The sequence below is a fragment of the Acomys minous genome, assembly GCF_964271855.1.
Source record: "Acomys minous genome assembly, chromosome: 15".
NCBI classification, from domain to species: Eukaryota; Metazoa; Chordata; class Mammalia; order Rodentia; family Muridae; genus Acomys; species Acomys minous.
The window spans coordinates 94,606,716-94,892,088 of NC_140497.1; the positions used below are offsets into that span (position 1 = coordinate 94,606,716).

At 48.7% G+C, this 285,373-nt stretch overlaps 3 protein-coding genes, 2 long non-coding RNA genes and 1 pseudogene across 13 annotated transcripts; 5 read left to right on the forward strand and 1 right to left on the reverse strand.

Annotated features, from left to right (window-relative positions):
• Positions 1-17,947: 17,947 nt before the first annotated feature.
• LOC311584996 lies at positions 17,948-22,464 on the reverse strand. Its single transcript, XR_014775076.1, has 2 exons — positions 22,376-22,464; positions 17,948-19,929 (listed from the first exon to the last, which is right to left on the reverse strand). It is a non-coding gene; the product is annotated as an uncharacterized lncRNA (long non-coding RNA).
• A 464-nt stretch (positions 22,465-22,928) lies between these two features.
• On the forward strand, positions 22,929-140,460 carry LRRC8D (leucine rich repeat containing 8 VRAC subunit D). 8 transcript variants are annotated; one of them, XM_084759761.1, is made up of 3 exons: positions 22,929-23,126; positions 51,780-51,924; positions 137,008-140,460. In XM_084759761.1, exon 3 carries the CDS (start codon positions 137,010-137,012, stop codon positions 139,590-139,592), a length of 2,583 nt encoding a protein of 860 aa, XP_084615887.1. In that variant the 5' UTR covers positions 22,929-23,126; positions 51,780-51,924; positions 137,008-137,009; the 3' UTR covers positions 139,593-140,460. The 8 variants fall into 8 exon arrangements, with proteins under 8 accessions (XP_084615887.1, XP_084615886.1, XP_084615892.1 ...); XM_084759760.1 differs by lacking the exon at positions 22,929-23,126 and adding an exon at positions 23,134-23,876; XM_084759766.1 differs by lacking the exon at positions 22,929-23,126 and adding an exon at positions 23,134-23,316.
• A 10,152-nt stretch (positions 140,461-150,612) lies between these two features.
• On the forward strand, positions 150,613-151,683 carry LOC311584045 (small ribosomal subunit protein eS28-like; annotated as a pseudogene). The gene has a single exon. The product of its transcript is annotated as a small ribosomal subunit protein eS28-like (transcript).
• A 43,208-nt stretch (positions 151,684-194,891) lies between these two features.
• LOC311584017 (DBIRD complex subunit ZNF326-like) lies at positions 194,892-205,286 on the forward strand (the record flags this gene model as incomplete). The annotated part of the gene is made up of 4 exons (XM_084758038.1): positions 194,892-195,056; positions 197,237-197,281; positions 205,041-205,076; positions 205,171-205,286. The coding sequence occupies exons 1-4, from the start codon at positions 195,041-195,043 to the stop codon at positions 205,284-205,286; spliced, it is 213 nt and encodes a 70-aa protein (XP_084614164.1). The 5' UTR covers positions 194,892-195,040.
• Positions 197,289-204,558, forward strand: LOC311584018. Its single transcript, XR_014774753.1, has 2 exons — positions 197,289-200,349; positions 200,452-204,558. It is a non-coding gene; the product is annotated as an uncharacterized lncRNA (long non-coding RNA).
• Positions 205,287-205,308: 22 nt separating the features above from the next.
• On the forward strand, positions 205,309-250,643 carry LOC311584235 (DBIRD complex subunit ZNF326-like; the record flags this gene model as incomplete). The annotated part of the gene is made up of 10 exons (XM_084758336.1): positions 205,309-207,461; positions 207,590-207,706; positions 209,962-210,160; positions 213,251-213,362; positions 217,373-217,520; positions 218,726-218,825; positions 221,537-221,667; positions 223,026-223,121; positions 226,261-226,524; positions 250,521-250,643. The coding sequence occupies exons 1-10, from the start codon at positions 207,312-207,314 to the stop codon at positions 250,641-250,643; spliced, it is 1,440 nt and encodes a 479-aa protein (XP_084614462.1). The 5' UTR covers positions 205,309-207,311.
• Between the last annotated feature and the right edge of the window lie 34,730 nt (positions 250,644-285,373).

The following is a 285,373-nucleotide window of genomic DNA, read 5'->3' on the forward strand; positions in this document are numbered from 1 at the left end:
CGGCCATGAAAGCGTCTCATCTTGATTTCTTTTCTGTATGGACTTGTGTGGTGTGTGCACGTGTATTTGCATGTTTCGTGTATGTTTGTGTGGGTGTATAGGCTGGTGGAAATGTGGGGTCGACTCTGGTGTCTTGCTTGGCTCTCTTGGCCGTATAGAGTGAAGCTGGGTCCCAGGTTCAAGCCGCAGTCACTGCTCTGCCCACTCTGGCCTGCCATTCCCTGGCCAGGCCAGCGTTTCTGTGGGTTCTCGCGGTCTTGAGGCTCTGAACTATAGTCTTCAGGCTTGCACGGTTTGCTGCTAGGTTTCACCCTCATGGCCTCGTACATGTTAGGCAAGCATTCTGCCATTGAGCTACGTCGTCACTCCCTTAGCATCTTATGCACGCATGCACACACACATGCACACACTCACATGTGCATGCACACGTGCACACACAGACACACACCATGGGATGCCGTGGTTGTGGTGATAGTCAGTTATTTACTTGTGCCAATCTTCTCACGGAGGACAGAGTGTGTGCATCAAATCACCGTGCTGGGCACTTTGTGGACACAGTCTCCTAGCTGCCTCCACGAAGTCTAGAAAAGAACGCCCTCCCAGCAAAGTCACGTGTGGTTACTGACTTACAGGAACTCTGATGTAATGAATGCTTACAGCTTTCAGCTGCAAACTTGGGGGCTAACTTTTCGCACTGAAACACATAGCTGTTGCCTTCTCTGTGTTTGATATGTTCAACTATGCAAGACTTGCGGGGGTGGTCGGAAATGTAGAATATTGGCTTACCTCTCCAAAAAAAAAAGTTAATTCTGTGAAGGAAAAATTAGCTCGTGCTCTTTGAGGTGGTAATGTATATGGGTGTGTTCACCGTTCCTTTTCCCTCTCATGTGGGACCAGTGGGGATCAAAGCCAGGGTCTTGCTCATGCTGGGCGAGCCCTCTGAAGCTAATCTACAGCCACAGACACGCTTCCCTTTCCCCTTATTTTAATGCATTAGTTTTTGGTTTGGGACATTTAGTAGTCTGTATGTTTTGGTTTTTTGATTTTTAGACAAGGGCTCACTCTGTCAGCTTGGCTGGCCTGGCATTCACTGTGCAGATTGGCCTCAGACGCACAGGGATCGGCCTCCCTGGTGCTGGAATTAAAGGCGTGCTCCACTTACTTAAGTTTTTTAGTTAGCACACTAAAAGTTCTAGGGCAGCAAGAACTACACAGAGAAACCCTGTGTGGAAAAACAAAACAAAACAAAATTTCATTACATTTTCCCCTTGCTCGTACTTAGCTCCTGTTACTTGTACATAGCTTGCGGCTGCCCCCTAGCTTGGCTCCCGGCTGCCCCCTAGCTTAGCTCGCGTCTGCCCCCTAGCTTAGCTCACGTCTGCCCCCTAGCTTGGCTCGCGGCTGCCCCTTAGCTTGGCTCGCGGCTGCCCCCTGGCTTGGCTCGCGGCTGCCCCTTAGCTTGGCTCGCGGCTGCCCCCTAGCTTGGCTCGTGGCTGCCCCCTAGCTTGGCTCGTGGCTGCCCCCTAGCTTAGCTCGCGGCTGCCCCCTAGCTTAGCTCGCATCTGCCCCCTAGCTTGGCTCGTGGCTCCCCCCTAGCTTAGCTCGCATCTGCCCCCTAGCTTGGCTCACGGCTGCCCCCTAGCTTGGCTCGCGGCTGCCCCCTAGCTTAGCTCGCATCTGCCCCCTAGCTTAGCTCGCGGCTGCCCCCTAGCTTGGCTCGCGGCTGCCCCCTAGCTTGGCTCGCATCTGCCCCCTAGCTTAGCTCGCGGCTGCCCCCTAGCTTGGCTCGCATCTGCCCCCTAGCTTAGCTCGCGGCTGCCCCCTAGCTTGGCTCGCATCTGCCCCCTAGCTTAGCTCGCGGCTGCCCCCTAGCTTGGCTCGCGGCTGCCCCCTGGCTTGGCTCGCGGCTGCCCCCTGGCTTGGCTCGCGGCTGCCCCCTGGCTTGGCTCGCGGCTGCCCCCTGGCTTGGCTCGCGGCTGCCCCCTAGCTTGGCTCGCGGCTGCCCCCTAGCTTAGCTCGCATCTGCCCCCTAGCTTGGCTCGTGGCTGCCCCCTAGCTTGGCTCGCATCTGCCCCCTAGCTTAACTCGCGGCTGCCCCCTAGCTTGGCTCGCGGCTGCCCCCTAGCTTGGCTCGCATCTGCCCCCTAGCTTAGCTCGCATCTGCCCCCTAGCTTAGCTCGCGGCTGCCCCCTAGCTTGGCTCGCGGCTGCCCCCTAGCTTGGCTCGCATCTGCCCCCTGGCTTGGCTCGCGCCTGCCCCCTAGCTTGGCTCGCGGCTGCCCCCTGGCTTGGCTCGCATCTGCCCCCTGGCTTGGCTCGCGGCTGCCCCCTGGCTTGGCTCGCGGCTGCCCCCTGGCTTGGCTCGCGGCTGCCCCCTAGCTTGGCTCGCATCTGCCCCCTAGCTTGGCTCGTGGCTGCCCCCTGGCTTGGCTCGCGGCTGCCCCCTGGCTTGGCTCGCATCTGCCCCCTGGCTTGGCTCGCGGCTGCCCCCTGGCTTGGCTCGCATCTGCCCCCTGGCTTGGCTCGCGGCTGCCCCCTGGCTTGGCTCGCGGCTGCCCCCTGGCTTGGCTCGCATCTGCCCCCTGGCTTGGCTCGCGGCTGCCCCCTGGCTTGGCTCGCATCTGCCCCCTGGCTTGGCTCGCGGCTGCCCCCTAGCTTGGCTCGCGGCTGCCCCCTGGCTTGGCTCGCATCTGCCCCCTGGCTTGGCTCGCGGCTGCCCCCTGGCTTGGCTCGCGGCTGCCCCCTGGCTTGGCTCGCGGCTGCCCCCTGGCTTGGCTCGCGGCTGCCCCCTGGCTTGGCTCGCGGCTGCCCCCTGGCTTGGCTCGCGGCTGCCCCCTGGCTTGGCTCGCATCTGCCCCCTGGCTTGGCTCGCGGCTGCCCCCTGGCTTGGCTCGCGGCTGCCCCCTAGCTTAGCTCGCGGCTGCCCCCTAGCTTGGCTCGCGGCTGCCCCCTAGCTTGGCTCGCGGCTGCCCCCTGGCTTGGCTCGCGGCTGCCCCCTAGCTTGGCTCGCGGCTGCCCCCTAGTTTGGCTCGCGGCTGCTCTCTAGCTTAGCTCGCGGCTGCTCTCTAGCTAGCCACTAACCTCTTTTGTTCCTCCTCCTCCTCCTCCCCTCAGAGAGTCCTTCCTTTATGTCAAGTATGTTCGAGAGTCTACCATTTCTCGTCATATGAGAAGAAGAGTGACTTCATCTATTAGTCGTTCTGGATCTAGCTCGGTTAACACAAGGATCTCTGGTTCTGTTTCTTTTCCTGGAAATGACATGTGCATCCTTACCACTGAATAAACCCTGAATAAACCCTGCTAAAGGGAGCAGCCTGTAGCGCTCACCTAGCAGGCCAAAACTCGGGGGTTAGTCGCAAGCACCATATAAGCACCACAATACTGCAGAGCGGTTGAGGGAAGGAAGATCAGAGTCTTCAGGCTATCCCTCCACTAACTACACAGAGAATTTGAGGACAGCCTGGGCTACTCGAGACCCTGACTCAAAAGCAGGAGTGAAACGGCTCCACTGTGCGTGTGTCCTACATTTTCTTTATCCGTCCGTCTCCAGTTGGGCAGCTAAGCCATCTCCGTATCATGACTCTTGTGGAACAAATGACAAGAAACACGGTGCACAAGCGACTCTGTGGTATGCGGTGCACAAGCGACTCTGTGGTATGCTCTCAGATGCACCACACACCCATGAGGTTTTTCCTGTGTGGTGCTGGGGGTCGATCCTAGGGCTCCCTGCATTTTAGGCAATCGCTCTATTGGCTGAGGCTCAGAAAGCCTTCTGTGCAGCCCCTCCTGGGCTAGCAGATGCTATGGTTGGTGTTGAGCTGCATGGTCTCAGGCTATGAGGAGATGACTGCCTTCTAGAATAGAAGATGTTGATGATGAAAGACACACGTCATGACTAGTCTTAGTCAACACAAGGTTGAAAAAAAAAAGCCGGGTAGTGGTGGCGTTGGCGGCGTTGGCGACCCACACCTTTAATCCCAGTACTTGGGAAGCAGGGGCAGGCAGATTGCTATGAGTTCGAGGACAGCCTGGTTTACAAAGTAAGTCCAGGACAGTCAAGGCTACTCAGAGAAACCCTGTCTCAGAAAAAAGAAAAGAAAAAAGAACACAATGTTGTTGCTGTGCTGTGCTTGAGGACACACTGAGCTGTTGGCAAGTTCCCAAGTGAGTGGTCAGCTCTGTCGTGCAAGACTTGGAGAGGAAGCTATGGACAGATTGTGAGGCCGCAGCTGGTTACCCACCTCTGGCCTATGAGAGGCTGGAGAGTTTGTTGTGGGGGACGGGGGGGGGGGGGACCACAGACTGCAAGAGGCAGATTTGGTGGGTGGCGATGCATGATTTTCCCAGGTGCCCATGGGGCAGAAGAGGCAGCAGGCTTAGAGGAGACCTGGAGCCATGGGCATGTGAGGCTTGGAATATCGTGTGCTTTGTGCCTGCAAACGAAGGGCGGTGGACCTTGGGGTCACAGCTGGGGAAGGAAGTCTACTCCAGGTCAGAGGGACATGGGTATCCTGACAGAACACGGGTGCTGCAACCCTGTGTTGTGCTTTGACCTGGAGCCTCCTTAAAGGGGTTTTGCCCTCAAGGTCTGCTCTGCAGTTCTCCAACAAAGACAGGCTGCAGACAGAGAGCCAAGGGCCAGTGGCCAGGGACCAGCCAGGTGAGGGAGCTGCAGGAGGAGAGCTGGGTCCCCAGAGCATCTCTGAGATCGCCAGAGGCCCAGTGGATGATGCCCAGACCAGGGAATGCTGGGTACTGGGGGTCTTTTCAGCCCCTTAGCTCACTCTCCCCTTAACTAGAGCAGCGGTGGGTGGTTGCCCTGGCAGCCAAAGGAAGAAATGGGAGCAGAGACTATACCCGGCCCTCCTTCCTATGGATTTCCTAACCAGCGTGGGCCAAGTGTGAGCGAGTCACAGTTGCTATTATTTCCTCTGGGCTGGGAACAATTAATTACTGCTGTGGTTTGTGTCTTTAATAGCCCCCCCCCCCAAGACTTGGTGTTTAAGGCTTGGTCTCAGCAATGGTGCTGTTGGTTGAGAAGGTTGCGGGGCCTTGAGAAATAGAGCCTGGTTGCGGGAGGGTGGGGATGGGGTGAGACATCAGAAAGGTTTTTATTTTTACTGGCTTCAGTTCCTGTGTTTCTTGTCATTTGTTCCACAAACATCACGATATGGAGATGACTTAGCTGCCCAACTGCAGATGGATGGATAAAGAAAACAGGACACACGCACAGTGGAGCCTTTTTGCTCTTGCTTTTGTGTAGCCTTGGCTATTCTGGACTTGCTTTGTAGACCAGGCTGGCCTGGAACTCATTAGAGGCTGCCTCTGCCTCCCAAGTACAAGGATTACAGGCGTGCGCCACCACCACCTGGCTTCTGGCTTCAGTTCTTTATGCACGTGAAAGGTTGGGCAGCTTTGTTCTGGAATAGGAAACGTCATCTGTTCATGGCCCAGAAGGAACACCATGAGGTTGGCACATGTATGTAAATGTCACTTTTCTTTTGAGCCCACAAGGGGCTGTCATATTTGTCTCCTGGAGTTTGAAAAGAAAGCCCAAATTCCTCCCCTCTGACTTTGCTTACTGGACGAGAGGCATATTGCACAGATCATTCCTGTAGCCAGAGCCACAGCTATTTACTGAGTGTGACCTGGAGCCAACGGTAGCTCATGGGGCTGAAGATATATGTCATTTAGTAGAGTCCTTGCTGGTGTGCATACGATCTGGAGTCCTGTCCTCAGAAGCTCACACAGTGAGTGTGGAATGCACATATACAACCCAGCACTCAAGAAGCAGAAGCAGGAAGACCTGGAATTCACGGCCAACCCAGGCTACGAACTGTCTCAAGAGAAAAAAAAAAATAGTGCTCTAGGAGGGCTGGTCATGGTGGCACCTGGCTTTCATCCTAGCACTTGGGGAGGAGGGTGACAATCACAGACGTGGAGCCAGCAAGTGTCCAAATGAGATCCTAACTCAGTAAGCATATGCCTCAACTGTGAAAAGATAGATTATACTTGTTCTAGTGACAGCAGCTGATGGGCCGGGATGTTCCTTCAGTGCTGGATGGCCTGCCCAGCATGCGCAGAGCCTTGGGGGTTTAGTCCCGAGTACCATGTGCACACTGCCGTCCACTCCGCAACAGGCTCAGGGCAGCTTGGGATATGTGGTACCCTGTCTCAAAAAGAAACAAAAGCAACAACCCCTGAGGATTCCTCATAACTTATACAGGAATATGACTACTTTGGGGCTATTGATGATAGAGTGACAAATGTCACCGAGAACAGCCTGTCCCAAGGGACATCTTTGGGACAAGATGGAAAGATGCCGTGAGAAGCCTAAGCAAAGCTAGATCACTTTTCTGCTTCCACGTCTCCATGAGCTTTACTGCTGTGCAGTCATCAGATGCCGCTGTCTGGTCGCTAAGATGCATGAGGGCATATCATGCTAAAATATATTGCTGCCAGGAATCTTAAGTTTTAAAACAAGAGAAGTGTGGGAGGAGTGAGCTGGCTTGTCTCATCACTCCAGACACTGCACCTGTTTTCTCACAGGAGCCAGAGAGACAAGGCTTGGGAGAACAGGTGGTGGCATCTGAGGAGACAGGGCTGGAAATAAGGGAGGGGCGGGGGCATCCAGAGACGCTGATCGCGTTGTTCAGAAACCCGAGCCCTTCAGTCATCGCAGAGTGGAGACTGGGTTCTCACACGACCATGAGGTTCCGCAGAGACGCAGCAGGCTCCTCTCCTGTCTGACCTGTAAATGTCTTGGACTTGAGGGGTGGCTCCCATGAGACCTTTTTCTCCGCTGTTTATGCAAACCTTTACCAGAGACCGAAGACACAGCTGGGCAGCCAAATTGAACAAGCCTATTTAAATCACCAACAGCTTTCCGGCTTTGACTGTTTCACTAGTGTTCAAGTTAGAATTTGTTTTTAGGGTGTGTGTGTGTGTGTGAGATGTGGTATATGCACACTCTTGTGTATGTGCAAGTGTGAATTCCCATGCTTGAGGAGTAGTGTGTATGTGTGTGTGTGTATGTGAGAGAGAGAGAGAGAGAGAGAGAGAGGTGGTATATGTACATGTGTGTGTACAAATATATATTCTTATGTCTGAGGAGTAGTGTGTGTGTGTGTGTGTGAATGTGATATATGCACATATGCGTATGTAATGTGGTACATGCACGTGTGTGTGTGTGTGTGTGTGTGTATGTGTGAGAGAGCGATATGGTACATGCACATGTGTGTGTGTAATATGGTACATGCACACGTGTGTGATATGTATATGCATGTGTGTGTGTGTGTGCAAGTGTGCATTCCTATGTCTCAGGAGCATTGCTGTCCCCCTACTTCCTCCAGGCCTCATCCCTCCCTGGACCTACGCTAAACTAGCAGCTTTCAAGCCCACAATCCTCCTGTGTGCCCTTGACAGGTTGGATTACAGGCGCATGTGCCAGCGCACTCCACTTTCTCTTGGGTGCTGGGGATTTGAACTGAAGTCATGCTTGCACAGCACGCACCTGTACCCACTGAGCAATTTCTGGTCTATATCAGGGGTTCTCAACCTGCGGGTCACGACTCCTTTGGAGTCCCCTAAGAGCATCAGGAAACACAGATGTTTACACTAGGATTCACAGCAGTAGCAAAATTAGTTATGAAGTAGCAACAAAACTTGATTTTATGGCTGGGGTCATATGCCTAATAAAGGCCCCCCCTTTTTTTTTTTACACATTATTCAGAAAATTAGACTAGAAGAGAGTCTATTTTAGAACCTTGTATCTCTGGAGCATCTTGCAGCTTTTGAGACTATCTGAACAGACTGTTTTTTGTTTTGGTTCTTTTTTTTTTCCCTCTCTCTCTCCTAATGTAGTAGCTACTTTTTTTTTTCATTGCTCTTGCAAAATACCTGATGAAACTAAGTTAAGGAAGAAAGTGTTTCTTCTGGCTATGGTGGATAGGACAGTCTGTCCAGTCCGGGAGGATGAAAGCAGAAGCAGCTGGCCACGTGCTGTCCAGAGTCAGGAAGCGGCGTCAGAGGAAGGCTGGTGCTCCTCTCACATCCTCGGTTCCTTTTTCCTGGAATCCTAAGATTCCTGAGATCTTCCCAAGATCCGGAAGGGTCTTCCTCCTCACTCAAGCCTCCCTGGAGACCAGCCAGCTGCATCCAGAGATCCATTTCCATGGTGATCCAAAGCCCAGTCAAGCTGACCTTGAAGACAAGCAGTAACTGTGACCCAGGGGGCTTCCCTCATCATTTAGATGAGCAAACAGAGGTCTAACAGGTTAAATATGTTACAGAGATTCCAGCACTGATAAGCACATGAGCAGTAAGTGTGCAGCTCTTCCTGGGAGTGGTAGCACATGCCTTTAATCCTAGCACCTAAGAAACAGAGCCAGGAGAGTCGCTGTGAGTTCCAGACCTGCTAGAGCTAAACTGTGAGACCCTGTTTCAAACAAACAAACAAAACAGCAAGAACTAGGTGTGCTGGCCAATATCTTTAATCCTAGCACTTGAGAGGCAGAGGCAGGCAGATCGCCAGCCTGGTGTACATAATGCCTTACACACCAGCACTGAGGTCTGGTCTGCAAACAATAAAACCAAAGCCAAATAAGCAACAGCAACAAAGAAATTGTTTTGGGGAGCAGATGATGTAGCTCAGTTCATAAGATGCTTGCCTGGCATGCATGAAGCCTGGAGTTCAACCTGCAGCACTTGTTAGCACACGGCTGTAACCCCAGCACTTGTTAGCACACGGCTGTAACCCCAGCACTTGTTAGCACACGGCTATAACCCCAGCTCTTGTTAGCACACGGCTGTAACCCCAGCTCTTGTTAGCACACGGCTATAACTCCAGCTCTTGTTAGCACACGGCTATAACCCCAGCTCTTGTTAGCACACGGCTATAACCCCAGCTCTTGTTAGCACACGGCTATAACCCCAGCTCTTGTTAGCACACGGCTATAACCCCAGCTCTTGTTAGCACACGGCTATAACCCCAGCTCTTGTTAGCACACGGCTATAACCCCAGCACTTGTTAGCACACGGCTATAACCCCAGCTCTTGTTAGCACACGGCTATAACCCCAGCTCTTGTTAGCACACGGCTGTAACCCCAGCTCTTGTTAGCACACGGCTATAACCCCAGCTCTTGTTAGCACACGGCTGTAACCCCAGCACTTGGGAGGTAGAGGCTGGAGGATTGGAAGTTCAAGGCCAGCATCTGCTACGTGAGACCCTGACACAAATAAATGCACATAATTTTTAAAAAGACGTTAATTTGAGGGGCGAGGGGTGTATCTCAGTTGGCAGAGTACTTGCCTAGCATTCATGAAGCCCTGGGTTCCGTTCCCAGCATCCCAAAAAGCAGACATGGCGTAAGCCTGTCTTCCCAACACTTGGGAGGTAGAGACAGGAGGATTGGAAGTTAATGGTTTGGATTACATGATACCATGTCTCAAAATGTTGTTTTGTATTTTTATTGTACGTTGCTTATATAAATATGTTTTTGGGTTTTTGTTGTTGTTGTTGTTCTGTTTTTCGAGACAGGGTTTCTCTGTATATCCCTGGCTGTCCTGGACTCACTTTGTAGACCAGGCTGGCCTCGAACTCACAGCAATGTGCCTGCCTCTGCCTCCCGACATAAATAAGTTTTTAAACAGCACCCCCAAGGACAGTCTGTAAATCAGAATCCTAGATTAAGTCATTGAAGCATTTGACACTAGAGGGCGCTCCACGAGAAGGCTGGCTACCCAGCCTCCCGGTTAGAAAGCCGACAACAGGAAGATGGAACAGGAAATAAGCAATAAAACTCTACAGATAATATCAGCAGGCCAGATGTCACAAGCCGCTTGGTGGGCTATGAAAAGAGTGCTGTCCACTGGCCCCACTCCTACTTATTCCCATCCCGAGCCCCGGTAATGGGGCTGACCTTTCAAACACATGCCATTCAACCGTTTAGCCTTGCATCTCTGTGAAATAGGAGTGGGTAAAATTCTCTCCACCTTACAGTTTAAGAAACTAAAGTTTAGCTGGGCGAGGCGGCGCATGCCTTTAATCTCAGCACACTTGGAGACAGAGGCAAGCAGATCGCTGTGAGTTCAAGGCCAGCCTGGTATACAAAGCGAGTACAGGACAGCCAAGGCTACACAGAGAAACCCTGTCTCGAAAAACCAAAAAATAAAAATAAATAAATAAATAAATAAATAGACAGACAGATAAGTAAATAGATAAAGAAAGAAACTAAAGTTTAATAAAAGCAAATGAGGTTCCCAAAGCCGTAAGCAAAAGAACATTTTGCTCTTAGCCTCCTTCAAATGGCATGTTGAAAGCACAGGGCAGTTGCTCTTTCATTCAGCGCCTTCATGTGCAGGACTGCTAAGGATTCCTGTGTGGAGACTGTTGCCCTGTTCCACACTCTTGGCCTCATTCCAGGCTGACCAGTATCGCGGCAATCAGAACATACCTTTCTCTTGCTTACTCCATTCCGCCCTTGCTTTCTCCATTCCGCACTTGCTTACTGGAAGTGTCTTCCTCTGCTCGCCAGCCTCTGAAGCCAGTGGGCTTCCACAGCTAAGGTCTCCATTGGCCTCTCTGTGTGTCTTCAGACTACTCTGTGTTCATCTCGGCCCCTGGGGGCTTCCCTGGCTGCAAGGGGGCTCCTAAGTACTGCCTCACGATGGCTCCCGACTCCTCATAGGGGTCAGAATCACCCAAAGTATTGTTTGTGGGTACCTGCCCCTACACACAGTGTGATCCCCAAGGCTGTGAGAAAATCCTGCCGTGTGTATTGAGCATCCTGAGTGGGTACGTGGGAATTATGATGATCATGACGACGATGACGTGGCGAGCTGGGCAGCTCCGAGTGGGCAGGCACCTCTGATTGCATTCACGGGAATGGTCCCACGTCTGCTGCACTGCAGCATCCAACCTGATTTATATTTGTTACTGTTACTTCAAACATTTTCTCAGAATGCTTCAGTTTCGACACATTTGTTTCTCAAGCGTGGGAACTCTAGGGCTGGGAGTGCAGGTTTAAATGTGGTTTGCCTAGCGTCCAGAAGGCCCTGATCCAGTAACACATACAACCAGGTGTGGTGCTGGAGAGACAGCTAAGTGGTGAAAGGAGTTTGCTGCCAAGCCTGACAATCCCGGTTCAAGCCCCAAGCCCACATGGTAGAAGGAAAGACCCAACCCCTACAAGTTGTCCTCTTTGCCCCACATGCATGCTGCCTCTCATACACATGGAAAAACAGCAGTAAATGCTGAAAAATTAAGTGGTGTGGTGTATACCTAAAATCCTAGCACTTGGGAGGCAGAAACAGAAGACTCAGAAAAGCAAAGCCATTTCTGGCCATGGAGTGAGTTTGGGGCCAGTCCAGGATAAAGACCCTGTTTAAAAAAAAAACAAAAACAAAAACAAAAAACAAACAACCTTGATTCACAAAAGCATAGAAAGAGTGCCATTTTTGTGGCCTGGCCTTTGTGGTTAGGATGGGGCACCCAAAGGAACTGTGACATCACAGCTATTTTACCAGCTTCGTTTTCTCTGTCAATCTAGGATTGTTGAACCAAATACTCGTTTCTGGTTGTCTTTGATGTGATAGCTGTCATGCTGGACACGGGAGAATCAGAACGTGTGTGGGAGTGAGTGCACGGTTCACAGACAGGGCAGCTGCCTGGTGTGTGTCCTGAGTTGGGTCCCTAGCATTAAGGAAGAATCAGAAGTAAGTTACAGTTCCTGAAACTGAATGTGTAATCATTGAAATGTGAAACCATCTTGAGACCTACATGCCAGTGTGTTTAAGTATTAGTAGGAAACAAGAAAGGACACTGTTCCACTCTTAGGAGAATTCAAATGAGCCAGGCATGGTGGCACATGCCTTTAATCCCAGCACTTGGGAGGCAGAGGCAGGTGGATTGCTGTGAATTCCAGGCTAGCCTCATCTACAAAGCGAGTCTAGGGTAGCCAAGGCTAATACAGAGACCCGGTCTGGGGGCAGGGGAGGAGGGGAACCAAAGAGAGAGAGAGGGAGAGAGGGAGAGAGAGAGAGAGAGTTCAAATGACTCTGGATCTTATAAACGGTTCTTTGTGTAAGGATGCAGCTTGGTCAGTAGAGTGCTTGCTCAGCATGCAGGAAGCCTGAGTTTGGTCTCCGCATTATGAGAAGCCATGAAATATAAACGGGACAAAGGCAGGCTTTTGATTTCAAAACCAGAATGCTGGGATACAAAGAAAGCCTCTTGCTAATGATGCTCCTGACAGTCTGCACTGCGTGTTTCAAGGTATGCTAATAGCAACAATGCTGCCCTGGCATAGGCAACCGACTGGGGGGCCTCTGCAGAACACTTTCCATACATTATTGTGTTCGGTTCTCACTACTACCTAATACAAAGACCGGAGTCATTCAGATTTTACTGCTGAAGAAGCCGCCAGTTATGGACTAAATGCTTGTGCCGCGTCCTCAGGTCAGAGGCGGAAGCCCTGGTCCCCAGCATGACAGTGTTTGGAGAAGGAGTCTCGAAGTAAATAATTGAGGTTCACTGAGGCCACAATGGTGAGGTCCCTATTCATTTGGACTAATGTCCTAAGACGGATGAAGCACCAGAGAGCTCCTCATGCCCAGAGGCCATGTGGGGACGAGAAAAGCAAACAGCGACCTGAGGGTAAAGGTGTCACAAGACACCAAGCCCTCTAGCACTTTGATCTTAGACTTTGCCTCCAAAACCTCGAGAAAACCAGTGTCTGCTGTCAGAGCCACCTTGTTTGCGGCATTTTGTCCTAGCAGCTGGAGCTAATTACAGTTTAACTTGGGGAGGGTAGTTAGCCTGGCACAAATGACACGGAACACCCAGGGCGCGCACTTGGAACTTCTGGGGAGTAAATAAGGTAATGCAGATAGGTTGGGATGGTGGTACATACCTGTAAGCCCTGTACTCTCAAAGCTGAGGCAGGAGGATTGCCTGGAGTTGGAAGCCAGCCTGAGGCTACATAGCAAAATCCTTTCTCAAAATCAAAGCACAAGCTATCAGGCAAATGCACACTAGCACACCGATTTATATTGCAGCGCTGTTCATCGCTGTAAACTCTGGAACAGGTGCCCAACAGAGGGATGCATGAAGAAGATGAACTCTGTACACAGGGGAAGGGTCTTTCAAGCCATAAAAAAGAAGTCAGGGATGGAGAGATGGCTCAGCAGTAAAGGGTGCGTGCTGTGCTTCCAGAGGACTGGGCTTGCCTCCCAGCACCCACAGCAGGCAGCTCACAACTCTGCAACTCCAACGCCTTCTTCTGGTCTCCACGGGCACTGAACTCACATGCACATAAGCACATGCACACACACACACACACACACACACACACACACACGCATACATGCATGCATATGCTTGCTCACATACAGAACTTTTGGTTGGTTATTTTGTTTTTGTTTGCTCTTTTATTTATTTATTTATTTATTTTTGAACACTGTCTCTCTGTGTAGCCCTAGTTGTCCTAGAACTCCCTGTGTGGACCAGACTATTCTCAAACCCACAGAGATCTGCCTGCCTCTGTCTGCCAAGTGCTGGGATTAAACCACCCTGGCTCACATTTTTTTTTTTAAATCTTTTTTTAAAAAAATCTGGGAAGTTACAACTGTCTAAAGGAACAAAGGGAGCAAATGGAAGGGGCCTGGAGAGAAACAGCAGGGCAACAAGATATGGGTGAGAATATGTCCCACGTACAGTAAACACTTGGATGAATACGTTAAAATTAATTTAATTTTAAAAAGTACCCCAAATATATATACAGTATGGTTAGAATCTTGGCAAGGTGTGATAAATTATAAGCCCTTAAAAATGGTTTCTAGCTGGACATGGTGGTGCACATCTTTAATCCCAGCACTCGGGAGGGAGAGGCAGGCAGATCTCGATGAGTTTGAGGCCAGCCTGGTCTACAACAGCCACAGTGACACAGAGAAACACTGTCTCAAAAAACAAAACAAAACAACAACAACAACAACAACAACAAAACCCAAAATCAACTAACCAAACAAAAACCCCTCAAAAACGGTTTCTAATATTCCTACTCAAGTCTGGAAGTTGAAGCCACAAGATTATAACTTCCAGAGTGAGTTCGTCTGCAGGCCATCAAGGAAGCCAAGTCCTGGGCTCATGTCACAGTCCGGAAGCAAAAGGAAGCACACTTGACCCCAGGCCCAAAGTGGCTGCAGCTCCTGCCTTTGCTTCCTGAGGCTCGGGAACCAGCTGCCCTGACTCTGAGGCCTTCTTTGTGCAAGGAGAGTTTCCTGAGGCTTCCAGTGGTTTCTCAGACCGGCACGTGTACCCCCCATCACGTCTGTCAAGTGACTGTCCCCTGTTAAATCTGATTCTGCCTTGCCGGTGACCTGCTGGGATAACATTGCTTGCTCTCTAGGGGACTGGTGTGGTTGGTATCACTGCTGAGACCTGGGGGACAGTTGTCAGAGATGAGCTGGCTCATAAGACTGGACATGCAAGCCGGGCGTGGTGGCGCACGCCTTTAATCCCAGCACTTGGGAGGCAGAGGCAGGCGGATCTCTGTGAGTTCGAGGCCAGCCTGGTCTACAAAGTGAGTCCAGGACAGCCAAGGGTACGCAGAGAAACCCTGTCTTGAAACAAAACAAACCAAAGAAACAAATAAAGACTGGACATGCACAAGTTTGAACAAAACATGAGGGTTCACACCTGGGACCTCAGCACTCGGGAGGGACAGAGGGAGGGTTGGGAGATGGGGGCGGGGAGGGAGAGGAGGGAAGAAAGAGAAGGAAAAATGGCTTCTCAGTGTGACCTGGAACCAGCGTTCTGCCCTTTGAGGGCTCTTTGTCCTGCCCCAGCAGGCCCGTGAATGGCAACTATGAAGCTGCCTACAGACCTTCCCCTCAGTTCTTCCCAACACTCTAAGCTTCTAGGACTTGTTTTTAGACTATTTTTAACTTGTCCTTTCTTTTTAAAAATTACACCAGAGGAGCTTAATCAACCCCATTTGGCTTTGTGTAGAGAAAGAAAATTCGCAGACATTACCCAATAACTGCTACAGAACACCGTGGCTGGCTGGCACGCCTCTTCAACCAGCCTTTTTCCTCTTCAGCGGAATAGTTTATTTTTGGATGGCGGCCTCCACACATCACACTCACGACACACAGGGGTTCATTGTGAATCTAAAAGGAACTGGAGATGTAGGTGAGGGAGTTAGGGAAGTCAGCCCCAGCTTCAGATGGCAGGGAACGGAGGGCGGGTGGAAGAGCCTGGCGCTGGGAACTCCTGCCTGCCCTTGGCGGCTTCAGCGACCTCACACCTGCACAGTCTCCTGTCTTCTCCTTGGCATCTGATTGGCCAGCAGCGGAAATGACAGGAAGCCAGTGGAAGAGGCAAGTGACGTTTCAGATTTTTGTTCATGTATCATGTCAGACCCACATACCTAAGCCACCCGACTTCACCGACAAAACAAATAAGAAAAAGAGTGTCTTACAAGGGGATAAGACTTTGTGGCAATAAACACGTCAGAGCCGCGCCCACCAGACTCAGCAATCCACCCTGTCAAAGCCCCGCCCACCGCACTCAGCAATCCCCGCTGCCAAAGCTGACCGACCTGAGGTCAGGAGCTGCACTGCTGCCCCCAGGAGCTGCACAGCAGTTGGGCCGGAAGCCCTTGCTCTCTGGACTTCAGCTGAAGTCTCATCCAGATCCTGCTGGGCAGGTCCCTAAAGCCCAGTTGCTGTTCATGCTCAACCTGCCGAGCATTCCAAAGTCCTCTGGCCACTCTTGCCTTCAGGGCATCCTGTTCTTCCGGCCCTTAACTGGAGCTGCGACACACCTTCATGTGGTGGCCCGAGGTGACTGACTCCAGTGGTGATATTCAGATGGTATGCATCTGCTTTTGGTGTGTGTGAGGGCTGGGGAAGGAGTGTGTGTGTGTGTGTGTGTGTGTGTGTGTGTGTGTAATCTCATCAGAGGGAAAGCTTGAACAGATGGCCCATCCTCCGGGAACTGTGGCTGGCTGGAGAAAATGCAGCTGGCCCGGTAGGTTTTGTCCTCAAAATCCTTGTATACTAAGTTCTTAGTTCTCACTAAGAACTAAGGAGTAGAAGGGATCAGGAGAGCAATTTTTCTCCTGAGCTCTCGCTCACGTCTAGTGCTCATAAAAAAAAAAAAAAAGCAAATAAATAAGTAAATTGTGTTTAGGCTTTTGATGGTTGATTAAACAGTTGAAACAAAAAACAAAAACACCTGGGGCTGGTGGTGTAGCTCAGTGGCTAGAGCACTTGCCTGGTGAACACTAAGGTCTGGGTTTGAGGCCCCGAACGGCGTGAACCATATGTGGTGATGTGCACCCGTAATCCCAGCACTTAGGAGGCAGAGGCTGAAAAGACCAGAATGACATGTGGGGAATCTGAGGCCAACCAGAGCTCTGTAAATTCCTGTCTCAGGGGTGGGGGTGGGGAGGAGTAAAAGGGGAGCTAAAACCAGTGTGCTGCCACTCAACTTTCAGGAGTTGGCAGGGGAGCCCTGAGCTCAGACTCTGTTTCCCTGTGCCCTCACTCAGTCACAATCAACATGAGAGTCCTGTGGCCTCCCAGGTGTGAGGATCTCTCCTCAGATGCAGACAAGCCATTAAGTCTGGAGCTGGTCCCACGGCTAACCCCTAACAGTATCTGCCAGAAGTAGCATCGGATCCCACAGCTCGGAGGCCAAGGCTGCCCCTTGTAACTTTGGATGCCAGTAGCAACTCTCAGGCTGTGACCATGGATCTCAGGAGAATGTTCTGAGGTAGTCATGGGTTGCAGGAGGGCAGTCCAGGACCAGAGCTTCTGGACCACTCTAGGCATGCCATCTTGATCTGCGAGCTGAATGTTTCTTTGAGGGGTGGTTTGAGACTTCACGAGTCATTGATCATTAGTGGATGATTCACCTTTGGCCTCACCCCACAGAGGGCAGGGGAGATGAAGGTCAGAGTTCCAACCCGCTAATTCTACCGTATTTTTCGGACCATAAGACGCACCCAGTATTTACAGTAGTAAAACAAGAAAAACAGTAAAAACAGCAATCGGACCATAAAGTGCACCCTAATTTCCCTCCACTTTTAGGAGGGGGGAAGTGAGTCTTTTTTGTTTGTTTATTTTTTGTTTTGTTTTTCAAGACAGGGTTTCTCTGTGTAGCCTTGTGTGTCCTGGACTCACTTTGTAGACCAGGCTGGCCTCGAACTCACAGAGATCCACCTGCCTCTGCCTCCCGAGTGCTGGGATTAAAGGCGTACGCCACCACACCTGGCTGAAAAGTGAGTCTTTTGGCCTGAAAAATACGGTAAGCTGGTCTTCCAAGAGACCAGTCCCTGTCTGGAAAACTACTTAAAAACTGCCAGTCACTGGCCGACACCTCAGCACAGAAGGGGTTGCGATAGCAACAACACACGACTTTCAAGCTTCCAATCGTTTCAGGGGCTATATAACAACAGGACACAAGGCCAAAGCTGGAATACTAGTTTCATACTATCCCACAGGTGGTTATTTATTAGGGACTCCGGAAGAGGGACTTAGCTGGCCCTTTCTCAGGCACGAGTGGTTTAGACTCATGTCCTTACCCCCCTATATGAGGGTCTTCTAGAGAGTTAGACACAATAGGCTACAGATAAGATGGATAGATTAGGTGATGATAGATAATAGATGGCAAATATATATATATAATGTAAGTGCGTGGACATGAACATGAGAAGCCTTACTAAGGGAATTGCCTGATGTTGTTACAGAGGCAGAAATGCCCCCAAGTTCTACCTTCTGCAAGCCGGAGCAGAACCAGCGGATCCGTAAGGTAGTTAGTGAGCCCGAAGATCTGAGAGCCAGGGGTTGTGTGACGCTGTCCCTTGGGGAGACATAAGCAAATTCCACTCACCCAGATGGGGGGGGGGGCTGACAACAGACCACTGTAAGGACACCAGAAAAATCCATTGGCGAACAGTGAGTTTTATTGAGGCGCTCCTTACAGAAATATGAGGGGTTATGTACAGGAGCAGAAATGGCTCACCACAGACAGATGGCTCACCACAGCCCACGCCAGCATAGGCAACAGATCGCAAAAGCTATGGGTACGGGGCACACTGTACAGCCTGCAGGAGGCTCAACAGGTGGGCGAGTGGCCTTTCCCTGCAACACAGTTGGGTTAAGCTTCTTCCTAGCAGCTGGTCGGCTTTCAGAGTCGGCTTTCAGAGTCGTCTTTCCAGCTTGGCTTGCCGGAGAATGCTTGCTTTTTTTTTTTTTTCCTTTTTTCTTTTTTGAGACAGGGTTTCTCTGTGTAACAGCCCTGACTGTCCTGGACCTCAAACTGGCCTCGGAGGTCACAGGGACTTCCTGAAGCCATCTTGAGTGTCTGCCTTCTGGCTTAAAAGGGGCTTCCCAGCAGGATGGAGTATTTCCAGCTAGGAGGAAACTGCTGCTCAACAAGAGGATGGTGCGCGAGGTCAACATGGTGTCTGAGGGAGGGCCCCGCTTGAGAGTAGGACAAACATTCTGAGAAATGCTTTGTCAACTGTGTCATTGTACAGGTGATGTTTGCCCAAACTGAAATGCCCACAGGTGATAAAGTCTAATTTTTGTTTTGTTGTGGGCATCCTGTTATTTCTACAGTATAAGGCTGTATTTAGAAGGTCGAAGTGTGTGTGTGTGTATGCACATGCACAGTTGTTTGCGGGGGTGGGGGGTGGGGGGGGAGAGGAGACATTCGCTTTAGCTCAGGGCTAGAGACATGCATGCCATGGTCATGTGGGTCCACTGCTGTGGGCTGTGATGAAGCAGAGCATCATGGGATAGCGGGGCTAGTAGAACCTAGCTGCTTCCCTCCTGGGTGCTGGGAGGAGGACAGAGGGACAGAAAGGAAGCCAAGCTATTTCCACAAGCGCGTGTCCCCCAGTGACCTACTTCTTCCAACAATGTCCCATCTGTTAAAAAGTTTCCACAAGCTTCCCAGGAAGAATGCCACCACCGGCTGCAGACCAGGCCTTTCGGGACACAAGCCTGTGTGGAACGTTTCATTTTCAAGCCATGACAAGAACGAACAGATTTCCTGACTGGTTAGATAGAGACAGGGAGTGGAAAAGTCGAGAATGGCTCCAAGAGCATCCAGGCCACGCAACACCAAGGGCAGACTCGCCATTTAGTGAGGCAAAGTGAAGAAAGCCCCGAGGCACAGGCTCCAAAGGGAAACCAAAGGTGAGGTCCGACTAGAAGGTTCTAGTCATTTAAGTCTGTGCTAGTTTTAGAAAAACAACCAAGAGAGGAATTGGTAGCAGTGAGCACAGAGTGTCCTCTTGAGGTGTTTAGGTGCAAACGTGAAAAAAGAAACAGCAAAGGAGCAAGCTAGACAAGTTTATGCCTTAACCGGATGGGTAAATCATGTATACACGTCCTTGTTGATAGCCCCTCTTGCCCTAGATCACATCCGGTCTCAACTGGTAACTGTGGCCTCTCTCCTCTTTCTTTTTCCTCACGACTACAGTTTTGCCATCACCACTTTTACTTATTTACTTATTAAAGCCAGGGCAGTAGCAGGCAGGAAGACAGAGCAGGTACAGGTTTGCAGGTATCTGAATTGCTGTCTGTTTTCTTGTGTGTTGTTTTCCCCTTCATTTACTGAAGTGTTATACTGACTTTGAGGCTACCGGTTAAGATGTTGCCTGTCTATCTAGACAGGCCGGCTGAGCTCTGCCAACTGCTGGCATTTGAGAGGGCACCCATCCACTTTTTATTCTTTTGGGCTAAGGCATGTGCCTAGGTTCTTCTGGTTTCAATTTCAACAGTCTCTTTCTAACTATAGCAGTCTGGCAACGTGTCACGCCATGAGAAGTTGCCCAACACAGTCCACCGGAGTCCACTTCCTTTCTGAGTCTGTCACAGCTACTCTGGCCTCCTCCACCACTGGAACTTTCTCAGCTGCGAAGAAAGAAAGGAGGAAAATCTGCCTCCTGCTTCCAAGGCTAAGGATTTATTTATTTAACTCTAAGGAGTGAGGTGGCTTAAATCCACTTACAGGAAAGATAAGAGAGAGTTAACTCACAGAAGGACAGACAGACAACAAAGGCAGGAGCGGCGGCATATTCACCTGCCATCCCAGCACAGGGGAGGTCTGCTCGGGAGAGGAATTAAGTAGAAGAATTAAGTTCCTTGGCGACACAGGAAGTCTGAGGCCAGCATGGGCTGCACCAGGCCGACTCAGATGAGACGGTACCAACTTTACCATTTGCTGAGGCCCAGCTCACACCGCGTGACTGACCGCAGCATTCCTACGCCACCGTGGTGATCGAACGCTGGCAGAGCTGTGAGGAGAGCCACGGCAGATCACAAATTTTGTCTGCGTGGAAACATTTCTAATTACGTAATGTTTCTTATTCTAGGTGCCTGGCTAAGTCCTTTCCATACATCATTCTTGTAACAAATCTCCCGGCATCCCTACAATGTTCTACATTATTTATATGTGAGTATGCACACATAACCAGATTTAGCCCTTTTTGCTTAGGGCTGTTTTTCACTTTATAAATTGTTCCCAGCACATTTGGGACTGATTTGTAAAGTTTGATTTCTACACACACACACACAATGCCTATAGATTATTGGGATGTCTATGCCCGTCATATGTTAGGCCTGTTTCCTTGGCGATGGAAGACAATGTAAGCATCTCCCCTCCAAGGAGCTGGGCTCCCTCTCTGGCAGGAAGGCCAGTCACTCACTCATTCAGTATCATTGAGAGGCTTCAAGTGTGCTACAGCACAGGCAAGTGCAAATCAGCTTTACAATTAAAACTGCCCCGGGGAAGAAGAATACCATGAAATAGTAGGCTTACTATTACTACATGCATTCCCCCCCACCCCCCTTTGAGACAGGGTTTTTCCGTGTTAGCCTAGTTTGTCCTGGAAGTTTCTTTGTAGACCAGGCTGGCCTCGAACTCACAGCAACCCGCCTGCCTCTGCCTCCAGAGTGCTGGGATTAAGGTGCGTGCTGCCACGCCCAGCTCAGTTTTCATCTCTTGCCTCTGCCTTGGGGTGGGAGTGGGAAGTAAATAGGTTTTCCCATTTTATCTGCGTATGCTGGGCGACCAGAGTTATTTTTTCATTTATTTATTATGTGTTCACTTCCTCTCTCTCCTAGGCTTACCTCAAATTTCTTGTGTAGCGAAAGGTGACCTTCTACATCTCACTGTCCATCTTCGACCTCATAAACGCTTGGATTACAGGCATGCGCCGCCACACCTGGACATGGGCCACCACGCCTGCTGTACTGTGTATTTAGTGCCTAGGACCAACCCCCAAACCCCCTGCAGGCTAGGTAAACACTCTACCAATGAAGCTATTTCTCCAGATGTCACATGTAAGTGCTTTTGACATGTAGAATTTTTGTGCATGTACTGTAAACAAAAATTCCTAGATGTGGAACTGTGTATTCAAAAATAACGCATGTGCACTTTGCCAAAAGTGTTGACATTACTTTTAATGCCAGTACTTGAGAGGCAGAGGCAGAGGCAGGGGGATCTGTGAGGTCAAGGACAGCCAGGGCTATGCAGAGATGACAAGTATCAAACAAACAAAAGCAAAACAATGTCCACACTGAGGGGCTAGGGAGAAGTCTAGGTGGCTGCTTTTGTAGAGGGCCAGCGTTTAATTCCGGGTACCGGTATCAGGCAGCTCACAAGTGCCTGTAACTCCAGGGCCAAGTGGATGCAAGGCCTCTGGCCTCCATGGCACCTGCTCTCACGTATACTAAAACACAAACTTACTACACAATGCTCATAATTAAAAATAAATCATATATATATATATATTTTTTTTTTCCCCTTCACATTTAGGCTGAATGTGGTGACTCACCCTCCTGCAACTCTAGCACTCTGGAGGAGAAATCAGGAGGATTTGAAAGTTCCAGATACACTGTGAGTTCAAGGTCAGCCTGGGCTACCAAGGACCTTGTCTCAAAAACAAAACACAATTTCCAAGCTGTGTGTTTCCGGAGACTTTGTCCAGTTTACTCTCCTGTTCAGTGTGTGACAATGTGTGTTATCTAGACTGTGGCCTGAACGTTACTTCTTCACTTTCTCAATTTATACCAGTCTGGGGGCCGGGTGCGCCGGCAAGGATAATCTTCAAGCCCACCTAGCTTTTAATTTATACCAACAACAAAACCATTCAAAAAGATCTAGAATCGGCTTAAAACAAAAGGAAGATAGAAAAACAAGCGGAGTACAGGGCGGTTTCCGCCAAGGGCGGAACTTTCTAAACTGATTTGTCACAGCGGGATATTTTCCTTTAAGCTAGCACATCACTAGCTGTCAGTAGGATGAAAAGAGCTCGAACTTCCTAGATCAGCACACCCAGGACTGTAATTACATCACCTGCCACACTCTGGCTGCCCACGCACTTCCTCCTTGGCGTGGTGTAGGGAATTGGAGAGGCTGCTCTCCCGAGGGTCCCGGAAGGAAACAGTAAGCAGAGGCTCCATCTTGAACCGCTCGGGGCAGCTCACCGGGAGGGCGTGGTTCCTCTCTGCTGGCCTCCTCCCTGTCCTGGGCGGTCTACCTCAAGAGGCTCACCATTTAGGGGGGTCACTGTCTGGGTCCGGAAGCCCAGAAAAAACATTCTCTTTATTGCCTCTCCGTAGGACCCCGCCCTTCTTAGGTACCTTGTGTGGCGCTGGCTCCTTAAGAGCATTAGATGACAAATAACCCTTGATGGGAATGGCTTCCCACAGTTCCCAGGGACATGGGGTAAGAGATACCGAAGTATAGGGGGAAATCATGTGCTCGCTTTGACTGAACCAAAATAATGAGAGAGAGAGAGAGAGAGAGAGAGAGAGAGAGAGAGAGAGAGAGAGAGAGAGGGAGAACACCAAGAAAACACGAAGAAAACTTAGACTGCACAGCAGCAGAAACACACGAGAAAGCGATCAACTTGGGAAACTTTTTTAGAGCAACTTCCCAAGTGCCTGTTTCGTATGCACGGCGTTTTTGGTGAAAAGGAATGAGGGGAGGGAGGTCCTGATTCAGGTGAAAACAAACCTGCTAGGTAAGGCTTTCATGGCAGAGGTAGGCTGATGGAAGCTGAGCAGCAGTTCGCGCATTCAGCAGCACCTGTCCTAAATCCCAGGTAATTGCTTTCTCCGGCTTGTTGGAACGCACTTGACTTTTTAAATGCACCCCCACCCCCAATCTCCCAATCTCAACCATCAGTTTTTAGTGGGCACGACAGCCTCCTGAAATCGTAGTTCGGACGAAGCTTCCCGGCTCAGCCGGGTGGCTCCAGGCGAACAGACAGCCTGGCACCATGCCCTGGCCAGGTGCGCTTGGAGGAGTAAAGCACTGCGCCTCAGGCGACGTTCGGCGGCCATTCTTCGCCCTGTGCACCTGCTGGGCGTCTAGCGGCTAGTCCAGCACACCGGCCACCTCCCTGCCACCCAGCCCCTCTGGCCGTCGGGACGGACCCCTAGGCAGGCGCGGCGGGGCGCGCGGGCACAGCGCAGGCAATCACATGGAGGCCCGCGCCCGCCCCATTGGCTGCGACCCGGCCAGTCGCGGCGCTCGCAGGCTGCGGTTGGTCCCAGAGCTGCGGCGCCTGCACGGGCCCGGAGTCCATGTTACGCTTTGTCTAATTCCCCTCGTTACAGAGTCATGTGCTGCTGCTCTCGCCGCCGCCGCTGCCGCTGCCGCCGCCCGGGGTGCCCCGGCTCCTCCGCCGCGCTTCGAGGTGGCAGCCGCGGGCGGGGCCGCGGGCTCAGGGTCCAGGGCGCCGCGCGCCTCCGGGGCGCGTCCCGGTGCAGCCACCGCCCGCCGCAGGTGATGCCGCCGCCTCCCGCCTCCGCCTAAGCTCCGGCGCGCGCGGCCCGGGCTGCCCGCGAAGGTGGGTGCGCGTCGGTCCATCCGGGCCGGGAGGGCGCAGGTGGAGCGGCCCCGGGGCGCGCAGGCGTCCTGCCTGTCTGCGCGCGGCGCCGCGGTGGAGCCCGGGTTGCCGCCAGGGTCGCGATCGGGAACCAGCGAGGGCATCGGGACCCCGGGGCGGGCAGCGAGACCTGGTCCCCACCCCGCGCCGGGACATTGTTCCGCTTTGGGCCCTGCGCGGGCCGGGTGCCGGCTGCCGCGCTCCCGCCTCGGCCTCCGTGCGCGCGATCGCAGGGGCGGAGATTGCCCATCGCTGCGGTTCCGAGTCCTCCCGGAGGTGGGTGTCTGGTGTCTGGCCTGGTTGGCTGGGTGCCGGCGAGAGGAGCCCTTGAACTTCTCCAGAAACGCTTCCCCATCCGCCTCCGTCCAGCTCTGGGTGGGCCGCTCGGGGAGCCCCGCGGGCGGGGGCGGGGAGGGAAGGCCCTGCGCCCCGCCCCCCGCGCCGGGGGGAGGGCGCTGAGGCCGCAGGTGCACAGTGCGCGCCGCGGGCCATCTCCGGGTTGGGTACCGGTATAATCCGCTTCTAGCTTGTTTGGAAGCGTGGGCTCTTGGGAACGGGACTTCTGCTAGATTCTTGCTTAGGGGCTTGGAAAAGAGGAAAACTGGGCTGCCTGCCCAGAGGACTGTCGCCTCCAGTAACTGGAGAGTCGATGGGGAGGGGGTCCCCTCTCCCTGCCCACTTTTATGTGGGGTATCCCTAACTGATAAGGAAATGAGATTTTTGTTGTTTTTCTTTGATTTTTTTTTTAAGCCATCCGCAGTGAAGGAGAGCTGCTTCGGGTCGAGGGCAGGAGAGGTATGTCCCCTCTAAAGAGGGATGTGGTATATGGCTCAGCGGCTCCCATGCAGCTGTGTGTATGTGTGTGTGTGTGTGTGTGTGTGTGTGTGTGTGTAAGTGGGGAGGTAGGATTGGTGGGAAGAAAAAAGCAAGATAAAGAAAGGAAGCAGGAAGGAAGACGGCAAAGGGACGAGGCCAAGTATTGTGTGTCCTAGCCGAACCGGAGCCCCAACTTGAGACTCTTGGGGCACCTATTTGGTTTATGTTTTCTCCCGAGATTGCTTTCTCCTTGACTTAGAAAGTTTATTTTTATTTTTTAAGTCTTTAGTTTTGTATTGGGCAAGGCAGCTGTGAAGACGTGCTTTTGGAAGACTTTGAGAAGGAAGCCCTGACTTCTGGAAACTTTCTTTGGCCGTTTAAATAACAATCCCACCCTGGCAGCGTTCACTGAGCACCTAGTACACACTCGGTTCCGGAGTGCAGGAAGAGCACTCGGCGGAGCAGAGATGAGCTGTCCCCCTCTGCTGTATGTGTGAGGGCTGTTTGCTTAAACAACCTAGGAGGACAGGATTCAGGCCTCCCTCCCCAGGGCTTCTGGTGCCTCTGGGTCTTACACACCATGGGGTGGGGGACCACTCTGCCTGTGAGGTCTTCAGACACCATCTGTTTTTCCAGCTCACAAACACAGAGCATACATATTATCGGCTAGGTCAGGGGCACAACACCAACTTTAGTTAAAAATCTATTGCCTTGACACGAGAAAGAATCGAAGGTTAAGATGAGGTGGAAAACCTGGGAGTGTTGACTTCCGCCAATTATTTAGGGAGCCCTCTACAAAGGGACGAAGTAATAATCCACAGTGGACAGGCTTTCACAGTGGAGAGTTCCCAGCCCGGCCCACAGGAACTTAGTGTCTTAGGTTCGTTGCTCTAGTTTTTATTAAAGGTGTGTAAACTTTGTTGATTGAGGCCTGATAGATTAAGAGGTCAGAGTGTGAGCTGTCCTCAGGTGACCCAGGGCTCCCCTCCCCTCCCTCCACACCAGGGGAGGGTGGAGTACTGATGCAACCAAGTATTGAGCCACGGCCTCAGCATTCTTTGCCTGCTTTTTCCCTTACAGCATTGAAAACACTTAGTCAACATGTGGCCTTTCCCCCTCTCCCCAGTAAGGTGTATACTTTATGGAGGCTTTTTCTTTTCTTTTCTTTTTAATTTTAATTTTTTTTTGAAATTGGTCTTCCCTGGTAATGTTGGAAATTGTAGTTTAAATTGGCCCAGACCATAATAAGGTTAACATTTTTGGTGGGTCTTTGTATTTATGGTCATGTGTGTTCTTTTTGTTTTGTTTTTGAGATGGGGGAGGCTCTCACCCTGTAGCCGAGGTTGGCGCCCTCCCCACCCCCAACTCAAGGTTGTCACTCAAGGTTGTCTGTCCTCCCGTATACCTCCCCTGGTGCTGGGATTACAAGCACGGGCCACCGTACACAGCCACATGTGTTGTGGACTTGCTAGTTTGAAGGGATGATCTCACTTACTACGGGAGCTAGTGTTTGTCCACCTGAGATACGCCAGATAGTATTGAGTGCTGCCAGTAAGCAGGGAGCAGAGGGAATGCCGGGTGAACTTGAAAAGGGGGCCGGGGGGTGGGTTGCTGTACTCTGTGAGGGCAGATAAACATGCCGAGTCCAATAGTTCAGGGTGAGGATGTGTGTGTCAGGACAGAGGCGGGGAGTGGTTGCCTCAAAGGAGGAGATCAAGGGGCACACACTGCAGTGGACGCTGGGAGAAGTGGAGAGGTTTGCTTAGCTGGAGCCGAAAGCGCTAACCTAGTCAGTGGAAAATTAACTAGGAGTCAGGAGTGTTTATCGTTTGCCTCAGCCCAAGGTTCTCCAAAGGCAGGACCATTCCGCCTCGAAGGCCGTTGGCAGTCAGTGGAAAGTGAGTGCTTAAGGTGCCACCGGCTTCTAGTGGTTAGAAAACTTCCTTCAGGGCTCTGGAGACTGCTCAGCAGGGAATGGTGCTTAATGCTTGGAACCCGTGTGGTGGGAGGAGAGCTCGCCTCCCCTAAGTTGTTGTGTGATACTTATCCTTCTCCCTAAATAAGTAATGTAAAACAACAGACAAGCCTTCAGCACAGGACTTTGCCCCAAGCCCAAGAAAGAATATTAATGTTGGGAATGCCAAAGCTGGGGTGGGGGTTGGGTAGGGAGGTCGGGTAAAGCGCTTGCCCGATGCCCAGCCGTGAGGAGGAGCCAAGGTCAGATCCACTCGTCTTAGTAAAGGCTGGGCGTGGTATGTTTGTAGCTCCAGGGCTGGGCCAGGGGAGGCAGGCCTGGGTTCACAGGCCATTCAAGCTGAGATGGTGAGCGTCCTTCCCTGGGAGTCTAAAGTGGAGAGGAACGGACTGTGTGGCCTTTACACACATGCCCGTGGGCACGTGCCCGTTCGCGCATGCACAAAAGCAGTGCCAGAGTTCACACCACTGGCCTTTGGCCGTGAGCAGGACTGCTGTGGTGGCCTTCCCAGAAGGGAAGCTGCATTTCTGAGTGCAGGGAGGTGGTTCTTGACAACAGGAGGCTGGGAAGCCGGTATAGGGGAGCAGTCTGCTTAGGCCTGAAAGGGCTAGGGTTTGGTCAGGTCCCGACCAGGAGGCAGGTAGTTTTGAGGGCAGTGGATGAGCTCTCGGGCAGGGTAATACCGAGGTAAGTGCAGAGTCACCGAACTGGTGTTTTAGAGAGGACCTGCCTGACTCCTTTAGCAAATTCTTCCACTTGCTAAGTTGCTCCTTTGAATCACCCAAGGAGCAAGGAGCACCCTTGTGGAGCGGGCCTCTGTGTTTGTAGTTATTTGGCCCCTCCCAGTGGTCTCTCTGATTGGCTTCTTCTGGAGTTGTTCTGGCTTCACTGGACAGGACGTGCGTGCGAGGTCCCCCTCCTGCTCCCTTGTTTACCTTTCACGGTGTAAGGTCATTCTAGCCATCTTTCAGGGGATGCTGGTCCTCATAAAGTCAGCCTGGCCCCCCCTGGAATTCAGGCTGGTGGTTGGGATAGGAGTGGCCAGCAAAAACAGTGGGACACTTTTACCCTCGCTGAAACTACCAACTGCAACTCCTCCTCTTCCTCCTCCTCCACCTCCTCCTCTTCCTCTTCCTCTTCCTCCTCTTCCTCCTCTTCCCTCCACCTCTTTCTATTGTTGTTGTTATTATTTTAAGCAGCACCTACTACAGACGCAGATTACAGGTAATCAGAACTCTGCTGGGATTTGCTACAGCAACTGCTGTGTATTTGTATGCACAGAGCAACATCCTTTTTTTTCTCTTGAGAAGTTGAGTTGGACTTTCTTCGAGCTTTTTAAATTTTGGCTCCATCTTGTATCCTAATACAGAAAAGCAAGCCAGCGATGGTACTGTTGGAATGGTGGCTGCCACTCATCTGGTTGTAGTGAGACTCACAGATTTGGTGTGCTGGGCATGGGGGGTAGTTCCAGAGGCTGGTTAACCCTTTGGGAGCATGTTGTCCACTCGGCTTTGAGCTCTCTCAGCGTTTGCACCTGTGGTGCCGTTCTTTGCCGACTGAGACAAGTGTCTGAAACGCCAACTTCTGCCTCAGGGAGCCTTGTCACTCTGTATGTGTGTACATCTGGAGGAGAGCTGCTGATGTTTTTTACAAATTGGACGCTTGCCAGAGGAGGGTTGCTTTCGAACTCATGAGGGGTAGACACTGTGAACTTGGTTCCCACTCAGGCTCTGTGTTGTTTTCTCTTTCCTGGGGCCCAGAGTACCAGCTGACAGCATTACAGGTGCAAGAAGAGCCGCTTGGGGTTTAGAATCAAGCGTCTGCCTCCGTGCTGGGCTTTAAGGTGCACTGTGGTTTTGTGTGTATCTTGGCTTGTGTGACTTCACTAAGAACGTTAGCAAGTAAACCTAGACGTGGGAAGTCCTGGGAACTTACTGCCAGGTGCTTTAGATATTCTGATGTAGCCACCAATATTGATTGATTCTTGTTTTTTTGTTTTTTTTTCAGACAGGGTCTCTCTGTGTACCTTGGCCGTCTTGGACTCGCTTTGTAGACCAGGCTGGCCTTGAACTCACAGAGATCCGCCTGCCTCTGCCTCCCGAGTGCTGGGAGTATAGATGTGGGCCACTGTGCCTGGCGCCATTAATGGAGACAGATTTATGTATTCCGGACTGGTATGCCTTAAGTTCCAATTCGTTATGTAGCCTGAGGATGACTTTGAACTCCCGATTGTGGGGGGAGGGGGAAAGTATGGTTTTTCTAGCCGATTCTAGCTCCCAAACAGTGACACAGATACCTGTTATATTTACCAATAAGCTTTAAAGCGCTAGCCGGGGAATCTAATATATTCTAACCCAACTACACTGGTCTGGCCACTTCCCAGCCATGTGCCCTGTGACCCGCCGTCTAGCTCCTGTTCCATCTTTGTGCTCCTGGTGACCTCCTCATGGCTTCTGGTGACCTTCTTCCCCCATCCTCCCACCTCTACCTGGGCCCTCCTAACTGGGATTGGACTCTCCTCTTGCCCTGCCCAGCTTTTAGGCTGTTCAGCTCTCTGTTAGCCAATCAGAGAGATATTGGATGACAATTTTTACACACCGAGAGGCAGGAGATTCTTCATAGAAATGACAGTGCCCACACCCTGACTGCAACCAGATCTCTGGGCACAGAAACCAACATCTGGTTACACAGCGCACTAAGCCATCCCCCGACACCTGATCTGGCTACCTTGCCGGTGCTAGCGTTTTACGGGCATGTGCCACCAACACTTGATGTGTGCAGTGCAAGGGGATCGGACCCAGGGCTTTGTGCGTGATAGACAAGCTCTCTACCAGCAGAACTAAATCCCCAGCCCTTAAGTTGGGTGGTAGCCATCCCATAGTATTGAAGGAGCAAAATTCCAAATATGATGTGTGTGTGGCCATTTTGTTATGTATGCCCGTTGTGTTCTGTCCCTCTCTGTGGTCCTGTCTCTCCATCCAAGTGGTATAATTGGTTGTGTCTCGCTTCTGTTCTGGTCGACAGGGGTAGTAACCTGTGTACACCTTCTGGGGAGCCAAGGATAATCCTATAAGCAGGGGGTATTTGGGAAACATACGACACAAGATATTGTCCTACATTCCTGGGGCTGTAGCTCCGTGTGGCTCGATGCTTGCCCAGCATGTTTGAGACCCTGGATTCCGTTCTCTGGTCTGTCAGACGAGGGAGGGAGGGAGGAATTGGAGCTGGGCTGGATCAGCCTGTGACTGCATGAGAACGTCCAGCCTCCGTGGGAAGCGGGTTTGATTAAGCTTGCGTGCCGAGTTTTAGGCGCCAGAATCTTCCTTAAAGAATACAGGCGCTCAGAAGGAGGATTCATCCTCCGCCTCCAAGTGTGTAAACAATCGAGGTCCCTCGGGCCTTATTTATATAATTGAACCAAAAGAGGGAAGGTGCAGCGGGACTTCTAGCTTTACAGGTGACACAGGCCTGGCCTGGGTTATGAAATCTCTAACTAGGAGGGATTTGCTCCCGGGAAACCACAGAGGTTGCGTTACTTGTCAGAACTCTGGTAGGTGAGCTACTTGGCTGCAAATGGGTGGGATTTTTAGGCGGAGCCATGGAGCTGTGGTAGGGTGGTGTTTTGCTTTTGCTGCCGGGAGGGGAGGAAGGAGGGGAGCTATAAAGAGGCTCTGGAAAGCACTGCACAGCACCGTCCTAGTGATCCAGGCCAGAGGACAAGGAACACCTCTTTCAGAGAAAGGATTTAGGGAAAACACAATCGTCCACAAGTCTCACATTCTGATCGTCTTCCTGCTTCCACCTTCCAAGGGCTAGAATTCCTGGTGTGCACCAAGGCCAGTTCAGAAAATATAGTTTGAATTCCTATCCCACAATGCTTTTCTCCGGGTTGGGGGTGGGAGGTGTGTGGTTGCTGTGCATCAGGAAACACAAAGGTGTGATTCTCCCCAAGGACTCAGAGTTCTTGCTGGGACAGGCTTCTGCATAGCTGTTTTTCTGACAAAAATTTACAGTCTGGAAAGACTTGGTTGAGGGGTGCCATCAAAGCCCTAGAAACTACTGCTGTAAGGACTGAGGAAGGAGCAGTCACTCCTTCCCCTACGTGGCGTTTTGGTTGTTCGCCTCTGTCCCCAAGCCCCAGTCAGTCTGTGGGTGGGCAGGAGACAGCCGGCTCTGTCTTGTGTCCCATTGATTCCTTTTTCCAGTGCTGTGCACATGAGAGCTCTCAAATAGCATTTGTGACCCAAAAGAATGAACAGAGAGGTTTCCCTTCAAATTTGTAAATAAGATGTGAATTTAGATCAGACGTTAAAAAAAAAAAAAGGCGGCTTCAGTTCCTTTTCTAATCTGAATCAGAGTCACCTGGAGAATATTACCCTTTTAAGTATGAACTGGGATCTGGAGAGATGGCCCAGTTGGCAAAGTGCTTGTCATACACAGGTGAGGGTCTGAGTTTGACCCCCCCCCAGGTGTGGTAGTCCTCACTTGCAACCCCTTTTCTGGGGAGGTGGGTATAGATGGAACCTTAGGGCTTACTGCCAGTGGCCCTAGGTAGCCCCATCGGCACGCCCCAGGCCCCACCCAAGATGGGGTTGGCCAGATGGCTCCGTGGGTAAAGGAACTTGCTGTGGAAGTCTGGTGACCAACAAAGTTCTCTGATCTCTGCTCCCCCCACCCCCACTCCCTGCCCCCCATCCTCCCCACCCCCGCATACTACACACACACACACACACACACACACTATTACTAATACAAAGTTTTAGAAAAGGGAGTGGCACTTAAGGAATGTCATATACGGTTACTATACATGCATGTGCATACACATGTACACATAGGACACACAACACACACACACACACACACACACACATACACACACACACACGGTGTCCGTGTCCTTCAACGTGTCTGGTGAGTCAGAACCTCTGGACGTGGAGTTGATTATTTTTGGTTTTGATGTTGTTATTTTATGGAGGTCATTCAGATGAAAACTTCCCTTTGCCCCCAAGTGGCTCTGATGTGTGGCCAAGGCTGAGAGCCACCATCTCTCATGGCTGTGGGGCACATCGATTGAAGACACTGTACAGGTGTGGTTGGTGAGCCTGTGTGGGTTAATGGGAACCAGCAGGAGCGTTAGATTCCGTGCACAGTGACGACAAAGACAGCACATCGCCCCGGTGTGGTGCAGCTGTGAGGTAGGAGTCCTGGACAGGATGGAGTCTGTGGTCCCTTGAGCAGTTGTTTCCATAGTGAGGCTGCAGTTTGCCCAACCTGTGGGCAAGTGAGCATAGACAGGATGCAGCAAGCTTTTGATTCCAAGAGGGCTTTGGTTTTTAGCTGCTGTCTCTGTGTCTCAGGTTGTCCTTCCTGCTCTTTAGACTGTTACTATGACTCTTGTTTCTTTTGTGAAGAGGATGCTAATGAGGTTTGGTCTTTATATTCCATAGCTGGTTGGTTGGTTTGTTTATATTTTTGAGTGTGTCTCAACGCAGCCCATGTTGGCTTCCCAAGTCACCACGTAGCTGAGGGTGGCCTTGAACCTGTGACCTACATAGTTCCATTTTCCAAGTATTGGGGTCATAGCTACGCCCACTTTCATTCAATGCCGGGGCTCAAACTCAGGCAGGCACTCTCCCAGCTGAAATGCATCCCTGCCCCCTTTTTCCTTCTTTTGGTCAGGGTCTTACAGAGTACATTAGTATAGCCTGGCCTCAAACCCAAGATCCCCCTGCCTCAGCCTCTCTACACCATACCCAACCCTTGGTCAGAGTTTAATCTGGCAGTGCCAATGACGGTCTACTGAAAATTTGCTGGCATATGAAATCAAAGGTCCAAGGATGACAGTTTTCAAGATGTTTACACCGTCCTCTGAGGGCTGCCAATCTCACAAGTGTGGTGTCCGTTTCTATTAAGCCTTTCCCTAAAGACTGCCCACACCCTACCCCACCCCTGGCATTTGCTGGTAAATAGTTAAGTGTCTTAGTCAGTGCTCTATTGCTGTGAAGGGACACCGTGACCAAGGCAGCTCATGAAAGGACACATTTAATTGGAGACTCGCTTACAGTTTGAGAGGTTTAGTCTGATATCCTCATGGTGGGGAGTAAGGGTGGCACGCAGGCAGACATGGTGCTGGAGAAGCGCCTGAGCACTACATCCTGATCTACAAGCAGGGAGAGAGAGAGACAGACAGACACACAGACATATGGCCTGGCATCGAAGGAGGCCACGGCCCCTAATCCTTCTGAAATAGTTCCACTCCCTGGTGACTAAGCCCTCACATGTGTGAGCCTGTGGTCGCCGTCCTTACTCAGACCACCACAGTTAGGAACAGTGCCAGAGAAGTCTCCGCTCCCCACAGTCCTCCGGAAACTCACTGTTTGACGTGAGCACCCTCCTGCAGGAGAGCTGCTGTGTGTCCTGCAGTCAAGAGAGTCTCCAGAGGCTGCTGGACCTGCGTTCCCCTCATTGTAGGGACAGGATAGAGTCATCAGGTGGGATGTAAGCAAGCTGTGGACAGCTGTGGCTTGTGGCCAGCGGTAAAGCTCCTGGCCAGCATACACAACACCCTCTGTTCAGTCCCCAGTGACAACCAGATCACTCTGTCAGTCACCATTCTCTTCAGTGACTGACTGTTCACAACAAAATTTTAAAGAGTTGGTAGACAATCAAAGCTCTTGGGGGAAACTCTTTGTGAGGTTTGCAGTGGGGCCTTGAGAGGTCTCAGAACTCAGCTTAAGGCTGGAGAGATGAGAGATGCTCGGCGCGAAAAGGACTTGGCTGTCAAGCCTGGCCGGCCTACATGGTTGGGGGAGAAAACTGACTCCATAGGGTTTTCTCAGACCTACATACATGCTGTGACATGTATGTGTCAGTCAGTCAGTCAGTCAGTCAGTCAGTCAGTCAGTCAATGTATTAGAAGTCAACCTATTCTCAGATGTACTTTTTTTCTGTTTAGTAGACCAGGAAGTAGTTGGAAAACTATTGAATGTCTACAGGTGTGTCATTTGTCTGTCTGTTTGTTTGTTTGTTGTTGTGATGGGAATTGAACCCAGGGCCTCCTGTGTGCCGGGCAGGAACTCTCCAACCAACATACATTTTCAGCCCCCAGAGTTCTTGTTGCGGTTTTTGTTTTTTGTTTTTTCGAGACAGGGTCTCTCTGTGTAACCTTGGCTGTCCTGGACTCACTTTGTAGACCAGGCTGGCCTCGAACTCACAGCGATCCGAGTGCCGGGATTAAAGGCATGCGCCACCACGCCCGGCTCCAGAGTTCTTAATAATTACAGCTACTTTTTTTTTTTTTTGGCCTTGCTTAGTTTTCCAAATCTGTGCCCTGAAGTGTGTATGTGCTCCTGTTTCATTCTTTGGCCGATCTGAAGTCAGCACCAGGCTTTTACTCCCACTTGACAGGGGAGCTAGTGAGGACGGGGAGGGCGTGAGACCCCACGGCTACCCCCATGCCAAGGACGTAGAGCTTGAAGCCAGGCTGGCTTGTTTCCCTGCCTGTTCTCAAACGCCCTGCACGCTCCGCTCTCACCTCTCGTTTGAAACTTTGTGGTCATCTCGTGCACTCCATAGTACTTCTGTGAAAGGGAGACACTGAGTAAAGGGTGTAGCGATCGGCTAGAGCCTGTAGACGCGTTGGACTCCAGGGATCAGCCCGGCTCTTGGCTCCTTCCCCTCTCTGCTGGCATAGCAGATGGGTGCTGTCACACCTGCCTGTCATGTGAGCTGGGGCCTCGTGCTCGCTCAGTAGGCTCTTTACACATGAGCCATCTCCCCAGCCCCCAGAAAGTAATTTTAAACCACCTAATTGTTCTAGTGTTTTCCCTGGCCCCTTTTCTCTTTATTCATGGTAGGATGGCACACCAGAAGACGTTAAGTGTGGGCCTCATAATTAAGACTTAACCCCCCAGTAACCACAGTAAGAAGTATATTATAAGGCAGTGCAGCTGTTTGCCAACGGGGCATATCTTTGTTGAATAAATGCTATAACAAACATGTATTAGAACATAACTTACCAGGCTGGAGAGGTGGCTTGGTGGTTAAAGGCACTAACTGCTCTTCTCAGAGGACCCGGGTTCAAATCCCAGCACCTACATGGCAGCTTACAACTGACTGTAACTCCAAGATCTGACACTCACATAGACATACATACATACATGCAGGCAGAGCACTGGTGCACATAAAATAAAGGCAAATAAACTACAAACAAACAAAAACCCATAATTTACCACATCTCAACATAAAACAAAATTATATATATATATATTTATAATTATATATATACACACATGTATATACATACATACATATATCTATTATCATACTTAAGAGTCTGATTTATTTATTTATTTATTTATTTATTTATTTATTGGTTTTTTGAAACAAGGTCTCTCTGTGTAGCCTTGGCTGTCCTGGACTCACTTTGTAGACTAGGCTGGCCTCGAACTCACAGCGATCCACCTGCCTCTGCCTCGGGATTAAAGGCGTGCATCACCACGCCCGGCTCCAGTCGGCTTCATTTATATAGAGTATACTTTTTTGTTATTTGGGTGTCATTGTGTTGTGGTTGTTCAGTTTTCTTTTATTTACTATTGTATGTGTGCGCCTGTGTGCTGTGGAGCATGTGTCGGGCTCAGAGAACACCTGGGGTCAGTGCTCTGTTTCCACTTTCAGTGTTTCCAGGGATCCAGCTCGGGTCAGCAGGCCTGTGTGGCACGCCTTCCTCCTCCTCCTGGATCCTTGTTGTTGTTTGTTTTCTTTTTCCTTCCTTTTGAGAATTATTTATTCATTTGTTGTTGAGGCTGGCCTTGAACCCTGATCCTTCTGTGTGTGCCTGCCAATTGCTGAGCCTGTAGACCCGTGTCAGCACGCCTGGGTTATTTGTACCGGTCATTGTGTTCAAGTTTAGTTTCAGTAGAGTGAGTTCCTACGGCTAAGTTTCCTATTTGAGCAGTTCTAGTTTTCAGACTAATATTTAGCCAGTGATGAGGAGCAATTGGGAAGTGGATGGTTACGTGTCTTACAGAAATATGCCCCCTTTTTACACACACACACACACACACACACACACCACCACACAACACACACACACAGAGGCACTCACACACACACACACACACACACACACACATACACACGCAAACAGAGGCCCTCACACATACACACAACACAGACTTTTCTAAGTTTTGTCTTGTTTTTCAACTTCACTTTTCAAGACAGGGTTTCTGTGTGTAGCCCTGGCTGTCCTGTACTCCCTTTTGTAGACCAGGCTGGCCTGCAATTCAGAGATCTATCCATCTGCCTCTGTCTCCCAAGTACCATAATTAAAGGCATGCACCACCCCCACCCCAGATTAAGTTATTTTTTCCAAATTGTACACAGAGACTCGTGTGTCCTGGAGCATGTAGAGGTCAGAGGACAGCATTGTGGAGCCAGCGCTCTCTTTACACTGTACTGTGAGCTGCAGAGAGCCAGCTCAGGTTGCCGGGCTTGTGCTGCGCCCTTTGACCTGCTGAGCCGTACTTCTGCTCTTTTAAGTTTAATTCTTTAAAAATGGATTTCTGTTACAAAACTTTTTTTGTTTGTGTATTTCTAAATTTTTTCCTTTTATGAATTTTTATTTATTTATTTATTTGTACCTGGTAGATTCTATGCCAAGTAGGAGCCTCATAATTGCATTGCTAATTTCTGCCTGAAGTGGAGAGAAGACACTGGTCTGTTCGTGTTGGGAGGTTGGAGCAAGAGGTGTCCCCCGGGGAGCAGCTTCTGAGATGCTCTGTGGTCGTGAGAGCTCAGTCTCACAGGTGGGGTAATGTGGAGGGAGGTGGGGGGTGGGGCTGAGCAGAGCTAAGGAGGAGGCCTCTCTCTAAAGAGGGATTGTTTTCAGCCTTTTGTCCTGGCAGAATGTGGGCCAAAGTTCTGATTTTTTTTTTTTTCTTCCTCCACTGGAAGCCAAACTTGGATTCTTTTGTAAAATCTGATTTTAAAGGTTAGCTAATTCAACATTTCAAATACGAACTTCCCGCAGACTAAACAAAAATAGTGCTCTGGGCTGGAGAGAGGCCTTGGTGGTAGGCAGCCCAGCTTCCGGGGCCAGGGAAACTGGAAGCGTAGGATTTGGAGTAAGAGCACAGTACGCGCGCGTTTCTTTAGCTTCCTAAAGTCAGGGGTCACTTGGTCGATCCCGTTGGCCTGAGCTTCCCCATGGAGAGCAGGAGGGCCGTGAAGTTGGATCAGTCAGCTTCCCTGAGTGCCGGAATTACAGGTTCTCCCCAGCATACTCGGCTCCCTTTTTTTTTTTTGTTTTGTTTTGTTTTGTTTTTTTGTTTTTCGAGACAGGGTCTTTCTGTGTTAGCCTTGGCTGTCCTGGACTCACTTTGTAGACCAGGCTGGCCTCGAACTCACAGCGATCCGCCCGCCTCTGCCTCCCGAGTGCTGGGATTAAAGGCGTGCGCCACCACGCCCGGCTCTTCGGCTCACTTTTAAAACTCCAGAACTTGGTATCATCTGTCCTCCGCCAACACAGACTCACGCATGCATCCACGGTCGAACAAAGCTCACACTAGTTTCTGTCCCTGCGTTTGGGTACGTGTCCTCTTGCAGGGGCTGGCTCTCAGGTGTGGCCTCCATGCAGGACGCAGCCTTGGGTCTGTGTGGCGACTAACGTGGTGTTCCTGTCTTCCACATTTTAATCTGCTCTGGGGACCCTAACGTGGTTGGATTGTATCTGGTTGGATACACAGCCTCTGGAAGAGAAAGAGAATTGTGTATTTTGGGAGACCTCTGAACTGGCCAAGTTCAGAATCCTAGTGCCAGGATGTACTCAGGATGCTTTTTCGTTTTTGTGTTTTTATCCTCCGTCATCCCCGGTGGCTGATGTTACTGTGCTGGAACTCCACCGCTTTCTGGGAGGAAACCCTTTGTCCTCCTAAAACTCAGCAGTGAGCGTCTCTTCTTGAGACGTCCTCAGGTAACTCTTAGCTGAGGCCACCTTGACTTTGTTGAACCTATTGTAAAGATTTTTTTTATTCAGTGCGCGATTGTTTTGCCTCCACTTGCTGCCTGATGCCCTCAGAGGTCAGGAGAGGGCAAGAGGGTAATGTGTCCCCTGGGACAGGAACAACTGAGGGCTCTGAACTGCCAAATGGATGCTGTGGCCTAAGCCTGGGTCCACCGGGAGAGTGGCCAGTGCTCCTCACCGCAGAGCCGTCTTTTTCAGCCCTAACCTTGAACTTTGAACTTAGGATTCTCCTGCTTCCACTTCCTGAGTGCCGTGGTTACCGGTGTGTGCTGCTCCTACCTCCTGCTTCTGCGGCTCAGGGATGGATCTTGGAATTCTGTGAATGCTGGGCAGGCGCTCGGACCAGTGTACTCATGGCTTTAGGACGGCGACATTTGAAAGTGCCTCGCCAGATGCTTAGTACAGTAAGGATTTGGGGTGGGTGTCCTCCTCTCCCCTCAATTATGAAACCAATTTGTAATATCGGGAGTGTGGATGTGTTCTTCACTCTCAGGGGGTATCTTTGCAATGGCTTGGGACATTGTGGACAATGTGTACAAGATACCTCCTTTAATCTTTTTTTTAAAAGAAATTAAAAAAAATTTTTTTACATATACATTTATATTATTACACATATATACGATAAACTACCTGCAGCAAGAACCATGAAACAATCAGGAATTATATAAATGTTACATTCATAGTCCTTTCATCTTTTTTATAAAGTGAAATTGCTAAAAGTGGAAAAAGAACCCAGCCCAGTGCCTGATCTGGAAGTAACAGGAAGAAGTGCATGTACAGCCTTCCTGTGCCCGCCGTGCTGTGCAGCCCCTTGTACACGCGGTAGCTCGTATGTTCTGTGGTGTGTGCAGCCTTCCTGTGCCCGCCGTGCTCTGCAGCACCTTGTACATGCGATGGTTCATGTGTTCTGTGGTGTGTGCAGCCTTCCTGTGCCCGCCGTGCTCTGCAGCACCTTGTACACGCAGTAACTTATTTATTCTGCACCACATCCCTGTTTTTTACCAGAGGAAACCAAGGCTGATCTTCAGTCAGGCGGCTCCACCCAGACACTGTGAACAGCTGAGTAATTCAAGGTCACACCATGTGGATTATAGTGATGTGATTTGAACCCAAGCTGCCTGGCTGACTTTCTTTTTGCCTTCCTTCCTTCCTTATTTTTATTTTTATATTTTGGTTGTCCTGGACTCACTTTGTATACCAGGCTGGTCTCGAACTCACAGAGATCCACCTGCCTCTGCCTCCCTGAGTGCTGGGATTATAGGCATGTGCCACCATGCCTGGGTCTTTTTTTCCTTTTGTCGTTTCTTTCTTTCTTTTTTTCTTTTTCTTTCTTCTTCTTTTTTTGTTTTTTTGTGTTTTCAAGACAGGGTTTCTCTGTGTAGCCTAAGCTGTCCTGGACTCCTTTTGTAGCGCAGGCTGGCCTCGAACTCAGAGCGATCCACCTGCCTCTGCCTCACCTCGCCTTTTCTTTTCTTTTCTTTTTTTTAAAAGCAGATCTCACTCTCTACTGAAGCTTGTGTAGCCCAGCTGTTCTTGAAGCCACAAAGTTTCTGCTGCCTCTGTTCCCAGGGACTGGGATGACAGGTGTGGGATGCCATCCATGCCTTGCTTGCAAATTTGTTCTAGAAATTTCTTTTATTTTCCATATCGTTTCAGTCTTAAAATCGGCATCAGAGTTTGACTGAAAAAATAAAGTAAATAAAAGAAAATCAGATGCTCTTCCCAGACCAACACACACACAAATGAAACACTGTAGGAGAGAGGGCCTGGTTCCTGCATGGGCCCTGTCGCAGGCAGTGGACTGACCAGCATAAGGCTGTGCTGACAGACTTGTTGCTATGACAGCCTTCATCCCTGGCACCAAATTCTTTTCAGGAACACAAACCCTGCCTTGTTTTACCTGTCCTTCACAAGAGTGCATTTGGTGAGCTTCCAAGGGTGTTTTAAAACCGCCTTTTACAATCAGTGTGGGTCATAGGAAAGGCCTGGGCTTTGGAGCTTAGAGAATTCAAGCTCTGAGCTTGCTGTCTGTTCTGCAGCCTGCTGTGTGACCTTGGCTTTCTCAAAACTTGAGCTTCCTCCCCTGTGAGTGGAGGCAGGGCTCATCCCAGCAGTGCCATTGGCCTGGTGAGAGTTGGAATTTTCTATATGTAACAGTCTTTTATTAACAACAAAAGCCACATGTGTTGGATAATCAGCTGACCAGCGCAGCAGCCTTTGTGAGCCTTGGAATTCATTTTTCCCCCTGTAGTGAGTGGGGAGATGGGTGGGTGGGTAAGGCCTGTGCTGGTCTGAACTGTTTCTTTCAATCCCTTCTTACCTGTGTTTGTGTGGACCAGGACTGTGGGTGTTGACTCCATTTCTGGCCTCAACTCTTTTTTCTTGGTTTCTCTCTTCCCTCCTCCTTTGGGCTGGCCTCCAGTTTCCCTACAAAGTGCTGTTTGTTTTAAGGGTGAAGCAGGCGATTCTCTGGGCAGGAGCACTGGCTGGAGGCAGTCACTGTAGCTCAGAGCGGAAAGCTGGGGTGGGAGGGTTACTGATGCGCTTGTTCCTTAAACTTGGTGCATTGATTTTTTTTTCTTCTTTTTGAAGGAAAGCAAGGAATGGCTTCTCAATAGAAATATTATGAACTTTCCTGCAGAGCAGAACAAATTGAGTAAGGGGGGAAAAAGGCTTTTAGAAGTTCCTGTTTGTGACTTTGTAAGCCCCCTATCGCTGCGCCTGCCAGACTTGAGCAGGAGATACCAAGCACAGCACTCACTAATGCACTTTGACCTGGCTGTTCATGATTCCTTGCCTCACTCGTGAAGGTCGGTGCCATTGCTGCCCCAAATCAGAGATTCTAAAACCAAGGTTCAGCGGAGCTAAATGTCATGTCGGCGTGGCCATGCTAGATTGTAACTCGGTGACGCCGCTGGAGTGAAGCATTTCAGCCTGTGTCAGCCACAGTTCGAAAGATAAAAGGGGCATCCCCTGCCCTCCAGGGGGCAGCCAGCAGGGGGCAGCCGGCACGTGAGCAGCCTCCTCACCTGGCAGCCTGCGCTGTGTTAGCATGCAAGCTGCTTTAGAGATGGAGGTAACTTGAGTAGGAGGTAGAGACCTGGGCAGAGAGGGGAGGGGCAGTAAAGCGGCTGTAAGGCGGTTCTGTAGTGGGCTGGAGGCCAGAGAGGTGTGCACAGGAGGATCAGCGCGTCCTGTTGGGGGATACGGACTTCTGAACAAAAGTCAGTCCATTAGAGGTTGTTTTAGTTTTTTAAAGAATTTTAATTGAATTACTTATTAGAGGTCGTGGGTGTGCGCGTGTGTTCATGCATGCACATGTCAGTCACTGTCAGCGCATGGTCAGGAGACAAGTTCTGGGAACCAGCTCTCTCCTACCATAGCTTGGGGAGTGTGGGGGGTGGGAGGATCGAACTCGGGGCATTTTACCTGCTCAGTCATCTGACTGGCTTCTTTAGTGAGGCACAGCCTCATGTAGAGCAGGCTGGCCTTGAGGTTCTGATTCTTCTACCTCAGCCTGTCGTGTGCTGGGACCCCAGGCATGCGCCACGTCCCTCTCCACCGATGGTGCTTGGGAAGGGAACTGATTTATTCTGGTATCTGGTAGAAGGGGAGAGAAAGCGCAGTGTCTCAGGCACAGCTAGAGCTAGTGGGCTGTTCCTTAGGGCCACCTGGGAGTTAGGAACCGCACTGCTTCCACCAGCACCCCTGCTGTCCTGCTGTCATTCTGCGGTTGCGGCTATGGGGTAAGGCCTGGGAAGCTGTTTAAGGGACCTGCATGTGCCTCTACCCCCTGGCAGGGAAAGGGCTCGGAGGCACTTGGACACTTAGGAGAGGAGCCTGGTTGGCAGCCGATATACAGTATGCACAGAAGACTTTTAAACCATGAGAAGAGACCAGTCATCAGGCCTTGGGGAAAGTGTGTGTGCATATGTGTGTGTGTTTGTGTGTGTGTGCATGTATGTATGTGATTGTGTGCACATATGTGTGTGTGGTGTACATGTGTGTGGGCCAACTGTCTGTGTGTAAGGCATTTTTCTCTCTTGATCTCCCCTTATCTTTTGAGATTGGCATTCTAAGTGGACTTGTTCACACATAGACTAGACTGGTTGTGTCAGTGAGTTCTGGGGATCCAGCTGCCGTGTTTACCACCCCTCACCCCGGGATTACAGATATGTGACTATAGCCGTGTGTGTGTGTGTGTGTGTGTGTGTGTGTGTGTGTGTGTGTGAGAGAGAGAGAGAGAGAGAGAGAGAGAGAGAGAGAGAGAGAGAGAGAGAGCGCTAACTGAATTCCAGCCCTTGCACTTGTACAAGAAGAGGCACTTTAGTTAACAGACCCACCCAGCCCCGTGCTGTTTTTTATTCCCTTTAAATAAGTAGTAATTTATGAGCACTGTCCTTGGACACATGTTTTTCACATCCATTTTTCCACTCCTATCTAGAATTTAGCATGTCTCTGCTTTTCATACCATTGTGTTAAATTTCTCTCCGTTTTTGGTTATTAGAAGGAAATGGGAGATGGAGGATTTCCTGTTGTCTGTCTGTCTGTCTGCCTTGACTCTCACACGACACACTGTCTGTCCTGCCTGCATCTCAGTCCTGCTGATGGTGGGCCATGGCAAAGTGACTTTATTTAAAATGACGGTGTGAGAGTGTGTGTGGTCAGAGGAGAAGATAATTTACGTAAAATGCACGCAGGAGCTCCTGGCTGGCAGTTAGCCCTTGCTATGGTTACTGTCAGTAACTGCTGCTCAAAGGCATTCCTTCCCTATTTCCTTCTCAGTGGCATCTGCACAAACCACAGTGGAGGGTGCTGGGGTGACTGATGTATCAGGAAGTCGCTCGGCTTTGTCTTTTGGGCCTTCTTATTTTCTAGGGGCATGCCTTGTGCACACAAACAAGTGTGCTGCCATATAGCTGGAGCTCGTGTTCACAGAAGGGAGGGGGGCTTTCCCAACCCTCTTATCAGTTTATTCTTCAGTTTCTTAGGAACTTTGAGATGCTCACTTGTGTATTTCCTGTGACCCACTGAACACAGACCATTATAGACTTTCCCTCCCTCCCTCCCTCGCTTGCTCCCTCCCTCCCTCCCTCTCTGCCTTTTACCTTTCTTTCTTTCTTGGCATGGTCTTGCTATGTAACCCTAGCTGATCAGAAACTAGCAATGTAGACCAGGCTGGCCACAGAGTCACAGAGGTCTATCTCAGTCTCCTAAGTGCTGGAACTAACCCTGTGACTGGCCTTCTCTTCTTTTGAACTTTGTAGCAATTGCTAACTTTTGAGCAAGGTTGTAGCTCAGTCTGGCCTAGAACCCTTATGTAGCCAAGGGTGGTGGTGAACTTCTTGATCACCTTAACTCTAGCTCTGCAAGTGCCGATTACAGCTGAGGACCGCCTTGTCTGGTTTATCCTCTCCTGGGAACCAGTCACAGAGCCTCAGGCGTGCTAGGCAGATATGCCACCAACTGAGCGACGGCCCCACCCCTCAGCTGATGGCTTTTGAAGTATAATTTTTGCTGGGAAGGTAAACAATTCTGCCAAGGGAGAAGCTATTTTTCAGCATTAAGGAAATTAGAAATGATAATTTATGCTTAGAAAAATAAGGTTGGTCCAAGTTTTAGCTCTCCTCTCCCTGTCTCTGCGGCTCTTCATCCCAACATGTGTCTGCAAACTGTTCTCATGACCTCCGGTCCCAGGCGTGTTTATACTGGAGCCAGATTATACACATAGCGTTGACTTTTCATCTGATCACCAAAATTCAATTTCTGAGCACTTCTTTCCGTAGGGTTCTTGCTACCCTTTTCACTCAAGGGACATTTGTTGTGGAACTTTACTGATGGGTGGGGTAATAGGATTGCATTTGATAATGATCAAACTCGGGTCTTGGAGTTTTAAACAGATTCATTGTCCATACACCCTTCCTCTGCATCTCGGGGCTAGAGGCAGTCGCACACGGATACCTTCACCCCCTCCCTTGCAGATTAAAAGGAGCTGCACCCTGTTTGTCTACAGCCTCTGTTACTTTAACTAAACCCCTCACTCACCCTCACTTGCCCTTCCCACACCTCCCAATTAATGCTGTATGCAAATTTGATTATACCAATGTGAACAATTTCTGTTACTTCTGAATAGAGATTAAGTGCTACTCCTTCTGGCTCTTTTCTCCTTGCTAGTAAATGTATCCACTGTCTGTCTCTAGGCTGCCTAGTTGCTCTGTGGTTCTTGGGAAGCAGTTGATAGGGATCGTGACTCAGGGTTAGTGGCTGTGTCAGCTGCTTTACCAAGATCTAAGTACTCAGCCCAGTGTGGTGGCTCAGGCTTTTAATCCCAGCACTTGGGAGACAGAGGCAGGTGGATTGCTGGGAGTTTGAGGCTAGCCTGGTCTACAAAGGGAGTCTAGGACACCCAGGGCTACACAGAGAGACCCTGTCTCCAAAAACAAAAGCAAATAAACAAACAAACAAAAGACCTAAGTACTCGAAGTACCCGAGTTAGTCCGCAAATCTAAGATGCTGCCAGGTTGAGGAAGCAAAGATCAGCGCTTTCTTGATTTGTTCTCTTACATTGCAACTTTATCAGACTCAGGGTTCCCGCTGGGAGTGCCCTGGGACCAGTGGTTACATTGTTGCCACAGAAAGAAAATCTGCGCCTTTACTCTGTTCTGGACACTAGACTGGACCCCACCACTGGGGAAGGCACAGCCCTGCAGTCCTGTTGGTAATTTGGTAAAATGTAGACACTGTGGCCCAGGCCTTTATTCCTACACTCTGGAGATAGTCTGTGAATTGGATGAGTTGAACCAAAGCGAGTTTCAGGCACTTTTAGTTATATACAGTGAGACCCTTTCTCAAGAAAACAGAAACAAAATAAAAATGCAGCTACTGTGGCCAGCCAGGGCACCGTAGTTCTAGAATGGGCTGGCCACAGCTTGAGAGTAAACTTTAGGTTTCTCTTTGTTCCCGGACAGTTTATCAAGATAATTCTGTAGGGCTGGTAGAGGCAGTAAATGACATAATACCTGTGATGTGACCGAAATTTCCTTGAGCCAGACTTCGTGTGTAAAACGGTGACTATCGGGCTGGAGGTAGAGGCACGTGTTTTTTAATCTCAGCACTCAGGAGGCAGAGGCAGGCATCTGTAAGTTCAAGGACAGCCTGGTCCTCAGAGTTCTAGGACAAGGCTACACAGAGAGACCCTGTTTTGAAAAGATAAATAAATAACAGGTAAATCCTTGACTATCAGCTTTCAAAAGCTTATAACTTCTGGATTTTTCTGGGCACTTATATTTTTATTTCGTGCCCTTTCATGGCTGTTTCATCGAAAGGAGATGGGACAGGTGGACACCAAACTACTTATTTGCACCATGCACTTTTCACAAGCCTTGTTTCCTCCCGTAGGTTTTGTAATAGAAGGTAATCAAGAGTGGATGGTGTCAATGGATAGTGTTGTGTGTGCCTTATTCCCTGGCAACTTCTGCATTTTGCCGCCTCTGCCTTTGGAGTGTGTTTGGCTACATCAATCAAGGGCTTGTGTGTGCATAAACTCAGTGTCCCCCACCCCCACCCCTGGGGGGGGGAGATGGATTGCAAGTATCTGTTTCCATGCCTGCCTCCAGCCCTCAGAGCCTGTGGCCTTCCTGTCTCTGTCTCCAGAGCTGAGAGCAGAGGCATGCACTGGCTGCTTTACAGAACTGTCACTTTAAGAGTAATGTTGCCTTAGTAATAGTCATGATATCTGTTAGAATTGTTAGGACAAGCTGTTTCTAAGTCTCTTGGGTTTCAAATATATCACTTTAGAAGTAAGAATGCACCGAAAGAATGAAAATAATTCTTTACAGAAGGAAGCCTAGGTACCCAACATAGAAAGCAAATGGCTAAAACACGCTTTGCTTCCTCACTGTACCTCCAGGCCAGGTGATGACTTGTGTTTTAAAAGTGAGATCATTTTTTCTGAGTAAAAGATACATACGCTGCAGACAAAGTGGTACCCACTCATCTCTGTCCCTTTAAGAGGAGGAAGGACAGACCCAAGTGAGTGAGTGTTACCTTTTCCCCTCTGCCTTAGGAAGTCACTCAATGCTGTGTGTATATGATAAGGTGCACGCACATGGCGCGCGCGCGCGCGCACACACACACACACACACAGGCAAACACTCATACACACAAAATAGACATAAATTAAAGAGAATCGGCATCTGTGACACCTCCACTTCTTTCTTTTTCTTTCTTTCTTTTTTTTAAAAAAGATTTATCTATTATGTTTGCAGTGTTTTGTCTGTGTGTGTGCCTGCAAGCCAGAAGAAAGTACCAGATCTCATTACAGATGTCTGTGAGCCACCGTGTGGTTGCTGGGAATTGAACTTAGGACCTTTGGAAGAACAGGCAGTGCTCTTAACCTCTGAGCCATCTCCCCAGCCCAAAATTTATTTATTTATTTTATTATGTATACAGTGTTTTGCCTGCATGTGTGACTGTCTACAATATCTCATTACAGATGGTTGTGAGCCATCATGTGGTTTCTGGGAATTGAACTCACGACCTCTGGAAGAGCAAACAGTGCTTTTAACCACTGAGCCATCTCTCCAGCCCAGACACCCCCATTTCTGCTGATCACTGTGCTCAGTGATAAGACCTCCTCCTGCCCAGGCAGTTGGGAGAATTCGGGGTTGGGGGGGCGAGGGTCACTCTGAGATGGGGAGGCCTGTGGGGGTGGTTATTAATTTTCTTCAAAGTCAGGAGGTTCCTGACTCTAGTGTTTGGAAGCTGAGAGTACAGCTTGGACTATGACTCTGTGCTTCAGCTTTTGGGGTGGGGGGCGGCGTGCTTTCCAGATCACCCTAGAGATGGCCCAAATGGGGTCCTAACCCATCATCCTGCAGCCAGGTGCCCTTAAAGGAAGACTCGAAGCCCCGTGTTGCATTCTACCGCGGGAAGGGACACTCGCTCTGGCTCTGTGAAGGTGGTAACATCTCTCTGGGGGACATGCCAGTTGAGCCAGCCAGCTGGCTCCAGTACAGCTTCCTTGAAAGCCGTGGCCAGGCTTTAGAGAGGCCGGCAAAAGGCCTCAGTTGTCAGGGTCCACCTTCCCAGAATCCACTGCTGCCTGTGTTCCCCTGGAAAGGAGGGCTGAGGCGGGAGCATCTGCTGTGAAGGCTGTGGGTACAGAGGGCATCTCTTAGGGAACTGGACAGCTTGTCGGTTTCCTTTCTCCTGTCTGCATCCATCTGCAGTCGTACTGATATCCACATAAGAAGTTTTGTGGTAAACAGTTCCAGCATTCAAAGCAAGGCTTAAGACGGAAGAGCGGGCAGCCTTGCTTTGGAGAGAGGGCAACTTTATCTGGACCCTTTAAAATGGCTTTCGCAATGCACTAGGTTGTGGTACTGAGGGAGAGGAGGTTTCAAAGAGCCCCCCCCCCCCCCCCCCCCCGGTCAGTCATTCTTCTAAAACCAGTGTATTTCTTTGTTTTGAGGCAGGGTCTCATGTAAGGAAGGCCTCAAGCTGCTGTGTCTTGATGACTCGAACTCTGATCCCCTTCCCTCTGCCCCCAAAGTGCAGGGATATTGCAGGAGTGTGCCACCGGGACCAGCTGCACTCTTAGTTTCTGCCTACCAGGAAGCATGCTTTTTTTCCCCTCTTCTGGTCACACTATGATTTCAGTTTCCCCCCTTTGGGCAGCGGTGAGAGGGAAATGTGTTCTCGGAGCCACAGGTGGAGCTGAAGAACACCTGGCCCCGGGTGGGGTGCGGGTGGGGAGCACGATGCTGTGCTGTGCGGCGACAGTGGGATCTGTGTATCGTGATGTGCACACAGTGCCGGGAAAAAAACAAGCATCGCTTGCTGTTGACTTCTCACTTCTGTGACTGAACGTTACAGAGAAAGGGGAGGCTTAGGAAAGTAAGATGGTGTGACCTCATGAGATCACATTGAAGTCAAGGCTCTAGGGGCTGGAGAGAAGGCGGCTCAGTGGTTAAAATCACTGGTTCTTTTGGAGGTCCTGAGTTCAATTCCCAGCAAATGCATGGTGGCTCACGACCATCTGTATCTGATGCCCTCTGCTGTTAAACAGATGTACAAGAAGAGAGACCACTCACATACATAAATAAATCTTGAGAGACAGAGAGAGAGACAGAGAGAGAGAGAGAGAGAGAGAGAGATATCAAGGCTTTGTGATGTAATACAGTCAGGTCTCCTTTGCCTTGTATTTATTTTATTTGTTTATTCTTGTGTGTGGGGCCATGTGTGTGTCTGTGTGTGTCTGTGTGTGTGTGTGTTTGTATGCAGGTACACACGTGTGGAGGTCAGAGGTCACAGGGCATCAGTCTTCAGCAGCCATTTGCCTTGGTTTTTGAGACAGCCTTTCAGTGAGACTTGGAGGTTGCTGACTCTGCCAGCCTGAGTGGCTTGGGAGTCCCAGCTATCCTCCTGCCTCCAGCTCCTCAGTGCTGGGATTGTAGCTTCTCATCATGTGGCCTTTTATGTGGGTGCCAAGACCTGAGGACAAACTCAGTTGCTGAGGCGTGCACACTAGCCACTGTGCTGACCAGCACAGCTCCCTAGCCTTTCTCTGTGTAGCCTTGGCTGTACTGGACTCACATTGTAGACTAGGCTGACCCTGAACTCACAGAGATCCATCTGCCTCTGCCTCCCTGAGTGCTGGGATTACAGGCGTGCGCTATTGGGCCCAGCTTTAAAAATTATTTAAAATTTTTATTTCATATATATGTGTGTTTTAGCTACATGTATCTTTATGCCTAGTGCCAGAGGAGGCCCGAAGAGGGCATTGGAGCCCCTGCAGTTACAGACAGTTGTGAGCTGCCATGTGATTGCTGGGAATCGAACCTGTGTCCTCTGCAAAAGCATCTAGTGCTCCTAAGTGCTGAGCTGTCTCTCCATCCCTCTCTTCCCTTTTTCTAGGAGTTCCGCTTTTCTTCAGGAGTGGTGGTTAACTCTAATCCCAAGCACTCGGGAGACCGAGGTAGGCGGATCCACAAGTTCCAGGCCAGCTAGAGCCATGTAGTGCAACCCAATAGGAAGGAAGGAAGGAAGGGAAAAAAGGTTTATTTTTCTTCAGAGATTATCCTTCTGAACTCTTTGAAGTTACAGTGAGTAACTGGAACAAAGACAGGGTTAGCAAAAGATATTTTAAAAATGGAATCATGTTTTTTAAAACTGATGATTATTGACAGGCTTAAAGCTTCAAGAAGTTGCTGGGCCTGGTGGCGCACGCCTTTAATCCCAGCACTTGGGAGGCAGAGGCAGGAGGATGGCTGTGAGTTCGTGGCCAGCCTGGACGACAGAGAGAGTTCAGGAAACCCTGTCTTAAAAAAACCAAACCAAACCAAACCAAACTGCGAGTTTTGAGCTAAAGCCTTCCTTGGGCCTGTTTGGGAAGATGCAGTAAGTTTGGCAAAGCGCTGGAGAGCTGGGAGCTGACCGGCCCAGCAATGGGAAGCTGGTGGGCAGAGCAGGACCTAAAGGATGCAGCCCTCAGGAGACTTGTAGCCTGACTGCTGGAGGGCTAGGGCGAGGGTCACTGGCCCTCTGCCCAGTCTGTGCCATAGTTAGATTCATTTGTGCCTTCTATAGCTACAGTCTGTGCAGCTGCAGTGTGCAGAGGGGAAGGGGCCAGAGAGGTGCAGTCAGTGCTCCCTGTCGGCGTCTGGGATGCCGCGGCTGCCAGCATCCTGACTTTCAAAGATAGGTCCCGTTTCAGCTGGACGGTGGTGGCGCACGCCTTTTATCCCAGCACTTGGAGGGCAGAGGCAGGCAGATCACTGTGAGTTCGAGGCCAGCCTGGTCTACAAAGTGAGTCCAGGACAGCCAAGGCTACACAGAGAAACCCTGTCTCAACAACAACAAAAAGATATATTTCATTTCTTAGCCAATGTCCGGAGCCTTTGAGCGTGAAGTAAGTGCTAACACAGAAGGAAATGGGCGATGGGAAATGGCCAGTCATTTTCCTAAAAATTTCAGGCAGGCATTGGGTTTTGCAAGAAACAAATGCCTTCTTAAAACTGCTCCTTAGACAAAAAGGAATTGATGGACAAATATTAGCTAGTTAGGTTCTGCACTGGACAGACTTTGTACCTTGGCACCAGTGGCCAGGAGAACCTCTTGAACTTTTGCTACCAAGTAACTCTGAAAAGGCTGATGGAGGCAGGACAGATCACGGATGGGTGCACTGCTTGAGTCATCAGGGGCCGTGCAAAGCCAGGTGGGTGAAACCCCAGCACACTCCACAGTGGGGGCTCGGGAGTTACGGGATCATGACATCATTGCGAGACTAGAGACGGATCCCAGATGAGGCTCCTGGCTTGACTTTCCCCCCAGAACTCACTAGTGTCTTAGGAATTTAGAGCCTAGAGGAAATGGCCCAGATTTTATACTTAGCAGAAACCTGTGTCCAACTCTCCAGTGGACCACTCTGTGGCCGACACATCGGGCCAGTTACTTAACTTCTTGACCCCAGTTCCTCATCTGGGAATGTGGGAACAAGGTTTGTAGAGATCGGTTGGGACATACTGAGCCGCACAGGGGAGTAAGACGAGGCGCTGTCTAGCACGGAGTAGGACCTGATTTTTGTACCAGTTTCTTCCTGTCAGAAATTAGCATTTTTATTTTTTATTTTTGTATAGAATAATCATAGTATATTGTCTCTGATCTGCTTGGGGTTTGGAAACAAGACCAACCTATTTAAACCCACAGGCTGATGCCACAAGAAGCCACCTGTTAAGTACCTGTTGCCTGACAGGTTCCAGGTGCAGAAAGTCAGGGCAGCTTGCAAACTCACGCTGACTCCAGAGCTGCTGGCAAGCTCTTGCCTCTGGTAGATTTTGAGCCACCTGTTTATAACTTTTTTACAAATTAAAAAAATTATTTATTTACATGTATGTGGGCACTTGTGTGCCACGACACTGAAGGAGTTCAGAGGGCAAATTGCGGGAATTGGCTCTCTCCTCCTACCAAGTACAGGTGCCTTTATTGCCGAGTCACCTCCCGCTGCGCGCCCTGCCCCCACCCCTCCGCGCGCGACTTAGTTCTACTCTGAAATTCCTTTAAGTCTGGGGGCCCAGCCAGTGAAGGCACTTGCCACCAAGCCTGGCCTCTTAAGTTACAGGCCCAGGACCCACACGATAGACGGGAGAACGGACTTCTGAAAGTTGTCCCTCTGACCGCCACACATGCAGCGTGGCACGCATGCGCCGCCCATCTCCCCCGCCATAAATAAAATTTTTTTAAAAAATCAAAAAAGGAAATTAAGTCGGAGTTTGACCAAAATGGACGTGATCTCAGAACCTGGCCTTTCTGTGATTCGTTATCACGAGGAAGAAAAGTTTAGGGTTATGTTCCTGGGGAAGTTGGTGTCTGGCAAATGAGGACCGAACGGAGACCTAGGAGGAACTGCGAAGGTTTGCAGGGTCCTGCACCTCCCGCCCCCACTTCGTGACAGCTCTATTGCGGCAGCTTGTGCGCACGCTTCTTTTGAGTCAGCGAGGCACAAGACAAGTAATTTCCCATCCCGGAGCTCCCTGCTGCGAGTGGATCTGATGGGGTGTAGCTGCTAACTTCCCAGATTTGCATGCTTGCAAGACTCCTTTCCCTTGGCTAGGCTCGGGAGGTCCTTAAACCTTCCGGGAGGTGATCCTTCCTCTTTGGAGGCAGAGGCAGAGTGGGGAGGTGAGGCAGGAGGATAGCGAAGGCCAAGTGTTGGCTGCCCACCCCCCGGGGGGGTTGTGTGGGGGGGGGAAGAGTCGGGAGCCGTGGAGACCTTGGCCGGGCGGGGAGGGGAGGTGCGTCCTGCAGCTGGGGCCGGAGCTTCAGCCGGCCGGCAGGGGGAGGCCGGGCCGGGGCAGGCGAGCAGGGTGGCTGCGGACCCCGTCGGCGGGCGGGCGGGCGGGCGAGCGGGCGAGCGAGCGAGCGAGCGAGCGAGCGAGCGAGCGATCGGTCAATCGATCAAAGCCTATGGCTGCTTATGCAACCCACTGCCCCTCGCTGGCTCCGCGCCCCCATCTGCCAACACGCTCTTCTCGCTCTCTCTTTGAAACAGGAAGTGCACTGCTGACTGTAACGTGCTGCCGGCTCCCAGGATGGAGGAGTGAAGTCTCGTGTCGCAGCGGTTCCAGCCCCCGGAGCCAGCCCCGCAGCCGAGTCCTGAGAGAGCCCTGAGGGAGCAGGGTGGCCACCTGGTCCAGGTGCGCGGTGGGGGGAGGGCGGGCCGGACCGGGGAGGTGAGGGGTCATCGCTCGCTCAAGGGGACTTTCTCGACCGCCTGTGCCTGCCACTGCGTCCTCCTCGGGAGTCCCTGCCACTTTGTGGCCGCCACCGCCCAGGTGTATGGGACAGGGCGGGAAGGTCTGGGCAGCGAGGTTTGGGGACCTCCGGGTGCTCCCCTAGATGAGCGCTCTCCAGGCTGGGCTGCCCCCTGGGCTGCCCTGGGACCATGTGGGCGGCCTCCGGGAGTCCCCAGCTGCCCTCACCACCCTCTCCAGCTGCTGCCCCAGCAGCTGCTCTTTGTTCCTCACTCGCTGGCCCCGAGGCTGACTAAATACCGTTCTGGGAAGCCTGAGACCGCAGGGTGTTGCTGAAGCTGGTGTGAAGGGAAAAGTGGAGCGGGAAGGGAGGTAGCTGGTGAGCTCTGGGGTTTGACAGCTTGGCTAGGAAACCGAGGGGCTGGGTAGCTTGTCGAGCCAGGCCGTCACAAGTTGAGAGGACTGGTGCAGACACACACAGGAAAGGTAGGGACCACAAATGAGCGACAGCAGTGAGTTGTGAGGTGTTTGGTCTGGTGTCTGGCTGCTTAACTCTGCTGCGGTTTTACTGTGTGGAAACACGGTGCTTTACAAATATGAGCCGGACCTTTTTTTTTTTTTTTCCACTTATTAAATCCAAGTTGTCACCAAACTAAAATAGAGATTGACTTTTCTCAGCCTCGCCAGGGAGATGTAATTTCCTAACCGTGCCTTGCTTGGGTCCAGATATTAGTAGAAAGAGGGTTAGGGTATAGAACTTGCACCTTCATTTCCCAGGATGCAGACTTAGATTGACTTCCCCCTCGCTGGGAGAAGGCCTGGCCCTATCTCACTGCCTCCATGGCTGTCTGGAGAGACGCTAGGGAATCACCTTGGCTGAGAAGACAGTGTTTGGGATGGTTGTTATGACAAGTTAACCAGCTAAGCAGCGTAGAAGTCAGCAGCAACTTCTTGCTTCTTTTGGAGGCTGCAGCGGGAGCCAGTGACAGAGTGGAGGAAAGTGAGGCTGGCAAAATGAGGGTCTTTTTCTGTGTACACACTTCAGTCCTTCGTCTTGTTGGGCAACCATGCCGTCCCAAGAGGCAAGCTGATCACCGAATTGAAATCCATGCCACTTCATGTTGGGGGGCTGGGGGTGAGGGTGCAGGGGCCAAGGTCTTACCATGGAGTGCTGACTAGCTTGGTGCTCAGACTTTCTTGCCGGCTTTCCAGATGCAGGGATCAAAGGCTTGCAACTCCACACCCAGCCTTAACTATATCATTCTAATAGCTTATAGTCTAATGCTGAGAATGTTGCGGTAAATACATTTTTTTTGCATAACTAATTTTGCTTTAAAAGAAAACTCTCAGATAGGCCAATAAGTTTGTGCCCCCATCTTTCTCATATCAACAGTATGGAGTCAGTTTCAGTGACTCTTCAGAATATATTCATCTGTTACACATCTTTATCACACTTATTCTGTGTGTGTGTGTGTGTGTATAACCACTTACCCGGTGTGGCACACGTTCGGAGCTCAGTCATGTGGGTCCCAGAGATCACCTCAGATCACCAGGCTTGATGGCAAGTGCCCTCACCTGCTCTGCCAGTCAGCCGCTCCCGGAACATTATTCCCCTTAAATGTAGCTATTTTGAGCACCCCAATAACATCAGCAATCGGAATAATATGGTAGTAGTAGCCAAGATATTTTTTTTTTTACTGCCAGAGCAGTTAGATCTGCCTTGACTTAGGTTTGAATTTAACTGTGTATTATTTGTATATATGCCTCTTCTTTCCCCAGATATTCCCCAGGAATAAAGACAGACGGTACAAGAAGCGTCTTTCCTTCCTCTCCTTTTCTTAGTTCTCTGAGGCTTGAACTCAGGAGAGCTTGTCTGTGCTAGGCCAGCACCCGTCCACCCTGCTCCACTTGCCTTCACAGCAGATGCTTCTGAAGGGTTTCATATTTTTATATCCGGTTATATGCACCACCCTCAGGGTTTATAAATTAATTGCTTGTGGGCTTTGCTTGGCGTCTACCTGTCACTCTGCTTTGAGACACAGTGGACTGGTTTTTCTGACCCCACGTTAGGAACGGGGATGTGCTCCCACCTTAGGAGAGTTTTAAAACTCAGAAATAATACGGCCTTGGGCGTCCTTCTCTGTTTGCAGGGCTACTTCCTGTATCCTACATGTAGCCAGCAGGTCTTGGCAGCACTGAGGTAAAACAGCCCGTTCATGGAGAGGGAGCTGGGCCGATTAGAAGGTCTTCGGTGGCTGTAAATGGAGATGCTGGGACTCAGACAGGGTCTTGGGTCTGTGGCCCTCAACTCTTCGCTGGTGTCTGGAGAATTGATGCCTTAGAAAGAGAGAGCAGTGCTAAATCAGTTGGACCTTTTGCCGGTCCAAAAAGGACCCAGGGTGAGATATCCCCAGTGCCAGTCTTTCTTCTTCCTCTTCCTCCTCCTCCTCTTCCTCTGTTTAGACCTGGCCTAGAGAGTGTGGCCACTTCTGTGTCTATCACTAGGTTTAGTTGTGTTTACACGAGTTTGATTTATGTTCTGCCGAAACTCTTGAGGGTGCGTTTTAATCTGCAGCGTGCCATGCCGCGTGTCAGCGAGCATGTGTGGCTGCAGGGAGTTGAGTCAGCGCTCCTGCAAGAATTAAAAAGAACCTTCTCAGCTGGACGTGGTGGCGCATGCCTTTAGTCCTTGCACTCAGGAGGCAGAGGCAGGGGGAATCTCTTAGTTTCAGGCCAGCCTGGTCTACAAAGGGAGTTCTAGGATGGCCTGGATGGTTAGACAGAGGATCCCTGTCTCAAAAAAAAACAAAAAGAAAAACAAAAGCAAACAAACAACAAACAAACAAACAAAAAACCCAACCCCCCAAACACCAAAACAAACAAAAGCCCAAAATAATAATAATAAAATAATAAGTTAATAATAAAGAAGAAGAAGAAAAGAGAACTCTCCCTGGCTTGTGTCTTAGGAAGTGAATCAGTTCACACCTGGTGTGCGTCACACCTGGTGTGCATGCTGCCCTCACACACTCCCCAACTCCCCCAACTGCTGAAAAGGCCACATCTTGGAAAAACAAGAGCAAACTCATCTACCTTTACATTAACCCATGACATGTGTTTGTAATAGTTGTAACAGTCCCTCGATGGGGGCCGAGGTATAGCTTAGTTCATAGACTAGAGCCTGCATACCGTGCATGAAGCCCCAGGTTTTACTCCCAGCTCTGTGTAGATTGTGTGTGATGGTACACGTGTGTGATCCCAGCATTCGGGAGGTAGAGACTGCCCAAGCCACATTGGGTCTGAGGTCAACCCCGGTACATGAAACCCAGTTTCAAAACCAAAGGTGGCTGGGTGGAAATAAGCTTATTTTATTGTCCATGCCCTACTTAAATCTGAGGCATTCCTTAAGGAGAGTTTTGAATTAACTAGGAAGATATTAATTAAATCTGTGGTACATCTTCTTTGGGAGATGATGCACAAAACACCTGTTTTCTTTGTAGTAGTAGTGTGTTTAGTGGCCTAAAATCCCGGCTCTGGCATACTTTGTCAAAATATTACGGGGAATAGAAAAGAGGGAAATAGAGGAAAAGCGACATTTTTGTTTGTTTGTTTTTGTTTTTGTTTCTAAGGGGAAAATGAGTTGATACACCCAGGCTTCCTTAAATGTCACACGCTGCCATTTCTGTCTGTCCTGAGGACTTGCTGGAGAGCCAGCTTTGATGTTGAATGCCAAGGAGAAGTCAGTGGTCATGAGCGGGTTTGCGGCGGGGTGAATGCAAGCTAAGGTTTTCGTTGTCTCAAAACACTCTTGTTTTCCTTCATGTGGGTTCTAGGTAAAATCGTCTCTGTCAGAGGGTGTGTTGTTGCACTGTGTCTCACCTCTTAAAAAAACAGGGTGCTTTTATTTACTGGCATGCCTCAGGGGGCTTGCCTTACTCAGGCTTTAATTTGTGTCATCTCTGGTGACTAAATTACTTAGTGTTACTCTGCTAGGTGTGGAGTAATAACTACGGCTGTCTGTGTGTGAAGTGTTAGGTGCTCCCCAGTGTCGGGCGGGGGGTTCAGGGCACGGGCTTCTTCCACGCCTTAGTCCAATTCAGGACCAAAGTAAGACTGCTTCCGACTGAAAGTGCAGAGATGCTCAACACCCACAGCTCATTGCCCGCCAGACTGCAGCTTCCTGTGTGTGCAAAGTCCTGGCTTGGGGGCTCATCTTGTTTCCAGGCTAATTGTTTTTTCGTGGTCCACTTTGAAATCTTTACAGTAACTCAGTCATGGGTAATGGGATTTCTTCTTAGAATCACACCACACAAACCCACACCCACACCCCACATGAACATCCCTTCCTTGCTTTTGCCAGGACTCAGACACCAACTGCGGAATAGCCCCCGGCCTTCTGTCTTAGCAGCCGCAGCCTCCACACCAGCCTTGTATTCATTTCCCAGAAGACAAGAGTGTTTCACCCTTCACCTTCGCAGCGTGTGACAGGCAGGCGGAGAACAACCTGCTGGTTACCATTGGTTGTCTTCTGCAGTGGGGAGAGTGTGGACGTTCATACTGAGCCAGGCTCTTCCGCTCTCCTTCCAGCTGTTGGGGTGATTCTGTCAGCTTAAGGTGGGTCAGTGAAGTTCTTTATCCAGTTAAAAAAAAGGGGGGGGGGAACCAAACCAAAAACCAAAAAAACCCAAATAAACACAAGAATTAGGCCAAATGCAGAACCTGCCAAAGCTCAGGAGACTGAGAGGTTGAGCCTACTGAGACCGTGTGTGTGTTTGTGTGTGTGTGTGTGTGTGCGCGCGCGCGCGCCCGTGTGTGTGTCCATCCCCTATTTATTTAATATCTCATATACTTTACAGACACTTGTGTGGGTGATCTGTGGTTCTCTTGTTACTGTGCATGCTGGGTAATAACCCTTTATATAAGAAAAGAAACTGAGGCAGGCATAGAGTGTGACCTATATAGATTTGTGCAGGCCCCAGGCTGTAAACAGCCCCCTCTCTGCCTACCTACCGCTCTCCTTAGCCCAACCTCTAGACAGTAGTGACCATGGTTGTTTGGTCTGACCTGCCTTTTCAGAGAAGTTTAACTTCCAGCCTTGGAGAATGTGCCGATGTTAGGGATAGAGTGGGAGAGTCAATGGTTTGTTTTTTAAATATGTCGTTTTTATCTCTACCAATGCCCCATAATGACTTACTTGTTTGTGGGGGTGAGGGTGAGGAGTGAGGGGGTGATCTAATTTGCCGTGCACCCCAGGCTGGCCTTGGACTCATAGAGACCCACCTACCTCTACCTCCCAAGTGCTGAGATTAAAGGTGTCCACAGGCACACCTGACATTGCATGATGCCTTAATTTTTTAAAAAAGATTTCATGCAAGCATGTCTATTGAACATTTTCTCCATACAACCAACTTCACTTTTCTTCCCCTCCCCTTTAGTTCCGTGTATCCGTCTAGATGGGGTCACTTCTTTCATGTTGTAAGATCAACAAATGGTTTTATGTCTATGAAAAATCTAGAAACCGTAGTGACATATTTTATTAACAGATTTCCTGCAGTTACTACCTGCGTAGGTTTTGGACCCCGTAGTTCAATTTTGCCTTTTGTAATCACTGTTAAAGTTGAAGTGTATCTTTCTATATTAATTAATTGTCCTTTCCCTGAGTGTCTTGTCATCTCTTTGGTATCTTCTGTTACCTCTCCCCTTTTCTTGAAAGAGTTTTTATAGAGTATCTGATATGTTCTGTGAATTAACACTTTGTTGCTCTTTAAAAATATTTTATCGTTTTAAATAATGTATACTTTTCTCTGTGAGTGGGTATGCGCACATGTCTCATTACTTTCCTGAACTGTATTCTGGAGTTCTGTTCTGTGATGGCAACTTACTTTTCACTCGCTTACTTAAACAGTTAGCCTGGAAACAAGGCTGGAGCCGAAGCCAGGACTTTGAGCATCATCAGTTCAGTGCACAACAAAGAGGGAGGGGAAAGGTCTCCTGGGAGGCCAGCGGCATGGGGTGGGGTGGGGGTTGGGGTGGGGTGGGGGCTCTGGGTCTGGAGTTGCCGCCCTTTGACAGGGTGCTGGGAACTTTCACCTAGTTTGCCACTTGTCTGATAACCTTGTGGCGCTTCTCAATAATAATGACAAAAACCTGTCTTAATATTTTAATATTGTTGGGGGATGGTCTAATGTACTTTGATGCTGATTAATAAAGAGCCATCCAAAGTGGTCAGGGCACATGAGATAGGTGTGGCTAAGGTTCCTGGGCTTACAGAGAGAGGGGAATCCTGGGAAGGAGAAGAAGAGACCTGAAGGGAAGAGAGAAAGGCCGCCATGGGTTAGGTGGAAGAAAAGCACATGGCCAGCATGGATGGAGAATTCGGCCCAGATGAAGAACATTAGCAAGTATTTGGGATTATGGATGAGAGGTAGCTTGATAGAAAATATTAGGAAGAGATGGAATGGGATTGGGGCATTGAACATATATATGCACACACACACATATATACACAAATATACACACGTGTATATACATATATGTCTTAAGATTTTAATATATATACACACATGTATATTTGAATATGTAGTATATATGTATATGTGTGTATATATATATCTGAGTATGAAGGTTAAGAGAGAGAGAGAGGTGCTTGGAAAGACAGGCACACCTGACAGTGGGAGTGCACTTTGTTAAGAAAGGGCTCCTGAAACTCCCCCCCCACCTTTTTTTTTAAGTTGTAGAGCTGTCAGTCTTTAATGTTACTGGTGGCAAAGTCTGAGTAGTTTAAGAAAGCTTCCTCGGGCTGGAGAGATGGCTCAGAGGTTAAGGGCACTGACTGCACCTTCAGAGGTCCTGAGTTCAATTCCCAGCGACCACATGGTGGCTCACAACGAGATCTGGTGTGCAAGCACACGTGTGGGCAAGAACACTGTATACACAATAAATAAATCTTTAAAAAATAAAAGCTTCCTCTATCACTGCAGCTTACTCTTTTATTAGGTTGATAGATTACTCATAGTTTTGACTTTTAATTTGATAAAAATACGAATCGCAAGTTCAAGGCTAGCTTGGGCTGTGTGGGAAGACCCTGACTCAAAAGAACTAAGCCCAAACTCTAAAACTTTCAAGGAGTCATGCTTTTATTATTTCCCTTTCTTCTTCCCTTTTCCATTTATATATATCTCAAGAGGCAGAGGCAGATGGCTCTTTGATTTTGAGGCCAGCCTGGTCTACAGAATGAGTTCCAGGGCAGCCATGGCTACATAGTGAAACTCTGATTCAAAAACAACAACAACCACAAAAAGAAAAACTATAAAGACAGGAAGGAAGGAGGGAAGGAAGGAAGGCAGGCAGGCAGGCAAGGTCTCATTTAGCCCAAGCTAGCCTCAAATTTGATACGTGATCCTCCTGCTCACACCTCTGGAGTTTATAGGCGTGTGCCACCAGGGCCAGTTTAGCATTTTTATTCTTTTTTGGGTTTTCGTTTGTTTGTTTGAGATAGGGTTTCTCTGTGGAGCCTTGGCTGTACCTGGTGGCGCACACCTTTAATCCCAGCACTCAGGAGGCAGAGGCAGGTGGATCGCTGTGAGTTTGAGGCCAGCCTGCTCTACAAAGTGAGTCTAGGACAGCATTTTTATTCTTTTAAAGGGTCATATTTTGAAGAATTCCCTTCAATATTGCTTTTATCATCTAATCCGCCCTACACAGTTCTGGTCCTGTGGCCATTGTGGGAATGTGGGTTCTGTTCAGGTGACTTGTGTGTTCCTGGGCCTTCGATACACTGTTTCATTGTTACTGGGGCGTTTATATAACTTAGTCCTGTTTGCATAGCTGACATAGTATCATAAGTTAAGAAGTTCACAGGCACATTGGGTTGTTATTTTAGACTTTCTCTGCTGGGGATCAAACCACAACATGTCCACATGATCACAAGCCTTTTCCGTCTGAGTTATACCCAGCCCTAAGGCTGTCCTAAGGCAGGCTTCTTGCTCTTGGTTGGCTGTTGTTGTAACTTCTATTATATTTTATGCGTGACAGGCTCTACTACTGTATCCCCAGCTGGCCTTCAGCGTGTAGCCAGTGATAAATTTGGACTTCTAATTCTCCTATCTGCACCTCCTGAGTGCTGGGATCACAGACATGTCCCACCATGCCTGGCCCGTGCAATGCTGGGGATGAAACCCAAAGCTTCTGTGCATGTTAGGCCAACACCGTAGTAATTAAGCCGTAGCCACAGCTGGTGCTTCAGTTCCTTACACACATAAATTCTCTAGATGTGTCTACTGATACAGAGCATTCTGTGGTCTCATTTGAAGTGAACTTGCTTTTCATCTCTTTATGTTCTTGCTTGCTGTTTGGCCGCGGTGGCTTTTTCTCCTACTCTGGTCCTCATGGCAGGGCAGTGAGCGGTGCCTCACTCCAGAGGCCTCGCTTTCTTCTTCAGCGCTCTCTGTGAGCTGTGTGGCTTGGGTGGTTTTCCAGAGTTTTATGAGGTATGATGTGGTAATACTTGGGTGCATACCCTTGAAAGCCTGTTAATTATAGATGTCTCCTTATTACTGGGGAAGCAGCATCTGTTTCAGCTTGGTCCGCTCCAACTTTGCTGCTCCGGGGTGTTCTCAGTCCACAAGGTCTCATTTCTACAGCTTGTATTGCACTGAATACTACATTATTTTATTTAATAAGTAAGCTTTTTGCATTCCTGGGTAAAGTGAAATGTACTTCGCTTGGATTCTTATTTAAATAAGGACATTTGATCCCAGTGTCTGTTGCATGACGAGGTATGCAAAGACGGTGGTGTCCCCTCCATCTGTTTTAGGACGATATGGATGACTGGCCACGGTTTTTGTTTTTGTTTGTTTGTTTGACACATCTGGAACTCACTCTGTAGACCAGGCTGACCTCAAACTTCACAGAGACCCACATGCCCCTGCCCTCTGGGTGCTGGGATTAAAGGCGTGTGCCGACATGCCTGGTCTTAGTTTTTCCTTCTGAAGCAGGGTCTCTTGTAGCCCAGGCTGGCCTCGTTTAGCCCAGGCTGGCCTCAAACTCCTTATGAACCTGAAGGTGACCTTGAACTTTTGGTCCTTAAGCTTCCACTTCTCAAGGGCTGAGATTCCAGGTGTGGGCCGCCATGCCTAGCTAACGTTACACCAGGGTTTGGACACCTTTGTGCTTCCTGGATGCTAAGTAAATACGCTACCAACAGACCTACATCCCCAACCCTTTGTCTCCAGTTCTTAAGGTACTATAGGAGAGAGTTTTGATTTTTATTAATTACTGTCAATTGCTAAGCTTGTATTAAGTCCGATAAAATTACAATGGTCAGCGTGCTGCCTCCAGAGCCTGTTCCCACCGATGAACCCAATCTCTGTGCTGTTAGAGTTGTCCTCCCAACTACTGGGCTTTTTAAGTAGGCTTTATTGCCTATCTGCCAAGTGATTGTAACGGCCCTTAGTGCTGACGGGGACTTCATCAACATCTGAGTTTCCTGTTTCTCGTTCAGGAGTCTTCTGTGCTACCCTCACTGGCCACCAGACCAACCGTTCCTAGTAGCCCCTCTGATTGGCATCTGACCTACGCCACCCCTTCTGCAGATGCTTGCCAAGCTCCAGAACTAGTAAATCTCAGTCCCATTTCTAGCCTCTTCTTGGTCTTTGCGCACCAGACGTTGTGTTAAGTTCGAAGGATACAATAGAGAATTGAAAACTGCCTGAACTCAAGACACCACACAAACCGCTCTCTAAAATTTAGCTCACAAGAAAGACACATGCACCACTAACCAGAACTCGAGTTTAAGACATGTGATTAGGGGGCTGGAGAGATGGTTCAGAGGTTAAGAGCCCTGGCTGCTGCTCTTCCAGGGGTCCTGAGTTCAATTCCCAGCAACCACCTGGTGGCTCACAACCATCTGTAATGTGAACTGGTGCCCTCTTCTGGCCTGCAGGTGTACATGCAGGCAAGGCACTGTGAACATAATAATAACTAAATCTTTTTTTTTTTTTAAGATTAGAACACACAGGTGACAGAGACAGAGGGCAGGACGCCGTGGCAAACGACAGAGCAGGACACACAGAAACTGATTCTGAGCTTTCCTGTTTGAGAGGAAAAGAACGCCTGGTGTTTAGTAGGAACACGCGCTCCCAGGCTGAGCAGGGGAAAGTTTTCCTGAGAAGCTGCAGCCACAGCTCAGAGATAGGGAATCCAGTGTGTGGCAAAGCAGAGAGCCTGGGGCGAGTGAGGAGCGGAAATGCCGAGGAAGAAGAGAGCAGAGGGCATCTTCCTTTAAATCCTTTGTTCAGTCCACACCTAGGTTCTTCCATGCCGTTCTGGAAGTGCGGCCTTTATCCCAACAGGACTGTCAAGCCTCGGACCTGAAAGAAGTGCTCAGTTTACTTTCCTCAGGTGTGGGGACTAGGAACAGACACCCAGTGGTCCGCACCGATTCTGTGGTCTTCAGCTGAGGTGAACAGGAAGGACAGGACAGCCTGGAGAAGAAATACTTAGGAGAAAGACTTGGTTTCTGGCCAGGTAGAAAGTGAGAGCCAAGTAATGAAGGAAAAGGAAAGGCAAAGTGAGTGTTCTGATTGGGCAGTGTCACCGCGCTGCTGTCGTTGCTGAGGATGATGAGACAAGGGCAGGTTCGGAGAGAACGGTGGCGAGTTAGCAAGCTTTCTGACACTGCTTTGTACACTCGGTGGGGACGGGGCCACGCGGTCCACAGCGCACACTTGCGGGTGCCTGTTCTCCCCTTCCGTCTTCTGTGAGGCTTGGCAGCGCGTGTGCCGTTACCCACGGAGCTGCCTCGCTGGTCCTTTGAATTTGTTTGAAGTGAAGCAGGGGGGTGTCTGCGGGGCGTGGAGAAGTGTGGGCCCCAGGAGGAATGCGGAGGCCAGGCCAGGTGCACACGGCTGGAAACGACGGCTCAGCATAACCTTGAATGTAACTGACATCCTCCAGGCATGGCCACAGGATCAAAGCCGAGCGAACAAACAGAAAGGAGTTAGTTATCTAATCCTCACAATAACCCCCGTGGAAGAGGTACAGCTATTGTCCTTTTCGTACACGCTAAGCAGCCAAGTCACCCAAGTGGCTTTAAGTAGGGAGCAGCTGCCATGTCAGGGGACACAGAGCGCCATTAGTGAGGCGGGCAGAGGGGAATAGACTCAGTCAGGTATTCAGTTGGTGGTTAGAAGAGTTAGGTGTAAAGTTAGATCCTTTCAGGTGAAGAAAAAGAAGATGAGAGGCAGGGCCGAGAGAGAAGGGAGGCTGGCTGTGTGTACGCTTGCAAAGCACGTGTTGATGATTTGTTTCGTTCTGTGTGGTTTTTTGTTTTTTGTTTTGTTTTGTTTTGAGGCAGGAGCTCACTATATATTCCTGGCTGGGGTAGACCTCAGTTTGTAGACCAGGCTAGCTCTTAGCTCAGAGATGCCTCTGCCTCCTGAGTGCTGGGGTCACAGGTGTGGATGGCTGACACTTGATCGGCTGATCGAGAAGTGATTAAAGTCAGGAAAGGGAACCATCTACAGAAGAAGGTTGAGAAAGCATGGGGGTGAGGGGAGGACACGCTCAGGAGCACTCACACGAGGACGTCTTGACAGGACCAGAGCTCCACGTGAAAGTGGGTGACCCTGCAGGTGGGTGGGAGGGAAGCTGAGTGATTTACTCCTTCCTGTTCCTGGGAGATTGTTAGCAAGGGAACAGCTGACATCACGGTGAGGGACCTTGAGACAGACATTCAGAATTTACCTCAGTAAACTGTAAACTGGATGGGGGCGTGGGAATGAAGAGTTGTGCATTTGTTTTATTACATTTATTTATTATGCGTCTGTTATGGCACACCTGTGGAGGTTAGGGAACAGCTCGAGGGAGCTGGGTCTCCCCTTCCTCCACGTGTGCCTCCAGCTGGAGGTCTTCAGGCTTGGCGGCCTTTACCCACTGAGCCATCTTGCCCACCCCAAGTTGTATGCTCTTTGGGAGGGGGGGGGCGCAGTCCTGTTAGTTTTGTGTTGGGCAGTAGATGTTGACTATGAAGCTTGTTTCCCTGGTTGACAGACTGTTGTGCCTGAGTGCTGAGTTTAGCGGCTGGATGTGGAAGGAAAGAGGACAAGGAAGATGGCGGTGGACGGCAAAGACCGAATGTGAGGGAACCGGAATGCTAGCTACAGGGAAGCCATTCACCTCATGTCTGGTAACGGAGGAGGAAATTAAAATTTATGGCTTCGCACATCTCCTCGGGCCCTCGGGACCCTGGGTGACTTGTGCATCATTAGACAAAAATTAATGGACCAGATCAGGAGACGTGGCTCTCGGGCCGGTCTCGTTCGGGGTTTGCCGACACGAGAATCTGATCAGCTTTGGGATAACTTGCGCGTGTCCCGGGACGTCAGTGCGGGAGAGGTCACGGCCGGGAAAGGAGACAGACGGGAGGGTGAGGCTGTGTGCTCCTCTTGTGTGGCGTGGTCCACTCTGCAGCCACCTTTTAAGAATGGAGCTAGCCCCCTAAGCCCCAGAGGTGTGGCCGGCATTACAAGGTGAGCCCAGGCCAGGTAAGCCCTGTGGAGATTATAGTAATCACTTAACGAGCTGCGGGGGTGATAGGACACTCCTTTTACAATTAAGCCGCTAATCTTTCTCTAGACTCTTAGAGATCTCAGAAACCTGGGTTCTCCCCTCCCCGCCCCTCCCTGCATTTCACGATTACACAACTTGGTGCTTGGAAAATTCTTCACAGGAAGAGACAGGGTGTAACAGACTTAGCGAACTGTTTTTACAGAATTCACCCTTTTAAAGCTGAGAACACCGTTCCATCTCCACTGCACGTCTCTAGTTTCCCAAAGTCCTATTTAACCCCCCATAATTAAATATTCTTCAAAGTGAGGCGCAGTTTAAAAGTGAAAACCTTTTCATCTTGAACTTAAACCATCGTCTCTAAATGCGTTCTCCCGTTTCCTGAGGAACAACAGGAAGGATATTGCTTCCTCAAAATAAACTAAAGGGCCTGAGTGTGAACTCAGGGCAGTTGGAGATCAAAGATTCCAGTGTGGTCACCCAAGGGGAGGTCCCCAGTCACTTCTACAGCCTCAGAAAGTCAAGTCTAATACTAGTGTTTATATTCCGGCTTGGCATGACGTGTGAGAATATATATATATAACTTGGAAACATGTGTAGCTCGCGTGTGCTTGAGGTGGCCTTGGCAGCCGTGTCCTAGAGTCTGTTAAGATGCAGTTGATGAGCGTGGTGTATCTCAGTGGGGAAATGACATCACTTTTAGGGAGATGGACTTCAGGCTAACTTTCTGTATTGTGGTTTGAATAAGAATGACCCCTATAGGCTCATTTACTTGAGTGTTTAGTCATCAGGGAGTGGAACTCTCTGATAGGATTAGAAGGATTAGGAGGCGTGGCCTTTTGGAAGAAGGGGTTGGGATCCCTTTCTGTCCCTCCCACCCTCCCTGCCCTCCTCTACCACCTACCCCACCCCCCCACCCCCCCACCCGGGCTTATGGATCAGGATGCGGCCTCAGCTACTGCTCCAGCACCATGCCTGCTGCTGGTTCTCTGCCAAGATGATCACAGACACCCCCCTCTGAAACTGAGCAAGCCCCTAATTAGATGCTTTGGGGGGGGGGCTGGTTTTTTAGAGACAGTGTTTCTCTGGGTTAGCCTTGGCTGTTCTGGACTCACTTTTTAGACCAGGCTGGCCTCGAACTCACAGAGCTCCACCTGCCTCTGCCTCCCAAGTGCTGCCCACTATTAAATGCTGTCTTTAATGAGAGTTGCCTTGGTCATGGTGTCTCCTCACAGCGATGGACCAGTGACTAAGACTGCATTAATTTGAACCTGTAGCCCAGGAAGCTGCTTCTCTTTGTTCTAAGGAAAGGGTCACACACTGAGCTCCGTTGGCAATGAAGTTTGTGGTGGTAATTACGCGCAAGTCTGTCTGTCTGTCTGTTTATCTTTAGGTGGGAATGGCATGTTTACTAACACTTATTTCCAGAGCTAGGAGTTCATGATTATTGCCATTTGACACACAGTGTGTGATTCTCTGTTCTGTCCGAGGTGCACAATAGGCCAGACAGTTTTATGCTGGGAATATTCTGTATAATTGCCACCTTTGTACAATTATACTTTCAACAGACCCCTACCCTGCCCAAGCTTTTGTCTTTTAAGAAAAGAGAAACTGGGAGTGGTGGCGCACGCCTTTAATCCTGGCACTCGGGAGGCAGAGGCAGGAAGATCACTGTGAGTTCAAGGCCAGCCTGGGCTACAAAGCGAGTCCAGGACAGCCAAGGCTACACAGAGAGACCTTGTCTCTAAAAAACCAGAAAAAGAGAAAAGGAAAAGAAAAAATAGAGAGATCTGAGTGTGTGGATACACGCCTTTAACTTTAGCACTCAGGAGGCAAAGGCAGGCAGATCTCTGCGAGTTTGAGGCCAGCCTGGTCTAAAGTGAGTTGCAGGACAGCCAAGGCTGTTACACCGAAAAACTAAGGTTTAGGAAAATTAGTGTGACTTAATACAGGTGGATAGATGGTGACTTGTTGCTATTGTCACCGTTTTTGAAGTAGTACAGATTGACTCTAAGCCTCATGCATGACACACAGGCATGCACTGCAGCTATAGCCTGGCCTTGCATGCATGCATACATACATACGTACATACATACATGAAATTGCTATTATGAGCAAAGTGTAACAATTTTTCATTACAATTCTTTGATGTTTTACAAGTAAATGTGCTCCCAGGTTACTTTAAAAGAATATTGAAAAGTCACTGAGTTTTCAACAGGTGGGGGTGAGGGTAGCGAATTTGACTTCGTTTTCATCCTCATTTCTGAACAGGGATGTGATACGCTGGAGGGTCGAATTAGCAGAGGGACCCTGGGGAATGTCCTAGGGTCTGCCCTTGCCTCTGCTTGCCTTTGGGGCCTGGGCCTTGCTGCCTTTGTTTTTTTGTTTTTTTTGTTTTTTGTTTTTTACCTTAGCTGTGAAAATCAGCTAAGGATGATTGTGAGGAGAAACACAGCCCTGTTGTTAGGTTAAATGCAGAGGAAGGGGTAATCTGTGGCCGGACTCTCACCCCTAAAGAGCAGCAGCGAGCCGGCTACCTTTGCTCTTGTAGTGTGTAATGCTTTAATGACCACTCAGGAGAAGATTGGTCCGCTTACCCTTTCTCCCATTATTTCAGTACTTGCCTCTTCTCACCTCTTGCTCTTTGAAGGAAGAGACCGTGTGGTCTGTGTTGCCACAGGTGCCCAGTATGAGCTCTAGATAATAGAATAGTGCATTATGAAAACTGAAAGGAAAGTTTTTATTATGACCAAAATGGCCTTGGCAGGATCCTCAAAACTATTCGCAATCGTAACCTTAATGTACTTTTTTTTTTTTTTTAAATAAACCTTTACTTACACCCAACATAATAAAAGAAGCTATTTTAGGTAGTCTCAGAATTACACTTCTTCACCATTTACAGTGTTAACTTTTAGGTAATTTGTGTGTTTGGTAGAGTAGAGCACTTTATAATTTAAAAATTAATAGTCACCCAAGTTTTATTCCCAGATATAATAGGCAGAGCAGAACGTTTTACAGTGTCTAAATATGTAGTCACTCAAGTTTTAATCCCGCTTTATGGACAGGCCCAGTAGTTTGAGGTCACTCATTGAGGCAAATTTACCACTGGTGCACAGATGTTGCAGGCTAGCCTACAGATGTGCTGCTCCGGGAGGCGTGTACCCCACTGGAAAAGGTGCAACGGAAGACCTCTGCCCTCTCACATCCGTCTTCAGTCAGTAACATTATGAATTAAATCTTTTATGCTAAAACTGAAAAGATTAACATGATTTGGCTCTCGCCCGTCCCTCGTGAAATGACCAGGAAGACAAACCTCTTGCCCCCTTTTGCTCCTCACTTTCTCCTCTGGGTTTTCTTTTTGTTTATTTTATGTACATTGGTATTTTGCCTGAATTTCTGAGAGATTGGATCCCCTCAAACCGGGGCTACAGATAGTTGTGAGCAGCCATGTGGGCACCGGGAATCGAACTTGGGCTCCCTGGTTCTCTGGAGGAACAACCAGTGTCCTTAACCCACTGAGCCATCTCCCCAGCCGCCTCTGTGAGTTTTCTAAAGCCCAGAACTCTCTACTTTTCTAGGCAACTCATTACTTGGCTTTCATTTTTGAGATAGGGTCTTCTCCGATTCAGCGGTCCACCTGCCTCTTCAGGGATTAAAGGCGTCTGCCATCCCCTGTCCCCAGTAGTTCATTTATATTTGTTTGTTTGATTAGATTTCCTTTGAAATTCTTTCAACATTCCCCATTTTCCGTTTTGAAGTTCCTATAGGGAACCTCATCTGCCACAGACGATGATGCCCTGGGATAAGGCAGGTAGGTATATGTGAGCTGCCAAGGAGCAGCTGGGCTGCAGCTGAGGTCCCTACTGTGCCCAGGGGGGAGAGAATTGAAACTTGTGGAGGCAGAGTCCGGGCGGGGCTGCGTGTCCTGCAGTGTGTGTAGACCACTGAGTGTTGAGAGCTTCGTGCTGGAGCAGCCCTGGGAAAGACCTGGAAGAGCTCTGGCAGCGGGTGTGTCTCCGTCAGGAAGTTGGTTCTTGAGACTCGGCTCCTTCCTCTTGGGAAGGGTGAAGTGCCCCGTGACGTCATGCGATGGTGAAGCTCTGTGCAGTTACTTCCCTCACACGCCTGTGTGATTCTGCGCTTTCTTATTCTGCATCCCTGTCCTTGATTGTTTTTCAGAATCTGTTATTACTATTTTGAAATTAATAGTCACTTCTCTCGAATATGTGCCACAAAGTGGCCGAGTGTGCTTCAGGACATTTCAAAGGTACATGGGAAATTCTGTCCTAATCCCAATAGAAAAATTCATGTGACAGGGTTTTGTTTTGTTTTTTTGTTTTTAATAAAACAAAGCAAGCAACTGAAGCAGCAATTTTTTTTTTAAAGCAAACGTTGAACACAGTAACATTCGAAGATGGACAAAGGTGATTCTCACAGGCTGAGGAACAGTGGCGGGAACATGAGAAGCCCCAGGTGTTTTCTGTAAGGACAGACAACTCCATGTGTGCACAGTAGAGACACTGCGGTTCCTAGCATGGCAGGCTCTGAGGGGAGGTCTTTCAGGCAGGGTTTGCTGGTAGTGCAGGGTGTGCCAACATAGGCGCTAAAATGATGCAGTGCAAAAATGCATGTTGTGTGCTCAGAGGTGCCGGAGGGGCCGGAAGTACCCTGGGTTCATAGCATTTTTTTATTTTGAATAATTCAATAATAATAATTTTCTGTCATTACTCACGCCAAAATTCTTGGTGGCTCCTTTTTACTTAATGTGACCACCAAGATGAGGCGGACTCACAGCTTCAGAAGCGGCGTAGAAAGAAAACGTGTACATTGTAGCAACTTGTTGCTGGGGATAGGCTTGCAAACTGAAGGAGGTGGCGCCTGGGCTGCCTTGGCATTTCTGCCCTTCGCAATCCCTGTGCCCTTACCGCCTGCCACCAGGGAGCGAATGTGGAGCCAACCGCCCTTCCCCTGCCTTCTACTGGATAAGCTGTTTTTTCCTATGATTTCATGGGCAATGTATTCAAGACCTTGTTCCTATTTGGTTTTTATAAAAGTTTGTTGTTTCAAAATAATTAAAAAAAAAACCTTTCATCTGGTTCTTTGTTATGGTAAAATAATAAATCCCCATTTAATGAAAATATAGGAAGTAGAGGAAGCAGTTGAAATGAACCCTAGTCAGAGTGGATTTGGGTCTCTGCATCACTTCCTGGCAGCTTCCCGGGGGTGGCGGGCGTGGGGGGGGGGAGGGGACACCTTCACATCACTCCCCACGCCTGTTCCCCGTATGTAAAACAAGAGCATCAGCGGTGGCCGGTGTCACAGGCCAACTTGAGAACGACGCGGCAAATGAGCGCAACAGCCGCTCACCACGTGCACGGGCTTCCTGTCTGCGCCTCCGCTGCGAGCGAAGCGGGAAGACCTGGAGTGAGGATGCGCAGCCCTGCTGCGGTGGGCGGGCTGCCATGGGAGCCGGTGCGGGCTGGCCTCCTGCGCTCTCACCCGGCCCGGGTGCCTAATTTGTAACCTTAATACCTGGAACCTCGCTGAAGCCCTCTCTTTCCCATGATGCCCTGCTTTCCCCTTTCTTCTTGCTTTTTAGCCCAGGAAGACCAAGCCTAACTTGAGATTTTTTCTGCTACAGACTGGGCCGGACACAAACCACTGTTCACGTATATTCTCTGTGGTCTGTGTTAGTTTAGTTTTTCCCCTTTGTTTTTCTGAACTTTGGTGTGAAGATGCTGTGTTTTATAAAGAAAGGCGTGGTGTCTTTCATGTATAATGTATTCCTAAACTAATTGCAGCCAGCCCTGACCCTTTGAGATTTTAAAATTGCTTTGTTCCGGGTTTGCACATTTTTGAAATATTAAAAATATTCTTGATGGAGGTGGGTCATGGGAAAATTTCCCAGGGTTGTTTGTTCTTGGAAAAGTGTAAATCTGCATAGAAAGGTTTTGTTCAGGGGTCAGTTCTGCCAGGTGCAGGGCTACTTGAACTTGAGTGCCCCCCCCCCACCCCCCACCCCCGCCCCTCCTAGCTTGTTTGGTATTTAATTCTCCGTTTTTGGAGGGAGACAAAAACTCTTCTAGCTAACTCCCATAAAGAAAGGTCTGAGCGCCTGGGTTTGTGTTGGAGCCACATGTCAATATGAGGATCAAACGATTCCTCTGTTCTGTTTTTTTCCTCTTTGAACCGGGCCCTTTCCAGAAAGGACATGGGCTTGTTTTGCATATAGCCGCCTCTGGGTGTGATGTGTTTGTGATTTTTTAAAAAACCCTAGTTCATAGTGGTTGCCGAGGTATGAAATTGCAAAGAAAACAATAATACTTCCCCTGCCCCTGCCCCACCCCCCACCCCAAACAGCTTGCACAAAGCAGTCTTTGAGTGCAGACAGTCTTTGCTTTACAAGGGTCTGTAGTGCTTCCCAGACAATTCCCAGACACTTGCCACGGCCTTTCCTTTTCACTTAAGTCCCACCTGCAAGGAGCTGCCGAGTTACTCAAGTATTCCCAAACTCTCTTTTAACTGAGTGTATGTGCATACTCTGTGTGCGTGCGTGTGTGTGTGTGTGTGTGTGTGTGTGTGGTGTGTATGGTGTACTTGTGTACATGTGGATGTGGATGCATACGTGCATGTAGAGGCCGTTGCTCTGGGGATCCAGCTCAGATCTGAAGCACTTTGCTGATGAAGCCTCCTCCCCGGTCATGAAAAATGGAAGTTCCATCTGATGTGCCTGGATGCTCCCCCATGCTAACTCCCTTCTAAGGTCACCGTCAGTCAATCCTCCTGGGGCCGCAGTAGCTACGGCCTCTGTGTCTATGCACTGAGGCTGGTTTGTCTGCCACCTGCTTAAGCCCACAGTGCTTTTCTTTGTGCTCAGATTTTCTCAGAAAACATAGGGCCTTGTATAAGGAGGTCCCTGCCTGAGCCTGCAGTATGAAGCTGTCGTGTCCCCACCCCATGGCCACCCGCCCCGCCTGCAGTTTGTTCTGCCCTTCCCCTGTTACCTCCCTTTGTCTTAGCTCAGATGTCGTCTCCTTCCACAAGCCTTCCTTAACTCCTCGCTGAGCCCCCCTCCCCATATTGCCTGTGTTCTGTCTGCCTTTTCTAACCCATTTCAAGCTCAGTGAGAGCTTAGCTGTGCCTGTCTTGTGCCCTCGCTGTGTTCTGAAGTTGAGCACACAGTAGGACCACAAATGTTCTTTGAATGAACGAACATGACCTAAACCATGTGTGTACATGTGTGTGGAGCAGCACTTAGCAAATACTCTGTGAATGAGCAAACTTTCTTAAAAGGGGGTTTAGCTTTGCTTATTCTACCAGATATGTGCAAATGTGAAATGGACATGCTTGTAGCCGGTAGAGTTGCTGAAACATCTGAAGCCCGGCGTGTGATATACACCTGTATTTCAGCACTTGGGAAACTGAGGCAGGCAATGAGTTCAAAGCCAGCCTGGGCTACATAATAAGACCCTGCCTGCCCCCCTAAAGGGCTCAGCAGGTTAAAAAGACGCTGCTGAGACGCCTGTGACCGAGTTCTACCTCCCTTGGTGTGTGTGTGTGTGTGTGTGTGTGTGTTGGGGGTGGTATCCACATCGTGAAGGGGGGAGCCTGCTACTTAAGTTGTCCTCTGACCTCTGTATCACGTGTGACAAGCAAGTTAGGTAGGCTCACATACATAGAGCAAGTATGCATAATGAAAGATAGTGAGATCTTAATGTATTTGAAAACATTTGAAAAATCAAAATAAGTGCAAGCAATAATTTAAAAACCATGAGAACTGAAGCAGATGTTAATGTGAGAAACGTACTTTGCCAAAGCGAAGTCGCCCGTGTTCATTCCGAGGTAGCAATAAAGCTTCGTGAGGCAGCCTATGTGTGTGATCCCAGCACTGCGGAGGATTGGTGGCTTTGAGGATAGCCTGGGCTGCACAACACAAAAGCAAAACAACAACAAGACACACACACACACACACACACACACACACACACACACACACTATAAAAATCAGTTATTGTTAGACCGAGGAGCAGAAATGTAATACGTCTTAATTAAGTTTAATTCTTACTAGTATATAAAAACACTTTACAGATTTCAGCCGGTAGCCGAGCATCAGGCTGTTGGAGGAAATGAGCGGATGGGAGAAGTCACCCAGGCTGCTTCAAAGGCAACGCGGACATTGTCTTTTCTCCTGTGATTGCCCCTTGTTGTGCAGAACTGCCAACACCAAACGCTCTGATGCCTTCATGTTACTTGAACCTCGCTGGGGGGGGAGGTTCAAGTGCCTGCATGGGCTGTGTGGACTGCGTGTCCTTCCCTCATCGTCTGTGTACTGGGCCTCAGTTTACTGCCTTTGATTCTGTGGCCACATGAATTGATCGTGCTTACGGGACGCACCATGCGTGTCGCCTTGTTCTTACTGTCTGTCCTCCTTCCCTCAGTAGCACCAGGGCCGTTGAGGACAGGGAGCCTCTGCCTGGCACTTTTCTGTCACAGACACAGTCAGGGCTGGGGATGTGGCTCAGCTGGTAAAGTGCGTCCCTAGCGTACGTGATGCTCCCAGCAGCACGTAAGTCAAGTGGCTCTGCAATCCCGACACTCTGAAGATGGAGGCAGGAGGGTTAGAAGTTCAAGGCCATCCTTAACTACAGTGAGTTTGAAGTCAGCCTGGGCTACATGAGACCCTGTCTTCAAAAAAAGGCAAGAGCCCTGTGTCCCCAAGGTCCAGAGTGCGTTTATCACACTGCAAAGACATAGAGTTGAGGGACACCTGGGGAGAAGCCACAGACTCTTGAATATGTCGTGAAGGCCCTCATTCTCGAGGCTGGAGAGATGGCGTAGGGGTTAAGAGCACTTTATGTATTTGGCTGGAAAGATGGCCCAGGGTGTTGGCTGCTTTTGCAGAGGACCAGGGTTCGGTTCTTAGCACATCAGGTGGCTCATAACCACCTGTAACTCCAGTTCCAGGGGACCCTTCTTGGACACCTGCCCTTACACGGTGTCTTGTCACTGTTCTGTTGCTGTGAAGAGACACCGTGACCAAGTCAACTCTTAAGAAAGCATTTAATTGGGGGCCTGATTCAGAGCTTTAGTTCACTATCTATCGTGGCAGGGAGCATGGCGGCATGCAGGCAGATGTGGTGCTGGAGCAGTAGCTGAGAGTTCTGCACCCTGATCTGTCAGCAGGGAGAGAGGGAGAGGGAGATGGAGGGAGAGAGAGAGAGAGAGAGAGAGAGAGAGAGAGATAAGGGAGATGCTATGGTTTTCTGAATCCTCAAAGTCCACCCTCAGGAACAAGGCCACACCTCCTAATCCTTCTCAAATAGTGCCACTCCCTGGTGACTAAGCATTCAAATATATGAGCCTATGGGGGCCCAGTTTAGAAAATAGTTTTCATGGTTACTCAAGATGTTAAGCAGTTAAAAATCTGCCCTAGCAGTTATATTTTGGTGAGTCTGATGGCTGATAACTTTTCACTTAGTGAACTGAAGTTTTCCTAGACTCTCGGAATTACAACTGAAGATAAAAAAATCCTTTGGGAACTCTGGAGCCAGTTTATAAGACTTGGAAGATGGATGGGGAAAGGCCACACCCAGCCATCACGATTGGGGGGGGGGGGCACCAGTTGAAGAGAAGCAGTGTGGTGGTCTCTCCTCCACTGCAGCCCTGAGTGTGGGTGATAAGAGCCCTGACCGGGCTTACTTCACCTTTGTCCCCAGGTCTAATGAGTAACGCTTGTTCAGACCACGGCACACTGCACATGAGCGTACACAGGCGCACAGAGAGACACACACAGAGTAATAGCTGAGCGGGTGTTTTAACAAACCCTCCTTCCCTGCTTAGGAACACTTGGCTCCAGCACTCAGAACAGCCAGATCACTGTGTCCCTGGCAGTGTTTGTTTTCTGTGCCTCGTCTCTGCTCTTCAGCCGTGCCCGACGCTGGGGTTTTACAAAGCCCCCTCTTACTGAGAGAAACGATGAAGCTTTGCTTCCTGGGGTCACTAAGGCCACGTTGTTCTCTGTGGGTGCCTCTTGGGGGGGGGCTGTTTCTGGTTACCTGGGTAACCCTGTAGCTGTCTCCCGCAGTAGCCAGGGAAACACCTGTCAAGGAGGGAGTGACCAGGTAGGGGAGGCAAGTGAGCACTCCCAGCGAGATTGAGTCGATGTCGATCTCAGAGCGGAAGGCACTTTGTCAGCCTGGCCGTAACATGCTCTAACCTGTGGGATTGTTTTCTGTATACGTGGAACCGCTTTATTGAAAGTTCTCACACCAGGTTACTGGCCATTTACTGTGCAGTCCAGTTCTGTCCGGTACGTCTGTGGATTGTGCAACTGACGCCACAGTTTTAGACACGACTCTCCCAGTCTCCGTCAGCTGGCCGGCGATGGGAATTGAAAGTACAGGGACACGTGCAGCTTATGGTCTTCTGTGTCTGCCTTTGTTCACTGAGCGGGGCATGTTTACGGTGCAGCAGTGCCTACCTGGGTCAGTACATCACGGCCTCGTTTGCCAAACAACAATCCCATTCTATAAATATGTAGTGCTTTTATGTACACTATTCAGTAGTGTTCACCAATTTAAGTTATTGTAAGGCAGTCCCTTGGGTTGTTTCATTTTGTAAGACTGCAGCTGGGTGTAGGGTGTTCTGCCCATATTGGCTGGTGACAGGTGACCTCCCGTTGGCTCGTGCCCGGGGCACCTCTGCGAACGGATTTTGAGGAGGCGCAGTTTTCACTTTCCTTGGTGTGTCCTAGGGATATAATTGGTAGATCTCAATTGTTTAACCAATTGGAAGGACCGGTGAAACCATTTTCTGAAATGGAGCATCTTGATTCCCGCCAGCACCATGCAGAGGTTTCGGTTTCTTCCGTTCTTGGCAGCAGCGTTGATTATAGAGCCACAGCGGCGGGTGTGCAGCGGTGTCTCTTTGTGGGGTTTCCATCTGTGTTTCTTTAATGACTAAGGGGGCAACTCATCTATTTATGTGAAGACAGATTTAGTTAAAAGTTATTATTCTTTTTCTTCTTGAAGTTTTCCTAGAACCTCAGAATTACAACACAAGGTAAAGAAATCCTATGGGGACTCGCTGTGAGCCAGTGTATGAGACTTGGAAGACGGAGGGGGAAAGGCCACACCTGGCCATCACTATTGGGGGGCCCACCAGTTGAAGAGAAGCAGTGCGGTGCTCTCTCCTCATCAGGAGCCTCCTCTGCCACTGCAGCCCTGAGTGTGGGCAATGCAGCCCTGACAGGACGAACCTAACTTTACCTTTGCCCCTAGGGATCTATTGCAAACAGTTTCTTGGTTAGGGGTTGGACCCCATGTCCACTTGTCCCTCTGGGTGCTGGGACCTCGTCTGACTTGAACCTGCGCGGGTCTTTCGCTGCCACAGCCTCCGTGAACTCGTGTGTGTGCCCGTCCTGTTGTGTCTGGAGAGCTCTGTGTTGGGGAGTCATCCTCCAGCTGCACTTCTTAGACTCTTTCTGCCTCCCCTCGCATTGTAATAGTAACTAGGAACCAAGTGTTTCGTTCTGCTTGTGTCCGTGCCCTGGGCTAAGCAGTTTGCGTTGTGCCCTGTGCCCTGTGCTAAGCAGTTTGCCTTGTGCCCTGTGCCCTGTGCTAAGCAGTTTGCCTTGTGCCCTGTGCCCTGTGCTAAGCAGTTTGCGTTGTGCTCTGTGCCCTGTGCTAAGCAGTTTGCGTTGTGCCCTGTGCTAAGCAGTTTGCGTTGTGTCCTGTGCTAAGCAGTTTGCGTTGTGTCCTGTGCCCTGTGCTAAACAGTTTGCGTTGTGCCCTGTGCCCTGTGCTAAACAGTTTGCGTTGTGCCCTGTGCCCTGTGCTAAACAGTTTGCGTTGTGCCCTGTGCCCTGTGCTAAGCAGTTTGCGTTGTGCCCTGTGCTAAGCAGTTTGTGTTGTGCCCTGTGCTAAGCAGTTTGTGTTGTGCCCTGTGCTAAGCAGTTTGTGTTGTGCCCTGTGCTAAGCAGTTTGTGTTGTGCCCTGTGCTAAACAGTTTGCCTTGTGCCCTGTGCCCTGTGCTAAACAGTTTGCGTTGTGTCCTGTGCCCTGGGCTAAGCAGTTTGTGTTGTGCCTTGTGCCCTGTGCCCTGTGCTAAGCAGTTTGTGTTGTGCCCTGTGCTAAGCAGTTTGTGTTGTGCCCTGGGCTAAGCAGTTTGCGTTGTGCCCTGTGCCCTGTGCTAAGCAGTTTGCCTTGTGCCCTGTGCTAAGCAGTTTGCCTTGTGCCCTGTGCCCTGTGCTAAGCAGTTTGCGTTGTGCCCTGTGCCCTGTGCTAAGCAGTTTGCGTTGTGCCCTGTGCTAAGCAGTTTGTGTTGTGCCCTGTGCTAAGCAGTTTGTGTTGTGCCCTGTGCTAAACAGTTTGCGTTGTGCCCTGTGCCCTGTGCTAAACAGTTTGCGTTGTGCCCTGTGCCCTGTGCTAAGCAGTTTGCGTTGTGCCCTGTGCTAAGCAGTTTGTGTTGTGCCCTGTGCTAAGCAGTTTGTGTTGTGCCCTGTGCTAAGCAGTTTGCGTTGTGCCCTGTGCCCTGTGCTAAACAGTTTGCGTTGTGCCCTGTGCCCTGTGCTAAGCAGTTTGCCTTGTGCCCTGTGCTAAGCAGTTTGCCTTGTGCCCTGTGCCCTGGGCTAAGCAGTTTGCGTTGTGCCCTGTGCCCTGTGCTAAGCAGTTTGCGTTGTGCCCTGTGCCCTGTGCTAAGCAGTTTGCCTTGTGCCCTGTGCCCTGTGCCCTGTGCTAAGCAGTTTGCGTTGTGCCCTGTGCCCTGTGCTAAGCAGTTTGCGTTGTGCCCTGTGCCCTGTGCTAAGCAGTTTGTGTTGTGCCCTGTGCTAAGCAGTTTGCGTTGTGCCCTGTGCTAAGCAGTTTGCGTTGTGCCCTGTGCTAAGCAGTTTGCGTTGTGCCCTGTGCTAAGCAGTTTGCGTTGTGCCCTGTGCTAAGCAGTTTGCGTTGTGCCCTGTGCTAAACAGTTTGCGTTGTGCCCTGTGCTAAGCAGTTTGCGTTGTGCCCTGTGCTAAGCAGTTTGCGTTGTGCCCTGTGCTAAGCAGTTTGCGTTGTGCCCTGTGCTAAGCAGTTTGCGTTGTGCCCTGTGCTAAGCAGTTTGCGTTGTGCCCTGTGCTAAGCAGTTTGCGTTGTGCCCTGTGCTAAGCAGTTTGCGTTGTGCCCTGTGCTAAGCAGTTTGCGTTGTGCCCTGTGCTAAGCAGTTTGCGTTGTGCCCTGTGCTAAGCAGTTTGCGTTGTGCCCTGTGCTAAGCAGTTTGCGTTGTGCCCTGTGCTAAGCAGTTTGCGTTGTGCCCTGTGCTAAGCAGTTTGCGTTGTGCCCTGTGCTAAGCAGTTTGCGTTGTGCCCTGTGCTAAGCAGTTTGCGTTGTGTCCTGTGCCCTGTGCTAAGCAGTTTGCGTTGTGCCCTGTGCCCTGTGCTAAGCAGTTTGCCTTGTGCCCTGTGCCCTGTGCTAAGCAGTTTGTGTTGTGCCCTGTGCCCTGTGCCCTGTGCTAAGCAGTTTGTGTTGTGTGTCCTGTGCCCTAAGCAGTTTGTGTTGCTCTTTAATCGGCAGTAATTCCTAAGTCAGAGAAGCTGTTCTTATGTTAGAGCCACATTCCTGGAAGAGAAGCCGAGTGCAGTCTAGTCTGGCTGTAGTTTGCCCCAGCATCATGGACTCCATAGATGCAGCGCCCGAGCCTCTCCCAGACAGGGCGCTGAGCCACTCGCTACTCAGCACAGAGCTTCCTGTGCCGCCTGCTTAGTGTTGGCGTGGGGACTGATGCTGTGCCCTGCGAGGCTCTGTAGGGCCCAGCAGGGCCCAGCATGGCCGGCTCACAGAGGTGCAGTGGCTGGGGGAGCCACCTCCCAGGACGTGTGGCTGGCTCGGAAGTCGCGGTGACAGTCTTGCCCACGCCTAGGAAAGTTGGACTCACTCCTAGGCTCAGCAGAAGATTTTTGAGTCATGATTAGGTTTTCTTTTTCTCTAACAAAGCACAGCATGCGGCGGCATGGAGGCCGGGTGGGAGTGGGTGGAAATGGGTGAGGGAGTTTGCTTTGGGGTTGAAGCCTGGATCTAGGCAGTGGCTCGGACAGAACTGGGATGAAAGATTTCCAAGAGGGCGTTGGGGGGGGGGATGCTGTCTTTGAAGTGGAGTTGCAGGGTTCAGGAAGGTGTGGTAGGCCTGCCTCAGAGCTGGGCTCTGGGCTCTGGGAGCTCTCTCCATCACCACTGCATTGCCAGCCTCACCCAAAGGACCCATCTCGATGTATTTGCAAGTCTGGAGGCTTGCTAGAAAATTGATGAACACCGAAGTCTCTCCTGGCCTCAGGTAGTTTTCAAAGTCAGGAAGCATATTTCTTTTAACTATGAGAGGTTGTACTACAGTTTTTTTTCTTTGTTTGTTTGGTTGGTTTGTTGATTTGTTTGTTTGTTTTTGTCCAGTTTTCTCTTCAGGTACATTTAGAAGGAAAACATAAAAGCGTCATGTCTCTTGGGCAGTGAGAGCCATTTTACACACCCTCGCCTGTATGCCCGAGGGACGCTGCCGGGGTATCAGGATCATTTGACACACGTTGGGCTGTGTTGGAACCAGAGGCAGGCCAGGACCGAGGCTCATGCTTGCCTTGGTAATGTGAGGAAGCAGTATTCTGGGCAGTTTAGTTTTGGAACATTGAAAGCTTGAGTACCTTCTATAGGAGATTATACTCTATACCTTCTATAGGATACCCTATACCTTCTATAGGACACCCTACAGCTTCTATAGGACACTCTACAGCTTCTATAGGATACCCTGTACCTTCTATAGGATACTGTACAGCTTCTATAGGACACTCTATACCTTCTATAGGACACACTATACCTTCTGTAGAATACTCTCCTCTACACCTTCTATAGGATACCCTATACCTTCTATAGGATACTCTCCTCTATACCTTCTATAGGATACCCTATACCTTCTATAGGACACTCTACAGCTTCTATAGGACACTCTATACCTTCTATAGGACACACTATACCCTCTTAGGATACTCTCCTCTATACCTTCTATAGGACACACTATACCTTCTGTAGGATACTCTCCTCTACACCTTCTATAGGATACCCTATACCTTCTGTAGGATACTCTCCTCTATACCTTCTATAGGATACCCTATACCTTCTATAGGATACCCTATACCTTCTATAGGACACCCTATACCTTCTATAGGACACTCTACAGCTTCTATAGGACACTCTATACCTTCTATAGGACACACTATACCTTCTGTAGGATACTCTCCTCTACACCTTCTATAGGACACCCTATACCTTCTATAGGACACTCTACAGCTTCTATAGGACACTCTATACCTTCTATAGGACACACTATACCTTCTGTAGGATACTCTCCTCTACACCTTCTATAGGACACCCTATACCTTCTATAGGATACTCTATACCTTCTATAGGACACCCTATACCTTCTATAGGATACTCTATACCTTCTATAGGATACTCTATACCTTCTATAGGACACTCTATACCTTCGACACAGGCATAGAATGTGATTTAAGCTGTACTTCAAGGGCTGCTTCTGGGATGAAGAGCTGGGTGGCACAGCAGCGAAGGGCTGACGAAGCCTTTTCCTGCTGTTGGATTCTTGCCTGCAGGTCATAGTTATGTAAGCTGTTTATGGCGAGGCGCTAGTGAAGGCAAGTTCATTAGGCACCGGGAGGGATGGGCCCCGAGCGGCCAGTGTGATGGCTGTCTTCGGTCTTCTCTTGCAGATGGCTGTTGTTTACCGAGTGAAATTATCTCATGTCTATCTAGGGTTAGGTGTCCCAGGCTTATGCGCAACGTGATGCTCCAGAGTTTGCCGGCTGTGCTTGCTGAAGGGAGCGGGTAGATGATTACCTGGGGTTTAACTGGTGTCGGGAGCTTCATTAATCATTAATTGAGAACATAGAAGAACTTTTCTTGCTAAGAACAGTCTTTTATGTTTTTCACTTTAAAAAAAAAACCTCACACTGGTCTTAGACTTGCTCTGTAGCTGAGGATGGCTTTGAACTCTTGACTGTCTTGTTTCTCCCTCCCAAGAGCTGCAATTATAGGCATGTGCCACTGTATCCCAGCCCTAGTGGTCTCCTGTGGTTCAGATACCAAGGAGATGCTGCCTTTAACTATTTTCTCTCCATATGCACATTTATGTATGTGCGAGTTTCAAAGCTTAAAATTGATCAGAATGCAAAGCTTATGAATTAGTGTTTGCGTTTAGCTTAGCTTACATAGGGCATAATAAGTCTTAGGTTTCTGATGATAGCAGCTGGGGTTTTGTTTTCCTGTTTGATTGCTTGTTTTGTTTTGTTTTCAGTAAAATCTTTTTCTGCTGCTTACAGGCTTATTCACCAGAAGGCTCTTAACTATCATCTCAGAATAGTCTGTATAGCTGAACTTAATAAGTGATTTACAGTAAAAAATGTCAACCAAAATGTTGACAGCCGTTGAACCTTTGTCTCTGCATCCTAGGTCCTTTCCCTCACGCTATCACAAAATAGTTGCTGAAAGCATCTTAGGGAGAGGAAGGGTTTGGCTTGTGGCTTAAGAGGGGCCATGGTGTCGAAGGCTTGTGGTGGGACTGTGAGCCCACACGTGACATGTGTCTGCCATCAGGCAGTAAAGAGAGGTGAGTGCTGGTCTCTGCTGACTTGATTCTGTCTGGGACCGCAGCCAGCACATTCGTGGAGACACCCAGAGTTGTCTCCTAGGTGGCTCCAAATCCCACCAAGATGGCAGTCACTGTGGTTTGGCACAGATGATACACTGATTTTAGTACCAGGGCTTGAAAGATGGCTCGGTGATAAGAGGCTGCGCTCACAGAGGCAGTTCTGCTACAGGGCTCACAGCGGCTGTGACTCTGGCCCCAGCGGATCCAATGCCTCCCTCTGACCTCCAGAGTACCAGCCATATGTGTGGTACATAGACACAGATGTGGGCAAATCACCCATACACACATAAAATAAAAACTCGGAAAAGTGCTTCAGTACCTTGTCACTTTTTTTATGGTAAAATTCTGTTGAATATTCTAGGGGGTGGTTTTTTTAAAAATACTTTTCTGCTATTATTTTGCTCTGTGTTGCCTTCATATTCTGCTTTTTGTTTCTTTGGACACTTGGAGCTTTTGTCTTTGTTGGTCTTGGTGCTAACGTGCTCCTGCTGACGGCCTCCTCAGTAGCATCAGGAACCTCTTGCCGAATTTGAAATCTTTACATTATGAATGGAGACATTGTATGTCGGAGAGTATGTTCCCGCTCCATGTTAAATACGAGGTCTGTTGGTGCGAGGGCAGTTCGCTACTGCAGAGCTGGCGTGGCACTAGGCGTGTGGTGCGTACTCAGGACGGCTCACTGAATTTCATTCCCCTCTGTGCTTGTTATCTGGGGGTGCAGCGTAGACTGTCCTGCCAGCTGTCGCTTGAGATGTTACGTATCCTTCCAGGCCACACTGCTCACTGCAGAAGCAGGAAATCTAAAACTGCCTTGCGTATCAGGATTCAGACCACCAGTGAGCTACTGACATGGTCTTAACTCTTTGTTTTTCTTTTCCCTCCTTCCCTTCCTCCCTTCCTTCCTTCCGTCAGAGTCTCTCTGTACAACCCTGGCTGGCCTGGAGCTCACTATGTAGATCAGGCTGGCCTTGAATTAACAGGCCTTTGCCTGCCTCTAACCAGGCCTGGCCCTTTTACTGGTTTTGATATTTGTTTTGTTTTAAAGATTTATTTATTTTTATGTGCATTGATGTTTTGCCTGCATGTATGTCTGTGTGCAAGTGCCAGATTCCCTGGAACTGGAGTTACAGACAGTTGTGAGCCACCATGTGGGTGCTGGGAATCGAACTCAGGATCTCTGGAAGGGCAACCAGTGCTCTTAACCTCTGAGCCATCTCTGTAGCCCTACTGTTTGTTTATTTGTGTGTTGTTTGCTCTGTACATGTTCTCTCTCTCTCTCTCTCTCTCTCTCTCTCTCTCTCTCTCTCTCTCTCTCTCTCTGTGTGTGTGTGTGTGTGTGTGTGTGTGTGTGTGTGTGTGAAGGCCAGAGGCTGATGCTCTGTACCCTCTATTGGCTTTTTCACCGTGTATTTACAGCAGGTCTCACTGAGGCTAGAGCCCACTTTCTGCCCATCCTACCTGGCACACAACCCCTCCGAGCATCCTGTCCTTCTGTCTGTCCATCCCCAGCACCACAGAGCTTTCTCCAGCACGTGCTTCTGTATCCACACCTTCAGGAGAAGGTCCCTGAGGACAAGAGGATGTCAGAAATATGCCTAACGCCTGCCTGTCCCTTTCCCGTGTCTTAACGCCTGCCTGTCCCTTTCCCGTGTCTAACGCCTGCCTGTCCCTTTCCTGTGTCTAACGCCTGCCTGTCCCTTTCCCGTGTCTAACGCCTGCCTGTCCCTTTCCTGTGTCTTAACGCCTGCCTGTCCCTTTCCCGTGTCTAACGCCTGCCTGTCCCTTTCCCGTGTCTAACGCCTGCCTGTCCCTTTCCTGTGTCTAACGCCTGCCTGTCCCTTTCCCGTGTCTAACGCCTGCCTGTCCCTTTCCTGTGTCTTAACGCCTGCCTGTCCCTTTCCCGTGTCTAACGCCTGCCTGTCCCTTTCCCGTGTCTAAGGCCTGCCTGTCCCTTTCCTGTGTCTAACGCCTGCCTGTCCCTTTCCCGTGTCTTAACGCCTGCCTGTCCCTTTCCCGTGTCTTAACGCCTGCCTGTCCCTTTCCCGTGTCTAACGCCTGCCTGTCCCTTTCCTGTGTCTAACGCCTGCCTGTCCCTTTCCCGTGTCTAACGCCTGCCTGTCCCTTTCCTGTGTCTTAACGCCTGCCTGTCCCTTTCCCGTGTCTAACGCCTGCCTGTCCCTTTCCCGTGTCTAAGGCCTGCCTGTCCCTTTCCTGTGTCTAACGCCTGCCTGTCCCTTTCCTGTGTCTTAACGCCTGCCTGTCCCTTTCCCGTGTCTTAACGCCTGCCTGTCCCTTTCCCGTGTCTAACGCCTGCCTGTCCCTTTCCTGTGTCTAACGCCTGCCTGTCCCTTTCCCGTGTCTAACGCCTGCCTGTCCCTTTCCTGTGTCTTAACGCCTGCCTGTCCCTTTCCCGTGTCTAACGCCTGCCTGTCCCTTTCCTGTGTCTAACGCCTGCCTGTCCCTTTCCTGTGTCTTAACGCCTGCCTGTCCCTTTCCTGTGTCTAACGCCTGCCTGTCCTTTCCCGTGTCTAATGCCTGCCTGTCCCTTTCCCATGTCTAAGGCATGCCTGTCCTTTCCCGTGTCTAACGCATGCCTGTCCCTTTCCCGTGTCTAACGCATGCCTGTCCCTTTCCTGTGTCTAACACCTGCCTGTCCTTTCCCGTGTCTAATGCCTGCCTGTCCCTTTCCCATGTCTAACGCCTGCCTGTCCCTTTCCCGTGTCTAACACCTGCCTGTCCCTTTCCCGTGTCTAACGCCTGCCTGTCCCTTTCCCGTGTCTAACACCTGCCTGTCCCTTTCCCGTGTCTAACGCCTGCCTGTCCCTTTCCCGTGGGGGCTCCATTGCTTACTGCAGCTTCATTTCCATGAAGGCAGAGGTGGCACCCACCTGTCTTGAATTCCGTGAGAGTTCGTGTTCTTGTTAACTCTGTCCCTTTCCCAGCTCTCTGTTGACCCCGCATATCCAGCAGCCTTGCACCTCAGGCCTCCTGTTCTGGGCCATGCAGATAGTAAGCGCCTGGCGGAGGTGTGTGCAAAGCTTCTGAGAATGCTTTTAAATCATTTAAATATATTTTTGTCTGTTCTCTTCACATTTGGGAGTGGATTTGTGTCACACTGAATTGGGGTGGAATACTGGGGCCTGAAGATGGGAATAATCCTGACCTAAGAATTATAAGGATTTTTAATAAAGACTGATTTTTTTTTTTTTACTACGAAACCAAAAGATTTACTTTCTCTGTCCAGACTGTGAACAGTTGTCTTGTTCTTACCACAGGCCGTTGTGCCGAAATGTTCCAGACACAGTGTGTACAGGCTTCTGTTACTGTACTGGGAGGGAGAGGCCGGGACTCGGGGGCCGTGACGACTGACTGAGCCCCGCAGAGCTAACCCGGGCAGACTGTGTAATGGGCAGGAGTTCTGCATCCCTGCCTTACGGGAAGAGGATGGAGGGGAAGTGGCTCGTGCGTGATGACATAAGTGCTTCACGCGTGTCTCACGACCAAGGGCCTTGGCTGTGAAACACTCACTGCTGGATGGAAAGTCCAGACGGAGGTCGCGAGGACCACCAGGCTGGTGTGAACTTCTTGGCCTATTCCCAGCATCACTCTGCTTCATACCGCGTGCGTGCGTGCGTGCGTGCGTGCGTGCGTGCGTGCGTGAGTGTCCACAGTGGACTGACAGTGTGGGCAGCTTGTAAACAGGGTCTGTAAACAGTACATGGACCGCCGCCACTGTTGTAACCACCCAACACTGAGCCCAGGAACTGTAACCGCTGCGTGGGCTTAGGGAGGAGGGAGACGAGTGAGCCCGGGGTGAGATTTTTCCTGTAGAAAGCCTGTGTATTATAGAGGCCAGGGCCGGCTTCCTCAGAACAAGCTCCGTGACACAGAACCCAATGTTTAGCTTTTCCCTATTTTACAAATAAGCGTTTTTTGTTTTTTTTTTTTTTTTAATGAAAATTACAGCTGAAGAATTAAAAATTAAATACATCCTTGCCGAAACATATGACTTAAAAGTTCCCATAACTTAAGCAATTGAATAAACATTTTTGGCACGGTCCTTAACAATCCCCAGAATTATAATCCTGTCAAGTTTGCTCATGAAGTCTGGGTGTTGCTGTGTAGTCCTGGCTGGCCTGGAATTCACAGAGCTCTTGGACCCTTTGCCTCCCCACGCCCAGCCTGAGTGCTCTTAAAAGAGAAATACGGAGGTTCCGTTGTGCGGTCCAGACAAACACACCTTGAATGTTTTACCGAGTGCAGAACTGCCAGACGGATGAGCTTATGTTGCTAAAGTGAGTTTTAGGACCAAACTATGTTGCGGCTCTTGCTGCTCGATGATGTAATCAGTTATTAATCTCTTCTGTGTGGAATGTTTTTTTTTCCTCATCATCTGCCTAAAATATTTGGGCAGCTCTATCTGTAGGAATTGCCATTCATCAGGAAATGCTTGTCCATAGATGTAAGCCAGACCACACGTAGCAGCAAATGTTATTTATCACCATGGAAACCAGAAGTCACAGGAGGATCATCTTAAGCGTTCTGCTTCTTACAGGGACAAGTAGAATCCAGCCTTGGTTTAGCCCGCTCAGTTATGGGGCTCACTCAGTAGTTTCGGGGCGCTTGTCATCCGTGCGCCCGTGGCAGTTTGTTTGATGCCAGCCCCATCATTAACAGAGCTTGGAGAAGGAAGTGGCGTTATGGAGCCCATCGCTGTTGACCTCTGATGGGGGAGCAGCCGAGGAGGACCACCAAGGCAAGCTGTGGGGCTTCGAATACGTTGTTTCATCCTTGAGGCCTTAAGTTTTTTTTTTTTTTCATTTATAACAAGACGGCTGGTAGTGCATGCTTCTCTTTGTTAGCCCTTTATAAGAAAGGAATGACCTTGTTCTTAAAGAGTGGTCTTTATTAATTTATCTATTGTATGTATGTGTAGGCCGGAAGACAGCCTGGGAGTTTTCTGTCTTCTCCCAGTGTGTGGGTTCTGAGACTCAAACTCGGGTCATCAGGCTTGGCATCAGATGCCTTCAGCTACTGAGCAAGTTGGCAGCCTAGACATCGTGTATGTGTATGTGTTGAGGTGCGGTGCGGTCACGTCCTGTAACAGGAGCGATGAGGTCGTATGTTACCCGTTTATTCTCTTTGCTCCATTAGTAAGAGCAAAATCCCACCTCTCTGTGGGCACTGCAGGCTTCGCCCTCTGGCTCCCCGCCTGCTCCACTCTCTGTGTGTCTGCAAAGGCTACCAGTCTCCTCTCTGCGGTGTGGGGTGCAGCAGTGTGAATCAAAGATGCTGGCCAGGAGGTCAGATAAAACACGGAGCACTCCGTCTGCAGTAACCCACAGCCGCCATGTTTAGGGGCTTTGTCGAAGAGGCTGGCTGCACTGCATGGTGAGACTGCTCATGTGTTCGGTCCTCCGGGCCCTCTGCTGGTGGACCCTCCTCAGCAGCTCCAAGGCTTCATGCCAGCAACTTTCTACAGGGGGGCGTGTCTTACATGGACTCTGAATCCTTGGCCACGGGTTGTTCATCAGCCCGGGTGAGAGGGGGAGGACACCTGGTTTCCAGTTGGCACCTATCGGGCTGTGTGATAAGGCATCCCTTGTCTGCTGTCCCACTGCTAGTGGGGTAAATCTCTATCTGGTCCTCACCTCTCAAGAATATTCTGGGGACAAAGAAAATATGTAAATGAAGCAATAACCTAGTTTTACGTAGGTCAAGTATCTGAGTGGAATCTTTGGACTTGATTTGGAGTATGCCTGTTTTGGAGATGCCCTTTGATTTTTTTTTCTTCTTCTTCTTTTTTAATATGGAACGAGTACACTAGAGCACAAGTGTTTAAATATGCATGTGATTAAAAAGTGAGAGGCCATAAAATATTTTATTACCTGGCCTTTACAGACGCCATAAAAGGGAGCCAATAAGTGTGCTTCGGTTGATCATAATTCTTTTTCTTTTCTTTTCTTTTCTTTTCTTTTCTTTTCTTTTCCTTTCTTTTCTTTTCTTTTCTTTTCTTTTGAAACAGCGTCTCACTATGTAGACCACGCTGGCCTCAGACTCACAGAGATCCACCTGCCTCTGTTAACCCTAATCCTGAGTGCAGGTCTATTTTTCTTTTCTTATTTTTTGTTTCTTTTTGTTTGTTTGTTTTTGTTTTGTTTAGTTTTTTTTTTTTTTTGAGACAGGGTTTCTCTGTGTAGCCTTGGCTGTCCTGGACTCACTTTGTAGACCAGGCTGGCCTCGAACTCACAGCAATCTGCCTGCTTCTGCTTCCCGAGTGTGCCACCATGCCCAGCTATCCATAAACCAAGGGCTGATGTAGAAACCAGAGACATTGTTGTTTGTGTAAGGAAGTCACTACACAGAGGCCTGGGTGACTGAGCCCAGGAAATGTACATCTCTTGGGTACTAATTAGATGTACAGTGATGTTGGTAAGAAAGCAAGATAGAATTAGGAGACAGAGCAGTGGCCTAGGGGGCGTCAGATATCAGAAAAATCCTTTCACTCCTGTTTAACTTCCCACCTCTTCTCAGCCCTCCTCCAGCACGTGTGTGTTGGGGTGAGGGCTGCTCACTAAATGTGAATGCCACTTTTGCTTATTAAACAAACATGTAACATTTACTCCATGCTAAACTGCTTTGTTTGCAAACATTACATTGTTTGATTTTTTTTTTTCATTTAAACTGTTTTATTCTATGATGGAGCTGGGACAGTGAAATTGTTAAGGAACGTGTCAAAGGTCACAGTTAATGCCTGTCTCTCCGAATCCATTCGTAAAGAAGAAATATATGACAGAAGCCTCACAGGGACTCTTAGTGCTGCCTCTGGGTTGCAGGGGGCAGGGATGGGGTGGGAGGGGCAGGGATGGGGTGGGAGGGGCAGGGATGGGGTGGGAGGGGCAGGGATGGGGTGGGAGGAGCAATACATCCTCAGCTCTCTCCATCCTAGCCCTCTCCATCCTAGCCTTGACTGAATCTGGATCCGCTGCAAGGCAGAGGGGCCTGGGTGGGTTTAGGCAGCATTTCCAGGAAGGATGGGACCAAGGCGGGGAAGAGCCTGCCCTGGAGTGGGCGGAGTCTCCTGGCTGCCGCCCAAGTGTAAGAGGCAGGGGTGAGGAAGACAGTGTGTTGTGGCTAGCTTACCTTGCCTGCTGGCTGCAGACAGTCTTCATCCTGCTGCTGCTCCCGCCGCTGCCCACAGACGGAAGGTCGTGGCTCCTCAGGAATTTTCCAGGCATGGCTAATCCCTTCTTTCATTTATTTACTGTTTTGCCTTTTGCAGAAAAAGTTTGTCCGGGGCACCTGGGCTGTCCAAGAGAATTCTCCCTCAAGGCAGAGATGCCTTCGCCCACTGTCTCCCCAACATGGCAGCTACTGCACTTGAAGCCTAACTGACTGGTGGTGCTTGAATTGCGGTTAATTTGACTGAGTAGTTGAGATTTTCATGTTATTTAGAATTTGTATGCTACCTGCCTGCCTCTGCCTCCCCTAGTGCTGGGATTAAAGGCGTGTACCACCACACCGGGGAGAGAATGCTTATCTCTCAGTGACTAAAGCGTTCCTAGTGCAAGGTTCCAGACTTGTCATTTCAGATTTTTTTGTTTGTTTGCTTGTTTTGTTTTGTTTTTTTATATCGGTCAAGTAAGCGTTTCCCTTCAGTTTTCTCCGTTGTCAAACAAAGGTTATTGGAGTACCCGCCTGCTAAGATTGATTGCCCGGCAGTTTATGTATATGGATACCTAAAATTTGCTTTGCTATATGTTTCTAGAAGCTTGTGGTCTGGTAACTCTTGTATACTTACACCCCCACCCCCATGCCCCCAGACATACACCCCACTCCTGTTCTTTTTCTGGGATTCTGAATTCCAGGGTGATTTGCATACGGACCTGGTAGGTGTCATGCGTGCCCAGTTTGTAGACCAGCTGTGCTGGTGCCCTTCTGTGTCCGCTCCTTATAATTACCCCTCTTGGGTCCCGCAGGTGACATAGGCAGTTGGCACATGTCTGGGCTTTCCTGGTGGTTACAGTCCGTCCCGGGAGATGCACGGATCATTCTGCAGGAACTCCTCAGTAATAAAGCAGGACTGTCTGATTAGAGCCGAACTTCGTGTGCACACTCATTCCCAGGCACGAGAATCCTATCATGATCCGGAAGCAAACTGGCTCCTTTTTCTTCTGAAGCTTGCATGGAGCTCCTTACCCAAGCAGGCCCTTCTAGAAGGTGAGCTGGGTTGGCAGGAACATGCTGAGAGAAGCTAGCTCAATTGTTCGGATAAATGGTAACAGTGATAAAAGTGTGTGTGAAGGGGGAAAGCAACCCTCAGCACTGTCCTTACAGGCTTTGTAGCGGAGGCTGCCCTGACTTTCTCCCAGCAGCGCTGTGTACTGCCCACGCCAAGCTACAGCTTTACCTCAGATAAACAGCATCAGGTGAAGACACAAGCCAGTGCATAAAGCCCGCGAAAGCCCATTTTACAGGACTGGAGACGAGGCTCCGTGGGTGACAGTGCTTGACGCTCGGTCCTCAGGAGCAGAATTTGGATCAGCCCTGTCGCCCCAGTTCAAAGTGGGGGCGGAGATGGAGTGATTTCTGGGGCTTGCTAACTTAAATGTCCCCCCCCCCTCCAACATACATACACACAACTGAATTAAATTTTTTTAAATATTTTTTTTTTTTTGAGACAGGGTTTCTCTGTGTAGCCTTGGCTGTCCTGGACTCGCTTTGTAGACCAGGCTGGCCTTGAACTCACAGCGATCCACCTGCCTCTGCCTCCCTAGTGCTGGGATTAAAGGCGCGCACCACCACACCCGGCCTAATTAAATCTTTTAAAAATCTACTTACGGACTTTCTGATACAGAAGTAAGTCTCAGAAAGGCTCAGATCTGTTCTCTGCTGTTGTAGGCATGCTGCACCTTTTGAAATGAGGAGTGACAGAGCGGTTTGGTTTGGTTTGGTTTTTTGATATAGACCCCAGCCCGGCCTTAAACATAGTGTAGCCTTGAACCCCCAATCCTTCTGTTTCTACTTCCCAGGAGTGTGCCACTACCCCTGGCTCCAAACTACATTTTATCTCTAAGGCCATGCTGTGAGACCCATTGATAAATAAAGAATATTAAGAAAATGCCTTATCTGAATGGTTGAGCTGCTTGGTTACCAGGTGGCCTGTCTTTTAGCTGTAGTGCTGTTCACTTTTTATTTTATAATTCTGAGGTGTATCTGAGATTATTTCTTCCTTTTTTCCCCCTGGATTGCGAATGAGTGAGACATCAGCTATGCATCCTAGTCTACTGCTGACCTTATTCCAGTGATGGGTGTGACTGCTTTGGGTTCATTTTATAATTAAGTATTTAAACTGGATGTAGTAACTTTGATTATCGAGCCTGCTGAGAGTTTTACAAAACCATTTTTTCATAAAGCTGTAAAGAATGAGAAAACGGCCAACTGTTGATGTGCCCTGGTTTGTGAAAAGCCTGAGACTTGGGTCTCCTGAGGCAGGGGGAGTCTGGGGCTCTGCCACCTTCCCTCTGTGGCACATTTGGGCTGGAAGGCTGGTTCTGCTGCCTCACTGTCACAGCTCCCTGCTTTTGGCGCCTCAGTTCTGCATGCCCGCTACACTCACCTGTCTTCTGCTGCTGCCACTCGTGTGGTCACCTCAGCGGAGGGCCAAGGACAGAAACGTTTGTCCTGCTGTAATTTTTTTATTGTTTTTTTTTTTTCCCCTTCTCCCTTTGTTGGAAGGGAGGTTTTGCAGCTTGCAGTTGGGAATTCTGTGGTTCCAATTATCAGTTTCCTGGGGGTGTAAAGCTTTGTAAGTGACAGGGCTTGAATGAATCATTGGACAGTCTGAGAAGACTGGCTGGTGCCGAATGTAAGAGAACATTTGCTAAGCATTAGAGCTGGCCAGCGGCCTGCTGGAGAAAGACCTGGTGCGTGTGCTGTGGGAGGGCTCTGCCGGGGTCCGGGCACGGTGGGAGCCGTTGAGATGGTCTTGTAGGTTATGCATGGCATCGATTACCTTGAAAGGGCTGCAGTGAAGGTAACTGTTGGCCTTGTTAGACCTGTGAGGTTATCCTATTTATGATGCGGTGTGCTGGGCCATTCATGCCCTTTTTCAGAATCACAGCTGAGACCTCAAATGTGTCACTCTGCTGCATAGCTGCCATTGATCTAATGATGGCTGTCGACTGATGGCTTTAAACTCACTTTAAAATACTGTGTATACAGTATCTGCAGGTACCACTGGGACCGACATTATAGGCAGTTGTGGCCTGCTGGGTAGATACTGGGGATTGAACCGAGGTCCTCCAGAAAAGCAGTCAATGTTATTAACTGCTACGCCATCTCTCCATCCCCTGCTTTATGATGGGTCACGTTATATAGCCCTGGCTGACCTGGAACTCACTGACCAAGCTGGCTTCAAATTTGGAGGTGATCCTCCTCTCTGTGCCTCCTGTGTGCTGAGATGACCAGTGCACAACACCAACCATTCCTGGCTGGTGCTCTGCGTGTCCTTTCGGCGGTGTTATTTTCAATTTATGGATGAGGAAATGGATCAGGAATAGGAAGGAATCTGGGTAGAATGTAGAAAGATGGGACGTTGTAGCCAGCCGTGGCTGGAGGGAGGGTTTGTGAAGGAAAGCACTGAAAAATAATGAAAATAAGAAAGCTAGTTTGGGTCAAGTTACCTCATTCACATTGAAAAGTTGGCTTCATGGTGGTGTTTCCAGAACCTTTCAGAGGCAAATGTTTAATGCCAAGTGCTTGGTAGACTGATAAGCTTCAAGTCCCTGTGTTAATTTACAGTGAAGTCTCTCACCCAGGTTGGACATTTGTCATAAGCCAGTCAAATGTGAAGAGACCCAGGCTTGCCTTCCTGTACTTTGAGTGTTTTATGGAGACTTAGTCCCTTACCTGTCATAGTATGAAGGGTTTTTACCCTCACGTGAAGCATACATGAAGCTTCACGGCTTGATGTCTGAGGCTTCTGGGAAGGGCATGGCATGTACGTCAGAGCGTAGGGTGTCAGCTCTTGCCTAGCTGTCTGGGAACCCTCACATGTATCCACGTCTTTCCCATGCCCACCAGTCTGACTTCATCATCTCATTTCTCTCTCAGGCGTGGGCTATCAGTCTTCCTGGTGTATTTGCATGACTATCTGAATGTACTATGTCAGATGTGCTCTTTTCAAGTGTGGCGTTATTTCCGCAAGACCTTGTCCATCCACCCGAAAGTCATCCGTGGAATGAATGGCAGGTCCCAGCCTCCTTACACCAACCTCCCCACCTGTGTACCCTCTTTCCTCTCCAGCTCTCCAGCCCTAACCTCCTAATCCAGTCAGACACCTCCTTCCTTTGTTGCTCATGGCATCTCTTGACCTTTTTAATCCTTTTCCCCATCTGCCCCACACCTGTGTGGCGCAGTCTCTCTCCGCTACATGCACACTCTGATTTACCCACTTAGCGTTACAGGTATGTGCATCTTACCTTGTCTAGACATTAGCTCCTGAGAACTAGATTTACCTATGTATACCAAGTATCAGACATGTTTGCGTCTGTGATGTATAAATAAATGGTTGAGTGCTCACTGCTTTATGCTGCCGCCCCGTCTTGATTCTATAAAATTCTAGGTGTGCCGCAGAACTGTCAGAAAGCAAGTGAGCCACTCACTGTATTGTGAAGTGAACTTATCAGCAATGAAACTTCTTGGGAAATAATTTTAAAAAGCCATCGTTTGGACTGCTCACACAAAAAAGACAGGCGTCCATACATAATCCAGTGTATTGGGAGAAGTGATATTTTAAGACACATGTTATTCTCTCTGTGTGTATTTAAGCCATTAGCTTTTGTTGTAGAAATTTAACCTGCTTGGGAATGAAAGCATCCTCACCCACAGAATATTGTCTCAAATTGTCAAAAGAGAAAATTGAAAGAGAAAGAGAGGGAGTGTGTGTGTGTGTGTGTGTGTGTGTGTGTGTGTGTGTGTGTGTGTACTGGATCAGGAGATCACCTCGGGTCTCAGGTAGCTTACAAGGTCGAGTATACTGTTGGACATTTTAGTGTCAGGGTGTCAGAGTACTGCATCGCGTACTGAGGAGTAGGGGTGTCGGTGCTTTTCTGACAAGGGTTGGTGTGCGCCGTAGCACTGCCGAGGTTTTAGGTATTTCCTCAGTTAAAATTTACAAACTGACCAGTCTCCTTGCAGTATAACAGCAACACCACTGGGTGGACTAGGTTATTTTCAGAATCTGATACTTTTCCTCCAGTAATGGGTGATGAGGCATGAGGTTACCCAGACTGTAGTTTGAACATACGCTGACTGCGGCTTGAGGGGAAAAGAAGCAACTCAGGCTGTTCAAAGGATGTTCACGTTAGACGGATTGACTGACACATTCCATCACGGAGAGTGTTCTTCTGTCCAGCGCGTGATGCTGTCCTCAGCACGTTGGCATCACATGTGTGGACTGTGTTTAGGTGGTGTTCACCGCATTGGAGTGGCATGGGGCGAACCTTCTCAGCCAATACAGAAAAGAGATCGAAAACAAGTGTAAAGTATATACACATTTTTAAAAAAAGCACTTTAAATGATCGTGTGCGTGATGATATATGTGTGTTACTGTGCTCGTGCTTGACGTGTCTGGAAGTCAGAGGACAGCTTTGAGGAGTTGGTCTTGCCTTCCTCCTTGTTTTGAGGCAGTCCTTTACTGTTTGCTCTTCTGCGAACTTCAGGCTAGCTGGCCCTCAAACTCCCAGGTCATTTTCTTGTCTCTCCTGTCTGTAAGAGTAGTGGATGTGGGTCACCATGTCTCACAATTTTTTTTTTAATGTGGATTCCAGGGATCAAACTCGGCATGTGCAGCAAACACTTTTAGCCACGGGGCTGTCTGACTGGTTCGGTTCTATATTGTCAGTTACCAGCCTCATAATCCTGGAAGTATTCTGAGGCCTTAGAGACTCCATAAATCACATGACATAGATACCTTCCATAATAATGATGTTAAAACTTCACTAATTAAAAAGCCAGTGAGAGGCCGGGCATGGTGGCGCACACCTTTAATCCCAGCACTCGGGAGGCAGAGGCAAGTGGATGGCTGTGAGTTCGAGGCCAGCTTGGTCTGCAAAGCGAGTCTGGGACAGCCAAGGCTTCACAAGGAAGCCCTGTAGGAAAGGGAGGGTTGTTTTAGTTCACAGTTTGGAGGCTGTGGTCCCAGTGTTTTGGGTCTATGGTGAGAGAACCAGGTCGGGGATGCCCACTTGCCTCAGCTGGAAACAAGAGGGGGAAGGAAGAGAGGCCGAGACAGGCACGCACCTCAAAGACCGGAAGGCTTAACATTAGAGCCCAGCATCTGTGCGCCAAGCTGGGGCCCAAGCTTGGGTAGGTGAGCCTTTGGGGTGAGCCATAAGATGAGGGCAAGTGGCCAGGGAAGGCTGTGGGAGGAGGAGGGGTTGGTGGGTGAGTGTTGGGGGTGGGTGGGAGTGATGCGGGGATAGGAGAGAGAAAACATGGGCAGGGGGCAATGAATCATTTATTAACTTATGTGCTGCTGGCACAGCATATGTGACAAAGGAGCTTACATTAAGAGGGAAGGGCCTCCTGGCTCACAGTTTGAGGAGTACAGTCCCTTCATGGAGGGAGGGGACTTGGTGGCAGGATTTTTGAGGCATCATATCCATGCTGGAAAGCAGGAGCTCAGCTCACTGTCTCCGTTTTATTCATCCCAGGATCCCAGGTGCCTCCCACTGCTGGGGCAGGTCTTCCCACCTTGATTAGCTTGATGCAGTGGTGCCTCCCAGGCATACCCAGAGGGCTGTCCCCTAGGTCATTCTAGATCTGTCAGATTAACAGTACAGACCTTCCTGTGTGCACATACAGGAATAGACATAGGCAGGCAGGCCAGGGACAGAGGAAGAATACGAAGCTAGGTGCTAAGTCGTCTGGCCAGGACATAGGCCCCAAGGGATTCTGGGAAAGGGCATGAGGGAAGTGAGAAGTGCAGCTACTCTGGGACTGCTGTCTTTTTTTTTTTTCCCCCTTCCTTCCCCATGGAAGGCTGAGCTAAGCACCATCAGTCTTTTTTTTTTTTTTTTTTTTTTTTTTTTTTTTTTTTTTTGGTTTTTCGAGACAGGGTTTCTCTATGTAGCCTTGGCCATCCTGGACTCACTTTGTAGACCAGGCTGGCCTTGAACTCACAGCGATCCGCCTGCCTCTGCCTCCCGAGTGCTGGGATTAAAGGCGCGCGCCACCACGCCCGGCCAGTCTTATCACCTATGGCCCAGAGCAGCAAGGCCACACTGAGGCCGTGCGCCTAGAGAGTTGGCCTTGCTCATGTTAAGCCTTTCTGTGAGCTACTGTTGAGTCTCATTTAGGAAGCAGTTCACCCATGCTCTGGGGCTGGGTGTCAGGAGGAGTTGGGAGGCCAAGTCCTGTCACGAGGAGCAGCTGCCAGGAAGGGAGCAGACAAAACCTTATCCCAGCTGGAGCTGGACCCGGCACCACTGTATGTTGTTATAAACCAATGGTTGAGAGACAGGTTCGCCTAGAGTACTGTCTGTGGCTGTTGGCAGATGCGTGTTTTACCCTGTCATATACCAAAGCCTATGTGGGGTCTGTCCACCCAATCCCTGTCTGGTCATTTTGCACCATGTGTTGGACCAGGCTTTGGAAGACTCATCTATTTGTTAAGGTTCATTTTTATTGTTTATTGTTTTTGAGTGTGTGTGGGTGTCTAGATGGTTGTTGCATGTGTGCACATGTGAGTGCAGGTTCCAGTGGAGGCCAGAAGAGGGCGCTGTATCCTCTGGAGCTGGAGTTACAGGTGCTTGGAGCTGTGAGAGACACCGTGAGTCCTCTGTGAGAGCTGAGAGCGTACACTCTCTCTCTGGTCACTGAGGGAGAATGTTTTAAATGAATGTGAGGGGATGAGAAGTGGCTCAGCAGTTGTTAAAAGTACTTGCTTTCTAGAGGGCCTGAGATCCGCGCCCAGGACTCACGTCTGGCCACGTACAACTGCTTGTAACCCTACACCTTCTTCCGGCCTCTGCAGGTGCTGGCACACATGTGGCACACACATAAATAAAAATCAGAATAAATCCTTTAAAAACAACAAACAAGTGCAAGTCCACTCAAGGCTAAGCTGGTAAATTATAGTAGTGAACTGGTTACATCAATGTAGCTATGACAAAATACCTTAAAACAAACAATTTTTTTTTTTAAATTAAAGGAAGAACATTTTATTTTGATACAGTTTCGGGGTTAAGCCATGGTTACTTGGCTCCATTGTGGCAGGAGTTTGTAGCACAGGTTTGACTGACAGGAGTGGGATGGGGCTGAGACAAAGAGGAAGCCAGCGTGGAATGTCGTCCCTACTGACTGACACTCTCCCAGTGTCAGTGCCTTTACCCTTCTCCCAGATCCACGAAGGGGCGAATCCACGGCGAGGTCAGAGCCCTTTTCGTGTCTGACCATCTCTGAGATGTCCTCACAGACAACATAGAGTGTATGTCAGTGACAGGCACCTTAGTCCTACCCAGCCAGCAGTCAAACCTCGGTGTTTGTGCTGTGGGTCCACGAATGTGATGTGGGACAGGTTGGTGGTCGATGGGAGACCCTGACTCAAACATGGGAGTCCCCCGTGTCTATGCACAGGTGTGTGCACATGTGTCTACAAACCCACGGGGAATAGTGCCCTACCTCGCTTGCGTGAGCGTGTTCATTTTGTGCCCTCAGGAGACAATGCACATTCTATGATGCAAACTTCTCACTCTATGATAATTTTCATCTTAGCAAAATACCCCCATCCGGTGCATTCCCAGTAAAATACTGGGATCAGAAACTTCCTAAAATGTTGGCTGAGTTGATGGACCGATAACTGTTGATTATAAGACAGAAATCAATGTGCGGTTGACAGTGGCGCTTGTATAAAGAGTGACATTGGGTCCAAGTCTGGAAAAATAGTCCACTGCAGCAAGGAGGGAGGCCAAACAAACCCCAAAAATGCCACAAGCCTTTGGCAAAACCCAAGAAACACCCTGCGCTTCTGCTTGTAGATGCCCCTCAGACACGTGCAGAGATGTGGAGACACGTGGAGAGTTGACGCAGAAGCTGGCCAGGTCATGGCTGCTAACCTTGAGGGTTTAGGCGTACTTTAGAAAACACTGGAGTTTGTAAAGGGCCGTACCAAAGAGTCCTTCCAGAAACTACTTTTCGGAGGAGCGTGATGCTCAAATTGGAGACGTTGTAGGATCAAAACAGGGGTTTGGATTTTAGAATGAAAAGAAACTCACACCCAGGCCACGATGGAAAAGAGACGGACGGCAGAACTCTCTCAGCCAAGTCTTTGCTAGAGATTAGCTTCTGCTGTGAATTCTGCGCTGTGGAGACAACTGACTATTGCTCATAGGGTAGGGTGTGGCTGGAAGAGATGTAGGAGCTCAGAGGGGGCACCGGCTAATGGACACCTCCCGTGTGCCCCACAGCATCTTATATGTGGTCCAAGTGGTATTGTTGGCATGGCGACCATGTCGGAGATGCAGGTCCCTAGGGACCTTAATTACTTCCTTTGTAAAATAATTCTTCAGTGCCTGTTCTGCTGGCTGTGTGTGGCTGCTGGTGAGGAACAAAGGATGTTGGGAGCGACTGTGTACTTTGTGAAAGCCCAGCTGGCCACCCCCGGTAGCGTCCAGCTCAGGGCTGACTCTCAGCCCCAGCAGAGGGTGGAGACCTCAGTCATTTCTTGTTTAGTCATTGCTGCTCACGTTCTGCAGGTAGGCCTCACAGGAAGACCACGCAGCAGGCTGAGTCTCTACCTACCCTTGCTCTCTCACTGCTGGGAAAGTAGGTCAAGGCATCGGAGGAGCATCTGTCAGGCCTGCTCCTGAAGCTACAGACGGGGTTTTCTTCTAGGACCCAGAGGTGTGAGCACAGATTCCCCACTTGATTGGGGTGGGTTTTTTTGTTTGTTTGTTTGTTTTTTGTTTTGTTTTGTTTTTTTTTTTTAAATCTTGCCTTCAAGGGAAATTATCTTATAGTAAGCCTTTAGTAAGTTCGTCTTCAGGGTGGGTTACAGAAGATGTAGTCTGGGTGAGGTGGGGCCCTTTTCTATTTCCTGATATTAGTCATGGGAGGAAAACTCCCACTTAATAATTAAAAATAACACTGAACACCTGCTTCGCGCTCCTAAGTGCTGCATTTATGCACATCTAACTATCAGAAGCTGCATCTACGATGCTCCCCACTGATGGAAGGGAGGGTGGGCGTGCCTTTATGATGATGAGCTGGCTACTTCTGATTTCTCACACTTTGCCACTGGGGAGGCAGTGTGGGGATAAGAGCCTCGGAGATGGACAGCCGTGAGCTCTGACCCTGAGCAGGGCAGCCTTCTATGTCTGTTTGCATCCTCACCGCGGACTAGGAGGAGAATCACACCCCGAACTGAGAGCAAAGAAAGAAGTGAGTCTTATGGAGCCCTGACACACACAACCTGACCGGGAGATGTGCCGTCGGAGTAAATAACTAGGTTACACACTCAGGTCCCCGCGCTGTTCCCTGTCCGGCCTTGGTGCCCTGGACTTCGTTTCCGTGTGGAGTTCCCACCCTAGGCTTCTCGTTTTGCCGAGTGTGCCTCAGCCCCACTGATCCTGGTGGAGTTCTAGCTGTAGCCGTCTTGTTCTGCCCTACCCGCCTCTCCTCCTCATCCTCCTCCTGCCTTGTTTTGGGACAATGTATTGCACCACAGCCCTGACCCCCTTGAACTCAAGGCAGCGCTCCCGCTTTGCCCTTCGGAGTTGGGGTTGTAGGCGAGAGCCACCACCCAGCTTTCCCTGCCTCGCACAGCTAGTAATTTCACTTTCTAAAGCTCTTTCATGTTAGTGTGAGTCTGTGCCTCTCTGTCGCCTACTAAAAAAGAACCAAACTCCCTTTGGGTTTCTGTGTCCTTTGACCTCTGGCTAAATAAACCCTTTACTTCATTTCCCGTGGCTACTTAGCACAAACTCTCTTTTCAGTCACACCAGGAATCGGGCATTTTGATTGAAGACACAAATCGCAGTCGGTCAGTATTGCCTCTGCGGCGTCTTGCCTAAAGCACTGTACAGAGTGTCGGTTCCATCTAGAGGTTCCGGTCTACATGTGCACCCACTATTGGTCAAGAAAGCCTGGGGCTGTGTCTTCTTTGACAGAGTGACTAAGAAAATCCAGATGTTGACACATTTCCTCTTCCTTCCTGTGTTGTTGTTGGGCTGGGGATTGAACCCAGGACTTCAGCCGTGCTGGCTGCTGCTCTGCTCCCCAGCACGGCTTCCTGCTTTACGTCTGCCGTCTCCGTAATAACTAGTCCGACTGCAGGTCCACATTAGCTTTATAACTGCAGCGGTATGTTCTGGAGGCAGAGTATTTGTTGGGAAGACTGTGTCGCAGCCCCCGGGAAAGAGCGAGAAGGTGACAATAAATGGCCGCTCCTTGTGTTTTTCCGGCTCTGAGGACCCTCCCTCTGCTGTCTGTCTTTCATCTGTTTACTTGGATGGAATAAATACATTGTGGCAATGGTTCAGAGAGGACCCAGGGTGTGGAGCCTGTAGGAAAGCACCTCCTCCCTCAGTCTTTAGACTGTGGAGGCAGAACAGGCAGAAGTCACAGGCGGCCCCTGTTTCCATTACCTGGCTTTTCCTAAGGTGTAAGTAGGTGTTCCCTGGGCGCTTGGATGACTTTTGTCTAACTTAGACTTCACAGTGAAACTGCTCTGTTGAGATGCTTTGTCTAGCTGATGTGGCACATACTCTGTCAACAGCCACAGCCTTAGTCCTCTGGCTTTTATTTTGAAACACGGTGTATTCACAGCCTACAAAGTGACACATATACAGACTACTTAATAAAAGGGATATACATTGGAGATTGGCCAGGTCAGTGAGCACACGCACCATAACTTCTGTTGTAAAACAGAACTGCATGTTTATTCATAGCAAAAAAAAAAGGGGGGGGAGGGAGGGGTAACCTCTTACCTACCCCAAACCCCATAGTCCTAGGCAGATCACGAGGAAAACATCAGACAAAAGCTCAACGCAGGGTCATCCAACAAGATACCTGGCTGGTACTCGTCCAAACCATCAAGGAGCCAAGAAGCTGTAGGAACTGATAGGAGCGTCCGGAGAAGGCTCTTCTAAATGTCATGTACAGGGATCCTGGCTAGAAAGCGCTCCCAGGAAATCTGCAGAGTGGACGCCAGTGTGGTCTTAGCTAAAAACTGCGTGGCCTCCGTCCAACCACAGGAAAACAGCAGAGCGCCCGAACTGAAAGGTCCAAAGTAACTGTCCTTACACGCTGGATGCATTTTGGCAAAAAAACGCTACCCTGACGTACGCAAGACCTAGGGGAAACCGGAGTATGGGATGCACGGTAATCCTTGGTGGTGCGCTTACCTTTTCTACAAACCCAAGACTACATTGTGCTTTCTTAAATGTTTATTTTTATCAAGAGGCTCCTGGAACTCACACCACAGGGGAAGCTAAGGAAGGAGGATTACAGGTTTAAGGGCCGGCCTTGTCTGCGTATGAGGCTTCAGTCTCCTTGAACCCTTTCCCCTACCTTCACCCCACATGTTCCGGGAGCATCAGAGGAGGAGGTACGCCACACCCTAGGCACCCAGGCCCGGAGGGGGGTGCCCTCAGTGTTGCAAGGACTTGTTAGTGACTGTTCGTAACTACGTAGCTGAGTCACCAAGAACCGGACCAACTCCACCCCAGAGCCACTGTTCAGCCCAGGACAGGTCTCTTTTTCTGGTTAGAGCCAAGGTTTTGTTATTTATTTATAGCTCCGGGGCTCTGTACACTCTTGTCTACTTTACTTACATCCTTTGGCCTGGAATCCCAGAAGCCAGCGTTCAGGCCTGACTCAGCCCCTCCTCATCCCTGTATCTCTGTCAGAATCTCCCAGTTCCTGGCCCAGGTGCATCCATTATTTTAGTGACTAGTTTTGAAATAGTTTTAAACTTAGAAAAAGTTACGCAAACAACGCATGGACCTCTCAGATACCTTCTACCCAGCTTCTCCCGAGGCTGATGTCTTGTGCGTCTCATGTTGGTGGAAGCGGACAGCACCGTTCATGCCCACTGTTGACCAACTAGGAGGCCTTTCCACCTCAAATTCCACCAATTTGCCCACCAGTCAGTCCTTGGTCTGTACAGGTTGTGCATGGTCTGTAACCTCCCCCAACCCTAATATTTCCTCAGATTGTCTGGAAGCCTGCTGGCCAGCGAGTTATTTTGTACCTTTGACTTTGGGCAATCTGGTGTTTTCCCACGGTTGGACTGAGGCCCCGGATTTTCAGCTAAGAAACCACAGAAGTGACACTCTCTCCCCCAGTTTATCATAGTCAGACACAGACACTGTTCTGTTGATGTGTCTTGTCACTTGGGATGACAGACAATGGGGACAGCCAGCCCGCTGTTAAACTGTTCCACAGTGGGTGCCTGACGGGAAAATGCCCTGGGACTTCGGGAGTCTCACGTTCCCTTTTCCTCCCGCCCACTGATTTTAGTGTCTGGCCACGAGACCTGCCTTTGGCAGTTACCCACGGCGTCTTCCCAATGGTGGATTTTCTGCCTTCACCATTGCCTTTTCACGTGTTAATCAGAATACTTTGCTAGGAAACAACTGATGGAGAATTCTCTTATTAATAATCATAGAAACCATGACACTGATAATCATCACTAATAGCCAACATCATTCTTACGATGTGCCTGATGTGGAGCTGAAAATCCTGCTTTTCAGCAGACCTTATGAGTCTGCTCTTGAGAGGCATTCTAGCCTGCATGCATGGCGTGAAGAACACTATTTTCTGCAGCAGCGAGCGCATGCCCTTCCAGCTGCTCTGCCTGGCCTGTGTTCTCTCTCCACAGTGACCTTTGATCTTTGGTCTCTTAGCCCACATCTCCCTGCGTGCAATGCCTGTTATCTAAGAAGTGCTCAGAAACTTCCACTGAGCAAAATAACTCGGTGGTCCTTACCACCCCAGCCCATCAGCCATGTGTGCCTGGCCCATAGGGAGGTCGTGACGCTAGGAGCACTGGGCCCTTGTCCGTGTTGCTGCTGCAGTTCAACCACAAGCCTGCTCTCCACCTCTGTTTCGCTTTATGCACGGGCTGGCTGGGTGTGGCTGCGCACACCTTTAATCCCAGCACTTGGGAGGCAGAGGCAGGTGGACCTCTGAGCTACAGGCCTGCCTGGTCTAAATAGCAAGTTCCGGGGCTGTGGAGAGCGGAGTCTGTTGTTGGTGTTTTGTTTTAAAGGTAAATTACACACTTTAGGACTTCAGGCACTGTCATAGATGCTAAGAATATACTTACCTTTTGGATACACAAGCAAACTAATCATAAAACCATTTAAATGGTTGTGGAGCCAGTTGGGAAGGGCATCTGTGGGAAGGAGACTGTGGAGAGAAAGGAGGTGGGTGGTGGGAGGCTCTAGGGACACAGCCCTGCAGAGGGAATCATTACTGAGGTTCTGAGACGTGTGGGCTCGCATGGCGCCCTTAGAGAAGGGCTCTCCTCCGTGGCCCAGAGTGTGGTGACAAAGGCCAGGTACTTGACAGATTCACTCACTCAAAGCACGTTTTTGTTGTTTGTTTGTTGTTGTTTTAGATTTTTTGGGGGACAGAGTTTTTCTATATAGCCTGGTTGTCCTGGAACTCCCGATTTGTAGAGCAGGTTGGCCTTGAACTCACAGAGAACCACCTGCCTCTGCCTCCCAACTACTGTGATCACAGATGTGCGCCACTGCCCAGCTTCTCTCAACGCCTTTGACTCCAGAAATTTTATGCTTCACATTTGACCTAGTTTTCTCAGATAGCTAGGGGGGAAAAAAAGACAGAGCCGGAATTGCAAGAAAAGAATTAGTGCGTTTCCCTGGGAACGGCGCATCACCCACAAACAACGTGAAGGAAGACACTGGAAATGGCTCATTCTCCAGGGTTGGTGAGAGCCGTCTAGGCCCGCTAAGAGCGCCTTTCTCTGGAGCAGACGCCAGGACTCCCTGCAGTAGAAACCCCATCTGTACTGTCATGGGGGTGTGCATCACCATTTTAGGTGCTGGGACATCCGATATAAAATGTTTTCCTGGGCTCTGCTCTTGGACTTTGGCCTTTTATGATTGCAAATTTAGTGGGAAGTGATGGGAAGTGGCCCTCTGTGACAGGCATCTGTGGAGTGATGTCATCAAGGGTTTGGATTCTTCAGCTTGCGAGTAGACTCGGTGTTGTCAGTTGTCAATGCCTCGCATTGACCTGTGGTTGGGATAGTGCGCTCCGGAAGCAGAGCCCCCTGCCCCTTTTATGTCTTCCATCAAGTGCCCTCCTTGAGCCCTCAAGCCAGTGCTTTGGTATTAGAAGGGGATCTGCCCTCGCAGGTAGGATGGATGGCCCCTGTAAAAGGAGCCCAAAGAGCGTCCCTGTCCTTCCCTGCTGTGCAAGGAGGACAGCCTCAAGAGCCCTCAGCAGAGTCCAGCCCTGCTGGCATCCGGACCTCAGCTCTCTGGCCTTTCGGACCATGTGTGTTGGGGCAAGCCACTCGCAGGCTGTATAATTTGCTCTGGCAGCTCCTGTCTGCTCCTCATCTCTCACGTTTCTTGTCTCAGAGGGAGCCAAGTACAGTCTTGGCATCAGCAGTGGTGGGAGGGTGTGAGAGGAAATGCTCAGGAGGCAGTCTAGGGTGAGCAGGGCCAGCTACTCTTGTGTATCTGTTGTGTCAACTTTCAGAACACAGCAAGTTCAGGCACCCTTCCTCTAAACATTAATTTCAGACAGGAGACCTAACCTTGAAATCCTTCGGGAATTTTAGGTAAACTCATTTGTTGTTGTTGTTGTTATTGTTGAATTTAGAAAGATGAATGGTTGGTGCTAGCCATGGATGGGTGGTCATGACTGCAGTCCTCACCCTTGAGACACTAAGGATCATGAGGTCACTGCCAGCCAGGACAGCCTGGGCTACAGCCTAAGACAGTCTTAATGGAACCAAACCAAACCAAATAGTAACAACAGAAAGAAAAAGAATCGGCTAAAAGTGAATTGAGAACAAAGTAAATCAAGGAGACAAAATTAATGTGTGTGTCCAGCACAATATTAACTAGATGGGATTATATGAAAATTAATGGTATAACATATTTACTATTTGCCTGTGAGTGATATTTACTCATTAGGGCAATCTGCGTAATTTATATATCCTGTAGGTGAGGGGATCTATTCACTTAAACAGCTTGAGAGGTCCTGTCAAGGCCAGAAAAGAAAAAACAGTGCACCTGCAGCAACAGGAGTCCTCACAGGGTGAGCCCTGGGACCCAAGTGTGTCTGCAGACTGAGATCTCTTATAAAGGGCCCGGAACACTCAGCTCTGTGAGCAAAGCTTGTCTGAGCCCTGAGGTGTGCTGGGTAACTAGGAAATAACTTGTCTGATCCTATAGTGAGCATGTTTGAGAAACGGTTATTAATGTACTTTTTAAAGTGTAACAATATGCTTGAAGTGCATTGTGAACTTTTATATTGCTGCCAAAGAAAAGGTGGAACTGACTTATCCATAGCTCTGTGAGCTGAGATTTAAGTGCATTTTTTAAATTTTATTTTAAGACTTTGTAGAGTTATTTGTTTCCTTCAACTGATCATTTAAACAAATTACTTCAAATTATTTGTTACCTATTCTGCTTCCCTCTCCTGCCACCCCCAGTGCCTGCCTACACTTAACAGCAAGTAGCTCTAAGCAAACTAAGAAGTGTGAATGTAGGTGTGATGGAATTGCACGTAAAGATGGCGCCTACTCACTCTGTTTCAGCTTATTTTTAGTTCCTATGTTTCCTACGCGAGCAGATTTTACTTTCGTAATTTTAACTATGAAATATGTCTATCTACGAGTTTCTATTTATAGATGACATAATTCATTTTATATAGCAGTTGGGCTTTTGAAGAGCTGGTGAGACCTTGAACTTTTGTAAGCTAAGTTATTTTTAGAAATCTTGAGAGTGCTACAAAAGTACAAAAGTGAACAATCATACCTTTTCTGTGATTCTAGCAATCTGTGTGTGTGTGTGTGTGTGTGTGTGTGTGTGTGTTTAAGCAGTTTGCATCTGTATACACTTTGTTTTGTTTTGTTTTGTTTTTCGAGATAGGGTTTATCTGTGCAGCCTTGGCTGTCCTGGACTCCCTTTGTAGACCAGGCTGGCCTCGAACTCTCAGAGATCCACCTGCCTCTGCCTCCTGAGTACCGGGATTAAAGGCGTGCGCCACCACGCCCAGCTACCGTATACACTTTGTAAGGCCCGGGACAGACTGTCTCCAAGTCTGGCACTCTAGAGCATAACTCAGCTTTATGGATGTAACTAACCCATGGGAAATACCAGGAAGCAAAAGGTACATCAACAGACATATGCCGGATGAATTTCATAGTGTAGGCATCACATCTCCAAGTGAGCAGTGCTGAAAACAGTGGTCTTACTGTGGGCTTAGCTATGGTCTTACTCTAATCTCACTGCGGTTCACAGGTGTTCTCTAGTAGGGTGGCACATACACCCGTGTGCTAACCAGCGTGTGGCTGTGGTGGCATAGATGAGGCGGCCAGCTGTTAGAAGAGAGGTTTATTTTGGCTCATGACCTCAGGTGTCCATGTTGGTGTTTGGCCTTGTGCTGAGCTAGTGGCTGCTTACTGTGTCATGGTGGGAGCCTGTGTCCAAGGAGCCTGGTCACCTCTGCCAAGAAAGCACGAAGGTGAAGGCAGAAGCCACAGCACTTCCTTCTCCCGAGTGCCCCCAGTGCGCGACTCCTTCCTCTCCTTATGGGTTGCACCTGAGGACTGACCCGGGGGCCTTGAGGTGAGGGTGCACATTAGATCCAAATTCAAGAGTGAGTTTTAGATTTCCAGATGACCTGCTCTGTCTAGCCCCTGCCCCCAGACCCATGCCTCACATGATCTGTTGCAAGCGCGTGGCCACTAATGGTAAACTTTGAGGGCCTGAGACAGAAGTCAGGGGATGGGTTACTACAAGACAAGATCACGCTGTAGGTAAGGAGGAGGCAGGGAGGGTGGCTGGGGAGGTACGAGATAGCTGTGACGAGGCCATGAAGATGGCCGGTGGGGGTCATAAACCTTTGGACCAGAAAGAGACCTCAGAAATTCTGCTGACTGGGGCTAGGGATGGTTTAGCTGGAGGAAGCAGTTATACCCAAGATCTGTGACCAGACGCCAATCCCCAGGAGATTCCTGATGAAAGGAATGAATTAGCTCTGTGGACTCAGGCACACGCACACACGCGCGTGTGCGCGCGCGCACACACACACACACACACACACACACATACGCACACCATAATAAAGAATTTTCTTTTTAGAAAGAAGCTGTGTCAATCATGTCCTTACCTTATAGAAAGGGGTCAGAGATCCACAGTGTTGTTTGCCTGGCTAGGATGTAGGGCTGGGACTCTTGGCACACGGTTTAAGTACACACCCTGGGGCTTAGAATGAGCAGGTAGGAGACTCAGGGTGTGAAGATGCCCGGGCCAGAGATAAGAGAATCAAGTTTTCCAGCCCTGAAGGACATTTCACAAGCAGGAAATCGCCGTCCCACACTGATGTCGGGAATCACCCTCCTGACACTTAACGGATGCCGACTGTGCACGAGAAGGTGGGCTGGGTCGTTATCACCACGGAGCTTTCCAGGAAGATGTGCCGTTTCTGTTTTGTGGGGTTTGTTGTCTTTGCTGTGGGTGCCAGGTGTGGCAAAGGAGTGGCACTGCCACTGTGTCGCCCGGACCTGATCAGATCAGGCCACCTCTCCTGGCACAATCAATAACAAAAGGACTCCCCACCCCACTTCAGTAGCTGGCTCTGAGGAACATAGAGATGTCTCTTAAGTGCGGCTGCACTCTGGTCGTGGTTCAGAGCCCACAGGCAACTGATGCTGCCATAGAAAACGTTGGGATCCCAGAAACCTTCAGAATTGTAGCCTGAGACCACAGGGGTCCATTGGTAGAATATAGTCACTGTGGCAAAGTCCACAGATACTGTGGAAGTGACACCGTTAGAAGTCTACCAACTCTGAGACGGTTCACAGGAAGAAAGCTAGGAGGGTGACAGGCAGACACATAGCCCAAGGAGGGGCATTTGAGGTCTAGGGTAGGGCAAGGGCACTTGCCTAGCATACAAGAAGCCTCAGGTTCCAATTCCTGTGCCATATGCATCAGACTGGTGCGATATGCCTGTAATCCCAGCATTCCCTGGGGAGGTGAGGGCAGGAGGACCCTCTTTGGCTGCATGGGGAGGTCTGGAGGGGTGAGGTGGGGTGGGGCGAGAGGGATGGAGGGAGGGAGAGAATTAATATGAATTCGGGAATAGGATTGTGCCCCGCTAGTGAGAAACGGAGGATTAAGTGTTATTCATGAAGATTCATGGGGTATTCTCGGTCTTTCCCAGTTCTCACAAACTACAAAGAAAACACCCACTTCCTGTGGCCCAAGAGATGAGAATGAAGCTGAGTCTGGCAGCTTCTTTGCTTGGGTCACACAGGCAGTGAGTGCTTTGAGGCCTGAGCAGCAGCCCTGAGCCCAGCGTCCTCTGGCTCCCCTCTGGCTCCGGGAACCCAGCAGAACCCACTGCAGAGAGATTAATGTTTCAGGATGACCCCAGGCCACTTTGTTGTTCCTTATATGAAATACACTACTTTTAATAAATAACTATTCTGAGATAAAATTGATACGCTATCAGGCTCACCTGTTCTCAGCACCCAACTCCTAAGAGCCTTTTAAGGAAGCCGGCTTCCTGTGGGTGAAATGTTTGTGGGCTGGAAAGTCTCCCTGATGGAGGAAGGTACCACAGCATTTCAAGTGACTCGGATCTGGGCCTTCCACTCCCCGAGGTCTTTGCTTAAGTGTCTTAAACTGGGCACACATAGGTGTCGGGGGCTATGGCTGCGCTGCGCAACTTGGCTTAACTTTCAGCCAACCGGGTGAGCTACTTGTAACTTATTTGAGGCTTCACCCGTGGCTGCACAGAACCATGGAGGAGCTGCTGAGCAGCTTGTGTGCCCATGCCCCAGCACACGGTGGGCTAGCTAAAGCAGCAACTCCTGAGGTGACGTTGGTGTTGGATGCTCTTACAGTGCAGCTGCCCCCAAAGCTCCTCTCCTAGGCAGGCTGAGAAGTTCAGATACCCTTGAGGGTCATGGAAGGTCAAGGACCTCAACTAACCCTGTACTGTCAGCTGCCCCAGTTCCTGTTTCTGCGGGTCCTCGTGGGGGCTGGCCGCTGATGTGCCTGTCCCACGTCCTGCGCTTTCAAGACGTCCCAGGCAGTGTTGGCAGCTAACCGGAGAGTTTGTTGTTTCGTGACCTTACAAACCAGATAAACTTCATTTGGGTCTAATTTGTGACTTCAAGGCACTAAGGGCTGAAAGGCCCTTGAGAACAGGGCTGTAAAGTTGGTCACCATTCTGATCAGCAGTCTGCTCTCAGAACAAGCGAGCCCTTCTGAGATGATGTGTGAAGGCAGGAGGGGCAGGAGCGGGCATGCCAAGGCCCTGTGCTGTAGGCTCCCTGCTACAGACCATCTAGTGCATGGCTTTCAACCTTCCCAGCTGGACCCTTTGGTGTATTAGTTCCTCGTGTTGTGGTGGCCTGCCCCTCCCCCCCCCCCCAGCCACAAAATTATTTTGTTGCTGTATCATAACTGTGATTTTGCTATTGGCTATGAGTCATGATGTAAATATGTAACCCTTAGGGGTCATGACCCACAGGTTGAGAACCACTGGTCTAGTGTTTCAGCTTTTTTGAGCCCAGCCCGTTCTGTGCCCCATAGAATGCTAGCCCAGCCAGACTCCATGAAAGGACCATGTGGCTTCAAGAGTGGAAAGAAAGCGTCGTAAAAGTGCTGCCCCTCAGCCGTGGAAGGGTGGGAGTTGGGGTCATAGCCTGGGCCTAGTAGGGGCCGCCTGCAATTACAGCACGTGAAAGTCGTAGGCAGAGGAGTCCCTGGAATAAACTGACCAGCTGTGGGTTTGAGCGAGAGGGCGCTCAGGCAAGACCCCTGCTGCCAGCCTCTGCACCCATCTGTGGGCACGTGCACACGAGTACACGCGTGTTCTGTCAGCGCATGGCACTGGCCAGCAGTCTTCAGGGCTTTCTCCTTGGCTGGCTGAGTCCTGGTGTCGGTCAGTTGTTTCCCATACCTTGGGAGTCTAAAGGGATGAGCTGAGTGGGAAGAGACCTCCACCGGGGCAGCCAGGAAGCCTAGGTTCAGTTCCCGCTCTGCCGCTGACAGGCTGCTGGGCCTGGTGCCAGCCTTCATCACCAGCCCCATAGTTTTCTGTAAGTGAAAACCCAGTTCAGGTCCCACGTGAAGGTCTTCTCTTCCTGTGTCATTGCTGACACCCCCCCCAACCCCCCACCCCCCACCCCGGCTGCTCTGGCCACTGCCCCTCCCCCTCCTTCTCACCGTCTTCCCTGCTTCCCTTTCCACTGGGCCCGTCCTCTTTCTTTCATACCAAGCCCCTGTGGGTCTGGAGCGAGTCCTTGGTGCCAAGCCGAGTTACCAGATAGACAGAACAAACATGCGGTAAGGTCACCTGGAAAGCACAGCCGCCACCGGAAAATGTTTATAAAAGAGTCGGATACTCAGTGCTTAGAGGAAAACATGCCAGCTGTTGTCTCAGGGTTAGGGTTTGGTGTTCGTGTTTGGTTGGTTGGTTTTTTGTTTTGTTTTGTTTGAAGCAATGCAGTATGACTTTTTTTTTTTTCAGCACTTGAGCTTCCATTTTCTTTCACTTAGTGGCTTGACTCTTTTTTTTTTTTAATTGTATACTTTATTTTAATTTACTCACGTTACACCCCGATTGTTAATCCCCTCACTCTTGCCTTCCCCGTTCCCACCCTCCCTCCCTCTTCTGCCCTATTCCCTTCCCTTAGACCTCTGAAGGGGGTGGGGGCTCCTACCCCACTGTGTGGCCACAGCCTGTCAGGTCTCACCAGGATAGCCTGCGTTCCATTCCTCTGTGTGCCCCATAACTGACCACTTCATGGGCACTGGAGTGCGTGCCAGAGGCTCAGCAGCAGCCCCGACTCTCAATGACTTGACTCTTTCACCAAGGCCACAGGGACTCTGAGACAAGCCAGCATGGCTTCTCTGGCTCTCGGCACCGGCACGGCATAGTGGTTTCAGCTTTGCAGTTGGGCACCATGCGCTTAAAGGTGTGCTGTTCAGAGGACGAGCCAGCAGGAAGCAGCCCGCATGGGGCCGAGGGAAGAAACTATCTAGTTAACCACGAGTGCAGCTCACGAAGGCTGGGTAGTTGCTCTCTCGACTTGGAATTCCGCGGCTGTGGTCTCTTGGCTGCTACCCATTGTCAGAGCTGCCCTAATCCAGTTCAGCCCAAGCTCAGGCATCCTCTGTGTGTTTGCACCTTTCCAGACTTGGTCTGCGCCCTGGGAGTGTGGCTGCTAAGGATTGAGCAGGCCATGGTCCTCAAGGTCCAGAATAAAGAGGGCACCACTGTGGTGGCTGTCCAGGGGAACAGCTGTCCTGTGCTTGCACAGACCCTGAGTAGCCTCCTGGCCTGTGTTTTCACAGTGTAGTTAAGTGTATAATTGTCACTGTCAAAGTCACACATACGGTGCTTGTGTGCTGGGACTGAGCTACACGAGCACATCGTCTGGGTTAGTAAATCTTTGCACTTCTCGTGTCTGCTTTATGGATGCGGAGAGACAGGGACAGTGTTGGCAGGACTGCAGGGACAGTTGGGACACCTTAGGTAGAAAGCGCCTTATTTTAATTATGGGAAGACCTGGGTTTGGAGCTCTGTACTTGACACTGTTGACATCACAGGGAACTCGTGGGGCTTGAGGGTGACTGTCAGCCTCGCAGGGTTCAGCTTCTACCGTCAGCTGCCCTTTTCATTCATTGAAGTTTGAAGGAGCTCATTTTAAGGGAATGGTGGCTTGACACACTGGGTTGTAAAGCTGAGGAAGAGTTTGTGGAGAATGCCACGCTGCCCTTCAGACTTATCGCTGCTGCGGAACACAGCCAACAGCCTCTACCTTGCATCCTCGCCTCACAGGGTGCGGAGTGTCTGGGAGAAACTCCACAGGGTCAGAAGCCCACTGCCATGTGCCAAGTCATCAGTGGTGCTTGTAATTGGGTGGTTGGAGTCATTGTTTAAGAGTCGCCCAGTCTGCCGGGCATGGTGACACAGGCCTTTAATCCCAGCACTCGGGAGGCAGAGGCAGGCAGATTGCTGTGAGTTCAAGGCCAGCCTGGTCTACAAAGTGAGTCCAGGACAGCCAGAACTGTTACACAGAGAAACCCTGTCTCGAAAAACCAAAAAAAAAAAAAAAAAAAAAAGAAGGAGGAGGAGGAAGAGGAGGAGGAGAATCCGCCTGCTCAAGGGGCTGCAGAGCTGTCTCAGCAGTTCGGAGCACTGGTTGGTTTCCCAGAGGACTTGGGGTCAGTTGCTATCATCCTGCGACAGCTCACAACTCTCTGTAACTCCAGTTCTAAGGAAGCTAATGGCTTCTCCTTACCTCATGGCAGAGTGTGCAGATACACATGCAGACAAAACACTCGTACACAGTGGATGCATGGACGGACGGACGGATGGATGGATGGACGAATCTACTGATGACAGAATTCTTAAGGGGGGAAAATTGCCCAGAATTTCTTGGAATGCCTTTGGACTTTTTCCCCAAGAACTTGGTGATTGGTTAACTATCCACTCTCAAATAAAACCAAGAAAATATTTCTTAGCTTTCCTCTCAGCGTAGTTCTACACATCTCTCTTGTGTATTCACTGCACACTGAGGAAGGTAGAGGTAAGAAGCCTTGTCCACGTTCAGAGCCAGTGAAAAAGGTACGGATTGCTGTTAGCCGCACAGATCTCAACCACCGCTGACACTTTCTGTGGAGCCTGGCCGAGCGGTCTCCTGAGATCTCATCCCTGTGCCCTGTGGACTTCAGTGCATTTTCCCCTGGCTCAGCGGGACGACAGAGCTGGCAGGCCACCAACAGGGAAAACCACCTACACCCTGCAGGCTAGGAGTCCAGAATCCACTGCCTCTGTGGCTCTGCCTACAAGATGGAAGAGTTAGTGAGGAGGGTGGGGCAGAACCCCCCCCCCCCACACACACACACACTCATGTGGAATAACCAGAGTGTGAGTAAAAGTCCTTACAATTCAGCTGCTGCCTCAGGTCTTCCCAAGGACGAGAAGACCCCTGTTAAAACTGCCTGCAGATTCAGCCAGGGCTGGGGGTGTGCTTAACAGTCACCACAGTCACCGCTGTGCCCCGCTTTCAGTGCCGTGTTCCACACCCCTTTTAATAATTAATCCTAACTCCACTAAAACAGGGAAGAAACATGTTCCTCTTCAGAAGACACTTTGACAGGCCTGCTGCCAGGTGTCTGTAGGCGAACAGGGCACAGCCTAAAGGTGAATTTTACCCCAAATATATACAGAGTAGATAGCCATCCACTGGGAGAGGAGCAAGCGCAGCCCGGCTGCTGGAAAGTGTAGAAGTCAACGGCTGTCATCACATAAGCTACGTGCTGACATCGCTGACAGCTCAGCTTTGGAAGATGACAGCATTTAACCAACTGACGCCCCACCCCCCACTGCCCTGCTGGTCTCAGAGCCCGGTCTCAGGACCACAGTTTGACAGGACAGCCATTGGTTTCATGTCTGCCTGGTCTTTTGGCTGGTGTTCCCAGCCAGCCTTTGGGAGCCGCTCACCACCCAGGACCAAGGGCTGACTCGTGCAAGAAAAACCTACCTGTGTGTTGTGCTACCTGTGGTTCCCAGGTGGGCTGTGGGCTTAGACCCTTGTCCCATCCGTGCACAAGCATCCAGAGCAGGCTCCACCAGTTCAGGGTCACAGCTCCAACCTGCTGAGTCATCTCACTTCCGCCTGCCCAGCTGGGACTTCCAAGCTGAGTTAAGTTTGCCTTTCCTGCTCACGCATTCCCACCCGCACGTCCACAGCCCTTTTTGTGCAGGTCTGTGGGGCCCAAGTGCACAGGGGACAGGTCTGAGGGAAACCCAGCTCCTCTGATCTCAGGTGCTAAGTTACAAGAAACGCCCAGTCGGTAACCCACACCCCTCCAGACCTGTGTTTACTCAGCAGGAAGGTTAGAGTGTCTTGGCACTGAGTACGGGAGGGTCCCAGAAGCTTTCCCAGCCACCCTGGGGCACCAGGCCTCCTGCCTGCTACGGGGCTTTTATGCTGGGAGATTGGTTCCTAGTCACCTGGCATGAACCTGGACAAGAAAAACAAACACAAAAGAGCAGACAAATGCCGCCTTTGTTTCCCATCTTAAAAACTAAGCACATCCATATATCTTCATGCCTTTTTCCACTTGCCTCGGGCTGATGCAACCTCCTTCTTAAATCACAGCACTTTGTCTAAAAATTTTTCTCTAGTCTTCCCTGATTGCCCCCCCCCTCCCTTTTCTCTTCCTCCCAGTGGCTAGAACTTCTCTAGGCTTCTGCCCCAGGGAGCTCACTCTTTTTTCTGAACAGTTGAATTGCTAAGAATGGTCATGATGGGGTTCCAGCCCACAGACACAGGAGCAGAGGGAGCAATGAGCAGAGGGACTCGTAGAGCATCAGAGGTCCTGGAAACCTTACGCTCTGGGAGCAGGGGCCGCTTCTGTGTTACTCACTTGTTACCTAAAATGTACTAAACTTTTATTAACATTTACCATCCATGGGTAAATCTCTAGAATATAGTACCAGCCCCCTTCCCCCCACCCCCACCCCACACACACACCAGGAAAATGCCAGATGAATTTTTTTGTTTGTTTGTTTGTTTTGTTTTCTGAGACAGGGTTTCTCTCTGTGTAGCCCTGGCTGTCCTGGACGCGCTTTTGTAGACCAGGCTGGCCTCGAACTCACAGGGATCCACCTGCCTCTGCCTCCCAAGCGTGCTGGGATTAAAGGTGTGCGCCACCGCCGCCTGGCGCCAAATGAATTCTTAACAGTGTAACTCGGAGAACTTATTTCATAGCTATTTGTCATGTGTCTTGTCATGTGTCCAAGGCACAGTCCCTTGAGCAAACAGCAGTTGTATCCTAGTGTTTGCACTAGTGAAATGTGGGTAAGCGTGGTACAGAAACTCAGAGACAGCCCAGTTAGGTCAGCCTTGAGGTGGCATGGGAGACTTCGCTAGAGGGGCAAGTAGGGTAGGGTAGGTTAGATGTGACGGTTTGAGCCCACAAAGGTGCCTGCTGGGCCGTGTTGGAATCTGAGGCCTGGAGATCTTAGGCGACCTGCCTGGACCCGGCAGCAGTGTGGAGCCAGGACAAGGATTCTGCTGTGACTCCTGCTGCTGCTGCTGCTGCTGCTGCTGAGCGGTCAGCTTGGGCCATGGGTAGCTTCATCCTCCTGAATGGGCTGTGCTATTATGAAGCCACCTTACAAGGGCTGTTAGTTGTCTTTTAAAACTCTCCCATTAAATGGACTACCTGTATCACCTCATATTTAATTACAATGACAGTAAGAGGCAGGGCACTCAGAAAACCACGGGACTGGGTTCATATGTGGCCCACAGGGCGTCTAAGGACACCAGACACACTAGACTGTCTTGCAATGTAATTAAGCAGGAAGACTGAGAACCGTTTTATCTTTAAGCGCAGATACGTTCAAGACAGACTTAATGATTTGCATTGTGTTGCTCAAATGTTGCACAGGACCCTGCACCAGCATCTTCTGTTCACAATTGCATTATCACTCTGCCGGTTAGAAGTGAGCTGGCCGTGTGGCCTTCCAACCTTCACACGGGTGGGTACCTTAGAAGTCTTGGTGTACGTGTATTCTAAAAAGTTTATCCGCCAAACATTTATGAATTTATTTACTTACTTTTTGCTGCTGTTTGGTGTTTTGGAGGTACAGTCAGGCCCTGTAGCCCAGGTTGGCCTGGAAAGAACTCTGTAGAGCAGGCTGGCCTCCAACTCACGGGTAATCTTCCAGTCCCTGCCTCCCGAGTGCTGAGTTACAAGCTTGCACCAGCATGCCAGCTTTTACTTTTGCTTTTGAGACGGATTCTCTCCCCGTGTGGCCAAGGTTGCTGTTCGAGTCATGACCCCTCCCCTCCCACATCAGCTGCGAGAGTGCTGAGGGTACGGCTGTGCAGCGCCACGCAACTCGCAAATTCATTTTATTCTGCCACTGTAATTTCTGACTCGTGGGACTAGGAGGGTTAGTCTTAATGCTCTGATCAGGAAACACATAAATGCTTTCTTCCTGTATTTCTCTAGAACAATCATTTGGATGCCCTGCAAAACAAGAGAAGTGCTTGGGAGAATCAGTTCTTTGATGTACTAGTTCGTTTGCCTGGGCTGTAGTCACTTGTTGCAAACCAGAGTGTTATATTTGAGGCAGGTTAAGACTCTGTGTGAACAGCAGGGCTGGGGTGTGCTTCAGCTGTAGAACGCTTACTTACTCACCTAGGTGTGCAAGGCCGCAGGTTCAGTTCCTAGTGTCACTTTATGAAGACATAAGACTTCACATTGTACCTGATCAACCAAGTGTCAGAGGGACTCAACCTAACATTTGTAAACTTCATTATTCTTCATGTGAAAAGTTGGGAAATTGGGGGCTGGAGAGATGGCTCAGTGGTTAAGAGCGCCGCCTGTTATTCCAAAGGTCCTGAGTTCAATTCCCAGCAACCACATGGTGGTTCCCAACCATCTATAATGTGATCTAATGCCCTCTTCTGGTGTGCAGGTGTACGTGCAGACAGAACACTGTATACATAATAATAAATAAATCTTAAAAAAAAAAAAAGATAAGTTGGGAAATTATTTGCTTAAAGGATTTAAACCAGTGGGGCTGGATAGATGACTCAGAGGTTAAGAGCACCGTCTGCTCTTCCAGAGGTCCTGAGTTCAATTCCCAGCAACCACAGGGTGGCTCACAGCCATCTATAATGTGATCTGATGCCTTCTTCTGGTGTGCAGGAATACATGCAGGCAGAGCACTGTATATGTAATAAATAAATCCATATATTAAAAAAGGATTTAAACCAGTTAGAGGAATGGGTCTTGCAAAACCCCTCCCCCATTGTGCCCAGCACATACTGGAATCATAATAAATCATAGCTTGAATTAATGTCCTGTGGACATATAAAGCATTAAGAAGGATAACAGGAGCTTGGCACGGTAGCGCATGCCTGTAATCCCAGCACTTGGGGAGGCAGAGGCAGCTGGATCTTGTGAGTTCGAGGCCAGCCAGGTCTGCACAGAGAAACCTTGTCTCAAAAACAAACAAAAAAGAATAGCAAAAATTCCTGTTTGAGTAAAAAAAATCCATTTTTTTCTAAAATATAATAAGGGTATGATAAATGCAGCCCCCTCTCCCGATTTTTTTTAGATTTCTGGAAACTCCTCCCTCAGCAGCAGGTTTTAGTGATGGATTTTGACGTCTAAACCTAAGCGTTATTGACTAAGATAAAAACCTCAGGCCCCTAGAGTCAGGAAGTGTTGATTTTGGTTTAAAGCCAATGGGTGAACGATGTTTAACACATTAAATATTAATACAGTGTCTTTTGGTTTGTTGAGTGCTGCTAATGTTGCCAATTAAAACATCCAGTTTGATTTATAGAAGTTTAATTTGATCTGGACACAGCCCGTTTCATCTGACAGTTGCCATGTAATGATGGCAAAATTTTGATAGTAGTCCAGATATTTCTCGTTGCGACTACAATGAGAGAAAAATGAAAATGACTGGGTCTGGAGAGGTGGCTCGGTGGTTAGGGACACTCGCCGGCTGCTCCTGCAGAGGACCTGGGTGCAGACCCAGCACCCACATGGCGGCACAGCCACCCGTAGAACTCAGATCGCCGCTTCTGGCCCCTGTGCACACGTCACACGCGTACACGCATGCAGGCTGAGCTTTCATACACAAGAAAAAAAAAATTAATGAAAATAATTTTACTTAACTCCCTGTACTTTTTAGTGGGTGGCCATGCTGGCTTGCATCTTTAGTAGTATAATTGACTTTAATTTTGAAGTATTCTAAACCAGATTTTAAAGGTAATCTGAAACAGTATAGACACAGAGTTTCTGTGAGAATGTGAAAATAGTTTCCTCTTTGTTTTTGCTTTTCTGTAATTCCAAAATATTCAAAAATTCCAGCAGGATAAATTTAACAGTATATCATTTTTTAAAATGTGATTTAAAAAAAAATCTCATCACCTTGAGCCTAAATTCACATGAACTTCATATTTACAACTGAAAATAAGTTTTTGTGCTGTGATATGTCCCTTAAGATTCCGTGTAGGGGCCGGCTGTGATGGCGCACGCCTTTAATCCCAGCACTGGGGAGGCAGAGGCAGGCAGATCGCTGTGTTCGAGGCCAGCCTGGTCTACAAAGTAAATCCAGGCTAGCCAAGATAACACAGAGAGACCCTGTCTCAAAAAACAAACAAACAAACAATTTCACTTCTTTGCTTTCTTAGGGACTCTCAAGTATTTCTGAGTTCTGTGTGGAAGAGGGCCTTGAACTCCCGGCCCTGCCTTCTCCACTTCCCCGGCGCTCGGCTTACGGGTATGCCTCACCAGACCACCCTTCTCTGGTGTCAAGAATCAAGCGAGGGTCCTGTACATGCTAGGCCAACGCTCTGCGTCTCACGTCTGCAGGGCACAGCCGCAGCTAGCTCAGGCCACCCTCACCCGGTGCCTGGAAGTGTGCCCCGTGTGCTCGCTCCTCTGTCTGAACGCGTTTCATCCTCGAATCGACCTTTTGAAGCCGGTGTGATTATACAGCCAGGCTTCCGAGCATCTCACAAGTGTGGAGACAGACTCTGAGAGACCGTATTCCCTGAGCTAGTCACTTGTAAATTCACGCATCCTGGCTCTGGTGCTTATTCTCATAACTGTGGCGTGCGTGGTAGACACAGCCCGGCTCCCACAGCGTTCTATAACTTTAAAGCATCCCACATATTGGAGAAAAGCTCTGAAAATGTCATTTCTTTTTTTGGAATCTTGTGGTATTGGATGTTTCTATTCCATGGCGGCTGTGTTGTTTTATTCGGTTTATCCCCAGTGTACAGCAGGTGAGCTATAAAAACCTTGCAGGGTACAGTGACTGCAGACTTTCTCTCTTTTTTTTTCCCCCCAGACAGGGTTTCTCTGTGTAGCCTTGGCTGTCCTGGACTCATGTTGTAGACCAGGCTGGCCTTGAACTCACAGTGATCCACCTGCCTCTGCCTCCTGAGTGCTGGGATTAAAGGCGTGCGCCACCACTCCCGGCCCGGACTTTCTCTTTAAGCCTGATTTTCTCTTGAGCTTTAGTCTAAAGCAAACATAGATGTTGTCTAGTGCCCTTCTTTTCCCAATTTACAAATTAAAGTCTCTCTTCCCCCGCCGTCCCCGGACAGAGTTAGTCATTTCCTGTCCTGGGTCCCACAGTGTTTTGTTCAGACCCCGTATTTTAAGTAAGTGCTGTTTTGTAATTGATTTGTTTATATGTCGCTTCTTTCCACCCCCACCCCCCACCCACCCACCCTTGCCTCCAAGCGGGTTCTTCAAGAGTTGGAACCTGGTCTAATTTATTTTTGTCTGACACCAGCCTGGTGCGGGTGACAAGGGGGTGAATCATGTTGCCCACGAGGTGAAGGGACTTGCCCAGAGCTACAGGCCTGAGAGGTGAGGGACTTTCATGGTTCCCACCTCCTTCTTGGCACCCCCGTACTGCCAGATGCGGTTCAAATGAGTGTGTGTGTGTGTGTGTGTGTGTGTGTGTGTGTGTGTGTGTGTGTGTGTGTGTGTGTGTGTGTGTAAAGCCAGGGGAGGCTATTGAGTGTCCTGCTGTATCATTCTCTATCTTACTTTCTTGAAATGAGGGAATGGGGGTGGCGAGGGTTTCTCTCACTGAATCTCCAGCTAGGCTGCAGCTAGCAAGCCCTGAGGAACCTCCTGTCTTTACTCTGTCCCACAGGGGTTACGGGCGTGTCTGTTGTCAGACCCAGCTTTTCACACGAGTGCTGGGGAAAACTGAATTTAGCTCTCTTACCCTGCAAGCAATCTTACTCCCTGAGTCACCTCCCAAGGCCCCTGACGTGAACTCTTGCTGAGCGGTTGGGACACAGTTTTCCCACCACAGCAATGGTGATGATGATGACGACAGTGTTGTTAGTGGTGATGTTACTCCGTTACCCCCTATCCTGGGTACCACTGAAGGTCAAAGGAAATGATGCTCTTCATGGAAGAATTGGGACTAGGAAGCCCCTGGAACATGAGGAGTGTAGATCACCGTTACTCTGGTCTGTTATTTCAGTGTATTCTGCGGCCATTGTCTCGTTAGCTTTTTGTTGTACGGAAGTGGGTGACCTCGTTGCACAGATGAGAGAGAGCTGAGGCAGAGTGGGGTTGAGAATTTCAGCACATGTGGCCTCAAGAAGCCTTGGACCCATCCGGCTCCTGCGTTCCTTTGCAGCAGCGGCCCAGGAGCCAGGAGCGGCGTGTAGATTCCAGGCTACAGCCTGACCAGGCCCCTGAAGCCTCCTGAGTGAGCAGAATGCGGACTGTTCTAGACCAGGAGAGCCTTGCTCTTCCAGGGCCAGCTTCATGTTTGCTGACTGAGGCTCTGGGAGCGAGCGAGGTGTGCAGTAATTTTTGACGTGACCGACCACCATCTGCTGTTGCAGCCAGCTCAGGCATCCTGGTGTAAAGTGACTGGCAAGGCCCAGCAGTGTTGGGGGGGTGGGGGTGGGGGGGCACTACCCCCCTCTTGCTTTTGTCTCAATGGGGAGTTCCTCGCTGTGACTTGCAAAGGAAATGAAGGCTGCTGTGTCCAGCTGCTGCTTCCTCTTCCTATACGTCTGAGACACTGGGTGTTTTGTTTTGTTTTTTTTTAGAGTAAAATGCTTTATTTTTAAACCGATGGAAAATACAGTCAGCCTGCTTCATCTTAGTGTTTCCCTAAACTCTGGATTATTTGTTTGAGCTTTAAAGGGATATGTGAGGGAAGCTCCCATGATGCTGCAGGGCAGCACGCTCAGTTTCATTCAACAGCAGAATGAAAAGCAATTAATGCGGATCTGACGGGGCAGGAAGCTCCCCGAAGCTGACGACAGCATTTGGGGGAAGCCTGTAATTCGTATACCTGTGGCCTACTGTCTCTGGCTACACTCGTGCAATTCGGGCCTGCTTTTTCCTCTGCCCGTGATTGTGACATTAGTGAATTAGCAACCTGAGTCACTTAAGCAACACCACCGGCTCCTCGCGTTGGAGCACTGTGGACAGAGAGGAGCCATAGGCGGAGGAGACTAGGTGCAGCTCGCTAAAGCACTGTTTGTGTAACCAGGGGCTTGGTAGCTGAAAGCCACAGGTAGAAATGTTTTCTCCAGTACCTCACTCTCTTTTCCGTTCCCCAAGCAACAGAGAATGTGCACATCTTTGCAGAAGCTATAATTTAGAAAATGTTATTTTGCAGAGTACACTTAAGAGACTGTTGTAAGTATACCAAGTTGTAAGTGAGAAATTTTGATTTTAGCCTTTGGAGGTGGAAGAGGGGTAGGCTGAGGACTGTGAAGGAAGATGCCCTGCCTCCCGTCCCCTCCTTCCCTTAGCCCCCCCCCTGCCCCCCCACAGCGGCCAAGGAAGTACAGAGTAAATTAAGCCCCTCAGGTCCTTGACACTCTCCTTAGGAAGAGTAAATATTTCTTTTCCCGATGTCTTTCTTCCAGCTTGAGTTCTTTGGATGTTTCCCAGAGACTTTGGGCTGGTGGGACAGTCTGACCCTGTTTGCATTATAAGATAATCCACAGAGCTCTGTGTGTGTGTGTGTGTGTGTGTGTGTGTGTGTGTGTGTGTGTGTGTCCACGTGGGTGTGTGTGCACGTGCATGAGTTGTATATGTGTGCACATGTGCGTGAGTGTGTAAGTGTTATATATGTGTGTATGTGTGTGTGCACGTGTATATGTGTCTGTGTTGTGTGTGTGTGTGCATGTGTGTATTTGGGGAGGGGGGTGATTACACAGAATTACAATGCACTCTCCCCCTGCCCCCGACCCTGAGACTTTTTTAAAAAGGACCCTTTAAGTTAGTTTTACAGCTGGGTGCGTGAGGTGGTGGTTGGCAGAGTTAATGATTACCAGAGCAGTGAATGGAAAAACCAACACTTTAAAGGGAGCTCTCACATGCATGAGGACTCATTCATTTTTATCCCTTCATAAAGGTGAAGACTGAGCAAGCCATGTGCACGTGTGTGTGGGGGGGTGTGTGGGGGTGTGGGTGAGAGAGAGCACACGTGCGTGCTTGAGTGTCCGTTATAATTCCCAGCCAGAATGTGTTTGTGGTATATAATAAGTCAGTGCCTCTGCCTTTTCGCATCCAGCTGTTGTCAGCTTCCCCTTCCCTGGCCTAAAGTGAGTCCTTGGCCACTTCTCCTCTTCTTCCCGCAGCCCCAGCCTTGGCTTTTCCGTCCAGACAAGTTGAAAGAAGCCAACATTCCTGCTCGGTCCTGGCCCACCTGAACTAGGCTTCCTTGTTGCTGCAGAGCCCTTGCAGGCTCCTCAGGCCTTTCCCTGCTCTGTGAGTGACCCATGTGTCGCACTTGTCCCCCTTTGTGAATGACCTGTGTGTAACGCTTGTCCCCCTCTGTGAGTGACCCGCGTGTCACGCTTGTCCCCGTTCCGTGAGTGACCCATGTGTCACGCTTGTTCCCCTCTGTGAGTGACCATGTGTCACACATGTCCCCCTCCGTGAGTGACCTGTGTGTCACACTTGTCCCCCTCCGTGAGTGACCCGTGTGTCACACTTGTCCCTGCTCCATGAGTGACCCACGTGTCTCGCTTGTCCCCCTCCGTGAGTGACCCATGTGTCACGCTTGTTCCCCTCTGTGAGTGACCATGTGTCACACATGTCCCCTCCGTGAGTGACCTGTGTGTCACACTTGTCCCCCTCTGTGAGTGACCTGTGTGTCTCGCTTTTCCCCCTCTGTGAGTGACCATGTGTCACACATGTCCCCCTCTGTGAGTGACCTGTGTGTCACACTTGTCCCCCTCCATGAGTGACCCGTGTGTCACGCTTGTCCCCCTCCATGAGTGACCCGTGTGTCATGCTTGTCCCTGCTCCATGAGTGACCCGCGTGTCACACTTGTCCCCCTCTGTGAGTGACCCACATGTTACGCTTGTCCCTGCTCTGTGAGTGATCGTGTGTCTCACTTGTCCCCCTCCGTGAGTGACCTGCGTGTCACACTTGTCCCCCCTCCATGAGTGACCGTGTGTCACACTTGTCCCCCTCCGTGAGTGACCCACATGTCACGCTTGTCCCTGCTCCGTGAGTGACCCGCATGTCACGCTTGTCCCCCTCCGTGAGTGACCTACATGTCACGCTTGTTCCTGCTCCATGAGTGACCATGTGTCACACTTGTCCCCCTCCGTGAGTGACCCATGTGTCATGCTTGTCCCCCTCCGTGAGTTACCGTGTGTCACGCTTGTCCCCCTCCGTGAGTGACCTGTGTGTCACGCTTGTCCCCCTCCGTGAGTGACCATGTGTCACACTTGGGCTGCAGCTGAGGGCTCTGCCTGTGCCAGCTTCCATGCCCTTTCTTCCTTCTGTGCCCCACACCTGTTTCCCTCCCTTGCCTGCCCTTCTGTCCCCTGAGTGTTGGTGCTTCTGGGTCTGCCCCTTTTTCCATGTTGATAGTCTGGTTAGCTCCACCCAAGCGTCTCTCAGCTTAAGTGTTATCCGGTGCAAGCAATCCATGCTGAAAAGTTAACGTTAGCTGTTCTGTCCCCAGCCCTTCTCTCTTGTGTTGTCTCTTACTGCCCTGCCGCCCCTTAGAACCTTCCAAGGTTTCCTTATTGTCTCCTCCTAAATTCAGTCTGACAATATGTTCCTGATTCTGACTCCTGGAAAATATCCCTGTATCCATTGTTTTTTTTTTTTTAACTTTTATTGAAGGTCTATGATTTACACATCATGCACCAAAATCCCTCTCCTCCCCCCAGTAAAATAAAACAAACAAACAAACAAACAAAATCTTGTCACAGAAGCTGTAGTGTATCATGCAGTATAGCCTTTTGTCCACATATGTTTACTTTCAAATGTTCATTGCTACGAGTCCTGGGTCTGGTTGGAGGCCTACACTGTCATTACCGGATCCTCACCTGGACTGCTGTCAGATATCCCGTTGTTTCTGTGTGTCAAGGAGATTCTTAATCTTTGAATCTGCAGGTCCGGACCCTTCATGTGTTCCAGCAGGTCATACATGGGGTAAATGTTGGGGTGAGGTTGACTCAGAGCCCTGGGTCAGGGCCCACTCCCTTGTCCTGAGGGCAGGGCCGGCTCTCCTGCTCCCGTGTCCTCAGGGCAGGGGTGGCTCTCCTGCTGCCTGTCCTCAGGGCAGGGCCTACTCTCCTGCTCCTGTGTCATCATGGCAGGGCCAGCTCTCAGGCTCCCATGTCCCCAGGGCTGGCTCACCTGCTCCCGCGTCCTCAGGGCCAGCTCTCCTGTTCTTGTGTCCTCAGGGCCAGCTCTCCTGCTCCCGTTCAATCCACCAGATTATTGCTGGCTGTCATGGCCTGGATGGCCTCCTACTCCTGTGGGTACTGGATCTCGTGGGCCATCAAGCAGGTGGCAAGTGGAGGCTCCTCAAAGTCTTTGTTGAGTAACTCACAGAAACCACTGATGTTGGCCCAGCTTAGCTTCTTGTCCTGGGTTCCACTGGGTGCTACATCCGCCATTGGTGCTGCCCCTAGTGTCCACTTCTGCACGATCCAGCTCTCAGCACTGAGCATGGCCCCGGCCTGTGAGAAGAGGTCCGTGAGGCCTGTGGTGTGGGCGATGTAGTCCTCACTTGGGCTGGACTCTTAACATTACCCCCTCCTCAGACGCCATCTCCTTGGCCCACACTGGACCAGGCTGCAACCCAAAAAGCAGCCGCTGCTACAGCGGTGGCAGCCCAGGATCCGTAGGAGCTCACCGGATCGTGACATGGGCATGTACAAACCACATGACAAGATTTCCTTCTTTCTGGGAAACACCAGCACTGTGTTTTGGAGCTCTCAGTATAGTCCTTTGGTGGCTGACTGTGCAGTTACTGCTGTTCTGCAGATCAGACACAGTGTGCGACCGACGCCATCTTGGATGATCAGGGCTTGGGTATTTCTAATGCATTGCGCTAAGTGTTTCCTCCCAATCAGGCCACTCTCTTGGGGATGGACATTTCTGTGTAGCTCTGGAACACAATCATCCTCCTCAGAATGCATTGAGGACCTTATCTTTTGAACCCCATGGATCCTCTCCTGCCCCTGAATGTTTTTTCCAGAAGTTTCCCCTTCATTCTCTGGAGGTCTGAGAAACCACGACAGACCGCTCTGTTCTTAAATGTCAGACCCATCAAAGGGAGACACATCTCTCCATCTGGTTCCCGTGAGATGCAGGTTTTTATGAGTCCAGGCCTTCCTTTTTTTGAGACCTCCCTCATTAATGACTGTTTTATTGCGATAGCCTGCATTAACTAGTGCATTTTGCCTATCACAGGTTTACTCTTAACTTTGTTACAGTTGTTGTTGTATGCCTGTTTTAGTAAGATTTATATATCTTTCACTCTGATGGTGTTGGTGAAAATGCTTGCTTTGTGGATAAGGATACAGTTCTTCCCGGATCCACGTCTAAATGCCTTTTGTTTGTTGCTTTTGTTTTTTTCGAGACAGGTTTCTCTGTGTAGCCTTGGCTGTCCTGAATCCCCTTGTAGACCAGTCTGGCCTCGAACTCACATCGATCCACCTGCCTCAGCCTCCCGAGTGCTGGGATTAAAGGCGAGCGCCACCACTGCCCGGCCTAAATACCTTTTCTTAAGAAGCGCTTTTTTAATAGTCACAGATTTTTAAAAATTAATTACGGGTGCTCCTAGGCTCCTGTAACATGGCGACTCCGGAAAGGGTGGTCCGAGTCGGTTGTTGCGTTTCCACATGGCAGGCCAGGCGTGAATACCTGGGGGCTGGCAGAGTGGTTCCAGCCTCACACGTGGCTTCCTGAAGTGGCGCCTGCTCTGCTTGTTTCCAGCCAGCTGAATGGGGGCAAAGAAGGGTCAAATCGAGTGGCCTCGTCTTTAGAGAGGGTCCAGGAGTCAGCGATGAGCTTCTTCTCTCCCATTGGCCGAGCTTCGCTGTGTTAGACCGGGGAGTGTCCTCTTCCGTCGCACCAAGTGCCCTGCCGTGTGCGGTGGCAACGTGGGCGCCTCTCACCACGATAGCAGACCGGGAGAGTGGTTTCACAGTGGAACTTGGTGATCTGTGTTTTATTATTTTACTTGCTGTGCTAGGGATTGAACCCAGGACCTAGGGCATGCTAGGCAAGTGCTGAACCCCTGAGCTGCGCCCTAGCCCAATGCAGTGGTCTTTAGCACAAGAATGGAGAGCTGTGTTTATTAAGAAAATCAAACCCGGGAGGAGACGAGGATCTTGTTTGTCTGGACCGGCCCCACTAGGTTCCAGCCGCCACTGCGTGAAGATCACAGTTCAGAGCCTAAGATCTCAGGGCGCAGTTCTAGCAATATGGGTTTGTGATGAAGACAGATGAGCAGGCAGGCAGACGTGAGGCCTAGAATTTCTCTCTGTTCTCTACCTCAACACTCATATTTTCAGATTTCTACATTCAGTACAACTGTGTGTGTGTGTGTGTGTGCGCGCACATACGCGCATGCACACGTATGGAGTGTGTAGTGTGCATGAGTATTTGTGTGTGTGCACACGCACGCATATAGAGTCATGAGGTGTCTATCAGGCGTCTTCCCAGTCATTCTACCTTGAAGTCAAACAGTTAATGCTCATTTCTCGCCACCATGTCTCTCTGCTCTCAGAAGTGGGTGTCAGTGTGCTATGGTTTGGCTTAACGGGTCAGCAGCGGGCCCTGTTGTCACGCTGTCACAGGATGAATTCTGCCTCTCGAAATGTAAGTCTTTTCAGCTACTGTGCACAGCATCCTGCGGCTCTGGCCGCCTCCTCTGTGTCCCACTCTGTACAGTATGTATATAGTAAACACACTTATAAATGTGTGTATCTTTCTATGTGAGATCTTCCGTTTACATGGCTGTCTTTTATTAGTTTTTATTTCCAGGTTGCTCATGGTAGGCTGGCGAGGTGGCTCAGCAGCAGCGGTGCTTCCTACACAAGCCTGGTGACCCAGAACCCAGGTCAAGGTGGAAGGAGAAAGCTGGCTCGACAAAATTGCCCTGTGGTCTCCACCTCATGCCGTGGCATGCACACGTGCCCATGTGCGCACGCGCGCACATACACATAGGAGGTTACTGAGTGTAGTGTGCGGTGTATTTACTATGACAAGAAGTCTCTCTCTGTAAGGTAGTGAAGACTCTCTTGAGACAGCAGCTGCTTGGAATGGGCTAGAATAGTGAAAGACGAGGCGTGTCTGTCCGTGGTGTGCCTAGAAAATGTGAGCTTGGATTTGCGCAGTGGCCCTCCGTGGCTTCAGCCATTTCTGGCCCTTGTCAGTTAAAACGCTGGTTTTCTTGGCAACCCCTGTTTGTACGTCATCCTGACACCTCATCTTGTTTAACACTAGTCATTCTGCCAACTTCCCTAGAATAAACACATAGTGAGCATTTGTTTACTCTTTCTGTGTTGTCGGTTCGTTTGTTTTACTGTAGGAGGGATTGAACCTAACACCTTGTGTAAGGCGTACAGACCTTCTGCCCCACCCCCTTTTGAGTTTTGAGACAGTATATGGCTGCTGCTCTCCCTCCCCTGCTGTCGGCCTGGAGGCACCTACGTGTCTATTTTCACTGGCTGTGGCTGCTTTCTGCTCTTCATGGGCTACATAGTCATTTTAAACATTCAGAGTACTCAGAGGATGCTGGGCTGTTCCCTGGTGGCCCAGGATATTTGTCTTAAACACAGGCAACTCCTTAAGCTGTAGCAGGCAGACTCTGTCTTGTCATCTGTAAAAGGCCAACGCTAAACACATGTCCTAAGCCAAACATTTTCTGAAAATGTGGATGTTAGCTGGGCATGGTGGCGCACACCTTTAGTCTCAACACTCAGAGGCAGAGGCAGGCGGATTGCTGTGACTTAGAGGCCAGCTCGGAATGCAGAGCAAGTTCCTGGACAGCCTGGGGGTGGGGGTGGGGGGATGAAAAACAAAATCAAGGAAGGACGGGGAGGGCAGGAGAAAGAAAGGAAAATGTGGCTGCTTGTGAACTGATGGCTATGTGGCCAAAAGGCTTTGTGACGTCTGTGATGACCAAGACAGCAGTCAGCAGCTCCAGTGTGCGATGCCTGAGACTGAGGAATAAAGGGACCATTCGTTCTAATTTGTTGTGTATAAAGTAGTGCAAAGGAGCAATTTGTCTCTTTTTTATTATTGAGGTATTTGTTTTATTTATTTATTTTTTTTTGTTCTTGAGATTGTGTAACTATGTACCTCTGGCTGGCCTTGAACTCTCTCATGAATTTTAATTGTGCACCCCTACACCTCCCTCAACTAATCCCAGGATATAAATTAATATTGTCCTTTACTCTGTGGGAGTTTATTCTGAAAGGAGTTGGGAAAGTTTATTAATGACCTCTACAATTAAAAATGATGGATGCTTAAACACCATTTCCATGAATGAGTAGTTCTAAAACAGTGACATCATGGGCCAGTGAGATGACTCAGTAGGCAGAGGTGGCCTGCTGCCATGGCTGAAGTCCTGCACTGGGCTTTCCAGACCCACATGGTGCAGGAGAGGCTAGGCTTCACACAGACGGTCCTCTGACTTTCACATCCATGCTATGGCACTTGTGGACACGGGTACACACACACACACACACACACACACACACACACACACACACATGCCCTGCAACCTGTGTGCACAAAGTAAAATAATATGTGATAAAACCACCATTCAAAACCTATTTTAAATATGTTCTCTAGGACCATTATTTCAGAGGTAATTCAGAATTACAAGTGGAAGCTCTCCAGGTAGTCCTGGGAAACGGTGAGCTTTAAGATAATCACGCCGAGTAGACACTTGCTGACATGTGTGTTGTATATAGGTGTTGTAGTGATGTTGCATCCCTAGCTATAGGGTTTTTTGGGTTTCTTTTTTTTTTTCTTTTTTTCTTTTTCTTTTTGGTAAGCTAATGTGTTCAGTGGTGTTTCAGTGTCTCACTAATCCACGAGAGCCAAGGGGGATGTTTTGAGTTGTAACTCAGCCGTGCCTCTGTGCAAGTACTGTGGGGGAGGTGTGCAAGGGGGGGTACACTCATTCCCAGCATGCCTCAGCTGGTGAAGCAACTCCAGCAACGACACCTGCTAGACTCACTTCCAGGGGAGTTGCACACGCACACAGATACTTTGGAAGGACAAGTAGAGATGTTCATTTTGATGGGAGCTTGTCTTGGTTTTATTAAACCCTTTGAAACAGGACAAAAGGAACATCCAGCCATATTTACGGATTTATCACTGGTTCTGAAATAAGGCGTTGCCTGGACTACTGTAGAAGGCCAGCCTTGGGGCAGTTGGCTCTTAGTGTCAGGACGAGTTCCATTATAAGAGAGATGACTTTCAGGAGTATTGTCAACTGGGGTGTCTGCATTATTTGATTGATCTATATCTTTATTAAAATCCTCTTCTTGTCTATTGGTTTTCTTGATTTTTTTTCCTGCTATTTCTTTGTTGATATGTTTTTCTCTTCTTTGGTTTTCATAATACAACTCCCCCCCCCCCCCGTTTTTAAATTACATATATTTATTCGTATGTGCATGGGTGCATGGGACCAAGGGTTGAATTTAGGTTGTCAGTCGTTTTTTTTGTTTTTTTTTTTTTAATTTATATGTGCTTTGGTGTAGGGGTGTCAGATCTTGGAGTTACAGACAGTTGTGAGCTGCCGCGTGGGTGCTGGAAATTGAACCCGGGCCCTTTGGAAGAACAGGCAGTGCTCTTAACCACTGAGCCATCTCTCCAGCTCAAGCTGTAAGTCTTGACAGGAAGTGCCTTTTACCCACTGAGCCTTCTCACCACTTCCCATGATCCTTGCTGTTCTCTTTCCCACTGTCACCACATAGCAAATCCTGGTCATGCCTGCGCACCATCCTCACTCCATGTTTTTTGACACCTAGAGGCCCTTCAAGGAGTAGTGCAAGTGGGAATGTTGGGAGAATTTGCTTTGTTGTGGTTTTAGCCGCCTTTTCATTGATAGGACCAGGAAGGCCCACATGCGCTGGTCTTACAGCGGGTACGTGAGGTGAAGGCAGCATGAGAACGCAGGCCAGTCCTGTTTCACCTCAGCTGGAGGCTCTGGGCTGTGAGGGTTTCAGTCAGACCAGTTCTTTATTTCTTTTTGTTGTTGTTGTTGTTGTTTTGTTTTGTTGTTGTTGTTGTTGTTGTTGTTTTTCGATACAGGGTCTCTCTGTGTAGCCTTGGCTGGCCTGGACCCGCTTTGTAGCCCAGGCTGGCCTTGAACTCACAGCGATCCACCTGCCTCTGCCTCCCAAGTGCTGGGATTAAAGGCGTGTGCCACCACGCCCAGCTTATTTCTTTATTTCTTTTTGTTTGTTTGTTTTGTTTTGTTTTTTCAAGACAGAGTTTCTCTGTGTAGCCCTGGCTGTCCTGAACTCACTTTGTAGATCAGGCTGGCCTTGAACTCTCACCAATCCACCTGCCTCTGCCTCCCGAGTGCTGGGATTAAAGGGTGCGCGCCACCACGCCCGGCTACCATTTCTTTTTTTTTTCTTTTTTCTTAAGATTTATTTATTTATTATTATGTATACAGTGCTCTATCTGCATGTACACCTGCAGGCCAGAGGAGGGCATCTGATCACATCATAGATGGTTGTGAGCTACCATGTGGTTGCTGGGAATTGAACTCAGGACCTCTGGAGGAGCAGTCAGTGCTCTTAACCTCTGAGCCATCTCTCCAGCCTCCATTTCTTTATTTCTACATGGGATTAAAGGCTTGATTTCATCCTCATAACTTATCTTTGCCCCTCCCCCATCACTGTTAACCATTGACTCGGTGTAAACTCATTTTTACCTGGGCTTTAAGAGAACTAAAAGAATAAAGAATAAGACCGTCCTGCCTGTGCCTCCCTAAAAGGAATAATGAGGGGGTTTGTACATATATACATTTTTCTCTCTCATTTCAGTTATTCCAAAAACCAGATTGTTAGTGTAAATAGTCAAAGGCTCTGACCATAGGATCATTATGGGATGCCAGGTTCCTTTCGATTGTACTACACATGGTATTATGCATTATGATCTGTGGTGTGAACTCTGTAAACATGGGAGAAGACAAAGTTAATATTTGTGTTTTAAAGGTGTGCCTGAGCCCAGAAGTGACACCACAGTGGCGTTGTCCGTCGCTTGTACAGTAATGTCACTATAGTAATGTTTGCCTAACTAAGCTGATGGACTCTACGGTAAACTTTGTGACTCAATGTTTGGTATGTATTTTTTTTTTAACATACAAACGCACACACGCACACACACACACACACACACACGCACTCACATCCTACTACTCACTTTTCAAAGAGGTTTGAAGGCCCATGAGAAAAATGCAGTTACTATGAATTAGTAAATCAGAGTAAAAGAGCAAGGGGCGGGCCCGGGGAGTGAGAATGAAGCTGTCGCTGCCTCCTCCCTCCCTGAAGAACCAAACCACCGCAGAGCCCTCTGTGCTCACTTCTGCCCTTAAGCACTCACACACTATCCGCTGTCCTCCTCTTCTTGCGATGCTCAAGCCTCAAGGACCACTTCTGTCTTTCACCCCCAAAAGCACAAGAGTCACTTTCCCCTTCTCCCTCTCATGTCCACTCGGCCCCAAACCGTTTTCTCACAGAGAGACCTGATTTTGTTCCGCCAATGGCAACCTGAGTCCACCTCAGTGATCTCACCCCCACCCCTCTCCCCACCCCGACCCTGGGATTACTGTGATGACAGCAAACAAAACCCTAGGCCCCGCGCCCACTCCCAGACTGCTCAGCTCCTTGGCTGCCCCTTGTCCCCCCACCCCCACCCCCCTTTCTGTGCATCTTTGCTTGTTCTGAGTCTCTTCACATCTCACTTGGCCCTTACGTCCCCCCCCCCATCTTGACTTCAGGAAACCCCACATTGTTCTTTTTTTATTGCCACGCAACCAAGGAAGAGGCCAAAGCTGCTTAGGACTGGAATTTCGGCAATGCAGGACTCTCTTTAAGGAAGAGAGAGACAAAAGTGGAGTAGGGTGAGAGGCCAGTGCAGACGCCGGGTCCTGGCGTGAGCGTTTGCTCCAGTGTACGACTCTCCGTCACAAATGGTGACGGTATGTATATCCAACCGAGTGGATGTTTTCCTCCCATGCTCACTGTGAAAGAGGGAAAGATGTCTGAATTTGCCACACACTACCCCCCAAGTTCTCCCCAGGAATTTCCATGGTGTTTACAGTTGGATGTACAATATGTGCTTCTTGGATGGAGGGGGCGGGGTACGAGCTGGTGTTGCCTACACAGCATTTAAATGAACTTGGTAGAAGTGAACATCTGGGTTCCGAGGCTCTTTGTATCAGCTCATCGTAAAAAGCAGCCTTAGCACCGAGTTTTCATACGGCTCTTCGAATAGAGCATGTCCTTCGGCGTGTCAGCGCTGGCAGCTGAGCCTTGTTGGTGCTTGCGCATGTGAGCCATTGCACAGCGCCTGGACACAATGTTCTGCTTCGCCGACCACAGTAAAATGTGTACACAGTGAGAGACAACATTTGCTGCTAACCCAGGGGCTCTCCTTACTCATGGTTACTGCCTCACTGCCTGTATGGAAGGTTAGAAAACCACCCCCCCTCCAAACTGGAAGGAGGCCAGAGGCAGGAGGCTGCCTCCTGGAGCACCTCTTGTGGCCTTTGGTGTGGTGCTAAGTCTGTTGGCTTCCGCCCCAGAGATCATAGGCTTATCACTCTATTAGAGGTCAGCACGTGGTCTTCTCTCCTGTTGAGGGCATGTCTGCGTTTACCTCTGCTGTTGTCTCCCAAGCTGCCTGGGGATGCCTGGCCGCAGTGAGCTAGCTTCAGAGCCACCTGTTACAGAGCTCTGCAATGGGTTGTCCGTTTGGACGTTGAAGGATGCCCGTCCGTGCCAATCATTTTCGCCTTGGTGTAATTACTGGTGACTTTCTTGCTGGCAGTATTGGTTTGTGCTCGGTAGCTAAGGAGCCTGGTCCCTGCGGTTCTGCACAGCAGCCTGCATTAAATGCTCATCCTGGGCTGTGCCCTGGGGACATTCAGATAAAAGGAACTACCTGCAAGGAAAGGAGCGGACCAGGTGGAAGGGACAGCAGGGAGTCCGCTGAGGGAGGGCCAGGATCAGGTCCGCCTTCTTTCCAGTTCCACTGCTGAGGGGGCACCTTCTTAACTTAATAGACCCCTGTTGGAGGAGCAGGGTGTGTTACCCCCATCTGCCTTTCTCTATCTTGCCCTTGAACAGTTTTTTAAGGGCCAGCAGGGTGAAAAGCTGGCTGAAATACCCAGGCAATATCCCTGGAGTTCGCCTGGATGGAAGGGATGAATGTAAGCAAAGCTGCCTAGCAGAGCCCCTTAGAAAAGCTCCGTTGGGCAAGGTGGGAACAGGAAGATCAGTAGTTGAAGGCCAACCTGTACAATGAGAGTCCATCCCCCCCCCCCCACACACCCTTGCAAAAAGAAAAGGGAAAAAAAGGAAGGGAGAAAAAGAAAGGATTGCACTGTAAGCTGGATACAGATAAAGGCTCCACCAGGCTCTCAGCTTTAGGCAGTGGCACCCTTCTCTGGGGTCTTGCTGAGGTATGGCCATTGCCCCTGGTATTTTTCCCACTAGGACATTTTCTCGGTAAGGAGACCATCCTCCCCCCACCCCCCAATTATGAACGCGTGTTTTGCTGTGTATGTTTCTGTGTATCGTGTCTGTGCCTGGTGCCCTCAGAGGTCAGAAGAGAAAGGACATTAGATTTCCTGGAACTGAAGTTACAGATGGCTGTGAGCCACCATGTGGGAATCAGACCTGTGTCTTCTGGAAGAGCAGCCGGTCCTCGTAACCATTAATATGTATAGCAGCTTACCTCAGAGTTGCCATCCTACTGCCTCAGCCTCCAGAGTGTTTGGGTTAAAGCATATACCACCACCAGGTGCTGTTGCACACCTGTAGTCCCAGCGCTCGAGGAGGCAGAGGCAGGCAGATCTCTGTGACTTCAAGGCCAACGTGGTCTGCAAAGGGAGTCCAGGACAGCCAAGGCTACACAGAGAGACCCGTCTTCAAAAATCAAAAACAACATATATCACTACATTTAGCTTAAGTGCGGTGGTTAATTTAACACATTTCTGCTGTTTAACCTTCCCAGACCTGTGCCTAGCACACGGTAAAACAATCAGTAGGTGGTGAATGAAATTCCTGGTAGCATGCTAGTTTGTGGGGAGCCCACAGGGACTAAAGCTCTTATAAATCCATTGTCCTGCATGATAAATAGAGCCCAAGTGACCATTGTAGAGGGCCTTCGGGGCCTTTGTATGTATTGTTTCTTTACTCAAAACTGTATCATCACCCCAGCTCATCATCCCGTTTCTTGCTTTCCTTTCTTTTTTACCTTAAAAACCACCTCCTGGGGAGTCCTCCTAAGTCCTCCAGGTAAACTTGAACGAGCCGTGTCCTGGGCCCCTCCTGTGCTTTCTGTTAATCCAGCCAGAGCATGTTCTGTCCTTACTATTGCTTATCAGCCCCCTGACTAAGCTCAGGAAGTGTGGCCTTACCTCTTCTGTATCCCTCAACCCACTCTGGCCCTGAGGCACCTTGCCCATGACTGGGGAGCTCCTTGCATTCTGAGTGAAAGCCATTAAGGAGTACCCCAGTGCTGGGGTGGTGGTGGGGGTAATGACCTCCATTCAGTGTTCTGAGTCCTCAAAGCCAAGGACAACAGGTAGACGTGAGCCTCCTACGCGGCGGCAGTCACCCACGGCTGACATGAGTTAGCACTGATGGAGAAAGAGCCATCTAGAGGTGAAAGATTCTGTTCCGCTGGCCTAATTAGCACAGGGAGGTCACTTAAGCTTTCTTGTCCTGTGTTGTCCTGTGTTCCCGTGTAGGCAGTAATAATGCCTGAGTCCATGGGTTATCCTGAGGACAACTGAGCTTGTGTGGGAAAGCTGTTTGCAGACTGTAAAGTGCTGTGCCCATGAGAAGCCGTGTCATCCTACAGAGAGAGCGTGGCTTTGGCCTTACAGTGCAGTGTCAATCCTTCGGCTTCCACAGCTTACGTTCTGGAAGCTTCTTGCTCCTGTCCAGGGTAAGCCAGCGTGACATTGGCGCCCCTGTGGTGCTTCGAGTGAGAGTGGCTCCCATAGGCTCATACGTTTGAACACTGAGTTCAGACTGCTTGGGAAGGATTCGGAAGTGTGTCTCCAGGAGTGAACTTGGAGTTTTAAAAAGCCTCGTCCAATTCCCAGTTAGCTCCCTGTCCTGCTCCCTCCTGCTTGTGGATCAGACTGTGCTCTCAGCGACTCCCCCTAGCACGACGCCTGCCTGCTGCCATGCCAGCCATGCCAGTCATGGGCTCGCCCTCTGAAACTATAGGCAGGCCTCTTACTGAGCGCTTCCTTTCATACGTTGCCTTGGTCACGGTGCTCTGTTACAGACAGCCCCCAAAACACGTGCTGGCTATTGTCCTTGTCACTGAGTGCCCCGTGTCTTTCAGGAGTCAGGGTGGGCCATGGTAGATGCCAGGGTAAGTAAGGAGCTCAGATTCGAAGCCAGTTACTGGTAGCGTGCTAGGAGCAGAGAGGGCAGGGCTCTGCTTCAGCCGGGTGCTAAGGAATAAGTTCAGCAGAGAGAGGATGGGGGCGGGTGTGTCCGGCACCACCCTGACGTGGTGGCAGAGCCAAAGCCGCTGCAGGCCATGTGTATCTGTGGGTGAGGGGTTGGCACTGGTCTTCGTTTGGCTTTATCATGCTTGCTGGAGAGGGGGTGGCTGACGTGAAGTCACAGCGTGTTGCTGCCGTGTTCCCTGAGGTTGTTGCCTTTCAAACTCTCTTCTTTGCTGGGGAAAGACCGGGCTCCAGTCTCTCCTGGCATCGAAGCTGGTTCCTGCCAGTTCCTGGGCTGAGACGCTGGAAACGGCAGGGAAACGGCACTGTAAAACCCCACGGTCTCGCTTGTAAGCCCGTTTACTTCTTTCATGCTAAGGCCTGCCCTGGAGTTTTTATTCTCGCATTGTCACAAGGTGCTTTGCAGGGCAGTTCTGTTTAATAGCTGTCGTCCCCCCCCCATACTGTCAAATGCAGTTAATAGATGTTCCTGGAAGACTTATATTTTGAAGATGATGGTTAAAAGCTCCTGCGTCCAAGTACTGTATGTACAGAAGGAGGAGAGGAAATGCCACAGGCCCCGCCCTCACTAGAAAGCAAACAGCGTGAGGGAGGCAGCATTGGGCAGAGGCTGCAGCACACCCGAGGCATGAACTTACAGAGGAGCAGGAGACAGAAACCTGGCAGCCGAACAGACTCTGGCAGCGGAAGAGTTCCAGGAAGCGAAAACTGCAGGGAGGGCAGCGGCTGACTGGAAATTACCTAGCTGTGGGAGAGAGGCCTAACTAAAGGAAGGGCTCACCTCAGGTAGAGGGAGAAGCCGGAGGATGTCAAGGCAGTGAAGGAGGCGGAATAGACAGTAAGTCACCGGGCTCTCAGGACGGTGGCCGTCAAACTTCATCTCTCACTCAGTCCTAAACCCACGTGTGCGCTGAGTTGTGTTTCTTTTCTATGGCTTACTGCCACACCAGGGACCCTGCTTTCCTGCAAGCCTGTCAGGAAAGGTACAAAGCACGTAAGACACTCACAGGAAACTCAGAATAAAAGAGGTGTGAGTGACTATGCCATCACCCACGTACTGCACTGTGTGTGTGTGTGTGTGTGTGTGTGTGTGTGTTCTCATGGAGTGTAAGTATAACTCAGTGTTTTTGGTTCTCAGGTTTGTGTGATGTAATTACATAACAGTATATCTATTTCTTATAAAGCCGCTGACAATCCCTGCACCTGGGGAGAGGCTCACACAGGGTCTGTGGCTGTGGCTCTACTGCCGTGGTACTTGCCTGCCTTTCACAACGCCCTGGGTTCAGTTCTGAGCAGTATAAACCGCAAGTGGCGGCGTATGCTTCCTGTTGAACGCTCAGAAGCTAGAGGTAGGCAGAAGACCGTGAGCTCCGGCGGGGCCATGCATCCCCAGGTGGGCGGGGCCTGAGCGCTCCACCCTTCATCTCAGCCGTCTGTGCAGTTTGTCTAATGGGGCGGTATGCGCTAACATAAACTGCTAACAGATACTTGCAGTTTGAGCCACGCTAGAAATTTTGAATTTGTTACCTAATTTAACCTTTGTAGCCATCCTTAGACATTGCTGTCCCCTCCCCTCCCCCCCCCACCACCAAACAGAGATGGTAAACACGAGGCCTTAGGGTGACCTTAGGGACGGAGCAGGACTCAGTCTGGAACATACAGCTATGTAGAGATTAAGGGTAGCATGGGTTTTAGACTTCGACACAGCAAAATCTTCTCGTTCCCCTTCCCCAGTCCCTGAGTCCTAACCTCATCAGTCTGGTATATGAATGCCGCCCCCTCTCTCCATGTCCAGGATCAACAGGAGACCTCGTATAGCGCTCCACCACGTCGCGTGCAGAACCCGGCCCTTCCCTTCGTCTCTTCTCTCTGCCTCAGCTGTTGTGCATCCGAGTGTAAGACTTGAGGGAGAAGCAAGCCGGCTTGAGCAAGCACAAGGCTTCCCCTCCCCTGCTGCCTGCCAGCCTCTAATGACATGCCGCCTTTTTGTTCTCTCTCGTGTCTTTCAGGAATGTTTACCCTTGCGGAAGTTGCTTCACTCAATGACATCCAGCCAACGTACCGAATCCTGAAGCCGTGGTGGGACGTGTTTATGGATTACCTGGCGGTCGTTATGCTGATGGTTGCCATCTTCGCGGGGACCATGCAGCTCACCAAAGACCAGGTGGTCTGCCTGCCGGTGTTGCCGTCGCCTGCAAACCCAAAGGCGCACACAGCCCCCGGGGACGCTGACGTCCCCACCGAAGTCCCGAAGGTGCAAACAGCCACTCACCGGGACCAGAACGGGCAGACCACAAACGACGTTCCCTTCGGCACGTCTGCTGTGACGCCTGACGTACCCCTCCAGGCCACCCGTACGCATGCGGAGTCCACATCCGCCTTCCCAAACCAGGAGGCCAAGAAGGAGAAGAGAGACCCAACAGGCCGGAAAACCAACTTGGATTTCCAGCAGTATGTGTTCATCAACCAGATGTGCTACCATCTGGCCCTCCCTTGGTACTCCAAGTACTTCCCCTACCTCGCCCTCATCCACACCATCATCCTTATGGTCAGTAGCAACTTTTGGTTCAAATATCCCAAAACCTGCTCCAAAGTTGAGCATTTCGTCTCAATCTTAGGGAAGTGTTTCGAATCTCCCTGGACCACTAAAGCCCTGTCCGAGACAGCCTGCGAGGACTCTGAGGAAAACAAGCAGAGGATAACAGGCGCCCAGACCCTACCAAAGCACGTGTCCACCAGCAGCGACGAGGGCAGCCCCAGCGCCAGCACCCCCATGATCAACAAAACCGGCTTCAAGTTCTCGGCGGAGAAGCCGGTGATCGAAGTCCCCGGCATGACGATCCTGGACAAGAAAGACGGGGAGCAGGCCAAAGCCCTGTTTGAGAAAGTCAGGAAATTCCGTGCCCATGTAGAGGACAGTGACTTGATCTATAAGCTCTACGTGGTCCAGACCCTTATCAAGACGGCCAAGTTCATCTTCATCCTCTGCTATACCGCGAACTTCGTCAACGCCATCAGCTTCGAGCACGTGTGCAAGCCGAAGGTCGAGCACCTGACCGGGTACGAGGTGTTCGAGTGCACGCACAACATGGCGTACATGTTGAAAAAGCTCCTCATCAGCTACATCTCCGTCATCTGCGTCTACGGCTTCATCTGCCTCTACACTCTCTTCTGGCTGTTCAGGATCCCCCTGAAGGAGTACTCTTTTGAGAAGGTCCGAGAAGAAAGCAGCTTCAGTGACATCCCGGACGTCAAGAATGACTTCGCCTTCCTTCTGCACATGGTCGACCAGTACGACCAGCTCTACTCCAAGCGCTTCGGGGTGTTCTTGTCGGAGGTCAGCGAGAACAAACTGAGGGAAATTAGTTTGAACCACGAGTGGACTTTCGAGAAACTCAGGCAGCACATGGTCCGCAACGCCCAGGACAAGCAGGAGCTGCACCTCTTCATGCTGTCTGGGGTGCCCGACGCGGTCTTTGACCTCACGGACCTGGATGTGCTGAAACTTGAGCTGATCCCCGAAGCGAAAATCCCCGCCAAGATCTCTCAGATGGCCAACCTGCAGGAGCTGCACCTCTGCCACTGCCCTGCGAAGGTCGAGCAGACCGCTTTCAGCTTCCTCCGGGATCACCTGAGGTGCCTTCACGTGAAGTTCACCGACGTGGCCGAAATCCCCGCCTGGGTGTATTTGCTGAAAAACCTCCGGGAGCTGTACCTCGTGGGCAACCTGAACTCGGAGAACAACAAGATGATCGGGCTTGAGTCCCTGCGGGAGCTGCGGCACCTGAAGATCCTGCACGTGAAGAGTAACCTCACCAAAGTCCCCTCCAACATAACCGACGTGGCCCCGCACCTCACGAGGCTCGTCATCCACAACGACGGCACCAAGCTCCTGGTGCTCAACAGCCTGAAGAAGATGATGAACGTCGCCGAGCTGGAGCTGCAGAACTGCGAGCTGGAGAGAATCCCGCACGCCATCTTCAGCCTCTCTAACCTGCAGGAGCTGGACTTGAAGTCCAACAACATACGCACGATCGAGGAGATAATCAGCTTCCAGCATCTGAAGCGGCTGACTTGCCTAAAACTGTGGCACAATAAAATTGTGACCATCCCGCCCTCCATCACCCACGTCAAGAACTTGGAGTCGCTTTATTTCTCCAACAACAAGCTCGAGTCCTTGCCGGTGGCAGTGTTTAGTTTACAGAAGCTCCGGTGCCTGGACGTCAGCTATAACAACATCTCCACCATCCCCATAGAGATAGGTTTGCTCCAGCACCTGCAACATTTGCATATCACAGGGAACAAAGTGGACGCTCTGCCAAAACAGTTGTTTAAGTGCGTGAAGTTGAGGACTTTGAACCTGGGGCAGAACTGTATCAGCTCCCTGCCTGAGAAAATCGGTCAGCTGTCCCAGCTCACCCAGCTGGAGTTGAAGGGCAACTGCCTGGACCGCCTGCCAGCCCAGCTGGGCCAGTGTCGGATGCTCAAGAAAAGCGGGCTTGTTGTGGAAGACCAACTGTTTGACACGCTGCCACTGGAAGTCAAAGAGGCATTGAACCAAGACGTCAGTGTCCCCTTTGCAAACGGGATTTAAACTTAAGCGTAATGCGGGCACATCCCCGGGCTCGAGAGGGGGACAGCTTCCTGGGCGGCAGATGCTCACTTGCAAGTTACTACAAGACAACACGCATTTTAGGAGTAGATATGCCCTCTAAACAAAACATGATGCGCAGAGGCTGATAGCAGACAAAACTGGGTGTTCAATGTTCGTAGTGTTTTAAGTCATTGGTTTCCAAATCTTTTTCTTTCCTTTTTGTTTTTTCTTTGTTTTGTTTTTGTTTTTGTTTTTTTCTTCTTGTGGGGAAAGGGAAGGAAAAATTATAATCACTGATCTCGGTTCTTTCTCAATTGTAAGTTGGGTGCGGCTGCTGGCTGAATGTTTACACGTCGCTTGCCTGCTAACGTACATGATTAAATTGACTTTCTTACTAGATCGTCTTTTTTTTTTTTCCTTTTTTCTTTTTTCTTTTTGAGGTGTCGTGATTTATTTTTGCTTAACTGGTGCGATGTTGCTTCACCTTCGATCACTGAAGACACAAGGGGCCAAACTTACACATTTAGATTTGCTAAGATGTTGACTTCTTTTAACTGTTTTAATTTAAAGCAAGCGAATCGAGTGCTTTCTGGAGCATTTGACGGTACTGTACCTCGGGACCCCCCCACACCAGACTTTACAGTCTTGACGGCCTAGAATGAGGTAGCGGTGTGTGGAAGTGTCAGGACTCTGTTTCTTAAGAACAAATACTAAAAAGAATACACTTTTTAATAGTCACTTTTTGTCTGTAGGCTGGGGGTTTGGGTTATATATGGTACACTTTTGTGCAGATGCGATAGGATCTCCAATAAATGGAAAATGTGTTTTAAAAATAACTTTAATAACAATAAAAACAAGTTTATGTAAATTGCAGCTGTTCACAACCTCTCTTGGCTCCATCATTTGGAATATAAACAGGTTCCATGGCTGCCTTTCCACGGCCATGCCAGTCAGGTGCTGTTGGAGACAGCGTGTGAAAGGACGGACTTGTCGCTCACGGAGCTGGGAGATGCCTGCCTTTCATAGACATTTCAGTGGCAACATGTATTTCTATGTTTGTCTGTGAGGAGGAGGAGGAAGAGGAGGAGCAGGAGGAGGGACGGTGTCCAGGTGTCCAGGGAAATGCTGCAGAGTCCGCTGTGTGTCTGAATCAGCCTGTGGGAGAGCAGCTTCTGACAGCTATTTAGATATTGGTTGGGTAGTTCTCGGGCCTTCTATAGGACTGGCCTTTTCCGCTCCCTTCTCCCTCCCACTCCCTCCTTTCCTTCCTTCCTTCCTTTCTTTGATGGGGTCTCTTTTTTCTCTGCCCCGCCATCCTTTCTTATAGACAGTGTGTCTTGAACCAGAAGGTGGCCTCAAGCTCTTTAACTGCCTCCTGACTGCTGGGATCACAAACGTACACTGCTGTGGCACCCTGTTTATGCTGTGCTGAGGATCAAATCTAGGATCTTGTGCGTGCTAGGCGGGTGATCTGCCCACTAAGCTCCATCCCGGCCCTCTCTCTGTAGCATGGCTCACCTGGATGCTTGGGTAGGCTAGGCTGGCCTCAAGGCTTGCATCTGCCTTCCTGGTGCTGGATCATGGGTGTGGTCACTACACTGGGCAAGAGAAGAGAGCTGTGTGGCACGTCTGTCCTTTTCCTATCAGACTGGACTCTTCACAGAGACACTGAACTTCTCTCTGAACGTGAAACATAACTTGGAAGATTCTGACAGCCGGGGGAAGGTGGCCTCACACAGATGTTGTCCTCCACAAAATGGCATTCTGGGGCCACTGATGTGGGGCCAGTAAGGGTACACCTCTTCACGGTGGAAAACTCAGAGACAGTGCTCCACTAATAGAAGGTCAGTAGCCACTGTCGCTGCCTGGAGCCAGGCAGGAGGAACTGGGCATGTGCAGACAGGGTTAATGCTGGGTTACAGCTGCCGTCCGGAGGAGAGCCAGGGCCTGTGTGAAGAACAAAGCCAGAGTGTGGCACACTTCTGGGAAGTGTGCGCTCGATGCCGGCCAGCGCTCCCGGCATCTCCCTCCTGCAGCTGTTAAACACCTGAAGTTGGCAAAGCATTCTGTTTTATTTATTTTTTTTATTGTTTTGTTTGGGTTCAGTATTTCAAAAAGGTTGCCCGCAGAGGCCCAGTGGCGAGATCGGCAAAGTCGGTCATGGGATATTTGCTTTACAACCTAGAAAACACGGCTCTTTTATTCCTGATATTTTTACTATTTTGTGTGTGTGAGTTCACACTGACTGGTGAGTGTAAGGAGGGGACAGATGTGGGGGTCCCTTCAGCCAGGGTTTTGGAGACTGAACTCCTCACTAGCCAGTACAGCAAATACCCTTACCTGCTGAGCCACCTCACTGGTTTTCTTTTAATCGAATGTTAATTAAATGAAATTAATCTATAGCCAAGCGTGACCATGTATGTCTTTAATCCCAGCACACGGGAGGCAGAGGCAGGTGGATCTCTGTGAGGTCAGTATACCAGGTACAAGCCGCGTCCAGCTACATAGTGAGACCCTGTTTTAACTTGCTTTTAAGTACTGGAAACCTTAATCACAATTGAAGGACACGTCCACTCTAGGCTTTTGGTGGGTGTATAGGACAGATGTTGGCATGAGGTGTCTTCCTTAGCTGTTTTTTAAATTTTTTTTACGTGTGTGTGTGTGTGTGTGTGTGTGTGTGTGTGTGTGTGTGTGTGTACGTACGTACACATGGTGGGAGGTAGGTGACGTGTACCACAGAATGCATGTAAGTAGAGGTCAGGGTTGAATCCTTCCTTCCGTGTTTATGTGGGATTGCAGGACTGAACCCCAGCTACCGTCTTTTCACAGCAAGTGCCTTCACTGGATGAAGCACCTCAGCAGCCTTTTTTTTTTTTTTTTTTTTTTTTTGAGACATGGCCTTCTGCTTAACCTGGAACTCACACATTAGGCTAGGCCGGCTGGCCAGTGAACTCCGGGGACCCACTTGTCACTGTGCCACCGTGCTCAGTTTCTGGGTCTGAACCACTTTAATGACTGGTTGGCCTCTCTGGCTCTACGTGCTGACTGGAAATGAAAGAAATGGCAGGATGTCATGGCTCGCTTAGTGGAGAGCCAGTCTATAGAGGCTGCAGTCAGCACTTTACGTCCAGAGCTGGGCGCTCGCCCCTCTGCCCACAGGCACCTGCTGCCTGAGCACTGATGACTGATGGGCGCTGGACTCCCTCGCACACCAGCAAGGGGATGCCTTTCCTCTTACCCAGTTTCTATTTAACTTTATCAACCCTTAATAATGCCCTTGGGTTCTCCAGAGTTTACGGTCAATTGGCTTAAATACCACATTCCAACGCCACTGTTTGCAAACAGCAACATTCTGAAAGAGACCAACTGCAAAATGCTGATTCGCCTAGACTTTTTAACTGCACTGGCTGTGGAGGCTCGGTAAAACTTGAGGAGACTGTGGGCCCGAGTGTCCTGTGAACCCTTGACTCCTAATGACCCTGAGTTGATGTCATACACACCGGGCATGGGGACAGCGGGTCAGACATGTTTCGACTTTAAAAGTGTTTTGTCTTTCTTCAAAGTCCCTTGAGCTCTCATCTAAAGAACTGTTCCTGGTCCTTGTCCGTCCTTGGCAAGCCATCCGCCGCTGAGCTGTACGTTCAGCCACTGACGAAAAGGACTTTAAAGTTTTGTTTTGAGACAGGGTTTCTGTGGCTCTCAGTGTAGCCAAGCGTGACTTTGAACTTTGGAACTTGCTGTCCCTGGCTCCCGAGTGCTGGCACTACAGATGAGTACCGTCACACCCCCAGAGACTCCGTGCTTTGTGCATGTTAGGTAAGGGACTCTACATATCTGGCCCCTAAAGAATGCTTTTAAATACTCCGTGTTTAAGTGAAGCCTCCGCGGTCTTGGAGAACGTGATTGTCTCATGGTCACCCCACCCCACTGCCAACGTTAGGAATGGCTTTCTTGATTCAGAGAGAAAAGCTTAGAGTTGCTCAGAGTTGTAGCAACGGAGACCTACTGATGAAGAGTAGGGAGAAAGATTCCATTGTTGAGAGCCCGTAGCCAGCAAGCCCTAACGTGTGGGCGTCCCCACGTATGAAGGGAGCCTTCTATTACAAGTCTCTTGGTGCGTTTTGTAGCTGCCCTCCCCCAGTTTCCACGTTAACTCAAAAAAACCAAACCCTTCAAGTTGCTGCAAGCGAACCACAAAGTGCTCAGCACCCACGCCCTGTTTCCATTTACCTTGCTGAAGAACGGCCAGAGAGCTGCCCCTCCCCCCCTCCCCTTCCCTCCCCCAATCCCAGCAGTGTTTTCCTCTGTGATTCATTTCAATAAGACAGCCCCTTTATGAATTGAGCTCCCCAAAACAAAGGCTGCCACACCGTGTGGCGCTGTCTGGTCCTGGCCAGCTGTGGCTTTCCTGAGGAGTGGTACCTGCTGGAGCATGGGGCAGATCCGGATGAGCATCCCTCACCCACTCCCACCCCCACCCCCACCCCTGGTCTGGCCCGATCAGCAGGGACGACAGTACTTGGGGAGGAGCCCACTTTACTTGTGGGTTTATTTATTTATTTGTAAGGTTTCTTTTATGTTAAGGGTCAGACCCAGCCTTTCCTGTTAAGTGCATTCTCCACCTCTGAGGTATCCTGCGACCTCCTGTGTGACTTGTTTTCGATAAGGTCGAGGCCGCCCCGAGTTTGGATTCCCGAGTGTTGGGATTATGTCTGTGTCTTACGCCACACATGGCACAGATAAACCATCTGAGATAAGTGTTCCCTTGTAGGTATCCATGAGGGAAGCCCATTGCTTTGTCATCCTGCGTGTTTTTGTCACCCCACATTGCCATGGGACCCCTGGAGGTAAACAGCACCCCAGCCCTGTGGCGTTCCCGCCCTTACTCCTAAAGTTCTGTCTGGAGTGAATTCTTAGATTGGAAATCCCAACTGCAGAATGCTCAGCCTCAAGCCTCAGTTTCTCTGTCATACACGGGAGGCAGTGTCGCCGTTTGGCAGTGTTTTCCATGGAGTTTTTTCCCTATTATGGAGTATGTGTGTAAGCTGAGTGGAAATACATCATTCTTGGTATTATAGCTGTCAGTAAATACTCAAAAATACATTTTCTTTCTTTTATTTTTTTACTTTTATTTTTTTAATTCTTATTACATCTCACAAAGATCTGCCTGCCTCTGCCTCCTGAGTGCTTGAGATTAAAGGCGTGCGCCACCACCACCCAGCCTATCTTCAGTGTTAATAGCTACATTTTGCCAACCTCTGTGTCTGAGCTAGCATCCTGTTAAAACTTTTGGAATGTATTCTTAGTAGATCGCTGACTTCCACCAACCCAAGCGTAAAGGAATCGCTCAGATGGCTAAATCCCACAGCAGCAGGAGAGAGGACTCTGCAGCTCAGAGTGTTTATTTTACAATGAGCTGTGTACAAATGTGAACGTGGTTACACACATGCCTGGACCCCTCCACTCCACCTGTACCCCTCCACATTAGGGGCAGACACAGGAGCATTATGGAACTTGCTGACACTGCCTAGTTCTAGATTTACTGAGAGCCCCCAGTTTTACAGGTGGAGAGTGATGGAGCAGGACACTACAGGTGCAGGGGAGTGTGTGCACGTATGTGCGTATACCACAGATGCAAAATGTGTGTGCACATATGTGCATATACCATAGGTGCAGTGTATGTATGTACACATGTGCATATACCACAGGTGCAGGGTGTGTGTGCACACATGTGCATATACCACAGCTGTAGTGGGTGAGCGCACATATGTGCATATACCATGGGTTCAGGGGGGGTGTGCATATATGTGCATATACCACAGGGGTAGGATGTGTGTGCACATATGTGCATATACCACAGGTGCAGGGGCATGTGTGCACTCATGCATATACCATGGGTGCAGGGGTGTGTGTGCACATGTATACATGTCCCGTCCAGCGGGACCAGTAATTACGGGGTCGCGAGGGGAGCCATACCTGAAAAGATGGGACGAGAAGGAAGGAGACGAGACCAAGTAGAACTCCTATCAAGGTCTACTTTATTGAATCAAAAGCAAAAGCTTATATGGGGTGGAAGCAGGAGCCGAGCAGTAGGGGGGGTCTGAGAATGTCTCCAGGTGATCTCAGCAGGGGAACATCCTGTGATTCATCTTGAAACAATTCCTATCTTACTTTAGCTAACTATCTCTTGGAAGGTCCCGGCTAAACAACATCTGCAGAGGTCGAAAGGAGGAGGTTATGCAGAGGTCGGAATGAGGAAGTTATGCAGAGGCTGAAATAAGGAAGTTTAGCTTTGGAATGGGGCTTCAGAATTTTGCCTCAGCCAGTAGATTCTTTTAGCCTTGAATGACCCTGGGCTGGCTCCGGACATATACATATACCACAAGGGCAGGGGGTGTGTGTGCATGCATATGCACATACCACAGGTGCAGGGTGTATGTGCATACATGTGCACGTACCACAAGTGCAGAGGCATGTATGCACATACATGCATATACCACAGGTGCAGGGTGTGTGTGCACACATGTGCATATACCACAGGGCCCGGGGCATGTGTGCACATATGTGCATATACCACACCCTACACCACACACACAATAGTATAAAGCCTTAACAATGAAAACCCTGTTTTGCTGTAGCTCATTTACTTGATGCTCCTGCTGATGGATTCAGTAAATTTCATAATTTATGATTTTCTTCTGTTGTACGACTACAGCTTATGAGACCTCCTCACCTTGGGATCGTTACTTAGGGCAAGCCAGGGACGAGTTATTCAGGTAAGCCAAATCCGTGTGCCTGAGCCATGCACGCGCTCATATTTTCCTCAGAACAAACTATTTCTTATTCCATTTGAGATGAGAGTTGCATTTTACATCAACAGGAATCTGCCCATCTTCCAGGTGGGGAAACTGAGGTCAGGCACAGCAAAACAGGATGCCAGGGTTTACTCTCTTTTGCTACCAACTAAAAAGCAGGTGAGTAGTGTTCTGTCTGTCAGCAATTCAGACATCAGTGGAGCATCTGGTTACACAAATACGCCCCGAGCTAGGATTCCCTCAGGTTTCAGCATCAGACATTTTTGAATCATCCCCACATCTGCCCTTGTGCTACAACCAAGGCACAGTAGTCAGGTCCCCTCACTGAATGTTAGAGGCATGGCCGTCCTTACCCATGGCCAGCTACTCAGAGATGAGGGTGCACTCTGTTGGAACTAGTTGATGCAGAGTCAGTGTGGTGGAGGGTGGCATCCAGCAGATCTGGAGAGGTGGGCACAGGCAAACGCTGGCACATTTGCAGGGCCCGTGGGGGCAGCTATGGCTTTTCTTTCTGGCACAGCATTTCAGGGCGGATCCCCTGGGGCTGTCACAGCCCGGGGAAGCACCGAGTAGCTGCATTGCTTGGACCTTTATTTTCACTGGTTGCTTTCTTTTCTTCTGGATGGTCACTGAGGGTGCCATCTGGCACAGGGCAGGAAGGCAGACATTTGTGGCCTGTTGGGGGGAAGGGGCCAGTTTCAGACGCACGGACTGTGCAGACTAGTAGACTAGGGACGGAAGGGCGGACTGCCTAGACTAGGGACAGAAGGAGGCTGAAGAAACTGCTTTGTAGTTCTCACCAATGCTGGACCAATGTGCTCCTGTCGGATACAAATTTCTGAGCCTCCAGGCAGGGTGTGTGTGTGTGTGTGTGTGTGTGTGTGTGTGTGTGTGTGTGTGTATGTGTGTGTGTGTGTGTGCGCGCGTGTGTTGTTCGTCTTCTTGTTGTTATCTTTGACCTTATGCAAGTGAGAAACTTTGAGAAGATGACAGTATAGCTCACATACAGTCACTATTAGCAGGAGATTCCCCTACTTGCCATGACTAAAATTAGAGTTAGTATCGGCCGAGACCAGAAGGAATTCCAGGGAATCCGGGAAAGGAGCGGGAATGTTTTCAAATGTCGCAAACAGTTATTCTTCCACTTGTAGAATAAGACGAGCCAGTGGCGTGTCCCGTGGGTAGCGTCTTCCTCCAGCTAGAGTGAGAAGCATCGCAGACAGTGCACCCTCCATCCACCGATCTCAGCGGGCTCCCGGGTACCCTGCTCCCACCGAGCTCATAGCGGCTGCAAACCTATGTTAATGTTCTTGGCCTCAGACTTTATTCCTTGGGAATAAATGGCCTCTTCCCAATAGCATAACCACTCACGCCCCTTGCCGCTGGCTCTGAGAAGCTGCAGGTACGGTGGTTAGGGTACTGCAACCACCACCTAGAGAGGAACCTACCCGACATGGTACGCTTTGCTGCTGTGCCTGTGACGTGACTGACAATGCTCGAGACCACCGGGAAGGCGAGATGGCCTTAGCACAAGAGACCCCCCCTCAGACCAGTACTGTCAGGGCTTGAGACGTGCGGGCAGCTCTCAGTAAGCATGTCTCTGAAATGCTAAGATTTGTATCTAGTAGCAAAAATAAAAATAACAAACCTGGAGAACAAGGTGACTGGAACATAGGGTTGTACCAGGGGCGAGGGATGCTCGGCGGCCAGGAGGGCCTGCCGTGGCGGCGCTGACACACACACACACACACACACACACACACACACACACACACACACACACACACGTCCTTCACGGTTCTCAGTTTGTTTACTTTGCTTAGCACATCGGGGCTGTCACGCACTGAAATGTTAAGAACCCTCTTGTGTTGGTTGTGATTATTTCTAATTAGTACTCCAAACTTGGGTCAGGCCCAACGGTCCGTCTGGCCAAAGGCCCCAGGACATATTTCTAAAGAATAAGTGCAAAGAACACTTTCTTGGGCTGATGTATCAGGGGTGTGTGTGTGTGTGTGTATGCATGAGAACATAGACCCTATTTATTTATTTTTTTAAATATTTATTTATTTATACAGCATTCTGCCTGACTATGTGCATACACACCAGACAGAGGCACCAGATCTCATTATAGAAGGTTGTGAGCCACCATGTGGTTGCTGGGAATTGAACTCAGGACTTTTGAAAGAACTGACAGTGCGCTTAACCTCTGAGCCAGCTCTCCAGCCCCATAGACCCTATTTAAAAACTAGGAGAACCATAAAAACCTGAGGTTAGTTGAACAGACGACTAAGAAGACGAGGGGGAAAAGACACTCCCGTCAGAGTTGATGCTCCTGAAAATGGAAGGGTGGCAAGTGCCAAGAGCTTGAGGAATCTACATACTTAAACAGCACTGTTTGCGTCTTCTCTTCCCAGCCCCTCGTCGCCTCCTAAAGGAAGGGAATGGATCTCTCTTTCAGGAGAGCACTGCTCACACCACCTGACCTTTGCACTTTGACCTCCGAGTCCACCCTTCGAAAATACATGTCTGAGGAAATGTAAAACCTCAACCTTGGAGTTTTGGCTTATTTACCATAAGCTACTGTTAGGCAGGCCACGTGATAAACAGATTGTCAGCTTATTATATAAGGATCAGCCTCCCACCCTACCCACTGCTTGTTTCAAAGGTCTCTTTTGGATTCAGTTGTGTCACACTGGATGATAATCTGTGATACATGCAGACAGGATCCTAGCACAGTGGTCTCACACCCAAACATTAAGCAGATCTGGGGAGCCCTGTGGAAGAGGGGGGAGAAAGATACGGAGACCCAGAGGGGACAAGAACCCCATGGAAGACCAACAGAGTCAGCTAACCTGGGCCCATGGGGGCTCGCAGAGACTGAGCCACCAGCCAATGAGCACTCATGAGCTGGGCCTAGCTACCCTTCACGTTTGTAGCTGATGGGCAGCTCGGTGTTCATGAGGGTCCCCTGGGGAATAGAGGGGCACTGTCTCTGCCGTGGGCTGTGGCCTGCTTTTGGATCACTTGCCCCTAGCTGGGCCTCAGGGGAAGACGGTGTTCTTAGTCCTGATGGGACTTGATGTGACAGGATAGGTGGCAGGATGGGTTTGTAGGGGGGGGGAGGGTGTCGTCCCCTCTTCTGAGGAGAGAGGGAAGAGGGTGGGAGGGTGGGACCAGGAGGAGAGGAGGGAGGGGGCTGCAATAGGGATGTAAAGTGAATGCATGAATAAATAAATTTTTTAAAAAAAGCTAATTCCATTGTGTCAGCAAAGGAGCTAGGAAAGGGGAGAGCGGAGGACAGAAGAAGGGGCTGGTTACAATTATACATTCGTTTCTTCTCCTTCTTCCTCCTTTTCTTCTTTAGTATTTGGGACTTTTGGTTGGTTGGTTGGTTGGTTGGTTGGTTGGTTCTTGAGACTGGGTATCTCTATGTAGCCCCAGCTGTCTGAGCTTACTATGTAGACCAGGCTGGCCTCAAACTCACAGAGATTTGCCTGCCTCTGCCTCCTGAATACTGGGATTAAAGGCATGTACACAACACCCAGTTTACTATTTCCTTTTGGAGACAGAGTCCCAATAATCCCAGGCTGGTTTGAGCTTGCTGTGTAGTGGAGATTGACCTTGACCTTGACCTTGACCTTGAAGCTGCCTCTTGTCCCCTGAGCGCTGGGATTATAGGTGACCCCTCCCATGCACCGGCTATGCAGTGCTGGGAATCAAACCCAGGACGTCCTGCGCTCTGGGCAAACACTCCGCCACCTTTTGATGCCCCAGCCCTCGTTCACTCATCTCTTGTTTACTTATATATTGTATGCATATGAGTTTCATGGGTTCACATATGTGCATGTGGAGGCTAGAGGGGCTGGAGAGGTGGCTCAGTGGTTAAGAGCACTGTCTGCTCTTCCAGAGGTCCTGAGTTCAATTCCCAGCACCCACATGGTGGCTCACAACCATTTATAATGAGATCTAGTGCCCTCTTCTGGCATGCATGTGTACATGCAGGCAGAGCACTGTATACACACACACCCTGATAGTTCATTTTCAACAGTGCCTTGAGCTAATTTAGGTTCTGGTCAAATGAACAGAAAAGACCCCTGCCTGCTAGCCTAAGCATCCCCCCAGCCCCCAGGCCAACCTCTGCTAAACTATGTCCCCAACCAAACTAGAAGTGTAGAGTAGAAAGTGTAGAGTAGAAAATCGCTGGATCTTGCCTCTGATAATCTTTAAAGCAAACAAGATGTAAAACAGAGATGAGCCCACTCACTGTATTTGTTGAGGAAAAGAAACACGTTCTCCGCCAGATCACCGCCATCACAGACACGAGCAGCGTGCAGCCCATCAAGCTGGCTAGGGTGACCAAAGTGCTGGGCAGGACCAGTTCATAGGGACAGTGCACACAGGCGCGTGTGGAATTTATGGATGGCACCAGCCGCTCTATAATCCGAAACGTCAAAGGCCCCGTTCAAGAGGGTGATGTGCTCACCCTGTTGGAGTCAGAAAGAGAGGCTCGGAGGTTGCACTGACCCTGCTGCTGGGTCCTGGATCCACCACCTAACCCATGGAATGACCTGTAACTGTTAAGAAGAAGAAGAAGAAGAAGAAGAAGAAGAAGAAGAAGAAGAAGAAGAAGAAGAAGAAGAAGAAGAAGAAGAAGAAGAAGAAGAAGAAAGAAAGAAAGACGAGCGACAATGCAACCTTGATGACAGACCGTCAGATTGTGCTCCCCCTTAGGTAGAGTGGGGGGAGGGGTGCGTGTTGGGGTTCACAGACGCCGCTCTCTGCTTAGGTCAGTGAGCGAGCCTGCCATTCTAGGCTTGTGCCCAGGTCTGCAAGGGCGGAAGACAAAATGCTTCGCTTTGGCCCCTCTGAGCCTCCAGCACTCTTACCGTAAACCAAGGGTCTCAAGAGTCACCTAATTTTTTAAAATTACACTGTAGTGTGTGTGCCTGTGTGCTTGGGTGTATTTCTACCTGTCTGTGTCTGACTGTGTCTTTGTACATGTATAACAGTGCATATGTGGAGGTCAAAAGACGACTTCCAGCTTCTCTCCTTGTGCCCTGTGTGTCCCAGAGACTAGACTTGGGTCTTTAGGCCTGGGGGTCAGCACCTTTGCCGGCGCCCACCACCTTGCCCAAATTGTGTAAAAACTGAAGTTAATAGGATCTGTAGGGCAAACTCAGGTCCTTTTACTTGCAAAGCAAACACTTTACCAACTAAATTGTCCCACTAGCTTTCCATTCATTTCTTTAAGAAATGTTGGGCTGGAGAGATGGCTCAGAGGTTAAGAGCACTGTCTGTTCATCCAAAGGTCCCAGCACTTGGGAGGCAGAGGCAGGCAGATAGCTGTGAGTTCGAGGCCAGCCTGGTCTACAAAGCAAGTCCAGGGCAGCCAAGGAAACACAGAGAAACCCTGTCTTGAAAAACGATACAAAAACAAAAACAAGAAATGTTTATTGAAAGTTGGGTGTGGTGAAGCACACCTTTAATCCAGCACTTGGGAAGCAGAGGCAGCAAGGTCTCTAAGTTTGAGGTCAGCCTGGTCTATAGAGCAAGTCCAGGACAGCCAGGGCTACACAGAGAAACCTCGCCTTGGGGGGGGGGCATGCGCATGCGCATGTACACACACACACACATACACACAAACACACAAGTACACACATACATGCAGGCACACACACACACACACACACACACACACACACACAGAGACAGAGAGACAGAGAGAGAGAGACCTTTAAACACATGAAGTGATTTTTTTTTTAAACTCCAGGCAGGATTCAGGTGGACTTGCTCCCAACTCAGTCACGGCGTGCTCTCTGTTCTCACCCTCCCTCTGCTCCTTGCCTCCCCTCGTTGGCAGACACCAGGCACAGGAGCTAATGTCGAGTGGGAAGACAAAGCGAGAGGACAGGACAGGTGCCTGTGCTCACGGACTCCCAGGGCGGTGAGCTGCTGGGGTCGTACTTCTTTTTTGTTGTTGTTGTTGTTTTCCGAGACAGGGTTTCTCTATGTAGCCTTGGCTGTCCTGGACTCACTTTGTAGACCAGGCTGGCCTCGAACTCACAGCGATCCGCCTGCCTCTGCCTCCCGAGTGCTGGGATTAGAGGCGTGCACCACCACGCCCGGCTTGGGATCATATACTTCTAGTCAGCGGCAACCTCCCACCGCTGTTCTCTTCCTGTCTCCTGCTCGCTCCTTTCCTCTCGCCACATGTCCGGCGGTGAGGCTCCCGACTTGTGCTTGCTGGCTTTCTTCTTATGTAGCTATCCTAGGGCTGTGGTGGCTTTTTTTTTTCCTGATTACAAAAGCAACACATGCTTATAGTTACACAGAAGTCTAATATTACAGAAATTCATGTCATGTGAAAATGTGTCACTCCACCCTTCAAAACTCTGCACGGGCTTCCCTTTGACTCCCATGTAAAAGGCAAAGTCCTTAACTGGCCTACATGACCCCTGACCCCCTGACCCCCTGACCTCTCTCCCATCCTCCCTTCTCTACATGCTGCCTTGTCTGCACTGGAGCCTCCTCGCCTCTCTGGAACTCTCCTGGGTATCTGCAGGCCTTTTGTCTTAGTCAGCCTGGGTTGCCATGACAAATACCATAGACTGCGTGGCCTAAGCTACAGGGATTTCTTTTCTTGGTGCTCTGGGAGCTGGGAAGTCTGGGTTCGGCTCTCCGGCAAGTTTGATTTCTGGTAAGGGCTGTTGGCCCGGCCTGGCTCGCAGTCAGATTTCTTGCTGTGTCCCAACACGCCCTTTCCTAACTGCGCTTTGGGGTCAGGGGGTGGAAGAGTGCTATAACGTTGCCTTTCTTTTCTTTTTAAATGTTTTTTAATGTTTGCTTTATAGGCATGGATGTTCTGCTTGCATACCACACGTGTGGCTGCCAGAATAGGGTGTCAGAGCCCCTGGAGATGGAGTTACCAGTGGCTGTGAGTCAGCACGGAGATGCTGGGACTCGAACCTGGATTTTCTGTAAGAACAGTAAGTGTTCCTAATTCCTCATCCCCCATGCTTTTTCTCTTAAGCACTAATTCCCACAGCTCTTTCCTTATCACCATGTTCAACCCTAATTACTCCCTTAGAGGCCTCAGCTTCCAGCTGAGCTGAGGGGGGTTAGGCTTCCACGTATCCATGACAACCTTTAAGTGTCACCTCACCACGCTGGGCCTGGCATTGGGCACAGCCCTCTGTCCCCATGCTCAGGATGATGTAGTGGGAGGAGAGTGAAGAGAGCAAAGTCTTCCTCTGCTCCTTAGCTTGGCCTGGCCTCCAGGAGACTCTGCCTCAAATAAGAAAGCATCTCCTCAAAGGGGCGTTTCCCTTCTCTCATCCTCTGTTCAAAACCCTGACATTCCTCATGGTGCTCTAGGCCAACTGGGGTCCCTGGGATCGCCAGGTCCTCGCTTGCGTGGACCTGCCTTCACTACTGCTGTGAACAGGCCTCACCTTGCAAAGTATCTCTTTGCAGAGGCCAACCCGTGCCTGTGTCCCAGGATAGCAATGAATATGTTGTGCAACACAAATTTGTAAACGTTCTAAAAACACTTTGGGCTTTTAAGTGGATTTTGTGGTTCCAGAGCACCACTTTTTGTCAATGACATCATGCTACAATGTCATACAAAACAAACATATATGTGCTCTCAAAATCCATGGGCCAAAGCCGCCCACTCCTGTTTTGCCCAAGATAATTCTTCATCCGTTGCAGCCTAGAGAAGCCACAGGCTGGACACCCCAGCTGCGTTCTGACCCTGACTTCCCCGCAGAACAACATGACTGTTTCCGTCAGGAGCATAGTTGCTTCAAGGGGCCACAGGGCTTTGGCACCTGATTGGGTCATTAGGGACAGCAAAACCCATTGCTAGAGGGACAGAGGGACGTGATTTATCAGGGGTACAATTTCGTTGTTGGCCTGGAACTCACAAGAGATCTGCCTGCTTCTGCCTTCCTAGTGCTATGTTAAGGCATCTGCCACCATGCCCAGCCTAGGGGGCCACAATTTTAGCAATCCACTAGACAGCTCTGTTTAAAATTGCAGCCCTGAGATGGCAAGATGGCTCAGTGGGTGAAGGTGCCTGTCCCAAAGCCTGCTGGCCAGGGTGTGTGCCCCAAGTCCCATATGGTGGAAGGAGAGGGCTGATTTCCACAGATTGTCCCTGACATGTGCACTGTGACACATGCAATCACACTCCTTATACACACACACACACACACACACACACACACACACACACACATGAACAGATAGGTGTAAAAAGTGTCAAGTAAAACAAAATTATAACCTCTTTCTTACTTCCCTATATAATTTTATCCTTGGTTAAGAAACTATAGACTCCATACAAATAGAGACATCTGCTTTTGTATTCACTGAATTTTCTCCATTGTTATAAAGCAACCCCGCTTACGAATATGAGCTAAACAAGTGAATATATTAATATTAATTTGAATTTTTTTTCAGAACGCTTCACTGTGATTCACCTTGTAACTTTGGGAATACTATTAGTATTAGTGAATTCTTTCCCACAGAAGGTCTGATTTGATTTCACCACAGCTTCACTTGGCTGGCTGGGAAATTATCGTTGCCTGGACCTTGGGAATCAATAGGCAAGGGCTCTCTCTGCAGAGCATGTGACAGCGCACTGGCTGTGACTGTGTAGCCTAGCATGCACAGAGCCCTGCGTGATCCCCAGCACCACATGAGCCAAGCAGCACACCTGTGATCCCAGCACCACATGAGCCAAGCAGCACACCTGTAATCCCCAGCACCACATGAGCCAAGCAGCACACCTGTGATCCCAACACCACATGAGCCAAGCAGCACACCTGTGATCCCCAGAGCCACATGAGCCAAGCAGCACACCTGTGATCCCAGCACCACATGAGCCAAGCAGCACACCTGTGATCCCCAGCACCACATGAGCCAAGCAGCACACCTGTGATCCCCAGCGCCACATGAGTCAAGCAGCACACCTGTGATCCCCAGTACCACATGAGCCAAGCAGCACACCTGTGATCCCAGCACCACATGAGCCAAGCAGCACACCTGTGATCCCCAGCACCACATGAGCCAAGCAGCACACCTGTGATCCCCAGGGCCACATGAGCCAAGCAGCACACCTGTGATCCCAGCACCACATGAGCCAAGCAGCACACCTGTGATCTCCAGAGCCACATGAGCCAAGCAGCACACCTGTGATCCCCAGAGCCACATGAGCCAAGCAGCACACCTGTGATCCCAGCACCACATGAGCCAAGCAGCACACCTGTGATCCCCAGCACCACATGAGCCAAGCAGCACACCTGTGATCCCCAGCGCCACATGAGTCAAGCAGCACACCTGTGATCCCCAGCACCACATGAGCCAAGCAGCACACCTGTGATCCCAGCACCACATGAGCCAAGCAGCACACCTGTGATCCCCAGCGCCACATGAGTCAAGCAGCACACCTGTGATCCCAGCGCCACATGAGCCAAGCAGCACACCTGTGATCCCAGCGCCACATGAGCCAAGCAGCACACCTGTGATCCCCAGAGCCACATGAGCCAAGCAGCACACCTGTGATCCCAGCGCCACATGAGCCAAGCAGCACACCTGTGATCCCAGCGCCACATGAGCCAAGCAGCACACCTGTGATCCCAGCGCCACATGAGCCAAGCAGCACACCTGTGATCCCCAGCGCCACATGAGCCAAGCAGCACACCTGTGTTCCCCAGAGCCACATGAGCCAAGCAGCACACCTGTGATCCCCAGAGCCACATGAGCCAAGCAGCACACCTGTGTTCCCCAGAGCCACATGAGCCAAGCAGCACACCTGTGATCCCCAGAGCCACATGAGCCAAGCAGCACACCTGTGTTCCCCAGAGCCACATGAGCCAAGCAGCACACCTGTGATCCCCAGAGCCACATGAGCCAAGCAGCACACCTGTGATCCCCAGAGCCACATGAGCCAAGCAGCACACCTGTGATCCCAGCGCCACATGAGTCAAGCAGCACACCTGTGATCCCAGCACCACATGAGCCAAGCAGCACACCTGTGATCCCAGCGCCACATGAGCCAAGCAGCACACCTGTGATCCCCAGGGCCACATGAGCCAAGCAGCACACCTGTGATCCCAGCGCCCCATGAGCCAAGCAGCACACCTGTGATCCCAGCACCACATGAGCCAAGCAGCACACCTGTGATCCCCAGAGCCACATGAGCCAAGCAGCACACCTGTGATCCCAGCACCACATGAGCCAAGCAGCACACCTGTGATCCCCGAACTCTGATGGAGCCAAGGAATCAGAAGTTCAAGGTCAGCCTTGGCAATGAGCTTGGGGCCAGCCTGCACTACATGGGACACTGTCCTAAAAGAAGTAAGCTACTGTTCCCACCCAGGCGTTCTATCAGCCGCCTTACAGACTCCTGGGTCACGTGCCTTGCTGACGTTCGCCAACTGGCTCTCACCAGCAAGTTTATTTCCTCTGGTATTTCCTGGTAGATGCAAAGGCCAAAGGTCTGAAGAGCTGGAGTGATCAGGACACTTTGAAGGGTGAAGACAGTCACAGACCTTGTCCCCTGACTGGCACTAAGCCCACCTGCGTTCAGTGGTCAGGGATAACCTCACCTGGGTTTAGCAGAGCCTTCCGGTCCCAGGAGGCCTTGCTTACAGAGCCTTGAACCGCACTTAGCAGGAAAGGAAAACAATCCCAGGCCTGAGAAAGTGTTCAGATGAGTCCATTCATAACACGCTGTGTAATTTGAGGAGCTGGGGTGCAGAGCTTTGGGAGGCACAAGCCTGTAATCCCAGCTCTTGAGAAGCAGAGGCAAGAGGATCAGAAGTTCAAGGTCACCCTGCACTGTACATGGAGTTCCAGGTAGGCCTGGCGATACTGAGACCTCCGCCTCCAAAACAAATGTACTTTTACAGTTTACAGTTTACAGTTAAAGCCCTCTGAGGCAATTCCTGACAATTACTGAAGCAAATTGGTGCTTTAGAAAGTTGTTTTCTTTCTTTCTCTTTAAATTTAAATTTTTAGTATTTGCTGTGTGTGTGTACCAGATGTTGACACTGAGTATCTTCCTCAACTCTTCCCACCTTGTTTTTAAACCAGGTCTCTTTCCAAACCAATTCAGCAGAACTTAATGGGCAGCAAGCCCTCGTCTCCTGAGTGCTGGGTTACAGGCCTGAGCTGCCATGCCTGCCTTCGTACCTGGGTGCCGCTGGCATCAGAAGTGAGTCCTCACTCCTTCACGGCAAGCGCTTTTACTGACCGAGCTGTCTTCCCAGCCTTCATTTCTAAATTCTAAATATGAAGTTTTGTCCTTTATTATTTTCGGGTTTTTTTTTTTGGTTTTTTTTGTTTGTTTGTTTTGTTTTTTTTAATGTTGCGTCATTGGTGGAAAGCGTCTTACCCTGAGGAGACGCCTCACTGGCCAGAGACTGATGTGGTTCTGTTTGCCCTGAGGTGGATACTCCTTTGTTGTAGTTTTGTTGTTTTGTGGGAGTTCTGGCAACACATGCCCTGGCACCTCCTCTGTGGAGCTGAGTCTCCCACTTCCCCAGCCCAGCATGGATGCTTGTTTTCCCAACCCCAGAGCAGCATCCACAAATAGATGTTATCAGCACAGTCCCCCCGTCAGAAGGCTCTGAGTGAGTAGCTGTGCACGCAGTGCAACAAGAAATGCTGAGTTCCGGTCTTGGCTGCCACGCTGACTCAGCCGTGTTGGGGAGCCCTCGGTGTCCTGTCCATCAGCTTGTCTCTTAGCCTCACCAGGGGTGTTGGGGAGCCCTCGGTGTCCCTCAGCTTGTTTCTTAGCCTCACCAGCCGTGCTTCTAGAGTCCCACTTAACTGCTTTGTTTCACGTTGTGTTGTTGCTATTTTTGTTTTCATCTATTTGTGTGCACCCACACAGGCCATCAGATCCCCGGGAGCTGGAGTTGCAGGTAGTTGTGAGCTGTCCAGCATGGGTTCTAGGAGCCGAATTCCGGCCCTGTGGGAGAGCAGTGAGGGCCCGTGACTGCCAAGCCATTTCCAGCCCCCTGTTGCTGTTGTTTTTGAGGCAAGGTTTCACTGGGTAGCCTGAGCTGCTTTGGGATGGGAATGTAGCCCAGGCTGACCAGGAACTTGCATCCTCCTGCCCTCCTTCCACGCTCGCGCCACAGTGCTGGGTGCTGCCCTCCCGTTCGTCACCGTCGCGCTGTCCGAAGCTCACCTTCCCTCTCTCCTTCCTTCTTGCCAGTCTCCCTGCAGCACACCAGCTGATTTGTTCCAAAGCAACTCAGAGGATTAATCATTTTCCTGCCTGGTAATTTTATTAGAAAAAACAAAACTCGAAAGAAACATAAACATTTCATTTGAGGCTGGGGGATGTAGCTCAGTTGGTGGAGTATTTTGTCTACTTTGCCTTGGATCCGATCCTCAGTGCAACATAAACCAGGCAGGATGGTGGGTACCAGTCACCCCAGCACTTGGGAAGTTGAGGCAGGTGGGTCAGAAGTTCAAGGCCACCTTTGGTTACATAGCACATTCTATGCTAGCCTGGGCTACATGCACTCCTATATCAACTATTTTTATTTTAATTAAAGCAACAAAAAAATGGCTAATCAGGGATGGCATATACATTTATTCACAGGACTCCAGAAGCAAAATCTAGAGAATCTCTGTGAGTTAAAGGCCAGCCTGGTCTACATAGTGAGTTCAAGGCCAGCCTGGTCTACATAGTGAGTTCAAGGTCAGCCTGGTCTACATAGTGAGCTAGCCTGGTCTACATAGTGAGTTCTAGAACAGCCAGGGCTATATAGTAAGACCCTGTCACCAATTAAAAAAAAAAAAAAACAAAACCCCAAAACCAAACCAACCAAACAAACAAAAACCCAAGTACAACTCATCCAGAACAACTCTGAAAACATTCATTAGTCCCTGTGTGGAAGCAAACCTCACGCTAATTCAGGGCAAGAATGGAAAAGCTTGTGTGGCTGAGGGTTTAGGTCGCGTCTGGTTGTTGTGTGTCCTGTGAGGAGGGTTGTCCAAATGAGTGATGGGGACACTTGCTACAAGGCACGCTACTTCGCTGGTGCCTGGAATTTTCCAGTAGAGGTAGATGAATTTTTACAACAAGGACTTGTGGAAAGTTAGGGTATTTCTGAAGACCCACTAGTAAAATAGCAGCGTTTCTCCTCAGAAGTTGCCCTCTCAGCTTCCCGTGAGTGACCCGTCTCCTATGAAGCAGCTGAGAAGAATGTCTGATGTTGTTTATGTGCTCATGTTTCCAACTGAAATATGCTGAGACCGAGCCATTGTTCAGGCCCAGCTTTTCCTTTCCGTGTTGCTTTTCCTTGAAGAAGTTTCTTTGTTACTATCAAGGTTATGTGAAGTCCTCGCTGAAGGGAAGAACAGAAGGAGTCTAGAATAGTTTTCCATAAACTTCTGAACCCACTGGCCTGTCTCATGAGACTCCCTTGGGGTTGTTGTCAGGATAAATCATTTTGGGAAGACACTTGCTTCCTTTGCTTTTAGGTTGACAGGAAAAAGAAAAGAAAGAAAGAAAGAAAGAACAACCAACCAACCGCTGGGCCACCTTTCACCTTTGCATGCTACCCCTCAAGCCTTAGTCATAGAAACCTTGAGAAGAGGTCCCTCTGTGTGGTGAAGAACAGTGTTGTTCACCAGGGAGGACTGTGCACAGCAGCACAGATCAGTGTTGTTCACCAGGGAGGACTGTGCACAGCAGCACAGATCAGTGTTGTTCACCAGGGAGGACTGTGCACAGCAGCAGAGATCAGTGTTGCTCACCAGGGAAGATTGTGCACAGCAGCACAGATCAGTGTTGTTCACCAGGGAGGACTGTGCACAGCAGCACAGCACAGTGTTGTTCACCAGGGAGGATTGTGCACAGCAGCACAGCACAGTGTTGTTCACCAGGGAGGACTGTGCACAGCAGCACAGAACAGTGTTGTTCACCAGGGAGGACTGTGCACAGCAGCACAGATCAGTGTTGTTCACCAGGGAGGACTGTGCACAGCAGCACAGATCAGTGTTGTTCACCAGGGAGGACTGTGCACAGCAGCACAGAACAGTGTTGTTCACCAGGGAGGACTGTGCACAGCAGCACAGATCAGTGTTGTTCACCAGGGAGGACTGTGCACAGCAGCACAGAACAGTGTTGTTCACCAGGGAGGACTGTGCACAGCAGCACAGATCAGTGTTGTTCACCAGGGAGGACTGTGCACAGCAGCACAGCACAGTGTTGTTCACCAGGGAGGACTGTGCACAGCAGCACAGATCAGTGTTGTTCACCAGGGAGGACTGTACACAGCAGCACAGCACAGTGTTGTTCACCAGGGAGGACTGTGCACAGCAGCACAGATCAGTGTTGTTCACCAAGGAGGACTATGCACAGCAGCACAGCAGTGTTGTTCACCAGGGAGGACTGTGCACAGCAGCACAGAACAGTGTTGTTCACCAGGGAGGACTGTGCACAGCAGCACAGCACAGTGTTGTTCACCAGGGAGGACTGTGCACAGCAGCACAGATCAGTGTTGTTCACCAGGGAGGACTGTGCACAGCAGCACAGAACAGTGTTGTTCACCAGGGAGGACTGTGCACAGCAGCACAGAACAGTGTTGTTCACCAGGGAGGACTGTGCACAGCAGCACAGAACAGTGTTGTTCACCAGGGAGGACTGTGCACAGCAGCACAGATCAGTGTTGTTCACCAGGGAGGACTGTGCACAGCAGCACAGATCAGTGTTGTTCACCAGGGAGGACTGTGCACAGCAGCACAGAACAGTGTTGTTCACCAGGGAGGACTGTGCACAGCAGCACAGAACAGTGTTGTTCACCAGGGAGGACTGTGCACAGCAGCACAGAACAGTGTTGTTCACCAGGGAGGACTGTGCACAGCAGCACAGATCAGTGTTGTTCACCAGGGAGGACTGTGCACAGCAGCACAGATCAGTGTTGTTCACCAGGGAGGACTGTGCACAGCAGCACAGAACAGTGTTGTTCACCAGGGAGGATTGTGCACAGCAGCACAGATCAGTGTTGTTCACCAGGGAGGACTGTGCACAGCAGCACAGATCAGTGTTGTTCACCAGGGAGGACTGTGCACAGCAGCACAGAACAGTGTTGTTCACCAGGGAGGATTGTGCACAGCAGGGAGACTGGAGAGAAGGCTCAGAGGTGAGAGCACGCCCTGGCGCACGGGCTTGGACACCCTCTTCTGGCCTCCCTGGGCACCTGCACTCACATGCACACACAACCGTGCACGGATATACACACATATACATAATTTATAATCAAAATAAAACTTTAAAAAATCTGCTAGAAATCTTAGGTGGGGTACTTTTATTCTGCACAAAATGAGCTAGAACAAAGGGTCTTTAGGTCCTAGGCAAATTGGGCATCTCAAGCACTGCTTAAAAAAAAATCTCTCTGTGTGTGAGTGTGCACGTGTGTATGTGTGTGTGAGCATGCCTGTGTGTATGTGGTGTGTATGTATGTGTATGTATTGCTGTGTACATGTGTATGTGTGTGTGAGTGTGCACGTGTGTATGTGTGTGAGCGTGCCTGTGTGTATGTGGTGTGTATGCATGTGTATGTGTTGCTGTGTATGTGTGTATGTGTGTGTGAGTGTGCCTGTGTTGAAGCATGAACTATCATTGTACTTTTGCTCGTGGGCACTGCCATCAAACTCACGCCTACCACCCTTGCACTTTACCAGTGAGCTATGAGCAGCCCAGGGACACAGACGAGTCAAGGTCTGAATCTACCAACAGCTCTACACTCTTGTCACCAATTCTCTGCATAAGTTTGTAATTTTTTAAAATATTTTTTAAGCTTTTATTTATTTATTATGTATACAATGTTTTGTCTGCACATACACCTGCAAACCAGAAGAGGGCACCAGGTCTCATTGTAGATGGTTGTGAGGCACCATGTAGTTGCTGGGAATTGAACTCAGGACCTTTGGAAGAGGAGGCAGTGCCCGTAACCTCTGAGCCATCTCTCCAGCTCCAAGTTTCTATTTGTTGCTGGGCCAAGATAAAGTAGGTCCTCCCCGTTTCCCACCGAGGGGTTTGAGGATTGAAAGCACGCCTGGTAAGAAGTGCCTCAACATTTTCAAACTAGGGACCTTCACAATAAAGTGGGTCCAGGAAGGAAGTAAAACCCTCTTGGGCCCCGTATTGCCAGAGCGCTAAGGACAGGGCTAGGCCACGTTAGAGGCTCACGCCACTTTGCCTCTTTCCCGTCGCCCACTGTCATTCTGGGAGAAAGAGTCCCAATGGCTTTGGGGACGTACTCACCCTTAGATGGACACTTGTCCCACCTTCTGCAGCAGACCTCACCTGCGAGGGAGCTGAGATTGGGCAGAGAAAACCTTCCTCTAACATCCAGCAAAGGCCAAAGACTTTCAGCTTTGCAGCTACAGAGAAATGGCAGTAGCAAGTGGGATGGCTTCCGGGAACGGGCCGGCGCGAGCAGAGCTGCAGGTAAAGGGTTAGTTAGACCCTCAAGGGAGGGTCGTGGACATGGAGACTGAGGAGGCTGCTGCGGCTGTCTCTGAAGGTGCACACTGGTAGTCCTGGTCTCCTGTGCTGACTTGTACCTTTCCTACTGGCTCACTCAAATGGGGTCTCATATGCTTTTCTGAATTTGGGGGGTTGCCCCTTTATGAAGTGTCTTAACTGGTGAAAGTAAATGTGGATATGGTTTGGTGTGACCCTCACTACTACTACTACTTCTTCTTCTTCTTCTTCTTCTTCTTCTTCTCCTCCTCCTCCTCCTCCTCCTCCTCCTCCTCCTCCTGGACTCACTTTGTAGACCAGGCTGGCCTCGAACTCACAGCGATCCTCCTGCCTCTGCCTCCCGAGTGCTGGGATTAAAGGCGTGCGCCACCACGCCTGCCTCGATCCCCACTTCTAATCGCAGTGTTTGGGAGATTGAAGGAGGAGGACCATGCGTCAGTAAGCAGCCTGGGCTACCCAGTCTCTATCTAGACTCAAACAAACAAAGCCAAGAACCAGCCAAAGACCCCTCATTCCTACCCAGGTGTGCAGATGACCCCTTGTCTTTGCTCTCTGACCTGAAGGATCTCAGCTGACCCCACACTTCAGTTCACTTCAGAACAGTGGGAGAGAGGACTGAGCAATGAGACTGGTTAAGTAGACTTGAGGTATGATAACACCAGAGCCGATGCAGGAGCTGGGAGGGAGGGTGAGCTGCGAGAGGCTGAGACACGCTGCTTAAGTCGATCTAAATGCATTTGTTGTGAAGTTGGATACAATAGGACAGAGGAGGTGTGTGTGTGTGTGTGTGTGTGTGTGTGTGTGTGTTTGTGAGGAGGAGAAGTGAGACGCTTCTCTGCTTAATTTCACCTACTGCCCCTCAAGACTGGGCGGCAACCGACAGCTGACCTGTTTATTTATTTTAATTAATTAATTAATTATTCACTTTACGTTCTAATCCTAGTCCCCTCCCTCCTTTCCTCCCAGCCACACCCTCTCTCCCCTCCTCACTTCTCCTCAGAAAAGGGGAGCCCCCCAACACACCCCAGCACATCAGATCGCATCAGGACTGACTGAGCACGTCCTGTTTCTCAGTGGCCTGGCAAGGCAGCCCTGGCAGGGGGACGTGACTGAAAAGCAACAGAGGCCCCGTCAGAGACAAAGCTGACCCTACTTTAAACCTGGGAGCCTCGGTGGAGCTCTTCGGTCGGTCGGCAAGCTGCCAGATGGAATTCACCTCCCTGCAGTGCCACAGCCACCTCTGGCCAAGACTGCCACGACAAAGCCCAGACTCAGCATAGTTAGGGTGAGGTGAGGGTCAAAGACAGGTGGCGGTGTGCCAGTCGGGACCTTGAGTCATGAATGAGGGTGTTGTCTCCCCTCTTTTGGATGACTCCGTGTGTATGTTGGAGCGCCTGAGGTTCCTGGCAAGCCCTGGAAAGGACAGGGTGGGGGCTGACCTCAGGGAAGGGCAAGGAACAAAGAACACAGCAGAGTTAGCTTGTGCAAGGCCAGAGCTGCTGTGCTGCCGTTTCCTCCTGCAGCAGCGAAGTAAACATCGGGTGAGGGAGAGTCTTTGTGCAGAACTCTTGACGCTTTGCGGTCAGGTGAGGTGGGTTGACCCGAGCTTTCCTGGGTTGTTCACCCACACTGTCTAAACTCTGAACTTGAGTCAGGGACACAGGGAAAAAAAAAACCCATGGTAAATATTTGCTTCTGTTGTTCTGGGTAAGTTGAGACTACAAAGGAGTATCCTAAGAATTTCCCTAGTTCTGAACAAGAAACTTTCAAAGTATCACTAGAAGAGCTACAGTGCATGGCTCAGTGCCTTCCACACAGCGAGCCCAGATACAGTGACATGCGTGTAAATCCAGTGCTGGGGAGGTGGGCCCAGGTGGAACCCTACAAACTTGGGGGGCAGCCAGTTCAGACCAGTGATGGCTCCTGAGGAATGACATCTGAGGTTGACCTCTGACCTCTACACACACTCACATATTTGTGTATGTGAACCTGCACACACATGTGCACTCCCCACACCCATGGGGGAGGGGGCGAAAGGAGTGGAATCAGCACCAGAGGTTGGGGTTGTAGCTCAGTGGAAGAGCTTAGAATGTGGGGGAGCCTCTGGGCTTAATCCATGGACACACACACACACACCACACATGGAAACATAGCAAGGGACAAAGGAAAAAAATGGGTAAAATGAACATCATCGAATCAAACATAATTCATACTTCAAAGAACATCATCAAAAAGTGAACAACTCACAGAAGGGGGAATGTTTGAAAAAAACACACATAGCTAAGAGAAACTTGTATCTAAAATGTATAAAAATACAATCCAATAATAAAAAGATACATACTTAAATTTTAAACTAGGCAAAGCATGCACGTGTTCATGCAGGACACTCATGCACCTGAAATAAAATGTTCCTTAAAAGGCATAAAAGGACATTTCTCTGAAGAAGTTTGTAAAATACTGATGAACACAGAGAAAAGTATTCAACATCTTTAGCCTTCTGGGAAAAATGCAAGTGAGAACACTGAACTCGCCTTTCATATACACTAGAGTGGACACGACTTTACAAATCAAACATAAATTAGAAAGTGTTGCGGGGGCCATGAAGGAGCCACGTCGTATCCTTAAACTTTTCCAGTAAAATAGTACTGTAATAAGACTTAAAAAAAACATAGAAATGCTATGTGCATATGTTCTTGTATATCCCAGGTGTGGGATATGGGGCTGCTTCAGATTGTCCATAGCAACTGACTGTGATTTGTCTCGTGCTCTGGCAGAGGTGTGATTTGCCAGCTGAGGATAGTTTATGTTTGGAATTCTGGGGACTCTTCAGATGGTATATAATGCCAGAGCCCCGAGAGGGCATGCCCAGGCTGTTCCTGCTGCTGTTGCTGATTGCTGGATTGCTGGGTTACTGGGCTGCTGGGTTACTGGGCTGCTGGGCTGCTGGGCTGCTGGGCTGCTGGGTTACTGGGCTGCTGGGCTACTGGGCGGCTGGGCGGCTGGGCGGCTGGGCTGCTGGGCGGCTGGGCTGCTGGGCTGCTGGGCGGCTGGGCGGCTGGGTGGCTGGGCTGCTGGGTGGCTGGGTGGCTGGGCTGCTGGGTGGCTGGGTGGCTGGGCTGCTTGGTGGCTGGGTGGCTGGGTGGCTGGGCTGCTGGGTGGCTGGGTGGCTGGGTGGCTCGTTGCTGGGCTGCTGGGTTGTTGGGCTGCTGGGTTGCTAGACTGCTTTGCTTATTACTGGTTGGAGATATCCTGACAATGAAGACCAAATTTGCCCCAGGGAACTCATCACCCCTACTCAACAGGAAGTAGTCTAAGGATTTGGATGCCTGTCTCCCCTCAAACCTTCTTTCTCTCCTCCCTATTGCTGGGGGGTTTTAAGGAATAGGTATGGTAGAGGGAGGTAGGAAAAAAAAGGAACCCAATAATGTAGTAAAAACATAAAAATCTGGTTACATAGTGCTGCGCTTTGGGGAGCAACACCGCTGACTTATTTAATCTGGCTTCTCTCTCTGCCCTTTAATTGCTGTGCTTGGCCTCAAACTAACTCAGCAATCTGCTCTAATCTTCTGCTTCTTCTCATTTTTCTGGCTTGTTCCATCTTTGCCTGAGTTCTCTCTCTGTTACTGTCTTGGTAACACTGCCTCTTAGGTAGCTTCCCTTTCCTCGCTCTTCTCATGAGAGTTGGGCGTATCCTATTCTGTCAAATCTTCTCTGATTTGTCACCTTTTCTGCCACTCAATTAGACATCACTTTCAAACATGGGTGCCTCCTTCTATAAACTAACTTTACCTTTGTTTGGGATTAAAGGCGTGCACCACCACGCCCGGACCTAAGCTTCTCTTTACCTGACACTTGCTCTATACCAGGCTGGCCTTGAACTCGAAACTGTTTGCCTCTGCCTCCTGGATTAAAGGCGTGTTTGTATTCCAGGGCGATCACACAGACCTAAAAGGTCTTTGGATCTGATCTCTTGCCAGAACAGCCATGTTCTGGATTAACATTCCTCTACATGTTTGTGTGCATGTGGTGTGTGTGGGTGTATGTGTGTATGTATGAGTGGTGTGTGTGTGAAAGAGTGTGCATGTGGTGTGTGTACACGTATGTGTGTGAGAGTATGTATGTATGTATGGTGTGTGTGTGAGAGAGAGTGTGCATGTGTGTGAGTTTGTATGCTGTGTGTGTGAGAGAGAGAGTATGCTTGTGGTGAGTGTGTGTAGTGTGTGTAGTATGTATGTGTATGTGAGAGTGTGTGTATGTGTGAGCGTCTGTGTGTATGTGTGTGGTGTGTGTGATAGTGTGTGTGAGAGAGTGTGTATATGTGAGTGAGTACATGTGGTGTGTGTGTGTATGTAATATTTGTGTGAGTGTGTGTGTGTGAGAAAGAGTATGCATGTGGTTTGTGTGCATGTATGTGTACGTGTGTGAGTGTGCAGTATGTATGTGTATGTGAGAGTGTGTGTCTGTGTAGGTGTCTGTGTGAGAGTGTGTGTGTATGAGTACATGTGTGGCGTGTGTGTGTGTGTGTGTGTGTGTGTGATATTTGTGTGTATGGGTGTGTTCGCCTGTGCATACACAAGGAGGACAGAAGAGAGCAGCGTGTGTTCTCCATCCTTCTTTGTTTATTCCTTTAGGCAGGGCTTCTCTCCTGAGCCTGCACTGTCTTAGGCTGGAAGCCAGCAAGTTCCAGCTATCCGCCTGTCTCTGTCCCCTCAGGGTTACATGTGTGTACACTGTGCCTGGCTTGTGCAGTATGGGTGTGTGCAGCTGCTGTGTACAGTGTGCCTGGCTGGTGCAGTATGGGTGTGTGCAGCTGGTGTGTACACTGCGCCTGGCTTGTGCAGTATGGGTGTGTGCAGCTGGTGTGTACAGTGTGCCTGGCTTGTGCAGTATGGGTGTGTGCAGCTGCTGTGTACACTGTGCCTGGCTTGTACAGTATGGGTGTGTGCAGCTGGTGTGTACAGTGTGCCTGGCTTGTGCAGTATGGGTGTGTGCAGCTGGTGTGTACAGTATGGGTGTGTGCAGCTGGTGTGTACAGTATGGGTGTGTGCAGCTGGTGTGTACAGTGTGCCTGGCTGGTGCAGTATGGGTGTGTGCAGCTGGTGTGTACAGTGTGCCTGGCTGGTGCAGTATGGGTGTGTGCAGCTGGTGTGTACAGTATAGGTGTGTGCAGCTGGTGTGTACAGCATGGGTGTGTGCAGCTGGTGTGTACAGTATGGGTGTGTGCAGCTGGTGTGTACAGTGTGCCTGGCTTGTGCAGTATGGGTGTGTGCAGCTGGTGTGTACAGTGTGCCTGGCTTGTGCAGTATGGGTGTGTGCAGCTGGTGTGTACAGCATGGGTGTGTGCAGCTGGTGTGTACAGTATGGGTGTGTGCAGCTGGTGTGTACAGTATGGGTGTGTGCAGCTGGTGTGTACAGCATGGGTGTGTGCAGCTGGTGTGTACAGTATGGGTGTGTGCAGCTGGTGTGTACAGTATGGGTGTGTGCAGCTGGTGTGTACAGTATGGGTGTGTGCAGCTGGTGTGTACAGTATGGGTGTGTGCAGCTGGTGTGTACAGTATGGGTGTGTGCAGCTGGTGTGTACAGTATGGATGCTGGGATATGAACTCTGGTTCTCAAAATTGTTCAGCAATTTTGAACCATTTCTCTAGCTCATAGATGCATGAGACACAACGGCCCTGAAGCGGAAAGGACTGGACTGTCCACCAACTGACGAAGGGATAAGCGCAGTGCTGTAGGTCCATCCAGCCAAGGATTGCCAAGTAGTAAGAAGAAGCTATACACGCTGGTGCGCTGCAGCGCACATGACTTTTAGAGCACTGTACTTTATAAAAGAAGCTGGCAGAGTAGTGTTTGAGGAAGAAATGTCCACCCCCCCCCCCCCGCCCAGTCGAGCATTTGAATACTTGGTTTCCAGTTGATGGCGTTGTTGTGGGGAGGGTTAGGCGGTGAGGTCTAGCTGGTTCCATTTGCTCTCCCTGCTACATGCTTGTGGCAGAGGTGTGAGCTCTCGGCTCCCGGGTCCGGCTGCCATGATGGACTGTTCCCTGTGGAACTGTAAGCCCAAGTAACCTCTTTCTTCTATAAGCTGCCTTGCTCATGGTGTTCTATCATGGCAACAGAAAAGTAAGCAATACAGATAAAAACCACCAAAATGTGGGAGTGGGTTTTTGTTTTTGCTTTTTTTTTTTTTTTTATGTTGTCTGTTTTTGCACTCTTTACACCATTCGGAGCGGAACTTCTGACACCAGGTGCCGCATGGGAGGTTTCTGCACACAGCAAGCGGTTCTACAGTTTAACTCCCGTAGCATTGGACCTCACAGGCTGAACCCTCAGACCTCCCCTTACCTTCACCTTAGATTCTAAACTGCAAGCCTCAGGTTGTAGCTGGTGCTGCCGGCTGAGAAGCTGTCAACCAGGCGTTCCTGTGTTAGTTTGCTAGAGAGCTGGATGGATTTCAGGGCCACAGTGAACTTGTATTGATCGGTTCACCATAAAGGTACAGAAAAGATGCAGTGTGCAATGTATGGAGGCAGGGGCTCAGCGGGTAGCGTGCCTCCTGTAGGCCTGTGTGGGGCACCTCTCCAGCAGCTGGCCTAACCAGTCTCTCTAGGTTCCTATTGGAACACGATTGATTACACTGGGCATCGGTGACGGAGCCAACCTTCATCTGCTTTCCCTCCCGAGGGGTTGAGGGACGGGGACTGGAAAGCTCCAAGGTCTAAGCACATGGCAGTTCCCCTGGCACAGCCAGTGACCTAGTGCAGGTGCCTCTGTCATCTCAAACCAAAGACATTTTCACCCAGAGTTCCCAAGGCCTTCTAGGGTTATATGCCAAAAACTAGGGTCAGGCACTAAATATATGGTTGTTGTTATTGTTATTATTGTTGTTGTTATATATTTTTTATTTTTATTTTTTTTTAGTTTTTCGAGATAGGGTCTCTCTGTGTATGTAGTCTTGGCTGTCTTGGATTCATGTAGTAGACCTGGCTGGCCTCGAACTCACAGTGATCCATCTGCCTGCCTCTGCCTCCCGAGTGCTGGGATTAAAGGTGTGTGTGCACGCCTGGCATTATCATTGTTATATTAAATGGCACGATTCTAAAGTCCATGCACTTTCCGATTTCTGGCCATAGAACCTACGGCAACATGGTACATGCCTCAGAAGATGGTACATGCCTCAGAAGACACGGGCATGTCATTAGAGCAGCTTTCACTTATCAACCATTAGCTTGGCCATTGTCGTGTTGTGTGAAAGCATCTCCCCGGTCTGTTCACTTGAGCCCGGAGGGCTCCATTCTGCCTTTCCAGGTTTGACAGGCCATAGTGTCATCTATGCATGTCCCCAAAAATTGAACTAAGAGAGTGACCTCTAGCTCTGGGCGTTCTTCAAGTGTTAATGGACACCAGAGTCATAGCCCATCAAATCGTATTTCTTTATACTCAGTTACTACTCTTTCTTCACTTACACCCAAACTTCCCGCCTTTGGGTAGATCACACCACTAAGGGACATTACACCACTAAGTACAAGAGCAAAAAGATCTGGGTGTGCTGGGTGCTTTTGAGCACCAGTACTAAGGAGGCAGAGACTTTCCTTGGCCTCCCTGGCCAGTCAGCTTCAGGCCACAGAGAGACTCTGTCTCAAAAACCAAGTTGGATAGCTCCGGAGAAGTAGACCCAGGGTTGACGTCTGGCCTCCACACACATGTGCACGCACTTATATGCAGGTTCTCTTCCACACGCATATGCACCCACATACATGCACACACATCATACACAACAAGGAGGCTAAAAAGGTAAATCATATGAACTTCATGTTTCTGATTAATGAACCAACAGGAAATGAAAGGCAGCCGCCTAGCCAAGGATATTCACTTTCCGCCGTATCCACTTACACCTTGCTCTGGAGACAGTGGTGACTTGCAAACTGTCCCAGGGCCTCCAGAGCCCAAGCAGAGTTGACCATGGGGATCTCCAGCAGATCGCACAGAGATGGAACAGCGTCCCTCCCGCAGGCCAGCAGAACACTCAGGCCAGCTGAGACACAAAACCTGCCTCGCCTGGCTCCTTCCGTACCCTTCCCTCGGAGCCTCTCTGCAGTTACTAGCCTTGCACACCCTTGGGGGCTCCCTGAACGCTCATCAGTTTCCTGTTGGGATACAAAACCAATCACCACCATTGCTTTAGCGACATAAAGGCAGGCCAGAAGGGCCTGGCTGAGGATCTCAAAAGGATGAGCGCACGATGATGTTTACCAGACAGTGGTGACGTAGCTGCCTCAGGAGGTGAAGCTTTGGTTACCGTGACTGAGGTGAGTGAAGAGCTGACGCAAGGGCTGGGAAGGTGGGTTAAGCACGCAGGCCTGATTCTGACCCCCAGAACCTGTGTGAACGTGTCCCAGGTGTGGTGCTTCTTCTCTGTGACCTGGGTGCTGGGATGCCAGGGCTGTGGGGTTCCCTGGGCTTGCTGGGTGAAATGGCAAGCTACCGGTTCAGTGAGAGACTATCTCAAAAAATTAATATGGAAACTCTTTCAAAAGACATTTGATGTGGGGCTGGAGAGATGGCTCAGCGGTTAAGAGCACTGACTGCTCTTCCAGAGGTCATGAGTTCAATTCCCAGCAACCACATGGTGGCTCACAACCATCTATAATGTGATCTGATGTGCATTGTATACATAATAAATAAATAAATCTTTAAAAAAAAAAAAAGACATTTGATGTGACCTCTGGCCTCTCTCACCACACACACACACACACACACACACACACACACACACACACACACACCATGTCAGTGCCCCCCGCCATGCACATGCTTATACAGGAGCATGTATGTATGCACTGCCCACAGACATGCAAAGAGTTGATATAACACCTGCTTTCCTCAATAAATTTCTAGTTGTGTTTTTAAAAAACTATTATAAACATTTATTTATTTACTTACTTATTGAGAGAGAGAGAGTGAGGAGAGAGGTCGCACCACCTGTGGCATGCCTGGCGAGATCAGAGGATGACTTGCTGGAGTCAGTTCTCTCTTTCCGCTCACTGAGCCCTGGGGATTGAACTCAGAATGTCTGGCTTGGCTGCAGGCGCCTTTACGCTCTGAGCCATTTTGCTGGGCTCTAGGTTTGCTCTTTTGTGATGCCAGGTATAGAGTCTGGGGCTTTATGGATGCTAGGCATGTACTGTACCGCTAAGCTGTGTCTCTAGTCACCCCCCCCCAATTGAATTCTAACTCCATAGCCCCCCAAACGCAGAGGTGCTTGTTCTCCCTCCCTTCATGAGCGGCCCCCAGGGACACATGGGAAAGGTTTTCTGGGCCGTTGCTCCATACCTTGCTGCCATATCCCTTCCCATCCCTAGCCTTATCTCTTATGTTGTCAGACATGAGAAAACAGAGTGTGTGGAGCCGCATCATTTGACAGGTAGCCAAGAAACCATGTTCAAAACTGCCTTTCTCTCCTAATTCTTTTTTTTTATATTTTATTTAATTTTTAATTTATCTGTGTTGGTGTGAGGGTGTCAGATCTTGGAGTTACAGACAGTTGTGATCTGCCATGTGGGTGCTGGGAATTGAACCCTGGTCCTTTGGAAGAGCAGGCAGTGCTCTTAACCACTGAACCATCTCTCCAGCCCCTCTCTCCTAATTCTTAAGACATTGTTTTCCAACCAAATTCTCATTTGAGTAATTCTTTCTGAGGGGATTCAGGAATCTCCGTGTCCCGCCCTTCATTCAGTGTCAAGCCTGGCGCATCTAGATCACACAGAGGAATAAATTATTTTCCAGCAGAATATAGATGAAATAGCTTCCTGTAAGTCTGGTGTGAAGTATATAGGGAAATTCAAGTTGAGGCCAAAAAGTAGAAATCAACCCAGAAGTGCTCTCGGCATACTTGGATGCACAGCTCTGGTTTTATTTAGTGGAACCAGGCTTAGAGAGGCTTTGATGAGAAGAAGCTGGCTTGGGGCGGGAGGGGGACTTGGTCTCACTCCTTTCTCAGTAACTACCATAGCCACCATGTAAGAACATGTTTCCAGGGCTGGAGAGATGGCTCAGAGGTTAAGAGCACTGGCTGTTCTTCCAAAGGTCCTGAGTTCAGTTCCCAGCAACCGCATGGTGGCTCACGACCATCTGTCATGAGATCCTGTGCCCTCTTTGGTGTCCAGGGGCACATGCGGGCAGAATGCTGTACAAATAATAAATAAATAAATCTTTAAAAAGAGAAGAAAATGTGTCTGAGTCATTTGTCTTCTTTACTTGAAACTGAAAAGATACATATTTGTCAATTTCGCAGAGACTTCTAAAAAAGGCTTTCCAGTCTATTTATTTCAAAACGTTTTATCAAGACACTTTCATGTGCTAGAAACTGTCCCAGATACTGAGCAGTGAGCAGCCCACAAAGAGGCTTTCCATAGAGAGCTTTTACCACCACCACCCCTGACTTTTATGTGGGGGAGGGTCTCCTGATGGATTCAGAGAAGTCTTGCCCTAACTCCTTGATAGCCCACACCGGAGGAACCCAGTGGTCCTCTCCTCTGGTGGTCACTCCCCTCACTACTGCAGCAGTGACAGCATGTGACGCCTGAGTTTGTCCTGAGAACCCTGCAGCGTTCCTCCTCTGGGTCACTTTTGTAGGGGAAGGCCTCTCACTCAGCCCCAGGGCCAGGCCCAGCATGGGGAGTGGCAGAGGCATTTCCTTCATCAGCAGTGTGAGGTTTCCAGCATATGAGGGGGTCATTCCAGCGAGCATGAATCCCGGCTTGATATTATTTCCGCAGCTTGTGCCATATACTCCATGCCAAAACGGTCAGTTTGGTGATCCCAGAATCCCTCACTCATAGAACCATGAGCAATAGCAATGTCTGTTATTTTCCTATACCAGTGACGTCACATGGGTGGTACCTGACCCCACAGAGTTTACAGAAGGCTCCCTATAGAAAATCAGTCCACGTGTTAAATGGAAAGGATTTGCTGAGTGTCCCGGCTCATGCCTGTAATCTCGGCACTCAGGAGGCAGAGGCAGGAAGATCCCTGTATAATGAGTTCCAGGTCATTCAAAGGTAAAAACAAACAAACAAACAAACAACCCCACAAAACAGTTATTTTTCAAGTGCGGGTTTTCCTTTGTAGAATGAATATTAATATCTCATATTGATTCATGTTATTAGGGTGGCAGTTGTTCCTTAACCTAGTAAACAAATAAAGACACAGAAACCTGTTAGATTTTTTTTTTTTTAAATAAGCTTTAATACAGCTGGGGCTGGGCAGATATTCACCCTCTAAACTACCTTGTATATTTTGCAGCCAAGAATCCCATGAACACTTGCACATGTCTCCAATGGAGCTGCATCTCCCCTTCATGCCAATCCTCAGAGCCAGAAGCTCCTCCTGGCCATGCGCATCTAGTTCACGCTGACCCATGCAGACCCACTCTTCCTCTTCCTCGCTCCTCTCTCTCCACCCCGACCCCCCCCACCCCCCCACCCCCCCCACCCCCCATCTTTCTCTGATCCCCCAAAAGCCCTGGAACCTTGGCTCCACCTACCTCTCCCTGCCCAGCCCAGGTGTCAGCACTTTATTTGCCAACAAGGGACAATTTGGGAGGTAAGGTTTACATCAAGTCATTTTGGATACCTGAGAATTTGCTCACAGGAACTCGGGGAACGAGCAATTAACATTTGAATACATAGCAACTCCAGGTCAACCCCAACATTCATAACTTGAGACAGGGCATTAGGTAGCCAACCAAGCTGGCCTCCGCCAGACTCACTAAATAGCCAAGGAAGATCGTGTAGTAAGTCATGCTATGTACAGCCTCTTCAGTGCTGAGGGTACAGGCGTGCACCACCCCGCTGTTCCAGGCCTCAAACCCATAACTTCTGCTGGCGTCTTCCAGACTGTGGGCCAAATGTGTGTGGGAAAAGACAAAAAGCAAGCAGAGCATAGCGTCCTAGCACAGGAGTGAGCTCTGAACCAAGCGAAGATAATCTTCATAATAAAAGGGTTGCTTGGCGGTGGGCATGGTGACAGAAAATACTGTGGAAGCTGCAGCAACTCAGCTAAGACTGTTCGCTAATAATTTATTTTCATTAAGAAAAGAAAAAAAAACCATACCCTTGGTAATGCGCCAGTTCTCAACATGCTGACTCATAACAAGTCTTGCTATGAGGGAAGACATAATTAGATTGCTCTGAATCTTTGCTACCTAAGTAGAGGAGTCATTGTGGCTGTCCACAAACATACTGGCTCTCTTTTCTTCCTGACCTGTGGTGGATTGTTTTGTTAGTCAGTTTGTTTGTTTGATAGACTCCAAATTGGCTTTGAACCAGAGGATAAACTCCTGCCTCTACCTCCCCCACCCCGAGGAAGGTGTGATCAGAGGTGTGTACCCCCCCACCCCAGGTTTATGCAACACTGGGGCTGAACACCAGGCCCTCACACGTGCTCAACAAGCGTTCTGCAAAATGAGCCACTGCCCAGCCTGTTGATAACCATAGTTTGCACCTGTCTGAAATGCTGCCACATTCTTTGCTCTGGCCAACAAAATGTGAGCGGCCACACTGAAGGTCGGGATGCCCCCCCAGTCTTACCCATTTTGCGTTGGGGCAAGAGCCGGATTGCGCTGTCTACACGGGGCTCGCACTGAACATGCCGTGACAGTGTGCGCGCCGAGTGGGGCTCCCCCTCAGTGTCACCTGTAACCCAGCATGGCTGAAACAGGAGGAACTCACACTGGGCTCAGTGCTGCTCAGCCCTGTGGCGTGCCCTCTGAGCACAGCTGTCTCATCTCCCGTCAGACCTCAGCAGGGGCTTTTCATCTTCATCATGTGAGCAGGCCTGTTGACTCTTGACCCTCTTTCAGAGAAGTGGGGTGCGGTGGGGGGGCCTGTGCAGGGTCACCTGGCCCTTGCCTGAGGTTCCAGCCACTCCTCTCCAGCCGTTAGCTCGCAGTGCTGTCCTAATTACACAGGGGTGCATAGGCTGAGGGGGGATAAGGAGGGGGCGTGGCTCTGGATGCGCAGGTCTGGGGAAGCTGGCACTGCTGCTCCCCCAGAGCAAGCCTGCATTTCCCCCCTAAAGTAGGTGCTATGTATGTAACTGCAGCTGAGCGTTTTTTCATTTCATGATGACAGAAGGGAGCACGGCAAAGCTACTGCGTCAAGAAGGGGAACTGACAGGATGGGGCGGAGGAGGCTCCCTGCCCTAGAAGAAGATCTGACTCAGGGGAATGGTTCAGAAGAGACCTGTTTCCACGGGCTTTCCGAGGCGGGGAAAGTCCACCCAGGTCTGAGCCCCAGCCCCCTCCCACGGAGATAAGATGACCACCTGGGAAGGTGGACTCCCGATCTGGGCGGGTGTTTGACGCGTGTGTTCCTAGCACGCATGACCCCAGTACACACTCAAATGATGCATGAGCAGAGTAGAGACAGAAGAGGCTCGTCCCACTCATGGTCTCTCTCTCCTCATGCTGACAACCGTCCACACATTATCGAGATCTGTTTAAGTTCTGGCTTCACAGGCTTTCCTTTCACTCTGACCAAATCGCTCTGTGCCTAAGCCTTGCTACGCTGTAAAGTATGAATGGGTAACACGTTGTTATGATAATTAATATATATTACATGCCTCACTGAGTCAGTGTGAGGAATACACAGAAGAAATGGACCAATACCACCCGTTTTCAGTACAACACTGAGGATATGGCTACTCAATTGTACCCGTCACTGACCCCGACCCTACACAGCTCTACCCTTCCGAGGGAGTAATTTGTAAGTCAACAGCATTTAGTATGGATTTCTCTGTCTTCTTTTTTGACGTGGGCCACCGATTCCCCATGATTTGCCAGAAACTCCGAGAAGCAGCCCAGAGTAAGCAGTGAGTGGCTAGCAGGCCGCCATCTTAGCAGCTTGTGTGCGTGTAAAGCGTGTTAACCTCTGCTGGGAGATTGTCCACGAGGCAGGCTTGCTTGCTTGCTTGCTTGCTTTCATGTACATTGGTGTTTTGTCTGAACAGGTGAGGAAGTCAGATGCCCTGGAACAGGAGTTATGGACAGTTGTGAGCTGCCACGTGGGTGCTGGGAATTGAACCCCGGTCCTCTGGAAGAGCAGCCAGTGCTGTTAACTGCCAAGCCATCTCTCCAACCCCCATGAGGTTTTCTTTAACTGAGGGGGAAAGTAGTGGATTATCTTCCAGAGCCTCTGTGGAAAATGCTTATTATATGTTTCTGCTTCCTTTAAAATCCATATCATGAAGCATCAGTTCGTAGCTCCTCAGGATGTATTTGAAGACCAAAAACTTAAAATAACTGCTGAAGGGGTTGGGATCGCAGCTCTGACAGGAGAGTTGTCATTAGCTCACACCAGGCCTGGGGTCCCATCCTCTGCACATAAATGGGTGTCCTGAAGGGGGCCCGAAATCCCGGAGGTAAAGGCAGAGGGACCAGAGACTCAGGGGGTCATCCTTACTGCAGGGGACCTCTCTCAAACTAAGTCAACCCAGTAGCCGCTACGGTTAGGTTATGCGATTGGCGCAGGCCCCCTTCAGTGTGCTTAGTGTCCTTATTAAACACGGGGATTAGTGTGAATTTGCACAGAAGGAAGGACCATGTGAAGCCGCAGCAGAAGAAGCGCTGCTGCTGCTGACACTTTGACACAGGTTCAGTGTCCAGGTGACAGAGCCCTACAGTTTAATCTACCTGGCGCGTGGGACACACGCAGCGCCTTGGGGGGCTACCTCATCATGGCTTTTTTTTTTAAGTTAAAGCTCCTGGGACTAAATCCCAGCCAAGTTCCTCTAATTCCCTGTCTTTTCTCAAATCCTTTTAGAAAACCCCCCAAAGGCCAGCCTGTAGCGAGGAGGAAAAGACCGAGCGCTTTACTGAGGCGCTTTACTCCCGCAGTGACTTTTGGGCGGCCATCGTCACAGTGACTTATTAGTGATTATCTTTGCAGATTAGGACAATGGGGTGACACGCCAGCTAAAGCAAATCAGGCACTGGACACTCGTGCTTATTAAGCGTCTACCGGGCTCAGACAGCCTGGTGGCACACACTGTCATTCCATCTTTTTTTTGGAGGTAGACAGCAAGATCACTACAAGTTCGAGGCAGGCCGGGTTTACATAGCAAGTGCTAGGCCAGCCAGGGCTACGTGGTAAGACCCTGTCGTAAAACAAGCAGAGCAAAGCAAAACAAATACCTCCCCCATGTCTAAAAGGAAAGAAGACATCAAACAAGCCCTATAAATGAGAGAGGCTAGCAGAGGGCTCACCCCAGGATTTCTGTGGGAGCTCTGAGCAAAGGCTTGTTTAGTGTCTCAGGTCAAGGCCAGGCATCTATCTGGAGGAGGCACCACATACACTAAGCTGGACCCTGAGGAGGAGTCAGGAAGCAGCGAGCCAGGCAAAGCATGGAGGCCTTCCCCAGGCAGGAAGAGGATGTGGGCCCCCCCCCCCTTTATTTTTCTCTTAGGGAATAAGCCTACATGTCCCCCATCTTAGTGGGAGACATTTGGGCACTTTTTATCTACTGTTCATCTGTGACACACTTTGGCTTCAAAGCCCTTTCTCCGCCCCCCTTTTATGTATTTTTATTTCTGTGTTTACCTCAAGTTCTTATGCAAAAATACATTGTGTGTCGAAGCCTTGTTTCATATCGTCTTTTGCCATGAAAGCCAGAATGTCAAAATGTCTGTTCTCATTATGAGAGGTTATGAGAGGCTACTATGGCTCTCGCTTTCAGCACCCCCAGAGCCTTGTTTATTTGTAGCTGGACACATTCCTCAGTAGTTCACTCATTGTCACCTCCCTGGTGACAAACAGGACCCAAAATGCCAAAAACCAGGGAATGACCCATCACACAGAGCTTTGGAGGGCTGTGGCTGCTGCTGTCTGTAGTGTCGTCTTCTTCTCTCATCTTTTCTTTTTCTTTTGTCTTTGAGCAGGGTCTTACTCAGGCTAGCCTAGAACACACAGCAGAGCCCAGGCTGGGCAGGAACTTGTGATCCTGTATCCTGTCTCCCCAGTGCCGGGCTGGTGGACTCTGTCTTCCCACTGTCTTCCCAGCGCTGGGCTGGTAGACCCTGTCTTCCCAGTGCTGGGCTGGTGGACCCTGTCTTCCCAGTGCTGGGCTGGTGAACTCTGTTTTCCCAGTGCTGGGCTGGTGAACTCTGTCTTCCCAGTGCTGGACTGGTGGACACTGTCTTCCCAGCGCTGGACTGGTGTACCCTGTCTTCCCAGTGCTGGGTACGCTGGACTGGTATACCCTGTCTTCCCAGTGCTGGACTGGTGGACACTGTCTTCCCAGCGCTGGACTGGTGTACCCTGTCTTCCCAGTGCTGGGCTGGTGGACTCTGTCTTCCCAGTGCTGGGCTGGTGGACTCTGTCTTCCCAGTGCTGGACTGGTGGACACTGTCTTCCCAGCGCTGGACTGGTGTACCCTGTCTTCCCAGTGCTGGGCTGGTGGACTCTGTCTTCCCAGTGCTGGGCTGGTGGACCCTGTCTTCCCAGTGCTAGGCTGGTGGACTCTGTCTTCCCAGTGCTGGGCTGGTGGACCCTGTCTTCCCAGTGCTAGGCTGGTGGACTCTGTCTTCCCAGTGCTGGACTGGTGGACATTGTCTTCCCAGTGCTGGGCTGGTGGACCCTGTCTTCCCAGTGCTGGGTACGCTGGACTGGTGTACCCTATCTTCCCAGTGCTGGACTGGTGGACACTGTCTTCCCAGCGCTGGATTGGTGGATTCTGTCTTCCCAGCGCTGGGCTGGTGGACTCTGTCTTCCCAGTGCTGGGCTGGTGGATAAGCACTGTCTTTCTGTTTCGTGCTGGCCTGGTTGGAAGCCTGCTGGCTGTACTACAAGATTAGGGCTGCATCATATTTGTAGACAGTATGTTTGCGATCAAGAGCCAGTGGCCTTTTGAAGTGCCCTAGTTTAAACTCCTGGGGCTGTCCCGTTGATGGTTCTTGTTAAAACAGGTAAAAAGTATTCAAAATGGCTCTTCCCCAAGTCTGAGCACAATAAAAATGACACATAGGAGCTTAAAACGCTGTGGCTGAAGGGGATGGAAAAAGACAGTGCCAAGCAGGAGAGCCGAGCGTTTTCTTTCTGTCAGGCCCAGGAGAGAGGAAGATGCAGCCCCCTGAAGAAAGCCTTTCTGGAGAGAGAAAGGTCCCCCAGCTGGCTTCCTCCTCCCTGCAAAGCTTTAGTCCCACAGAGGTGTTTATGGGACAGATTTGCTCACAGTGTGACATCTGTGTTCTCTCACAGTGAAAGGCTGCCCTGTCATTTGCCTTTGGAGCATGCTCTGAGTCTTTGTAAACCAAAGCTACATGTTTGCATGTTATAGAAAACGTTCTCTGAGTCAGACATTCTGATCCTTGTAAAGCTGAGCCTCAAAGGGCCAGAGAAGTAGCCACCTGGGCTCAGTAGCGGGTCTTGGGTGTCACTTGCCCGACCAGTGGAACTGGAAAGGACTCAGGAAGCAGCTATGCTGGCTGGCCTGGTGGAAGCTCTCTGCCAGACTCAGCCAGGTGGAGCACTTGCTCCCTGGGTGAGAGAGCCTCACTTAGCTGTACAGGAAAATTTGTCAGGAACTGAGGCAGCTGTGGCGAAGGCTTTGTCTCTCTTGTGGCCAGTATTACGTACGCCCTTTTTGTCATCTCTATCTCTGCTCTTTTTCCTCTCTTTGTTGGCCGACCAACTAATGAATTCCTTGGTCTAAATCCAGGTGGAGCTGGTGCAAATGGCCCTCTTCTCCTTCGAGTGGAGCTCTCTGCACAAAGCAAGTTGATGAGCTGTCAGCTGGCCTGCCTCAGACCAGGTGGCCAGCGTTGACCCAGGCCTTCACCATTTTAGTTGCTCCTGCAGGCGTCAGCCCCGTGCGACTCCTCTGATCCTGGGGGACGTGGCTGTGGATTTGGTTTTTTAAAAATATGTTATTAATTTATTCATATTACATCTCAATTATTAGCCCATCCCTTGTATCCTCCCATTCCTTCTTCCCTCCTGCTTTCCCCCTTACCCCCTCCCCTATGTCTGTGACTGAGGGGGACCTCCACCCCCTCTATATGCTCATAGGGTATCAAGTCTCTTCTTGGTAACCTGCTGTCCTTCCTCTGAGTGCCACTAGGCCTCTCCATCCAAGGGACGTGGTCAAATATGGAGCACCAGAGTTCATGTGAAAGTCAGACCCCACTCTCCACTCAACAGTGGAGAATGTCCTGTCCGTCAGCTAGGTCTGGGTAGGGGTTCGAAGTTTACTTCTCGTATTGTCCTTGGCTGGTGTCATAGTTTGAGCAGGACCCCTGAGCCCAGATCCGCCCATCATAATGTTTTTCTTGTATGTTTCTAGGACCCTCTGGATCCTTCTATTTCCCCATTGTCCCATGCTTCTCTCTCCTAAAGTCCCAATAGGATGTCCTCCCCGCTGACCCACTTTTCTGGTAGGTGAAGACTTTCATGGGACATGCCCCTTGGCCTAGTGTCCAGATATAAGTGAGTATATACCATTTGTCTCTTTCTGCTTCTCAGTTAACTCACTCATTATGATCATTTCTAGTTCAATCCAATTATCCAGAAATTTCGAGAATTCCTTGTTTTTAATAGCTGAGTAGTATTCCATAGTGTGAATTCGCCAACCCTACATCTGACAATGGATTTGTTTCTTCCTATTAGAAGCAGCTGTTGAATAACATCGTTCCTGGGACCTGGATGGTCAGCACTCGAGTTTCTTTACCTGTGACGAAGGACCACAGTGTAGTTTCCATCACGGGCCTGTGATGAGGCTTCAGCAGAGGAAAGGCATAGGCAAAGGGAGCCAGTTAAATATTATACTAAGGATAACGTTATCAAAAGGGCTAACCTCTGGACTCGGTTCTATCTGGTTTTGTAGAAAGGTTGCCCGGTCATCTAGAAAGGGACCAATGGCAAGTGCTTCAGGGGAGAGTCTCCTGTCGGCTGTGAGGGGCAGTCACGGTGACTTGTCAGGAGCTCTGTCCTCAAGCCCTCACACTGCTCCAAGCTCTTGGGGCGGGGGGGGGGGGGGGAGAGAGAGAGAGAGAGAGAGAGAGAGAGAGAGAGAGAGAGAGAGAGAGGAGAGAGGAGAGAGAGAGAGAGAGAGAGAGAGAGAGAGAGAGAGAGAGAGAGAGAGAGAGAGAGAGAGAGAGAGAGAGAGAGAGAGGAGAGGAGAGAGAGAGAGAGAGAGAGAGAGAGAGAGAGAGAGAGAGAGAGAGAGAGAGAGAGAGTGAGTGTGTCAAGTTAGGGTCCCAGAATTGAAGAGCCTGTTTCTAAGTGGTCTCTTTCTCCTCTACTCACGCCCCCCCACCCCACCCCGTCCTTTTGCTAGTAACCTCCCGGACAAAGGATTTGTAAAGACAAATAGAAAAAGGCACACAGGAAATCAGAGCCGAAAAGGGAGAGGTGACAGTGACTAGGCGGCTGTAAGAAGATACTGGGTGTGAGTTCCCAGAAGGGCCTGGGCCGCGCAGCCCACACAAACGAACTGCTCCGGAATTTTGGCTCAAAGCTAAACATCCTGTAGCTGCCAGGAAATGTCAGGCCCTTTGTGTGAGAAGTGGGCCTGACCTTCGGCAAAGCTGCAGTCGGGCACCCCTGGACCTCCTGACTCGCTATCTGAAGGAGCCGCCGAGGTCTTTGTTCTTAACTCGCTGGGTCCCTCCACACCGAGAGGGAAAGGTGACTGCGTAGATGCTGTTGCGGTGACCCCTTAACTCAAACCCAAACCCGAGCATTTGGGGAGCAGAAGTGAAGCCGGAGGATTAGGTGTTCAGGGCTAGCCTCTGCTACATGGCTGATTTGAAGACAGCCTAGGTTCCCAGTCTTTAAAAAGCTCAACAAACATATAAAACGGCATACCGGGGACCTCTTTGAATAGGCTCAATTTGCTTATGTTCTGGTTGATTTATGACCATCCCTAATTTATCCATAAAAGCAAATGTCCAAAAGTGTACCACAAGCTGAAGTGTCTTGGTCCAGCACAAACTGCCTACTAAATTCTGATGGCTGAGATGGGCCTGTGTGGTGCCACGTGGGACGGGACGATTAACTGAGGGACGGGACAAGTGGAGGCACACTTCTGACATCTTCCTTTAAGAAGGGTACAGGAGGTCTGCAGAGATGGCTCAGCGGTTAAGAGCATTGTCTGGTCTTCTAGAGGTCCTGAGTTCAATTCCCAGTAACCACATGGAGGCTCAGGATCATCTATAGTGAGATCTGGTGCCCCCTTTTGGTGTGCAGGTGTACATGCAGGCAGAACACTGTATATGTAATAAATAATTCCTAAAAAAAGAAGGAGGAGGAGGAGGAAGAGGAGGAGGAGGAGAAGGGTACAGGAAGGCCAAGTGAGGGGAGACAGTGAAGAGAGGAACGGGACGGGCCTGACTCCTTGCACGAGGCGTTGGCTTTGACAGATAAGACAGGCGGTGGTCCTGGTTTTCTTCTTCAAGGCATCTCTGCTAATTAGGGCACTGGAGAACTTGCCATGATAATTATAGTGTGTAGACTTGGGGGAGCTACAGAAGGCAGTAAAAGAACAGTTAATTGCAGAGCTAAGCGGGCTGGGCAAGACGACAGCGTTTTGAGTCTTCCCTTAGAACAACTATGCTGAACTGCGCTTCTCAGAATTACCCTGACACTGTCTGTTGTGCAAAGGGGGAGTCTGGGGTGTTGCGTCTGAGCATTCGGGACTGTCAAAGTTCTGATCTCTGCTGGAGTGTAACTTAGTGACGGAATGGAGTGTGACTCAGTGACAGAATGTATGTGAAAGCCCCCCCATCCCCCCACCCCCTCGCCAATCCAATCTTCAGCACTAAAACAGCAAGGACTGGGAATGTAGTGTAGCCGGCAGAATGCTTGCACAGCACGCAGGAAGCCCTGGGTTGGCTGTCCAGCACTGAATAAGTTGGCTATGCACTCCTCTAATCCAAGTACTCCAGAGGCAGGAGGATCAGAAATTCAAGGTCGGCTACATAGCAAATTCAAAGCCTAGGAATACAAATTCTTAAAAAAACAAAGCCTTTGCCTGGTGTGGTGGCACACACCTTTAGTCCCAGCTCGTGGGAGACAGAGGCAGGAGGCTCTCTGTGAACTCGAGGCCAGCCTGGTCCACATAGCAAGTTCCAGGACAACCAGGGCTATTACACAAAGAAACTGTCTCAAACAAAAAAGGCAGAACTGAAACCAAAAACCAAAGCCTTCATTTCTTCAACAGGTTTCTGAGGGTCCGCAGCGGAAGCTGGACTGTACCACTGTGGTCTTGGTCATGTCCACCTTTGCAGTGTGTCATTATGAAGGGTTTAGGGGCACATGCTCTGCTCGTTCTGTTGTTGCCTTGTTTTTATGGTTGTTGTTTGTGTTTGTTTGCATTTGAGACAGGGACTTATGTAGCTCAGGCTGACATCAAACTCACTACGTAGCTAAGGATGATCTTGAACTTCTGATCCTCCTGCCTCCGCGTCCCAAGTGCCGGAACTTGGGATAGCAAGCCCAGTTTTCTGCTTCTTGCGTGTTAGGCAGGCTCTCTACCAGCTGAGCCACACACACTGGGTCTTTTCGAGAGGTGAGAAAAGTGAACAGGTGAGGAAAGCTCCCACCTTGCCACACTTGGTCACCGCCCTGTTTCCTCTTCCTCAACTAAAGCACAGCATTTCTAAAAAGCTGGTCAGTGGGAGAACTAGAGGGTATGACTTCCTATCCAATGTAACCTTGCCTCTCCAGGCTTCCAGTGAGGAGAAGTCTCTCTCCACCAGCACTTCCCTTCTTGAAGAGGACAAAATGGCTGATGCTCATGAAGATGCCTGTTTGTTTGTTTGTTTTCTTTTGTTTTTCAAGACAGGGTTTCTCTGTTTCGCCTTGGCTGTTCTGGACTCACTTTGTAGACCAGGCTGGCCTCGAACTCACAGGGATCTGTCTGCCTCTGCCTCCCAAGTACAGGATTAAAGACGTGTGCCACCAGGGCTCATGCTGCTTGGTTGTGTCAAGCCACACCCACTTGTTCTTTGTGCTTTTTCCAGATGGCTTATCACCTACGACTCTGTTGACTGTGCATGCAAATCTCCCTGTAAGAAAGAGCAGCAGGGAAGAACAGGCAAGTGGAAAAAATCCTTACCTTATGGTTAACCTTCAGGTTCTACAGACCAGTATAGGTGGGCCCTTGTAAAATCTCACACACATAAAAGATATGTATATATTACATATTCATATAGGTGAAGTTATGAAAATAGATAATGTTATAGATGCTGTTGAATGACTTCCTTGTTACCTAAAATGCTGTAAGCATTCATACAAAAATATAGAACTGCCTTAATTGCCTCAATTATGGTGTTCTGCTGTATAAATTCATAATCATTGATTTTACTAAACATCTGCTAATATTAGGCTACTCCCTTCTTCTCTTTGTTGTTATAGTCAATACTTCAGTAACTTTTTAAAAAATTACTTTTACTTTTTATGTGCCTTGCTGTTTTGCCTACATGTGAGTCTGTATGAAGGTGTTGGCTTTTCTAGAACTGGAGTTATAGACAGCCGTGAACTGCCATGTGGAGCTGGGAATCGAACTCAGGTCCTCTTGACGAGCAGCCAGCACTCTTCACCACTAGGTCATCTTTCCGGTCCTCACAGTGACATCTTAGCCACGTCTATGATTTTACTTTTTAAAAGATAAACTGGTTTTTAAAATAAGCTGCACCAACAATACACTCTGTGTGCGACCAAGTAAGGCCACGGTGGATGAACAACATGAGCTCTGACGAGTGCATCCACCCATATGACAACCTTTACTTCAGCTGAGCTATAGAAAGGTTGTCACTTAACAAGTCTCTGCTGCTAGAGACAATGCCACTGTAACTGTGACCTGGCACTCAGAAGCTGAGGCAGGAGTGAGCCATTGAGCCCAGCTCCTGCCACCTGACTCCTCTTCCCACGAGGAAATTACCTTGTCTCCCTTTGCAGTTAACACCCAGCCCATCTGGCCACAGACAACTGTTGCTCTACTTTTGTTTCTGTAGGCTGTTGTACATTTTCTAGAATTTCATATTTCCGAGACTGACTTTTTTTTACATGACATATTTAAAAAATAAAGCCAGGCAGATGCCTTTATAAGTAAGTTATTAATTTATTTTTATTGTTTATTGGCTTTTCATTGTATAGATGTGCCACAATTTATTTATTCATTCATTGGCTAATTATATATATATATATATTTTCTAATTTGCTATTTCAATATTAATGTCATCTATTATGTTGTAATAATTATCATGTTAAAGAAATATGTTAATTAAAACTAAATATAACTATTAATATTACTATGCATCTTTGGAGAGACATGTTTTCATGTCTTCTGCATAAGAATGTCATAAGTGCCCTAGGTTTCGAGTGCTCTGATAAAATATCATGATCAAAGAGTGTGGAAAAGAAAGGTTTTATTTCAGCTCACCACTCTCAGGTCCCTTTCATCACTGAGAGAAGTCAGGGCAGGAACCTGGAGGCAGGGACCTGGAGGCAGGGACCTGGAGGCACACCCGTTACCGCCTTGTGCCTCCTTTCTTGCTCAGTTTGCTTTCTTCTGTGCACCAGGACCACCTGCCCAGAGAAGGCACCATTCTCAGTGGGCCAGGGCCCTCCCCCTCCTCAACCAATCACCAATCAAGAAAATGCCCCACAGGCTTGCCTCCAGCCAGTCTACACAGAGGCATTTTCACAGTTGAAGTTCCTTTTTACCAGATGACCCTGGCTTGTGTCAAGTTGACAAAAACTAGTCAGCACTGTGGAGGGAATGTGACCTTGTCTTAGACTGGGCCCTAGGTGAAAGCAGTCTAGGGTGGCTTGGTCCTACTGAGTCCCCACTGATACCCCCACTCAGATAAACACCTCTGACACACGGGGGGCGGGGGGTATTGTAAAACCATCGATGGGAGGAGGGACCTAAGAGAGATGGTTCCAGCCTGACTGCACAGGGGAGGAGCAAGCAGTGAGCCAGAGGAAGAGACTGTAGGTTCGGGCCCTGAGTGATGTGGCTTCTGTCTGGTAGAGGATCTGCGAGGCTCCCAGAGAATTACGCCAAGGGATTCATTTGCCAAGGGACTCGCCCCGCAGAACTGATACCCAGAACGTTTCATTCCTGCTCCCCTTAACCTCCTTTCCCTCCTGTTTAGGATAGCTGGGCTGTAAGGGAGGTACATGTGTTAAATAAATTCACAGTAAAGTTCAGTTATTAAGGAACCAGCACCAACACAGCACAATAAGCAAATGCGAACTTGTTTTTCCTAGTATCATCTTAGGTTCCACAGAGTCTCTGTGTCTCATTTCGGCCACCTGTCAGATCACAGTGGTATATTAGTATAGCCTTAGTTTGTATCTCCATGGCTGAGATGGTAAGCATCTCTCACAGGCACCACGGATCTGACTTATGTATCGTCCAACTGTGATGCTGCGGGGGGGGGGGGGGGAGGTGTGAACGAAAATGACCCCCACAGGCTCATACATTGGACAGTTTTGGTCCAAGTTGGAACTGTTTTGGAAGGGTTAAGAGGTGTGGCCTTTTGGAGCAGGTGTGTCACTGGGGGGAGGGCTGGCCTTTAAGGTTTCAAAACCCTATGTCAAGCGCTCTCTCTCTCCCTCTCCCTCTCTCTCTCCCTCTCCCTCTCCCTCTCTCTCTCCCTCCCCCCTCTGCCCACCCCCATTCCTTATCTGCTTCCTGTCGTGATGGTCATGGACTTACCCTCTGAAATTATAAGCCAGCCCACAGTTAAATACTTTCTTTTTAAGAGTTGCCTTGGTCATAGGGTCTCTTCACAGCAATAGGACAGTGACTAAGACAAATTAGAGAATTAGGTTGCCATCTTATCACTGAAGAACGGGATCCTCATAAATTTCAAATATGAGTCATTTGCCAGATGTATTCATTGCAAATATCTTATCCCAGGATATGGACTGCCTGCCTACTTATTGATTTGTTTTTGTATGTGTAGGTGTGTGTGCATGTATGCATGCATGTGTGTATAGGTTAGAGGTTACATTAGGCATTTTGCTCGACTGCTGTTTGACTTATGTTTTACAACAGGGTCTCTCACTGAACCTGGGACTTGAAGTTCAGTGTGGCTGGCTCGCTGGCCAGTGGACCCCAGAGAGCTTCCTGCTTCTGTGAGCCCAACTTTCATATTATAGGCATACACTGTGGTCCTGGCCTTTACATGGTGCTGGTGAGCAGGCTCAGGTGCTCACGTGTGCACGGAAAGCACTGTATTCACGGAGCCTTTCCCTCTCCCCATCCTTGGCCCCATTTTATTTTTTAAAAATGTGTTTTCCAAAGAGCAGAGGTCTTTAGTTTTACTAAAGCCCTTGGATTATATTTTGAGGGAGGGAGGCTGAGTGGTTAGTCTAGCTTTAGTGAAGAGGGCAGATGAAATTTTAGTGCCCTAACAGTCGTCAGCTGTGTGCACGAGTGTTCTCTGAGTTGAAAGACGCCTTCTCCTTCTGCCTGGGATAATAGAATTTGCTGTATTTCTGTGTCCTCAAGAACTGACTCTGAAATTTGAGTGCTATCTTCAATTTTAATTTTTAAAATACTTTTTTCAGATGTTTATTTTATCTATATGTAAATATTTCCCCATGCATGTTTGTATGTGAATCAAGAAGTGTCAAAATTCCCTGGAAGGGATGGTTGTGAGCCACCATGTGGGTGCTGAGAACTAAACTATGGTCCTCTGGAAGAGAGCAGCAAGTGCTCTTAACTGCACAGTTATCTCTCCATCCCCTAATTCTTTTTTTGAAACAGGGTTTCCCTGTGTAGCCTTGGCTGTCCTGGACTCACTTTGTAGACCAGGCTGGCCTCGAACTCATAGTGATCCACCTGCCTCTGCCTCCCAAGTGCTGGGATTAAAGGTGTGCACCACCACGCCTGGCCAGGCCACTCATTTTTATAGCACACTTTTCAAAAGCAATGGTAACCTGGTCCCATCTTACTAGGGCCTAGATTTGCTTATATTGCAGGGCAGGCAAAGCCACTGCCTTGACTTAGCCTCACTAATCATGCAAGTATGTGCTGGATTTAAGTAACTTTTTTTCTGTCTTGACAGCATAATGTAAAATTGAAATGGGGAAGACAGTTAGTATTTATTTAGTAATTTATTATTTTTTAAACAATTTAAAAGACTTATTTATTTATTTATTATGTATACAGTGTTCTACCTGCACATACTCCTGCAGGCCAGAAGAGGGCACCAGATCTCATTATGAATGGTTGTGAGCCATGATGTGGTTGTTGGAAGTTGAACTCAGAACCTTTGGAAGAGCAGGCAGTGCTCTTAACCTCTGAGCCGTCCCTCCAACCCGACAGTTAATATTTAATACTAATCTTTAAAAAGAAACCTGCTCTGGGCATGCTGGCACGCACCTTTGATCCCGGCACTCGGGAGGCAGAGGCAGGAGGATCTCTCTGAGTTCGAGGCCAGCCTGGTCTACAAAGTGAGTTCTAGCGAAGCCAGAGCTACACAAAGAAACCCTGTCAGAAAATAAGGAAAAAAAAAACCCTGCTACCATTGCTGTGGGCCTTGATACAAAGACTAGGATGATAATAAAGGAAATTACAGATGGCAAAAATCTTAACAAGACGAAAGCAACACGAATGGTGTGGAGAGGCAGCAGGTTCCCCTGAGCCACCTGGTCGGCTTCCTTCTGGTCCTGCCTCCACGCCAGACAGAGACCTGCCCAGACTTCATCCAAACAACGCTGAAACAGGATCTCTTGCTTCTGAAACCATGAAAGAGGTAAATCTTCTGAGGGCTTTGATTTGTAGGAAAGTCATTGGAAATAATGCCTTTTGTTTTCCTCAGATTAAAGGTGGGAGAGATTTCAGCTGCAAAAGAGACATTGGCTGAAAGATGCATCACTGTTGTCTTTGGCTGAGAAATATTCTCAAGAAATGCAAAATCCTTTGTGTGCTTCCCGGGCTTTGCATTTACACAACATATTTCAAGTTAAAAGCCCTTTGTTACTAATTACCTCCAGAGGGCTTCAGGGCGGCTGGGAGAGACTCTGGCGGGAAAGCCAGGACTCAGAGCTGTCAGAGGTGCAGGTACAGGTGTGTGGAGCGGACTGGACTCCTGGCCTGGTGATGCTTTCCCAGCACTGACCCGCGGGGCCACATGTGCTGAGTCCATCTCTAGGAAGTTTTCTTTTCCCAAACTTGACGTTTTCTCACATATAAGTGACTGAAACGCAAAATAACGTTTCCTTCGACAGTTGGATATGGGTGACAGTTTTAGGTTTATTGCCAAGCCAGAATCCTTGGGAGCAACGGGCACTGACGCTAACAAAGCACCCGACGAACCCAGCGGAGAGCCCTCAGTCAACAGCTCCGACTGAAGTGGCCCACAGACCCTCACTGTATTTTCAGAGACACAAGGAGAGTATTTGATTAAACAGCCCTTTTCTAAATTCTGATACAAGCAACCATTGCATGTTGTGTCAAATACATGTATGTTCTATCTTAGAGAGGGCACAGTAAGTGTGCACATGCACATGAAAAGTGAGTACAAAAGTGGTCATTGGCCGTGAATTCTATCCTCCCCATCTATTCTGAGCTTTACGCTTTCAAATGTTTTGTTAACACAGTAATTATCAAATTCCACGTGCTGTTTCATATCTTGAACTTCAGATTCGTCACTTTATAACAAGTTTGCTTCGTTGCATGCTTTTAAAAATAAGCTCTAAAAATAACATCTGATGAAACTAGGCAAACAGGAACATTTATGTCTATGACTGCGTTCGAAGAGAAAGGCTGGTGTGTGGGAGGACGCAGCCCCACTGAGCCTCTCTCCACCTCGGTGGGTTGCTTTTACTTTCTTCTGATTTGCAGGAACCTTGTGCTTCAAAGCACAGCACAAACCTTCACTATGTGTGGTGTGTGGTGCCCTCCGCTGGCCATGCTGGGGTAGTGCTTCCTTGTAGTAAAGTTCTTAGTGTGGCCTTAATGTCTAAGAGGGATGTGTGGATATAGGAATTGGCCCTGGGTCCACTTTTAACTCATTTAACAAACATATCACACGATCTCTCAAGGTGACAAATACATCCCGGTAAAGATGGCAACAGGAGGAATCAACCTGCACTTTCAAGGGTCCCAGTAACAGAGCCACAGCAAGGAGGTAACATCCTCTAGGAGACTTGGGCATTATGGTAAATGAACGGAGTGATCAGAGAGCCTCACCTATCCTTTTAATAACTGACACTTGTTTACTTGTGTGCACAAGTGTCTGAGTGTATGTGTGTGTACACACCTCTGCATGTGTAGAGACCAGAAGAGGACATTCAGACCCCTCAGAGCTGGAGGTAGATGTCGGTGGCTTGCCCAGATTTTTACGTGGGTGCTGGGATCCGAACCCTTGTCCTCATGGTTGTACAGCAGGTGCTGTCAACTGTGAAACCCTATCTAGCCCTGAGCCTTGCCTCTTTTACACTCACTGGAGTTGACAGCTAATTTGTTCCCAACTTACATGGTAAAGGCTATGATGGGCTGTCACATGCTAGGAAGCCAAAAATGAGGGTGTTTTCAAAAAAGAGGGTAACTTGGGATGTCTCCCACTCTTTGGGGCATCAGATGTCCTTGTAGGAAAATAATGCTTCTGGCAAAGGCTCCTTCCCCGCTCAGCATTCATGGTGACAAGTAGGCCATCTAAGGAAGAAAAAAACTGTATGAACAAGGTGCCAGGCAGGGCTATAATAAACTCATTCATAAGTGCTAACAAAACTCCTACTGTGAAGCTGTGCGTGTGTTTACAGAGCATGCGCTGGCAGGGCTCCGATTAAGGCCTTAGGGAGATGTCTAGAGAGAGGCAGTGTTTATGGTGAACTTGATGAACAGAGAGGGAAGAGAGGAAACACAGGTGAGGTCATCGAAGGTGTGGTCACACGAAGACGAGGCTTTGATTCCATACCGATGGTGTGGAGGCAGAGGGTTAGGAGCCGAGGAACAAAGGACTCTGGGTCGTTAACAAGTTCAGACACTAACCCTTTTTGGGTTGAAGGTCCTTGGCTTCTCTGATATAACCCCTCCGTGAGAACAGGTCCCTAGGTGTAAGCTCCCATTTCCTTTTTGTCCCCGTGGCCTACTCCTGACTTCAATTCCCATATCCTTTGTACCTCTGCGCAAAAAAAGTCCAGCCCCCATATCTTTCTAAAATCTTAATAGACTTGCTGGTCTGTAATTCATTAACCTGCTGTCTGCTGTAAAATATACAGAAGATGAAATAACAGATGGCTTTGTACAGAGGATTGGACCCTTAGGGTAGGAAGCTGAGCCTCACAAAGAGGGAGCCTAGCTGGACTCTGGGGGGGGGGGGAGGCGAGTGATGACAATGACATAAGATAATGATGCTCGGCACACAGTTGGTCCTCAGAATTTGTTAAATAAGTAAATGTAGCAGCGGCTGACAGCTTCTCATGCTGTGCAGGGGGCGGTGGTTTGAAAGAAGAATGGCAGCCATAGTCTCATGTCCGTACGTTTGGCTCCCAGTTGGACTGTTTAGGAAGGATTGTGAGGTGCGGCCTTGTTGGAGGAGGTGTGTGCCGCTGGGCTGTGAGGTTTCAAGAGTTCAGGGTCTTCTGTGTAGCCTTGACTGTCCTGCACTCGCTTTTAGAGCAGGCTGGCCTCGAACTCGCAGCAATCTGCTTGCCTCTGCCTCCCCGGCGCTGGGATTAAAGGTGTGTGCCACCACTCCCGGCTCCTGCACTGCTCTTAAGTAGCCTCTCTTTCCTGTCTCGTTCTTCTGAGAGTTGGTCATATCCTATCTCTCTGTCAGATCTTTCTCTGGTTAGTCACTTTGTCTGCTCCTCAATTATATATCACTGTCGAACATGGCTGCTTCCCTTTATAAACTAATTTTATAATTGTTTGGGATTAAAGGTGTGTACTACAGGCATGTCTGTATTCCAGCCAGGTCACCTAGAAGGTCTTTTGCATGTGATCCCTTGCCAGAGAAGCCATGTTGCTGGATTAAAATTCTTCTACACAAGAGCCATGAGAAAGCACAGGCATGTTTGGAGAACTGGTAGTCTGAAACTGATAGGCTGGAGAAATGGCTCAGTGTTTAAGAGTGCTTGCTGCTCTTTCAGAGAACCTGAGTTCGATTTCTAACAACTAAGACCTGCAGCTCACAGCCACCTGTCATTTCAGCTGCAGGAGCACCTGCTGCCCTCTTCTGGCCTCCAAGGCACCTGCACTCATGCACATACCTACACACAGATAATGCCTATTCATGATTTTAAAAGTTTTTATAAAGGAGAGAGAGGAGAGGGAGGACGGGGAGAGCAGGGAAATGGGGGCAGAGGGGGAGAAGAATATAGGAAGAGGGAAAATGTCAGTTGGGATCCCCTTCTCTTTTCTTTGTGTTCTACGTTGACTAGGTTTACTCCCCCCCACCCCCTTCGATGTGGGAATGACATCTTCAGGTTTGCATTTTGATCACTTCAGCCTGAGGAGTCTGAGGACAGGTGAGGCTGAAGGGCAGAGGAATGAATTAGAGAGCTAATGCAATATATATATATATATATATATATATATATATATATATATATATATATATATATATATATATATATATATATTTTAACAGAGGGATAATGAGTGTCTTAACTCAGGTAGTGGCCACGGGAACGGGAAGGCTTAAGACATTTTAGGTGGTGTTAAGCAGATAAAAGGGCTCAGCGTGTGCATTGGAAGTGGGAGGCTGGCGGGGCGGGGCGGGGCGGGGCGGGGCGGGGCGGGGCGAGCGGCTCCAGAGGACTGCGTTCAGCCTTCTGGCTGGGATTAATGCGCAGTTGCTGGTGGTTCCGTGAGCGCAGGAGCACAAGCAGTTTCGGGAAGGGAAACTGTGAGCTCAGTCTTCGGCATGTTCAGCCTAGGTGAAGAGAAAACACGAGTAGGAGGAAAAAATAGAAGGGATGAAGAAATGGGTGGGGAACAAGGTGAGTCAGTGAGGGTGGAGAAGAAAAAAAAAAAAAACGAAGAGGAGGAGGAGGAGACAACGCCCTGCCCAGGTTTGGGGCTACTGTAGAACACCTTGCTCATTTCCTGCTTCCTTAGAACTTGACTCAGCAAATTGGTTTAACCCTGAGAGAGCGAAAATAATTTGATTTCTGGCTTCTGATCTGGTTACCAATGTGTTGTTACTACCTACCATTTGCTCTGTGAAAACAAAACAACAACAAAAAGGAACTAGATTATTTAAAACTGTGGTTCAAGTCACATCAACCAAAATAGTTTTCCCATAGTGTTCTTGAGTGAATACCTTTGCCTCTGTCCCCAACAACATTTCTAAAGTGGAATAATTTCTCTCTCTCTCTCTCTCTCTCTCTCTCTCTCTCTCTCTCTCTCTCTCTCACACACACACACACACACACACAGAGAGAGAGAGAGAGAGAGAGAGAGAGAGAGAGAGAGAGAGAGAGAATCCTTGTAGCTGTGGACTATTTTCTTCCTGCCGTATCTTTCTCATCTGTGAACTTTCACAGTTTCTTTTCTTACACCTTAAAACCCAGCAGTAGCTAACAGTCTGTCTTGGCATGGTCTTATGACCGATTCGTATTTAGCAATCTGTGCTCCTCTGCACGCTCCTGACTTGTGTGTTTCAAATGAAGAATTCCATAAGTACTTAAAAAAATTTTTTTTCCCTCCTCATTCATCCGCAGCCAGAGGTCGCAAGAGGAAGGTATGCCCTACTGGATCCCCCTTCTCTCTTGCCAGCCTCAAACATGGCCGGCCACCCGGATCCCTCCCGGAACATCCTAGGCCTAGCCTCCCGCGCTCCCTCGGCACCTCCCGTCCGCCCAGCTCCGCAGGGTCAGGGACCCCGGGGAGCCCGACAGCGGACTTCTCTTCCCGCCCCCCTCCCACGCGGAGGGCCCGCCCACCGCCCCGCGACAGCCAATCGAAGGCCGTGCCTCGGGGACTGGCAGCGCCGTCCGGCCCCGCCCCCCGGCCTCGCTGTGGCTTGCGGCTTCCCGTCCAGCAGCGCCGCTGTCGGTCGCGCGGGCCGGTCGTGCGGACACCGTCGGGTCACGCGGGCGCTCGCCGCGGGCCGCAGCTCGGCGCCGAGATCGTCAAGCCCCGCGGCGTCCGGCATGGACTTCGAGGACGGTGAGCGGCGCGTGGGGCGGGCCTCCCCGGGCAGGGCCGGGCCGGGCGCGCGGGCGGGCGGGCGGGGGAGCGGGGAGGGCGGCGGGCGGCCTGCGCCGGGGGTCTGTTTACCGCCTCAAGATGGCCGTGTGGCTTTGTTCTGTGGGCCGCGCGGGCCCCGGAGCCCGGTCGTCCCGGAGCCGCACGCGGGAATGCGGCCGGCCCTGGGCTCGTCCACCCGCTGCCCACGGGGTCGCGCTAGCCGCGAGCCCTGCGGCCTCCCGGGCCCCGGGCCGCCTGCCAGTTCCCGGCCTCGCGCGGGTGGCGCCCCGGGCCCACGGGGTCCTCACCACCGCGTCCCCACCCACCCCACCCCACACCCCGGGATCTGCGGGATCCCGACCCTGGCTGCCTCAGGCTCGTGCGGGGCTGCTCAGGAGTGAGGCGGGTTTAAAGGGCGCTCCATCGCGGTGGGCTTCGACAGCCCTCCCCACCCCACCCCCTCCAACGAGAACATGCAAGTTATTACCAGTGATTAGCAGACTGGGCTGTTGGATAACTCACCGCAGTTTACCCGCTTGCATATACCTCATCTGAAACAGTTCCGTGACCAGTGGCCCCCCTCCCCATTCTTTTCTTTTCTTTTCTTTTTTTAAGGGGGTGTGGGTGGGACATGTGTGTGAATGCTACTAGAATTCTGGCCCAGCAAGCCCCGGGTGCCCTTCACGGTCGCGGAGATCGGTGCACAGCCCATCCTTGTTGCCCATACTGATTAAATAAACCTAATTGTAACGATGCTTTTCAGCTATCCCAGCCGGTCTGCTTTAGGGCCATGAAGTACAGTTAATTTTGAAACCTTCGAATCTTGCTCAACTTTAATGGGAATTAGTGTCAAGATAAAGTGATATATACACATATATACACATATATATATATATATATATATACATATATGTATATGTATGTATGTATGTATATATATATGCACAGTGTTAGGGAGACATGGAGCAGTTTGTTTGTAGGGTTAACCTGGGTGTAATCTCTAGGAAGTAGGTATTTCTTAAGTAAAACCGGTTCATTTCTTGTAAGGGAGCCTCTTCATCCACCAAAAAAAAATGGTCCTTGGCATTGGCTAAGGTGTGGTGCTAGCATAAGAGCTTTTGGTTTTTGATTTGCTGCCAGAAGGTAAGGCTGTCAAATGTAAGTAGAGGAAAAGACACAGAGATCACTGCTTTCAGTGAACTTTTCCGTCGCTTTGAAGTAGTTGGGCTCTTCAGAATAGTGTACTGTTTGTAGTTTAGTGTTGAGCTGGGGCTTTTTGTGATACAGGCGACTCTAAATTACAATATTTGTAATATCTAAACGTTGACATTGGGGGGGAAAAAGATTGTTTTCGTTCCGGAGTTTGATGACACTACCAACGTGAATGGTGTGTTGCACATGTTAACCTTGTGTGTGTGCAGAGGACGCAATACCAGCAGTCAGTCAGTAAGGAAATCCATTTTCTGTAGAGAATTGGAAGGTAAAGGTAAAGTTTGTTGTGTTTGCTTTCCATTATAATCATAAAAAAACCACAAAAACAAAACAAAACAAAACAAAAAACCAAGATGAGTGCTCTCCTAACTGCCCGTGCTCAGCCATCTCTGCTGCAGTTGGGCCACAGAATATGAATGTCTGAATCTAGCCCTGTGTCCTGGGCCTGGGCTCTCACATGCAGAAGCTCCGTACTAAATGCTGCTCTGCAGTCTTTATTTGTAGAGTTAAGTAAAGACTTTAACGTCATGCCTGGATGGGCGCAGCCCACACACTCATACATATATGCATATGTGTTTTTTAGACAAGCTCCTAAAGTATTTCGGGAGCTTGTTATGTGTATTCCATAAGATCAGTTCTCAAATGTATCTTCCTTTCTGCAGCGTTTGATACATAATAACAAATACACACTCTGTTTCACTTTTTCTTAACTTTGTAAATTAGTGCTAGGTCCCCTCTCTCGGCAGTTACAGATCTGGACTATAAACCAGTTCTGTGGCCATCAGGCAGTGAAGGAGTGATGTGTTTTCCCAGATGGATAGTTGCAATTATTTGTATCCCAGTTTTTTTGCTGATTGATTTAAAATGACTTGTGAGTAGATGAGTGTCTAATTTTGGGGTTTTGCTAACATTGCACTAATTCTTTTCTGTTGGATGTGTCTTCGTAGATTACATACACTCTGCTTGCAGGAATACTTACCAGGGCTTTAATGGTAAGTATCTGGTTTCATTTCCTTTTAACTTTGTTGAGGGGATGTATTTTACCTTTTCTTTGCATATCCATAAAAATGCAAGTAGTAATAATGCACAAAGCCTGGCCCACTTTGTTTCAGATGCGGTTTTGCCTCGTGAGTCATAAATCTCAGTGTTATTGTCATACTGTATATAGTGTTTGTTTTTCTGGTGTGTGTGTGTGTGTGTGTGTGTGTGTGTGTGTGTGTACACACCTGCTGGGAATCTCATGAATGCCGTGTAAGTGTGCCACCGTGATAACTCCAGTTCCATGTACAGTATTTGATATGGGATCAGAACAAGAAGTTACAGACTGCTTGGCCTTTGTTTCTGTTTTATTTTACTTAGGATTCTTTGCTTTTATGTCTGACTACGTTCTGAGTGACTGACTTGCAGGACGCTGGCTGAATTGGTGTTCAGTTACCAATTGTTATCTTGCTTCTGTGCAGCTTTTGTTGTAATGCATGTTGCCTTTGCATTTGAGTCTTTTTTTTTTTTCTGACCAAATATATGCTAAAGAGCTGTCTCAGGAGCACGCTTTATAGAACCTTGCTTGCTTGTTGACAGAAGCCTGATGTTGGCTTGTGGTTGGCTGTGCTGGTCAGAGATATGTAGAATGTCGTGTGGTGTGATAGTGACTAGAGCTAAGGCCCAGCTGTATAAGATGGTGACAGGAAGAAAAAATCACAGAGTAATTTGGAGGTTAAAGTCACATGAAAGACATGAAGGAATGGCAGTAAATATCTTTGACTACCAGAGGAATGCAAAATCTAGTTTTTATACGCACTACAGTCATGAAATCAAAGAAAATGTACTGCTGAAGGCTGTGCCGTTGAGAATGTTGCTTATGTGCATGTGTGTACCATGTGCGTGCGGTGCTGTCGGACTCCAGAAGAAGGCATTGCATCCCCCGCACCGTGCACAGTTTGCTGTGGTGCTTGGACCCAGCCCTGGGTCCACGGCAGGAACTCTTGTTCTTGACTGCTGAGCCGTCTCTCCAGGCCCATTTTTATGGATATAGTTTATTACCTCTGAAAATAAAGAGGCATTTCAGATTTGAGTAAGGCTGTTGCCATATAGAAAGCAGTATTTACTTAGTGAGTGCTGAGGAATATGTTTTTGACGACTGTGATGTAGTAAAATTAACAGGAAGTTTAATTTTGTATTGACGTTAGGCCAGTTTAGAGGCTGGAAAGTTGGCTAAAGAAACTTAACTACAATTGGGATGTACAATTGGGACGTGGGGAAAATGTTCCTTATAGGGAGTTAGCAGAGTGTAGAGGGTATGAGTAATGGGTAGAAAGTAGAGCAGTAAATAAAAATGAGTCCACAATTTTAAAGGAAAGCCAGTCAGGCTGGTGAGTTTTGGAACGATAGAAAGCTTTACTAGAGAATTAAGAGTTGATGTCTAAGGTAGTACTTGGAATTCAAAAATCACACAAGTTTATTTCATTACTAATGTATGAAAACATCCCTAATATTGCAACTTTTACATTTTTTTTCTAACATAACTCTAGTCGTGATTTTCCTCTGAAGATACTGTCGTAATGCCACAGAAGCGTTTTCCACATGAGCACTGTTCAGGCGGTAGCCTAGACCTCTTGGTGCTTAAATGTAGGCAAAGGGTCCCTGACCGTATGGACCATGTACTCTGAATAAAAGACTTTGGCTTTTTCCTTTGGCTAATGTCCACTACTTGAAAATACTTTGAGGTCTTAGTTGTTTGCATTTTATAAATGAGGAGCTTAATTTCAGGGGCTTGATTTGCCTTCATTTAACCTTTTTAGCAAGTGATGTGACCTTAGGAAATGTTCTGAGAGCTGAGACTTTCCCTGTGAACAGAATGGGCACACAGTCCTGTCTCTGTGGAACTAGCTTCCAGTCTAAAGGGATTAAACATTCAGAATATAGTTTTTAAAATAACATAGTGTATGGTAGAAGGTAAAAATTGTTGGGGAGAAATGATCATGCAGAAGAGAGACAGGGTGAGTGTGTGCGCCGTGATTTTAGTGTCACCGGGCAAAGGCTCAAGAACTAGATGGCACTTGACATAGGGTTAAAGAGGCAAGGACGCCAACTGTGAGGTGTCTGGACAAAGGATGTAACAGACTCCAGGAAATACTAACAAAAGATGTGCTGATTGCAAATGGAGCCGGTGATACAGTGATAGCCTTTCTACTTTCTTTCTTTCCACTGAGATAAAGTAGAAGGTGCTGATACAGATTTTCTCCACACCATGTTTAGGAAGGGTTTGTATTTCCAGTGGCTCCCGTGTTTTTCTTACTTCATACCCTTATGTAAATAGCAGATGGGAAAGAACATTCTTGGTAGACGGAAATGCGTGACAAAGGTAGGACTGAGAACACTGAGTTTGAAAGAGAGTAAGAAGACTGGTTTGACCAGAACAGATTATTTCTGCTGAGCAGTGTGAAGATAAGGCTAGAGAGGCGACGTATAGCCAGAAGGCATTGAAAACTCAAAAGCAATCTGCTTATGTGTAAGAATCCACAGAAAATGATGACCTAGGAGAGGTGGATTAGTGAGCACAACAGATGCAAGGAAAAGTGTGCTTGGAGGAGGGAGCAGTGAGTGGAGACACGGGTGAACATCTGTGGGTCTAGAGCCAGCAGGGGCCTTTGTAAGTTGAGTGACACAGATGAGGTTGTAAGGCAGTCACTGTGCTTAAGAGGTGATGGGGCAGAGTCAACATGGGCACTACTGACACTTTGGGTTAGCTAATGTTTTTATTGTAAGGTAATGTGTGTGTGTCCTCGTCCTGTGCAGTCACTGCAGAATGTTGAACATCAGCCGTGGTCCTCTGTGGTTGATGTCAGTAGCACCTACCTGCCTAGTAGTGTCAACCAGAAATGTTATAGACATTAGACGTTGCCTTGTGCTCCTTGGCGGGGTGTAGGGAGGAGGCAGGAGGTGTGGCAGCCTTGCTTCTGGTTAGCAATGCAAGCACGAGGACCTGAGTGTTAATCCCCATAGCCCAAGTAGAACCCGAAGCACGGTTGTGCGTGGACGTGTAACCTTAGGGCTGTGTGTGGTGGGGTCACTGTGCCTTGCTGTGTGTGGTGGAGGTGGGGTCACTGTGCCTTGCTGTGTGTGGTGGAGGTGGGGTCACTGTGCCTTGCTGTGTGTGGTGGAGGTGGGGTCACTGTGCCTTGCTGGCAGCCTAGCCCCAAGGTTCAGACAGACCTTGTCTCAAAGGAGCTGGACACGGCTTCGACCTCTGGTGTCCACATATGTGCACACTTGTGTCACCTACACATACACGTCTGTGCACACATGCGGACACACAGAAACACACACACGCAACCACACACACACAAACTACTAGTACACAATCCTGGAGGTCACTGTAAGGCTTTGGCTTTTAAGTTGGCATAAAGTGGTAAACCATTGTTGGATATGATTTACCTTATATGGTAACAATTATCCTGGCGTTTATCTTTAGAACATACAGAAGGGAGTAGAAATGGAAGCAGGAAAACCAGTGTGAAGACTTCGTAGTAGCCTGGGGAAGGTGACGGTAGTTGGCGTGCTGTCAGCACGGGAGTATGGACAGCACTTCCATTCAGACCTAACGTTACACAGCGAGGGAGTGTTTTTGTTGGATATTCTACAACTCAGCATATGATTTATATAATAATGATTCAAGTAAATAGAATAGATTAGATTGAAATTATTAAGGCAGATTTGTTTTTCTGAATAAACAACTATAAAGTCCTTACAGTTATACTTTAGAAATGATTTTAAAGCTTATTTTGGTAACCTGGGAGAAAAGCTGTTTACAGAACATATTTCTATATAAGTAAACTGTATGTGTATAGAGACTCCGCCTTTAGCCAGTTACAGTGTATGAACAGTAAGTGAGAGCTGCTGCAGCAGGACCGCTCTCCAGATGTGCGCACAGTGCCTGGCCTGTAAGTGCTCATTCGGTAGTGGGATAAAAATACAGGGTTAAAAGGAAAAGCTAAGATAGCCACTATTAACCTAGAAAGTAGCAGAAATAACTGAACTTTCTGCTTTCTGTATCTGACTAAAGTTAATGTTGAAATTATTTTTTATTTTGAGGCCTTGCAGGAAATTTAATGTTGGTAATGTTATTTTATCTTTAAAATCATTCTCTTTATAAGAAGTACAGGCATATGTGGTGTCAAATACTTTGCAATTTCAAACAAATGATCGACTCTTGATTAGTGAATTACGCACTTTCCAAATAGTGACAGGTCTTAGTGTACAATATAAAAATCATATTAATACCACCAACTACTTAGAAAACCTTTCAAGTGTTGGGAAGCTGTCAGGCTGGCAGTGATAGATAAAAATTTTTAGGAATTTAGGATTTTTAAAGTTTATGCATTGTTTTGTCAGCAGCAAATAGTTTTGGTCCCTTTGTAGCAACAGTTTCATTCATTGCATTTGTGAGAAAATGTCTGCCAAACGCTCATGTCTGAAAGCCATGGGTTTAGCCAGGCGGTGGTGGCGCACGCCTTTAATCCCAGCACTCGGGAGGCAGAGGCAGGCGGATCGCTGTGAGTTCGAAGCCAGCCTGGTCTACAAAGGGAGTCCAGGACAGCCAAGGCTACACAGAGAAACCCTGTCTCAAAAAACAAAAACAAAAAACAAAAACAAAAAGCCATGGGTTTGCAAAATATATTTTATTCTTTCACAATTTTATACATGATATAAAGTTGTATTTTTATTATATTTATCCCCAATTATCCTAGTTTCTAATTCCTTTTCTACCCTCTCTGTGCCCACCCTCTCAAGGCTCCCTTTAATGTTCGAATCTCCTTCCTGTGACCCACTGAGTTTAGTTAGGGTGGCCTGAGTGAGCACACGTGTGTGTGTGTGTGTGTGTGTGTGTGTGTGTGTGTGTCTAGTTACCAGGCCGTGGGCGACTGACTCATCACTGGACACTTGGAAGAGAGAGGCGTCCCTGCGCAGAGCAGCCCTTAACTGCCTGCAGGTCCCCAGCCTGCGAGGGAGCAGTGGGTGGGCTCAGTTTTATGCAGGTCACCAGGCTGCTGTGTTATGTCCAGGGACAGCAGGTCACTGGCCTCCTCCTGAGGCTTGGCTCCTAGTCTTCTGTCTGTCGTCCACAGTGTCCTTTATAGGGTCGCACACACAACAGGTACTTTGACCAGTTATGACTCTCTACGTTACTACTGCCCACTGTAAAAAGAAACTTCTCTGACTGAGGAGTTCGTACCAATTCCATTTAATAAAACCACAGTAAGCAGTGGGTTCCCAGGGCCTGTTCCTTACTCAGCCAAGGGCCTTTGACGAGTTTACAGTCCAGGAAAGCCATACGTTTTGCTTTCTACTCTCCCTACTGAAAAGTGTTCTCTATGAAACATTGTTAATGGCACAGTGGCTTTTCTTGGAGAGAACTGTGATGCTTTGGTTGCAGCAGAGTTGTTTATGTGCATTTCCTGTTCCATTACATTAGTAACACAAAGATGTAATTAAATCAAAATTAACAGTTACTCGTCAAGAGCCTTCTCCTGGGTGTGTGCTGCGAACACAGTGGCTGCTAGATTAGGAAGCTCTAACTGCTTCCTTGATTTGTACTGATAGGCCAGTTATGCGCAATGTTTGTATCCTTAGTGCAAATCCTATGAAAAAGGCAAATAATAGTCTTGCTAATTATGAAAATAGTTTTGGCCTCATTGTTTCAGGAAAAGGTCTCAATACCTCTGGCCAGCAAGCCAGATATGATAGCTGCTTCTCTAACACGCGTTAAAATTAGACCTTTCCCGGGGTGCTGGTGCTCGCCTTGGTCCCGCCCCCAGGAAGCTGAGGCAGGCAGATCTGTGTGACCTTGAGAGCAGCGTGCTCCACAAAGTGAGTTCCAGGACAGCCAGGGCTACACAGAGAAACCCTGGCTTTAAAAGAAAACTTAGAGATTTGTGGGGCTGGCAGGATGGTCACTTGCTGCCAAGCCTGACCATCTGAGTTTGTGATTTACACACATGCGCCACACCCCCTCCACACATAAAAAGTAGAAGTGTAAGATGAGGCTACAACAGCAGACTACTGTGATACTGTGTAAAACCTATAGGACTTTGTAAATGGAAGAAAGAGGATAGTTAGCTGAGCACCATGAAAGTTTTCTTGAGTGGTTTAGTAGTTGAAATAGATTTTAAAAAAATTTAAAGACTCCAAGCAGATAGTTGGATTGGGAGAAAAAAATGTTTCCTGTAGAGAAAAACAACGTAAACTTAGACAGGAGGATATTCACAACATACCCAGAAGCTCATGTCTTCCCTGTAGACTGTAGGATTAAATAGCACTTCTGTTTATGTGGTTAAGGTCACTTTAAGGCTTAAAAGGTGACCCTGTGGTAGTATTTATGTGGCATTGCCACCATCTTTGTTCAGACTGGAGACATTAGTTGTAAGGACAGCCTGGTGCTTGTGAAGATATGAATTAAAGCTCTAACTCGTGTGCTGCTGCGTTTGTGATGAACTACGGCATGAGCAGTAAGAAGGCACCTCAGGGCTTCACAAAAGCATCTGTGCCATTTTCATCTTTCTTCATCATCAATTAATTTTATGACCTTTAGTTTTCTAGTATAGGTTCGTTTACTCCTACACTAGAATTTTTTAGTGTTTGTATTATGAAAACTCACGCTCATTTCTCTTATTTGAAATATTTGAAAATTGAAGTATTCATTGAGGCCTTGTTACTGTCAGGCGCAGGGCCAAAAGATTGGTCTTAGTTTGTGGTTTTACTTACTAAAACACCTGTATCAGTAGTGACGAACATTTCTAGTTAAGAATGTAAGTGTTCTTGAGTTTTTAGACATTTTGGGAACAATTAGTACAAGCATATATTTGCATCATAGTATACTCAGGACAAAATAAAATCTCTTAGGATTTATTAAATGCTCACCTTTTGAGGCTAGTTGTTATACCACTAAATATTTCTTAGACTGAAAATAATTTTTAATGTAGAATTTTGTAGTTGATAGTCTATTTTTCTTTGAAACGTGAAGCTTTGTTAGCAGATAGTAGTTTTTCAATAGATTATCCTTTTGGTATTTGTATCTTCAATATTGAGTTCAAATGTTAATGCAAATTATTGCTTTAGATGATTTGTGTGAATATATTGTGATTTGTTGTTCTTTGTTTTGTTTTGTTTTTTCTTTTATTTCATTTTATGTGCATTGGTGTGAGGGTGTCAGATTCCTTGGAACTGGAATTACAGACAATGGTGAGCTGCCATGTCGGTGCTGAGAACTGAACCAGGACCTTTGGAAGAGCAGTCAGTACTCTGAGCCCTGAGCCATCGCTCCAGCCACTGTTGTTTTTTTGAGACAGGTTTTCTCTATATAGCCCTGGCTGTCCTGGAACTTGCTCTGTAGACCAGGCTGTCCTGGAACTCCCTCTGTAGACCAGGCTGTGCTGGAACTCGCTCTGTAGACCAGGCTGTGCTGGAACTCGCTCTGTAGACCAGGCTGTGCTGGAACTTGCTCTGTAGACCAGGCTGTCCTGGAACTCCCTCTGTAGACCAGGCTGGCCTGGAACTCGCTTTGTAGACCAGGCTGGCCTGGAACTCGCTCTGTAGACCAGGATGGCCTGGAACTCAAGATCCACCTGTCTCTGCCTCATGAGTGCTGGCATTAAAGGTGTACACTATCACCGCCTGGTGAATATTTTGTATTTAATACTTTTTTTTGAAGAATATCATGTATTTTACTCACAATCTCTTCCTGATTTTTTTCAGGAATGGATCGTGATTATGGCCCTGGATCTTACGGAGGTCTGGCATTCAAGGATATTTATCTAAAAATTCTTCTTTTGAGTGCCAGTAAAGGTGAGCAACATTTAATTTTTTTCTTTTTAAACTCTTATAGGACTGGATCGTGACTATGGCCATGGATCCTATGGGGGTCAAAGATCCATGGATTCCTACCTAAACCAGTCCTATGGCATGGACAGTCACAGTGGTGGTGGTGGGGGTAGCAGGTAAATTACTTCATCACTTGGCCAAATAATTAGACAACTATAAGATTCTGGATATATTAAGTATTCCTTAGGCTTTTATGATACTTGAACTTCGTTGTTGGGTATTAAATCCTCACCTTAAACGTTTAAAGGTGCTGATGAATGGCTGTACAATGCTTCTCAGTGTCACTGCAGACATCACCTTTTATTTCAGTGTAATAGAATAAGACAGTCTTTAACAGTGGACACTTTAAAAAGAAAAAAAATTTCTTTGAGTTTTAATTCCTCATCAGTCAAAATGTCATGATCAAATGCTATTGAAATATTTATTTGTGAATTATTTTTCTTAATGGTTAAAAATGCTGTGTAACAGCAAAATAGTTTGCTGAGAGTGGCTTTAGTTGAGTTAGTCTATCAGCTTTCAGTGCTAAGAAACATTTAAGATAGATTTTCACTTAATTTTAATTTTAAAGCAAGTTTGAAGAGCATGTTGTAATAATAGAAGTGTTCTTTAAATCATGTCTGGGTTGCTACTAGCAGCTGCTGCTTACATCTGAAACCCTTGTGTGAGAAGGAGGGGCATTGTATTCCAGCTGCCGACACTGCACCTTTGCCTGCAGTCTAGACTCTTCCTATTTCACTGCTGAAGCTCTGTGAGCCTTAAATCTAGTTAGACAACTACAGGCCTTAGGTTTGGTCATGTTTTAGTAACATTAAAGGGGTCTGGTTTTTGAGATAAAAACTTCCTTCTAAATACAAACTAGAGATTTGAGGTCATCGTCCTTCGGAAACTGAGGGACCTGGTTCCTAACGACAGCTGGGGTGATGCTTCCTTTTCTCTGTGCTTCACGTGTGCCACTGCGGTTTCAGTAAAATCGAGAAAACAGACAGTTAATTAGTACCCTTAGGTAATGTTTGAAATGCAAAGTTGGAAAGAGGAATAGTATTTATATGGCTACCAGGCTTCAGAATTAAGTAGCGTCTTCAGTTGAGTGTCCTGTAAGTCACTGCGTAGTGTAGCATCGTTTACTGCCTTAGTGTGTCAGTTACTGCCCTCCTGCAGTGTGAGTGTGCTGTGCACAGACTCTTCCTGTAGCTGTTACCATTCATATCTTGTGTAACTGTCAGCTTTTTAAAAACTGTCTTGTAAGATAACAAGCAACTTCTGTAATCCATGTTTTGGATTTGTGATAAGTAAAATTTGTTTTTTGTGTTTTTTTTCTTTTTCTGTTGAGACAGTGTGCTTACCTTTTAGAGTAGTTTTATGTGATAATTTTCTGATAGGAAATACTTTTTCAAATAATTGAAGGCATTATAAAATGTATTCTTTCTCATCTGCTTTGAAAATCCATATGTAGAGGGTATGTGTTGGTTGTCTTTCACTGTTATGTTCTATTTTACATGTTACTCTTCTAGATTTGTTAGGTTTACTAGTCTGTCAGAGTCCGTGAGGATTAGCCTTGGCTGAAGTTTGGCAGAGTGTCAAACTTTATAGCCTGAGATAATAATTCCTCAGCTTTTGTTATTACAGACACGTGAGGCAGTTTTGTGACATAGGTTACTGAGGTGCAAAGGATCACTTTGTCATAAAGACCCATTTCCCGTCTGTGCAGTCTTCAGTTTGTGTCCCTATGAAAAGCCAAACTATTGTAAATGCTTTGTAACTTTCAATACTAGGGAAGGGTTCAAAGAAAGATTAATTAGTTTGTGAACTCCAGAGATAACCTTTTTTTAAGACTAGGGCTGGGCTTTATTACACAGATAAATCTTATTAAAATAGAAATGCTACAAAAAGCAGAGTTTAAAGCTAAGGTTAACTGAACTCAATTTATATTCAGAAACTGACTCAGATAGCTTTCTGTCTGGTCCCATATTGGATGGCCCAGCCCTAATCACGTGTGAGCAAAAGCAGAGCTGTGCAAACCGCTATGGTATAAATGAATTTTAGTTGATAAATGTCATCTGATAACTTGTCTTTTGAATTGTCTAACATTAGTAAGCTTACTTTTGTTTTTTCCCTCACTGTGCAACTTTTCCAGGTTTGGACCTTATGAGTCTTACGACTCCAGGTCTTCTCTGGGTGGGCGAGATCTGTACAGATCTGACTATGGTTTTAATGAACCTGAACAAAGCCGCTTCGGAGGTAGTTATGGTGGTCGATTTGAGAGCTCCTACCGGAATAGCCTTGACTCTTTCGGAGGTAGAAACCAGGGCGGGTCTAGCTGGGAAGCACCTTACTCCCGTTCAAAATTGAGGCCTGGGTTTATGGAGGACAGAGGAAGAGAGAGTTACTCTTCCTACAGCAGTTTTTCTTCACCCCATATGAAGCCTGCACCTGTAGGCTCTCGGGGGAGAGGAACGCCTGCTTATCCTGAAAGTGCGTTTGGAAGCAGAAACTATGATGCTTTTGGAGGACCATCCACAGGCAGAGGCCGAGGCCGAGGAGTAAGTACAACAGAATCTTTCAGATTCTTTTCAATAGTCACTCTTTTAAACCCTTTCAAGACCGTGGTTTCCAAGGAGAACAGACACTGTTCGTCCCAGTGTATTTTAACCAGAAGCTGAGTCATGACTTTCTAGGTTGGCTGCAAAAGTTTTCCAGCACCTCAGAAAATAAGTTGCAGTGTGAGATGATTATTCATGAAGTTATCTCAAATCTCCCTTTCTGAAAAAGGTGAGGATATTAGGTTTGGTCTAAAAGGGGTTAAAAGGAGTTGCATTTTGTTCCTTGTAAACACTAGCAGTTTGCTAGTGAGATAGTTGTTGGATTATTGTAAAAGGTAACTGGACCCTTTTTGAGCTTTGAGTAGGTTAAAGGTGCAATGTATAATAAATATTTATCCTTTGTTACTAAACTCTAGCAAGTAGATCCCTTCAAGGTTCCATGTTTCCTGTGAAACACACAAGAGATCAAAGTCAGTGATAGCTCAGGGTAGCTCAGCCGTGTTTCCAGGGGGAAGAAGCTGATGCGTATAATAGATGGTAGGGTGGTTTGTGGTCAGTGTCACTTTGCTAACGCGCTCTCCTCGCTGTATGTCCTGTTGGTGATTGTTTTATTTTCCCTAGCTTTTCTGAGGAAGAATCTCTTGTGCATACATTTACAGTTCCTTCCTAGGAAGTAATATTTTTCAAGCTACTGCCTAACTGGATCAATACACTAGTCTATAGGTGTTTAATTTCAGGGTATATACTGTAACAATTATGCTTTGTGGTCTTGGGTAACCTGATGATAAATTTTTACCTAGTAAGGTTAGATATATGATGGAATTATGTATTTGGTTATATAGATATTGTATATTTATATTTTTATAATATAAAATGTTTTTTCAAAGTCAGTTGAGTTTATTCTCCTTGCAGAAGATGGTATTCTGATAAAGACTAGTAGGGTGTGTGTTTTGACTGTTCATTAGCCTTTGGTCATCAGTGTACTCTGTGTTGTGTGGAAAATTTACATTTTTAGTCACTCTTTACTTACATAAAATGCATTGCACCTTTAGTGTTTATAATGAAGATTTCTGTGATGTGACCATATAAATTCCTTGGAGACATGGATGAGGCTCTCGTGGTTAGATAGCTATTTCTAGTCACGCATTGCGCTGCGGTGTGAGCACCAGTGTAGCTGCACCAGTGCAGTGACTTGTAGTTTCCTCAGAGAAGTTGGATAGTAGGCGCTGTGTTCTGAGATGGAAACTGCATTCTAGTTTGAAAATCTGGGAAAATATTTTAATATCTTCCATGCCGTGTAATACTGTAGGCAAAAGATTTTTTCTTAATGAGGACTCAGGTATCAATTTTGTTTTCTTGATAGTAAAATGAATATTCCTGTACTTTGTATTTATTTACCATCCTGGTCGAGTGGACTCCTCTTTCCTTCCTTTTGTTAGCCAAGTAGATGAACTGGCAGGATCTTCCTTTTAACCGTCACTGGGGCCTTCTCTTTAGATTACTCCTCAGTCTTTACCTTCTAAAGTAAGGCTAGCAGAGTAAAGTTCTGTGGGCATGGCCTCTTGGTATAGTGTATTTTGCTCAGGGCAAGAGAAGAGGAAGGGACGCGAGTCCTCTGCTGGTGTGGCTCTTCTCTGTAGACTGTCCCCGGGCTCCTGGGGGTCGTGTGTCTTGGGTAAGAAGCAGCTGCTAGCTGAAGCGTGTCTTGGGCGTTGGTGCATGGCCGTGCTTTACTCTCCCGCTGCAGGCTCACGCCCCGTCTTCTTCTCATTCCTGTTCCCGACAGGGAGAAATACTAAATGGTTTCTGGATCTTTTTTACTTTAAACTACAAATACGATCATCTTTGTGTATCTTAGGTTTAAGCAGGTTTTAGTAAAATAAAAGATTTCTTTTAAGGTCTTTCCTGGGAAACATCAAATAGGAAGTCGGAAGAGGAGTTGTCAGAGAGTTGTCCAAGTGTGACCTTCTGACAGGCACATGGTGTTTATGAGCTCAAACAGTTGTGAATTGTAAAAGTTAATAGAACATATCCACCTTTGTAATATTGGGAATACTACTAATTCATTGGATTTAAGTTCATGTAATAATTTAAAAAATTTTTATGTGTGCTTTCTCAGAGTGGACATGTAAAATTTAGCTAAATTTCACAGAATTTTCAGGTGAAAACTAGTAAATAGATAACAGAAATTTGTATTAATTAATATTTTATCTTTTGACATTATGCTAATGTTTCTTGATTTCACAAATTTACAGCATATGGGTGATTATGGAAGCATTCATAGACCTGGGATTATTATTGACTATCAAAACAAGCCCACCAATGTGACGGTTGCTGCTGCACGAGGAGTAAAAAGAAAGATGATGCAAATATTTACTAAGCCCGGGGCAGCCTTTATCAAGAAGCCGAAGCTCGCAAAACCTGTGGAGAAGATGAAACTCAGCAAGTCACCGAGTAAGTCGATGGCTCAGGGCGCGTGCACATCAGACAGTGCCCATGTGCAGCAGTGCACTGTAGCTGTTAGCCTATAAATCCTCTTGCAGCTGGTAGTCAGTTGTTTCCAAACGTAGGGTGTGTGTGTGTGTATCTATCTGTCTGTCTGTCTGTCTGTATGTGGGTATGTGCTTGACACAGCATGCATGTGGAAGGTCAGAGAAAACTTGGAGGACTTCTGTCATTCCACTCATAGGTCCTAGGGATTGAACTCGGTCATCAGACTTGGTGGCAGGTGCCTTTCCTTGCTGATCCGTTGCCAGCCCCCAAGTGTACTTGTACAATTAATGTGCGCTGGTCAGTTTATTTTTCTCTGAGCCCTAACTACCTACCCCCTTTTCTCTCTCTCTTGAGACAAGGTCTCCCTATATAGCCCTGGGTGACCTAGAACTTGATATGTAGACCAGGCTGGCCTTGAACTCACAGAGATGCACTTGTGCCTACCAAGTGCTGGGATTAATGACCTGTGCCAGGACACCCAGCAACATGTATTTTTAAAAAGGCTTTGCAGATGATTTTGCTTCAGACCCCTTTCTTGGATGTTATATTTATTATTGAAGGAGTATCTGTCTTGATGTACAGAATTCTCTATATTAGGACAAAGGGAAGAAAATTTTCCTAGTTCTTGGCATTCATTTCTTCTAGTAAATTAATTTGCTTCTAGTCTTCTAAGATGTTTCTTAGAGATAATCATATTTTTGTTTTTACAGAATTGGCAAGTTGAAGCCCATCTGAAGATGGGAATAAGACAATTTATAATAGTACTAAGGGACGTAATACACCTTAATAAACTTAAAAAGAAATGCAAAATTTAAACTTTGTGAGCTACAAAACAGTGGTGAAGGAAATTAAAGAAAATCTAAATTAAGGAGAGCTAGACGAGGCTGGAGGCAGCACTGTCCAGAAGGCATTAGCTCTTAGGTCTGGACTATAGCTTCTCAGGATTCCGGCTGACTAGGGACTCATACTTCACAGTTTGCCATCTTGCGTCACAGTGGTGCTGGCACAGTGACTGATGTATATGGATCTGTGGGAAAGCACTGAGAACAGCAAAGGAGCCAGATCTGACGCACTGGCTTAACAAGGCTGAGGAGCCGGACTGCTCAGAGTAGGAGAGGACAGTCTTGCCCGTGGTTCAGCTAGCTCACCAGCTGCGGACAAAGGCTAACCTGAAAGAACGTCTCAGAGCAGACGCACAGGGCTCTTAGCAGGCTGCAGAGGTAAGCACTCAGGGTTTTGTATTTAACAAGGGATTTTTACACAGGACACCAAAGCAGGAGCAGCAAATAAAAACAAGTAAACTAAAACTCTTCAAAATTAAAAACCTTTGTGCCTCAAAGGCCAGCATTAGTAGAAAGTGAAAAGAAATTGTGTGTGGTGGTGGTGAATGCCTGCAGTGTCAGGACGTGGGAGCCTGAGGCAGAAGGATTGTGGATTTGAAGTCAGCTTTGGGTACATGGGACTGTTTCCTCGACTCCTTAGAAAATGTAAAACAATTTCTGCAGACAATGTATCTTAAGAAGGCCTGTATCCAGAGTATGTGAAGAACTTTAAGTCACTAACAAAAGACATAAATGACTTAAAAATAGACAAAGAATGTGTGCAGCATGGCCTTTGTTAGACAGACGCAGAAAGAACCACAGTGTCCGTGCCCTCATGCACATTTCTAAGTATCTTTACTGAGCTATTTAGAATATGAAATCTTGTCACATACGATAAATGTAGATTAAACGTTTTACAGCAGCTCAGGGTTGGGGCTGTAGCGCAGTCATGGAGTGTTGTTGTGTGCTTCGCCCTCAGCACAGTGTAGACTAGTTCTTCTCCCTGTCACCCCAGTGTTCTCAAGAGGTGGAGTCAGGAGGACCAGAGGGTCGGCTCCTCAGCTGCATAGGACGTACATGGCCAGCCGAAGCCATAGTTTCTTTCTTTTGACTTCATTAAAACATATAGTGTAGCATGTGCTAATTGAAATTTTTATTTGAAGTAAAATAAGTAGATATCTTAATTGAGTTTAGAAGAAAATGTTAATGAAGGTATTCAAATAGTTAAGAATATACAGTTAAACTCAAAGTGCTAAAGCTATTCTATATATTTAACATTGGGGTCCCAATTTTGTATAAATTTGAAACTCATTATACTGTATTCATAACACGTGCTTAATAAATAATTGCTTACAATCAAGTTCAAAGGTTTGAAAACTTTAAGGTCAAATGGTTAAGATTCTTTTTTTGCTGTGGAGTTTCATGTAGCTCAGGCTGACCTCAAACTTGCTATGTAGCCAAGTGTGACCATGAGATTCTGATCCCCCTGCCTCATCTTGTGAGTTTTAGGATTACAAGCATGTGCCACAGCATGGACATTGTGGGTTGGGGATTGAACCCAGGCAGTTTAACAACAGAGCCCATCCCGAGCCCAGGAAGACCTTCTTCCCCCTCCCCTCCCCCTCCCCTCCCTGCCCCTCCCCTCCCCTCTGTATGTGTGGGGGTCTTCTGCAGGAACAGAATGTACTCCTAACTTCTCAGCTGTCTCTGTCCCAAGCGTTTTTGTGACTGTAAAATCTAATGTGTTTAAGAAAGAACTCTTGCACAGTGAGTGCCAGTCACGCCAGTGCACACCTACTAGGCTGTTAGAGTGTGGGGAACAGAGGAGACGTGTCGCAGGGGTGTGTACAATAGGAACCAGCACACAGGACAGACAGTGTTCATCACGTAGTGGAGTGCACTAGTGTCTCTTCAGTGACTATATGTTCATGTATTATATACCTACATACATACATGTACACATCGCATGCACACACACAAACAGTGAAGGTTTAATTGTAAGAGATCTGAACATGGTATAACTAGTGAGTTTTGAAAACATGCTGAGTAAAATCAGGATCCAGAAGAGAGACTGACTTCTGTTTGAATCAAGTCCTAAGAGTTGAAGAGGGAGTGAGTTGCGGGGGGAGTGACCGCCCAGTGGCTGCAGTTGGTTCTTGGAGGAAGTAGGTAATGTGGTGTTGGCGCAGCATCTCAGTTTTTGTTTTTGTTTTTCCTTTCCTAATCTTAGCAAAAACCGATCCTAAAAACGAAGAAGAAGAAAAGCGGCGAATTGAGGCTCGGCGAGAGAAGCAAAGACGCAGACGAGAGAAAAACAACGAGAAATATGGAAGCGGGTACAGGTGAGCGCACTAGAGCAAAGCGAGGCGCATTAGAGGTCGGTCTGAGTGGGGCCTTCCTGAGCACGGTGCCGCACGACTGCGCTGTGAGGCTGCGGCAGCGGCTTGGTGGCTTAGTTCAGGCTAGACTACGTGCTAGACACTGGTTCAGAAAGTTTCCTGAAATTGGCAAATATATTTTATAAAATATGAAAAAGTTCAACAGAGACTTGATTAGAGAGATAAAGGAATAGGGCTGGGGCTGTGGCAGTTGGTAGAGTGCTTGCCTAGGACACACAAACCCTGCCTAACTGACTCGCTGTTCATCCTGCCTAAACCAAACATGCTGTGCGTAGCCATAACTCCAGCAGCTGCGTGTGGAGACTGTTGTCTCCCGATGCACTAGACAGAAGCACAGTGACATTCGTGCCTAGGAAAGCTTGAGCATTATCCATGTTTAAGTTGTTTCTAATAGCTGGCGTGATCCCAGCACTCAGGAGGCAGAGGCAGGTGGATCGCTGTAAGTTCGAGGCCAGCCTGGTCTACAGAGTGAGTCCAGGACAGCCAAGGCTACACAGAGAAACCCTGTCTTGAAAAACAAAACAAAACAAGCAAAAAATTTCAGAGTTTATGTAGCAGGAAAAGGATGAAATATTGCTCATTAAATCATTGTTCTGTGTACTCAGATTTTATCTATAACAGTGACTGGAGTCCTTTGAGGGAGGCTTTATTTACAGTTTGAATTTTCTTTCATGTTAAATTGTAAACTATTGTTACCTGCTATGAATGTACAGAAAGTGTAGGCAAGACTGTTAAGTTGCATCTGAATTGGTAGATATTTTATTTGTTCTAGTTTATTTGATCTTAGTTTTTAGGTGTGCCTTCATAATCTCGACTCTAGCTTTAATAGTCTGATCTTTTTCTGGTTTATTGCTTCTAATTTACAAGTATTTGAGAAACAATAGAATTACATCTGTAGGCTTAGATTTTTAAAAACCCTACTTTATTTGGGGCTCTTAAACGCTTCTCCTTTCCTTCCAACCATGACCTGAGGTAGTGGAGAGAGAAGGTGAGTAGGGAGCGGGGGTGTCACCCTCTTTAGACGTAGCCTTGGGGCAAGTCCAGTCTTTGTCACCTGGATCCCAGCAGACCACACAGCGCAGCACAACTCAGTAGAAACAGACGACTCAGGGCACGACTCAGTGGGAGTGCTACGAGAGGAGTGCCACGAGAGGAGTGCCACGAGAGGAGTGCCACGAGAGGAGTGCCACGAGAGGAGTGCCACGAGAGGAGTGCCACGAGAGGGTCTCTAGAGTGGTTTTTCTCTGTGAAACGTAGATAAGCGAAGACCAAAGCGAAGGGATATGAACTGTTGTTGCAAAGTGTAGTGATGCCAACACGTTGTCATCTCACTGTCTGTGGCCTTCCATTTATCCCTTCCAGAGTCCACACACGAGACAGCTTCCTGCAAAACATCACGTGCCTTTTCTGGGTCTGTTTTCAGCTAATAAAGATCAGGAGTCTGTTTTCAGTGGTGGAAAAATATTCCGATATGCTACACTTAAGACCAAATCAAAAAAACGTATTCATGACACAACTAAGGTTTTTTTTTTAAATTTTTTTCTTCTTTCTATTACTTTTTGTTTTCAATTCAACATACAATTTAATCAAAATTCACATATAAAAAAGATACATGGAATAAGATTAGAAATAGAATTTCAAAAATAGTCTCCATGTTTATTCTCATTTTTGTTTTTCTAAAACACAGTGACTTAAAAACTATACCTAGAAAAAACATTCCAAGAATCACTTTCATGTCCTATTATAGTCTCTCTTTAGTATACATTTTTGGGAATTAACAGGAAGAGATCACATTACTCAAGTAAAAATTGATGAAAGAATAATAAAAGTATAAAATATACAAACATTCATATTTGTAACAGATCTTAAGCTTTCTCACTCAAATGTGACCATTAGAAATGTGAGTTTGAGGCCAGCCTGGTCTACAAAGTGAGTTCAGGACAGTCAAGGCTACACAGAGAAACCCTATCTCGAAAAACAAAAAAATGAAAAACAGACAAAGAAATTAATGCATATTCACAAATGATTTTAAGCACTGTTGTAGGCACATCTTCCAAGCCTAGGTGAATACAACTGAGTTTTTAAAGAAACCAGAAACTTAAATTTCATAAACATACTAAAAATTACTCCACAAGGAGGAGTTATAGTTTGTCTTTTATATAAAACTTTTATCTTTCAGATTATAATATAATTTTTATTTCCTCCTTCCCTTCCTTCCCTAAAGACCCTTCAATACCTTCCTCCTTGCTCTCTTTGAAATTCTTGGGCTCTTTTAAATAGTAATATTATTTGGCTTTTCGAGACAGAGTTTCTCTGTGTAGCCTTGACTGTCCTGGACTAGCTTTGTAGACCAGGCTGGCCTCGAACTCACAGCGATCTGCCTGCCTCTGCCTCCCGAGTGCAGGGATTAAAGGCGTGCGCCACTGTGCCTGGCTTTATTATTGTTGTTGTTGTTACTTTTTACTTGCATGCATGTATATATACCTACATATATGTTCCTAAATGTAAGAGTTGGTATAATGTTACTTGTAGGTGTGTTTTCAGGGCTGGCCATTTGGCACTGGACAAGGAATTGGTGTACTCTTCTCTGGGGAAGATTGTTTCTCCCATTTTCAGCATTCTTCAGTCAACTGTAGCTCTTTGTGTAGGGTGGTGGCCTTGTGCGCTTGTCCTCATCCGTTTTGGCATGTCCTTGTTCAGCTAATGTTTAGACAGCCATGTTGGTGAGACTTTATGGGGGTCGCTTCTAAGATTATTAGGAGACAGAGTTTTGCAACAAATATTTGTACAGTCTAGGCCTGTGAGTCATCCTGACATAACTGCTGAGGGCAGTGCATCGACAGAGTTCCGTGGGATCGCACAGCTGCTGCTTTGTGTCTGTCTGTCTTTCTGTCTGTCTATCTGTCTGTGGGATTGCACAGCTGCTGCTTTGTGTCTGTCCGTGGGATTGCACAGCTGCTGCTTTGGGTCTGTCTGTCTGTCTGTGGGATTGCACAGCTGCTGCTTTGTTTCTGTCTATGTGTCTGTCTGTCTGTCTGTGGGATTGCACAGCTGCTGCTTTGGGTCTGTCTGTCTATGTCTGTGGGATTGTACAACTGCTGCTTTGGGTCTGTCTGTCTGTCTGGGATTGCACAGCTGCTGCTTTGTTTCTGTCTATGTGTCTGTCTGTCTGTCTGTGGGATTGCCCAGCTGCTGCTTTGGGTCTGTCTGTCTATGTCTGTGGGATTGTACAACTGCTGCTTTGGGTCTGTCTGTCTGTCTGGGATTGCACAGCTGCTGCTTTGTTTCTGTCTATGTGTCTGTCTGTCTGTCTGTGGGATTGCCCAGCTGCTGCTTTGGGTCTGTCTGTCTATGTCTGTGGGATTGTACAACTGCTGCTTTGGGTCTGTCTGTCTATGGGATTGCACAGCTGCTGCTTTGGGTCTGTCTGTGTATGTGTGTGTCTGTCTGTGGGATTGCACAGCTGCTGCTTTGGGTTTGTCTGTGTGTGTGTCTGTCTATCTGTGGGATTGCACAGCTGCTGCTTTGGGTCTGTCTGTGTGTGTGTGTGTCTGTCTGTGGGATTGCACAGCTGCTGCTTTGGGTCTGTCTGTGTGTGTGTCTGTCTGTCTGTGGGATTGCACAGCTGCTGCTTTGGGTCTGTCTGGCTTTGTTGATGGTTTAGGAACTTGAGAATGGGCTAGGGTGTAAAATGTGTTGTGGGACTTTGGGAACTTGATGCTTCTTTAGCTTTGAGTGGTCAAGGTTTGGCCCTTATATTTTTCATATCTAGAAGCTTAAAATGCAAAGTACTTTAATCACTGCTGTTCAAGTAGGAACTTAGATACTGCTTTTCCCTCTATATTAATTTCAGACTTCTAAAATGGAAAGAGAATTATTTCAGATAGTAAAATTAGTCTTAGAAGCTCTAAATGAATAAGGTAATATTTAAAGAAAAATTATTTTCTTTATAGAATGGCATTCACATGTTCATTTTGTAAATTTCGAACCTTTGAAGAAAAAGAAATTGAATTGCATCTGGAAAGTTCTTCACACCAGGAAACATTAACTCATATTCAGAAACGAACCAAATTTGATAAAGTAGTTATGGAGTTTTTACATGTAAGTAGGTTTTATTTTTTGATATGAATATTTCACAATTTCTTCCTCAACTATGTATGTTCCTAGAAAATTGATAATTACTCATTTAAGGAAACTTGTTAAAATTAATTAGATATGCGTTTTATGTTAGGATTTGGATTTTTAACTTGAGAACTCATTTCTCATGGTTATTTCTGAGAAAGTTTGTTGTCAGAGAGCTCCTTTAGTCATGTTTGTTGATTCAAATTTGTCCATCATTCTTGCAGAATCCACTGTGTGTCTAGAAGTGTGCTTGGTACCTTAATTCTTCATTTTAGATGAGCCTTTGTAGTCTGTTTTTTTAAAGTAATCACTGAAAGATCATGCCCACAGAAGCCAAATGACTTTGTCACTAGGCAGCAGAGTCAGAATCCAGAGCTAGGGAGACTGGTGTCTGGTTGGCTGTCTTTGTATTTTGTATGTGGTTGTCAGTTTAATAGATTACTTTGGAGATCATGAGCATTTAAGATTAATTTATTTATTATCATGTATATGCTATTCTGCATGTACACCGGCAGGCCAGAAGAGGGCATCAGATCACATTACACACGGTTGTGGGCCACCATGTGGTTGTTGAGAATTGCGCTCAGGACCTTTGGAAGAGCAGTCAGTGCTCTTAACCTCTGAGCCATCTCTCCAGCCTATAATTGGAAATAAAACATGTTCAAAGGTATATAGATAGTCTACTTAGGTGGAAATGTCAAGAGTGCAGAAATACTCTAAGGATTTGAAAAAGCAAACAATATTTTGTGTCAGAAATGATTAAAAGAGGAGGCCCAAGATGGACTAGTAATTGTGCACAAAATTATGATGGGCTGGCAGAAAGCTGAAAATTATGATGGGTTGGCAGAAAGCTGAAAATGCAGTGTTCATCATCCAGCAGATCTGTGTCCTTTGGTTAAAATTTGTTTCTGTGATTTTCCCATAATGGGTTCCTATCAGTCGTTTATGATTGACCCACTTCCCTGAGGGGGTCACTGCCAAGCCTCTGCTCTCTTTCTCCAAAAGTCCAGAAGACATTGTGAAATAGTTTCCTGGTGTCTCGTGACAGTCTTTTCGGTAAGTTGTGGGATTCTAGTTTTTACAGGGCAGAAGCACTGTCAGTGACAGTGTTTCCCACAGGACGAGCATGCAGTAGGATGAGCACTCCTTGGAAACAGTCTGTACTCTTTGTACTTATTTTCTAGGAATGTATGGTGAACAAATTTAAAAAAGCATCTGTTCGTAAGCAACAGACACTTAATCATCCAGAAGCTTTCAAAATAATTGAAAAAGATGTTATGGAAGGTGAGTATCTAGGCAAAGTGTTTTACAAATTTAAGTTTTTTTATGCGCCATAACTTGAAATCTTGGAGACTGACAGAGTTCAGCAGTACCTGCCATAGGTTATCAGGTGCAGCCTTCCTTCTGTGCTTACAAGTTTATTATTGCTTGTACTTACCTCTGTCTCTTCAGGATAGAGCAGTGCTTCTCAAACTGTGGGTCTCCAGCTCTTTGGGTCTGTCTCCAAAAAATATTTATATTATGATTCATAACAGTAGCCAAATTACAGTTATGAAATAGCAATCAAATAATTTTGTAGTGGGGGGAGTCACCACAACATGAGGGTCACACAGCATTAGGAAAAGTTGAGAACAAGCTCATTGCTATTTTATAACTGTAATTTTGCTACTATTATGGCTTATAAATATCTAATATGCAGACTATCTGACATTCGGCCCTCAAAGGGGTCATGACCAGGTTGAGAACCACTGCTCTAGATGAACACTTCTTTAATTTGCCTGCTGTCTTTCTTAACTCTCCTTCAATTTTTTTTTTTAGAGTAAAATTTTTTTTCTTTTAATTATATGGGTCGGGAGAGGGAGTGGTGTCCATGAGTGCAGTGCCCAAGAGGCTAGAAGAGGCCTCCACATCCCCTGGAGCTGGGGTGACTCCAAACCCCCGATGTGGGGGTTGAAAACCAGACTCAGGTCCTCTGCAAGAGCAGTGCTGTTCTAATCTGTTCTCTCTCTGGGTTCAGATCATTAACTCTGCTTTTCAGTCTTCCTTTTTTCTTTGATTCCATCACTGAAGCTTACAGAAGCCTGTTCTGATTTTATAAAGTGAACAAAAAAGAATAAAAAGCATGGTAATTCTACTGTAACTTGCCTTTTCTTTTTATCTTTAAACAACCATTTCTATGCAACAGGACCTCTGAGCATTTAGATTCCTAACCCAGCAGTCGAGTTTTTAAAGCCTCATCCACACTGATAGCTCCTTCTTCAGCTCCCAGTGGCTGCACTTAATAAGCAGCTTCTCCTCTTGTGACCTGCTCAGAGTGTCCTGACAGACGGAGGGCTCCCTGGTTTCATCTTGGGAGGCCCTGGCCTTGAACCTGCAGCCATTCTTGTTTCCTGAGCCACCATGCCCAACCCAACATGATCCTTATTTTTGGTTTTTTTGTTTTTGCTTTCTAGTCATCTTCAATAGCACTCCTTGCCTACTCCCTTGCTTGTGAATCTTCCCCCCCCCAGCCCCCCCCCTCCCCAGCCCCTTACTGCCTACGAAGCCTTGGTGTGCTGTTTCTGGTCTGTACTTCACCGGTCATCATCTGCATGTCATCTCCCTTTCTGTTTCTTCCAGGTGAGCTCATTTACATACAGAGTTCAAATTAACAGGTAGAATTGAAGTGACTTCTATCTGCAGCCCTAGCACAGATCTGTGTTCTGAAATCTTGTTTCATTCATTCAGCTGCTTGCTGGCATCTTTTCAGTAGTCATGTAACCAACCGTTCAGGACTAGAGCGGTGGCTCAGGGTTAAGAGCATGGGCTGTTGCAGAGGACTCTCATTCGGTTCCCAGCACCCACACCAGGTGGCTCACAGTCACTGTGTGAGCCAACTCCAGCTCCAGGGATGTGGCGTTTTTGGCTTCCTAGGGCACCAGCACAACCCAAACAAACATAATTAAAAGGTACTAATGAAAAAATAAGTCTAAATTTTTAAAAATGACAGCATATCTTCAAAATCTGTCATTTTCGTTACAAAAACTCAAAATACTTCATTTTTCTTGAAAAATTGCCCTACTGTCTACTAAAGGCAGAAGTAAGGAGTTATCCAAGGTGCTGTCCCTTGCAGCACTATGTCCTGTAGTTGTGTTTTTTATATGTTGAGCAAATCTGTTTCTTTACCCCTCCTCTAAATTATTGCGTTTGGGGCTGCAGTGACTCGGTGGTTTAGGTACTTGTTAGCCTTTCAGAGGACCCAGGTTTGATTCCTGGCACCAACATAGTCACTCTCAGAGTTCATGGAGTCCAGTGTGGGAGATCCAGCACCTTCTACTGACCTCCACTGGTACCAAGCACCTGTGTGGTTCATAGACACTGGTGTGAACAAAACACAAAATGTGTAAAATAAATCTATAGCATTTGTTCAAGTCCTCACTTGTTCTCTGAATATTTTGTAGTCCTTTTCCTGACTAGTCTCTTCTTTTTAGATTCTACTATGATTGCTCAGGAAGTTAATGAGTGGTTCTTCAGCTTGAACAGTATAAGGCTAACATTCCTAGGCACGGCATACCCAAGCATGCCAGCAGGAGGCAGGGAGCAGCAGGCTGAGAGCCCACATCTGTGCCACAAACACAAGCAGAAAGCAAACGGAAAGTAGGGTGAGGCAGCAAGCACTGGAGACCTGCCCTTCTCGGCACGCTTCCTTCAACAAGGCGCAGCCTCCCGACAGCACCGCCAAGCCTGTGTGGGGCACTCCCACGCAAGCCACTACACTTTGTAGTGTGAGCGGGGCAGGCGCTCTACCAGGGAACTACATCTCAGCCCAAGTCCGGCAAGGATCAGACCTTAGGAGGATCAGACAAAAACCAAACAATCCAAACCTACGTGTGTAGCTAGGAGGTTGAGAGAGGCTCCGGTCCTCTGTTGTAAGGAGCACAGGAGACGGGGAGCTAGGAAGAGCGTGATTTGTCAGAGTGTGTGGGCATCTCTTCCCTAAACAACTTTGTCTGTAGGTGTGACTGCAGATGACCACATGATGAAGGTGGAGACTGTTCACTGTAGTGCTTGCAGCGTGTACATCCCTGCTCTACACAGCGCAGTTCAGCAGCACCTGAAGTCTCCTGAGCACAGCAAAGGGAAGCAGGTCAGTGTGTAGCCTGTGCACACGGCTCCAGTTAGTGTTGCTCTCGTCCTCGCCCTCCTGCTCATCCTTTGGCCGTGGTTTCGTGCATGCTGTCTTCAGGGTGCTCAGCCGTGGGTTTGCTTAGTCAGAGTCATGTTAGAGTGAAGACCGTGGACTCTGGAGCAAGGCTTTCTGGGTTTGATTCCTGATGTTACAGCCGTTCCTTATTTAACGTCCTTTATCTGTAAGACGAGGCTGGATCATTCTTTTGTGCTTGTTTCAGGGTTCAGTTAACTCACATGTTATACTTAATGAAATGGTGTCGGTAACAGTAAGCATTCAGGAAATATAGTTAGTAAGCAGTGGTGTGTGGCTTTTTTTCTTTTTTCTTTTTTTTAGGCTACTACAAAATGGTTTTGTGAGTATGTGTGTGTGAGAACAAAAAGGACAGGAAAATTTTACTGTGACAGGCCTATTTTTCTGACGGATTGGGGAAGCGCATTTAAAGCTAGGATTGCACTTGCTGTCCACCTGCTGTGGCTCTGACTTGGAGACCCCTGAGCCCCGCGCAGCAGCCTGCTTGCTCTTCAGTGCGCATCCCTGCTGCTTCCTGCTGGGCTCCGTCTGGCTGGCTTCACTTCAGAAAACACGAGTGCTTACAGTGTGGGAAATTTGTTCATTTGTAAAATGGATTTGAAGACAAAAATTGAAACTTAATATGAAATAGAAGAATTTTGAGCCTTAATTTTCTGTTTTTTCATGAAGTGAATTTCAGTTCGGACTCATTTACACCCTTTGAGCCGTGGTGTCTTTCTAGCAGGCGCTCTATATTATTACCTCTTCTGTGTAGTACACATCTTTTTGGGGGGTGGGGTAGGGATTTGCTTTTCTTTTTTTTTCCTTTTCCCTGAGACAGGGTTTCTCTGTGTAGCCTTGGCTGTCCTGGACTCACTTGTAGACCAGGTTCGCCCTGAACTCACAGCGATCCGCCTGCCTCTGCCTCCCCAGGGCTGGGATTACAGGCGTGCGCCACCACGCCCGGCTGTGTTATAGTTCTTTCAGTAACTTACGTGCCTTGAAGAGAACTGATTATTTTGATTCATCCTTTTTTGATAGCGTGAAGTGTAGAGTAAAAAGGGTAGGAATGTCTAGTCCACTTACACTTATACTTGGGAATGCTGTATTTTAATTGGCTTATAAAAGTTCATGGTGTCAAACCATTAATGATTTATATTACAAGCACAATAGTTACAGTTATTCACAGCTTAGTTGGTTGTAAAAGTCATTTAAATATAAGAACTTGGATGTAAAATACCACTTCGGTCTGTAAACCTTCTGTGCCATGGCTTTCTAGTCTTCCCTGGGTTCTGTCTCCACAGGCTTATAAGAAACAGATAAAAAGAGAAAGTGTGCTGACTGCTGTAAGCATCTTAAACAACCCAATAGTGAAGAAGCGGTATAAATGCTTCGTTAAGGTAAGACTGGACCAAGCTCTTAGGCGTGCCGTGTGTGCCGTGCTAGTGTGAGCGTGCCGTGTGTGCTGTGCTAGTGTGAGCGTGCCGTGTGTGCCGTGCTAGTGTGAGCGTGCCGTGTGTGCTGTGCTAGTGTGAGCGTGCCGTGTGTGCCGTGCTATTGTGAGCGTGCCGTGTGTGCCGTGCTAGTGTGAGCGTGCCGTGTGTGCCGTGCTAGTGTGAGCGTGCCGTGTGTGCTGTGCTAGTGTGAGCGTGCCGTGTGTGCCGTGCTAGTGTGAGCGCAGGGCCCTGACCCTCACCCACGGTCCTGTCTCAGGTAGTGCATTGCCTGTCTCTGGGGCCATAGGACAGGAGCAGCGGTGCCTTTCTCATCCCGTCAGTGACGGCAGGGGAAAGGGTTAGAGGATCAAGATGTTGGTTTTATTGACACGTGCGTGTGAGTTTGTAAGTGCTGTGATGGTGTGTGTGTTCATGGAGGCCAGGGAACAACCTGGAGCTGTTGAGCTTGCTTTTGAGTCAAGGTCTGGGATTGGTCTGGGGCTTGCATAATTTGCAAGGCTGGCCGGCCAGCTGTTTCTCCTGCCCCAACTCCGGTATATCAAGCCTGTGCCACCAGGCCTGGCTTTTGAGTCTGGACTCCGAGGCTCACACTGAATCTCTGTTGTTGTGAGGAGCGCTTTGTGACTGAGCTGCTTCCCCAACCCTTAGTTTGTTTGGTTTTTGCTCTTGAAGGTCGGCACATCCTGTACAGACACTGCTTCAGGTCTCTCCGCTCTGCACACGGCCCAGATCCTGTGCTTCCTTCCCACTTGGACTTGGTTTTGCACTAGGGAGAGAGAGTCTCTGCCTTAGATGTTTGTAGGTTTATCGCCTTAGTTCTGGTTTCCCTTCATCTGTTTCTGGTTTCATCATTCTCGCTCCCTTATTTGGATATGATTTCCCTAACTAAAGAGGGACCTGGTTTTTCCTGGACTCTGCCTCTGGCCCTTTTTGCTGCCTTTTCTCCCTGTACTTCCCAAGATAGCTGCCCCTGCCTTAGGCTCTTGATTTCTTGTTATTTGCCGGAACTGAGTAGTTCTCACCTGGAAGAATATAACCAGAATCTTTTTGAAAGGTGTGGTTAAATACAAAACTACCCACGCCCCTTTAAAGACCTGGAGTTAATTTCCCAAACCTTTCAGATTAGTGTATCCTGAACTGTTTGTTTTTCTTTTCCTGTCTTTCCTCCCCTGACCCCCTTTCTTTCTTTCAAGATGGGGCTTCACTGTGTAGCCCTGGAACTTGCTCTATAGACCAGGCTGGCATAAAACTCAAAGAGACCCACCTGCCTCTACCTCCGAGTTCTGGGATTACAGGTGTGGCCACCACCACCGGCTTCTCAAGTATTTCTTAGGCTTCTTCCTGGCAGTCTTGATTCAGAAGGTCTGAGATTAATTAGAAATTACTCTTTTGAGAAAGAGCTTCAGTACGTGATAGCTTTCACTGCATGGGCCAAGCAGGTGCTTCTGTGACCTTCACAGGAAATTAGTGTAGAGATGCTCTGGGGCAGCTGCTGTTGCTCTAACTCCCACTTATGTCATACTTTAGAAACTGCCCTTCTGGTTGTCAGTGTCCAACTGTCATGTCTTGTGCTTTAAAAGTTCACATACTAGGGCTTGAGAGCTAGCCATGTGGTAAGCCACTTGCTGTGCAAGTGTAAGGAGCTGAGTCCGGTCCCCAGAACCCACTTAAGAAAAAGCTGGGCATGGGGGGGCATGCTTGTGACTTCAGTGCCACTGGCTCTGGTGAGCTAGCCTCACCTAAGTGGCCTCAAAAGTCATGGTGCACATCTCTTGAGGAAGACAACCCGAAGTTGTCTTTGACATACACACTTGAACACACATGCACTCACATATGCAAACATACAAAAGATTAAGATATTTTGTTTAAAATGTGTGAAACTAAATTTTCAGGAGCTTTCTTTATTTATCTTTAGTAATAATGGACTCTAATGGGTTTTCAATCCTTTTTTTACTTTTGTTTTATTGTTTGACACTGTTCATTTATCACTTTTTTTTTTTAAACTCAGATTTTTTGGCAGGTACTGTTGTGCTCTGAGCATTTATCCTCTCATTCATGCCCATGTGTGTAGCTTCTTCTAGGGTTTCCTCTCTGGTTGATGCCTCTAGTCTGCATTGGGCTATTCCGTGTCCACTGTCAGCTCCACACAGGGCCATCCACCAATGGAAAGGTTTACTTGGCACTTCTCTGTATGAGCTGAAGGTTTATAGATGTCCACTAAACGTTTAGACATCTATGCAGCACCCACCCACCCTCTTCCACTCCCCATTCTAATGCGCCTGCTCTGTTAATGCCGCCCACACCTCTCACTGCTCCTTACCTGTGGCTGTGGGCGTCCTCTGCATCAGTGTCCCTCCTCATCGCTTCCTCATTGTTACACCTGGTCCACTCTCCTGTCTGATCATCTTAAAATGTAGCAACAGCCTTAATGGATTCTACTTAATAAGCTTCGCTGCTTCTTCACTTCCCACATTAATATGCTCTTTAGTATATAGTTAATAAGATACTTAATCCAGATGAAGGTGCTTTCCATAAAGTGTGACGGCCAGTATTCAGCCCTCATGCTCTGGAAGGAGCTCGGCATGGAAGCACACACACATGCACGTGTGCACACACACGGGGATGAAAGTAATAAGAAGATAAGTTCTACCTGTAACTGTTTCCCAAACATATGTTTGTCTAGTTTTTGAAAGTGTAAGGTGTCTGGTGGCCAAAGCGAGGTGCTGGGTTTCAGGGAGTCCCTCAGAGGACCCAGGACAGAAGCACTGGGGGTAGTGCAGCATTACGTACATCATCTGCACCAGCTGTTTTGTTTGTATCAAAAACCACGTTTCTATTTGTCTTTTATATGTGATTTTAGAAAGTCAGTTAAAATGTTTGGCTTTTAAAGTGCTATAATTTATGGAATATAAAGTAATAAATTATATTCACATCATAATGAAGTAGATACTGAAAATACTTAATAGATCCCTCACAAGTAAAAAGAACTTTCAAATAGTGTTTTTTTTTTTTCTATGACAGAGCAAGTATTTGCGATAGAAAAACAGACGTGTTGATTGTAAAAGCCATTTCTCTTGTTCAGGGAGAGAATCCTTTTGAAACGCAAGATTATGCTCAGGATCAGCAGATAGAAGGAGACGAAGATGATGAAGAGAAGATCGTCGAACCCACGGAAGAGAAGGATGAGGATGATGAGGATGAAGAGGATGAAGATGATGATGAAGAAGAAGATGAAGATGTAGAGGAAGCAGGAGGAACAGAAGAGATAGAAGAAGTAGAGGAAGAGGGGGAAGATGGAGCAGTGGAGGAAGAGGGGGATGTGGGGGGAGGGGAGGAAGAAAGGGATGTGGGGGGAGGGGAGGGAGAGGGGGATGTGGGGGGAGGGGAGGGAGAGGGGGATGTGGGGGGAGGGGAGGAAGAGGGGGATGTGGGGGGAGGGGAGGAAGAGGGGGATGTGGGGGGAGGGGAGGAAGAGGGGGATGTGGGGGGAGGGGAGGAAGAGGGGGATGTGGGGGGAGGGGAGGGAATGGCAGCAGCAGGGGAGGGTAAGGCTGAGGGAGCAGCAGGTGCAGAGAGTGAGGAGCAGGGGTGAGTGGCGGGAGCGCATGAGATGTAGGCGCACATGTTACGGGAGGGTGACTGCTGCTACACTAGTTTATGATGTGAACTGACACCGTGTTGCATGCATTCCACATACTAAATTTGGTTTTATATAATTTCTAAATGTTTGGCACTTGTTTAATGAAATGAAGCTAAGATGATTTCAGTTTAGTTTTTATAGATACCAAACTTAGATATGACAAATCGTTTATATGATTTTTAAGCTTAATTTTTATTACCTTACTGGTGTTCAGGATACTAGATATGTGTTCTTTTGTTGTAATCATTTGAATTTAAATGCTGCTCTTGGGAGTGAACCTTTAAGTGTGCATTCAGGGTTTGAATACTCTAGATGGATTGGACAGGTATTTTGTCCTGATTGTTTTTGTTTGTTTGTTTGTTTAGCGTTAAATAGCAGTTAGCATTAAGATGGTTTCAAGGCTTTTGTGTACAGTTCCCTTTGTAGCAATAAAAATTTTTTTTAAACAAAAACTTTTGATTGCAAGTTAAACACTTCACCAATTAAATGAGTATTTAAAAATCAATATCTGCCTTAATGTATGAGTTTAGCTCACAAGTATTTCAAGTGATTGAGAAGACTTGAATTAAAACATTTTTCCTCAATCATATTTTTAAAAGTGTGACTACTGTATATTTTCTAGCACATTTCAGAGGTCAGTCTGTAGCTGACCTTGTTTATCCTAGCTTCAGTTTGTTCTTGTCTTTGTGCCTGTGTCATACCTTGGAATCTTCCTGAAAATACAATTTAATACAAATAAGTTGTGTTCTTTTGTCATGTCTGTTTGGCCTGGAGAATCATGAAGTAAGCCTTTATTTTTTGCTTTTTTGCTTGTTGGGTTTTCATAATAAATTGTTTCTCCTTTACCCTTTCAAATGCTTTCCTTTAAAAACCAAAACTATCTATATATTTGTCAAGAGGACACGAGACTGGCCTGTTTCTAAGTTATCATCTCCAAATGGCAGTCTGTGTAACTGAAGAGCAGTGCTCTACAAATCACCAGCCTCTTACTGATCGTCGGGAGTTGGATTCCTTAAGTTATCAGTGTGGTCTGTTTAGTGGTGGCGTGACAACTTTTTCTTTTTAATGAAATTAATTTCTCAAAAATTTGAGGCGTTGAATGGACAACTTATTCGGGAAAGCAGTAAGCCGATGAGTGTATGGGCATTTGTAGAAGTGCGCATGCCAGTGTGTTTGCTCCTGCACATGTATGTGGGCACTGGTATGAGGCGCATGCGCCTGTTCTCTGGAGGCCTGAGGAGGATGCGGGTGCCCGGCTCTGTCACGCTTTGCCTTCCCCTTGAGACAAGGTCTCCTACTGAAGCGGGAGCTAGGCTGCTAAGTCAGCAAGCACTGGAGAGCCCGCCGTCTCTGTCCCTATGGTGCTGGGGTTACAGACTTGTACCTGTGGCTTGTAGCTGTGTGGCTGTGCCTGGAGTTTGGTATGTATGTTTTAGGGATTTGAGTTCAGCTCTCCATGCAGGTGTGGCAAGCACTCTTAGCCACCGAGCTGTGTCCCAGCCAAAAATAAGGCCTGTGAAACTAGATTTCCTAGGGCTGAGGAGATGACTCGGTGTATAAAATGCTCATTGAACAAGAGGGAGGACCAGAATTGAGATTCCCAGAAACTGTAAATGATTCCTGTGTGTGGCAGCTCCCTATAATTTCAGCACTTGTAAAGAGGGGGGCACTGATACCCCAGGAGCTAGTTGGTGGGCTCGGACGAGCTGTATTGATTGATAAGGGAGGGACCCTGCTTCAGTGAGTAAGACGGAGTGAGATGCAGGAAGACTCCTGATGGCAACCCGAGGCTGCCACACACGCACGCACGCACGCGCACACACATACTCATGCACACACACACATGCATGCACACACACGTGCACGCACACACACATATGCACACACACGCACGCCTGCACCCACATATACGCACACACACACAAGTGTGGGAACAAGTATAGATTTGGGGCCATACCATTATGGTTTGCTTTAATAATGAAATATTTAGCTTACATTTAAGATGGAAAAACCTGATAAGTATTTAGATCTAATTGTAGTGATTTGGAGCCAAATACAAGAAGGTTAATTGACGACTAGAAAATTTGGATATTTCTTAGGAGTCTATTGACTGCATAGAAAACCTCAGTGTCCCATGGCTTGGTCAGCCTTCCTCCTCCTTTATCTACAGATGTTTGTGGAAGCTGGGTGGGCGTGCACTGGGGAGGCAGAGGCAGGCAGATTGCCAAGTGGAGGCCAGCCTCATCTCAGCTGTCCAGGGCAGCCAGGCCTGCACAGAGAAACTCTCTCAGGGGAAGTGTATTTGCGGAAACACTAAGGCAAAAGAATAAAAGGTTGTTAGTATTTGTTTTTGTTGGTTTGAAAAGTGTGTGTGTGTGTGAGAGAGAGAGAGACACACACACACACAGACACACACACACACAGAAGACAGACAGACAGACAGACAGAGACCTGTTTGCTCACGTCTTTAGAGGACTTGTGGAGGTCAGAAGACAACTTCCAGGAACTGGTTTTCTCCTCCCACCATGTGGGTCCTGTCAGTCATTCTAACTCAGGTTGTTGAGTTCGGGAACAGGTAGGTCCTTTTGCCCACTGAACCATCTTGCTGGCCCTAAGTGGGAGGTTTTAAATAGAACATTTCTGGAGGTCTGAGATTTGAAGGAATAGTCATGTATACATATATACACACATAAACACATCATTCATACATACATACATACATACATACATACATCCTCTGAAACAATTTTAAGACATATTTTAGAATGAGAAATAGTATAAGTGTTTATATACACCACGTTACTTGCAGGGTAGTATTAAGTATACTTTAGACATTCAGATGTGTGTATTTTCCATTTGATAATTTGTAGGTTTGCGGTGCAGATTACATGCAGATTAACTTTTGCAGTCCGTTCTGTCTTACTGTGACAAGGCTAGTTCAGCATCTCTTGTCCAGCTTGTCCTCATCACTAGCCATCAGAGGAAGCAGGGGTGATGGCAGGCGCGTAGCTGAGCAGCTCTGCCAGGGCGCCTGTGTTCCTGGCTCTGCTTCCCTTCAGTCCATTCGGAATTCTGAGTCTGTGCTGCTCCTAAATTTTACAGGCTTGCTTTTCCGCTAGAGTTGCCAACAACAGTTATGTCATGTCATCTTTGCTGCCATACCAACATATGGCCAAACCCCCTCACAGTTGCCTTTCAGGGAAGGTAGGTAGTTCCTTGCCATCTGCATATGACTTTTTTAACCACACCAAAACCTGATTCCTTGTTTTTTAAATTTTCTGCAAACATCTCATAGCATCCTTGTTTTCCCAAGTCACTAAATACATTTGTGATTGTTTAATCAACATTTCTTCTGTAATTGTAATAGAACTTCAGAATTTCAAAAAATTGTTTGACTCTGGTATGCCGTTTGATCTGGAACTCTCCTAACACGACTCCTCTAATAATTAAGCTGTGTGTAGTTTCCTGCTGCACTCTGTACTGTCCTTAGGTCTGTCGTCATGAAGGGCTCTGCCACCATCAGCAGCGCTGATGCATTGGACTACTTAGTGCTCACATTGGACATAGTCGATCCTATTGGCATGCAAACACAACCTGCAAAGCCGGGCGCAGGGGCAACAGGGCTTCTTAGAAGCATCCACACCTGTCTCCTCACTTTCTCTTCCTCTTTTCTTTATTCTATAGTTTTTTGTTTTTAATGGCAAATTAGGATTTTCTTCCCATTGAGTTCAACATAATCCATTTACATGAGCCTGGCAGTTCCTGGAGCATTTAGGGGGGAATGCTCTAAGACACAGGGCAGTCTTCATAGATGCCAGGAAATACCTCCCAAACTAACACCTGTTTTAAGTTACTGTCAGGCTAAGATCAGACAGAAACCTTTGCAGGTTTTAAAACAGATTTATTTCTTATGTGTATGGCATTTTGTTGGCATGTAAGTCTGTGCACCATGTACGTGCAGTGCCACTGGAGGTCAGAAGACGTCATTGGATCCCCCAAAACTGGAGTTAGAAATGGTTGTGAGTCTCCATACAGTTGCTGGGACTTGAACCCAGGGCCTCTCTTCCGCCCATGGAAACATTTTTACTATAGCCAAGGAATACTACCAGAAAGCCTCAGCAAACACACATGGTCAAGTTACAGGTCAAGTTACAGCCCGACAGTGCTGCTGAGACTTAGCTGACCCTGCGGAATGCCAGGAAGAGACCCTGTAGGCCTTTCATGCAGGGTGGTTATGAAGGCAGCATCCCCCAGAGAGCTGTCACTGATACACGTGCTGCGTAGTTTTGAGTAGTTGAACCATGGAAGCCTGTAACTTGCTACTAGCATTGCCCCGTGGAAAATTTAAAATTCCATTTTCAATGAAGCTGAACTTTATGCTACAGAAACGAGCTGGAAGTAAGGGATAGCCATATGAAACTGCATATTTTAATGAAAAATATGAAATAGTCGAGTAAACAAGACCTATATTCCAGTCTATTAAAAATTAATGGTCCATATGTCAGTTTGTTTCAAGTGGATTATTCAATTTGCATTCCAATTATTTTAATATTGACTATGGGTAAAAGTTAAAAATAACAGTGGCTTATACAAGGTTGAATTGTCTCAGGGGTTAGGAGTGCTTGGCGTTACTGAAAAGGACCTGCAGTCGGTTGCCAGCACCCATAGTGTGGCTCACACTGCCTGTAACTCCAGTTTCAAGGGATAATCCATCACCACCTGGCCTCTGCAGGCACAAGCACACAGGTGGCAGATCAAATTCACACATAACGTCAGTCTGTATAGGTAATGCGGGGCAGATGGTAATGTCAGCACATCGGCACGTCAGCAACTCAGCCTCCCTTTGGCTTGTTCTGTATCCAGTGAAGAGGCGGGAAAAGGCACAAGGCTACTCCCCTGCCTCACAGCAGACCAGGTGCTGTGCGTTGTCAGCCCTATTTAAAGCAGCCACACAAATTTCCAGGTAGCTGCCATGACGGGCGGGTTTCACCCAAGTCTGCCTTAGTGAACTAGTGGCCTTATTGGGGTCACCAGAGACCCACTGCAGCATGGGGGACCACTCAGGAAGTCTGTACCCCTGGAGCTCCCTAACAACCTGTTGGCAGCGTGGTCCAGCCAGAGTCTCCCACCCACTGTTTTCCGCTCAGGTAACCCTGGGGAGGGGCCTGGTGAGTGTTGTAAGAGTCTGAGCTTCCTTCCTGGCGGAAGTGTGGAGGCAGCGGCTACCCCAGAGCTTCTACAGAAGGGCAGACGTCAGCGCCACTTAGGTTAGTGCAGCTGCCACTTGTGTGCAGAGACAATTTACAAAGCAGTGAGGACAAGGCAGCTTGCATTCCATACTAGAAGACAGTACGGAAAGAACTAGAAGGACATAGTTGTATGTTAGGATCATTTGTGAAAGATAGCATAGGAAGGAGCTAGAGACACTCACTGGTCAAGACAGATGCCTGTATCATATCATGCACGTAAGTTTCAAGTAGATTGACGGTACAGACAGCAGTGCTAAAATAATAGATAAAAAACAAACAAAAACTCTAGTTTTGGAATAGAGAATCTTCTAATCAAGATATACATCTCAGAAGTCCTAAGGAAATAGTGACAGATTTAGTACATAAAAATAAGTTTAAAACTGGTTTACATCTGTAAACCTAGCATTTGGGAGGCTGAGGCAGGGGATCATGAGTGTAAGCCTGTGAGTTTAGCCCAAGGGTGGTGAATGCCAGAGTGACAGAAGAGATGTTTGTAAATACATGTAAGTGACAAGAGTGGTGTTAAGTCAACACCTCCAGTTCAGTCAGAGATTTGCAATGGGCTTTGTTGGTGAAGAAATGCCCTTTCTCAGATGTAGTAGGCAGTTTGGATATTCACAGCGAAAGCTAGCATATATGCTGTGTATCAGTCCAGCACTTGCATCTTTAACGTCTGCTGTAATTGTAATGTCTGAAGTGCTAGTGTGCGAGAGAGAATGCTGCTTCCAGTGTACTGAGGCTGCACTAGAGCAAAGGCTTGTTTTGTCATCAAACCCACCTCCTGTCAGTGGCAGGATGCACCCCAGCATCAGAGATGACCAACGTAGGGGAGACTGCTTTGGTCTGTGTGCTGAAGTAGTAGTGTCTGTGAGGATGGTCTTCACGGCATCCCTGGTAGTGACAAGAAATTGGAAATAACCTATGCACTCATCAGTAATAGTGGTAGTTATGTTGTGGACAGGTGGGACATGTATCACAAGCACATGCTCCGTCGTCATCATACAGAACCGGCTCGTGCGGATTTGGGAAAGAAAAAGCATTTACATTATGTTTTAGAATCCCATTTGGGAAAGTCTCTATGGATAAATACATAAAGTCCAAGCTAGTTGTATAACAGCCTCTAAAGATAGTTTAGTCTCAGGGAAAATGTCTGAAAGGATAAAGAAATAGTGCACACCTTTGCGGAGGAAACTTGCATTTGAATGGGGGAAATTTTTTTCTCCAAATCTATTATTTCTAGTTTTATTTTGAAAGGCTATGTACTGGCTGCTTTTGTGTCAACTTTACGCAAGCTAGAGTCATCAGAGAAGAAGGAGTCTCATTTGAGGAAATGCCTCCGTGAGATCCAATTGTAGGACATTTTCTAAATTACTGACCAATGGGGAAGGGCCCCGCCCACTGTGGGTGGAGCCACCCCTGGGCAAGTGGTCCGGGTCCTGTAAGGAAGCAGGCTGAGCAAGCCAGTAAGCAGCACCCTCCGTGGCCTCTGCCTCAGCTCCTGCCTCCAGGGTCCTGCCCTGTGCGAGTTCCTGAGCTGACTTCCTTCAATGATGAACAGAAGTGTGGAAGTGTCAGCCCAACACATCCTTTCCTTCCCGATTTGCTTTGTGTTTCTTTGCAGCAATGGAAACTCTAACCAAGACAGTACATGATAGTGTGTTATGGTGTAAACATTTAAAAGTATTGGAAACCAGTACAATGTGTGGAATAGAAACAGAATTCAGTGACTTAGATAAAGCACTTCTCACATATCCTCATGTGACCCCTTATATATGTCTTGATTATTTCTAGACACAAGAGAGATGTTGATACAGTTCCTTGAGGTAAGAGCAACAGAATGGCAGGTGCAGGAGGGAGATGCTAAATTAGTTTGGGAGCAGGTAAAGTAGGTTTTGCCCCTGGGACGTGGTGCTGTTGGGGTGTTGTTGTTGTTGTGAGTGCTGAGTGGTTGGCTGTGGTGCTGTTGTGAGTGCTGAGTGGTTGGCTGTGGTGCTGTTGTGAGTGCTGAGTGGTTGGATGTGTTGTTGTTGTGAGTGCTGAGTGGTTGGATGTGGTGCTGTTGTGAGTGCTGAGTGGTTGGATGTGGTGCTGTTGTGAGTACTGAGTGGTTGGATGTGGTGCTGTTGTGAGTGCTGAGTGCTTGGATGTGGTGCTGTTGTGAGTGCTGATTGGTTGGATGTGGTGCTGTTGTGAGTGCTGAGTGCTTGGATGTGGTGCTGTTGTGAGTACTGAGTGCTTGGATGTGGTGCTGTTGTGAGTACTGAGTGCTTGGATGTGGTGCTGTTGTGAGTGCTGAGTGGTTGGCTGTGGTGCTGTTGTGAGTGCTGAGTGGTTGGATGTGGTGCTGTTGTGAGTGCTGAGTGCTTGGATGTGGTGCTGTTGTGAGTGCTGAGTGCTTGGATGTGGTGCTGTTGTGAGTACTGAGTGGTTGGATGTGGTGCTGTTGTGAGTGCTGAGTGCTTGGATGTGGTGCTGTTGTGAGTACTGAGTGGTTGGATGTGGTGCTGTTGTGAGTGCTGAGTGCTTGGATGTGGTGCTGTTGTGAGTGCTGAGTGCTTGGATGTGGTGCTGTTGTGAGTGCTGAGTGGTTGGATGTGGTGCTGTTGTGAGTGCTGAGTGCTTGGATGTGGTGCTGTTGTGAGTGCTGAGTGCTTGGATGTGGTGCTGTTGTGAGTGCTGAGTGCTTGGATGTGGTGCTGTTGTGAGTGCTGAGTGCTTGGATGTGGTGCTGTTGTGAGTGCTGAGTGCTTGGATGTGGTGCTGTTGTGAGTGCTGAGTGCTTGAATGTGGTGCTGTTGTGAGTGCTGAGTGCTTGGATGTGGTGCTGTTGTGAGTGCTGAGTGGTTGAATGTGGTGCTGTTGTGAGTGCTGAGTGCTTGGATGTGGTGCTGTTGTGAGTACTGAGTGGTTGGATGTGGTGCTGTTGTGAGTGCTGAGTGGTTGGATGTGGTGCTGTTGTGAGTGCTGAGTGCTTGGACGTGGGGCCGTGGTGCTTGGGGAGTGCATGAGCTGTATCAGTCTCTTTGGAGCAACGACTAGATTTCTTATGGCGACACCATGTGACAGTTTGTTAGCCTTGGGACTCTGCAGCTCTTCTGCTCTGGCTGTGCCCAGCATTGTCACCTTGTGGTGTTGTCTCAGCAAAGGCCTTTAAGCAAATGCCTTAATTTCTCACCTGTGAGACGAAGGTAACGTTGCGTTGGAGGATTGCTCCAGAGAGTAAGTGGCCGTGAGGCGGCGCTTTGTTCTGTTGCATGTCCCAGGCTCTTACTGCATCACTTTTCATACTGTTACCCATGGTCAGGGCTTGCTTTTTATGGGAGAGAGAAGGAAGTCAAGTGTTGGCCTGGAAAATCCATATATACAGTTAATATAGACATTTGGGTTTGAAGATTTTTTTTTTTTACCTTGAATTAAGTTTCAAAAACGTTTTTCTAACACATTAATTATGCATGAGGATTGGTTTCATTATGACGTTTTATACATGCACATAATGCATTCAGAGCATACTTACCCAGTTACCCTCTCCTTTCCCTCCCTACCCGACTCATTTCCTTCCTCTTTCAAGGCAGTTCCCCTCACCCGTTGCTCCTCTCACGTCTCTGTGTGGCCCACACAGTGTCATTAGGCTGTCCACAGGCACATGGGTGTCTGTCTGTCTTGTGGCTGCTACTGAAGAAAATCGACTTTGTCTTTGGGTTTCATAATCTACTTTGATGGTTAATCTTGTATATACTTTCTTCTCTAGGTATGGGTGGCTTTTGGTCCAAGCTAACAAAATCCATACCTGATGATTTGATACAATTGGAAGAAAATAATTATCTCTTTTAACAGAATTAATTCTAGTAATTAATGATCTTTCTTTTTTGACAGTGAAGACCTTCAGCTAACAAGCTTATCAATAACTGCTGGCGGCAGTACTCTAGGCTTGGCTGCCCACAAAGGGTTAAATCATTCTTCTCAGCTGGGACTTGAATTGCTTGTCACTACCGAGGTCATTGTCACTTTTAAATGACAGATGTTTTCCTGAAAATCCCAGTATCCCTTCTGGTGGCATAAAGTTCAGTGTTTGCAGCAACGGGGTGGCGTTCTTTAATAACTGTTAAATTTATTCTTTAGAGATTTGACAGAGATGCCCTATTGCTTCGAGAGGACTCCCTTGACACCCCAGTCTGCATTTTTCCTTTGCATAATGCCTACAATTTAGAGTCACCAGGCTCCCTGCTGTGTAGCTTCTGCATCCGTGGCTCAGTATAACCCAAATGCTCATAAATCTCCCTTTCTTCCAGTAGTTTCCCGCAGCAGCTGGGGTACGACAGCAGTGTCCCTGCTCCATAATTTCAGACAGCCCTGGGGCCAGGAGACAGGCCAATCCAAAGCCGGTACGTCAGATAAAGTGATGCCGTGTGCACAACTCAGCACCCTCAAGAGGTAGTCACGTGGCACTCCCAATTTGTATTCTGCATAAAACTCCTCTTACAAGTTAGAAACTTCCTATAGGGAACACACGTATCCCGCTGAAGGCCTCAGAACATATGATTGGTGCCACAGGCTGGAAGCTATAAAAAAAAAAAACAAAAAAAACTCACAGTTTAGTTAAGTATGATTTTTTTTCAATTTGGAATGCTAATTGAGTAACATTTTCCTACCATCCTGGACTTAATATATAATATTAAGGAATATGACTGATTAATATATTTGAAGTGTATGTGGAAAACTTCACCCATAGTCATTACATGTGGTATTTGCACTTCATTGACCTACACTCAGGTAATTAATTGAATGATTACTGTGATCATATTAATTGCATTAGAGAGTCCTCAAGTAAACAGTGTGTTTGTGTGTATTTCTGACTAAAAAAAGATGTGTGTGTGTATGTGTGTGTGTGTGTGTGTGTGTGCACTGAGATGAAGTTGCCCACAATGGCCAGAAGAGGGCATGGATGTCCTGAAGCTGAGTTCCAGGGATTGAGAGCTGCCGCCTTAGGCCCTGGCCCTCTGCGAGCTCAGAATGCATCCCTTCGGCCAGTTCTGATGGCTCCTTCTGCAGCATGGGTCCTTACTCTTGGCACTGTTGACGTCTTAGACTGGATAAGTCTGTGGCGAGAGCCTGGCTGGTGCGTTAGAGACTCTTTAGAGCAATCTGGGCCTCTACCTAACCATGCCCCAGAGGAGAAAGTCAGTTACAACTATCAGAAATATGTCTAGGCATCGCTGAATGCCCCTAGGAGGCAGAACCGCTCCTAGTTGGGACCCACTGGCTAGATACTAAAAAGAAGTTGAGTATGGGATTTGGGCTTTTAAGCGTTCTCTGCAAAGGTGTTAGGGTTGCCTAGTGCACAGTCAAAACTAGAAGAGGCCTCTTGTACCCAGATTGTCCACACCAAGCATCTCAGGCTCCCTAACGTCCCCCTCTACCAAGAACTGAGGTCCGTGCCCTTGGTGAGCATGTCAGACCACGTACACACAGCAGAGCATGCACAAACACGCAGTACACAAACACGTAGTACACAAGAGTTTATTTATTTTTTTCTCTGACTCTGCCTTCCTCAAAGGTCTGTATCTTCAGCTTCTAGCACAGGGGGTGCCACGTATGGATACCCCCAAACGAGCTTGGTGCTACAGGTACTTTTCTTAGATGTATATACCTATATTTTTCCACTGAATTTATTCTGAATGCTCACTATGTGTAAGACGGCAGTGGCAGAGCTCCGTAGCCAGGGACAGAGGAGGCAGCCGTGGCCTGGGAATCCTAGAGACAAGCCACAGTCATAGCTCAGCAGCCACCCGGGTGCTGGCGGCACCAGATTCCACACCAGGGCAGAGAAAAGACACGTCCTTGTGTTTCCTTCCCCGTCAGAGGCCCGGGTTCCTCCAGCCTTCCTTGTGTCAGCGCTGCTGGTGTTGTCGCTAGGAAGTAGACAAGGAACACGTCTCCTGCAGCTGCTCTCCCAGCCACAGGGCTGAGTCTAAGGACTCACATCGCAGGGAAGTGGATTTTGAGGGGGAAAGCACCGTGTCCAGCAGTCCTGCCCCTCAGTTACACACGTGTCCCTGTTCCATTAGGAGCCAACCACTTGTGGTCCCAGGAACAAAGAGGCAAAGTTCTCCTCTCTGGTGGCCGACTCACTGCCTTACACCAGGTGGTCGCTGTGTTTCTGAAATTAGTCCATGTAACGATAATTAGTCCACCAACCAGTCCAGCTGGTCAGTTATTGGGGGATCGAGGGGGGTCGCAACCTGTACATAAAGACATGGGCGGGAGAGAGACAGTAGCTCAAGCGAACAATTGCTTGTCAAGAGCTCGTTTATTAAAGGTAAGGGCAGGCTTTTTAAAACCTGCTTTAGGGCGGGCGGGGTACGCAAGGGAGTAGTGGAAAAGTACAAAATCTTCTGGGTTGAGCCCCGGGAACATTTGCAAGGGGAGGGGTCTTCCAGGTGAGACAAAGCAGGATGTCTCTGTGAATATCTTAGGATCAGATCGCTGTCTTCTCAGGACTAAGCCGGATGCCTTGCATACCTAATGAGTGGCCCAGCAGGATGTTTGCTGCAAATACTGAATGGGTGGGGGTCGGCCTCAGGCCTTTTGGTCCCTGGCATCTTCACCCCTTTTGTTTACTTTGGCCTGAGGGAGACCTTACAGCCCAGCGAATGACCTTTAGGAGGTCACCAGTCATTGTTACAGGATGGCGGTATATTTAAGAATCACTAATGTCCAATGTTTCAGGACAACAGTTATTCTGGACCGGCCAAATTCCCAAGGAGAGGGGGCCTCGCGATGGCCTGAGCCTGCTAGAGGATCGATGCTCAATCTTACCACGCCTATGGTCTGTCCTCCCACCAAGGACCGACCGACGTCTGATAACCGAGACTTATTCGATCGCTCCGTCTCTGACTTACCAGGCACTATCGCGGGTCAGGTCAAGGTGGGCTCAGGCCAAAAGATATAGGGGAGGGCTTGCACAGGTTTACCAAAGGCACCGAGGGCACAACCAGGCTCGCCATCCAGCATTCTGCATCCTCGGGAACTGCAAAGGCCGCCCATAGGAACTGCAAAGGCCGCCCATAGTTAACCGACTGAGGCGTAGGTGAAATCTCCTGGATGGAAATAGAAGTCTCATTTGAGTCCTCAGTCTCCAGGCTGCGGTAGTGAACCTGGATATTCTTGGTGGCAGCTTCAACCTGACTTTTAACAAACCCTGTAAGACGGTTTAAAGTCCATGGGCCAAAGGATAATAGAAGGAGAACACCAACGAGGGGCCCGAGCAGGGTGAGGAGAAGGGTAGTAAGCCAGGGGGAGGCAAGGTTAGGGTTGGGGAAATTCCCCCTTTCAGAAAATTTAAAAATGAGTCGGGGTCATGAATAGTAAAACGGGGAAGAAGAATAACAAGGACACACCAGTCTTTGGAGGAAAGGAAGGTAGGGGCATAGACGATCGAGGTTAAACCAGAGGAACAAGCAAAATGGGTGTTATTTGGCGCGAGAATGTAGGGGAGGGAGAGGTCGGGAATGACAGTCTGGGCGCGAACGTCGCTGAGGGGAAGAGGTTGGGGGAGGGAGCATATGGGGACCCAGGAGGCAAGTACCTATGCCGGAAACAGGCTGGAGGGTAATGCGATTGTCGGGAGCTAAGCCGGTGAGGGTGGGGTAACATTAGTAAAGAGCAAGGTGGAAAGAAGAGCAATACCCTCGTAAAAGGGCGGGGAGGGGGAGAAACACATCCAACATTCAGGAAATGACAAGGAGGAGTCATTCATTTTTTTTTTTTTTTTTTTTTTTTTAAGGCCCATATGGAGGCATTTGTCAACTGGGGAATGACATCAGCCGAACTGGGGGGGGGGCCCACGGGGAGGGTAGGTCGGAAGGGAGGGGGTGGGAGGGGAGGGAGGCATGGGGGTGGCGGGTTTAGGCGGGGGGGGGGGGCGGGTCAGGAGCAGGAACGGGAACAGGATGATGGAAAATATGATTAGGCCCAACCACTGCAGCGCCCTTACTGGGTACCTTCTTTCAGGAGGTGTAACCTGAACGTAAGTTCAAAATCGTACTCTGATTTATAAACACGGAGGCCCCATTCAAATCCACGACCCGTCCAAATGGCACGTTTACCGGCTCAGTGAAGCGAATGGTCAGGGGGTTGCACCAGCCATTGGTGACTGAACGAGCCACATTGCAAAGGTCTTTAAGGGTCCCAAGAAGAGGATGGCTTCCAGTACGTGTCGCCAGTGGTCTCACACCCCCAAGAGGCACAGTAAAAATCTTGGGCCCCACCACAGCGATGAGAGGGTCCCGGGAAAACATAGAGCCCTCCGGCCCAAGCAATCCCATCTTGGTGTAAGGTTTTGTGGAGCATGATGCGCTCCAGGTCATTACAGCAGCCGGGACTGGGACCACCAACCGAGCGAGAGAAAAAAAATGTCTTCCACGCCCCAAGAAGAGGGGCCTCCCAGGGCCAGGGCACAGAGGTCAACCTGTAAATCGAGCCACTGGGGATTAATGCCCTGAGAGGAGGAGGAACTAACAATATCTCCCGCTTGGTTAATAATGACCCAGATAAAATTATAGATTGTATAAGGCTGAGGTTGGCGCAGAAATGCGGCGAGAATCACTTCAGGGAGGCAGAGGCAAAGGAGCGACGTGGTGAGTAGCAACGTGATGCATCGGCGGTATCTTTTTTATCCTAAAAAAGAGCACAATTACATCTTTTCCTCAGGGGAGTTCCCTGGGAGAGGGGGGTTAAAAGGTTTGACTAGGCGCTCAGGTAACCAGCGCGCATTTTGTTCTTTCTGATCATAAATGCAGGCATGACCTTTGCCCCAAATAAGGACTGGGTCGGGTCCATGCCATCGGTGGGTCAGTGGATCCTTCCACAGAGCCTTGGCATAGGTGGAGGAGGTGGAGGAGTGCCAAAGGCGATCGGCCGCCGAATGGCCAAGATCATCCTTTTGTAGAAAATTTAGGATGAACAATGCATGATTGAGAAGCAGGCGAGGCCCTGCTGTAGAGGGATATAGGATTCCTTTGGAAAACTGTAATTTATTAAGCATTGCTTTAAGTGTCTGATGGGCCCTCTCGACAATCCCTTGTCCTTGGGGATTGTAAGGTATCCCCGTAACATGTTTAATCTGTAGTTGGGCACAGAAGGACTTGAAGGCAGAGCTTGTATACCCAGGGCCGTTATCAGTCTTTAAGGTATAGGGTTTGGGGGCAACAGTAAGGCAATATAAAACATGATCAATAACATCTCTAGTAGCCTCTCCAGCGTGCGGAGAGGCGCAAATAAATCCACTAAAAGTATCTATAGACACATGAATATACTTAAGTTTCTTAAAAGAGGAGAAATGAGTAACATCCATTTGCCAGACCTGTCCAGGCATGAGGCCACGAGGGTTGACTCCCGTATGTGGCTCGGGAAGAAAGGTGACACATGCCTGGCATTCTTTAACAATAGCCCGGGCTTGCTCCCGAGTGATGGAGAACATGTGGCGAAGGCTTTGGGAATTAAGGTGATGGAGGGCGTGAGCCTCCCTGGCCATAGCAACGGGGTCGCTGGCGGATGGAACGGCCAGCCCTGAAAGCAGGGGGCGCGTGGCTGAGTCCACCTGGGCATTAAGTGTAGTCAAAGGCCCTGGCAGGGTAGAGTGAGCGCGAATATGACCAACGAAAAAAGGCTGAGAGCGCAAAAGAATAAGCTGTTGGATACGGGAGAAGAGAGGAGAGGCATTAGTAGCAGGCTTAATACGAGGAACCGTCTCGAGGAGTGGAACAGAGGACGCGACATAGGCACTATCAGTATATAGATTAAAGGGAGTATGGGGAAGCAATGTAAAGGCGTGTGCGACAGCTTCCAGCTCAACAAGCTGAGCAGAGGTATGGGGGGTTTGTTTTTGCAGGATAGCTCCGTCCACAGAGAGGGCAGCAACCCCGGTAGAGGAGCCATCAGTAAAAACCAGGGAAGCTTGGGGGAGGGGTTTGGAGCGGGTGACTCTCGGGAAGATGACAGGTTGTCGCTGCAGGAATTGAATTAGTTTATCTGGGGGATAATGATTATCTAATAGGCCGCAAAAAGAAATACAGGAGACCGCCCAATCATCTGAATTTTGAAAAAGCCACCTTATTTGTGTGGCCGAGTAAGGCGTGATAATAGAGTGAGGGTCCCTTCCGAAGAGCCTGGTGGCCGCTTCCCGCCCCTGCCGAATGAGAGACGCAACCAGAGTAGGATAGGTAGGAAGGACCTTAGTGGAGGAGGAGGGGAGATGAAGCCAAAAGAGAGGGGTCCGTTGCCAGAGCAGTCCTGTGGGGGCAAAGAGGGAAGGAAAAATTATGAGCGCGAAAGGCTGGGTAGGGTCATAATAGGAGATGGACTGGTGGAAGATGGCGTCTTCGACCTTTTGTAGGGCCACTGAAGCTTCAGCAGTGAGACTGCGTGGTGAAGAAGGGTCAGAGTTGCCTTTTAAAATATCAAAAAGGGGTTTAAGCTCTCCAGTAGTGAGCTTAAGGTAGGGGCGCAGCCAGTTTATGTCCCCCAAAAGCTGCTGGAAGTCATGAAGTGTTTTAAGGGTGTCTCGGCGGAGCTGGACCTTTTGGGTCCTGACTGAAGAGGTCCCAAGTTCATAGCCCAGAAAAAGAAAAGGGGGGTGTAGTTGTATTTTGTCTGGGGCAATTTTAAGTCCCAGATGACCCAAACTCTTAACAAGTTCCTGGGTGACGAGAGAGAGCTCAGCCGTGTTAGGGCCAGCAAGTAAGATGTCATCCATATAATGAATAATATATAAATGTGGGTACCTAAGGCGTAGCGGGTCGATGGCCTGGGCTACATATTTTTGACAAAGAGTGGGACTGTTGGCCATGCCCTGAGGAAGTACCCGCCATTGAAATCTGGGTGAGGGCCCAACATGATTAACAACAGGGAGGCTAAAGGCAAAACGTTTGGAATCGTCAGGGTGTAGGGGAATGCAAAAGAAGCAATCTTTAAGGTCGAGAACAAGTTTATGAAATCCTTTAGGGATAGCTACAGGAGAGGGGAGACCAGGCTGCAGAGCTCCCATGGGCATCATGGTCTTGTTAATTTCCCTGAGGTCCTGGAGGAGTCGCCAGGCACCATTCTTTTTTTGGATGACAAAAATGGGGGTGTTCCAGGGGGAAGTAGAGGGCTCAACATGGCCTGCATCAAGTTGCTCCTGCACCAGCCTTGAGGCTGCGGCCAGTTTACGGGAAGGAAGGGGCCACTGATCGATCCAGACAGGAGAATCAGTTCTCCAAGTAATTTTATCGGCCTGGAGTGCAGGGGGAGAAGTGGCCCTTATAAAAAATTTTGTTCATATCCCAGCCCTTGGCGACTAATCCTAGGCATAGGGACAATGGGCTCGAGACGCCCCTGTCCCAGCTTGCCGAGGCCCTGGCCTGGCAAATAGCCTTGATCCAAAAGCTGATGCGTGACAGGAGAGGAGGGGCTATAGATAAAGACCCCCATCTGAGAGAGTATGTCCCGGCCCCACAGATTAACGGGTAACCCTGGGACAATGAACGGTTGCACCGTCCCTGTCTGGCCATCAGGGTCAGTCCAGCGAAGGACCTTAGAACTTTGAAGGGTATTGGTAGATATTCCGATGCCCTGAAGGTGAGTAAGGGAGGGCTGACAGGGCCAAGACGAGGGCCAAGAAGATTGGGACAGGACCGTCGAATCTGCCCCGGAATCAATGATGCCTTCAAAGGGGCGGCCATCAAGCCTTAGTGTAAGATGGGGTCTATCAGAAGTTAAGCGTTGGACCCAAAAAGCGGAGGGGGGCAGGGAGGGAGTCGGGGTGGCGGGAGGAGAGACAACAGAGTCAGCCAGGGTTAACGGAAGGGCCCAGGCCAGAATCTGACCAGGAGAGATGGAGAGAGGGCCCTGGGTAGCGGCGGCAAGGAGGAGCGTAGGAGAAGGGAGCGGGTGTTTTAAAACGAGGGGATAGATGAGTAGCCCGATAAGGGCAGAAGAGGCACGGCCGAGGACCAGGAGGGGAAGAGGGGGAGGGTTTCCAAAGAGGGCGACAGGCAAGGACAAGGTTCCATCCTCGGGCGTCAGTATTGTAGAGGTGGTGGCACGGAAGTCCAATCCTGTGGGGGAGGGCAAGGGGCCGCCGCTGGAATGGGAGGAGGTTGGGTTTGGGAGGTGGGGTAGGAGGTCTGTGGATGGAAGCGGGTCTGTAAATTGGGGGGAGCCTGTGACACCGGTCCCGACGCAGGCTGGAATTGGATAGGGTGAGGGGCCCGGGACTGGCCCCCAGAGGAGTTTCCCGAACGCGGGGGGGGGGGGGGGGGAGAGGGTTACCCATGGCATCAACAGTGGAACGGCAGGTGTTCGCCCAATGACGACCTCTACGGCAACGAGGGCAGAGCGTAGTAGGGGGGGGCCGGGCCACAGGTCCCCGGGATCCAGTGGGTGGCGGAACGACCGGCGGCTGTCCAGCCTGTGAGGGTGGGCGGTTACGCTCATTTGGGCAGGCGCGGGCAAAATGTCCCGGTTGGCCGCACCGGTAACAGGAGGCCCCGCTAGGGAGGGCTCCGACGGCCATAATGGCCTTGGTAAACTTATCAGTTAGGGGATCAACCTCTCGGCAAAGCTGAATCATCTCATCAAGATCCCTGCCCTTATATTTGTGTCTAAGAACTGCCTTACAGGCTGAGTTGGCATTTTCAAAGGCCAATTGTGTAAGAAATTTACTGTCTGTCTGGCCAGGACCAAGGGATCTTTCTGAAGCCTCCAGGAGGCGCGCAGCGAAGTCGCTGAAGGGCTCCTGAGGTCCCTGAAGAATCTTGGTAATAGGGGACAGGGCGGAGCCCGTGGAAGCAATAGTTCTCCAAGCAGCGAGAGCGGCAGAACTAGAATGTGAAAGTAAGGAAAAGGGGAGTGCACGCTGTTTTTCGTCAGTGGCATATTTGCCCTGGCCAAGGAGTTTGTCAAGAGACCATTCACGGGTCTCGTGATGTCCCTGCTGTACGTTTTTTCGGATAAGGTCACGGCAACGATCAGCCCAGTCCGCCCTCCAAGAAAGGAACTGTCCTCGAGTGAGGACAGTCTGTGCAGTGGTGATCCACTCGTTGGGCGTTAGATGACCTCCATCTGCCAAATCATCAAGGAGGGAGAGTGTGAACGGCGCATTAGGTCCGTAACTACGGACAGCCGTGTTAAGTTTTTCTAGCTTTTTAAATTTGAGTTTATGATAAGCAGTGGGGGTAGGGTCAGGAGCCGTTCCACCACCTTTCTGTTCTCCCTCCGAACCTGAGGAATCATGCTCACTATCAGAATCTACAAGGGCCGCGGACGACTGGGAGGGTGTAGGGGCAGGTGGGTCTCCCAAAGCAGCGCCTGAATCAATGGCCTCAGTTTTCGCCCCGCTCAGGGCGGGCTGGCTCTGGGAACGGGTGACAGGGAAAATAAACGGAGCTGTGGAGGAAATGCGCGTTGTTAAAAGCGAAAGCCGTTGTTGAAGCTGAAGAATCTTCGTCGCATGGGAGATCTGGTGTTGGAGATGAGCCTCCGTCTGGCAAAAGCAGTTTGGGAGGGAACAAGGTGGCGGGAGCCGGGAGGCAGGGTAGGGCTTAGTAAGGGGAGGGGGAAGAGTGAGCAAGGTAGAGGAGGGAAAGGTTGGCGCCGCGCGGAGGAGGCCATCATCGGAATGATGTCGAGCAGCCTCCTCCTCAAGGGTGGCAGCAGCATCCGGATCCAAGGGCTCATCTGGGGCCTGAGAAAGGAAAATGGCGGAATGGCGGGAGGCGCGTGAAGGGGCGGCCGACGGAGAAGGAACAGGAGAGGCTGGCGGACCGGATCGGACAGAGGGTGCCCTTTTTGGGGGAAAAACAGGGGCACAAAGTGGTGAACACCCGCGTTCCATAGCGGAAATGGGGTCCTCATGGGTGGGAGGAAGCGACGGATAGAGACGGCGGGAGGAAGGGGAAGGCTTGGACGCAGGCGCAGGGGAAAGATTTTTTAAGGGCTCCGAGGATGTAGGAAGAGAGGAACCCTGCAAAGAGGAACAGGAAGGAACACGAGAAGGAGGGAGAGATTCGCGCAGGCAGAGTTCAGCCACGGAGAGGAGCTGCCTCTCTCCGCTTTCATTTTCGCCGGACTCAATTATGTCCCGTATAAGGCCCCAATAAGAAAAAATACTGTTCGACACCACTGTATTACCATCTTTTTTAATAAGTGCATTAAGCTCACGCCCCACCTTCTGCCACTTTTCAGAATGAATAGTAGGTCCATCAATCATGAACCAGGGACAGGTCTGGTCAATAAAAACAAAAAACTCAATCAAATGTTTCTTTTTTACCCTAATACCTCTCTCTCTGAGTACGTCCTTTAAGCCTTTTATGAACTTTGCTTCCTTGGACAGCGAATGGCCCATTCTTGAGATATGCGAACGGATGACTCACCTAATGACGAAGCCGGCCGGGCGAGCTCGGCTGGTCATGAAAACTCCTGTGGACCGGTCCCTTAATCCGTTCGGGGAGAAACCCGCACCTCGAGTCCCTTCGTGGTCGCCAGATGAAATTAGTCCATGTAACGATAATTAGTCCACCAACCAGTCCAGCTGGTCAGTTATTGGGGGATCGAGGGGGGTCGCAACCTGTACATAAAGACATGGGCGGGAGAGAGACAGTAGCTCAAGCGAACAATTGCTTGTCAAGAGCTCATTTATTAAAGGTAAGGGCAGGCTTTTTAAAACCTGCTTTAGGGCGGGCGGGGTACGCAAGGGAGTAGTGGAAAAGTACAAAATCTTCTGGGTTGAGCCCCGGGAACATTTGCAAGGGGAGGGGTCTTCCAGGTGAGACAAAGCAGGATGTCTCTGTGAATATCTTAGGATCAGATCGCTGTCTTCTCAGGACTAAGCCGGATGCCTTGCATACCTAATGAGTGGCCCAGCAGGATGTTTGCTGCAAATACTGAATGGGTGGGGGTCGGCCTCAGGCCTTTTGGTCCCTGGCATGTTTCCTCTGAGAGGTTTCCGCCCTCCTTCCTTTCTGTGTAGGATGGACGTGGTCCTATATATAAGGTCATGAGTGTTTGCTCACTGAATGCAGCCGGACAGACGTGGCCTTCCTCTGGGCCGTTCTTTGATAGCGCATCTGTATCTGGCCTGCCCTTCTGGCCCTGCCTTCTGCCATCTGTCCCCTTCCTGCCCATGGCGTCACAGCTGTGCGGCCACCTTGTGGTCCTCCGCCTCACATCTGCCTCACATCTGCGCACGCACAGCCCTTCCTCTCCCAACGCTGAGCAAGGCTGAACTGCGGTGCCCCGGCATTCCTGCACTCTGCCATCACTGTCTCTCCCCACCAGAACGCCAGCTCCTGAGAGCAGGGACTCTGCCTTCACCCAGAACCCGCTTTTCAACATCCAGGTGGACTAGTGTTTGTAGTGCATATCTGTGGGCACAGCAGAAACCCAAACATTTGCTCACTTGAGTCAAAGAGTGATTACAGAGAAAACATGCCAACCGAGTTACGGAAGGCTGTGTGGGAGCCCCACACACTGGGAGGTGTCATCCTCGGCAGGTGGGCCAGGTTATATAATCTTTGAGTCCGTGCTGCAATCTGCCTCCAGGTCCTGCCTGCCCTGGCTTCTCCAGTGATTGTCAGCGACTGGGATTTTGAAGGCACGTAGCTGCTTCCTCCATAGGCTGATTTTTGGTCATGGTGTTTATTATAGCTTGGTAACAGAAAGCAAGTGAGAGCAGTGACTTTCAGTGTGTGTGTGTGTGTGTGTGTGTGTGTGTGTGTGTGTGTGTGTGTGTGTGTGTGTGGCAGATGCAGTGATTTCTGTCTGCCCTATGTGGTATTTTATAGTGGCCAGCAGGGGGCAGCAGAGGCCCACTTTTCAAAGGGGACTCCAAGGTTTCTCAGTCCATCCCCCAAGACTACTGTTGGAGCAATACCTCCTTTTTTAAAGTCAGAGAGGATCATTTTGTGCCTGAGTTTCTGTCTTGGGGCACGTGAATCTGGAACTTTACTTGGAGGAAAGTGTCTATGAGCTGTTTACGGTGTCCTCTTTTAAGAAAAGGTTAAGACCATGTCTACCAGTCTGATGCAATTGTGGTGGAGGTAGAACTCCAGTGGGAAGCGCTGTGTCCGAGGGCTAACCCCATCCTAAAGATGGGTGTTCCTGTGAGAGGAAAGGAAACGTGTGGGTCCCGGCGTCTATGTAGCTCCGTGACGGGACGTTTGTGTGGGTCCTGGCGTCTGCGTAGCTCCGTGACGGGACGTTTGTGTGGGTCCTGGCGTCTGCGTAGCTCCGTGACGGGACGTTTGTGTGGGTCCTGGGGTCTACGTAGCTCCGTGACGGGACGTTTATGTGGGTCCTGGGGTCTACGTAGCTCCGTGACGGGACGTTTGTGTGGGTCCTGGGGTCTACGTAGCTCCGTGACGGGACGTTTGTGTGGGTCCTGGGGTCTACGTAGCTCCGTGACGGGACGTTTGTGTGGGTCCTGGGGTCTACGTAGCTCCGTGACGGGACGTTTGTGTGGGTCCTGGGGTCTACGTAGCTCCGTGACGGGACGTTTGTGTGGGTCCTGGGGTCTACGTAGCTCCGTGACGGGACGTTTGTGTGGGTCCTGGCGTCTACGTAGCTCCGTGACGGGACGTTTGTGTGGGTCCTGGCGTCTACGTAGCTCCGTGACGGGACGTTTGTGTGGGTCCTGGCGTCTACGTAGCTCCGTGACGGGACGTTTGTGTGGGTCCTGGGGTCTATGTAGCTCCATGACGGGACGTTTGTGTGGGTCCTGGGGTCTATGTAGCTCCGTGACGGGACGTTTGTGTGGGTCCTGGCATCTGCGTAGCTCCATGACCGGACGTTTGTGTGGGTCCTGGGGTCTATGTAGCTCCGTGACGGGATGTTTGCCTGTGGTGCTTGAGGCCCCGGCCTTCATCCCAGCCACCAGAAAGCTGAAGTCCACCACATCCCATCTGAGTGCAGTTCACGCTCCCATCTGCAGGTAATCCTCGGTTTCTCAAGTCATGTGGGACTGCAGGAAGGGTGGGAAGTGAAACTACTTTCATAGTTCATAGTAACTTAGGTTGTAAGACCTCCAGTTCTTTCCAGTTCTTTCCAGTCTTTCCTGGATGATGGGAGAGGAGACAGCAGACCCCGGGGGAAGGAGGTGCGCGGGGGGAGAAGTGGTTTTCTTGTCAGTCCAGTGTTCCTAACATGTGGGTGTGAAGAGCTCATGGCAGCGCTGTCCTGATCTCACAGAGATGCGCCAGCCCACAGGAGGAGGAACGGAGTCAAAGGAGACTGGGCTCCTTCACCTTGCTTTCTCGGCTTTGGACAGGGACAGGGCCGTAAACCTGGCCAGAAGGGGAGAAGGCAGGCTGCGGGTTGCTGAGGCTGCAGAAGGGGGGAGAAGGCAGACTGCGGGCCGCTGAGGCTGCAGAAGGGGAGAAGGCAGGCTGTGGCTGCTGAGGCTGCAGAAATGGGGAGAAGGCAGACTGCGGGCCGCTGAGGCTGCAGAAGGGGAGAAGGCAGGCTGCGGGCCGCTGAGGCTGCAGAAGGGGAGAAGGCAGGCTGTGGCTGCTGAGGCTGCAGAAATGGGGAGAAGGCAGGCTGCGGGCCGCTGAGGCTGCAGAAGGGGAGAAGGCAGGCTGCGGGCAGGGGAGAGCTGGTTCCCTCACCACAGCCTTCCTCAGACATGACACAAGCTGAGACGTGTGAGAAGTTACATTTCTCCTGTCTACTAGACCTTTTGATTTCTGAATTAAGATAATTTTTATGCCCTCAAATAACCCAAACACGCGTCTTTCCCCTCTGAGTGCTGTGTAAACTATTAATGTGTTTGACCTTGTGATGGTGTCCTATTGGGTAGGCATGCTTATTATCCTGTTTGCATGGAAGGCAGCTAGGGTTGGAAGGACACCGCATATTCTGAGTTTCTGCATGGTTAGAAGCAGCGTCATTTGAGCACATTGGCTTTACTCCTGTCCTCAGTAGCTTCCCTTTTCTCAGGAACAGGCCTCGCCAGAGTTCACGCCCCTGTGCACAGGCACGCCTGGCACATCACAGTCCAGCCCAAACAATGTGGCTCCCATTTTCATTATTTTGTTTTTAAACTTTGCGCTCACATGTGTGCAAGTGTGTGTGTGTGAATGTGTGTATGTGTGCATTGTGTGAGTGTGCGCACGCTCATGTGTGCCTGTGCCTATGTGTACATGTGTGAGTGTGTGTGGGTGCATGAATGTGTATGTATGTTCATGCATGTTTGTATTTTGGAAGTGTGTTTGTGTGTACATGTGTGTGCATGTGTGAGTGTGTATGCATGTGTGTGTGTATGTGTGTGTGCATGTGTGGGTGCATGTGTGAGTGTGTGTGCATGTGTGTGTGCATGTGTGTGTGTATGTGTGTGTGTGCATGTGTGTGTGCATGTGTGAGTGTGTGTGCTGCTGGAACAGCCTAGGTGGAGCAGATTTACTCTGCTGTCTGTTTTAGAGGGTTCAGTCTATCTTGGCAGTGACCGTGCTGACTGGCATCATCGTGGTTGAGAAGCACAGACCGGCGACAAAGGTCAAGATGTCCCCCGCGAACACTCCCCCTTATGACTCTGCCCTCTAGCCCTAGGTCCCTGTGGTTTTCAGCATCACTCCCAACAGCACCACCAGCTGGGGATGAGCCCTAACAATGAACATTTTGGGGGACACTACCTAACCCTAACCCAAACATACACTTTGCCAAGTCTGTCAGAGCATGTGTTTATTTATCTTGCAAACTCCCTTGGCAAGTGTTTATAGGACAGAGACTTTATCCAGTCAGTGTATTCCTGCTGTAGTTTTCCTTTAAAACGGAGTCAAGACTGTGATGCGTCGTGAACCCAGCAGTTACCAGGGAGGTAGTCCAGGAAGGGAGGGAGTGCAGGGAGGGAGGGAGTGCAGGAAGGGAGGGAGTGCAGGGAGGGAGGGAGTGCAGGGAGGGAGGGAGGGAGTGCAGGGAGGGAGGGAGTGCAGGGAGGGAGGGAGGGAGTGCAGGGAGGGAGGGAGTGCAGGGAGGGAGGGAGGGAGTGCAGGGAGGGAGGGAGGGAGTGCAGGGGGGGGAGGGAGGGAGTGCAGGGAGGGAGGGAGTGCAGGGAGGGAGGGAGTGCAGGGAGGGAGGGAGGGAGTGCAGGGAGGGAGTGCAGGGAGGGAGGGAGTGCAGGGAGGGAGGGAGTGCAGGGAGGGAGGGAGTGCAGGGAGGGAGGGAGTGCAGGGAGGGAGGGAGGGAGTGCAGGGAGGGAGGGAGTGCAGGGAGGGAGGGAGTGCAGGGAGGGAGGGAGGGAGTGCAGGGAGGGAGGGAGTGCAGGGAGGGAGGGAGTGCAGGGAGGGAGGGAGTGCAGGGAGGGAGGGAGTGCAGGGAGGGAGGGAGGGAGTGCAGGGAGGGAGGGAGTGCAGGGAGGGAGGGAGTGCAGGGAGGGAGGGAGTGCAGGGAGGGAGGGAGGGAGTGCAGGGAGGGAGTGCAGGGAGGGAGGGAGTGCAGGGAGGGAGGGAGTGCAGGGAGGGAGTGCAGGGAGTGCAGGGAGGGAGTGCAGGGAGGGAGGGAGTGCAGGGAGGGAGGGAGTGCAGGGAGGGAGGGAGTGCAGGGAGGGAGGGAGTGCAGGGAGGGAGGGAGTGCAGGGAGGGAGGGAGTGCAGGGAGGGAGTGCAGGGAGGGAGGGAGTGCAGGGAGGGAGGGAGTGCAGGGAGGGAGGGAGTGCAGGGAGGGAGGGAGTGCAGGGAGGGAGGGAGTGCAGGGAGGGAGGGAGGGAGTGCAGGGAGGGAGGGAGTGCAGGGAGGGAGGGAGTGCAGGGAGGGAGGGAGTGCAGGGAGGGAGTGCAGGGAGGGAGGGAGTGCAGGGAGGGAGGGAGTGCAGGGAGGGAGGGAGTGCAGGAGGGAGGGAGGGAGGGAGGGAGTGCAGGGAGGGAGGGAGTGCAGGGAGGGAGGGAGTGCAGGGAGGGAGGGAGTGCAGGGAGGGAGTGCAGGGAGGGAGGGAGTGCAGGGAGGGAGGGAGGGAGTGCAGGGAGGGAGTGTAGGGAGGGAGGGAGTGCAGGGAGGGAGGGAGTGCAGGGAGGGAGGGAGTGCAGGGAGGGAGTGCAGGGAGGGAGGGAGTGCAGGGAGGGAGGGAGGGAGTGCAGGGAGGGAGGGAGTGCAGGGAGGGAGGGAGTGCAGGGAGGGAGGGAGTGCAGGGAGGGAGGGAGTGCAGGGAGGGAGGGAGTGCAGGGAGGGAGTGCAGGGAGGGAGGGAGTGCAGGGAGGGAGGGAGGGAGTGCAGGGAGGGAGTGTAGGGAGGGAGGGAGTGCAGGGAGGGAGGGAGTGCAGGGAGGGAGTGCAGGGAGGGAGGGAGTGCAGGGAGGGAGGGAGGGAGTGCAGGGAGGGAGGGAGTGCAGGGAGGGAGGGAGTGCAGGGAGGGAGGGAGTGCAGGGAGGGAGGGAGTGCAGGGAGGGAGGGAGTGCAGGGAGGGAGGGAGGGAGTGCAGGGAGGGAGTGCAGGGAGGGAGGGAGTGCAGGGAGGGAGGGAGTGCAGGGAGGGAGGGAGTGCAGGGAGGGAGGGAGTGCAGGGAGGGAGGGAGGGAGTGCAGGGAGGGAGTGCAGGGAGGGAGGGAGTGCAGGGAGGGAGGGAGTGCAGGGAGGGAGGGAGTGCAGGGAGGGAGGGAGTGCAGGGAGGGAGGGAGGGAGTGCAGGGAGGGAGTGCAGGGAGGGAGGGAGTGCAGGGAGGGAGGGAGGGAGTGCAGGGAGGGAGTGTAGGGAGGGAGGGAGTGCAGGGAGGGAGGGAGTGCAGGGAGGGAGGGAGTGCAGGGAGGGAGGGAGGGAGTGCAGGGAGGGAGGGAGGGAGTGCAGGGAGGGAGGGAGTGCAGGGAGGGAGGGAGTGCAGGGAGGGAGGGAGTGCAGGGAGGGAGGGAGTGCAGGGAGGGAGGGAGTGCAGGGAGGGAGTGCAGGGAGGGAGGGAGTGCAGGGAGGGAGGGAGGGAGTGCAGGGAGGGAGTGTAGGGAGGGAGGGAGTGCAGGGAGGGAGGGAGTGCAGGGAGGGAGGGAGTGCAGGGAGGGAGTGCAGGGAGGGAGGGAGTGCAGGGAGGGAGGGAGGGAGTGCAGGGAGGGAGGGAGTGCAGGGAGGGAGGGAGTGCAGGGAGGGAGGGAGTGCAGGAGGGAGGGAGTGCAGGGAGGGAGGGAGTGCAGGGAGGGAGGGAGTGCAGGGAGGGAGGGAGTGCAGGGGAGGGAGGGAGGAGTGCAGGGAGGGAGGGAGGGAGTGCAGGGAGGGAGGGAGTGCAGGGAGGGAGGGAGTGCAGGGAGGGGAGTGCAGAGAGAGGAGTGCAGGGAGGGAGGGAGTGCAGGGAGGGAGTGCAGGGAGGGAGGGAGTGCAGGGAGGGAGGGAGGGAGTGCAGGGAGGGAGGGAGTGCAGGGAGGGAGGGAGTGCAGGGAGGGAGGGAGTGCAGGGAGGGAGGGAGTGCAGGGAGGGAGGGAGTGCAGGGAGGGAGTGCAGGGAGGGAGGGAGTGCAGGGAGGGAGGGAGTGCAGGGAGGGAGGGAGTGCAGGGAGGGAGGGAGTGCAGGGAGGGAGGGAGTGCAGGGAGGGAGGGAGTGCAGGGAGGGAGTGCAGGGAGGGAGGGAGTGCAGGGAGGGAGGGAGGGAGTGCAGGGAGGGAGGGAGTGCAGGGAGGGAGGGAGTGCAGGGAGGGAGGGAGTGCAGGGAGGGAGGGAGTGCAGGGAGGGAGGGAGTGCAGGGAGGGAGGGAGTGCAGGGAGGGAGTGCAGGGAGGGAGGGAGTGCAGGGAGGGAGGGAGTGCAGGGAGGGAGGGAGTGCAGGGAGGGAGGGAGGGAGTGCAGGGAGGGAGGGAGTGCAGGGAGGGAGGGAGTGCAGGGAGGGAGTGTAGGGAGGGAGGGATTGTAGGGAGGGAGGGAGTGCAGGGAGGGAGGGAGGTAGTGCAGGGAGGTAGTCCAGGCTTGCCTGCCCCACCCCATCCCACTGGATGTAAAAACTCAGGTCTGGGTTCTTGTTTAGGGTTTGTCTAGTGTTTGTAACCTGTGACATGTGTGAGGACCGTGGCCTTCCAGGTTACTACTAGTAGCCCCCTCACGGCCATCAACTCATTTGAATCTCACAACAAAGCAAGGAGGGTGCAGAGCCTTGGTCGAGAATGAAGGCAGCACCAGCATCAGCCGGAAAAGAAGAATAAAACCCCATGGATGCTGTGGGCCCAGGGTGTTTGCATGAGCCGGGGACCCTAACCAGCCCGACAAGGATGATGACACTACCTTAAACACTTAAAACAGTGCTGTAACTGCAGAGTCCAAGGCATAGAACGCTGAAGCAGGGGAATTACCAGAATCCAATGGTGTGGTCAGGTCTCAAAACTATGAACATTGGTAGAGGCGCTTGCATGAGTGGTTCTTGACTTTCTAGCCTATTCCCTGTGGACATTTGAGACTGACTCTAGCTCCTCTGAACATGGAGAGCAATGTGTTGGCTGTTGTGCTTAATCCTGAATTACCTCACAAGGAAGCCACACTCTGGACCTCAGCTGTGTATCTGAACATGCCTGCCTTTTATATAGACGCTGCCTTCCCTCTCAGAAGGTTACATTTTATTATCAAGAGAACGTATTCCTGAAGTGCCAAAAGCCCTCATGCACCACACAGGAAAGGTTCTGGAGAGTTCCAGAGGGTGGGAGGGGTAGCTGAGTGGCGGGGCACCTGCTCAGAGTGCACCATGTGTTCTCTGACCTGGGGGGAAAGGAGGAATAGTGATTCCGAGAGAAGGCTGTAAAGACTGTGGAAATTCCAGAGAGAGAGAGAGAGAGAGAGAGAGAGAGAGAGAGAGAGAGAGAGAGAGAGAAAGAGAGAGAGCGCGGTTGATGAGGCCCTGAGGGGAAAGCCATGGTGGCCAGAGCAGGAGAGGTTGGGTGCAGTACAGGGTGAGAGACCTGATTTTGCCACTTTTCTCTTCCACCTCACCGCCCTGAGCAGCCTTGACTGGCACTGTCTGCCATCAAAGAACAATTACAGCAGAAGAGTCTGGTAACTGGTGGGACGGGGGCAGTGACCTCAGGTTGGACCTGGTGGACGGGGGCGGTGACCCCAGGTTGTACGTGAGCCATATAGGGACGAGGCAGGAGCAGATAAACATGGATGTCTTCACACGGGAGCTCCTAGTACTGAAGGGTCAGGGCTCTACTGAGGGAGCCTTAAGTGATGCTTCAAATACCAGTGGGAAGAGCTCAGGACTAGACTGTAATGCTAAACACTGTCCACTAGATGGCAGCTTCCCCACTTAAGGTCCCTAAACTAAGGGGCGGAAATTAGGGTCTAGGCTTTTGTTCCTCTTTGAGGAACACAGTGTTCTCCAGGGGGTAGATTTCCTATGGGAAGAAAACACTAGATAACAGAAAGATTATGCTGCCACAGAAGGAAAATAAAGTTAGCAGTGTACACCAGACGGATAAGCGTGCTACATCAAAGAAGCAAGCATGCGGCAGAAAGACCCTGGAGCGGAGGGGGTGTATTGGAGCCGAGGACAGCCCAGAAAAGCTAAGGAGAACTTCCTACAAACGCACAAAATTAAACAGTAACATTAAGAATTTAGTAAGCTGAGTACCAGAGTGAAGACTGCTGAAGAACGAAGTCGGGTGTGGCCAGGTCGGGAAGCTCGGGTGTGCCTTGAGATGCCCCGGCAGGCGGCAGTGTGCACTGTTGCTGCTGAGGACCCACATCTGCTTCCCAGCAGGGGCACCTGGACGCTCACAGCCCCAGGGGGCTCTGACACCTCCAGCTGTGGCTGGCCCCTGCACTCATGCACACAGACGCACACGTACACACGGTCAAGGCTGGAGAGGTGACCCTGGTTAAGAGCATGGTTGCTCTTACAAGTGGCCCAATTTGGTCTCCAGTGCCCACATGGCTGCTTACAGCTGCCTCAGACCGAGTCTTCTTGGTGTTTGGCACAGCGATAAGCAGGCTCTCTGCTTCATCCCCAGACTCTCATGAAGCTTGTCACGGTCCCCTTACAGAAGGCTTTGTACTCTCTGCTGAGGATCCAGAGACATTGGTGACATGTCCTACGTGTTCTGGTTCAAGCCTGTTACGTATCGCTTGCACTGGGCATCTGTTTGCTTAGTTCTTGGAAGATATTACTATCTCATTACTTTTTTGTTCTTGTTCTTGTTTTTGTTTTTGTTTGTTTGTTTGTTTTGAGATAAGGTCTCCCTATGTAGCCCTGGCTGACTGAAACTTGCTCTGTAGACCAACCAGGCTGGTCTCAAAACTCACAGAGATCCGCTTGCATCCACCCGCTGAGTGCTGGGAGTAAAGGTTTGCACCACCACATCCTGACCCTCATTACAGTTTTTAACATTCATTTTCTCCACATTTTTTGTTTTTAATTACATCTTTTTAAAAATTTATTTTTCAATTCTCTGTACCTGTGTGTGTCTATGGATCTGAAATGCTGGTCCCAGACTCCCTGAAACTCCCTTGTAAAGGCCAAATGGCGCCATGCAGACAGACCATGGTCTCTGACTAACTGCAACAGAAAAGCAAAATTGTTTTTTTTTAAATATAAAATTCGCTGGAAAGGACCATTCTGAGCAGAACTTGTGAAAGGCGAGGCAGAGGCAGACTGTGGAATATGGCGGTGGCATTTCCACAGTAAAAACGAAGTTGGCAGAGAAACTTGTAACTACAGGACATACATAAAATATAATAAGGTAATGGTTCAGCTCGTGTTTGGAAAGGATGGCTTGAATATGCTAAGAAAAAATAACCACAAGAAAGGAAATTAAAAATAAACCCAGGGGCAGAATTAATAAACTATGTAATCTCTCCTAATAGGCAAAGCTCAGGACTGGTCCTTGGAAGATATTAGTAGCACGAGCAGCAACAACCAGCGCTTGTATCCTGCCGTCTCTATGGTTACACCTGCATGATGGCTGTATATTGTTTTAAACTCTCTCCACTCATTAGTGTGTTATCTCCATGGTAACTCCGCAGAGTGGACAGTGGTGTCTGCATGGTACTGAGGAGACAGGACAAGAAGCTAAGACTTTGAAAGGACAGAAGACGGAGCTGCAGGAACGAGTCATTTTTTTTTTTTTTTTTTGGTTTTTCGAGACAGGGTTTCTCTGTGTAGCCTTGGCTGTCCTGGACTCACTTTGTAGACCAGGCTGGCCTCGAACTCACAGCGATCCGCCTGCCTCTGCCTCCTGAGTGCTGGGATTAAAGGCGTGCGCCACCATGCCCAGCTAAGAACGAGTCATTTTTAAATGAGTGCCATGGACAAATGTTCATCAAAATGTTGAAAAAGGAGAAAAAACTAAATTTCTGGAAAAGCATACAATGCCAGATTTATTTCAAGAAGAAGTAGGAAACTTGGGCCAGGCATGGTGGCACACACTTTTAATGCCAGCTTCTGGGAGGCAGAGCTCTGTGAGTTTGAGGCCAGTCGAGTCTGCATAGTGAGTTGCAGGACAGCCAGGGCTACATAACAGAGAGACCCTGTATGAAGACAAACAAAACACAGAAAACAAAAACAAAAAAACCAAAGAAGAAACAGAAAATCTGACCAATAAGTAATCTGACATAGTGACAATCACCCGAGAGTAATGGCCCCAGGCCCAGGCAGTTTTACAGGTGACTTTCATTGGGTTTTCAGAGGCGAGAACATCTTCCTTTTATATAAACCATTCAAAACAAAAAGTAAAAACAATGACAATTGCCCATCACATTCAGAAGTGAGGATCTAACTGGATGCCCAGACGCTTCGAGGCTAGCGCAGTACTGGTATAGAACCTGAACCAAGGGGACGGCTTCAGAATCTGAAAGCGAGAATAACCTGTTACATTAAGAGACTGGAGGAGCTGGAGCGGTGGCTCAGAGGTTAAGAGCACTGGCTGTTCTTCCAAAGGTCCCGAGTTCAATTCCCAGCACCGACATCAGCCAGCTCATACCACCTGTAATGCCAGCTCCAGGAGATCTGACGCCTCTGGCCTCTGCAGGTACTGCTAACTCATCACCCACACCCCACACAGATAATTAGGATAATAATAAAAATAAGTAACTATGAAAAAAAGAGACTGAAGAAAAGTCACTTGTTAACTTCCATTTGAAAATCATGATGCATTTTATTGTATTTATCCCGAACGACCCAGCAGAGGATTGATGTTATAAGGGACATCAGGCAAGGATTTTATTTTAATCAGTCTTCAACAAAGACAATCTTCCTTAAAACAAAACAAGACAAACAAACAAACAAACAAACAAACAAAAGACCAAACCAGGAATCCGGGCTGGAGTGACGGCTCGGAGGTTAAGAGCACTGACTGTTTCTCTAAAGGTCCTGAGTTCAATTCCCAGCAACCGCATGGTGGCTCACAACCATCTAGAATGAGATTGGCGCCCTCTGCTGGCCTGCAGGCGCACAGGCAGGCAAAGTAAATCTTAAAAACAAAAATGAAACAAAAACAAACAACAAAAAACAGAAAACCCAAACCAAACCTAGGAATTCATAAAGTTGATTGTTTTAATAGTGATCCAACACTGTCCTGTATTCCTAGCCAGTGTAACCAAGAGAAAAACAAACAACAAGCAACCGCGCCAGTTGACAGATAAACGAGGTCTAGAGCGAGGGGCAGCTATGGTTTATAGATGCAGTAACTGCTAACAAATCCTAGCAGGGTTCCAGGTCCACTAGCGTTCACAAGTTCCACAACACGACACACAAGGTCCACCCACACAGGCCAGCAGCACCCAGCTGTGGACTCACCGCAGGGATGGTATTCAGAGCAGGAAGGACACCTGATAGATGCAGTTATTAAGTGATACAGGACACAACGTGCTCAGAATGAGTCCAGTGATTGCCTGCGGGCAGTTCACCACTATGTGGCACATAGTAAGCGCTCAATAATTTCTCAATTTAGTAAACTGGCTTCTTCTGTAATTCTGAGTCTCTTATGTGCTTAAGGATAATATTCAGAGTAGTGTAGACTTTGTCAGACTGCAAGGGCGTTCCATGGCTCAGTGAGGTTCAGAAACTGAGGAGGAAGGGTTGGCTTGTGGGGCAGCTGCTGCAGAAAGGGTCTCTGTGGGCACTGAATTCATCTTCAGATGCCCTTTCATCTCCCCATATACACATAATTAACACTAAGTTAAAAAACTGCCTTGGGTGGCAGCGACACTGTCCTTCTATATTGTTTTTAAAAGCTTCTGGTAAATAAAACACAGCTTATGCCCGAGGTACCTCTTAGCCCGTCACTTGTCTTCTTTTGGCTCTCAGCCGCACAGTGTCCAGGAACACTTAAGAAAGGCGACAGAAGCCTGGCCACACTGCCTTTATGTAAGGAAACAGAATTATCAACACACGGCAAAATTACCCTATGTCTATGATTTACTTAAGAAATACTGCTTTTGCTTGGAAATTTGCCTTTTAATTAAGAGTGATAAAATATGTAAGTTTAGGAATGCATATCTTAAAGCTTTGCTGTTGGGAAGCATTCGACATTGACGCCACTGAACTCACACGGTTTGCTTACCACTATATTGTGGATTCTTATTTAAGAGCCGGAGGCTGGACTTGAGGATGTAAGCCTGAAATCCCGGATGGAAGGAGAAGCACCAGGAGTTCAGGGCTACCCTTGGCTAGCGAATGAATTTGAGGATAACCTGGGCTACATGGGATTAATTCTAGGTACAGTTAGCTAGAGAGCTCTCATACCTTTAATTTTTTAAAAAAGATTTATTTATTATGTATACAGTGGTCTACCTGCATATATGCCTGCCCACCAGAAGAGGGCACCAGATCTCATTACAGGTGGTTGTGAGCCACCATGTGGTTTCTGGGAATTGAACTCAGGACCTCTGGAAGAGCACCCAGTGCTCTTAACCTCTGAGCCATCTCTCTAGCCCTTTAATTTTTTTTTAAACACCTTCATTCTTCACAAAAGAAGGATGTTAAAGAGCTTGCTCGGAAGTAATTAATTACATTAACTATATAATAATAAATGGTTTTTATTTTAAACTTAAAGAACCAAAGAACCACAAATTCCTTTTCTAATTTACTCATTTTTAGAGAACACAGCAGATTAAAATATTTTGCTTAATAGATAGATATTTTTGTTTATGCTTTTATTATTTGAAAGGTGCCCTAAAAAAGACATGGTAATCAATAAAGTGGGAACAAAGATGAACACAGAATACCTTGACCTGGAAGCAACTGTCTAACCTAAGGTTTTGCATGACAAGAACAAAAGTGTGTGAGTTCACTAGAGACGAGAGGCAGGAAGCAGACACTTGAGCAGCTGTCCGGAACATTTGCTTAATAGTGACGTCTTCACGTGCTCTGTAGGGATGGGATCTCTGTGGTGAAGTCTTCACGTGCTCCATAGGCACAGGGATCTCTGTGGTGAAGTCTTCACGTGCTCTGTAGGGACGGTGGATCTCTGTGGTGATGTCATGTGCTCCCCAGGGACAGGGATCTCTGTGGTGACTGGTGTCCTTAGGCAGTTTAATTGTCTTACAATTGCTGTTTTAACAAACAGAAAAATTTCCTTCACTTCAGTGAGTTTGTTGTTTTTTAGAAAGAGCAAAAGTTCTTCATAGAGAGATCTGGGGACTAACAGCTAAGCCACTCCTGGCTACACAGGCGCAGCAGGCTGTAGTGACGTCATCTCCATTCCTGGACTGGCTGTGACCATCCTCCTGTCTCAGTTTCTTGAGTGCTGGGATTACGTGTATGCACTACCACTGATCAAGTCTTATTTTGTGCCAATATAATCCTAAGACCTCTCTGTAAACAATAGTGGTTTCCTAAAGGATCTTAAAATGCAGTCTCAACCTTCTCCAATATCCATTTGCTCACTTACTTCACCCTGCACATAATTATCAAGTGGTTTCCATAACCGACTTTCTACTGAGTTCCAAAATGAAGAACAAAGTATAGGAAATTGCTCTTTTTATGTGCTTGGGAAAACAGGCATAGGCGGTGCTGGCTAGTAGTGTATCAACTTGACACGAGCTAACATCACCTGAGGAGGGAGATCTCAGTGGAGAAACTGCCTCAGTAAGATCGGGCTGCAGGCAAGCCTGTGGGGCATTTTCTTAATTAGTGATTGATGGGAGAGGCCCCGCCCATTGTGGGTGGAGCCATCCCTGGGCAGGTGGTCCTCGGTTCTATAAGAAAGAGGCTGCACAAGCCATGGGGAGCAAGCCAGTAAGCAGCGCCCTCCATGGCCTCTCCGTCAGCTCCTGCCTCCAGGTTCCTGCCCTGTGTGAGTTCCTACCCTCACTAATCTTGATGATGAACTGTTATATGGAACTGTGAGCGAAATAAACCCTTTCCTCCCCAAGTTGCTTTGGTCATGGTGTTTCCTTCCAGCAATAGTGACCCTATTAAGACAAGCTGGTGACAGCACAGTGGGGTACTGCCGTGACACACCTGACCATGTGTTTGGAAAGACTGCGGAAGGATTTTTGACTAGAAAAGCCATTGAGTGTTGAGAGCTCAGTGGGATGCTCTGTAGAAACTTGGAAGATAAGCGTGCTGAGAGCCCTGTGGAGGATGGAGGCCTGGCTTGTGAGGGACAGAGGGGAGCTGGAGAGTCTCGCGAGGAGTCCACCAGGGCTGTTTGCTGTTTCGGGTTGAAAATCTGTGGCTCTGGTTAGCTGGGGCTGAAGAATCATCAGTGGCTAACAAGAACCACGGGAGTAAAATCTTTGCTTTTCTGGGCAATTGATGCTGGTCAGCTGGAGCCGAGAACTTAACCGGTAATTAAAAAGAGACCAGTGAACTTGGTGCTGCGTCAGAGCCAGCCACGTGGCACTGGGTTGGAAGGCATGAAGGGCTCATGGAGAGCAGCTGACGCTCGGCACTGTGAGAGCCCAAGAGAGGCCACTGGTGAAGGCGCAGCCCCGTTGCAGCAGGGAACGTAGCAGTTTGGAGAAGCTGGTATCATGGGATGAGCCCCAGAACTGCAGCGTGGAGTGGAGCCAGCCAGCCTGAGCCTGGAAAACAAGCTCCGTGTGCGGCAGAGGGCGGGGCCTGAGGGGCGAGAGCTCAGAAGATGGTGAGTGAGCCCCAAATGCTGGGCATTAGTTTTTTACACTTTTCTTCTTTGTTCAGATTGTGACTGTGCCCTGGTTCTTCGCTCTTGGAGTAAGAAAGTATTTAACTTAATTTTGACTTTTATAGGAGCGCACCATGGAGAGACTTTGAACCTTTAAAAGATTTTGGATATTTTAAAGATTGAGCTTTTAGTGTGTTTGAATTTGTAAGGACTGTGGGACATCTAAAGTTATTTATGTTTTATACTGTGATATTAATATTGACATAACGTCATGGGCATAATCGAGAATGAATCTGAAAATTAAAAAGTGATGTGTTTGTATGTAAAGTTGCCAAGGGGTCAGTTGTGCTGTCTACTTTTATGTCAACCTGACACAAGCAAGAGTCACCATATGACCTGGCTGCGGGCAAGCCTGTAGGGTATTTTCTCAGTTAGTGATTGACGGGGGGAGGGCACAGCCCATTGTGGTGGGGCCATTCCTGGGCAGGTGGTCCTGGGTTCTATAAGAAAGCAGGCTGAGCAAGCCATGGGGGAGCAAGCCAGTAAGCAGCACCCTCCATGGCCTCTGCATCAGCTCCTGCCTCCAGGTTCCTGCCCTGCTTGAGTTCCTGTCCTGACTTCCTTTGATGATGAACAGTGAAGTCTAAGTGTAAGACAAGTAAACCTTTTCCTTCACAACTTGCTTTTGGTCATGGTGTGTCATCATGACAGTAGTAACCCCGACTAAGACACAGAGCTATCTGTGACTGTGACTATCTGTGACTGTCTACCTATGACTGTCTACCTGTGACTGTCTGTGTGTGACTGTCTGTCTGTGACTATCTGTGACTGTCTATCTGTGATTATCTGTTACTATCTATCTGTGACTGTCTGTCTGTGACTGTGACTGTCTATCTGTAATTATATATCTGTGACTATCTGTGACTGTCTGTGACTGTCTGTCTGTGACTGTCTGTCTGTGACTGTCTGTCTGTGACTGTCTGTGACTGTCTGTCTGTGACTGTCTGTGACTGTCTGTCTATGAATTGTCCATTACTGAAAATGCAAGTAGAGAAAGAGGCAGGGATAGGGTGTGGGGAATGGGTAGCGAAGACGACTGCCACCAAAATAAGATTTTATTTATTATTTTTTTTAATTTTAAGTTCTGAGAGAGTCTCACCACACAGCCTATGGCCTCACGCTTGCCACTCTTCTGCCCCCTGTGTGACCGGGTGGCACCACGCCTTGCTTTTAGCAGTCTTCCTAAAAAATGAAATCTTTTAGATCAAGTGTTTCAGATCTTTTATTCGTTTTCTGTGGCCTGAAGAATTCCGTCTGCACTCCTTAAACTATCTTTTAAAGAAACCATGTTTGCACCTTGCTGTCTAACACACCATCAGGTCAGAGGTAGAGCAATAAGAGCTGAGTGGAAACTGCTTGCTTAAGTACAATTTTTAAAAACTGGCTTGGGCCAGGCGTGGTGGCGCACGCCTTTAATCCCAGCACTCAGGAGGCAGAGGCAGAGGCAGAGGCAGGAGGATTGCTGTGAGTTTGAGGCCAGCCTGGTCTACAAAGTGAGTCCAGGACAGCCAAAGCTACACAGAGAGACCCTGTCTCGAAAAACCAAACCAAACCAAACCAAAAGTGGCTTAAGGACAACTCTGGGCTTTCTAGCATTAATAGAATTTGCTAGTTTTGAAATGGATTTCCAAACATTTTATTAAAAGGAAAAGCTGCTCCCATCACTTTTGGAGCCCAGATGACATCAGAACTCTATTTTTAATCATTGAGAGCACTGCTGGAATTTTGATGGAAATATCAGAAATGTCTTAGTTCCAGAAAGAGAAAACGTCGCCTTTTCGTGAGGTAGAGGTCTGTACTAAGGGTAGGGAAGAGCAGACTGACACTTGGTCATTATTTCTTATCGAGGATGTCTCACTTGTAATGCTATTTGACAGCTATATTCCGGGTCTGACAGCACTGAACCGGCTTAATTCCCACCGAACAGCTCTAAATAGGCAGAGCTGCAGTCAGTTAACAGCCCCTGGAGGCGATAGGATCTCTCCTTTGAAGGAGTACTTGAGAGGGAGGAATCTACGATTCATACAGGGCAGCGAGCATTCAAGAAAGGGGCAAAGTTTATGTGGGAGCCTATAACTGATATTTCCTTTGTTGGAGAAGAAAAGCTTGATGAGGCTCTAAGAATTAATCTTTAACAAGTTCTAATTGGCACTAACAAGTGTGTTCAAGGTGTGAAGGACATCATGATTCTGGGGTTCCTGTTTCTTCCACCAGCTAAGGATGTTTGGAGGGGCCATCAAAGCACAAGAGAGAAACCTTAACACTGAGCTGGAAGGCTTTGGCTGGGCTTCCTCTTTGAAGTCTATGCTGCAGGGGTCACTGTCACCACAGACGGTGTTGGTTAGGCTGTAGCTTCCTGTGTATGTGCCTGTATGAAGACCGATGCTGGTCCAGCACAGTGTCCTTTCTAAATGAGCTTGGCGCTTCACCTTCTGCAGGGAGTAACTTAGCTAAACACAGCACGCGTAGGTGTCAGCGCTGAGAGAGCCCTCATTTGAGATCTCTGCTCTCACCTTTTTCCAATGTTTTTTATTATTTAATTAATTTATTCAGATTACAACTCAATTGTTATCCCATCACTTGTATCCTCCCATTCCTCCCTCCCTCCCACTTTGACCCTATTCTCCTCCCCTAGGTCTATGACTGAGGGGCACCTCCTCCCCCACTATATGGTCATAGGCTATCAAGTCTCATCTTGGTAGCCTGCTTAGTCTTTCTTTGAGTGCCACCAGGGTTCCCCACCAAGGGGAGGTGGTCAAATATGGAGCACTGGAGTTCATGTAAGAGTCAGTCCCCGCTCTCCACATAACTGTGGAGAATGTCCTGTCCATTGGCTAGATCAGAGGAGGGGTTCGATGTTTACTATTGTATTGTCCTTGGTTAGTGCAATAGTTTGCTGTGCTCTCATTTTTACTACCTGTTTCTCTTTGTAAGGATGTCTCTCTCTCTCTCTCTCTCTCTCTCTCTCTCTCTCTCTCTCTCTCTCTCTCTCACACACACACACACACACACACAGAGTCTTTCTATAGTCTTCTCATTTGTGAAATAGGGACGATAGTTTCTAATGGAGCAGTTCGTTTTTTGTGATGTTGCCGGAAGGACACATAATTAACTGTGTGTTAGCGAGGAGGAGGCTGGACTCAGTCTTACTATGTGTTGATCCACAGCAATGCAGAGTTTCACTCAGCTTGGTGCTCACAGCTACTGTATGACGTAGGTTCACTCGTGGGGTAGAGAGTGTGCTGGGGAAGCTAGGAGAAATGGGAGCCGATGCAGAATCAACTGGTGCTTCTCTGTGCTTGTAGGCCTGGGGCTGGGCTTCCTGGACGGCTAATTCTCCCTCCCTCCCTCCCTCCCTCCCTCCCTCTCTCTCTCTCTCTCTCTCTCTCTGTGTGTGTGTGTGTGTGTGCATGCGCCCCTTTGCCCCGTGTGTGAGCACACATACACATTCACTTTAGTGTTTACATTTTTGAAGGTGTACATGACGGGTCACTGATTCCTACAGTTTTGACTATTTGCCTTTATATTCTTTAGTTTTGTTTTACTTTTGTTCATCTCCTAATGACAGTCATGCTTTGGGTGTGTTCTCTCTCTTAATACATATTAGCTGCAGCCTCTGGAATGGTAAGGAGAGTAGGCAGGGGAAGCGGGGGAAGCGCTGTGTGCCCCGAACGCCCCCATGCACCCACTGCTTCCCCCGTGCACCCCCTGAGCCTCCCGTGTGCCCTCTGTGCCCCCTGTGCGCTCCCTGCATCCTGTGTGCCCCTGTGGCCCCCATGCGCCCCCCTGTGCCCCCTGCGCCTCCAGTGTGTCCTCCGTGCCCCATGTGCCTTCTGTGCCCCCTGTGTCTCCCCTGTGCCCCGTGTGCCCCCTGCGCCCCGTGCTTTCTTTGTGCAAACTGTTCCTTCCCATGCGGCTTCACCTTTAAGCATCTCATTAACTTCCTGGATTCTCTTCATGTCTTCAATCCCAGATGAAATATTATCTCTTTCAACAGGCTTCCCTTGACTACCCTAGACCTTAGGATCCCATGCAGTGGTCCTGGGGGGTTGCTCACGGGGTCACCACTGTCTATGTGGACATCGTTGTGTATATACGCTTGTTCCTGATCCGTTTCTTTGAACCTGTGAAAGGACCGTGCCTTTATTCCCTGTCTGAGGGTCGGTCATGTGGTGTGATGTGGCTGGCAACTTGTGAGCAGACTCAACACCCTGCCTTCCCCATCCTTCAACCCTCCCCCTATTCCTTCGCCTCCCACCCCCCAGCCCCGCTGCTCCCATGCCTGGCTGGCAGTGCATGGAGGGCAACTGTTGTGTGAGTTAGCAAGGCTAGCCACACGTGGCTCCAGTGAGGTACCATGGCCTTGTAGCCACTGGAAGTTGGAGCCTCTTCACCACTGCTGCGTATCCATTTGCATCTTGCTTGGTTGTCTTTATTTCAGGCAGTTTCTCACGCTGTGGCCCTGACTGGCCTGGAATTCACTACGTAGGCCAGACAGACTCGAACGTGTGGCGGTCCTGTTTCAGTCCCCGGCACTGCAGCGCATCCCTGCTCATGTGTCCCAACGTTGCCGAGCCCCTGACTTGCTTGCGTTCCATCCCCAGAGCCTTGTTACAGGACTGCCTGACATGGGGACTGCGGCTAATGAATCATTCATGGAGCCAAGTGGTTATCAAGGAAGGAGATGATTTAGTTTTGAGGCAGTCAGACTCGTGGCATGGTACAAGTGTGTGTGTGTGTCAGGGAAGGCAAAAAGCAATGGTTGTGCTTCGTGCTCCTGTGTGTAAACTTCAGGAAATGCTTTCTTTAGAAAAAAAGACTGAAAATATGGGGTAGGGTGGGGGAAGCTTTTCCCACTGGAAGAGAATTATGTATAGAAACAGGGTAAAAGGCCACTTATGGGCAGGCGACAAGGATGGCGACATCTAGGAGACCAATAAAGAGCCAATGATGTGAGTCACAGTTATGAGCCCCTCAGTCACTTAGTGTCCTGTGTGGGCTTCCGTAGGAAGGATGGGATCCCTCTCCCGGCTGCTCCTAGGCAGGTAGAGACAAGCAGAGGCCTGGCTACCTGGAACACAGTAAACAGGGAGACGTCAGGAGAAGGCTGTGTGTTGCTCCTCTCCTGGGGGTAAGGAGCTTGCAGAAGTGAAGTTTTAATTGGACCCTACCCTTTATACGAACTCACTTTTATTTCCACTGACTGTCACCTGTATTCAGTTTCCTACCATGCTATCTTGTGACCTTTGCCATCACCTAGGCTGTACCACATGACTAAACAGGCCTCGAGCCCTCTTCTGGTGCCCCCCCCCCTTAGTGCTGAGCCCTCTTCTGGTGCCCCCTTTAGTGCTGAGCCCTCTTCTGGTGCCCCCCTTAGTGCTGAGCCCTCTTTTGGTGCCCCCCTTAGTGCTCCCAGCTTACTGAGTTATGGCAGTTGCAGCAGTGCCTTTGAGCTGGCCTCGGCTTTCCCCCTAGACCCTCGTGCCTGGAATTTAAGAGCACAGAGCTCCGTGGAACAATTTTGGCCACACATGTTGCAGTTATCCTTAATTTTCTATTCCTTTATTGCTGTTTTGCAGGTTCCTTTGAAAACCCCATTTTAGACCAAGTCCTTTGTGCTGTTTCTGTGTTTGTATTTGGACAGCTAGGAAAAACAAAACAAAACAAAACAACAACAACAAAACCAAACAACCAGGAAAATTGGCAACATTTTCCAAGCAGAACTGGCATTTTAAAGTGCTACTTCCATATCTCTGCACTTGTGTGCTGCCCAGTCCTCCATGGTGGCTGTTTTAGGACGCCTTCTTCCCAATACCTTGAGCCCTTCACCACCGACCTCATGTTCAGCAGGCGGCCTTGCCCACGACCTCGGACAGCAGTGGTTTTCAGCCTGTGGGATGCCACCCCTTTGGGGTCAAGTGACACAACCACTGCCTAGTCTCCTGTCCAATTTAGTGGAACACTGGGCTTCTGTCTAGTCTAAGTTAAAAACTTGGGTGGGTCTGGAAGATGGAGGGAAAAAAAAACCAGATCTCGGTAATAAAACAGGCCCCCAAACGGGATATTTAAAACGTTTTTCCTCACGATTGCCCGTGAGACGAAATACCATGCAATCTGTGGTGGCTTTAAAGTCTTAGTCGCCTTGCATAGCTGAGGCAGGCCTTAAACTTGTGACCCTTTCCCTCCGCTTCCAGGCGCTGGTTACAGGCAGTCATGAGCCATCACACTTGGCTTCCTAGCAGTCTTCACGCATAGAAATATTACTAAATATGAGCCGTGAAGCTGACTCGATGGTGGAAAGCTTTCACTGTAGCACATACCCCCGCAGTTGAAGGAGAGAGCAGGCTCACTCACGCTGCCCTCTGACCTCCGTGCGCATGCCCCGTGCGCATGCGTGTGATCCCAGGTCTCACACACAACCACATGCGGACACGTTCACACAATGATTATAATGCCTTAGAAAGTTAAACAACTGTTATAGCCCGAATACACCAAGAAGAGACTGCCAAAGGCACCGAGAGGCGCAGTCAGGGAGTGGGCGGGGCGTGGAGCAAAGTGAAGTCCAGGAAGGCGGCAGGGGGCATGCCCGATCCAGTCTCTAAAACCTGGCAAAGCCGGGTCAGGTAGAAAGCATCAGCTGAGGCCGTGGAGGACCTCGATGAGAGCACTTTGATGGGGACACAGGAGCCAGCTGAGGAAAGGCAAGGGAAGAGAGAAAGCCATTTCCGTCTTACAAGGCTCAGCCCTGAAGAGGAGGGAGTCCCGGGCCTGCCGGAGAGTTGTGGGGCAGCCGAAAGATATGATGATGTTTTATGTGCCATAGAAACGTATTTTAATGCTTATGGCAAGCGTAAGAGCGACGGTTGAAGAAGCAAGAGAGGAGGGAGGGTTGGGCGTTTGATAGACTAAGGTCTAGGTGAAAGCGGGAACCGATACGATCCGAAGTTTCTGTAGCCGCCGCCTCCTGCCTGCGCCGGAATCTTCCTACTTACTCCGTATAATGTCTTCAAGTTTCATGTACACGATACCGCCTTCAAACCTCGGGCTGCATGCAAAATCAACCTTCAGGGCTCTGGGAGGCTCGCCATCCATCTGTCTGCGGAGCATCCCCAGGAACCTTAGCCTTGTAGTATCGGAGGTGGAGTTTATTACACTCATTTATTGTTTCCATGTTTCTTGTATAAGGAGAAGGCACTATTATTCAACCCAAGCCTAGCAGACATCTTTGGCTTTCTCTCCTTTACCATCTTGTCGGCTGCCTTTGCATTACTTGCATGACTAATTGCAGGATTGGTTTGTGTTTCCTATCTCTAGGAAGCCCTCTGTGGCCCCCACAGTCATATGACTAGGGGTTTTAGTCAGGATCACTACCACTGAGCCACATCACCAGCCATAACTAGGAGTTTTAGAAATCCCATCTTTTTTTTTTTTTTTTGCATTTGCCACTTATTTTGTAATCACCGCTTTATGAGGCTCTAAGCCAATGCTGAGAAGCACAGGCCTTTTGTACTGTTGTTGTGGTCCAGTACCCTGAGCGCAGTGGGTCCTGGGTAAAAGTTAATAGAGTGAGTGATTACAGCTGGTAGGTGATGTGTGTGTGCCACCGTGATGGCTGGGTTAATAACTGCCCAGGACACAGTGAAACACGTGTTTAGAAGTGTTTGGGACTGTGTTTCCAGACAGGATTGACCGTGAGGAGACGGCTCATCTTGAATTTGAGTGACAGTATCTCACAGGCTGGGAGCCTGGGTAGAACAAAACTGCTCAGACACTGGCTGGTGTTGGGCACCTTTGCTTCTTGGACGTGAACTGCAGTCGCTTCCTGTGCTTTCTTGTGTTGCTGTTGTGTGGTTCAGTGGGGACCAGCCCGGCAGGATGAGAACCTGAGAGCAAATTGCATGCCTTTGGAGGGGTTCAGGGAAGAGCGGCTGTGGGGTTTTCCAGCAAGAAGAAGGATGAGGCACCCAGGTAAAAACAGGGGGAGCTGTTGTGTGGGTAAGTTCCTGGCTGCTTAGGATGTGTCAGGAGTTAAGTTAGGTCGCTCTTGTAACAGCCTAGTCAGGAAGGGAAGGCTCAGAAGGCGCAAAGCTGGCTGAAGGCCGCACAGACAAAACCAAAAGGAACCCAGAGCAGGGCTGCACAGTCCACACTGAGCCGGAGGTGAGAGGCTGCGTGAACATGGTGCCCGTGAAAGCCCCGAGCAAGACACTGTTGTTTCTGCAGGTTGCACGTAAGTTTGCTTTGTCGGCTCCCACTCGAGTCGTCCCCAGACAGCTGATACATACCTAGCTGCGCATTGCCTGCCCCTCCGAGCCAGGTAAGGTGGCGTGGGTAAGAGTGCACAGCCCAGGCTGAGGAAGTGCTAGATTCACAGACCTCACAGCTAGAATGAAGTGTGTTGGGGCTCGGGAACAAACCACTCCGCCACCGGTCGCAGCCGGATATAGAGGGTTTATTAAATGCACACCTCAACACTGATCGACCAGGGATGCAGCTCAGGCTCGGAAGCTGAGACTGTGACCCCAAGGGGCAGCTGTATTCACATTCAAAGGGTGAGAACCGTAGAGCAAGGGGCAGCGGGGTGGGCTGTAGCATTGTCAGTCATATTTTGACACAAGGGGCTGAGCAAGGGAATGTCCATCAGTCAGGATAGGAGAGTAGGTCCCTGGGCCTGAAAACGTGAACTTGTTTGACCCTGCCAGTAAGATGGAGACGTTGTCCTTGTCATGGCTGGACTCAGACACCTGCCTCCTTATGACAGAAGCTGGTCAGCTACTGGGAAGTCCCCAGCTCCCCTAGGGCCTGGGACCTTGGACTTAAGTTTCTCCCTATGGTTAAATGGAGCCTGAAAACAAAACAGGAGTACTCAGTTAAGTTTCCTTTGCTTGTCCCCAACAGTAAGTCACACTGAGAATCACATCCCTGTTGAACTACGTCCTCTGTAGAGAGCTGCTGGTCTGCGAGGCTTGCCAAGAAGCCCGGATATTAGGTTTGCGTTTGTGTTCTACACGAGTAAAGAAGCAATAAGTGTTTTGTCCACGGCAGGCTAAATCACCCTGAGGGAGCAATCTACACCACTGGGATGTAATGAAATAAGTTGTCCCTGGAAGCTGCCAGAACTCTTTCTGGTGACTTGGGGAAAAGGTCCGGTTGATCTTCACAGGCGTATTTGCTTTTGTGTAGGCTTGGAGGCTAAGGACTCAGGTAGAGTGCCTTCCTTCGTGATTTCCTGCACTCCCCTCCCCTTTCTGGTATTTAATTTTTATTTTTTTTAAATCATAGCTTAATAGAACATCTCTCCCCTCCCTTCCTCACCCCTTCTCCTCCCATGGATCCTTGCTTCACTCCTTCAAGCTCACGTTCTTTTTCATCGTCACGGCATGCGGATCCCCAGGCATAGCCCGCTCAGTCTGCACAGAGCCACCTGCACTTTCTTGTCAGGGCTGACTGCTCCGCACTGGACAGCCAGTGGGTGCGCTCTCCCCTGGGGAAGACTGCCTCTCCCACCCCCAGCTTTTCTTAGTTGCCCATCGCTCTTTGTGCAGGGTTGAGGCCTCCCGGGCGTTGCCCCTTCACCTTGGCATGCCTGTTGTCCTTGCTCAGCTCACGTCTTGGGATTCTTGTACATTTAACACCGGCTCATGCAGGAGAATGCAGGCGAGCCTACCACACGCTCCTCCGTGTCTGAAGGATCCTCAGATGTTTTCCAGAGCCTGTGCTCCCCAAAGGTGAAACATGAACAGGGCCAGATGGTCTGGACCACCCAACTGCCCGCCCCCCCAACCCACCCCATGATATGTACCAGTGCCTTTTGAAGTCTGCCAGCCTCCTCTGTCTCCCTGGTCAGCACGCTGGCCCACGACATTGGTAATCCTGGCTAGGATGTCAGTACTGTCCACTTAACTGGTCTCCATTATTACTTTTGCCCCTCTACACAGCTTCCCATTCGGTGCTCATATGCAGTGGTGCTGTGATGTACACCGATCACAGTGGCTGCCAGTTCCCCAGCCCTAGGTATATATTCCTTTAAGCAACCACACTGTCTAACATAATTACAGTCTAGCTATCTAAACCAAGAAGTTGACGTGCCCACAGTGTTGTCAACCTGATCTGCCTTGCCAGTTTTCTTTAATGTCCTTCAGGTCATAAGAGGGAAAAGCGGTTCTGGTTCGGAGTTGATGTCTTCCAGGGGAAGGGATAGTTGGTTTTCTTTAGGGGTCCACCCTGGTAGGGTGACCATGCTCCAGTGAATAGCGTTGCATCCTAGATTATATAAACAGCATTAACCAGACTGAGTGGTTATGAATTTAGAAGAACAGAGCTCATGGAATTGGGAGGGAGACACAGGTAGTGAGGCTAGGAGAGCTGGGGGCAGATTTAGGGGTAAATATTATTGGAACACATTGTACATTTGAACGAGATTTTCAAAGAATAAATAAAAGTTATATTAAAAACGCAGCGTAGGCTTTCTCTGACTTATCCAGATGTTTGCCTGCGCTGTCTTCTCAGACGGCCCCTCAGGCTTCTTTGTTGATCTCCACATCTCTGAGCAGCACTGCCAGTTGCTCAGTTTGCATTCAGACCACGGAGGCAACGTCACAGAGCCACACGAGCAGAGGCCTGCTAGACACATGCCTTGTCAACGGTCGTAAGACTTTGACCCCTGGCCACCATGGCCTGTGTAAAGTTGTCTACTAGAATTTTACCTTTGGTGATTAATAGACATTTTGTTAGAGAGATACTTAAAGACCAAATGCATTATTTGCCAAGGCATACCTGCTGATTTCTGTATCATGTAATGACTTCTTGTCTGAAGCAGTTATTACTATAGTGAATGTAAAATGCTCATTTTGAGTTGCATTGTCACTTCTGCACTTACCAATGAGCTCCAGGGAAAGCTAGCTTTTCCTTCACCTCCCTTCTTTCCTTCCTTCCGTATGATCATTCCTACCTTTCTTTCTTACCTGCACAGGCTCACAAAAATTTACTTCTTATGTGTTATAATTTGTTATTATACTATAACTAACTTTTCTTTCTTTTAAAAAAATTTTTAAAAGAATTTATTTATTACTTATACAGTGTGTGAGTTAGCAGGCCAGAAGAGGGCATTAGATCTCATTATAGATGGTTGTGAGCCACCATGTGGTTGCTGGGAATTGAACTCAGGACCTTTGGAAGAACAGACAGCGCTCTTAACCTCTGAGCCATCTCTCCAGCCCCTATAGTGAACTTTTAATACTTAACATTTATACAGTGGAGGGTCTTTTGAAGGTGGCTTTAGTTTCCATCTGGCATGTCCCGTCTGTCCTTGAATACTTAATTTCCTTACTTTGTGGTATAGCAAGATGCTCCAGGATCTAAGCTCATCTGGTGCATATCCTATTCCAGTCTTAGGACCAGTCTTTTTAATCTTGCATCCCTAATTTCCTTTGCTCTCCCCACATCTGATCCCCACCCCCTTTCCCAACAGTTTCCTCCATCCATCCACTTCCAATGTCTATTTTATATCCCTTTCTGAGTGAGATTCAAGCATCCTCCCGTGGGCTCTCCTTGTTACTTAGCTTCTTTGGTCTATGGATTATAGCATGGTTATTACGTATTTTATGGCTAATATCCACTTATAAGTGAATATATACCATATGTGTCTTTCTGGGTCTGGGTTACCTCACGCAGGGTGATATTTTCTAATTCCATTCATTTGCCTGCAAATTTCATGATGTCTTTGTTTTTCTAATAGCTGAATAGTATTGCATTGTGTAAATATACCACATTTTCTTTATCCATTCTTTGGTTGTGGGACATCTCAGTTGTTTCCAGTTTCTGGCTTTTACAAATAAAGCTGCTATAAACATAGTTGAATAAATGTCCTTGTTGTATGGTGGAGCATCTTTTGGGTATGTTCCCAGGAGTGGTACAGCTGGTCCTTGAGGTAGAACTACTCCCAATTGTCTGAGAAACCACCATATTGATTTCCAAACTGGTTGTACAAGTTTGCACTCCCATCAGCAATGAAGGAGTGTTCCCCTTTCTCCACATCTTCAACAGCATGTGCTGTCACTTGAGTTTCTGATCTTAGCCGTTCTGATGGGTGTAAGATGGAATCTCAGAGTTGTTTTGATTTGCATTTCCCTGATGACTAAGGACACTGAGCATTTCTTTAAGTGCTTCTTGGCTGTTCGAGATTCCACTGTTGAGGTTCCCTGCTTATCTCTGTACCCTATTTTCAATTGGGTTGTTTGGTTTTCTGGTGTTTCATTTCTTGAGTGTGCTTTATTTGTTTTGGATATTAGTCCTCTGTGAGATACAGGTTTGGTGAAGATCTTTTCCCATTCCCAAGATGTTGGCTGCCATCTTGTTCTGTTGACAATGTCTTTTGCCCCTTACAGAAGCTTTTCAGTTTCATGAGGTCCCATTTATTAATTGTTGATCTTAGTGCCTGAGCTGTTGTTGCAGATCCTGTTCAGGAAGTCATCTCCTGTGCTGAGGCGTTCAAAGCTCTTCTTCTGTTTACACATCCATTCTGTTAGCCTGTTTGTTTTTTATTGGGGAATTGAGTCCATTGATGTTGAGAGATACTAATGACCAATAATTGTTAGTTCCTGTTATTTTGATGTTGTTAGTAGTTTTGTGTGTGTGTGTGTGTGTGTGTGTGTGTGTGTGTGTGTGTGTGTAGGTAACCTCCTTGGATTGGAGTTTTTCTTGTATCTTCTAAAGGGCTGGATTTGTACATAGCTATTGTTTAAATTTGGTTTTGTCATGGAATATCTTGCTTTATTCAGCTATGGTGATTAAAAGTTTTTCTGTGTATAGTAATTAATCTGGGCTGGCATCTGTGGTTTCTTAGGGCCTGTAAGACATCTTCCCAGGCCCATCTGACTTTTAGAGTCTCTGTTGAGAAGTTAGATGTAATTCTGATGGATCTACCTTTATATGTCCCTTGGCCTTTTTCTCTTGTAGCTCTTAATGTTATTTCATTGTTCTGTTTATTTAGTGTTTTGATTATTATGTGTCAGGAGGATTTTATTTTGTGGTTGAATCTAATTGGTGTTATGTAAGCTTCTTGTATGTTTATAGGCACCACTTTCTTTAGGTTGGGGAAGTTTTCTTCTATGGTTTTGTTGAAAATATTATCTGGGCTTGGAGTTGGAAGTCTTTTCCTTCTTCTATTCCTGTTATTCTTAGGTTTGGTCTTTTCATAGTGTCACAGACTTCTTGGATGTTTTGTGACAGGAACTTTTTAGATTTAGCATTTTCTTTGACCACTGTATCAATTTCTTCAATCCTATCTTCTATGCCTGAGATTCTCTCTTCCATCTCTTGTATTCTGTTGATGATGTTTGCTTTTGTAGTTCTTGATCTCTTCCCTAGATTTTCTGTGTCCAGGATTCTCTCAATTTCTGTTTTATTTATTGCTTCTGTTTCCATTTTCAGTTCCTTTACCTGTTTGATTGTATTTCCCTGTATTTTTATAAGTGAGTTATTCATTCCCTCTATAAAGGCCTCTATCATCTTTATAAGGTTGGATTTCAGGTCATCTTCTTGTGCTTCGGCTGTGTTAGGACATCCAGGGCTTGTTGCAGTGGGGTAGCTGGGCTCTGGTGGTGCCACATTGCCCTGGCTGTTGTTGATTGTGTTTTTAGCCATCTGGTTGACCCTGGTGTTGGTGGATGCTCCTGATGCCAGCAGGACTCGTTGCGGAGGCAGGTAGAGCCTTGGGCCTGGCAATGGAGCGCAGGGAACAGCATGTTGCTCACCTTTGCTGGCTTTGTTTTTATTTCTGTTTTTAAAATAAAATTATGTTCATTTCCTGTCAACTGGTTGCTTGCTCCACCTCTTGACCTATGGTTTATTTAATCTTGTTTAGGATATTTAAGCAGAAGCTGCTGGGTTAAAGGTATGTGCTAATGCTAAACCACACCATTACTTAAAACAGGATTTTCCAGTAAATAACACAATCTCAGGATTCACAGTGTGATCAAACATTCTGCAACATTTCCCCTTTTTGTCTAAAAAAAAATTTTTTTTTAAAGGAAAGGCTTTAACCCTAACACAGTAAAACTATTTACAATAATGAAGGTATTTCTGCCAAGTTTCCCCACAATGTCCAGCTTGGTTGTAATGGCAGCCTTAGGATTAAGTATTTTTGAATTCAGAGTTCTGTAAAATGTTCATGTCAGACTCTTATGTCCTGAGAAGTCTGTAGTCCAAAGCTGATTTTGGGGTGGTGTTTGTGTTAGCACTCTGCTTCAGTCTGCCTCCCTGTGATGTCATTGCTTACCTGCCATGGAGGGGAGGCGCGGCCCTGCCCAGGGCTGTGTAAAAGGACAGTCCTACATCACCCTTTCCTCTTACTCTCTTCTTCTCATTCTTCCTGTCTCTGTCTCTCTGGGGTACCCCTTCCCCCTTCCCTTCTCCTTCAGTGCTCACTTAATAAACTCCTCTACAACGTAATATCTGGCATCTGGTATCTTATTACCTTATTACTTTATCGTTACACCTTACTTCATATCTATATATTAAACATAAAAGTTTGTCCGCTTGGTGGCAAACCTGGCTAGGAAGAAGATAGCAGTCAACTCAGAGGTGTCCAAACCCAAAGTGTTTGCACGGAACCTGGTAGCAGAAAAGGCGTGGGGCAGTTTTCCCCAATGGTTAGTGTTACGGTTGCCACAGTCCTTCCAGGGCCCCACCATCTTCTTGGGAGGCCTCACAGGTTACTGTTAGGAATGGTTATGGTTTAATCACAGAACACGTAAACAGTTCAGATGCCAGGTCCAGCAGGTGTCTGAAAGGTTTTGAGAGCCACAATCTATTAAGTACATCCGAGTTACAGAAACTTTGTTCCCAGTTACCTGCTTGAGACTCAAACCTGAAAACACGCACAGGAAGCTAGAGAAGCTTATTTCTAGAATTAGTTAATATATTAATTATTGTTAATTAATTAATTAATGTATGTACAGTAATCTTATAGATTTGAGGTAATATTTATATCTTAAAAGGTTTATTAGAAGGTCATTGAAAACCAAAATGTTATGGGATCAGTGGCAATAAAACAGTCCTTTACCTTTTTTTTCCCTCTGTCCCATACCAGGTGGCTCTTCTGATACGAGCCAAAAATTTTCGATTTTCCTTTAACAAGCATGTGTGAGTTTAGAGGAGGAGAGAGAGCCTCGTTCTAACCCCAAATCCAGCTTTACTTTTAATTGAACTGGGACCACAGAAAGACCGTTTGCCACTCATGTTTGTAGAGGGCAGCAGAGACAAGCATTTGAGAATCTGCCGTGGGTGGGCCAGCTGCATGCTGGGAAGAAAGAAGGAAGCAGCTGCAAGGGCTGTCCCATCCCTGCCCGAATTGTGTGGTTGCTGGGCAGGAAGGGGTGGCAGCTCCCTCGGGCGAGATGGTGGCATGGGTGCAGGTGTTAGTCTGGGGCTCCTAGTGGGATTTCAGGCCAGTCAACTGGAGGTGGATGATACCAGTTGGCCAATTTACTCTTTTCTTGGGACATTTTCCCTTGATGATCCATCCTTTTTCTTCAGATGTTTCACTTGTCCAGTGGTCTCCGGTTTCCTTAGTTGGATGCTTTTATTCTCCTGGAAAGATAAAAAACTAAACCTTGCCCCAACCTTGCCCTGCCCCAACCCTAACTCTGTGGGTGGAGGGGGCTCTTTCTTGGCAGGTTATATCTTTTCTAGGGCAAAATGCTTTTTTTTTTTTTTTGGCAACAGAAGTAGTATTATCTTTCAATTGAAATTAAGCTATTTTTTGATATTTTGAAACTAAATAACTATAACTTAGTGTGTGTGGATAAGTGTATCTATATTCCCCTTTCTTTTTATGTAACTTGCCACACATGGCTTTAAATTTCCTATTTGTCCTCCTGGCCCTATAAGCTCAACTCATCTTGCACTTTGTTTTACCCGAGATAAAGCTCCAATCCATAGAAGCTGGATATTTACTTCCGGAAGAGGTCAATCTGGATGCCAAGATTTTGGTGAAATTATTGTTACTTTTGCACTTGTGTCTATTAAACCTTTAATTCCAATGTCATTTATTTGTACTTTTAGCTTTGGTCTCTGATCATTTGTAGTAGTTTGCAAAACACTTGTTTTGTGGTCTCTCCTGAATGTTTTTCTTTATCTACTGAAGCTGTTGTATCTTTGATTACATCCAGAGCTGTGTTGTTTTTAACAACAAGCATCAACAAGTCTTTTAATTGCTCTGTGGGTGGGCTTCTCCAATGCTGACAGGGAATGACTGGGTTGGCTTTGATACCAGGGCCTGCGGGAGGCCCCCTCAGACAGTTCCCAGAGGCAGAGGGTTACCTTGCCTGTCTCTTGTTGATCTGCACTCATTAGTCCAATGCCAGCCTCTGCAACGCTTTCTGCGTACTCCAGAAGGCTGGGGCCTTCTTTTTGGATTATCTTTGGAAAAAACACTGTTTCTTGGGAACACCTTGCCTACAAGCTCTTTTCAAATGACCTTGCTAGTCATAATTAAAACATCTGACACTTTGATTTTTCTTAAAAATTTTAGAAATTACTTCTCTTATTGGATTAGCATCATAGACATGAGATCCAATATCAGCGATATTTGTAATCCATTCCTCTACTGGTGCTGATCTTGCCTAATCACCCTGTCCCATTCTGAGTTAGAATTTTCAAAAGCCAAAGATTTGATTAATATTTTCCTGACTTCTGAATCTGATACTATTTTATTTACAGCTGAAATCAATCTTTGGAAAAAACAAACAAACAAACAAAACCAAAAAAAAAAAAAACACGAAACAAAAACACTGAAGGATTCTTTTGGGCTTTGTATAATTTTAGTAAATGACTCAGACCTGATTCTCCTGATTCTTCAACTTTATCCCAAGCATTTAAAGCTGTTAGGTGCCAAGGTGTGATCATCAAATTCCAACTGCCTTTGTAAATCAGCGTGTTGCCCTTCACCTGGCAGCTGACCCCGGGAATTATCAGTACCTCTGGCCCCGGGAATTATGAGTACCTCTGGCCCCGGGAATTATCAGTACCTCTGGCCCTGGGAATTATCAGTACCTCTGGCCCGAGTTAATGTTCTCCGGCCCTAGCTCCTCTTCCCACCATGGTCGTCACTGTACCTGAGGAGCAGCTTCCAATATTGCTGTTGCCAAATCTTCCTGGTCTTGGGGGATAATTTTGTTCCAAGTTGAACATGAATTTAATCTCTGCTTCACATATGGTGAATGCATGTCATACTAAATTACTGCTTTCTTAAATCTCCCCAAATCCAATATGTCTATAGGATTCCGTTTAACCTTTGGGATACTTATTGTCTCCTGGCGTAAGTCGTATAGTAACTGGATGAACTGGGGTTGGTTTTCTAACAACCTTGGGCTGCCCTCTGTCAGTCTCATCATGCCCTGCCATGGCAGGGTCTTGTCTAAATTCCTCTGTCTGTGTCATTTATAAGTCTTTCTAAGGCTTGTATCTTTTCAATCCACTTTTCATATTTGGCACCATTATCAATTTACTTTTCATATTTGGCACAAAACCCCACTATGCCTATTAAGGACAAATATGAATTACCAGGCTGATGCTAATTATAATCAGTGTTATGTCAATCTCAATTAAGTCATTTATCTTTTCATTTTCTGCTTCTGTTTTCAAAGCCCTCTGAAGTACCATTATCTACAGGGTCCTAATGCCTGTATTGTAACATTTCCCATCCTTAATGTGGGAAAAATTTTTTCTTTTAATATTACTTAACTCTCTCTTTGAGGACTTCTTGGGTGTCTTACCAAATCTGATGTCCACAGCCAGCATGATTTCTGCCCGTGTGGTTGTGCCATATTTTGGAGCACCAAATGTTGTTTTAAACAAAATCCCAAATGTTTGATTTTTTACCAATAAAGATTTGGGAGCCAGATGGTGGGGTGAAATCCTGCTAAGCCTGTTATCTCAGACCCCTCAAATTTAATGTCCCTCCCTCTATTCATCCTTGTGACTTCATCTTCCTCTCTATTTTTTTCTTAATAATCCTATGTTTACTTCTGTGAACTGCTTTGCTTGTTCTGTCTCTTGACCTATGGTTGACTTTATTTAATCCTGTTTAAAATATTTAAGCAGAAACCTCTTGGATTAAAACTGTGTGCTAAGGCTGAGCCACACCACAACTGAAAATAGGGGTTTCCAGTAAATAACACAATATTGTGGTTCACAGTTGTGATCCTGCAACAACTCATACTTTCAAGTTAAGATGGCTAATTTCTTCTTGATTCTGGAACATATTTCATTCATCTCTTTATAAGATTACATCTTATTCATGTGTGTGTGTCTGTGAATATATATATGTACACACACACACATACATATATATATGTGTGTGTGTATTTGTGAGTGTGTGTGAATGTGTGTATTAGTGTGTGTCGATATATATATGTGTATGAGTGTGTGTCTCTGTGTGAGTCTATATATATATGTATGAGTGTGTGTGTTTGTCTTTGTGTGTGTGTGTGTGTGTGTGTGTGTATGTGTAGGTCAGAGACAGCTCTGAGGAGTCTGTTTTCTCCTTCCACCTCTATTTGTTGAGTCATCACACTGGTTTCTCTCCCTTATCTTTTAAGGTAGAAAATTCTAGCATATGTGTTATGTAGAAAAGCCAAACATGCAGCGATGCAAGCAATAGCAGAGCTAATGCCTTTTGTAAAAGAGTGTGACAGACAGCGAGGCCATGGCCACACTGAGCACGTGGTCTTGTCCTTTCGCTGGCGAGGTGAGAAGGAAAAAGTTCATGTGGACAGATGTGATCAACCCAGCTCTGGAGGTAATAAGTGCAGATGACTCATTTCAGTTCAAATTATTCCATGACTGCAGCCTAAAGCTATTGTACAGTATTAGTTGGCATTTCATAAAACATTCTTTAATGAAATTTGTAGAATGTTTAATATTTGAATGGCTTATAATGATTCTTCAAAAAAGAGAATACGGTAAAAAGTTTCTTCAAGTTGTTTATGAAATTCCCTTCTTAGGCAGCATCTAGATCCAGCTCATTTCATGAACCCGGTGTTGAGGGAAGGCGCTCCGACCGCTTCCTCACATGCTGACCAGCCCTGCTGCATGGCCGTGCAGGCTGCAGAGCATCTGCCTTAACCGAGTGCCTGTAGGAGGATGGGAACCTGGCGAAGCGCGTTGCTCTGCCCCATCTCTTCTCGCCTAAGCTTTCTGTTGTCTCTTGGCAAGCAGATAGCTTTATCTTTCTATGTCACTCACATCTTAGAAACATTTAAAACTTGGCACATAGGGGCTGGAAAGGTGACTCAGTGGTTAAGTGTGCACACTGCACTTGCACAGGACCTGAATTTGGGTCTCAGCTCTCACAGTAGATGGCTCACACCCATAAGAGGGTCTGGTGCCTCCAGCTTCTGTCAGCACTTGTACTAACGGACACACACCCACCCACACCCACACAGATAGATAAATACAAGTCTTTACAATTAAGCAAATGTATATTCATTCTGAATACGTATTTTTTTTTGTTTATGTGTGTCTTTGCAGGTCTGTTTGCATGTGTGTGAACGTGGAAGCCAAAGGACATTCCTCAGGCATTCCCCACCTTTTGTTTTGAGACAGACTTTTTCATAGACCTGAAATTCATCAAGTCGGCTAGGCTTGTCAGTGGCCCAGCATCTACCTCTGCCTCTACCTTCTCACATGGGAAGGAAAAGCTATGCCACTGTGCTGGGCTGTGTGTGTGTGTGTGTGTGTGTGTGTGTGTGTGTGTGTGTGTGTGGTGCATCTGAGTGTGTGTGCATGTTTGTGTGTGTATGTGAGTGTGTGAGTATGTGTGCATGTCTGTGTATGTATGTGAGTGTGTGAGTGTATGTGAGTGTGTTGAGTGTGCATGTATGTGAGTGTGTGTGCATGTGAGTGTGTGTGTTAATGTTAGTTCTGGAGCTTGAGTCCAGATCTTCACACTTGCAGGACAAGCACCTTGCTGGCTTCGCCCTCTTTTCAGCTCTGACTACTTACTGTTGGTAGGAAAAGCTCAAGTATCTTCTTACTCTGTAGTAGTTCCCTGCCAAGTATTATCTGACCCTGCTTCTCTGAAATGAAATAGAAAACACGGGTTTATGAGGGACGACTCCCTTGTTTGTGGTTGCACACAACGAAATGCCCCCATTTCTTACAGTTTTCACCAACATTTCTTTATTAATTTTCTAGAGGGCCACAGAAAATGCAAGTTAGATTTTAAATGTCTTGTGGGTGGACTACAGTATTCAAACACTTTCGTATTTATGCATCTAGAGCAATGCAATTCACAGTGAGGTCTTTCCATGCTGTGTCTTCCATTGATTGGAGGTATTTACTAATACCGTCAGCTACATTCCTCCAGTGTTTTCAGAATCACGGACAAAACATTTTGGGTCCCAGAATGGGCTTTAGATGTGTAAATCAATCCCATGGATCATTTTAAATTACTAATCATAAGCAAACAGATAAGCAAAAATGACTATAAATTGGGTTAATTACTGTAGCTCAAATTTTAGCTCATAATTTTGACTTTCAAAGGCTACACAAACCAATTTTGTACCCTTAGATTATAATGAGCAGTCTTTATTCTTTAATCAGTTCGCCCTGTATCTGGCTGTCTAATGTAACATTCCTTTGAAGTCTAGAAAGATCTAACATAATTGAAGAAATGTCGAACTACTTGACTCTTTTTTTTTAATATAAAGGAATTAAACATTAATCAGGTTTGTGCATCTCAATTAAGCCAATTAAAATTATCACAGAACCAAGTGCATACTGAGAGAGGTAGCTTTAATGCTTGAATACATTACCAACTTCCACATAGAATTCCCATATCCATTATGCTTGTTACTCAAAAAGTAAATACAGACCCAGAGTCCACATTAGGCTGCCTGCCAGTCAGCACGAAGCTCTGGAAAAAGAGGTGCTGATCATCCCCAGCACTGGAGTGCACCCTGAGTCTTCCCACCCAAGGAAAGGATTCTGTCCTTACTGGCCAGACTGCAACCAAATAGTCCGTTAACTGTTCCGTTTGGTTCCCTAACAACTGGGGAAGGCAGTTTTGGTCTTGCAGGCTGTAGTATACATACAAAGTCCATATAATTACTAATAATTTGTAACAAGTGTTAATTGATAAACAGCTCCCCCTGGTAGCTTAATTAAAGCTGCAAGATAGCTAGGCGATTTACAACTGGGATTGATCCCAATTAGTCAACAAAATCTGTGTAGTCTGTTCAAAGGAGAGGAAGGAAATTTAGCCTAGCGAGGCTTTGGGGATTTTGTCTTGTCTTCTGTTTCTTTTTTTTCCTTCTAAAAGAGAAACACTGTCAGCGGAGCTGCCTTAGGTAGACAGGAGCCGCACACCTAGCTTGTGCAGTGTATTGCTTGGCAGGGCCTTTACAGTTACTCAGCCGTTTGTTTATTCTGTCAGGTTACTGAAAAATATTCAAGCATTTTCTTTTATTACACCCAGTGGTTCACACTGCTGAACAACAACCCTGAGGGACCTGAAAGCACGAGAAAATAACCATTTTGTTAAAAAAAAAAAACCCAAACAATGCCTGGTTTTCTTTTCACAATCTGTTTACAAACTGGCATTTGGGGCCATAATTAGAAGGAAGCCCAGGAAACGGGGGAGAGGGAAACCACTAGAGAGCCAGTGGCCTGGGGATCTGGAAAACCAGCTTCGTGGCTTCAGGACTCAACTTACTTTACGGTGCAGGCTGGTGTCTGCAGCACAGACCTAATCCCATCATTGCTGATACGGCCCCGATGGAGTGGAAGATGGCGGAGTGTCATCTGTGCTCTGTGAGATCACAGACTGGCTGCAAACAGCTGCTGTAACATTAATTAATCTGTTTGCAAATAAATTGTGGGTCTCTGTGAGCTAAAGTTGCTGCTACAAACAAGCCAGGGTGCTGCGCTGGCGAAGTTTGCCCGCGCTTTGGGTTTTCCCGGTGTTGTAAACTCACCGGGACCCAGGTCCTTGCGCAGTGACCCGTGGGTGAACTGAGACCTGGGGTACCGTCTAGACACCCAGCGTGGAGGCCGTCCACGCCGGTTAGGAGCTTCTGAAGCCTTGTACAATACCACGTGGAAACGTCCATACCTTATTTCAGTCAGATTTATTAATCAAAGAGAATGACATAGTCTTCAGAGCAAATGGATGTGGATTTAGTCATTTTGTAATTTTTAAACATTTCATAAGTGTCATAGTTGCTTAATTCCTTCTAACTGGGGTGTGAAAAATTCTAATTGCCTGAACATGTAGAGCATCGATGTTGGTTTCTAGTGTTTACTCAGAGAGAGAGAGAGAGAGAGAGAGAGAGAAAGGGAAGAGGAGGAGGGAGAGGAGGAAGAGGAGCAAAATGCGACTCTGGAACAGAGAACACCCGATGGGCTTTGTCTCGGTGACATTTGACATTCTTGGCCTCTGCTTCCTGATGCGCTGTCCACTTTTCCTGTCCATTCAAATCTGGGAAGCACTGTGCTTTCTCTCCAGTTCCTCAGCAGTGCCTATTGACGGCCTTAATTGTGCTGGCTAGGTTCCCGTCACTGTGACTCAAGCTAGTCACCTGGGGAGGGGGCACTTCAGATGAGAGCATGTCTCCATCAGAGTGGCCTGTAGGCAAGTGCTGCACAGTTATTCTCTTTATTGATGATTGCTGCCCAACCCATTGTGGGCAATGGCCCCTGGGAAGGGGGTGCAGGGAGCTGAGGGCACCTTGGGGTGCAGGCCAGCAAGCAGGGCTCCTCCACGGACGGTCTCTGCTTCAGCTCCTCTGTCAAGGCTCCCGCTTGCGTCCCTGCCCTGTCCCTCAGTGACGATGTGTGTTGAGCTGTGGAAGGCAAACAAGCTTTTCCCCGCAAGTTGCTATCAGTCAGAGCATTTTACCCCAGCACTAAAAGGAAATTAGGACAGGCCAGTGAGTTCTGTGGGGTGCTGGGGCACCTCCCAACATAGTGGGAGTAAAACTGTTGCTCCCAGGAGTCTGTGGTGTATCTCAGGCTTGGCAGCATTTTCAGTGCTCTTCGCATTTGTGTGAATACATGCATGTCCATGTGTATGCGTGTATGTGGAAGTTAAAGCTGAACCTTGAGTTTCTTTTCTCAAGCACCACTGTCCACCCCCCGACCCCTGACCCCGCTGCCTTTTTAAAGACTCATCTCTTACGGGATGTAGCTCCCCAAATGAGGTTAGGCTGGCCGTCCAGCCCCTGGGCTGTTTCT

Bases quoted from the DNA above. Each gene is read 5' to 3' on its own strand.
- LRRC8D (XM_084759761.1), top strand. From the start codon at position 137,010: ATGTTTACCCTTGCGGAAGTTGCTTCACTCAATGACATCCAGCCAACG.